Source organism: Ictalurus punctatus, chromosome 25 (assembly GCF_001660625.3).
Source record: "Ictalurus punctatus breed USDA103 chromosome 25, Coco_2.0, whole genome shotgun sequence".
In the NCBI taxonomy this organism is placed as follows: domain Eukaryota; kingdom Metazoa; phylum Chordata; class Actinopteri; order Siluriformes; family Ictaluridae; genus Ictalurus; species Ictalurus punctatus.
This window is the reverse complement of record NC_030440.2, coordinates 2,464,600-2,752,957: the sequence shown is the minus strand read 5'-3', so window position 1 is coordinate 2,752,957 and position 288,358 is coordinate 2,464,600. Positions and strand designations below refer to the sequence as shown.

The window sequence follows — 288,358 nt, the reverse complement described above, 5'->3', positions numbered from 1 at the left end:
CAGCCTTTACACAACTCTTTTGGAACAATAAACTCAGGTCAGAAAAAAAAATTAAACGTTTTCTGAATGGAAGTATTTGGCAGTAATTCAGCTCATCATATTTGGAGAAGATTATCCCAAGAACACCATACTCACAGTGATGTACGGAGGTGGGAGCATCATGATATGGGACGGCTTCTCTCCAAATGGTACTGGTGATTAAACGTAATACCAAAATAACTCAAGAAGGACTTGCATGGCCTAGCCAATCTCCTGACTTGAATCCCATTGAATATTTATTGAGGATTTTAAATTCCTCCAAACCATCAGAAGGACTCTACTAACCTTGGTGGGGGAGAATGACAATTTGCCAAGAGGAATGAGCCAATGAGAATGGGTGTTTATTTATGGTTTATGAAAGCCTGAGGGTCCTCCTTACCCTCTACCTGTCTGTACTGAACCACTCCCTGGTCCAGGCTGTAGGAAAACTTGCCACTGTTTACAAAAAGAGCATTAGAGATGCCTTCAGGTAGCAGAAGGCATGTTCAGCATAATTGGTAAGTAAAACTGCTATGGTAAAATATGGAAATGGTATTTGCAATTTCATACTACAACATATAAAGCATGATACAGAGATTTACTTGTAAGGATATAAATAGACAGAGTTTTTGTGGCTAAATTATCATGTGATGGCTCTGTGGAGGAACATTCTGCTTGTAGGGTTTGGTTCCACTTCCAGAATGAGAATTCTCCCAAACACACATGCCTCACTAAATCGCTTGATATGTAAATTATATGCTATGACATTCACAGTGAATAGATCTCGTTTTTTCATTCATCGCTTGAATGATAGGTAGGTGTAAACGATTGTTTGTTTTTGACAAGTAAGGATGTTGCAGTTCAGTCACCTGTGGACTTAATAAAATGGTTTTAAGTCACGCTCCACTGCTTTCTAACTTTGTATTTTAGCATGTTTTCTTGAGTGCTCATACTCACACTATACCAAAAATATGTGGTATTTAATGGTTCTGGAAATACGAAAAATACCAAATGGAAAACTATGCCATTCTGTGATTGGATTGATTAAGTTTAAAACTGCAGACTTTCCATATGACCCGTGTCTTAAATATATTCTTGTGATGTTGGCTTTAAAGTCTCATTACAAAATCCTGCGCAGGAGGGAAGAATTCAGGTATACAATTGCACATACGCTAAAGAAAAGATGCTCTTGCTCACCTTTGTTATCTGTTTTTTAGTCCTAAAGGCTTTGTAGTTCTTTTGGCCACCATTTGTCTGTAGTCATTTGCAAGAGCAACTGGCATGTATACTGAATGTGAGATATTGCATGTACTCAATGTTAATAAATGATTTTGTATGTACGTAAAGACTAGTTAGCTTGTTAACATCAGTATATTTACATATGATACAAGCATTAGTAATTATTGCACAAAACCAAGGTTTGGTATCGGAACGGTATGGGAAGTGGTAGTGCAGGTTAAGATGTTGGATTACTGATCGGAGGTTAGTGAGTTCAAATCCCAGTACCACCAAATCCCGCCCTTAACCCTCAACTTCTCAGTCGTATCAAAGAGTTAAACGTAAGCCGCGCTACATAAGGGTGTCTGCCAAATGCTGTAAATGTGTCAAGGTTTGTTATTGCCACTGTAGAGTAGTCCACAAGCCGAGCAATTGTGTAATATATTTTCAATCAATAGCACATCTCTGGTCGACACATATACAGGAAGTGTGTGCTTTCTTAAACAAGCAGAGAGAAATGCGCTTCACATTGCAAAACACATAGACGGCATGACTAATATTTCCCCAACTTTTCCTGTAAAAATGTTACAGCTTGTCTCTGAAACGCGAGACATGTACTCAACTTCAATTCCTTTCATGTCTGCTTTCAAAAAGCTCATGAATAAAGATGAGCTACCTTTAATTATTGCTCGAATTTGAGGATTTATGCAGGAGTCAGGCCATAATCTGCAGAGAAGGGGATTATCTTACTGCACCTGGAAGATGACACACTGTATCTCAAGTTCCAGCCAAAGCTCTTCAGCAATTTAATAGGGGGCAAATGTGGTCATACAGTTGTCTCTGCAGTAAAAAAAACTTGAGAAAAGATATGCAGGGATTCCCTTTCTAGATGCTGGAGAGTATGTTTATGCAGGGGCACCATTTCAGCTTGTTCATCTCTATCATAGCTCTGGAGAGCAGTCACACCTTGACACTGAATTGTTTGTGTTTACCTCACAGCTTATCAGAGGTTCCCAGAAGCTTTTTATTATTATTATTATTATTATTATTATTGAGTGTAGGATGAGTGAGGTAGCAAACAAAAAGAAAAGAGGGGATCTGAAATAAAATGCTGTGTGAACACGGAGAGTGAGAAGCAGTGGCGTGCATATTTAGTACAGCGGTGCACTATAAAAATGCTTTTAAGTGAATAACATTATTTACGGGACAGTGAATATGATGTAAACACTGTAAAAATGTGTCATTAAAATATGGAACTCCTTTAAAAGCACTAAGGTAAGAGTGTTTTTTGTTTGTTTTTTTCATATGAGACTCTTCCAGCAAGAGGTCTTAGGTATTTAGACATTTTTAACATTTCATAATTCTGAATGTAAACCCGTTTTTGTTAGGGAATTAGTATCAGTCACTGTAATAGGGGAAATCAGTCATTTAAAAACAAATTCATTCATTCATTTTTAGTACACACTTTATTCTGGGCAGGGTCACGGTGCAACTGGTGGGAGAATTCACCTTGCATGGGATTCCAGTCCATCACAGGGGAACACTCTAACACTCATTCGCACCTACGGCCAATTTAGCATAAACAATTCACCTACATGCATGTTTTTGGACATTGGGAGGAAACTGAGAACCTTCACACAGACAGTTAACCCGGGACCCTGAAAGTGTAAGGCAACAATGCTATCCACTACGCCACCATGTCACCCTTCAAAGACAAATGTAATGGATGTCATTTCAAAAGGCGTAGATTTAAAAGAACGCCAAGGCAGTATTGCCGTAGGAGATGATATAACAAGCGAGTTTCTTTTTTACCGCAGCAATCATGACAGAAAATAATTGCACAGATGACATGACATGACATGACAGATGAATAGAACAGGAGAGCCGCATGCTGGTGATGATCTCAGTTTTAATTGACAGTTATGTTATTTCCATGCATCTGTTATGTGCTTGACAGAAGCACTGCAGCCAGTCATTCAGTGTGTTGACTTGTCATAGTGACAAACATGTAATCTCCCTAAAATATCCAGTAAATTTTACGCTCATCTGAAAATCATTATTAGAGTTCTCGTATGCACTCACGCTCCACTTTAATAGGAACACCTATACACTGACACGTTTATGGGCTACAATAGCAGAAAAGCACATCAGGCTACATTCCTGTCCGCTAAGAGCAAGAATCTGAGACTATCATGGACACGGACTCACCGAAACTGCACTGTTTACACTGGAAAAAGAACAGGTGATTATTTTATTTTCTTCTAATCTGTCCAGTCCAGTTTGGGTGAGCCTTTTGAACATCCCATTCCAGATTTAGTCCTCCTTTGCTGTTATAATAACCTCCATTCTTCGGAGAAGGCTTTCCACTAGATTTTAGAGCATGACCGTGGGGATTTGCACATTCAGCAACAAGAGTATTAGTGAGGTCAGGCACTAAGCGAGGAGCCCTGGAGCATTACCAGTCGGTAATGCTAGCGCATACAAAAACATTCCTACAGTTGTGTGCTTTCAACTTCGTGGCAACAGTTTAGAGAATAACTACATATGTGTGTGGTGGTCAGGTGTCCAGAAACTTTTGGCCATACAGTGTATGTGTATATTATAGTCCGGTGAATGGCGTATTGCGGTTGGAAGTTTTGTTTCGAAACTCTGCAGGGAAGAAGCAACAGTTCACTGATGAGTACAGATATGAATTTTTAACAAAGAATTAGTTCTTCACTTCTTGTCAAATTATCAAACAACAGAGAATGAGTTTATATTTTATCCACTTAACACTGGATATTGCTCAGAGGGAAATCTGTTGCCTATTTTAACAAAACAAAACCTTTTATTATTTCACCCAGTTGGAAGTATACGGTTTCAAGTGTTAAAGTGCTTTCACTGCGGTGTTTTCTTAAAATTCTTCTGGCAGTCTGTCATTGTACAAAAGGTCTTTGTGTGATCATATACAAGGATAAAAGTGTAAGTGTGTGTGTGTGTGTGTGTGTTTACTTACCTACAGAGGACAAAGGCAAGGTTTCTGAAAAATAGCTGATTTTTTATTTTCTAACTATAAAATGTGGCATACAGCAATCCAGAAGCAACACTGAATGAAGTCTTCCTCCAGAGGAGTAAACCTTTCTGAGCCAGTTACATTTTTAGTTACATTAAGGTGTTTGTGTTTGTGCACATTAATTAAATTGGGGAGAAATTTTAAATGCCAAAACTAAAATCTGTGATGACTTACTATAATTTGCACAGCAATAAAGGACTGGAACGACGCTTTATATTTTGCATATAAAATGAGTCTAGCCAGAGAGTCAGACTGCCAGTGCGCCATTGCTGCCTTACACAGCAGTGTGCCAAGCAGCTTAAGTTGCCAGCTCTGCCCTTTGAGGAATACTAAGTACGAGTGGTGCAGCCCTGGGGATCCTACACACAGATGCCTCTGTGTTTGTGCTAAGCCTGCAGATCCCATCATGATCAGTGCAACATTCGCCAAACAATGAGTACACATCTTGGTGATCAGACAAAAACATGCCTTCTGTTCTAATTGGCACTGGTACCTGTTCTTCTCCTTGAAGAATGTGGGCAGGCCATGATATAAAATCAAAGAAACACACACGCTCTCTCTTTCTGGGACTGGATATTATAGTGTCTCGTGTAGTTCCCACATGGTTGTATATGAATAACCACCAGGGGTGGTGTGAAATGCTGGAAATGCCTTTTTGTGCACATGCATGCCAAGCCCTTCCAACATCATAGTGACATGATACTGACATAGTGAAAGCAATAAATACTGCTATCATGCACCTGTTCTATGAATTGTAGAAATCTTCTTGCCAAACAGGGTGAGAAGGGAAGCCCTGCATCTCCTAAAATTTCATTCAAATGCGACAATGAAACATTTATCGATGTGTCTAATTACTATTTACTTACTCTTGGTGAGATTCCATATTTTAGCAAATGAAATAAAAAATATCTCTGCAATACTGTGCTCTTAATGCTCTTAATCATTCATTTAATACAAGCTGTTTTCTGTGGATAGAGCAGCCTGTATGAAATAATACAAACGGATGCACATGTTCACTAGGAGTCAATGAGTGTTTCAACAGTGGTTTTTCCATAGAAGAAAAATCTCAGCTTTTATTGGCCGGTGAGTTTTTCGCTTGTCCCGCCCAGATGCATGGCTTCTCGTTATTATGATTGGGAGATGTCTCAAAGGGCCTGAACCATGTAATCAACACAACTATAGCTTGTTATTTGATCTTTGTTATTGGTAAATATTGAATAAAGTTATGTCTTGATTATTTATGGTCATTTTGGAATTTTATTGTTTATTTATAGGTCTAGCTAGCCATTAGTACCTTCAGTAGATGCTTTTTAGAAGAAAAAAAATGGCAGACAACCAGCTACCCACTCTCACTTCTGTGAGCTGGTTGGTCCAACATTTGTACCAACAGTTTCTTTGGGTTTTCAAATGGGCATCTCAGACTTTTAAAAATGCAATAAGTCTATAAGTGTTGCCATCCATGGTGCTATAGTGCCTGACAAATACATCTTCAGTGTATGTCTAATAGTGCCTGAGGAAAAGTCAGGATCTGGGGTTTTGGGCAATTGTAGAACATCTTCTACTGGAGGACATACAAGGCGCAATCTTGTCCTAGGCAGTCTTGCATTCAGTAATTTTTCCTGGACTAGACACAGCCCACAGGCGACGATTCAGTTGATCCAGTTGGACCAGACCCACAGATATAAGTGACTTGGATGGCAATTCTCACCATTTATTTGGGAAACATTTGCTCAGGAAGGAAGACTTCCTGGGAAGACTTCCAATAACTATTTAAAGCAGTAGTTGAAACACAGATCTCCCCAACCATCTTGGGGCTACATACATGATTCTGTGGCCTAGTTTCAAAATTGTGTACAATGTGGAAATAAGTGATGTTAGAGGGGGAAAGGTGTTATACAGGTTTTCAGCTAGGGCATCCGGTTCCAGTGAGTAGTCTCACCAAACACAGCCACTAGCAGACCTCTAGCCATTATATTGGGAGTGTTAGCATGTACCACAGCCCTCCGAGCATTGGTGGTGAGAAATACATTGGATCCAGGGTGAATCTCAACCTAAGAAATATAACAGAAACACAATGAATGTTTCAAACTGTGCTACTTGTTTATAAACTACAAAGAGTTAGGTCACACATATGATGTCATTCATAATATTTAACTTTAATCTACTGTAACCTTCACTAAGCATTGGTCGTGCTGAAATAGCTCCTTGATATTAAGCATTGATAAATTAGCATTTTATCAAAAGACAATGTGCATATCGCTTAAACGTTGTGGTTTTATTTTCAGGATGATTTGATTTTCTACTTAGTAATGACACAACTGGCTGCTTGATAGCTGTAAATATTTTGATTTGTCTGACACCCAAGCTGCTTACCATCACAGGAGAAAAATAAATTATACCATTCTCGAATCTGATTGGATCATTATTTTTGTGCATTATTTATGTTTAACAGAACGGCTCGATGACTACCTCTGGCTGAGCCATAAACGACAGGTTACTATTAATACGGTCAAATACATCATTGCTTCTATAGTAACAGTAACTCATTCACAAAATCTTGGACACTTCACATAATCTCAGATTAATAATAAATGGATTGAAATGTAAAACAAACAATGTTAACAAATGGACAAACATAATGATTGCGTCAAGGCTTTTGTATGCCATCAGGCTTTGCTTAGTGTATTTCCCCGGCATCGAAATCAGATGCATATAAATGTCGGGAAAACCGATTTCTGGCCACATCCATATGTGCATGGACCACAGGTTCTTGGGCAAGTTGTAAGGGTCACTGTCGAGTCCAACTGCCTTTAATTTAAGCTGATAATCGTTAGTTATACTAGCGTTTGCGCAGCTTCCTCAATTAAACCCAGCGATTTTGCTGGATGTTTTGCTACGCAGTCTGGCCGAGGGGGCGTGGTCCAGCGGCAAAGTGACGTCAATGCAAACCCTCTAAATGGGGTGGAGTCAGAACATACACAGTATAATTCCAAAGGATCATTTGCTACAATTTTATTCATTGTTAGTATGTATATACCAGTGTTCTTAACTGCTTGTTGTATTTTATATTTACCTTGCGATATTGTAGATTGCCATGTGTGGTTTTATATATCACCTTCTTTTCCACATTAATTGATATAGTCCTTATCCCATTAAATATATATATATATATATATATATATATACTGTATGCTCAGGTTGGCCTTTGTAACCTTCGTAATGTTCGCCTCACACCTCCAGGGTCGGGGGTACGATTCCCACCGTGGCCCTGTGTGTGCGGAGTTTGCATGTTCTCCCCGTGCAGCGGGGGTTTCCTCTGGGTACTCCGGTTTCCTCCCCCAGTCCAAACACATGCATGGTAGGCTGATTGGCGTGTCCAAAGTAGTGTATGAATGGGTGTGTGAGTGTGTATGTGATTGTGACCTGCGATGGACTGGCATCCTGTCCAGGGTGTACCCCGCCTTGTGCCCCATGCTCCCTGGGATAGGCTCCAGGTTTCCCCGTGACCCTGAAAAGGATAAGCGGTATGGAAGATGGATGGATGGATGATTGACTGCTGTATGGAATTCATTATTATGACACCATTAAAGTTATCTTTCATGTAGTAATAGATCTGCTAATGCTGTGGTGTAAGTTCACATTTTGCTGTCAAATTTAATGTGTATTGTATACTGTGGCACAGGAAACACTGACATTGAAGTATAGCTCTTCCCTGTGTGTGTGTGTGTGTGTGTGTGTGTGTGTGTGTGTGTGTGTGTGTGTGTGTGTGTGTGTGTGTGTGTGTGTGTGTGTGTGTGATTGTTGACGCCAAAAAAACTTGATTTTGCTGCAGCATTTTCAGAAATTGCGCTGCAATTTGCAGAGCTTTTTGTGCTTTTTTTGTGGAAAACTACTTGAATTGGCGAAATCACAATCGCTTTCAAAGTGAAGTTTGTTGGTAAATGAGACTGTACTCATCTTCAACGCACATGAATGCAAGGGGGCTTTGGCTGAATACATGTTGTGATGACATCACATGACACGTCTTGGCCAAAATCTGTGGAAAGCCTGTGGTAATTTTGAAAAATTGCATGCTCCTCCCAATATTGCAGTGTTTCCTTGATTTTGTGTTCATTTCTATGATTGCAAAATCCTGGAGGGACTGAATTGTCAACATACATCCAATATAAATGACCTCAGAACCAGCTGGTTTAAAAGTAATTGCAAAAATGTCATCTATATGGGGCATACATACATCACCATATATCCAAATTGGTTATATATGTTTTGATCATATATGACTATACATGTAACATATATGAAAACCTTTCTCGGATATATGGGCACATATCAGATTTCTGTATGGGCATCCCTATATCCCCATCCTCTAAAGGACGCTTCCATTGTAAAAATCTCTGATAGGGGCCCACTCCCAACTGTACTACTTCTTTTAGGCATGCCCTGCAAGTACAATAAGCTGGTCTAACTATGTACGCATGTGAACCAGTCCTATGGTTGCAAGGCTTAAACTACATGTCACCCTTAGCTTAGAAAAAGGGGAGTGTCTTTAGAAACCTTTTGAAATCTAGACATAGAATTTCGCACAGTTTGAATGTTGCACAGCATTAACCACCTCTTTGGTATGTTGAGGAAAAACAACTCAACCATGCTAGAAGCATGTTAGCCACAAGCCTCCTATCGTGCGAGACAGTGGGAGATATGAAATATTCAGAGGAGAAAACTACACAGTGCAATCCCATAGAGATAATATAGGGAACAGGCTAGTAATGCTAATGAGAGAAATCCTGCTCAAAGTGAACAGAGCTCAAAGCTCCGTAGCATTCTGCAAAAATGCCGATGACTCCTGTGGACCAAGAACAGAAATCTGAAAGAACATACTACCATAGGCACAGACTCACCAAAAACTTTTTTTTTTTTATAATCTTCAACTGTCCAACTGAGCCTGTGCCCATGATAGCCTCAGATTCCTGTTCTTCACTGACAGGAGTGGACCCCAGTGTGGTCTTCTGCTGTTGTAGCTCATCCAACTCAAGGTTCGATGTTTTGTGCATACTGAGATGCTTTTCTGCTTTTCACCAGCCCAACTGGTACCATCAACCATGCCATGACCAAAGTCACAGAGATCAAACTTGTTCTTCATTCTGATGTTTGATGTGAACATTATCTGAAGCTCTTTACCTGTATCTGCATGATTTTTAAAAAATATTTTCATTGTGCTCCTGCCACATGATTGGCTGATTAGATAACTGCATGAATGTGCAGGTGTAAAGGTGTATGTCTTCAACTTCTTCAGTAATCATCTTCAGTAATCTAGTCTAGTTATTCAATTATTTATAATCCTCTGATATTATCAGAGGAAAGGTACCAGCACAAAGGTGGCGGTGGTGGCTCAACAGTTAAGGTTCTGAGTTACAGATCATAAGGTCGTGGTTCAAGCCCCAGCACTGGCAAACTGCCACTGTTGGGCCCTTGAGCAAGGCCCTTAACCCTCTCTGCTCCAGGGATGCTGTATCATAGCTGACCCTGCACTCTGAACCCAACTTCCTAACAAGCTGGGATATGTGAAGAAAATAATTTCACTGTGCTGTGATGTATATGTGACAAATAAAGTCTTCTTCTTCTTGATTGCATCTAAGGCAGATGCTTACAGTATATTACTCATGGCTCTGTTTGTCAAATGTACAGTATATAATACCTGTCTCGACATTCTTGATTTCCTTTCAGATATGGACTTATTCAGGAAGAGACATTCCACTAAGAAATTTAGACCCCAACCTCCCCCCATTGTCATTTCAATATGCAGGAAATGTAATGAAATTTCACACATGTCTACTTTAGATAAGAGAATTATGCCTTAAACGTATGGTTTCAGTTGAACTAAATTATAAGTTGGCTCAGGGAAAGAAGGTATGATATTCTCTCTTCACTTTATGCACCAAGGTATGCACTGGTTTCCACTGTGGGTGTAGAGCACATTTTACATATTGGGTTCCAGTAACCAAGTTATTGAATAAATTTCACTGTCAACTGGGATTCCTCCATTTAAATAATACTTTTCATGCAGAAGACAGATGTACATAGACTTTGCCTTATAGCTTATCCTGTCATGAATGGGAAATTGGGAAGCAATAGAATAGGACTTCCTGCATGAAAGCTTCTAGGATGTAGGATAACTGCAAAGGCTTAGAAACAATCAGTCTATTTTCCGGGGTGCAGTTATAATTTGGGGAAAGGGGTCATGTTTAGCCCTTAGAACGAAAATGAATTCATTTGTTTCCCTTCAGATATATGTAAACTTATATGTTAACTTCAGCTATTGGTATAATATATACTGCAGAGAAATTTGACATGAAGAAACCATTTTGTGTTTGTGTGTGTGTGTGTGTGTGTGTGTGTGTGTGTGTGTGTATGTGTGCTTGCACGCACAGATTTGTACTCAGGTTGCTATTTCTGCATCTCCAGTTCCGCAGAGGTAGAGAATGAACTTGCTCCCCAAAGCAGATGGCTGAGTTCTGTTATGCACAGGCGAAACGTATCCCATTAGCTTCTGAAAATTAATGGGTTTTACATTTTACTGAAGAGCCTTGAATAAAGTTGACCAGCCTGCCGGGGATTTGGCATTACTCTGTCTTTAATCAGCACGCCATTCTGTCAAACATCTCCCAAATGCCATTGTAGGCTCACACATACACACTCCTTCTCTCCACCTCACTATACTCTCAGAACGCAAAATGGCCCAGAAAAGATGAAATATTTAGACTGAGAAATCATTGCCATGCCATGGAAAATTTTATGTATATTTCAGATATTGACAGTATTCCAAGCAACACCTGTATTTAGTCAAAAATAATTATAATGATTGTCAGTCATGTGAAGCAAATAATACATATTATAAATGCCCAATATTTATCAAGAAGATTGACATTGCCTATTTACATGATCTGTGCCTCATCTACCCAATGTCAAATTATGATTAAGGCTGTCTGTTCATAATTCATTCTGTTTTTCTTTTTTTTTCTTAAAGTAATCTTGGTTGCATTTCAGGGGTTGAATATGAATTTGTGTCAAATAAGCATTACACACTCTCTGATTTAGAGTTCAGGTAAAGACACATTTCCATTCTAGCATCAGTTCCATGTTTAATCATACATACCTCAGTACATTGCATATTGGCCATGAGATTAGCAGATACTCCCTGTTACGGCTCGTGTATGAAAATAAACATTATTCCCCTGTACTACTATTTGAATAGCATTTATTTTCAGAAAAGCCAGGGCCACCTCGCTTGTGCGAATTTTAATACCTTTCTGTTCAATGCGTAAATTAATCATTAATGTCACTGCTTTCAAGACAACAGCATATTATTACATTGCACTATTTGTGCAAACCTATGAGGATTAGTTATCACAGCAGTAGTAGCAGACAAAGTAGGTCTCAGCTGGGATTACATTAGCATGTGTTCATTCTGTACTTTTACTCAAAGGATGAATGAACCATGGAAATACAGTAAAGATATCTGAAACTGCCTCGATTATATTCTTCGTGAGGCTTTGATACTGCTGTAAATGCTACATTTTTCATTTAGTGTAAGAATTGTTATGACGAGGCAAAACATGCGCATGCCTATATGTAGTCTTATCATGTTACCTGTATGTCTGTGCTACGCATTAACCAGTCCGCCCACTAGCTGCATGAAAACTTGATTATCTGTAGAGCATCACTGCTTTTAAATCATGACATTGATAGGAGGGGCTGTAGATAGGAGGGCTATCTATAGTGAGGGGAAACAAGGTTTTGGACACTATACACACGCGCACACACACGCACATACAGTACAGGAAGTTCTACATGTAAATGCTCTAAAAAAAATTCTCATGTAATCTGCACCTAGATGTCATTATAAAAGACCAAGTACCAGTCATGCTGAAGGTGAAGGAGCTTCCTAAATTTATCAGGGAAAACAGCTTGTGATGTTTGGAGAATACAAAATAATACACCGTAAAATATTTGTTAACAACATATGATGTAGAGGGCAAAAATTAAACTTTACATTCATTTCGTTTTATCTTTGAGAAACAAAGGGTAATCGGCTAATCGGCTAATCGGCTAACTAGCAATATCCACGTTATCAATGTGGACAACAATGGTTAGATTGTTATGTTGTTTTGTGAGCGCTCAAGACACAAAATTAGTCACATCCATCTGTTAATCCGTTAGAGTTCAGGATTCTACCAGTTTTCTGAGTTTATATGGTTTATATATCGTTTATATATTTTTGCTCGTTCTTCCACTGAGTGGGTGAAAATTCAGCTAGAGATCATAATGCCTATTTTAGTGTTTCACTTGCTGTTCCTAATAATCTAGTTTTCTATTGTACTACAGGCTAATCAATCAGTACGTTTACACGGACAACAATAATCCGATATTAACCCGATTAAGACGGTACTCTGATTAAGAAACTAGCATGTAAACAGCAATTTTTAATTACCTTAATCCGATTAAAGTCATACTCGAAGTAAACACAAATGGAATTAAGACATGTGGAGAACTCCTGTTTTAGTCGCGTTATCGACGTGCGTTACAGACATGTACACAAATTAATCACACTATTAACGTCGTGTGAGAGTTTTCACCACATTGTGCGACAGGACACGTACACACACGGCAGCGCTCAACCGTTTGACGGCAAACAAGAGAGCACGGCTGCGTCCCAAACCGCGTACTTACCGCACGTACTGCATGACAAATAATTAACCGCACTTGAAGCGTTCGTAAATTTTTTTAATAAAAACACCCAAAACTGTATACGGTCCCATAATGAAGACCAACTGTATGTCGATAAGTGAAATTCTGGAGGGAACGTCGGACGGCGTGGCGCGGGGACGTAATGACGTGTGCTGTTAATCGATCTATGTTCTATAACATGTAAAACCTGAACATGAAAGGAGTATTTTAAAAGCGACTCATGTAAACACCTTAATCAGAATATTGTCTTATTTAGAGTAAGGTCAATAATTAGAGTACTGCTGTCCATGTAAACGTAGTCAGTGTGTCCCAGTGTTCCATCATGCCACACACAGAGCTGGCCCCATGCAGACTTGGTCCTTACAGTTATCTTCCTGGAATGTGGGAGTGTCAATGTTGTGTTCTGCTTGGGCATGAAGCCCAAGAACTGATGATCCAGTTATATTTAGCCACGTTGCATCCTATTGTTGGGTGCAGCACAGTTTTTATCAGAGGAGCTTATATAGATCAGATTTCATCCACCACCATCTTTGTTGGTGAAGTACTTGGTGAGCCAGGTATTCAGGTATGCCTCATTCAGAAGTGTGAAACCCGCAGGTGTATTTTATCTGTTCTGTAAGAGAGCACAGTGAATCAATTTATCTTCTGACTGACAGGAGGAACTGGTAGCTTCTGTAGTGATATACTGTGTGTTCGACAAGTAACAAATGCTGCCTACTCAGATAGTGTTGGGAGGCAGGAAGGCATTCAGTCATGTCCAAATGAATGATTGGATTATAGTGCTGCCTGATAAGGTACAGTGTGCATGTAAGTATACATGTAGGATGTGCAGTAGCCAATCTGGAGAAACATGTGGTTGGAAAGAAAGGGCCTAGTCCCAGAGAGAAAGCAGTTTGTATACAAATACAAGTTATTTGCGGTTGTTTTTACTTAAGATTTTATTTCTGATGGAAAAGTAGCTTGGTCATCGACAGAAATCTCCAACAGTCATGGACCATTCTATTTTGGTCTAGCAAATGGTAGATTATTTCAGTATCTTGGCAAAGTCATGATGTATAAAACATTTGTTTACACATACCTTTGTTCCAGCTTACGCACAAAATGCAGGGCTGAAGGTGTTAACGTGATTTAATTTTCTTATTTGCAAAAGTTCGATTATAAAAAGATTCGTTCATGGATGCATTGGTCGAGTGTCTCTGTGAGGATTTTCATCCGTTGCACAAATTCAAAAACAGAGCACATATAGGAGAATAGCAACCTGATCAGCATTGTGTATTGAGCAGCCATTATTCAGGAGTGGAATATCAATGATACATTAATTTATGGAAAATACTTTTGCAAACATAAATACCGACTGTATCTAAATATATTGCAGGTAAGCAACTTTAGAGACTTTAGCCTCGGGATGAACCAATTATTAGACGTTTTATTGATCAGTCCGTTGCACAGAGTTTAAGAAATGGAAAAAATATCTGAAATGTTTAATCTTCTACCACTGAGCCACTTATTCAGAATGAAACACGTTCCCTATTGGGCTGGTCCAACTAATTTTTGTGTTTCAATTTTAGCTTCAGTTGCTGGTCTTCATTTAATCATATAATATCCGATTATATGATAATATCTCTTCTTATATGATACTATCTTCTATAATATCAGTAGCAAACTAGCAACTGCCTGCCAATCCACGTGTTAGATATCATGAGTTAAATGGATTTCATATGAAAGAAAGTGCCTCTCAAAGTATTCAGCCTAGGTACATGCACAAGATAATAAACTGACTACCAAAATGGTGAGTATCCACTTTCCTCCTTCTAGGGGGCTTAGGAAAACGGGACAAATGAAAAGATGACAGCAAAATAAGTGAGAAAAATGAATTCATTTGAATCTCCTGCAGTGGCACTGGCAACGTCTAGGAATGAGAAAGTATCACTGCAATTGCCAGTAAAGTGTATCATCTCCAAACCTCTCCACGACAAAAAAAATAAAGATAAAAGCCTTTCATGCAGCATGCTTAACTATACTAATTAAAATTATTAGTATCAAAAGGAGCGGAGAAAGCATTCGAGGCATCTCTAAGACTGACAAATAGAGCTTTTGGCTTGGATGCCAGCAACAGCATCCAACAGTTTCACTACACTGCAGAGACACATGGCTCATGCCACTAGAAATCTCTTCTATCCATATATTTATATGTTGCTTGAAACATTAGTTTCTCCTCGTGTTTGCTCATTTCAGTCTCTTCAGCTGACCCATTTTCCACTCCTCTTTTATGTCATCTTCTGACAGATAACCTTTAGACCTTCACACATGAACTATTTAAAGAAGACTTGAAAGCCTCAAATATAGCACTGCTATATGCAGCAGTCATTATTCTTTGTCAGTGAGTAAGTGCTGGGAAATATAAGACAGTCTAGTAGGCGCTACATTAAGTTCATTTAATAAAAACTAACAGTCAGTTAGGCTGCCTAAAGATAACCTGACCTTAGTATATGGTTCTGTCTGGGTTAAGAATGACTGGGAGGAATAACTTTATAATACTAAGGTGATGAGCTTCCAGCTCTACAAACCTACATGGTATTACTTAACAGTTGATTACAATTATGTTGGTGCAAAATAAACTCCTAATCTTGAATAACCTAGACTATAGACCGAGTTAACGTAGGGCTTGGGCAAGCCTCCGTGATCATTAGAGCAGTCCCAAACAGGAAAGGTGTTGTGAAGGAACTTTTTTTGTTGTTGTTGTTTGTGGTGAGCAGCGACTGTGTGGAAGGTTATAAATGTTTATTATCTCAGAGATCATTCTGAAATTGCATTGTGAGTGGGGAAGATTCTCACAGCCCTGCAGGCTGAATATTAGATTTCTCAAAAAGTCAATAGAGAGCCTCATCATTAAAGTGAATAAATATTCTCGCTTCTCAAAGCTATTTCAAGTCTTGCTTGCTTAGCTGTGGCTTTTTTATTATCAACATTATACTGCTGACGCACACTTTTTTGCCTCATGGTTTCTCATATGAAACCAAACAGGAGGGAACAAGTTAAGTTGCCAATAACACAAGAAAGACTTCATTGGACTAGAACACTTTATGTTGCATATCCTTCCTTAAGATGCCGGTGACTCTGAAAAATATCTTGTGTCCAATGCACATTTAGGGTGCTGTGGATGTAATCTTTGCTGGATTGAGGAAGAAAGAATTTAGGGTGGATTATATATATAAATATATATATATATATATATATATATATATATATATATATATATATATATATATATATATATATATATATATATATATATATATATATATACATACACATACACACACACACACACACACACACACACACACACACACACACACACACACACACACACACACACACACACACACACTGTGAAACCGGATAGTTCATTTAACTCAAAAAAAAATTGAGGTAAATAGTTTCCTCAATTTTTTTGACTTAAAATAACTTATCCGGTTTTACAGTGTATATAGGTATCACAGAATGTCGTGCCAGTGAAATCCATTTTTCATTCATCAGACACACTGGTTCAGGCAAATATTTTGGATTTTTTTATTTTAATAATAAGCTTCATTTATAAAGTGTATTTCTAACATTGATGGTTGCTTTACAGTTACATTTTGGGGGGGAAAGTAAGGAGAGAGTGACAATGTTGAGAGAAAGCCAAGATGAGTCTTTGAAAGGGAGCATGGAGAACAGTCACAAATATCCGTGGGAACTGTGTTCCCAAGTCCAAAGCCGTAGATGTGAAATGGTCTGCCCCTCATTGATGTCTGTTAGGGCTTAGGTGCCACCATCCATCCATCCATCCATCTTGTATACCGCTTACCCTTCCTTTCAGGGTCACGGGGAAACCTGGAAACTATCCCAGGGAGCATCGGGCACAAGGCGGGGTACACCCTGGACAGGGTGCCAATCCATCACAGGGGTGCCACCAATAGACCACTAAGGAAATGAGTGATGGGGTGTAGGGCTGCATTAGCTCAGAGAGACAAGTTATTTATGTGTGAGAGGTAAATGTCATCAGGTAAAAGTAACTTGTCTTGCTGTAAAACAGGTAGCTGTTGCAGTACGGGTGTGGTAAACTGTGCTGAGTGCTGGGTAGGTAAGTCACAACCCTAACCAGGACTCAAAGCAATTATTGTCGAGGAATGAATGTATGTCTATTTAAGGTTTTAACAGAAACATCAAAGAAGCAGAAACGACAGTAATACGTGTGTGATTATGAAAATAAGAAGCAGTTTCAGAATTTTTCAAACTAAGTAAGGGTCAAATTTGCGAAAGCATTTTTGGAAAGAGCTCTAATATGGGCTTTGACAGAGAGTTTGTTATTAAAGATTATGCCAAGATTCAAACATTGTAAGGGGCTTAATGTGGTGCTCTCAATCAGACTCGATGTCCTCATTTACATCTTTCGGTAATATGCAATCTGTATTACTGTATCAATATATGGACAACAAACAATCCAATTTCACCCTCTCATTTACACCTGGTATTTATGTGCATTCTTATCGACTTATCCCCTGCAATAAGCAAATAAGCTAGTAATCCTTTTTATATATAGGTTCTTAGTGCCATTATTACAAAAAGGTACAAGTTGCTAACTGAAAGTATAATGCAAATAAGCATACATGGCTAACAAAAGCCATCAATGACTAATTCATTATTTTCCTGTCAATGTTAACAGTTAACACTGTTTTGTCAGTATACTTGTAGCCATGTCTATCGGAGGGGGTTGTCCTAGTCTATGTTTCTTAACTTGATTGTTTATGTTGTTCACACAGCGGACTGTGTGGCCTGATACTGAAAGATGGCCATTGACATGATTGGGATTCATGTAAGGTGTTATATCACGTTGTGCCGGAAGCTTTGAGAAGCCATAGAGACAATTTACTTCATCTCCTGCAGCCACCCTGCCAAGTCAAAGTTAATTAGTTTATTTATGAGGGGGCTAGAGAGAGTGGCAAATGAAGACTTAGCATTGTTAGTTATACAAACAGAATAGCATCTCAGGCCGATTAAAGCTGCCTCTCCACTGCATCATTCACAGTGAATTAATTACCCAGGAGAGAGTGTAGAGCAGATGTCCTGTTGTTACAGCAATCGGACAGATTCGCTCTGACATGAACTCTAGCAAATCCAGCTGGAGTGGTTCTGTAATCATTAACCTGGGCCACACAACCAAACACAAGCCTCCATATAGGGGCACAAAGGAGACACACGTATACTCCAAAATCACTTTTGAATTACAGTATATTGTGAGAAGCGCTTTGTTTTTGGAAAGATTCAATATTCAATATACATCATTATTTCTTTTGAAGGAAAATAATTGTTTTGGACTACAAATGCTAGAAACCTATTTGCATTACATCCCCCCCACCACCCCCCAAAAAAAGACTCCTACAGGATCATTTTATACAAAATGAATCATCTTATACAAAAAAATTAGCACCTAAAGTGGGGCTTGAAAGTTTTTCTTAGCGTGTTCAATACTTTTTTCCCATGCCATTCCACTTTATTTCACATAACTGTATTTATGGACTTTAATGTTGTGAATTCTTTATATTTCCAGATTTCTTGAGTTAATACTGATGTCTGTTGAAAATTTCATGTGAATAACCTCATTGGAAATATATTTACATGTTCAATACTTTATTCCCCCCAACTTGTAGATAGACAGAGCTACCAATTTAATTTATTCATTTACAGTATTTGGCAGACACCCTTATCCTGCTCAAGGGCCCAACAGTGGCAGCTTGGTGGTACTGGGGATTGAACTCATAACCTTCTGCAGGAGGTAGCAGTAGCCCAACACCTTAACCACTGAGCTCCCACTTCCCTAGTCACTGCACTATTCTTTTCACTAAAGAGAAATGAGCAATAATAATTTTGTACTTGTCTGCAGTTCTATAAAATAATCTTGGATCATCGCATCCCTGTAAACAACAATTCACTACTGAAGGTTAGTTGAATGTTATATTTGAGTCTACAATGCTTTTCTAATCAATGATTCCAGACATCCTCTGTGTTGAGCTACTCTTATCAAAGTGTAAACAACGCCTCAATCCTTCTCTCCTATCCACCTTTTAATCCACTTCATTAGTGAACTCTGCAAACCAAGAGCAGTCTCACAGGTACACGCATATGGGTAAAAAAGAAGCAAAGAAGTTAAACATCTATCATTCACTGCAAGTTCAAAGGGCTTTTGAATCAATATCTCACACTTTGAACTCCAAAGAGTGTGCCATTTGCCCCTAACAGTATGCCTTGCTTCCCTACTCTAATGCACAGATTCAGTATTCCTAGCTGAACCATGTGCTGAAGACACATGTACTTACCTAGAGGGAATGATGGAGTCATACCCTTTCCACATATATATATATATATATATATATATATATATATTATAACAGAATGTAAACAAATCCTAACTGTCATTTAGGTTGACTGAATTGATAATATTCGTTATTTATTTATTTTATTTGTTTGTTTCTTTGTTGAATTTATATAGAGCCTTTCTAACACCCAAGGTTGCATCACAAAGTACATACGTAACACAGAGAAACATCAATTAAACAATTGTAATTAACAAGTTTAATAAAAAAAAATAAGTTTTAAGGAGCAGAAAAAGAAAATAATATTGTGTCAAGAGATTTGAAGGAAGCGATAGTAGTGCAGTCACACTATGGGAGCCATGGCACTAAAAGACCTGCCACCTATGCAGGATATTCTGGTATGGGGAACTGTAAGCAGTCTGCCACCAGAGGACCAGAGTGTGCGAGATGGGATATAAGGATGTAGAGGCTCAGAAAGATATAGGCAGGAGCAGGACTGTGCAGGGCTTTGAAAGTAATCAAAAGTAGTCTATATTGAATGTGGGAAGAGAGTGGAAACCATTGTAATGATACAGCAGGGGTGTGATATGAGCAGATTGCAGATAGTGTGTTAGTACTCTAGCAGCTAAGTTTTGAATGTCATGAAGTTTGCTCAGAGTTGTAGCTGGTCGACCAATAACAGAGAGCATTACAGCAATCAATAAAAGAGCTAATGCAAGCACGTGCATTAGTATTTTGGAAAGGGCGGATATCGGCGATGTCACGAAGGTGTATAAAGGTGAATAAAATCTAATACGAGGAAGTGAAAATGTAGAGTCAAGACGAACATCAAGGTTCTGTGCGGATTTCACAGACACACCATCAATGTCAACAGAAAAATCAGATGAGTCTGGATTGGAGGCCTACTTGCAATAATATATTTTGTATTCATATCATATAAATTATACAGTATTCATATAAATATATTTTTTAGATTTTAATTCAAGACAAAAGAAACAATTTGCTATTTCAAATCACACATCAATCTGTCTTAGAGACGTGGTTAGAGGGTGTAGATTTTTCTCTTGAGTGCCATTCCTTCTTAGTTTCACTACATTGTTTCTGCCTTGATCCCTGCTGTTTCCTCATTCTGTCTCTTCACAAAACATTATTAAAATATTAATAATGATATATCTCACAAAGATAAAGGTCATTTTGATTTATAATTCCAGACTTTTGTTGAATAGCATAGAATGTGCATTAGGTCTGAATAATGCATGTAATAAATTTATGATGCATGCACTTTGTAGCAATATGATATATTTATAAGTCAAAGTGTGTGTGTGTGTGTGATTTATTTGTGTGTGTGTGTGTGTGTGTGTGTGTGTGTGTGTGTGTGTGTGTGTGTGTGTGTGTTCATAATTGCTAAATGGAATCTAGCACTCACAAAATCATGTTGGGATTTTATGGACAAAATCACAACATTCATGTTATTAATATACAGTCCCGTCCAAAACTATTGAAACAGCAAGGCCCATTTATTTGTTTGTGCTATTCTCCAAAGACATTTGGGTTTAAGATCAAAAGATGGATATGAGATGAGCGTTTAGGATTTCAACTATTCTTGGTATTTACATCTAGATGTGTTAAACAACATTAAACATACGGTGCATCCAGAAAGTATTCACAGCGCTTCACTTTATCCACATTTTGTTATGTTACAGCCTTATTCCAAAATGGATTAAATTCATTATTTTCCTCAAAATTCTACAAACAATACCCCTTAATGACAACGGGAAAGAAGTTTGTTTGAAATCTTTGCAGCTTAATGCTGTCTAGCATTAGTGTTAGGGTGCCATAAATTTTCAAAAATTTTCAAAGGATGCCGTGACTGATAAAGGTTGGGAAACGCTGGTCTACACTACTCCGGCGTTTTTGACCCTCGAAAACGGAGACTTTTGGAAATGCTGAAGCCCCCGTTTTAGTTTGAAAACTCCGGGCTCACTTTTCATTGTGAACAGACCAAAACGAAAACTTCTGAAAACGAAGGCGTGGCTCTGCCCACATTCGCTCCCTGATTGGGTCTTCTGGATCATTGCGTATCCTTCCCTGACTCGTCAAACCCCTACCATATACACAACCGTATACACAACTACACAGAGACTGAACCACAAGCTTCACTGATGTTGTTGTCATTCTTAGCAGCCATTGTGCAGTTCAATTCTGTATTATATAATACTGCAGCTGCCTAAATGAGCAAGAGGCAAGCTATGATTATAGAAATTCGGCAACAAATCTCATTTCAAGTGGCGTAAGTCCTACATGGAACGCCGGTTTGTCGTGCCTGCCAGTGACTAGCAACCAACTTCCTGTTTACATACATATGCGCATGCCCAGTGTGCATGAAGGGTCATGTGACATGCATTTTCAGTTGTGTAGTGTGGACGGAGATCGTTTCTGAAACAGCGGAAACGCCAGTGTGGATGAGGATCGTTTTAAACGCACTAGTGTAACTAGAGCCTGAAGGGTAAAACCAGAAGTAGATGTTCATCTATGTTCATTAATTGTTTAAAGAATCAATCTAACAGGACACACATGGGTCAGAAGAAACACCTGTCTGTCGCATGTTCCAATATTTTTGCTCACCTACAAATTGAGTGGTCTGATACAAAATGTGCTATGTTCTATGTCATTTAACACATCTACACGTCCAAATACCAGGAAATAAAAACTGACATTTTAAACTCTCTTCTCAGCTTCTGGTCTCAAACCCAAATGTCTTCAGTCTACAGCAAAAACATGCGAATTGGCCTGGCCATGCTGATAGTTTCAGAGGGAATTATAAATCTATTAAGTCACTGGCTAGATACATTGTGAATATTAATGAATACTAAGTGATTTCAGTGCATACATTGTATTTTACAATAATCAAGTCAATTCATTGTATTTACTCAAAACTCTATGCATGTACTGTACTTATTCCTTCTGTGTCCATGAATTTTAAGTCATGAGCGGCATTTTGTAGCACTGTGATCACCTGTGACATTACTGCATTATTAAAAGCCAACAGAAATGTCACGGCATCTATTTGTAGGCTCGCCTGCAGAGCACCCGCGTGATTAAGCTCGCTTGCTGCTTCTTGTATCACACACGTATGCTCAAACACACACTAACATACAAGGCAAATGACTTCAATAACTGGTATGGGGTGCCCACATACAGCTTAATGGAGAACATTATAGTGATGTGATAAACGATCTCTGCGTGTACCCTGAATGGGTAAACGTGGTTTGACGATAAACAATAATAAGAAAAATCAGAGCTGACATTTTGTAAGCCAAATATGTCAGGCTTCAGCTGTCAGGACAGTGTAAATCTACTTATTGGTGCAATGTAAATTTCTTTCAAGGATGAAATGTCTCTGATTTGCACAGAAATGCCGTCTTATTCATAGAGATTCATAGAGTCATGTTTGATTCTATGTGAACGAGGGCAGTGGTAGCTCAGTAGTTAAGGCATTGGGCTTTTTGATCAGAAGGTCATGAGTTCAAACCCCAGCACTGCTATAACTGGGCTCTTGAGCAAAGCCCTCACCCCCTCAAACTGCTCAGCTGTATAAATGAGATAAATGTAAGTCACTCTGGATAAGCGTGTCTGCTAAATGCCAGGGTGTATACAGTGCTGTTGGATAAATGATAAAATAAATAAATCAAAACTGTATTGTGTATTTACTCAGGTTGCCTAAGTTTTATGTTGTATTTCGTTTGAAAAGCTCAAACTATTTAGTATGAGATATACACAAAAACAGAAGAAATGTTTTTCACAGCACTGCAAATATTGAAGAAACCTGAAGGTTCAAGGTGCTGCACTATATTGAAATCAGAAATGCATCAGAACACTGAATGTAAGGAATCCAATGAATGGGCTCTTTGCACAAATACTTGCACATTCTCTTGAGTTCTAGTTCCGGCACTTCTGGTTTATTCACTACACTTGCGATAGCGGTGTTTTACAGTTCTCCCGAAGATAAATGTCAATGATGTTCATCGGATATTTAAGAACACTTGCAAAGCCCCCTCAGGCAAGCTGAAGAAACGCTTCGAACTGTGTGCTGAGTTATAAATCTATGAAGGTAGGAACATACAGTATTAGTTTAAAGTAAATACCTAATTAGTGCAAACTAATGTTATCCCACACAGTTCACTGCAAAGTAACTTGTGCTGCTGCCAACAGTCTTCAGCTGAAACTGGACACTGCCCATGAGATTTGTTATTATGCAGTATTATTATGCAGTACATTCCTCTCCCACACAGAAGGCTGTGGTGTTTGAATACGGTAACCATTCCATTCAAAGAGCACTGCACTTTTTGGCAGTTTTCTCTGACCCTCTGTGGTTTGGGTTTCAACTAGCTGATCTGCCGTGAAATGCTTAAGTAGTTGTTAAATTCTGAAGACACTGTGCACAGGGTGACACAGGGTGCACTGCTCAGAGGATTTATTCATTAAAAATAAATATTTAAAAATCTGTCTTAAATACCTTATGACGTGGTGTGGCATTAGAGAAACCTGTAAAGTAAAAGTTGCTGTCTGACTGTACTGACGAACGTAAACAATGCTGCTATAAATGCGAGAGCCACACTGTTTTCACCTGGAAAGGCGTCATAACACTGAATGTATGGCACAGGTGCTTAACGACCATCAGATGAACTACAGCACTATTGAGAAGGAATCCCTTTTGCTTGCCCGCCAACCCCCTGAGGCCTGTTCTACAAGGCTGGTTTAGGTGGCTACCCAGGTAAGTTTGAGTTTAGTTTGAGCAACTCTGGTTTTTCAGTCTCAGCAAGGTGGATTGGTTTTTAGCGGGTTTAATCGCCATTACGCTACACGGCTAACCTTTCAGGCACATACAGTACACTTAAAGGAGTTGAGGTGTTATTGGTCTACTAAGCTCTTTTTAGCGTTAGATTAAGTAATGTGGCTCGTTACCTAAAATAACTTTTAGAAGTTTCCTTTCTTTTTTCTTCCGATTCCTTTGGGTATTTTGCACTTGGTTGACAGCAGGCCCAGATGGTAAGGTGAGACTATCTTGGTTCCAGACAGGACAGATGCTTATTCACCTTGACAGGAAATGATAAGCTCTTATGGAATCCACATGTGATCTACAGCCATGTGAAAGTGTTATCTTTGCGAGACAGTTCTGTGTGGTGTTTTTTTTTTTGTTTGTTTGTTTGTTTGTTTCCACTGTGTGCCTTCATACACCTCAGTGGTCAGTTTGCTCCTTTGCTTACACCTCGTTTTCCTCTGGGCGTTTCTGTTGTAGATCCTGATGCTCAAAGATGATGGTTTATATCATGTCCATATGACTCTCTTCACCACTCTGCTTAACTTTATCTGGTGTAATATGAGAGCTAGTGTAATTAAATTAAATTAGCAGTGTGTGAACAGAGCAGGAATAAAGCTGGAAATGATGCAATCATTTTGAATTACTATGTTAGGTTTTTATGTACAAATGGCCCTGTTGTGTTGTTACTTCCATTATTTTGATCCTGTGGTAAGAACTGAACAAATGTAGCATAATTAGTCACTTGGGATTATTTTATTACTCTGTGCTGCTTTTATGGTGTGGGGGCGGTGATGTGCTGCACAGACTCTCCCTGATCTACAAATCATTATTTACAGTTTACCAAAGAAAAAGTCATTATAAAACACTGTGAATGTTTTTTATTATTATTATTATTAGTATAAGACTTTTAAATGTGTAACCTCTAAATGTAGCATGTGTGTAATGCAGTACTGTATTACTGACCTAATATATCATCCTCTTCACTGATTACAGAATGACCTCTGCTGCTGTTTGCCATCGTTTTAATGAATTCAAATACCCTTTGTTACTCTAGAATTATTATAAATGAGGAAAGCATTGACAAGCAGGCAAGTTATGCCATTAGCACATATGTATAATATATGTCAATTAATCATGTCAAGTGGATGCACAAGCAGCCTTCAAGCAGGCTAGCATTTAATCCTGAAAATGCAAAGCTCCTGTGCAAAGAGGATCAAGAGATGCATGTATAGTGATGTTATTCTGAGCATGGGATTTGCAGACTTGCTGATGAGCTTAGAAGATGCGTTTGTGTTATTAAGATGTTAAATTAAAACACTTTACTTAGCTAATGCCTATTAATCTGTCAAAAGTATAGCTATAGCTTGTGCTGTAATTGTTACTGAGGATCTGATCTAGCAATCGTGAATGGGTTGATTCATTTGAGAACAGTTTGTTGCTTTGACTTATTCAATAACAACATCCATCCATTTTCTGTACAGCTTACAGGGTCGCGAGGAGCCCGGAGCCTATTCCAGTGGACTCGGGGCACAAGGCTGGGGACACCCTGGACGGGATGCCAATCCATCACACACATATTCACACACCCAATCACATACTATAGACCATTTTGAAATGCCAATCAGCCTACAATGCATGTCTTTGGACTGGGAGAGGAAACCGAAGTACCTGGAGGAAACCCCAGAAGCATGGGGAGAACATGTGAACTCCGCACACAGGGTGGAGGCACGAATCGTACCCCCAACCACGTAGGTGTGAAGCAATAATGTCTAATGTCTTAAACATGTTATTTCAACTACAAGGAATTTTTTCAGAAGATACGCATTTTGGATTTTATTCCTCATGCCATCAATCTACTATGTCTTTCTCTACATAGTGACATGTGACTTACAGATTTACAGATCCATTTTTTGTGTCTGTGAATTTGTTGCCCTTGTCTGTGAAATCTTCACATATTATTCTGTTTTAACTCTATTGGGTATTCTACTTTGGACAGTGAGTCATTTCGTTCTGTGATAATGTGACAACGAATGCTATCCTTTCTTCTCTCCGCATCACATGACCACATCCAAATTAGCTGATGAAAAAGAGTTAAATGTGGGAAAATTTAAATATGTCACAGCCATCGAGTTCATCAAGCTTGTCAAATGGATTTTAAATGACCGTCAAAGCATTTTTATTCGATTTGTCATTATAATTAGCTATTGAGCACAAAGACTTCTATTCTAATTTCTAGACAATTAAGTTAAATGAATTGCTTTAATGGATAAATATTTCAAATAAAGCTAAATCAGCAATTTTGCTATATAGACTGTAGTTTTATGCACATCTAAAGCGGTACGCATGTGGTACTTACCTCTCGCATACTGACACATTTGGACATTAACATATATTAAATGGTATTTCTGAATATTGCAAATATCTCTCAGATACCTGCTTATAAGATTACAGTACTTCCTTCTCCACACTTCCTTCTCCTTTTTCCAATATGATTTCTTCAGCATGTTTTGGGAGGGATAAGTAAATAATATAGTCTTGCATTTTAAATGTGCCTCTCCAGTGAGTTTCCCAAGGGTCCAGATTATTATGTTTCATTTCCATATTCCTATTGATTCAACCTTTTTCTATCACATGATCATTGGTAACCTCCCTTGTGCCTCTGACTGACCTGTATAATTATGAGTTAGGAAATGCAATAAAAAAAATGTCCTGATATCTAAATATGCAGGCTTTGGTTTATGATTAACACTCTGCCTCATGAAATTATTAAATCTGACAGCATATTCAAAGCAGAGGATGTATGTTTGCTTGTGGCTGTGTTTGTCTGTGTGTGTGTGTGAGAGAGAGAGAGAGAGAGAGAGAGAGAGAGAGAGAGAGAGAGAGAGAGAGAGAGAGTTTATGCAGCTTTAAGACTCTCATGACTGACGATCTGCATTTCAAATGAGTGTGGACTGAGCTTTTAAACATCTCATGGTATTGAACCAAGGAATTATGACTCAGACAATTCATGTTAAGAGAAGCTGAGGTGTGTGAGCTTGGGTATAATAGTCAGGATTATATTATATTATGTATAAGGTGTGTTACATTAAGACTAGTGCCTATTTTTTGTGAAAGGTCAATGATTCAGCATTGTTCAGAACAAGTGATACAGTATATGGATGTGCTAATGGAACTCGATTCCATTAGTTCATCTGGACCTCAGGTTCAATGCTATGATTAGCTCTATGTGTTGGAGGCTGAAGTGGCTCTTGATGAACTAATCAGCTCTTTTTTCTTGGGAAAATACTCAGTAGTACAGTGTGAAGGTTGCGGGGATCGAGATAAGATAAGATAAGATGTACCTTTATTGATTTCAGCAAAACAGGCCACCATGTTTCCACCACCATGTTTCACAAATGGGATAAGGTTCTTATGCTGGAATGCAATGTTTTCCTTTCTCCAAACATAACGCTTCTCATTTAAACCACAAATTCCTATAGCCATCTGGCTTGTCCACATGATTGTGGACCACATGTCCAAGTACATATTGAAGAGTAGTAGTTTTCTCCTTGCAACCCTGCCATGCACACCATCGTTGTTCAGTGCTCTCCTGATGATGCACTCATGAACATTAACATTAGCCAATGTGAGAGAGGCCTTTAGTTGCTTAGAAGTTACCCGGGGTTCCTTTGTGACCTCGTGGACTATTACACCTCATGCTCTTGGAGTGATCTTTGTTGGTCTTCACTCCTCGGGAGGGGGACAATGGTGTTGAATTTCCTCCATTTGTACACAATCTGTCTGACTGTAGATTGGTGGAGTCCAAACTCTTTAGAGATGGTTTTGTAAGCTTTTCCAGCCTGAGGAGCATCAACTCTTTTTCTGAGGTCTTCAGAAATCTCCTTCCAAAGTTCCACATTACACACTTCCACAAACGTGTTTCAAAGATCAGACTTTGGTAGATCCCTGTTCTTTAAATAAAACAGGGCGCTCACTCACACCTGATTATCATCCCATTGATTGAAAACACCTGACTCTAATTTCAATTTCAAATTAATTGTTAATCCTAATCTTAGTACTTTTGCCACTCACTGATATGTAATATTGGATCATTTTAGTATAAGTATAATATTCTTGTTTCAGTTATTTAATTGGGTTCTCTTTGTCTACTTTTAGGACTTAGTGTTGGGTAAGTAACTAAAAAAAAAAAAGTAATCCACTACAGATTACTAATTACTACTTTAAAATTCTCATGTAGATATTTACATACCTTGTTTTCCTGCTCAGCTTCAGAGGATGATACTGTTTCTGCTTCAGCACCTTTACTGGTTTAAAAATCGGCGTATATCCATTTCTTCCTCACACTGACTGTGAGCTAGCGTTTGGCAGAATTGAGAGCTGTCAGCCAATAAGACACGAGTGTTTCAAAGTATTTCCCTGTAAACCCCGTCTGATTGTTCTCGTCCCCGTTCACTGAAGATTTAAAATTACCGTCTTCTTTTACTGACATTCGGTTACGTAGTGACAAACCGCTCCGAGTGGAGAATTATTCTGGGCTAAAGAAAAAATCTTCAGGGCAAAACATGATTTATTTCAAAATACATTTTACTTAATATTGTTTTCTTAACAGTAAATTTGTAACGCAAGTAACGTAATTTTATTGACATCAGTAACTGTAATCAAATTACATAAATTTTAAATGTAATGTGTTACATTACTGCGTTATCAGAAAAAGTAATTAGATCACAGTAACATGTTACACCCAACACTGAAAATGTATATATATATATATATATATATATATATATATATATATATATATATATATATATATATATATATATATATATATATACACACACACACACACACACACACACACACACACACACACTCACTCCATTACACATTTTTTGTAAAATGGCAAGTAACACACAAAAGATATTTTATAAGTTGAAAACATATCTAATTACAATCCACGATGAATACGTAGGATTTTATAGCCTGTATTTCTAGCTCTCTACTACAGATTGGCCAAGGCACAATGAAGAGTAAAAAAAAAAAAGAAAGAAGAAGAAACAGGTCCAGTTCACATCAAGTAATACCATCTGATTCAGCCTGACAGAGACAAAAGGCCAGAAGTGGGATTCCGGTCATTTCATTTCACCCACTTGAAACAAATGTGTTTTGCTTTTCTGTCATCTGCTTATGTCTCATGTCTCATTTTTTGGCAGAATGCACCTTTATAAAGCAGCTCCTACTGCACCTGCCCCCCTAAAAGCTGACAGATCCATTTATTTTTTATGTAGTGCCTCTGTGAAAAGGACAATAGTTGGTCTTTTTATACTGAGCAGCCATTATATATATATATCAACACATATAGTTATAGGTTTTATAGTTATTATCTCGATTATTTTGGGAATGGCAGCCTTCATTCTGTTTTGTGCTGGCATCGATTTTGACATATTTAGTCACATATCTTCTTCATTCCATACTTTAGAGTGTGCGATCAATATTCAGTTCAATGTGTTTGCCTCGTTCCATGGTCGGGGGTTCGATTCCCACCGTGGCCCTGTGTGTGCGGAGTTTGCGTGTTCTCCCCGTGCTGCGGGGGTTTCCTCCGGGTACTCCGGTTTCCTCCCCCAGTCCAAAGACATGCACGGTAGGCTGATTGGCATGTCCAAAGTGTCCGTAGTGTATGAATGGGTGTGTGAGTGTGTATGTGATTGTGCCCTGCGATGTATTGGCACCCTGTCCAGGGTGTACCCCGCCTTGTGCCTAATGCTCCCTGGGATAGACTCCAGGTTCCCCGTGACCCTTAAAAGGAGTAAGCGGTAGAAGATGGATGGATGGATGGTGTTTGCCTCGTGTTTACCATCTGTTATAGCACTAAACTGGTGGCTGACTGGCAGCCCATTCACTTGACCAGCATCAGTATATTCATGTGCATTCAATGCTACTGTTAATACCACATCAACACGTAAGCCACAGGGGGCCCATGTATGTCCCCTCATTTATATTTTAGAGGTTAGCACATACTTATATGAAGCATATTTACATAAATATATACATATGCATTATAACATGCACACACTCAGGTCCAGATTTCAGTGGCCTTCACTTAGGATTCACATTTCCTCATGGCAAGCCTTCCTCTCTGATTCCCTGTTCACTAGCAGTGCAGAACACTTCAAATGGCATGGAATATTTAATTAGCTCTGCCTCTGCTGATAGCGTTATCATGGCTGACTCTCAGCTTGGGCCATTTGCATGTCTTTTTAACACTGGGGTTCAGAAGCTTTCTTCAGGGGATAGATATAGTCAAGGACCTTAAGTTCATCCTCACCACATCTTCAGCACCAGTCATCTACCCACGCTCCATTAGCATGCCTTTAAATGCTCAGGCAACTTTTAGTGATGCACAAGGACACCAGTGGTGTTGCTTCAGTATAGACCGCTGGGATGAAAGTCGCAGAAATATTCTGTAAACATACTGTATCTAGTACCTATATATGCGGGCTTACTTTAAAACTTCACTTTGATTTTTAAGAGACCTTCTACAGGATTCTAGTCCCCATTATCTTTGAGGTAAGTCTAAAACTACAAGATAATCTGAAATTAAAACAGCTTTAGCAATAATGCAAATTTGATAAACGCATAAATTGGGATTTGATGAATAGCAGCTCGAATCTCCGTCCTCATATTTCAGTAAATTGAGGAAATGAAAAGATAACAACAATATGAGAGCGAGAAAGTATAGCGAGAGAGACTGCAATTAAATTAAGCACTAAATGGCTGCAGATTTAATGAAACGTTTACAATGTAATGTATTTTTTGCATGTCTGGTCTCTGGGTGATCTGCAGGAAACATGTTCGCATGTTCTGAGACAGTGGAAAACACAAAAATGTAGTCAAAGGTCAAGCCCTGAGGGGGAGCTCGAAGCAAATAAGTGTATCTGTGTGTGTGTGCACTCAGAGGAAACAGTAGTGAGCAGGTACAAACCCTGTGAAGTGTTACCATGCCAACCAGGCAGGGAAGAACATTTGAAATGTGTTTATTTTGTAAGCTGCAAAATAGATGGTGAGTAGAGAAATGTTCAAGAAAGCCGTGTGTCCGGGAGTCTAAATCAGTACTATGAAAGACCCTGCATCAATCAGCTTCCAAGTCTGGTTTCCAGGATTTTTTGTATTCCCCTTTAAAATATAAGTTAGTAACTTAGTAGTTTGCCATTTAATATTTTCGATGAAATGCTTGTGGCTAGATATTTAAGAAAGGAACATTTCAACATATTGTTGATTAGTTGAGGTTTGCAATTATAGCCCCACGTTCAAAAGGTTCTACCACGACCCTGACCGGGATAAAGAGGTTACTGAAGATGAATGAATTCATTTATTCTGAAAAACGTTTAGGGTATAGGGCTTATACGCACATTGCTTCTGTCTCATTAATGATCTAAGGCTTGGCTTCAGCATTTTTCCCCCTTGATAAGTCAGGCTTTTGTTACTCCCTCAGCACTCTGCAATGTTCCAGTCTAGCATCTACCTGATTGAATCAACGGCTTTTTCTGAGCATGTTGTGGTGCACAATAATGCTGTATGGCCAATAATTTGGAAAAGAGCAGTGGCTGGATTTAAAGCGGCTCTGCTGGCTTTTATTTCATTGGTGCTAATATCGGTGGACAGAAAGTTGCAAGAACCCTTGGAGGGGTTGTGAGAGTTCTATAATTGGCTTAAACTTTTAAGGAATTCAGACCAATTTGGCAACAAGTCAATCAGTAATAAATATGAACATTGACAGAGACTCATGAGAACAGACCAGTAGTTGTGAGCAGCTTGTTTATTATTGTGCATGCTATAAATATTGGTCCAAAGTGTATTTACACTATATAAGCATAATACAGATAGGTGTTCCATCTGGTCCAGTAGCATCCAATGTGAATGAACATAAAAATAGACTAAAAAAATTTTTTAAAGCACTGATAACTGGGATGTTTACGGTGTTTAACATTCCAATATCCCAGCAGATTTAATATGAGGAGTATTCTTTTTGCATGGTACCTTCATGGGTGGGTATATATATATATATATATATACACACAGGGGTCAACAGTAAAATATTCAATATTTTATTACTAAATTTGTTTATTTAACCCATCAATGTTGTACAAACCTTGAGCTAATAATGACACAGTGAGCATAGATCGAGGGGCACTCCAGAATGAGCAAGCTAAGCTAAACATATTTTTATTTTTATTTTTTTTTTTAAACAGCACATTTGTGGCTTTTCTGAAAAATAATAGACCTAAACAATATTTTTCTAATCAAAGTATCTTGAAATATTTAACAAACAAATCCACAGATTTTTATAGAAACAATCCCCCTGTAATTATACCATGGACCACAAGGGGTCAACAGATCCCTGAGTGAGAAACACTGCTATAGCCTATAAGTGGAGGAAAGACATGCAATGTGTCTTAGTTCATACCTAGTTCATACCACAATACCAAAATTGTGTATTTTATCATTATCTCCTTTCCATATAGAACAGTCAAGTTCAAGTGGTTTTTATTGTCATTTCAGCCATATAAAGCTGGTAGAGTACACAGTGAAACGAAACAACGTTCCTCTAGGACCATGGTGCTACACAAAACACACTAACCACATGAGACACAGAACTAAATGAGATCCACAAACATTCTACATAAAGTGCACATGCAGACGTGTGCTAACAACACAGGACAGTACAGTAACTATTAAAACAGGACAATAGACACAGTAAGTGACAGTGTAGCGCCAAACAGTACACAGTGTTAGTGTTGAAGTGTCTGATATACAGGTAGTGCAAAAGATAGGTGCCAATATAATTTAAAAATGGTATAAATGTAAACATAACATTCTAAGACTGAGTATTCAGCAGATTAGCTTATACCAAATATGAACATAGCAGTTATTTTGGTAGCAGCCAGGTAACGTGTATATAAAGTGTATATAGTGACAATAAATTAGATACTATATTTTTATAATACAATAGCAGCAAAAAATGCAACAGTGTCAATGCAGGAATGTGCAAATATTTCAATGGGAGTTGGATGGTGTTCAGTTCAGTGTGTGTGTGTGTGTGTGTGTGTGTGTGTGTGTTTGTGTGTGTCAGTCCAGTCTCTGAGTATTGAGGAGTCTGATGGCTTGGGGAAAGAAGCTGTTACACAGTCTGGTCGTGAGGGCCCGAATGCTTCGGTACCTTTTTCCAGACGGCAGGAGGGTGAAGAGTGTGTGTGAGGGGTGTGTGGGGTCATCCACAATGCTGGCGGCTTTGCGGATGCAGCGTGTGGTGTAAATGTCTGTGATGGAGGGGAGAGAGACTCCGATGATCTTCTCAGCTGTCTTCACTATCCGCTGCAGGGTCTTGAGATCCGATGAGGTGCAATTTCCGAACCAGACAGTGATGCAGCTGCTCAAGATGCTCTCAATAGTTCTTCTGTAGAATGTGGTGAGGATGGGAGGTGGGAGATGGGCTTTCTTCGGCCTTCACAGAAAGTAGAGATGCTGCTGGGCTTTCGTGGCTATATAGCTGGTGTTGAGGGACCAGGACCACATGAGGTGAATTTGATGCTCTTGACGATCTCCACGGAGGAGCCATCAATGTTCAGCGGAGAGTGGTCGCTCCGTGCTCTCCTGAAGTCAACAACCATCTCGTTTGTTTTGTCCACATTCAGAGACAGGTTGTTGGCTCTGCACCAGTCCGTTAGCTGCTGCACCTCCTCTCTGTATGCTGACTCATCGTTCTTGCTGATCGACGAATTTGATGATGTGATTGGAGCCGTGCATTGCTGCACAGTCGTGAGTCAGCAGAGTGAACAGCAGTGGACTGAGCACACAGCCCTGGGGGGCGCCCGTGCTCAGCGTGGTGGTGCTGGAGATGTTGTTCCCGATCCGGACTGATTGAGGTCTCCCAGTCCCGAAGTCCAGGTTCCAGTTGCAGAGGGAGGTGTTGAAGCCCAGCAGGTTCAGCTTTCCAATCAGGTGCTGAGGAATGATTGTGTTGAACGCTGAACTGGTCTATGAACAGCATTCGAACGTAGGTGTCCATCTTGTTCAGGTGGGTGAGGGCCAGATGTAGGGTGGTGGCGATGGCATCATCTGTTGAGCGTGGCAGCAGGGTCTTGATGTGCCTCATGACGAGCCTCTCGACACATTTCATGATGATGGATGTGAGTGCAACGGGACGGTAGTCATCGAGGCAGGACACTGGAGACTTCTTCGGCACAGGGACGATGGTGGTAGCCTTGAAGCACGTTGGAACGATGGCACTGCTCAGGGAGATGTTGAAGATGTCTGTGAAAACATCTGCTAGCTGATCTGCAGATCCTCTGAGCACTCTGCCAGGAATGTTGTCTGGTCCAGCAGCTTTCCGTGAGGTTGACTCCGCGTAGAGTTTTTCTCACATCAGCCGTGGTTAGACACAGCACCTGGTCGTAGGGAGGAGGGGTGGTCTTCCTCGCCGCCACGTCATTCTGTGCCTCAATCCGAGCGTAGAAGTTGTTCAGCGCATCTGGAAGAGAGGCATCACTATCACAGGCGAGGAGAACAGTACAAACATGTAGCATTGTTAATAGCTTGGATGACAAATCAAATGTCATTCTCTGTTGGTAAATTTCTCTAGATTTTTTTTTTCTTAAAGGTACTTTGCATGTTCACTTCTCAACAAGCTTTTGCACTCCTTTTGCAAAATGAGTACCGCTCTTTTAGTTGTTTGTTTAATAGAATTGTGCAAATTTGCACCTTTCTAGGAAATTCTATCTGCCCATTTTGAGCACAAATTTGAGCGACTTACGCTTGACATACTATATATTCCATCGTTTTATTCATTCATCTTCAGTAACCGATTTGTCCTGGTCAGGGATGCAGACGAACCAACGTCAATCCCAGGAGCAGTGGCCGTGAAGATGGAATACACTCTGAATGGGATACCACTCCATCAACAGGGCACCATATGCGCACACACACACATTCACACCTAGGGGCAATTTTAGCCAATTCACCATTGCCATGTTTTGGGAGGTAGGCGGAAACCAGGAATAAACCCTGAAGAAAATAAAGGAGAACATACAAAACACTTCACACAGATAGTAAACTGAGTTCAGAATGAAATAGTGAACCCTGGAGCTGTGAAGCAGAAACGCTACCCACTCCATCACCATGCCACCCACATAGAAAAACAACCGAGGTATAAAGCTGGTAAAGAAGCTGACAGTAATACAAGTACCCTGTGATACCTAGGTCAATGTTAATCATAGCTTCATGCTATGAGCTGATCATCTGGTCCTTCATGGTGTGAGTAGCTCATGTGCAACCTTTCTAAAGCCATATCTCTACTAACCTACCTAACACACAAGTTATGTGGCATGGTCTTGAATGATTTGTTTTACATGGACTTTTTTTTCTGGAACTGTGCAGGGGTCGGTCTAGTCAGTTACATACAACATGTGCTCCTTTTTTCCAATGCATTTTAGATATGGAAGACCAAATCTCCAAGCGTTAAACACTAGTGCCATCTAGTGTTGGACTGTAGGGTTTCATTGTTAATAGTTCTAAAATCCTAAAGGTAAACTAATGACGACTTGAAAAATGAAGAATTTTTTTTTATTGCTTGCAACAAGAAATACACTCATTGTTTTAGGTATAAATACCGCACAAATAATATTCATGATACACATTCCCCACTTTGAGAAAGCTCTATAGGACTTGTAAAGACCATGGCTTGTTATACACTACATCACAATAGTCTTAATTCAGATTGTTTGCGCAGATTTTCTTTACCTTGAAAGTTTACGCTCATGTATGTAAATGTCTATTACATGAATGTGAACACACCTATACCCTGAAAATATTGGGTTCATGTGCCATGAACAAAAAATGTTATATTAGCTCAATAATCCATCAGGGCAGTAGTGATACAACGAACAAACAGCACAAGCCCTCATCTCACGGACTATAACGGAGATACGTGCAACTAATATCTCCAATCCTACGAATACCATCACCCAAACATCTGCGTTTCAATGATCTGGAATCATTGTTCGAGTGAAACTTTTAGGCTTTCATCTGTATATCTAAAACAAGGTATAACCTCCACCTTATTTCACCTTGACTCCAACATCAGCTCGTGATCACAAATCTTGGTAGGACAGGAAAAGAAGTCGAGAGGATATCACACTCGACTGATATAATAGGTTACTATCTAGTGAATTTTTAGAGTAACCCCACAGTAGCCAGTTGAGAGTCCACAACATACACACATCCAGTCTAGCAGTTTTCTACATACTTTTGTTAAACAGTTGTTTCATATCAACATGTGCAAGATGCACACACACAAGCCAATATTAGCCAGGGTTGCCAGGTTCCAGCCAACTACTAGCACAAACTCTTAACTGTACCTGCACCCAGAGCATGTCAAAATGGTGTATTTCTCACCAGAGGTAATTTTCTTGCAAAAGACTTAACATTAGACTGGAAAATAAATGTAAATGGACTGCTTTGTAACCTTAAATGATCAAAACCAGAGAGGAGCTTCACTTAAGAAATGTATGGTTAATAAATCATTTTTCACTCCAGATATTGATTTACCCCCCCCCCCCCTCCCCCACTCTGACTGCATCTTATCCATACTCTCACCATGTGTACAAGTCAACATAGGTTTCTTCCCTTTGGCCTTTACTCCGATAATATATTATGAAACACAGTAATTTGTACTTCAACTACTTTGTGACAGCTTTTGTAACGCAATAAACATTGACTCCAAATATAGTGCACAAGTGCAGGGGGTTTTCTTTTCCCTACAAGCATCTCACAATGGCTTCCACAAGCACCTGCATCACCAGCAGCCCCATCATAAAGATGCTTGGATCATATTTCATAAAACAGCATGTGCAAATGTATCTCCAAGAGTCATTTAATCAATTAGGTCAAATATTTAGAAAAAAAAAAGCACTGCAAACAATTACAATAAGATGAGTCAATTAAGTCACTTGATCAATCTGAAATGGTAGTAAACTACAAAATGTTACGGATAAAGGATTAAGGATAAACTTTGAACACGTAACCGTCAAATGAAGGACGACAACAGCTTTAACCAGAAAATGTGTTTATTTGTAAATCAAGTGGGGTCACTGTAGTTGCCTGGAAGGATGTTGTTTCCACATGGCTCAGGTGAAGCGGTCCACATCTTTTAATCCAACTGAAGGAAGAAAAAGAACAAGAAAGCACGTGTTAACATCTCAAACATTAACCACATAAGACCCTGCATCCACTGGAACGTACATCATATGATTCTGGGATTATCTTCACCAAAATGCATGAGTTAGAAGAAAGTTCACAGATTGGTTAACAGCATTTCATGTAAGCTATCACAGCCGAGCTTTTTAGGGTTTGAACAGAAGAACATTCTGAAGAGAAACAGACACAGGGACAAAACTTTTGAACAAATATTTAGAAAAATGAAGCAGCGAAATTAAATAATTAGAAGACATCTCAAACTTTAAGGTGCACCATCATTTGTACACAAACTACTGCCTTCGTAACAAAAAAAAAACTAAAATATAAAGTGTCAGTGAGTGTCTAGCATAATACACACAAACAGCAATAAATAAATAAATGAATACTTGCCTTCACAAAGCCGATGTCTTTTGCGTATTGTCTGAAGCACTGGCGGCACATGTTGAGCCCATATTTGCGGATCAGACCGTGTCTGTTTGAGCACACACGGCTATGGGAAGATGAGACAAGAATTACCTCAGGTCTTCAGGAGTATTAGCAGTATTAAACATACTAAACTACACTTATACTATACAAGATAATTACGTTTGGGTGTGGCCATACTCCTGTATAGGGACTTTAACGTGCACGCGGCCTGACAAACATAAGCATCAATAGCATAGCTTTTAACCCGTTTACATGAGCTAATGCGCTAACCGCATTAGCTCATGTAAATTCTAAATTCGACAGTGAGTTCACCTTTAACATGGCTCGGACGGTGCAGTAAGTCCTCGAAAACGTCTGTGATGAGAAATTTTTCCCGTGTAATATACAGCGTTACATTAGTAAGCGATAGCATGCAGCTTCATGGCGCTCGGCTTAACACTAACACTAACACTAACTAGCGCGAGCCGCCATGTTGGAATGAGCGCTACATCCATGCGGTCTAAATATTCTCCATTTATAAAGAGACAAAGTCACTATCGCCTACAAGAAAACCCTGCATTAATAAAACCAATTTTAAAACATATGAAATACCAGTATTACTGACCAGGATCTAGATCCCTGACCGAATTTTCTTGGGTGACTCCAGTAGAGCTGCTGGTGACCCATCTTGTCTCTTTCGCTCGGGATGTCGAAAAGGAAGAAAATGAACTACGCATGCGCGGATAAGATGGTTCTTCTTCTGCGCAATCAACACTGATTTTACAAACTGAAATGTAAAGGTCGCCCCCTTTTGGTCATTTAGGATAATACCCGATTAGTTTTGTTGTTGTTTGGGTTATTATTATTATTATTATTATTTTCAATTCGATTCAGTTTCCTCCAGGTGAATAACATAACATCACTATTTCTTTGTCTTTATTTCTTTATTTCAATGTCAAAACATTGACAGTAGAATGTTCCGTTTTTTGTTTTGTTTTATCTCATTTGTTCCCTCAAATGTGTGTCTCATCGAGATTATAGGCCAAATCTGTTCAGGATAACCTATAGCTTTGTAGATAGTTAAGCAGCTCACTGGTTTGATAGCTAATATAGATAAAGCTGTTAAAATGATGCATCAAGTAATGAATTCATAGTTCTAGTACACAATCCCTACCAAAATTCTAGCATTAGAAAAGTGCGACACATTCTTCTTTGTTTTTTCAGTCCTTCTGTGCGGAAGCGACTTCTCCATGGTGTGCACAAATTTTTGATTTGCAATATCTGCAAAAAAGCACAAGATTGCTTTTTCTACCTGCATCCTTGTCCCAAAACTAATCCAATTTTGTGACCCTGGTCAAGCCTGATTATAATTCATTTTTTATGGATGGTCAGAGAAGCCTGTAACTGCACAGATGTTAAAAATTTGAACAACCTACCAAAAAAATCAATAAAACCAGTTATAATTCATTTAGTGTTCAGACGCATAGTCTGGACAAATTCATTAAGCTTTAAGCCAGTCAGATGAGAGAAACCATAGTGAGGATAGAGCAAGGGTTAAAGAACCACTGTCCAGGTGAAGCACACTGTTTATTTGTAGATTTTAAACTTACAGACAATTACACCAATGGCCAAAAAAAGCAACACAACTATACTATGATAAAAATGTCATACTCTTTCAAGAACGCCTTTATTTGACATGACTTACATCATTCATTTATTTCTTTTAGTTCTTTAATTATTATTATTATTATTATTATTATTATTATTATTATTATTATTATTATTACACATGCAGTGCTGTCATCTTAAACAGTTTCAGTGCTTTCTTACAACTAGAGGACTTCATGTAAATCATAATTTATTTAAACACGGTTAGAAAGCTTCAACACCTCGCTAATAAATACACTGTATAGATCTCAGTTTGTGCACAGGACCATTGCCATGTTTGGGCCTTTTATTTCCAGTGAAGAGAAACTATAATGCTACAGCATACAAAAGCATTCTATACTATCGTGTGCTTACAACTTTGTGGCAACAGTTTGGGGGGGAAAGCACATATGAGACTCAGGTGTCTACAAACTTTTGGACATATAGCTTGATTTAAATTCCTTTTTAAATTCATAAAGGTTCTGTGGACAGTTAGGTGAAACTCTCTCTGATAGGGCTCAACATATGAAAAATCCTGTTTACATTGTTCTCCGGGCCCAGGACTGAGAAACACTGAATTATAAAATTTGACGATTCCCCCAGAAAGACAACTGAAGAAACCTTAAGAGTTTTAGAACTTGCATTAGAAAATATATAATTACTCAAGTAATATATAATTACTCAAATGACAGAGATACCAAAAGGTGTTTAACCAAGATATGGACCAGTCTTTGAAAAGGAGCTACATTGTAGCCTTCTTTCGTTATTCAAATCACCATCACACTGGCTGCCCATCCCATGTAAATTTGCCTTGAAACTAGATTAGGACTACTACAAATCTTTTAAATGCCTTATTTATTAGTCTAAAATGTAATCTTGTGTCTGTGTATCAAATGATAGCTTACACTTAAGACTAAATAGGAGTTTAGTGACTTCATTGTTCAGACCCACTTAATATGCTTGGATTGTTTGAGCTATAGCCTGTGAAGTTAAAGTCCTTATTTGTAGTAATGTAGTGGAACATCACATTACACATATTTCAGTTTTTATGTCTAATGGATCTATCTAATTGAAAAAAATATACACTTTCTAATTCAAGAATGTATAACAGCTAGATGTTGGTAAAAGTGTAAGGTTAATTTTTGTTAGTAAAACAACATTTATGGAAGGAGTAAACTGCTTAAGGAGTAATGCCATGTTGAATGTGTGCATAACAGTTTGCTTTTGATTCATCTCACTGCACTGGTATAACTCATTCATGTGATGCCTCACTGCCTGTTTTGTATTCTCTTCCTTTTTCTCTGTGTAACAATGTCTGCAGTGCACTGCTCAGAAACACAGACCCAGGGTAAGAGTACACAAGTGCTCTTTATTTATGCATGGTAGCCAGTAACGTTAAAAAATATATATATAATAAAATAACTTGGAAGCTAACTCACGATCAAACCTTGCACCCTGGAGATGTGACGTGACAACCACAATGCTTCTCTTGCCTGTAAATACATTCCTAAATTGTTTGGTCAACTAATTTGAGCAGTTTTCTTCACAAGTCTCAAAAATGCCACCCCACCGTAATAACATCAGTCCTACTTGTGTCCTACATGCTTCATTTATCCTAATTTAATCAGGAGTTATTAGAGTGGAGGCAAAGGGACAAGAAGATTTCAGCTCAGGTGTCCTATTTTATCAACTGTTCTACAGCACAGCACATTTAAATTCACTTCAATTCAATTAAAGCTTTTGTGTTCATAAAACAATACAAAACAATAACTTTGTTATTAACTGTTCTGTTTACTGCTCCTCCTCTACTGAACATGTTCACAGTGCTAGCATGGGAAAGCTTGATTTCATCCCCAGTGGACCTCTATTAGCACTTGTTGCACTTCCCATTTTGACCACTAGGTGCAATGATAATACACAAAAAAATATATGGTGGGAAATGTTTTTTTTTTTTTTTGGCATCTAAATGTGATAAATACGACACCAGTTTATATCAGCACTTCAGGTCTGTAGTAGCAGATCAGCTGGTTAAGCTGGTGCCTATTATAATGGAAAATATTGTTAATATTAACTGCATTTTTCATTGCCTGAATCAACCAACATTTCAAGGATTTGTTAGATAATTTGCAAGGATCTCTCTCTCTTTAGACCTTGGGATTATGCTAGTTTATAAAGTTCTCTTTGACAAAGCATACGCAACTGTTCAGCTTTAGATTTATTTATAGGTTACGTTTAAACAATATTTTGGTGTATACCCTCTCACAAATTTAGTGCCATGTAAATAACATAGGGTGAGTCCGGATATCCATATACATTACACAGTAGAAATCTCTGCATAATTACTAGTTGGCCTAAGTAATGTTCTATGTTTCCCAGTCTACCTTATTCTTAATGTTTTTATGATGTTTCATAAAAACTCCATTTAGTGCACATTGATTCATGCATCCATTACATCTCATCACTTTTTCTCGCTCTGCTTACTGTATTTTAAGACCCAATTAACCTGAACCATGCTGTCCCAAATTACAAAACCAGGCTTGGTAACCTAATGGGACATCTGGAAAAGGATTCAATTGTAAACATGTGTAAATGATTTAAAAACATTTTAGGCTGGTTTTGTTTCAGTGGTACATCCTGTTTGTATCCATCCATCCATCTATCCATCCATTTTCCATACGGCTTATCCGACACAGGGTCACGGGGGAGCCTGCAGCCTATCCCAGGGAACTTGGGGCCACCCTGGAAGGGGTGCCAACCCATTGTAGGACACAATCATACACATTCACTCACTACGGACAATTTGGAAATGACAATCAGCCTACAGTGCATGTCTCTGGACTGGGGAGGAAACTGGAGGACCTGGAGGAAACCCCTGAAACACAGGGAGAACATGCAAACTCCAAACTACACACAGTGCAGAGGCAGGATTTTAACATATAGTATATTAGTCTATATTAGGAATATATCAGTCATTTTATAATCTGATGAAAAACCAGCCAAAGCATATGCCGTTTTTCCTACCTCAAGAATTTTAGGGTCAACTTCCTGTTCAATGCTGACCATACTCCTTTATATAGTGTTCCATGAATTAAATCATATTACTTCTAGCAAACAGCTCACTGCAAAGGCTTCGTAACTGTACCCATTTACCTGAAATCGCCCTATTTATTCCATTCAGTTATTTTTGCCAAGACAAACCCCAGATACAACCCATTTACAAGACATTGATTAGACTGTGTCCTTTCTTACACAAATTCGCTCTACATTTAGCAAAAGAAACTCAGGTGGATGATTTCCATACTCGCTAGTCTACAGTGACTGTGTGTCCGATGACACGCTGCTTTGCGCTGAGCACACATGCAGGGAAACCTTTGGACTGAGTGAAAAGAAGATCAAGTCATATTCTGTAAGTGTTATCTTGACCAAGTTTGGCTTATTATATTTCCATCAACTCCTCCTTTAATAGTGTTGGGTTCTGCTTGCCTTGTAGTATGGATAGGGTTTAAATGTGATGGAGTGAAGGTTTGAGAGTCGAGCTGATATTTTAGGATACTTTTAAATACAGTTTAAATCCTAGGATCAGATATTTAGCTGATTCATAAGCATAATGAAGTTGTTGAAGGCCTAATAAGAGGTGTAGAGTGATGCTTCTGTATGACAATGACTGTTTATAGTAGTCAAAACCATGCCAACCTTATGCTTATTGGAGAGAGAAAAAAACCCTGATTCTTCTAGGTTTATATGTATTATTTTCTTAGTTCACATGTTCTTTTATTCAGACTGATCTCTTATCAAGTTTCATTCAGAATCTAAGGTGACTAATACATACAGATACTAGTCAATTATTTTAGCAGGTAAGTGTGTGTGTGTGTGTGTGTGTGTGTGTGTGTGTGTGTGTGTGTGTGTGTGTGTGTGTGTGTGTGTGTGTGCGTTGTCATATTTGAAGGTCCACCATGATCAAAGGGCAGATTTTACATGGGGCAACCAAGTATTAGCCCAAAATAGGCCTCAACCGAACTAATATTGTCCACCCGTTTTACCAGTTTCTGAAAGGGTGATTTCCTTTGTACTCGTGTGTGCATGTTGATCACCTGTAAAATGCAACGTGTGTTCCCGACAAAGCGCATTTGCATTTAATGAAATCCACAAAACTCCATAAAAGGTCAAGCATGCAGAGGGCTGGGAGCACAAAATGAATACTAATGGTGAAAGAAAAGGCAGAAAGACAGAAGTGGAAGTTATTTCATCTCATGTCTATGCCCATAAAAAATATTTAGCATTGTACCAGCACATGAAAAGGTTGAACTCTAGAGACAAATTACAGCAAAGGTGAATTAGGTGTGAATTAAGTGACATCAAAAGAAAATGGCGTGACATGAAAACAGAGGAGAAAAAAAATCAATCTAAAGCACATTTAAAGACAACAGCAGTTGATTCAAAGTGCTGTACAAAACATTCAAATTCATCACATTAAATAACATTATAACACACAGAATAAAAATAAGTTTTAAGAGAAGATTTTTTTTTAAAATAGCGAAAAATGGAGCGTGACAAGGGAGACTGCTCCGGAGTTTGGGACCAACCACAGAAAAGCCTCAATCACCCTTTGTCTTAGTACGACAACGGGGGATAAAGAAGTTTATTACATGATCTCAATGCTCTAGGGGTTAGAGTAAAGGTGAAGAAGGTCAATGACACACTGTGGAGCAGAACCAGAAAAACTTTTTAATGTCAAGTGACCTTAAAATATCATTAGTTAGCTTTAACAGGGCAGATTCAGTGCTGTGTAAAGCTCTAAAACCTGACTGGAACTTGTCTAAAATATTTGAAAAATTCAAATGAGAATATAATTGCATAAACAAGTTTTTTTTTTCCAGCAACTTTGAGACAACAAGCAATTTGGGAAAATAGGCCTATAGTTGTTGTATAAAGTTGGATCAAGATAAGATTTTTTAATGCAAAGGCTGCACAATTGCATGTCTGAGGTTGGCTGGTAAAGAGCTATTAATAATGGTTGTCAAAACTGGACTGACAGTTTCAAAAACCTCTTTCAAAAGACGTGCAGGAAGAACATCCATCCTAACTGGCTGAAAGTTAGTTAAATACCTGAGCAGAGGTGAATCCTCTAGAGGATCAAATCTTGAAGGCATAATAGAAGAATCACTTCAATTTTGTTGACGAAAAAATTAAGCAATTCGTTAAAGGACTCGGGAGAGGGGTCAGGACCAACAGCCTGAGAAGGATTTAGCACAGAAGCCATATATTAAACAATCCTTTAGGCCTATTTGCATTCAAATCTGTTAATTTGGAGAGATAATTTGATTTCACGTCTTTCACTGACCTCTGATAATTTATTAGACACATCTTAAAAGTATCACAAGACACATTCCATTTATCTATCTTCTACTTACGCTTTATTTTCCTGCACTCTTGTCTAAGAGCACGGGTACAATCATTAAGCCACAGCTGAAGAGTATCTTTCTTTTTAACTCTCCTGGACTTGAGTGGAGCGATAGTGTCTAAGATAAGACAGCAAGTATTATTAAAAACTTCAACCACAGCTCCACAGTCTCCACATCATTATTAAAAGCGTCAATAAAATGATCCCGATAATAATCTGAGAACAGACTTGCAGTAGAGACGTGGATGACATGAGAAAGATTCAGGGATTCCAGAAGACATTAAAAAAAAATCTTTTCCAAGTGTTTATCTGGACAACACAAATGAATGTTAAAGTCTCCAAGAATCAGCAATCTATTATAGCGAGACACTAAATCAACAAGGAAATGAGAAAATTGATAAATAAAGTACTTGTAAAATTTGGGGGGCCTGTACACCAGAGCACAAACAACAGGACCAAAATCTCAATCTTTAATAATTGGACCTCAAAGCTCGAGAACCTGTCTATGGGCAGGATCCAGCATTTGAATTTATTAATGAAAATTGTGGCAACGCTGCCACCAAGTCCAGAGGTCCTCGGAGTACCGAAGAAAGCACAGTCCGAGGGACAGAGTTTGCCAAGAGCAATGAAGTCGCCAGCGCTGAGCCTTCTCTCCGTCACAAATAAAAAGTCTAATGACTATGAAATTTAAAAAAAGTAATTTAATATAAAAGACTTGATCATGCACATCACACAGGAAAACTGCTATTTGTTATATTTGTTTTAAGTGTCTCAGCCAATGAGCTAGAAGTGTTGCACAGTGTTAAAAGATTTTATATTATTTTATTTTATTTGTATAGTGCTTTTAACAATGGACACTGCCATTGGGGGTTGGGGGTTCGATTCCCACCGTGACCCTGCGTGTGCGGAGTTTGCATGTTCTCCCTGTGCTGCGGGGGTTTCCTCCAGGTACTCCGGTTTCCTCCCCCAGTCCAAAGACATGCATGGTAGGTTGATTGGCAAATACTCAATTCTGAAATACTCATCTGTAATAAAAAAAAATAATAAGTGCACATTTGTGTGGGACTATAGGTAGGCTAATATTCCCATCAAATCTTGCTAATTATTCATCGATGGAAATAGGCAGCATTTAAAAAGAAATATGTAGCAAAGTATTCATTATTGTGCGACACGAATAGCACACGCCAAAAGAACTTACACTGTTCAATCCTGAGCTCGAATTACTACCTGTGTGGAGTTCTCCTCATGTCTGTATGGGTTTCCTCCAGCTTCTCATGTTTCCTCCCACTCTCCATATACATGCACGTCGATGGATTGGCTCTGTTAAATTGCCTGTAGATGTGAGAGTGTGACTGTGCGTATATACATGCTGCCATGTAATTCTCTCACCTTGTGCCCAGTGTTCTGGATCCACCATGACTCTGATCAGGATAGGGCCGATATCGAAACGAACGAACTTCAAGAAAGAGTTAGGGAGTGAGAGAGAGAACAGGGGATACTGAAGGAATGACATTTAGAGCTGCTGTAACAGAAGTGCTGTAAAATACAGACTAATCTCAAGGGCATTCAACAACACTGACTGTAACAAGAAACCACTAAACAGCGTGACTTGCCTTTCATTAATAAATCAAACATGGTCATTGTTGGCGCGCACGGTGGCTTAGTGTGGCTTAGCACGTTCGCCTCACACCTCCAGGGACGGGGGTTCGATTCCCACCGTGGCCCTGTGTGTATGGAGTTTGCATGTTCTCCCAATGCTGCAGGGGTTTCCTCCAGGTTTACGGGTGTGGAGTTTGCATGTTCTCCCAGTGCTGCGGGGGTTTCCTCCGGGTACTCCGGTTTCCTCCCCCAGTCCAAAGAGTCTAAGTGTCCGTAGTGTATGAGTGAGTGTGTGAATGTATATGTGAGTGTGTGCCCTGCGATGGATTGGGTGGACAGGGTGTACCCCGCCTTGTGCCATGCTCCCTGGGATAGGCTCCAGGTTCCCCGTGACCCAAAAAGGGTAAAGCGGTAGAGGATGGATGGAGGTCATTGTTGGCAAATTGTTCTGTCAGAAGAGGAATAAAACACTTATTGGTGGAAACACTTGAGTAACACTTGAGCCACGTCATAACCACCTTCATACCATCGTTGATGGTGTTCCTATACCAGCACGCCCTTACATGCACTGATAGTGAGCTGTTCTCATATACCAGAAATGGTAGTGCACCTAATACACCACTTCACCACCACGCTGTCTGACTCTCTGTAGAGAGTATAGTAAAGCTATGTGGCAGTGGTTTACCTGAATGAAATGGCCGGTGGGTGTAGCTCTGTTAGGTGTACTGATGTGGATCAAGTATCCACAGAGTGTAAATTTGAGCTTGGCTGTGACATCATCGCTGTCATAACACGGAAAGCCGCCTCCGGAGGTGTGATGCATTATGGGAAAGAGATAGTCAGTGGGTACGGCTTTACCAAGCTCATGTATGTGACCCAGCCAGGGTTGTTTTTTTTTTTCTTTTCCTCCCCCTCCCCCCCCCAACACCCCCCCCCCTCGAAGCTGTTGGAACAGGAAAACGGAAACCGAAATGGACTGAAAATAAACGACTCGCTAATCTCGCTGCTATGACAGCCGCAGTGCACAACCACGTCGGCTGTGAGTATCATTACACAAAACGTAGCCTGACGGTTTATTGAAATGGTTGCGACACATTTTTACTTGTTCTTCCTGCTTCATTGCTTCCTGTCGCTCGCCAACCATACCTCGGTAAGCCTAGCGCTGGCATTGCACATCTGCCAACTAAACTACCAGTGCTAGTTATGTTATTAACTCGCTAGTGTTTTCCGGCACGTCGTAATATCGCTGTCCATGATAGTGTAACGGGTTTTAAAAAATAATAATAATAATAAAAGGATATACTCGAGCTTATTAATGAATTCATGTTTGCGGTGTAATACACTAGGATTTGGCAGCTGTACTATGTAACGTCGGCTAAATGTTAATCAACCCGTTAGCATGCTAGCTCGCTAACTTCCTGGTAAACTCATAGTTTGTGCAGCTGGACTCGACGCTGTTTCTCCCTGAAACAGTTCCGTGTGCTCATAAATCAATTTACCGAAATATCGCCACGTTATTTACCAGCTACTGGGTTTTCTTTGACAGTCTAGTTTTATAAATTTCTATATATTTATATATGTATGCGGCTAGTGTGGATGTGTAGTTGTCAGTGGTTTTGCTGACATCTGTTGAAGTGCCTCTGAAATCCAAATAGTAGTTTCAGTGCTTTTGGTACCTGTCTCTTAGTGTTCTGGACACCAGTGTGATCCAATCTAAGCTGTGTCGGAAATCGTTCACTGTTCCCTATATGCAGTGAGTGAGATTTGAGTCCACTATTATGAGGAAGAAGTGAAGGAAAACGAGTGCGCGAGTTCGGACGGTGACGTAAATAAAGTGCGTCAGAGAACACCGTGTCGCGGACATTACGGATCGTAGCTTGAAACAGTAGCGTTCATTTTCCTCAGTGCTCATTTGTCAAGGTTTATCGTATTCGTCGATGAAGAGTCCAAAAACCACTGCTTGTCGTGTTTATTTACTATTGTGCGTGTTGATTATAGTTAATAAATGTATTACGGTGCTGTCTGTCACGTTTGTTGTATTTGTTTGTTTTTAAAAAGGTAGAAAAGAACTGTTTTCGCTGGGTTTAGTTTTCGAGGGGTTTCCTGTCAGAGTCCTCCAGCTGACTCCTGAGGTAAACCTGCTGTAAAATGTACTCGTCTGGTTAGTTTTGGTTTTGAGGGAACTTCTTTTCCCTGAGGAGAAGTAAAAAAAAAAAAAAGGCTAACAACTTTTCAGGCGTGGTTTTATTAGCTCGAAGATGCCATCTGTCGGTAAGAAGATATTAGACAAACTAAACTAAATAACTGACGACTGGATAATGCCATCTCCTGTAAAAACAGATACAACTAAATAATCCCCCCCCCCCCCCCGTCTGTCTCTAAATCAATTTAAAAACTATGTGAATACTGTACATACATGTGTTAACTAATATATGTGAACAATCCACCAAATTATCATTTGATGTGTAGAGTTGGTCATTGAAAAGTTACATCGCAAACTAGTAAGTGGCTGAAAATAAATACTGTCCCAGTCAGTCACTAATCTGTATCATTTCGCTTTGAAATATCTTGATACAGATGTATTTTAAATGATAAAAAAGTTACACTTAAGTTGTAAAAGTTGCCACCTCTGATGTTAACGTCCGCCATGTTTGTTTTTCTTTTGCACTCTATAGCCGTCTCGTGTTGGAGTATGGGAAATGGTGCGTTGGCGAGTGTACATGAGGTGTACACTCTAAATCAGACTGCGTTGTGGGTATGAATGAGCAAATGAATGTAGGGAATGAAGTCGTTCACTCAGTTCGGACATCGCTACAAAATGGCCGACACCCGTTATAGTACACTATATAGGAGATAGGGAGCAGTTTCAGACACAGCACTAGAGAATAAATTAAAAGGAATCCTCGTCTTTAGTTTTGACAATAGCTCGTCACTTCTAGCATTCTGTACTAGTGATGTGTTCGACCGATGAAATGCTCTCGAATACATTTATATCCCACCCCCGGGGATGGGTCTTTCTCTACAGTAGCAGCCCGTTGGCAGCGATTATGGGTCATCGTTGCTTTTCTGGCTTTATCTTCCTTACACATTATTGCTTTTTCCAACTATTGCTTAACTAAACAGTTTAACTAAACGGTTAAAGTTTATGCATTTTGAAGAGGGTGGAATTTGTGTAGGTTAATGGTTATCTGACTTGGGGCTGTTCAGTGGCAGAATGTGTTTCTACCTCAGATTGACTAAGAACACAATTCTGATTTATACAATATTATGGCTTCTCAATGGTGACCCTGTGGTTGTCTGTCACCATTGGCACCACTGTATGGCATGATTCCAAAACACATGGCATTTCACTGTCCAGGATATTGTCCTTAAAGTTGATGGTGAACGTTTCAACCTCCACAGTTGAAAAAAGCTTTCATTAAACCCGTCTCTGTTCCATTTGTATCTAGTTCGCTATCATGTTTGTTTAAATTTTCGGGGATGTGGTGTATCTCGAAAGTTTATTGATCTGTTGGTTAAATCAGTGAATCACTTCAGCACGTTATCACTTGGTTGGACTTATTTCTGTTAAGTAATGTTGCAGGAGAACATCTGTAATAAGTATGATCGATTTCGCACAGGATAAATGATCTGTGTATAAACCACAAGGATCATCAGTGGGTAACATGCCTATAACATATTTGTAGTCTGCACTTGTGTTAAGAAATCAGTAACTTACCTAAAACCCTCGGAAGCATTGTTTGTCTGACGAGTCATTTTAAACGTAATCTGTATTTTGTTGTTCTGAGTTTTAAACTCAACCAGTATTTGGTTTCGTTTTGTTTTGGCTTATATTTATATCTATCCTGTTTTATGAAATATCTTAGTGTTTTATATAATGATTTTTTTTGCATATTTCAATCAGTATAATAAGTTAATATAACTCCATAATGTATAATCTGCAGTCAGTTAGCAGTTTGATTAATATGCTGCATTGTTATTGTTAAACTGGCAGAGTAAATCTGGAATAATGGAAATTAAAATAGCCACTTGTGTTATTTCTGCTCCACAGATTTTAAGCTGCAACTGTCCTGCCTCTAAGCACAATGCCTTATGGAACTTTTCCTCTGCAACTTTGATATCCTATCAATGTTAACATTCCAAAATTAGAGACCTTGGGATAAAAGTCCAATTTTATACAAGAGGTCTGCTAGTCATTCTGGAGCACATATCATTTTTGGATAGCAAACCTACCATACAGTTATTTTTTTTTTAACTGTCATTTATTTTTTATCATCCCACTGGGTCAAAACTTATCATGAGATTCCGAATCTACAAGAGGAAAGTGGTGATCCTGACTCTGGTGGTCGTAATCTGTGGATTTGCCGTTTGGAGCAGTGGGAAACAGAAAAGAGGAAGTCCTGTTTTTCCCAAGGAAGTGGAGGCTGTTAAGAAGAGCAGCAGCAGTAGTCTGGCGCAGGTCACAGCGTCAGTAACCCGGAAACCAGTCAATGACACGCTTCCAGAAAAACAAGTTCTACCCAAGCCTGTGACTGATAATACCACTCTGGTGTACCGAGGGATTGTGTTCCAAATCAACTTTGACCAGACCTTGAGGAATGAAGAGAAGTTCAGGTCCACACGACAGAAGGATGACCTCGTGGTAGTAGTTCAGGTTCACAATCGACCAGATTACCTGAGGCTGCTTGTAGAAAGCTTGAGAAAAGCAAAAGGCATTGAGAATGTCCTACTTATCTTCAGCCATGATTTCTGGTCCCCAGAGATCAACGACATAGTTTCGTCCATTGACTTCTGCCTTGTCCTTCAGATATTCTTTCCTTTTAGCATTCAACTGTATCCTCAAGAGTTTCCAGGGAATGACCCTAGAGACTGTCCCAGAGACATTTCCAAGAAAGACGCCTTAAAACTCGGCTGCATAAATGCAGAATACCCTGACTCTTTTGGCCATTACCGCGAGGCCAAATTTTCCCAAACCAAACACCACTGGTGGTGGAAATTGCATTTTGTGTGGGACAGGGTTCGTGTGCTGAAGGATCACAAAGGATTGGTGCTTCTTATCGAGGAGGACCACTACTTAGTCCAAGACTTCTACCATCTTCTCAAGCTGATGACATCTCTAAAGAAGGAGCAGTGTGCTGACTGTGACATTATTTCGCTAGGGAGCTACGGGCACATCGGCTATTCCAGCAAAGCCAACCGTGTGGAGGTGAAGGCCTGGAAATCCACAGAGCACAACATGGGCATGGCCATGGACAGGGAGACATACCAAAAACTCATCAAGTGCACAGAAACATTCTGCACCTATGACGACTACAACTGGGACTGGTCCCTTCAGCACCTAACTGTGAACTGTCTGCCCACTTTCTGGAAGGTCATGGTCAGTGAAGCTCCCCGTATATTTCATGTTGGGGATTGTGGCATGCACCATAAGAAGGCCTCTTGTATACCCAATAATCAGAAGAGAAGGATAGAAAGCATACTTCAGAGCAGCTCAAACCAGCTGTTCCCAAAAAATTTGCTCATCACAAAGAGACTTCCTGCGCCTGGGGCTGGTGGAATAGCCCCTCATGTTAAAAATGGAGGATGGGGTGATATCAGGGACCATGAACTCTGCAAGAGCTATCTTCGGTTACAGTGACCTTATCATATTTTGTTTGTTGGTTTGTTTTTCTTTTTCTTTTGCATCCTCTAATGAAAGCCTTTACAAATTCTTAATGGACTATTTCTTTATATTGCCTGTTTTGTTGAAATATTCCAAATAAAAAGGTATATGGGATTGGAGTTTGGTGATTTGTTTACGCACAATGAAAGAAAAATGGTGCTGATTTGCATCATGTTTCATTAGGCAACAGGTGTAGTTGTGTGAAAACTAGCATACAGTTTAAGACGAAAACAACTTGGCAACCTTTTGGAAAAATTCTTGCTTATGGAGCTTTGCATGTGAATTTGTTCAAGAATGTGATCACTGGTTAACGTACACGCAACAACTGTAAAAAGCAATTTATATTAAAAGACAAACATATTTTAAGTAATGCAGATAAACGTCAAAGTATTTTGTCACCTCCTGGGTTCAACGTTGTCTTTATGATCACAAACCAGCTCATTGTTCCATCAAGGCAGCAGACACTTGTGAAAAACTCTGGCCTATTTAAATCCCATAGCTTTTTCTTGCAACTAAATGAGGTCCTCTGAGACCCCCGTCCCATTTCTGTGAGCTACAGTTTAGCCTTGCCATAGTTCCTCGTGTCCTCATTGTTCAAGTCAAGTATGAAAAGGTAGCCAATTGGGTTCCATTTAATATGCTATTCTACCAATACTTATGCTATAGTATTATGTATGCTATAAAGTGCCACAGTTGTGAGTATCAACACAATTTAAGCATGTCTTCCTACTTAAGTCTCAGCATAGTAGCAGAGGGTGTATTTTTATTTTTTTATTTTTTCATCTTCCCAATATTTCAAGGTTCAAATGGCTTCATTTCAGGTTTATTAGACTGAAATCAAAATGAAGTGCAGGACAAAGCTCAACTTGATGAGCACATGTTAACTGTAACTAATTTGCATTCTTTTTTTAAATTGTACAATGAGATTTTCATGTTGCCATTATTATTATTATTATTATTATTATTATTATTATTAACATTGTTAATTGATAATGTGTGGCCAATGTGGTACAATCACAATGAACAGGAAAATTGCATGTAGTGATATAATTGCAAACTTAATGAGTTGTTTTTGGTTTTGTTTTTACTTCCAATTATTATGCACCTTTCCTAAAGGATGTATTTGACAACATTATAATTTAGTATTACATGTGTGACACTTATTCACCAGCGATACTTCTTATTGTGGTCAGGTATCCCAAGCACATGTTTAATGTGGGCTCAGAACACCACCAGCCCCCCAAAAAAACAAAAGAAAAACAACCCTTTGGCTACATTTGGTTGAGTGAAATGATCTTAACTTAGCAGTGAGGAAAATTACGTAGTTTTGCCAGTTTCGGGGTTTCGATTCCTACTGTGGCCCTGTGTGTGTGGCGTTTGCATGTTCTCTCCGTGCTGCGGGGGTTTCCTCCGGGTACTCCGGTTTCCTCCCCCAGTCCAAACACATGCATGGTAGGCTGATTGGCGTGTCTAAAGTGTCCGTAGTGTATGAATGGGTGTGTGAGTGTGTATGTGATTGTACCCTTCGATGGATTGGCACCCTGTCCAGGGTGTACCCCGCCTTGTGCCCGATGCTCCCTGGGATAGACTCCAGGTTCCCCATGACCCTGAAAATGAGTAAGTGGTATAGAAGATGGATGGATGCCTTTTAATGAGAATCCAAAACCTTAACTGTTGTTTGAAATGTTTATTATTATTATTATTATTATTATTATTATTTGCTATATTATTTGGCAGCTACAGTTTAAGTTGCCATCTCTATAGTTACACGGTGGATGCTGCTGGTTAGCTGTAGAAATACATTAAAATGGACAGTTGTGTCCCCTGTACAGCCACATGGATAGTAAAGCAGAAAAGAGTGTATTATCACAATGTCACTAAACCCTAAACAAATGATTTAAACAAAACAAAACAAAAAAGGGTTTTTTTTTCTGCAGTAAAACATGCACTATTCTCTGAAAGCTATGTGGAGAAATATTTTTCTATAATAATAAAAATCAGCAAAATACCATTTTGAAAACAGAAATATTTTCAGTTCAGTACATATGAAGTAACATAGCGCTAAATAAAGCTCTATATTACTTCTATCACCTCCAAAATGTATTACACCTGCGTCCTGGAAACTTTTTATGTGGATCCGGCACCTCTCCAGCTGGATCTTTAAAGTCTCATACATCAATATTATCAAAAGAAATAGTTTTAGTTTTTAATTCACCAACTGTGAAATAGAATAACAATTTTAAAAAATGTAAAAACTGCAATAAAAATGCTAATCTTATACTACCGGTGCTGAAATATTGCTAATCGCCAATCGATAGCCTCTTTCACATAATGTAATCGTTTCAAGTTCAAAGTTCACCTGAATTCATTGTCACAAAACGAAGCCTACAGTTACACAGCCTGCGCAGTTACCATTGACTGTGAGAAAGCGGAGCAAAATACTAAAAAGGCAAGGGTCCAAGAGAGCGAGCAGCAGCAGGTCACTGTTGAAGCAGTTTGGTGACCGTTCCCACAACTAGCAGTGATCACGCTAGCCTGTTTGTGGGAGGTTTTTAGAAGCGTTTACGAGGCTAATCGTTGTCAACCTGCGCATGGCGTTGAAAGTGAGATCGACTGCCTGAATTAAATAGAGTTAACAGTCCACGTACAGTCATTCGGATTTTTACGGAATACAGGTACACAAATAGACATAAAGTTCCAGAAGGACTGAGGCAGTTGTTGGTTATTATGAATACCATACCAATCTCCAGAGGAGCGTGAGTGAGGCTTGTCCAAAATCAATCTCATTTGTAGCTCGCAGCGTACATACCTTCTCATCTCACCATCTCGTCTCTGATGTTTTGGAACATTGTGGGTCCACCGCTTACAGAGTTCAATCCTGAGTTTATTGTAATAGTTTATTGTAAGTAGGCCTACTGTATGAAACGTAGCTTTGTTTACGAAGTGCTTTGGGCAAGTGTGTTTTGTTGCTAACTAAGGTGACTGCACATAAATTAATAGAAAGTGCCATCCTTAAATGTTTCCATTTGTACCAGTGTGATCAATTACATAGGCCTACCTCTCAGCGCTGAATATCGTTGGCTACGTGAGATTCTAGAAGCACTTTTAAATGTTTGTAAGTTCAGGGACCGGGACCTTTCGCATAACGCCTGATCTGCCGGATCACTACCCTCTTACTGTTCTGGGACCTATAAGTATAACGATATATACACTTATACTTTTCCATAGCAAAACTTTTCAATATGCTACATTTTCCTTAACAATATATTATTAAGTCAGTAGTTATACTAGTAATAGTTCGGACTATTCAATTTCTCGCCATCATTTCATTTCATTTCAAGTACTTTGGAAGTTGCTTTCAGTAACGTGAGTATAAAATTAAAGAGTATATTAAAGTTTATCACATTATATCACAGATCACACAGAATAATGAAAAAAGGACCGATGCAAACGCTCACATCATACGTTCAATTCCTCTATGAGTCTGTGATGATAAAACATTTTATTTTTGGAGATGAAATTTGTGTGATAGATTAGTGTGAACATGGTTATGAGTTAACAGAACTTTTAATTCATTCATTCATCTTCAGTCAGTCCCTCTAGGATTTTGCGATTGCAGACATTAATGTAAAATCAAGCAAACACCACAATATTCAGAGGAGCTTGCCATTTTTCAAAAGTACCACAGACTTTCCACAGATTTGAGCCAAGTAATGTGATGTCATCACAACTCGCATTCATTCAAAGCATTTTTGGCTGCAATAATCAAACAAAAATAATAATTAAAAAAAACTGCAAAATCCTGTATGGACTGTTCAGTAACTGCCTCAAGCTGACCTGGGTTTCGGTGGATCCGGAGCCTTTACTTGAAATACTGGTAAAGCAGGTACAAAGCAGGAATACACCCATGACAGGACAGTCATTATAGGAGTAGCATAAGATATAATATACTGTATGTAACATAACATATTAGGAAACAGTTCAGCCCTGTGAAATCTAGAATCAGATGGTAACTACCGTCCTTCTTCGGAACTTAGATGGACATTGAACCCTTTGAGACCCAAAGAGCACTTTGTTATGAACCAGGAGGTCTACTCTTTAAAGCAAGTGAACATCTTAGAATGTAGCAGCAAATGTGTCTCCATTGATATACTGCAGTCTTAACACCGTGGCAAAGTGAAATCCCTTTTGGGCTTGCCCTGTCCCTTTTCCCCTTGGCATATTCACTCACTGACCACTTTAATAGGAACACCTGTACACTTTCTCATCATGTGCTGTGCGGCAAGAAAATACATAACATCCTGCTGAGAGAAGTCAAGAGCTGTTACTGTTCATACATCAGAATGGGGAAAAGTGTGATCTCAGTGTCTTTGACCGTGGCGTGGTTGCTGACATCCTGGGATTGTCATGCAAAACAGTCATTAGTGTTTGCAAATAATGGTGCCTGAAAAACAAGTTTCACTTGTAGCGTCTGTTCTGCAGGTGGAGTTGGCAATCAAGCTATCATAACTCAAATAACCATTCTTTTAAACAACAGTGCATATGTATATATTTTCTACTCCTATCAGCCAAGAACAGCCCTCTGAGGATACAGTGGGCACAGGCTCACCTAAACTGGACAGTTACATGGTCTTCAACTGTCTAGTCGTAAATCTCTGTTTCTCAGGTAACATCAAAGATCCCTGCAGATGTGTTCATTTTTTGCAATATATGAATCAATAAATGCAAAAATGAAACTTAATTGAAACTCTTAAATGTTGAATCTAAAAGGTTTGGTGAAACATATTATAAATGTAAAATGCTCATTGCTGTGTATCTAGTCTATCTGAAAAAAAGACACGACAGACTCGGGCTCCCTTGACGATCCAGACAGGTATGTTAGTATAATTCATTTTAAACTCTTCTGGCAGAAAAGAGGAAGTACTCAGGGCTCCTGGGTAGAGATGGGCTAAATTACAGAGACAGCATTTGCACAGAGCTCAGAAAGGACTTGGGGAAACTAGATCCTGGCTAGTTGGCCTAGGAAAGTCAATAGCAATGTCAGTTAGACAATTTGTGGTGTGAACACTTGTATTAAGAAAAGTGTAGATGGTAGTAGTTATATCATACACTTTCTGTCAAACTGTCAATCGAAGTAGTGTGTTTGATAATTTATGGCCCCTCTCTTTCCCTGACTGACAGGTCTGTAGGTACACTTTAATTTATGACAGGTCTGGGGGGTAATCCTATCCACTGTATCAGTGGGTCAATCTGGCTAATTTGTGTCTGGTAGTGGTGGAGAGGGGTGTGTGGGGGGAATAGTCCCCCTCCCAACAAAAGGTGTTTATGTTAATGAGTTTGGTTTTTTGGTTTGGGTGAAATACGTCTGAAAAGAAATAATGTTTTAATATGGGCATGTGTTTGTGTTACTGTGTGTGGGGTTATTTCGTTTGTGTAAACACATTGTTAGAAAAGCATTATGATTGAAATGTGTACATATATGAGTAGAATATTTGTTTTGTGAAATAAATGAAAACAAATGTTGATTATGTTTAGGGAGGCTGGTCTGCCTTTGAATAAAAAGGTTTATGAGGTAAAGCGTTTAAAAAAAAAAAAAGATTCTGTTTAAAAGAATCGCGTGAATTACATACCTTCTAAAACATAAACCTTTAGGAACTAAAAAGATTAAAAGAGTTGTTTAAAAAGAAATCCGTATTACATGCCTTCCAAAAAAAAACACACATAAAACCTTTAGGAGGTAAAAATGTTTAAAAAGTATAACGCGTATTACATGACTTCTAAACAAAGATCCTTACGAGGTAAACATGTTAAAGTGCTGGCTAAAAGAATCTCCGTAATGTTTTAAACTAGGAGATAAGTTGTTGTTGTTTTTCCAGAGGTGCATTCCATTCGCTGTGTGAAGCGTTAATGAAAGTTAAACCGAACCCACCTCACTCTCTCGCTAAACCCCGCCCACACATAAGTGTTTTCAGACACGCCTCTCTCTCTCTCTCTCTCTCTCTCTCTAAACACGCCCATACAAGTGTTTTCATCATAGACAGTACGTTTTGTCAAGCTGTCAATCGTAGAGGTAGAAGTAGTAGGGCTAATTTATGGTTTGTGTTTTTCCTGACCGACAGTTCTGTAGGTACACCTAATTTATGACCAGTAGTGGTGGGGGTAACCCTATCCACTGTATCAGTGGGTCATTTTGGCACCTGTATGTCTGGGTTGTGTCCTTCCTTTCCTGGGAGTGTGTGTTTTGTGTATTGTGGGGGATCTCCCCCAACAAATGTGTTTATGATAATGACACTGTTGTGAAACGTGTTTCTCCCTGAATTAATCACACACAATGTATATATGTATACCTTTTTCTGGTATAAGAGAATGTTTCTTTCTGAAATTACTTTTGTGGTATTGTTTTATTTTGAAGCTTAAGGATGGTTTAGGTGAAATATGTCTGAAAAGAATATCAATGTTTAATATGGGCGTGTGTTTTTGTTACTGTGTGGGGTTATTTAATTTGTGTAAACACATTGTTAGAAAAGCATGATCAGAGGTACAGCAAATTTCCCCAATGATTTATGCACAACACTTGTGCAAAGTAATCAGTCTTTCCACCCACATCATAAACCAGAGAAGTCAGTACCTTACAAATCATACAGAGCGGCAGGAGGAAAATATGGAACCTGGAGCATCACCCCTGATAATTCACAGCACGCATACTGGAAATGGTTTGTGTGCAGATTCCAGAAAGACCTGGAGAAGCACTATAAATAAACATTTCAGGGTTATGGTGAGATCCCCTGGGAATGGAGAAAGTTCACTAAAGAACGGGCTATTGACAGTTTAGATGATTATATCTGATGGATTACTCTTCTAAACATAAATAAAGATCAGCCTGTATTAGTGACAACAGAAATGATAAATATTAGGAAACTTTCATTAGATTATATTTAGAATAATCACTATACACACACACTGTTAACCTTTTCTCTCTTTTTTTCCAATTTCATGACATTTTTCAATTAAGGTGTTCTTGTTTACAGTTCAAGGCTGTAATAATAAACATTACAACATATTTTATGTCTTTGTGCTTCAATATTTAAGAAGTGTCTCATTTGTCTATGGAGGAACATGTTAAGTTTCTACGTAGAACTCTTACAGGAAGCTAAGAACTCAAAAACTTTATTAAAAACTAAACACCCAAAACTGTATACGGTACCATAACGAAGACGGCGTTGCGCGGGGACGTAGTGACGTGTGCTGTTAATCGATCTATGTTCTATGACATGTAAAACGGGAACATGAGAGCAATATTCTAAAAGTGACTCATGTAAACACCTTAATCACAATAGTATACGTCTTATTCAGAATAAGGTCGATAATTTGATTACTGCTGTCCGTGTAAACGTAGTCTGTGTCCAGGAAATGTTTGGGGACCATTTGGGAGTACCGATTGATTATACACCCACATAGCCACCCCTAGTTGTTTATAGGTAGCAACCATTGCTGAGAAATTGAAAATAAAAATAAATGGTAAATCATTATTTAGCAGCATATTTCAAATGACAAAAAATGAACAGATGTCTAAAAGCAGCTGTTGAACTACAACAATAAATGTTTGTGTAAAACAACTGGGGTTTTTTTGTTTGTTTGTTTGTTTGTTTGTTTGTTTGTTTGTTTTCTGTTTTGCTTTTTTACAAATTGAGACAAATTGTTTATCTTTTGTTCAAAGTTGGTTCTAGTAAACCTTGAGATAAATGTGTTCCAGTCTGAGTCAAGTAACCTGATGAAATTTTTGGCCTTCTGTCTTGCCTCAATGTCTTTGTTCATGAGACTCTTACCTATCATAGTCTTGCTGACTTTCTTGAGGGTGTATCCAGCAGTCCAACAAGGTTTTTTTTCTGTTCAATAGCTGCCTTTAGACTTGCCATTATCTATAAATTTGGACTAAAGTTTTGAATTCCCTTATCACACATTCTTGTCTATGGTAATCATACATACTACAGATGTGGTTGTTGGAGAGCAGCAGTTTAATTTTTTCAAGACATGTACTTGGGTAAAACCAAATTGAACGTACTGAACAGAATTAGGCAGTTCCATTTTAGTCTGAAAAGTACAGGAGTAAAATTTGTGCATTTTCTTGCAAAGAAATTCAGGGCAAATAGACAATATGACCATGATCCAACTCTTTGGCACTAATTTAACTCATAGTGCAAAAATATTAGCATATCTGTAACAAAGGAACTTAAAAGGCCATGATGCCATCTCTGTAGTGCAAATGAACACATTTGGTGCAAAGTTTTAAAATTACAGCAACTTTCCATTGCATAAAAACTGAAAAGGCCACTATGAGAATATGCATCAAAAATGAAAAGAAAAATTTTAATATTTAGCAGTACATTTTAGCTCTTAACATTAGCACTTTTGCTGTCAGAACATTAACATTTAGTATGTCAGAACAAGAGCTAATTTTACCTCTATTGTTCTAATATTTGCTCTGCCTGAGTACTTTGTTTTTCTTAGTCTGTATAGAATTGGATATGAATTTTTTTACATCCGTCCATGATCTTTTTTTTAGGTTTGGTTCAGATGCAAGACATCAATCACACTCTTTTTTGACTGGTATCCTACTGAGAGTCAAGTATTTGCTCAAGTACCGCCTCTTTTTCTTCTTCACTCCATGTTTTTTTTTTTTCTTGTTTTGTGGTGGATCATTATTTGGATCTGCAGAAATAAAGCATACAACTGTTTAAGTAAGTCCAGGTGTCAGACAGATTTAAACAGAACACACAGCACATAGTCATAATACAAAATAAGTCCTGTGTCATATTGACACGAAAATACATAATAATATAATCAAGGATAGCAATTGATCAGCTTATTCAAAGAGGTAATTAAATGAATACAAGGTAATTAAATGATTACCTTCATCATAGGTATTTGATAGCAGTTCATAATATAAGAGGGTACATGATATAAGAGAATTTCCTTTCACCAAGTCTCTTGAAACTATAATTAACTGACAAAAGTACAAAGAAAATATATTCAGTGTTTTCGCTGACCAACTTAATTGTGTTTTGTAAATATAAACAAATTTAGAATTTAATGATTTCAACACACTCAAAAAAGTTGGGAAAGCTAAATAAGACTGAAAAGTTGATAGAATATTTCTTTTCTTTGTACTCTTGTCAGTTAATTTAAGTTTGAAGAGATTTGACAAATCAGATTTTTGTTTTTATTGCATTCTAGAGAAAAATCCAAATTTTTACGGAAATTCGGTTAGTATGTAGTTAATATGTGTGGTTACTGGAATTTTATGGTTTAAAAAAGTTCAGTATGCAAACTATAATTTGTATTGACTTGGTTTCCCTGATAGCTCTTGGCTAATGTGACACCAAGGCATAGAATACACAGCTCTAGCTACAGAACAAGTGCAAAAACACAAATTTTTACCACAGATCAGCTTACTCTGGCTAAAAAAAGATGACTCGCCCATTCTGAACACATATAAGATGTAATGTCCTGTATAAAATATAATTCCAGATTGATCTATATTCAAATTTAGACCTATTGAGGCATTAAATGAGCAAAATGTAATTTCAGGGGAAAAAGTTTTTAGGACCCATAGAGCATAAGGGCACATCAGAGCATTAAAACATACCTCTAAATGTGGATTCTGGGGAAGCTGTATTCTTTTTTGTTCTTCTGTCCTTTTCTCTGTCATCTATAAAATATTGAATTAGAAACAATCTAGTTTAAAATAGCAGTTTGCTGAATTAGAATCACTAAAAATATCTTTAATAGGAACACCTGTACACCTCACATTTATACAGTTATCCAATTGTTAATCACATGGCAGCAGCACAGTGCATAAAATCATGCAGATACAGTTCAAGAGCTTCAGTTAATGTTCACATCAAACACCAGAATGAGTTAAAAAGCGTCATCTCTGTGACTTTAACCATAGCATGGTTGTTGGTACCAAATTGTCTGATTTGAGTATTTCAGAATCTAGAGTTCACACAGAATCGTGTGGAAAACAAAAAACATTGCGTAAGCAACAGTTCTGTTGGTGGAAACGCCGTGTTGATGAGAGAGGTCAGAGGAAAATGACCAGAAAAGCATCTCAGCTTGTCCAGAACCTGAAACATTGAGGTGGATGAACTACAACAACAGTAGACTACATCAGGTTCCACACCTGTCAGACAAGAACAGGAATCTGAGGCTATCAGGGGCACAGACTCACCCAAACTGGACAATTGAAGATTAGAGAAAAAATCACTGGTCTTTTTCCTTTCTTCAACTGCGCAGTTTGGGGGGGGTCTGTGCCCCCAACAGCCTCAGACTCCTGTTCTTGTCTGACAGGTGTGGAACCTGATGTAGTCTACTGCTGATGTAGCTCATCCACCTCAATGTTTGATGTGTTGTGCATTATGAGATGCTTTTCTGCTCCCAACAGTTGTAAACAGTCATTGAGTTACTACAGATTTCCTGTCAGCTCAAACCAGTCTGCTCATTCTCCTCTGATCTCTCTCATCAACATGGTGTTTCAGCATGTAGGCCCTCTGCTGACAGGATGTTTTTTGGTTTTCGCACCATTCTGTGTAAACTCTAGAGACTGCCATGTGTGAAAATCCCATGAGATCAGCAGTTTCTGAAAAACTCAAACCAGACCAGCACCAACAAACATGCCATGGTTAAAGTCACAGAAATCAGACTTTTCTCCATTCTGGTGTTTGATATGAACATTAACTGTAACTCTTGACCTGTATCTGCATAATTTTATGCACTGTGCTGCTGGCACTGATTAGATAACTGCATACATGAACAGGTGTTGCTATTTAAGTGGACAATGATTGTATATTATAAGCTGACTGTGTATAAGAAACTATTCCAGGCCCTTTTAATGAATGATAAACAGACAAAATTATTTTACAACATACCATTATCTGACTCACTATCTGGAACAGGGGAAGTACAGTGGTGGTGGCGTCCTCGCTTTTTTTGCACACTTGACCCTAACTGCGCCTCTGGAATACAAAGAGACATTTCATCATTTGCAAATGTACAAATGTTAAATAGGAGGTTTAAAACTGCATGCTGCGACTACAATTCCTAACATACCACTGTCAACATCTGCATCATTTCCACTTTTCCACTACCAGTAGGTACAGCATCATTGGGCCCAGCCATACAGCTGAGGTCTAATTATTGTAAGACAGCATAAGAAACAATAACTGCACTGATGTCAGTCATCATACATTTGATGATTTTACATAAAAAATTTTGGAGATCATGTTTGATCATTGTTAAAACATACCATTCTCTTCAACATCGCTTTATTCCTGGGATTCTGGTGCTAATCTGCTATCCATGGTGAAGAGATGCAAATCTTTATAATTTAACTGCTGTCGGATTTTAGTATTTAACAAGGTGTCCATTTCCAATGAGTGCTTAAGACCAGGATTTTTATTTTTTTTTTTTTAAACTCCAGTCTTTGAAGCCAACCATCCTGTAGACTTTCAGGTTTTTGCTACTCCTAACATATCAGTTCCAGCTTATGGGCTCATTATCAAACATTAGAGAGAGGAATAGTTGGTATATATTGTAACCTTATTTTTGACAGGTCTAGGTCAAAGGTCCAAAAGATACATATTATTACTCTCTATGTAGAGGTCAAAGGTCAATATCATTATCAATCGTATTTATTGTGTCAGGTCCAGGTCAAAAAAGGTCATCACCAACAAATAATCGACATCTCAATATTGATAAAAATAATCGGGATTATCATTTTAGCCATAATCGTGCAGCCTTAGAACACTCTGCAGCCTACAACAAAAAAGTGCATCGACAAGAGTGTAAAAAAGTGGATGGACCCACAACTAATGAATAATTGTCCTAGGCATATGCGTACTTCTTTAACGGCCCTTCTTACATCTTTCTCTGACACTTTAAAATGCTTCCACACTGCCAACATGTTTACTGCAATTAAAGCTTTGTGCGGCTCATTCTGGTTGCTAGGCTATTTGGTCGCGTCATCAAACACGTCATTGTTCGTTCAAATTTATTCAGCCTTTTCACTTATTCGGCCGAACACCGAAAATGCTTTTTTTTTGCTATTTTAATTTTTAAAGTACAGTTTCTCCTTTGAATGGAGTTTGCTTAATGCCCTGTTCATAGGAATTAATTGATGCATGGCTTCACTGGAAGTCGGTGAGTGTGTGGAAGGGTGGGTTTGACTGAAACTGAAAATTAATTTCATACACATTAGTGCAAATCCACTGATTATTATTTTATATAAAAAGAAGGACAATCTCCTCCCATCCCATGTAAAATCCAGCTGTTTTGTATCATTTTCATGTTAAAGTCCATCACTGACTAATTTTGGATTGTTTAACTGGATAATTGTTTGGATTCAATTTTAATCTTATTAATGTGCAAATACCATGAAATACTAAATTAAATCAGAGAACTTCATTCTTTTGTCATAGTTGATTTAGCTGCAAAGCAAACCCATTAGTATACAAAGAGGTGAATGCTAGCAGTGTTGTTTCTCACCATTTCCTAGAGAGGGAGAGTGGCACAGGTTTCTGAAAACTGACTGGAGACCATGAGAGACATTTATTTGTCAGTTGCTAAATTCATCGGCCTACCTCAAAAAAAAGATGACTGAGACGAATCCCACTTTTCTCTCAAGAGAACGAGAGAAGAGGTAAGCTAAGCTAACTTGTTTTTAAACTTAGAATGTTTAAATTTTGATGTAATTTGGTTGGAGTTTAATTGGAAAAAGCCATGCTTCTTATTACATGCTTTCTCTGTAGCCTAGTCATTTCTGTCACTGGAGTCATTTCTGCTCATCTTAACATCCCACAAGCAGTAGATCTAAGCAGCTGTATTACTTTAGCGTGTAAACTATCTTCAAAAATCACAGGGTTTTTTCTCAGTCAATCCTATACGACAGGATACTGTTATGACACAGAACATCTTAGTTCTCTCATTCACAAACGCTATGTAGTAAATGTAAGCGCTCAACTCTGCTTTTCTTTAATACAACATCATATTGAATTTTTATCTAAATTTAGCATTTTAATTGAAGACATATCTTTTCAGACTGTAGTTTTGCATAAATTTGTTACGCCACGGCGAATTCGCAGCCACCGTGCCGGCGCGGACTACATATCCCAGCTACACCCACACTCAAGTTCGCCAGAATACAGAGTGCAAACACCTGTGCACCGCCCAAGGTTATATAAGACCTTGGTAACAACAACGTGGCACGAAGTAACACTAAGGTTTTCTCAAACGCTTGCAAGTTACCACGCTCACTACTTCTAGTTGGATTTATAAGGGTTAAGAACTTCAGCCTCGTTGACGACTACGATTCACGGATAACGATTTGTATTATGTTGTTTGCATCAGATTGTGCGCTTTGCGCTTCGCTCTCCTGTCTGTCAGTGCTCGGCCCGCACTTGCCTCCCACCTGGTAACATAACAGTTTACTTCGCCTATCATGGAGGCAGCGGGCGGCCTGGATTGGGCACATGTTAGTCAGGAACAAGGTCAATTTCCGATAAGCGCGCAACGCGAACAGATTGAACGCCTCACGAAACAACTGGAGCGTCTCCAAGGGGCAACCCGTGGCCCCCGCTGCTGCCGGCTTTCTTCCCGCTTCTCCCCGCACGCATGCTCTAACTGCGCACGCAGCACTCACACCAGCCCCACCGGTGGTGCACTACCCGCCCATGCCGACACCAGAGCGCTAAGCAGGCGAGCCCGAATGATGTAAGGGTTTCATGCTGCAGTGCAATTTATTCTTTGAAAACAATCCGGAGATGCCAGAGGCGCGCCAGTTGGCACACTTCATCGAGCTACTCTCCGGATGCGCCCTGGAGTGGACCACGGTAGAGTGGGCGCGAGGTGTGGTCAGACCCTCGCTCATGGAGTTCCTCGCGCGCTTCCAACGCGATCATTCGATCATTCCCCAGACGGCTGGGAGACTGGGCACGAGCTCCTCACGATTGCCCAGGGCCCCCGCGGCGTGGTGGATTATGCCCTGGAGCCACCATCACGTTCCTGGGGTATGTCATCAGTCCGGAGGGGGTCGCCATGGACCAAAGCAAGGTGAGGGCGGTGGTGGAGTGGCCCACACCCCGAACTGTCAAGGAGCTGCAGTGCTTCCTGGGCTTACTTTTATCGGTGGTTCATCCGTGATTTAAAGATCGCACAGCCCCTGATATCCTGCCTTAAGGGGAAACCTCGGTGCCTCGTCTGGTCCGCTCAGGCCCAGGGAGCCCTGGACGGACTGAAATGGACGTTTACCAACACAATTGTCATAATGAATTGTTGGGGAAAGTTGGGACGGGGCAACAAAATCCTGGAAAAGTATGTGTTGCTGGAGGAACATTTTGCAACTAATTAGGTTAATTGGCAACAGATCAGTAACATGATTGGGTATAAAAAGAGTATTATTTTCCTCAAATCATTCACAATGTTTAATGTGATTATCTCCTTTTGTTTGTTTTTTAAATTAGATAATGACTACAATTACAGTTAAACTCACAGTGAACCTTGAAACCCTGTCGTAATGTTGCAATGTTTTCAATAGAATTAAAACTAACAAATTACAAAACTTTACAATTACAAAAAAAAAATTATCAGAGGGCTCCAATAAACAGATAAATTACAAGCGTTTTTCCCCCCAGCAACAGTACTAATGCTTTTGTTTCTCAGAAATATATAAAAAAAAGTTTGAAAACATTCCTGAAAGTTCCACAGGATTTCAAGATAATAAAATTACGTTCTACAAATTGATATATGTTGTAAAAATGCCATCCTTTTCCTTAAACACGAGACTGGATACTAAGCAAGGAACTGAAACAGGACATGAAACCAAGACTACGTTATGGACAGTCATAAATATTAAACAATTGGTACCCTGTCCAGGGGGTACCCTGTTTTTTGATATGGCTCTCAATATAGTCTTCCATCTTTTTTTTAATTTCCTTCTGATCATAGACTCCTCCAGAGATGGTGGTCTGATCAGACAAACTCTCTTCTTCTTTCAGTAGGTTGCTGATAGCCTCGGTCTCCGCACAGTTACCAGGTTTATTTGAATGTTCTGTGTGATCACACAGAGAATAAAGCTGATTACAAGTCTTGCAAGGTGGTTTCAGCTTCTCCAGGTCCTCCATTGCATACGCTCTACACGTTACAGTATCTGGAAGTTTAATACTATGTATTTCTCCAGCGCTGTCTGGAAACATAGACATCACGGCCGAGGCAACTTTCGGATGCCAAACTCTCATACAGGATACAGCAGTCATGAATTTTTTTGCAATGGAATTTCCACAAGAGAGAGACCCTCCATAATATCGGGACCCACTGACCTCACAGATTCCTATTACGGTGGAAATCAAAGTGTAACGTCCACCAGATTTTTTGCAACCTTTTAATATTTCTGACAGCTTTTCCTTTACACTGTCTTCTTCTTTATGGCCGTAGCATTTTGTGAGCTGGGAGAAAAGAGTAAACATTACAAACTGCACTGAAATACTGAGGGAAATAAAAGTATAATTTTATCATGTTTCACTAACCAGTTCCAGGAAGAAGGAGAACGGTGTCCGGATAGCCACGTGGGTTTTGTAATTCATGAATACATTTGGGAAATTTTCCTTCACTGTGCCTAATAATTCTATTTGATTAAAGAGGGCTTTTTCACGGTACTTTGAATGTGTTCTTCCTAAGAATAGGATGCTGTGCAGAATCTTGAGGAAAAAGTAAAGACTATTATATGAGACAAGTAAAGATCAAAAACTTCTTCAGAACAGAGGAGTTTCCGCTTCTTCTTTTTTTGCCGTAACAATTTTTTTTATTGATTCTCAGACACTTTTCAGAATACAATACAAAATCAACATTTTTACCCCGATAACAAGGTTGCCATTTATCAAAAAAAATTTGTCAGTACAACCCCTCATCGTACAGCTTATTTTCTCGAGTTTTAAAAAAAAACATCACGTCCTTTAGCCACTGGGAGATAGATGAATATTTAGCAGACTTCCATTGCTACAGTAGGGAACATGTTGCTATAAGGAATGTGAAAGCGATAACATCCTTTTTTATTGAGCTCAATGGAACTGAGACATCAGGAATCCCAAATACAGCAATCAATGGACAACGTTTTAAATCTACCCAGAGAATAGTGGACATGATGGTAAAGAAACCGGACCAAAAACCATGGAGATCAGGGCAGAAGAAAAACATATGGCCAAGATGACAGGGAGAGCCATGACACTTATCACACCTGTCCACTACATCCGGATATATTACAGAAAGTCTCGACTTGGACAGATGGACTCAGTTTAAAACTGGATAAGTCCAAGACGAGCACAAGAAGTGGTAGACTGTATCCTCCCTATAGCATGTTCCCGTATATTCCCGTGTAGCAATATTTCGTACTGGGAACAGAGCAAACCGATCAACGAGGAACTTGCTCGGCTCGATCGCCTTATAACGCAACAAGAGCTGCTGCAGCAAGCCGGCCAATGCGCCACGTCGCCACCCGTGCAATTTACCCTGTCCCCGTGGCCGGAGAACTACGCCATGCAACGCAGCCGGCAGAGCCACTCAAACTCCTGGGGCTTGCCACTGCAGGGGAGTTATACAACGTCATGTAGCCAGCAAAGCTACCCAAACTCCTGGGGCTTCCCAGGGCAGGGGAGTTATACTGTACGACGCCATACAGCCAGCAAATTTACCCGAACTCCTGGAGCTTCCCACTGCAGGGGAATTGCACCACGGGGCCCAGTCTAGAGGTGAAGGCTGGTCCAGAACTTTTTTTTTTGGGGGGGCAACGACAACAGCAGAGGTCTCAGCTGTGGAGCTCCGGCCTGAGGTTAACATGGCGACCTCAGAGCTACAGCTTGAGGCCTACGGGGAGGTCTCAGCTGTGGAGCTCCCGCCTGAGGTCAACATAGGGACCTCAGAGCTACAGCTTGAGGCCTACGGGGAGGTCTCGGCGGTGGAGCTCCTGCCGGCCGAAGAAGCCGTCCCGCTGCCCTGCACAGCCGGAGAGGTCGTCCCGCCACCCTGCACAGCTGAGTAAGCTATCCTGCTCTCCAGCCCAGCTGAGGAGGTCGTCCCACTGCCCTGCACAGCCGAGGAAGCCGTCCTGCTGTCCAGCCTAGCTGAGGAGGTCAACCCGCTGCCCTGAACAGCCGAGGAAGCTGTCTTGCTGTCCAGCCCAGCGGAGGAGGCTGTCCCACTGTCCAGCCCAGCTGAGATGCCCCCCCACTGTGCTGCCCGGCTGTCCTCAGCTCCAGCCCTGCCAAGGACAGCGCCCTGCGTCCCAGTGCCGCCCTGTTCGGTGCCCAGCGTTCCAGTGCCGCCGGGGGCGGTGCCCTGACGTTCAACCCCAGTGGAGGTGTTGCTCCGCCCATCTGCTGCCCAACGGAGGCTGCTTCATTTTCCGTGGCAGCATGAGACAGCTCGCACAGGGGCCCGCCGTTGGAGGGGGGTTTTTGGCGCTCCGGGAGAGGCGCCTTTGGAGGGGGGTTCTGTTACACCACAGCCAGCAGATGGCACTGTGGTACGGCTCCTGACTGGTCACGTGACTTTGTTTTGGTTTGCTCGCTTCCTGCTTGAGCATTTGGTTTAGTTTAAGTGTCTTTAATTTGCCCCAGGTGTCCATGGTTTTGGTTTGATTATGTTCACTATTTAAACCCCTCGGTTACTGAGCACACTGGCACCCTGTCCAGGGTGTACCCCGCCTTGTGCCCGATGCTCCCTGGGATTGACTCCAGGTTTCCCCGTGACCCTGAAGAAGGAGTAAGCAGTACATGATGGATGGATGGATGGATGGATGGTTACTGAGCACTTCGCTCAGTATTATAGGTTAGATAGGTGATATAGTTTGTATCGTTTGTTTCCATGCCTTGATTCCTGCTCTCGATTCATGCCACGATTCCAGTTTCTCGTTTTCCTGTGAGGATTGCATTTTCTTTGGTTATTGAGTTACGTGTATAATAAAGACTTTGATCTGCACCTGCATCCGCTTTCAGTCCCGATCCATAACACACACGTTAAATGGCTATTTAACAATTACATTCAGTCCCACATTACTAAGAGTATTGTTTTCCGTTTGTTTGCACCCTCCCCAAAATTTTTAGCACCAGCCGCCACTGATCAAAAGTGTGATGTGTTATTCTTAATAAATAAAAATGTAATTATTTGTAAATTGCTGTGATGGTAATAAACTCCGTGGTAGTTACACTAACTCTTCTTCAGCTGGAAATGGAAATGAAATGGGTATATATTGGCTGAATGGCTGAATATTATTACAAAGGGCTGGTGTGAGTGCAGGTTTTCATTCCAACTGAGCAGGAGCCACACCTGATTCCACCTGTTTAATCAGTAGATCTTGGTTTTCCATAGAATCAGGTGTGGCTTCTGCTTGGTTAGAATGAAAACCTGCACCACACCGGCCCTTTCCAGATAAGATTGGACACTCCTGCTCTAGTTTATTTCCAGTTCTCAAAGCTTAATCACACTAAACACTGAGATTAAAAGCCCCATTACACCAGTATGTTAAAGCAGTTCCACTCACCTGATCCAGTATCTGCTTCACATCCATCGGTGGGTCAGCGCCAAAACATTCAGAGACTATTTCAGTGGCTTTGTTGAAGAGGATGAATGCATTGTGTGCAAAATAGGTTTTGCTCTCAAACCCAAGCCCCCTGTTGTAAGTACACAGAGAAATGAAAGTTTTCTGCTCAAACATGAGAGCTATGCAAAAACAGTAAAAGCAGGTTTACAGGAAGTCACTGAGAAACACAAAATCAACACGAGCTCACAGTCTTTACATTTTTAATATCAATTAATTTCTTAAACTAAAGAAAGTGAAAGTAGCTCACTTTTCATCTTTGGTTTTCTTTTCTTTTCCAGCACTCTATTAAAAGAAATACAAAACACACGTTACAAAATTGCAAGGCTAAAAAAGAGAAAATGAGAGCAGTGTTACTGCAGCCATCTCGGAGGAAGATAAGCGACAGCTCTGCAGTGCAACTCAGTTTATTGTGAAAATGAAACCGTAAAGGAGTGGCCTGTTCCTGTGTGGGTCTGAGCTACGTGTGTGTGTAGGAAAAGAATAAAGAATCAGTGGGAAGTGCTGATCACTGACAGCTACCACATGATCCTGTATTCTCTGATATCTGAATGCCCAACAGGTTGCTTTATCTGCAATGGCTGATCGACTTTGGGAGTGCCATGGAGATGTCCAGAAACAGATAAGAAAAGTCAGAAGAATACAAAAAACTTTAAGAACTAAAATGTATGTAGAGGATATTGATGATAACCCACTTCTTGAAAAACCACTTACTGACCCACATAAACAGGATCTAAGCCAAGCTCTAGCGTACATGTCAACTGAATGAATAGAAAGTGTTCAAATAACCAAGATGCTGTATTGCTTTGCTTACATGAGAGATATGAAAGGTACAAAGTGCTGAAAAGCCTTGTTTTCTTACATGCTATAGCTGACATACGACTGATTAAAGGTCACTGAGGCATTATGAAGCCACAGCTGGACTCAGTATTATATTTTGGGTTACGCCAACATCCTGTGCTTTTGGACAGCCCATAACCTGTCAATGTTTAACTTGTTGCCAAGGATACCAAAGATTCTGACATTAAGGATCCGACGTGTCTGGGCGATACTAAGTATATTGCATGTGAAATTTTTTGTTCTTTGCCAAGATTTTCGTGGTGAAGATCTACATCATAGTTATTGTTAATGACCGTATTGATAATTGTTATCCTGTTTGAAACTATTCTTTAATAAAACTTTAGAAGTGACTAGAGTAGGGGTCTCAGACTCGTGGCCCAGGGGCGAATTGCGGCCTGCGGAATGATATTTTGTGACCCCCTACTTGAAATCAAACCTTAGTGTTAGTGCGGCCCGTGCGTTTTTTCTCACATGCACCTGCGTGAGCCCTGGGCGTTTTATATTTTTTAACACTTGTGGGCTACCATAGCTCAGGCTCGTAACAACAACATGAATTATCAATGTTGGTCACTTGAAACGTGTTTCGGGACTGTCACCCAGTGCAAATACGTTTTTTTGTCATCCAGTCATGTCTTTTTCAAAACCTGCCGTGAAGAGAAAGGTTGGCGATGGGCACAGACAATTTCAGGAGAAGTAGGAAACGGAATATCTTTTTGTAGAGCACAGGGGCATTCCAACGTGTCTAATATGCACAGATAAAGTTGCGGTGCACAAGGAGTATAACACTAGACGTCGTTACTCAACTAGACATGCTGAGGAGTATGCAAAATACCAGGGAGATGAGCGAGAGGACCGGGTCGCCAAACTTAAAACATGTCTACTGAGGCAACAAGATTTTTTCAAGAAAGCAAGCAAAGAGAGTGATGCAGCAGTCGAAGCTTGCTACGTGGTGAGTGAGATGATTTCTAAGGCAGGAAAGCCATTCAAAGACGGTGAGTTCATCAAACACTGCATGTTACAGGCTGCAAGTATAGTCTGTCCGGAAAAGACAGGTCAGTTTAGCAACATCAGCCTTTCAGCCAACACAGTAGCAGAGCACATTTCTGACCTGTCGGGTAACATTTACAATCAACAGCGTGAGAAAGCTAAACATTTCCATTCATACTCAGTCGCTCTTGATGAGAGCACAGACATCACTGACACATTCACTGACTGAATGTACTGAACAAGAAGTTACAAGGCCAGGGCCAGCTTGTCATTGCTGCGTATAACAATGTCAGAGCATTCTCCACAAAACTTGTGTTATGGAAAGCCCAGCTTTGATCACAGGTTTGCAGACTTCAAGACACACAGAGCCACGTTTCAAATTTTTGCTGACCCCTTCTCCTTCGATGTGGAAGATGCCCCCCACCCAGAGAAGCCTATGTTCTGAAGAACCGTTCATGTTCTGCATGTTCAGAATTGTTATTACTAAAGATTAAGAATATTGGATCGGTTGTACTGTTTTTGGAATACTTGAAACCCTTTTTTTGTGGAATCCTTGATGCGGCCCAGCCTCACCCAGATTCTACCTCCACCGGCCCCCAGGTAAGTTGAGTTTGAGATCCCTGGACTAGAGAGTCCTCTTTTTCGATGATAGACTAAGACTACAGTTTATTATTTTCATTATTTTATTTGGACCAAAGAGTATGTCTGAGGCGTAAGGCTGCTCCTGTCCCGGAGGCTCAGACCTCGACCCGAGTAAGTCACAAAGCTTCTCATTATGATGTAGATTTGAACAGGGTTTATATTGTATAGCAGGGACCTAGTATGTTCTTTTCCAGATAGAAAGCTCACATTGAGAAAGTATTTTGGGGGAATTTGTCCGTGTGCTTCATTCCTGACAGAATCTTAGGGCATCCAATGCTCATTTCACTCCACCTTACACACATTAACCCCTTGCCTTATCTTACACTGTGTGGCCTCACCCTAGACTGGGTCATAACACCTTGTACACCAATAAATGTACAAATTAAGCTAGTATCTTGGTGTAAATCTTTCATGACTGATAAATTATTACTTTACTGGATTTTATTTGTGCATAATTTATACATTTCTTTAAAAACCATGGGTCATGACTTATTACATACTTACAGTAATTCTAAATATATATATATATATATATATATATATATATATATATATATATATATATATATATATATATATATATATAATATATATATTATATATATATATATATATATATATATATATATATATATAAACATACACACACACACACACACACACACACCTGCTTTTAAACTGCAACTGAAACACATCAAATAACAAACAAGATTCTTTGATTAATAAAGATTTTATTGAGCTCCATGCAAGATCTCACCTCGTGGAGTTGCAACGATCATGAGAACAGTGAGGAATCAGCCCAGAACTACACGGGAGGATCTTGTCAATGATCTCAAGGCAGCTGGGACCATAGTCACCAAGAAAACAATTGGTAACACACTACGCCGTGAAGTACTGAAATCCTGCAGCGCGCGCAAGGTCCGCTGCTCAAGAAAGCACATATACATGCCCGTCTGAAGTTTGCCAGTGAACATCTGAATGATTCAGAGGACAACTGGGTGAAAGTGTTGAGGTCAGATGAGACCAAAATGGAGCTCTTTGGCATCAACTCAACTCGCCGTGTTTGGAGGAGGAGGAATGCTGCCTATGACCCCTGGAACACCATCCTCACCGTCAAACATGGAGGTGGAAACATTATGCTTTGGGGGTTTTTTTCTGCTAAGGGGACAGGACAACTTCACCGCATCAAAGGGACGATGGACGGGGCCATGTACCGTCAAATCTTGGGTGAAAACCTCCTTCCCTCAGCCAGGGCATTGAAAATGGGTCGTGGATGGGTATTCCAGCATGACAATGACCCAAAACACACGGCCAAGGCAACAAAGGAGTGGCTCAAGAAGAAGCACATTAAGGTCCTGGAGTGACCTAGGCAGTCTCCAGACCTTAATCCCATAGAAAATCTGTGGAGGGAGCTGAAGGTTCGAGTTGCCAAACGTCAGCCTCAAAACCTTAATGATTTGGAGAAGATCTGCAAAGAGGAGTGGGACAAAATCCCTCCTGAGATGTGTGCAAACCTGGTGGCCAACTACAAGAAACGTCTGACCTCTGTGATTGCCAACAAGGGTTTTTAAACCAAGTACTAAGTCATGTTTTGCAGAGGGGTCAAATACTTATTTCCCTCATTAAAATGCAAATCAATTTATAAAATTTTTGACATGCGTTTTTCTGGATTTTTTTGTTGTTATTCTGTCTCTCACTGTTCAAATAAACCTACCATTAAAATTATAGAATGATCATTTCTTTGTCAGTGGGCAAACGTACAAAATCAGCAGGGGATCAAATACTTTTTTCCCTCACTGTATATATTTATATATATATATACACTTATATATATTATTTATTTATATATATATTATATATATATATATATATATATATATATATATATATATATATATACTTATATATATTATTTATTTATATATATATATATATATATATATATATATATATATATATATATATACATACACACACACACACGGATTGCAATGTGCGTGTGTGTATTTTATGGTCTTTGCATCAATAAATCTGTTCTGATGCCTAATGAACTCTTCATAATGCACTCAATGAAATATTAATATGAGCAATTATGTCCGATTAGGACTTCAAATAGATGTCATGGACCCCATCAACGTATTTAACTTAACACACACACACACACACCTGCTTTTAAACTGCAACTGAAACACATCAAATAATAAACAAGATTCTCTGATTAATAAAGATTTTATTATTTACTTGAACCGTGTGGGACATCAGTGAGATTTTACAGTGAGGTTCAGGGCTTCAGCTAAACTCTACAGAGACACAGGAAATAAATGACACACATGTGATCCAAACCCAGATGATTTTAATCTTACTGCATGTTTCAAACAGACACTAATGGCTTTTCCTCAGATCAGGGATTGGCTGTAGAGAAACACAGACAAATATAAAGTAGTTACAGTGCTCATCATCATCATCATCATCATCATTACAGGCAGTTAAACTGCATCAATAAAGGTAATTGTCCATTTTTTCTTCCAATTTGTTTCTTGTATTTATGGTAAATGTATATAATTTATAGGTCATGTGAAGCATTACTTTGTTATCTTAAATATAAAAAGGCTCACACACCTTATATGTGCATCAGTGACAATTGATTAGTTTTTACATTTTTATTTATTTACTTATTTTCTGCCTATTAGTCACTTTTAAAAGTTTAAAGTGGTCCTGACACTTTAAAAGACAAAAACATTTATATTGTATAACTTAAGAGTGCTCAGCGGTGTACAGCAATAAAATAAGAAAATATTTATAAAAATGTATAAATTTGCAAGAAATTATTGAAATGGTTATTTCCATGGTCGGTCGTTAAGCACTTTGTGTTGTGAAATATACATGAAACACGCTGAATAAACATTTATTAGGCGTACTCTGGCCTATAATTATTTATATCTCAGATAGCGATAGCGACAGCTCAGTAAACACCACTCTGTATTTCTCACCACGACTCGCTTTCTCCCCATGATGATGTCCATGTTGTTGAGAAAGGAGTCCTTCATACTCTCCAGCAGTTCCTGATGTTCCTTCCTCTTTTCCTTTGTCTGTTCCAGCTCACCATTGGGGGAGTAATAGGGGAACTCCTCAAAAACACCAATCACCTCCATGAACATGTGTTCTGGGAGGTAGAACTGCTCCCACTCATCGACCATGTCGGGCTCATCTTTGTACGATGTTTCTTCCAAAGTTCCGACCTTGAAACTGTACTCTTCTACCTTTTTCAGTTTAATCTCTGACCCCCTGTTATCTGAAGCAACTTTTCTGATCTTCTGGAGATAAAGCTTCACCCCATCTAAACAAGCATAGAATTAATCACAACCACACCGACGCTTATTTATATTATTTAACATCACAGTTTTTTTTTTAGATCCGGGAGAAGGAAGTCCTTCTGAATTTTATCTTGTTTACTAAATAGTCAGAGAGAAGATTCCACACAGTCATTGAATTTTATTATTATTACTATTATTATTATTGTTAAAGAGTCACAGATAGGAGTAAGAAAACCTACTCGCCTCATTGTTGATGATGATGATCTGCTTTCCACATGAAGATACTGAGAGAAGAGCCGCACTCCCTAAGTGCATGACATCAGATTGAGAAATACGCAGTCAACAGAGAACAACAACGCGCATGCGCACATCAGCCAGAGGGCGGACTTTCAGCTTCAGTCATTTAAAAAGAGCAAATCACCAGAAAAGCCTTCAGTCTGTCCGTAAACATTATTTATGTTATTTGATTAGTCATTATATCTAACAATGTGTGTGTGTGCGGGTAACAGTGTAAACTTGTGTAACAGTGTAAATTTGCTGTCCCCTCAAAATAACTCAACACACATCCATTAATGTCTAAACATCTGGAAACTAAAGTGAGTACACCCCTAAGTGAAAATGTCCAAATTGACAAAGTGTCAATATTTTGTGTGGCCACCATTATTTTCCAGCACTGCCTTAACCCTCTTGGGCATGGGGTTCACCAGAGCTTCACAGGTTGCTACTGGAGTCCTCTTCCACTCCTCCATGATGACATCACGGAGCTGGTGGATGTTAGAGACCTTGTGCTCCTCCATTTTCCATTTCAGGATGCCCCACAGATGCTCAATAGGGTTTAGTCCATCACCTTCACCCTCAGATTCTTTAGCAAGGCAGTGGTCGTCTTGGAGGTGTGTTTGGGGTCATTATCATGCTGGAATACTGCATACTGATCATACTCTGCTTCAGAATGTTACTGTGTGTGTGTATATGTGTGTTGTACATAAGTATACCAACTGCTTGTTAATAGAATCTGAAATTTCCATGAGGGCAAAAGCCTAAGTCCTAGTTTTTTTCTGGAACATACCATGTCAGTCAGTACACGGGTATGGAAATTTTAGTACAGCTCAACCCTAGAAAGCTGATATCTGACCAGGACTGAATAAGAATCTGCTTACCTGTCCTTTTACTGCTCGCTCATCTTGTTTCTGGTGAGCGGTCAAGTCTGTGAATAAAATGTAAAAACAACAGTTAGGAGACAATACATGTTATGATTTTTTTTAAACAGAGGTTCACAGAAATTCCACTGAAGTACTGAATGTAACCTTTTGGGGGGTCTGTTACTGACTAGTAGCTTATTTATAATATCTAAAATTCTGCTAAGTGTACGTGCAGGTCTTTTGCAGTCACTCGAGGGTTTCTCACACCCTGCCTTCTCAGAAATCAAGTTGCAGCCATTGACAGCTTCCTTTTTCTGTCCTGTTCCAGGTATTTCATACATTTTCTACCCCTAGCCAGTTCAGGTATTTCACGTGTTCCAGCTCAAGCACACCTGGTGCAGTTAATGAAGCCCCTGATCAAGTGTGCTTGGGACAACACCTGCTCTGCATACTTGTGCTGTTGTGAGGGTTTCTATTCAGCTGGTGAATAATTTTGAGACTGGAGAAGTCATTATAAGTTCCACTTCAGTTGAATTTGGCAAATAAACACTTGAAGCATTCATTGTGTTGAACTGTTACAATTGCATTTGTTTATCGCAAACAGCTGAAAGTCTGTACATTCTGTCAATAAACTTGATTTGCAATGGGGGTGAATAATTTTGATTTAAGTGTATATAAAGTGCTCACAGTAGAGGATTTTAATATATATTTTTAAAGATTATTAATTAAGATCTGTGTGTTAAGATTTGCGTAAAATTAAGATTTGTCGTTTGTTGTGTCAGAAGCATGGTTAAACGCTAGTTTGTGAATGGAGGGCGGAGTCAGGGAGAATGAGAGCATGTTTTCTTGTTTTTGACTGATGTCCGAATTGTTCTGAAAGTACAGAGATACAAGCCAAACAAATACAGCACCGCTCCTCCTCACTCCTACCTCCTGTCTAATCAATTCCACATAAAACCAGGGTGTCACACCATAATTCTATGATTATAAAATAATAAAGTCATTATGTACTGTGGATCAATGGAAATTCATCCTAATTAAAGTATGGAAATTAGTGGCTGTATATTTTCTGTTTCAATGCTGCCACCATTCACTGCTCGGAGAGCCTTTGAAGCAGGATTCCGTATAATTTCAGGTGTGCCGCAGGTCACACACATGCTTTTTCATTATCTAGATAAAAGAAGTTTAACAGAATTTGTGTAGGTGATATGAAAATACATTGGAGTAAATGGTTAATATTCAGGTGCAGTGCATTAAGGGTAATGTAGGTTGGTGTGAGATTTGAGTGTGTGTGCATCGCAGAGAGTGTCTTGCTATTCCTTTGAACACTTCCTGTTACATTTAACTGGTTTATCTTGATTGTGTCTTGAGGAAAACCTGTAGTTCTGCAGCAGGCTCACCATCAGGTTTAATCTCTTCATCTTCAAAACTCTCACATGCGAGATGTTCTCCCCCATTATCCTTCACCATTTGGTCAATCTTCTCAAACAGCTGACAAACTGAGCTCCTGCTCGATTCGTGTAACTGTGAAAAACTGTGATGCCTCCCATGACATTCCTCTGTTAACTCCTGAATGGCAGTGAATCTTAATTCATCTTCTGATGTATTAAATCCACTGTCTGTGTTTATCACAATGGAGTAGTTTATAGCTTGATCGCCGAAGGAGTTCAGGATGTATCTCAGTAGGTTTCTGTCTTCCTGTGTAAAGTCATGAGGCTGTACCACAAGTAAAAATGCATGAGGTCCAGGTCTAGAACGTGAAACACACTCTCTTATTTTCCGATTCAGCTCCTCATTAGAGAGTTTAGGGTCGTACAAATGAGGTGTGTTGATGATGGTGATGTATCTTCCCTCCACATGTCCTCTGACAGTCTCACAGTAAAGCTCTACTGAATGTGGACGATCTTCAGTCTCAAACACTGATCTGCCCAGGATGAAGTTTCCCACAGTGGAGGTCTGTGAAAAACTTTTCCCCAAAATAACAATCCTCAGCTTTGACACTGTGAAAATAGAATAGGAAATAGAATAATTAATCTACCAGCAAATAGCTGATCACAGTCATATCATCATAGGGAATTTTCCTTAATGAGCAGGATGTATAACACTGATCACAGGTATTACTGTAAACAACGGTAACTAACAGTACACATGAACCACCAGTGGGCATTAACTAACAGTAAACATTAACCACCAGTGGGCATTAACTAACAGTAAACATTAACCACCAGTGGGTATTAACCACCAGTGGGTATTAACTAACAGTAAACATGAACCACCAGTGGGCATTAACTAACAGTGGGCATTAACTAACAGTAAACATTAACTACCACTGGGCATTAACTAACAGTGGGCATTAACAGTAAACATGAACCACCAGTGGGTATTAACTAACAGTAAACATTAACCACCAGTAGGTATTAACTACCAGTGGGCATTAACTAACAGAAAACATGAACCACCACTGTTCATTAACCCAGTTTTTGCTCAAAAATGCAAAAGATTTCAAATATACCTCATTTATACTTTCTTCTTGTCTTATTCTTTGAGTTGGAGATATTAGCTATGTATGACATACTTGCATAATGTTTGCAAAAGTTGCCTTAGGGACCGTCTGGTAATTCCACCCACTGAGTTAAAACGTCGATGTTGTCCATAAACTAATTAAAATGACATAACTATTAACATACAAAAGTCATTTAAAAACACATTCCGGTTTGGCGGAGTCATGACATGAGAGCAATGACGGTGGTAAATCTCGTGCACATCAGAGCAACTTCAGCCCGACCATTGCCTGCATTCGGGGGTGCTATGGACGTCCTCGACCACGCCCTACGTAACTTAAATTTTCCCCGGTCCTGATGCGTCTGCCAAGTTTCCTGACGTTTTAGGTATGTTTATGCTCTTAAAATCACACAAATGCATGAAAAATAAATAAATAAACAAACATGCTGAAAACAATAGGGCCCTGCACCTCAGGTTTGCACCGGAGGCAGAGCACCTTCGGTGCTCTGGCCCTAATATCTCCAGCTCAAAAAATAAGAATGCAAGAAACTATAAAAGAGGCACATTTTAAATCATTTGCATTTTTCAGAAAAATGGGGTTTTAAACATAGTTGATTAGTAATATAATCTTCAATATTAAAACAATAAATTAATGAACGCGTCTTTATTTGTATTTTGTTTTATAATTTTAAACCAAAAGCGAATGAGCGCAACGTACACGGACTCAGTTGAGTAAATAAGTCAAGCCATTGACTGAAGTCATCATATTAGACTGAACACGTGTAAAGATATGAAACTATAATATAACCTAGGGATGCACTGAAATTAAAATTCTTGGCCGAAGGCCAAACACGTTTTTCCCATTTATTTTACCATTTTTTCACCATTGCATGGATTAAATAGTCTAAATGTGCTTTTTACTATTTTGTCAAAAACTAAAATTTCAAAATATTTATTTAACAATGAACATTTTTTTTTTCATTCCAGCAGGCATAGGCTACCAACAAGGCACAATATAACTTTAAATAAATAAATAAACAAGTAAAATTAAAATATTTTGATGTGGTCATCTTTGAGCCACTTGAATAGCCTATGTTAGGTCTATAAGTGACTGCTGAAAGAATGGAACACTCTGTAGACTACAACTAAAACTGCATTAAAATGTGCATTGACAAGAGTGCAGAAAATGGTTCTATACGGCTGATTCTATTGGGGATATACACCGCTCGCGTCCCTGTACACCTCAACGAGCATTATAGTAGATACAGGATTTGTCTGCCTGCCCTTAAATAAATGTCTTTACCTGCTTCCATACTCTACTCCCTTACGTCTCGCGACGTGACGGAATACTACGTGACGGATTACGTGTCCACAGTAAACAATGTAAACAAACTTATAGCAGAACAACTGTCAACATCCGAAGAGCATGCGGTCGTTCACGTAGAACGTGCATGCGCGCGCCCCCTCATCGCACCGAGCGCGCTGCCGGAAATGGAGATCGTGAAATTCGCGCGTCTCACTCTGGTTGCTAGGCTATTTGGCGCGTCATCACACACGTCAGTGTTCGGTCAAATTTATTCGGCCGAACACCCAAAGTATTTTTATTTATTTATCTATCTATCTATTTATTTATTTATTTGTTGCTATTTTCGGCGAATAATTTCGGTTGCCGAACATTTGGTGTATCCCTAATATAAATAGATGAACAGGAAAACACTTCCTGGATTAAGACGTTACGCTGTGACTTGTGCCTTCTAGTCGCATTTTTAATATTACACACACATTAACACACTGAAGTGCAAATATCATTGAATTGAACCCGGAATTTTGTTTATGAATATTGTTTAACCCGGGCTTAGTCATTTACATCAGTTTAAACTGAATTATTTTTATTTAATCCCTACCTTCAACCGACGCCATTTCGTGTCTCTGCTAAGGGTCTTCTGGTTTTAACGTCGGTTGACAAACTAACTGGCGCATTAGCGCCACCTACTGGACTGGAGTGTGGGCAGCAGATTGGCTGGGGTAAAAAATAGTAATAAATAAATGATAAACAAATAACTATATACTAGATATTCCTACTAGAGTACTAAAGTCTCTCACTTATCCCAGTATTTTTCAGATAGTTTATTAGGGGACCATGCATTTTCCCAGATGTTTTCCCCAGCAAGTTCTCTAGTGTCATGTTTTGTTTTCCAATCTGCATCTCTAGCTCAGTCCTTTCCTCCTCATACCTTTTTTTTTGCAGTCTAACAGAATGTCTTTTACAGTCTCTTGTATACTGCAGTGTGTGCAGAGTCCAGTGGGGTGTTTTCCTATTCTGTTGAATGCTAGATTTAAGCCATGCACCTATTCTAAGACGCGTAATTATCATCTCTTCCTTTGGGTTTCTGCCCTGCCTCACACTCATGCCTACTTATTTTTGTATGGTATATATGTGTCGTCCGGTGTCAGCGGTGTCCCAGTGTTCCTGCCATAATTTATGTGTGTGTGTCCCTTTATAATGGTTTTGATCTCTGCTCTATTTAATGGTATTTGTATATCAACTGTTTCATGCTTTATCGATCTTTTTGCCAGTACATCCACAGTTTCATTTCCTTCTACCCCTACATGTGCAGGAACCCAGAAGAAGGAAACATTCAGCCCCTTAGCATGAAGTATGAGAAGCAGATAAAGTATTTGGTAAACAATGTCTTGTCTGCATGATGTTTTCTCAGACTGTATGCTTGATAGTGCTGATAGACTGTCAGAAGCTATAGCAACATCTTGCCTCTGATGGGTTTTTTCCCAGCCACTGCAGTACCAATAGGACTCCTAATAATTCTACAGTGTACACTCATAGATGATCGGTCGCCCTTTTTTTGACTACTACTTCATACCGGGGAATGAAAAAAGCCGCACCAGTGTGGCCTGTCTCAGGCTGTTTTGACCCATCTATATATGAGTAATTTATCCTGATATTGGTCCATATAGTTTTGAGTTATTATCCCTTGTGGTGCTATTTTAGAATTCTCTTTTAATATTTGTTGTAATCTTGTATCTACAGATAGTTTTATGAATCTCCAGGGTGGTACATTTGGTATTGCCACAATGGGGTTTACTTGTAGCTGACTGAGACCTGCATTTTGTGCCTTTGCATTTCCTAACCATCCAAAGCTATTAAAGTTGGTCCTATAAAACTCTAAGCATTCTTGTAAGATGGCTTTCGTGGGGTGCACCCTGCTATGCCCTTGTAGATTTACCCAATATGCCAGCATGATCTTAACCCTCCTGTAACACGGCAGCTCTCCTGTCTCAATCTGTAACGCAGTCACTGGTGATGATTTAAATGCTCTAGTACAGATCCGGAGTGCTTGTGTCTGTTCCATATCGAGCTTTTTAAGATTTGATTGTGATGAAGACATGTATGCCATGCAGCCATAATCAATGGCGGCCCTCATAAGAGCCTGATAGATATTTATGAGCGATGCCCTACTTGCTCCCCAGTCTCGCCCTGACAGACATCTCAGAACATTATTCATCTTTTTACATTTGTTCTTAATTTTATCAATGTGAGGACCCCAGGTCAGCTTCTCATCAAAGATCACTCCTAAAAATCTCACAGCCTTGACCTGTTCAAGATCTATCCCATATAATTTAAGTGGTACTGTTTTATGACGTTTAGAGAAACATATACCTTATGATTTTGAAATTAATAGTTTAAATCCCCATTCATTTGCCCACTGTTCTACTTTACCTATTGCATGTTGCATTTTCTTTCTTAAATATTCTATATTCCGACCTCTAACCCAGAGTTCCCCATCATCCGCATGAAGCGACTTTCCTATATTTTCTCCAACCTGATTAAATATGTCTTAATATTAAACAGTATCGGGCTACATACACTGCCTTGTACACGGCCTCTCCATGGTTTTCCCTAACTGCGATGTTAATGCTGTGGGTCTATTGTTGGTTTGTGTCTAATGGTCTAATGTGGGTCTAATGATTTGCTTGTTGAAAGAAAGTTTGACATTGATGATTTGGCAACCGAGAAAGCAGGAAGTGTCACAGGAAGCAGTGTCCCTCAAGTGGAAGCTATACTTCTAATCTCTCTCTCTCTCTCTCTCTCTCTCTCTCTCTATATATATATATATATATATATATATATATATATATATATATATATATATATATATATATCATTTAATTTAATTTATTTTATTTTTTACATTACGTCTGTTGTTTCTCAACTTTTGAGTGCAGATGAGGATTTGCTCGAGCTGCACATGGTGCTGCTGGAACTGGAGGATGTGGAGAAACAGATCCATGACCTACTCGACAAGCAGGCCCAGCTGCTGGAGTGAAGAACCGCACTGGAAACATCTTGTGCCTCTGTCTACAGATCCAAGGTAAGCACGCAGCTTGGAATTATCACTCCCAGGCCCTCTACGCCGTGTGTTTCTCTGTGCAGGGACCGTGCACCCAAGACTTTCCCAGCCAAGGTCTCCGTCATCACGGACCTTGGGTGCACCAGCAGCAAAAGGCCAGAGCCTCTGGTGTTCGAGATCCCAACCAGGAACCACTTCGCCCCTCTCCATCAGACCAGAACAAACGCTGTGATTGTCAGGGACTCCATTGTGCAAAATGTCCGCATCGCTTCAACAAAGGGTAAGGTGCACACACATTGTTTTTCTGGTGCTCGGGTCCTTGTTGTCGCTGCGCAGGTGTCCGGGATCCTGAAGAAGGACGAGCGTATTGGAGTGGTCGTGCTGCACGCGGGGGCGAACGACATCAGGCTGCGGCAGACGGAGGTTCTGAAAAAGGACTTCGCCAGCCTGATCGAGACGGTACGAGGCAGATCACCCACCACGAACATCATCGTCTCTGGACCTCTTCCCACATACAGACGTGGAGCTGAAAAGTTCAGTAGACTTCTTGCTTTAAATGACTGGTTAGTTTCTTGGTGTAATGAACAGAATCTGGTGTTTGTTAATAACTGGAATCTGTTCTGGGAGCGTCCTGGGTTGTTTCGTCCTGATGGCCTGCACCCCAGCAGCCTCGGAGCGGAACTGCTGTCAGACAACATCTCCAAGATGCTACATACCAAGTGACTACCTACCATAAGTACATCTTCCTACAATAACATTAACGTACAATAACGTTCATTATAATCGATGTTCAATTAATAGTCCAACACCTGTAGTACATACTATAGAGACTGTGTCTGTTCCCCGAGCTATACAAATACATAGAAAAGTTCGGAAAGGTTGTTTTAGTAACCTACATAATTAACATAAAATTAGATCATACTGAATACACATCCAGCACCTTTAATCTGAAGTTAGGACTATTAAACATTAGATCTCTTGCATCTAAGCCTCTTATTGGTAACAAAATCATTACTGATCAGGAATGTAATTCAATGTCTTTAACGGAAACTTAGACTAAACCAAATGAGTACATAGCGTTAAATGAAGCCAGTCCTCCTGGATACAGTTATCTACATCAGCCTCGTTCAACTGGTAGAGGAGGAGGTGTTGGTCTCATCCGTAGTCAAAATCTAGGTGTCACACATAAACCTAGTTATAAATTTAATTCTTCTGAAATTCTTTATACCAGTATAACTTATGTAGCCGCAAAAAAAGTCAATTCCTCTAATTATTATTTACAGACCCCCAGGGCCATATACTGAATTTCTTAGTGAATTTGCAGACTTTATCTCAAACCTGGTTGTTTCTGTAGATAAAGCATTAATCTTCAGTGATTTTAATATTCATTTTGATAACCCAGAAGCCCCTCTGAGAACAGCAGTTGTGTCCATCTTAGATTCAGTAGGGGTTAATCAGAGCGTAATCGGGCCGACTCATAATGGTGGTCACACTCTTGACCTCATCTAACATACGGATTAAATATAGAACATATTGTAATTTTTCCACAGAAGTTGTCTCAGACCATTACCTTATCTCGTTCATAATATGGATTGATCATAATATTTCCACCTCGCCTCTCTACTGCGTAAAACGTACTTTCAGATCAGCTACTGCACCGAGCTTCATCAATAACCTTCCAGAGAGATCAATTAGATTTGGATCACCGTCTGATCCAATAGAAATCGATCAGGCGACTGAATGCTTAGAGTCAAGTCTCCGCTACATGCTAGATAGAGTGGCTCTACGCAAAAGAAAATGAATTAGAGAGAAAAAATTAGCACCCTGGTATAACGATAAAACGCGTACCTTAAAACAGACCACTCGACAATTAGAATATAAATGGCGTCAAACCAAATTGGTAATATTTCAAACAGCATGGAAGGAGAGCCTACTGAACTATAGAAAATCTCTTAGCGATGCTAGAAAAGTCTATCTCTCCACCTTAATAGGAGATAACAAAAACAACTAGACTGGTACATTTCCTGAAGAAAATGTGAGTGGTGCTTGACGCGGTGAAACCGGGACGGGGCGCCAATACTTTCGAGAGCCGATGGCAAAGGGCGCCAATACTTTCGACAGCCGGACAGATAGGGCGTCAGCACTGTTAGAGCTGGCCGTGTAGTGCTCCAATACTTTTGAGAGCTGGACGCTAAGGGCGCCAATACTTTTGAGCACCGGACGCATAGGGCGCCAATACTTTTGAGCGGCGGACGCATAGGGCGCCAATACTTTCAAGAGCCATACGCATATGCCACCAATACTTTCGAGAGCCAGAGGCGTTGGGTGCCAATACTTTCGAGAGCTGGACACTAAGGGCACCAATACTTTTGAATACCGGACGCAAAGGGCACCAATACTTTCGAGAGTCGAAGGCGTAGGGCGACAATACTTTTGAGAGCCGGAGGAGAAGGGCGCCAATACTTTTGAGAGCTGATGGCGAAGCGCGCCAATACTTCTGAGAGCAAGACGCATAGGGCGCCAATACTTTTGAGAGCCAGACAGAAAGGGTGCCAATACTTTTGAAAGTCGATGGCGAAGGACGCCAATGCTTTTGAGTGCTGGACACGAAGGGCGCCAATACTTCCGAGAGCCGGCTGCGTAGGGCGGCAATACTTTCGAGAGCCAGACGCGTAGGGCGCCGATGCTTTCGAGTGCCGGACGCGTAGGACGCCAATACTTTCGAGAGCAGGACGCGTAGGGCGCCAATACTTTTGGGTGCCAGATGCATAGGGTGTCAATAATTCTAAGAGCCGGCCGTGTGGGGCGCCAATACTTTTGAGAGCCGGACTCGTAGGGCGCCAATACTTTTGAGAGCCAGCTGTGTAGGGCGCCAATACTTTCGAGTGCCGGACACGTAGGGCGCCAATACTGTTTAGAGCCGTCTGTAATGGGCGGAAATAGTTTTAGAGCACGTAGTGTCCGACGCCAATACGCTCTCCTTTCAGTGCTCTTTTTTTCTTCATTACTTGTGTGTGTATTATCGGTTCTGCGAACATTCGCTATACAAGCCAGAACCTTATGGATATTTGGGACCAACACCGAATACCTATTTCGAGAGTCTTTCATCACACACACAACATCCCAGACGACATAGCGAGATTGCCGGGCTCTCCGTAGATTGTTGTCGGGTTCAGAAGGCGGCGCAGACGGAGGAGGGAGAGGAAGCAAAGCAAAAGCGGGGATGCAGATCTGGTGTTATGTTAAGGCTAAGAAAACAACCACACAAGCCACCTTTACCGAGCCTGGTTCTCTCCAATGCCAGATCCCTAGTGCATAAAACGGACAATTTGGAATTACAACTAGCTGGAAATCGCTACGTTCGTGTTTGTTGTGTTTTGATTATTACTGAAACCTGGCTTCATCCGAGGATACCCAATGCTAGCATTGCTGCTAGCAGGTCGTACTATGCTCCGCTGGGACAGGACTGAGGACGGGGGGGCTCTGTATGTATGTGCATGAGAATTGGTGTAATAACGGAACAATGATAGATAAACATTGTTCCCCTGACCTCGAGTACATGTCTATAAGATGTCGGCCCTTTTTTCTACCGAGAGAGCTAACAGTAGTGATTATCACGGCTGTGTATATTCCACCCGACGCCAATGTGAACACTGTGCTCTCTCTCCTGTTGAACACCAAAAACGAACAGCAGTGGGCTTACCCCGACGGTGTTCACATAATTGCAGGAGATTTTAATAAGGCGAACTTGAAGTCTGTGCTCCCGAAATTTTATCAACATTTTAAGTGTTTTACTAGAGGGGCGAACACTCTGGATCATGTTTACTCCAACATTAAGCATGCGTATAGAGCCATACCTTTCCCACACCTCGGCCAATCAGGCCATCCTCCTCTCCTCCTCCTATCCTCCTCTCCCTCCTGCTCTCCCCTGCCCACACCCCCCTCAGACGCAGTGTCACTATAAAGACCGTTACCACCTGGCCTGACGATGCATTCTCCAATCCACAGGACTGCTTCGAACAGACAGACTGGGATTTATTTGAACATCAAGAGCTAGAAACATTAACTGGAACGGTACTGGACTATACCACGTTCTGTATCGGAAATGTGACTGTGGACAAAAACATTCGGGTTTTCCCAAACCAGAAACCTTGGATGACCAAACAGGTCCGCACACTCCTCATAGCCCACGACGCTGCCTTCAGATCTGGTAATAGAGCTCTGTATAGAGCCGCTCATGCCAACCTGAAAGGAGGTATTAAGGAAGCTAAGGCGGACCATAAGAGGAGCATAGAGTCCCACCTGTCCAGTAAAAATAAACGAGAGGTGTGGCAGGGCATACAAGACATCACAAACTACAGAGGCCGTGATGCGACAACAGGAGACCTGAGTGCGATGCTGGCAGAAGAGCTAAATTGCTTGTGTGCTCACGTTGAAACATCACAACAACAGCGCTCATCTGCTCCAGCCTTACCTCCACCCTCATCTGGCTCCCGCACCAGTCCAGCCCTGCCTCCATCCACTCCTGGTTCCTGCACCACTCTACTTACTGTGAGGGAACACGATGTTAGACGGATGTTTCTGGCAGTGAACCCCAGGAAGGCTGCTGGCCCAGACGGAGTACCTGGTAAGGTGCTCAGATCGTGTGCCCACCAGCTTGCCCACATCTTTACCAGAATCTTCAATCTCTCCCTGGCACAAGCAGTCATCCCGTCCTGCCTAAAATCAGCCACAATCATTCCAGTGCCAAAGAAGTCTCCCACCACTAGCCTGAATGATTATCGTCCTGTGGCCCTCGCTCCAGTTATCATGAAGTGCTTTGAGAGATTGGTTCTTCAGCACATCAAGGACTACCTCCCCCCAGACTTCGATCCTTATCAGTTTGCTTCTCGCGCAAACAGATCCACAGAGGATGCTATCGCCGTAGCTGTCCACTCTGTGTTGACATCTAGAGCAGAGACAGAGCTACGTCCGGATGCTTTTTGTGGATTACAGTTCGGCTTTTAATACAATCATTCCGGATATGCTCATCACCAAATTGGTCACTCTTGCCCCCCCCTTGCATGTGCCTGGATAAAGGACTTTCTCACCAACCAGTCGCAGACAGTGAGACTCGGACCCCACCTCTCCTCCACTCGCACGTTGAGCACAGGTTCTCCACAGGGCTGTGTGCTGAGCCCCCTCCTGTACTGTCTCTACACATACGACAGTAGTCCGTTCCACAATAATAATCTTATCGTCAAGTTTGCTGACGACACCACGGTGGTCAAACTCATCTCAAAGGGAGATGAGGTAGCCTACAGAGAGGAGGTCCTAAACTTGGCAGCCTGGTGTTCAAAGAACAATCTGACTCTAAACACCAAGAAAACCAAGGAACTCATTGTAGACTTCAGGAAACACAACACTGAGCTGGCCCCACTTTACATTAATGGTGAGTGTGTGGAGAGGGTCCACACCGTCCGGTTTCTTGGCGTCCTTATCTCTGCAGACATCTCCTGGACGGACATCATCACAGCGGTTATCAAGAAGGCTCAAACGCGGCTACACTTCCTGAGGGTTCTCAGGAAGTACAATCTGGACCCCGATCTGCTGCTGACCTTCTACCGCTCATCCGTCGAGAGCCTGCTGACATACTGTATCAAGGTGTGGTACGGAAGCTGCACCGCGGCAGACAGGGAGAGGCTTCAGAGAGTAATAAGAGCAGCACAGATCATTGGCTGCCCTCTGCCCTCCCTGATGGATTTTTACACCTCCCGTTGCCTCAGCAGAGGAAAAACCATCATTAAGGACAGCTCTCACCCTGGCTCTGATGTTTAAACTGTTGCCCTCAGGGAGACGTTACAGGTGCATCAGAACAAGGACTAATAGATTTAAGAATATTTTTTCCCAAAAGCTATAACCATTCTAAACACAAACATGTACTAATTTCACAGTATATGTATATAGTGTCTCAGAACTGTGCATTTCATAGTACCCCACCCCAATATCTTGTTTATTTATCTTGTTTATTTTATTTACATGTTGGCACGGAACAAAAAGGAGTGGCTCTTAATTTCATTGTACATGTGTATAGTGACAATAAAAGGCATTCATTCATCCATCATCATTCTTAGAGCCGACCGTGTAGGGCGCCAATACTTTCGAGAGCCGGACAGACTGGCTGCCAGTACTGATAGAGCCGGCCATGTAGTGCAGCAATGCGTTTTAGAGCCAGCCGTGTAGGGCGCACATACTTTGGAGAGCCAGCCAGGTGGGGTGCCAATACTTCCGAGAGCAGAACTGATCGGGCACCAATACATTTTAGAGCCGAATGTGTATGGAGGCAATTCTGTTACAGCTTTCTCTTGAAAGGGCCAATACTTTCGAAACTCAATGCAAATCTATAGGAAATTTTCCGAATTTGAGCTTCCGTACCAGGAATCGGCATTCCGACCGCTTCCCTAATACATAGCACACCTCTCCTCAATAAACTGATCGATTTGACACCTCAACCGTCGATCTCCGACAAACGGTGCAGGACTAGTTACGTGCCGAAAAAAGTGGAAGAATAATAATTATTATAATTATAATAATAATAATAATAATAATAATACGTATGCTGAATAACAATAGTAGTGCTTTTCAAGCATCACTAACTAGAATGGTACATTTCCTGAAGAAAATGTGAGTGGTGCTTGCGTGGCAAAATTCAGATAGGGCAGCAAAACTTTCGAGAGCCGGACGTGTAGGACATCAATACTTTCGAGTGCCGGACACTAAGGGTGCCAATACTTTTGAGTGTCGGACGCTAAGGGCACCAATACTTTCGAGAGCCGGACGCGTAGGGCTCCAATACTTTCGAGAGCCGGACGCGTAGGGCTCCAATACTTTCGAGAGCCGGATGCGTAGGGCTCCAATACTTTTGAGAGCCGGACAGATAGGGCACCAGCACTGTTAGAGCTGGCCGTGTAGTGCTCCAATACTTTTGAGAGCTGGACGCTAAGGGCACCAATACTTTCGAGCGGCGGCCGCGTAGGGCGCCAATACTTGAGTGGCGGACACGTAGGGCGCCAATACTTTTGAGAGCCCGACTCGTACGGCACCAAAATTTCGAGAGCCGTTGGCGTCAGGGCGCCAATAATTACTACTATTGTTATTCGGCATACTACTTATTATTATTAATTATTTTTCAACTTTTTTTGGCACATAACTAGACGGGAGAGGTGTCAAATGATCGGCTTATTGAGGAGACATGTGCTACGACTTTTGGAAGCGATCAGAATGTCGGCATTCCCGGTACGGAAGCTCAATGTTGGAAAATTTCCCATAGACTTGCATTGAGTTTCAAAAGTATTGGCCCTCTAAAGATAAAGCTCATTATATATATATATATATATATATATATATATATATATATATATATATATATATATATATATATATATATATATACACATACACATATATATACACACACACACACACACACACACACACACACACCACACCTGCTTTTAAACTGCAACTGAAACACATCAAATAACAAACAAGATTCTCTGATTAATAAAGATTTTATTATTTACTTGAACCGTGTGGGACATCAGTGAGATTTTACAGTGAGGTTCAGGGCTTCAGCTAAACTCTACAGAGACACAGGAAATAAATGACACACATGTGATCCAAACCCAGATGATTTTAATCTTACTGCATGTTTCAAACAGACACTGATGGCTTTTCCTCAGGATCAGGGATTGGCTGTAGAGAAACACAGACAAATATAAAGTAGTTACAGTGCTCATCATCATCATCATCATCATCATCATTACAGGCAGTTAAACTGCATCAATAAAGGTAATTGTCCATTTTTTCTTCCAATTTGTTTCTTGTATTTATGGTAAATGTATATAATTTATAGGTCATGTGAAGCATTACTTTGTTATCTTAAATATAAAAAGGCTCACACGCCTTATATGTGCATCAGTGACAATTGATTTAGTTTTTACATTTTTATTTATTTACTTATTTTCTGCCTATTAGTCACTTTTAAAAGTTTAAAGTGGTCCTGACACTTTAAAAGACAAAAACATTTATATTGTACAACTTAGAGTGCTCACCGATGTACAGCAATAAAATAAGTAATAAAATATTTATAAAAATGTATAAATTTGCAAGAAATTATTGAAATGGTTATTTCCATGGTCGGTCGTTAAGCACTTTGTGTTGTAAAATATACATGAAACACGCTGAATAAAGATTTATTAGGCGTACTCTGGCCTATAATTATTTATATCTCAGATAGCGATAGCGACAGCTCAGTAAACACCACTCTGTATTTCTCACCACGACTCGCTTTCTCCCCATGATGAGGTTCAGGTTGTTGAGAAAGGAGTCCTTCATACTCTCCAGCAGTTCCTGGTATTCCTTCCTCTTCTCCTTCAATCCGTCTGATTCCCTCACCCTGTCCCAATCTTCTTCGGTCTACAGACAGACACGAAAAAGCAGCATTTATCAGCAAAGTTTCACACGCTTAAACCTTGTACATTTACATTAAACATAACGGTAATCTTTCACTAATCCCAATATTTAACCCCATTTCAGAATGTACAGGATAACCTGCTCCTGAGAAGTTACATTAACCTTTTCATGCACTTTATTTGACTTGTTTTAATTGCAGAAATGATATTTTCCTGTAAAGTTAGTCTAAGAAAAAACATGAAGTGATACTGTTGATGTTAAAAATATATATATGTCCTGAGACTGTTGCATGACGCAGCTGATTAAGGAGGTAAAAACAAACTAAACTCTTATCTTTAATAAAACAAACATAAAATGCATTAATTAAAGAGTCTGCACCGAGATGTTTTTTAAATAAATAATATTTAATTACATCATTTTTATATTAGGTTATTATTTACAATTCACTGTAATTGCTAAACATAAAACTGTTAAATTAAATAAAATAGTAAACAAAGATGCTCACTGGAGAATTTGATCTGTGATATTGTGTAAAAGGTTTGTAAAGATCTATCAGAGGTGTTCAGAAAGACAAACAGTATCTGGTTTGTGTTAAATTACACTTGGCATCTTTTCTTAAAAACAGCCTCGTATTGATTCTCCATAAGTGTAGACACGTTACATGAAAGAGTTCATTTAGTGTGAATTTAAATGAGAAACACTGATGAACTCACCATGTCCTCAAAGGTTTGCCCACGGTAATACTCTTCGGTTCCTGGAAACTGGAGGCCGTTCTTAAACAGCTCTTCGAGGTTGTTTGAGACGAGATGCAGCGTCTCATCTTCAAAAGCAAACACCTTCTCGTCCTCACACACCATCAGCACCAGATCACCATTGGGGGAGCAACAGGGGAACTCCTCAAAAACACCAATCACCTCCATGAACATGTGTTCTGGGAGGTAGAACTGCTCCCACTCATCGACCATGTCGGGCTCATCTTTGTACGATGTTTCTTCCAAAGTTCCGACCTTGAAACTGTACTCTTCTACCTTTTTCAGTTTAATCTCTGACCCCCTGTTATCTGAAGCAACTTTTCTGATCTTCTGGAGATAAAGCTTCACCCCATCTAAACAAGCATAGAATTAATCACAACCACACCGACGCTTATGTATTATTTAACATCAGAGTTTAGTCGTAGACATGTTTATAAACATTTACCTTTTTTGAGATCCGGAAGAAGGAAGTCCTTCTCAATTTTATCTTGTTTACTAAATAGTCAGAGAGAAGATTCCACACAGTCAATGAATTTTATTATTATTACTATTATTATTATTGTTAAAGAGTCACAGATAGGAGTAAGAAAACCTACTCGCCTCATTGTTGATGATGATGATCTGCTTTCCACATGAAGGTACTGAGAGAAGAGCCGCACTCCCTAAGTGTGTGACATCAGATTGAGAAATACGCAGTCAACAGAGAACAACAACAACGCGCATGCGCACATCAGCCAGAGGGCGGACTTTCAGCTTCGGTCATTTAAAAAGAGCAAATCACCAGGAAAGCCTTCAGTCTGTCCGTAAATATTATTTGTTATTTGATTAGTCGTTATATCTAACAATGTGTGTGTGTGTAACAGTGTAAACTTGTGTAACAGTGTAAATTTGCTGTCCCCTCAAAATAACTCCACACACAGCCATTAATGCAGCGGTCGGGAACCTATGGCTCGCGAGCCAGATGTGGCTCTTTTAATGGCTGCATCTGGCTCGCAGACAAATCTTTAATAATAAAAAAATAATAACGTTAAAAATATAAAACATTCTCATGTATTTCAATCCATTCATTTCCTACCGCTCATGTTCATGGTTGCAGGTGGCTGGAGCCAATCACAGCTGTCCTCCGGGACAACACCAAATTTTTATTGGATAATGCGTAACGTACACGGGTCGTTGTGATGTCAGGAAGTAAACTTCCCTCCTTTTAATCAAGTAGTCAGCTAGCTAATTGCAGAAACCCTTTTATCGAAGAAGATGGCTAAAAGAAAAAAAGATGAGTATCGTACTTTTCAGCAGGAATGGACAGAGGAATTCGCCTTTGTGGAGAGAGCAGGTTCTGCAGTGTGTCTAATATGCAGTGATAACATTGCATCGATGAAACGGTCAAATATAAAGTGGCACTTCGACACACGCCGTACTACATCGCGGGCTTCACATCTAATCTCCTGCAGTCATTCAAAGCGCGCTTTGGAGAATTTCGTGAGCGCTCTCGTCTTTTTAAGTTCATCACCCATCCACACGAGTGTGCAGTGGACAGCGCCGACCTGAGTTACATCTCCGGTGTCTCCGTCAGAGATTTTGAGCTGCAAGCTGCTGACCTGAAGCCCTCAGACACGTGGGTGAATAAGTTCAAGTCACTGAATGAAGATTTGGAAAGACCTGCACGACAGCAAGTAGAGTTGGCGAGCAAACACAAGTGGGGAGAAATGAAAAAACTTCAACCCGAGGACCAGCTGATTGTCAAAACTTGGAACGCGCTTCCCGTCACATAGCACACACTGCAGCGTGTGAGTATTGCTGTACTGACAATGTTTGGCTCTACGTATGCATGTGGGCAGCCTTTTTCACATCTAAAGAACATTAAGACCAACCCACGATCACGTTTAACGGATGGAAGTCTCAACGCCTGCATGAAACTTAACCTCACCACGTATCAACAGACTACAAAGCCATCAGCAAAACCATGCAGCACCAGAAGTCGCATTAATGGTACGAAGTACTTTATTCATCATTGGTTAGCAACAGCATAACAACGTTATTAAAAATAATTCAGAGACTTATTGTACTTTAAAAGTGCTGGTCTTATATAAATGCACACATTTACTTGTATTTAGTTTTAAACATATTGTATGGCTCTCACGGAATTGAATTTTAAAATATGTGGCGTTCATGGCTCTCTCAGCCAAAAAGGTTCCCGACCCCTGCATTAATGTCTAAACATCTGGAAACTAAAGTGAGTACACCCCTAAGTGAAAATGTCCAAATTGGGCCCAAAGTGTCAATATTTTGTGTGGCCACCATTATTTTCCAGCACTGCCTTAACCCTCTTGGGCATGGGGTTCACCAGAGCTTCACAGGTTGCTACTGGAGTCCTCTTCCACTCCTCCATGATGACATCACGGAGCTGGTGGATGTTAGAGACCTTGTGCTCCTCCATTTTCCATTTCAGGATGCCCCACAGATGCTCAATAGGGTTTAGTCCATCACCTTCACCCTCAGCTTCTTTAGCAAGGCAGTGGTCGTCTTGGAGATGTGTTTGGGGTCATTATCATGCTGGAATACTGCATACTGTTCATTCTCTGCTTCAGAATGTTACAGTGTGTGTGTGTGTGTGTGTGTGTAAGCCTAAGTCCTAGTTTTTTTCTGGAACATACCATGTCAGTCAGTACACGGGTATGGAAATTTTAGTACAGCTCAACCCTAGAAAGCTGATATCTGACCAGGACTGAATAAGAATCTGCTTACCTGTCCTTGTACTGCTCGCTCATCTTGTTTCTGGTGAGCGGTCAAGTCTGTGAATAAAATGTAAAAACAGCAGTTAGGAGACAATACATGTTATGATTTTTTTTTAGACAGAGGTTCACAGAAATTCCACTCAAGTACTGAATGTAACCTTTTGGAGGGTCTGTTACTGACTAGTAGCTTATTTATAATATCTAAAATTCTGCTAAGTGTACGTGCAGGTCTTTTGCAATCACTCGAGGGTTTCTCACACCCTGCCTTCTCAGAAATCTAGTTGCAGCCATTGACAGCTTCCTTTTTCTGTCCTGTTCCAGGTATTTCATACGTTTTCTACCCCTAGCCAGTTCAGGTATTTCACGTGTTCCAGCTCAAGCACACCTGGTGCAGTTAATGAAGCCCCTGATCAAGTGTGCTTGGGACAACACCTGCTCTGCATACTTGTGCTGTTGTGAGGGATTCTATTCAGCTGGTGAATAATTTTGAGACTGGAGAAGTCATTATAAGTTCCACTTCAGTTGAATTTGGCAAAAAAACACTTGAAGCATTCATTGTGTTGAACTGTTACAATTGCATTTGTTTATCGCAAACAGCTGAAAGTCTGTACATTCTGTCAATAAACTTGATTTGCAATGGGGGTGAATAATTTTGATTTAAGTGTATATAAAGTGCTCACAGTAGAGGATTTTAATATATATTTTTAAAGATTATTAATTAAGATCTGTGTGTTAAGATTTGCGTCAAATTAAGATTTGTCGTTTGTTGTGTCAGAAGTATGGTTAAACGCTAGTTTGTGAATGGAGGGCGGAGTCAGGGAGAATGAGAGCATGTTTTCTTGTTTTTGACTGATGTCCGAATTGTTCTGAAAGTACAGAGATACAAGCCAAACAAATACAGCACCGTTCCTCCTCACTCCTACCTCCTGTCTAATCAATTCCTCATAAAACCAGGGTGTCACACCATAATTCTATGATTATAAAATAATAAAGTCATTATGTACTGTGGATCAATGGAAATTCATCCTAATTAAAGTATGGAAATTAGTGGCTGTATATTTTCTGTTTCAATGCTGCCACCATTCACTGCTCGGAGAGCCTTTGAAGCAGGATTCCGTATAATTTCAGGTGTGCCGCAGGTCACACGCATGCTTTTTCATTATCTAGATAAAAGAAGTTTAACAGAATTTGTGTAGGTGATATGAAAATACATTGGAGTAAATGGTTAATATTCAGGTGCAGTGCATTAAGGGTAATGTAGGTTGGTGTGAGAATCGGAGATTTGAGTGTGTGTGCATCGCAGAGAGTGTCTGGCTTTTCCTTTTAACACTTCCTGTTACATTTAACTGGTTTGTCTTGATTGTGTCTTGAGGAAAACCTGTAGTTCTGCAGCAGGCTCACCATCAGGTTTAAACGACTTCTCTATCTTCTCAAACAGCTGACAAACTGAGCTCCTGCTCGATTCGTGTAACTGTGAAAAACTGTGATGCCTCCCATGACATTCCTCTGTTAACTCCTGAATGGCAGTGAATCTTAATTCATCTTCTGATGTATTAAATCCACTGTCTGTGTTTATCACAATGGAGTAGTTTATAGCTTGATCGCCGAAGGAGTTCAGGATGTATCTCAGTAGGTTTCTGTCTTCCTGTGTAAAGTCATGAGGCTGTACCACAAGTAAAAATGCATGAGGTCCAGGTCTAGAACGTGAAACGCACTCTTTTATTTTCCGATTCAGCTCCTCATTAGAGAGTTTAGGGTCGTACAGATGAGGTGCGTTGATGATGGTGATGTATCTTCCCTCCACATGTCCTCCGACACTCTCACAGTAAAGCTCTACTGAATGTGGAGGATCTTCAGTCTCAAATGCTGATCTGCCCAGGATGAAGTTTCCCACAGTGGAGGTCTGTGGAAAACTTTTCCCCAAAATAATAATCCTCAGCTCTGGCACTGTGAAAATAGAATAGGAAATAGAATAATTAATCTACCAGCAAATAGCTGATCACAGTCATATCATCATAGGGAATTTTCCTTAATGAGCAGGATGTATAACACTGATCACAGGTATTACTGTAAACAACAGTAACTAACAGTAAACATGGACCACCAGTGGGCATTAACTAACAGTAAACATGAACCACCAGCGGGCATTAACTAACAGTAAACATTAACCACCAGTAGGTATTAACTACCAGTGGGTATTAACTAACAGTAAACATTAACCACCAGTAGGTATTAACTACCAGTGGGCATTCACTAACAGAAAACATGAACCACCAGTGGGCATTAACCCAATTTTTGCTCAAAAATGCAAAAGACTTCAAATATACCTCATTTATACTTTCTTCTTGTCTTATTCTTTGAGTTGGAGATATTAGCTATGTATGACATACTTGCATAATGTTTGCAAATGTTGCCTTAGGGACCGTCTGGTAATTCCACCCACTGAGTTAAAACGTCGATGTTGTCCATAGACTAATTAAAATGACATAACTATTAACATACAAAAGACATTTAAAAACACATTCCGGTTTGGCGGAGTCATGACATGAGAGCAATGACAGTGGTAAATCTTGTGCACATCGGAGCAACTTCATCCCGACCATTGCCTGCATTCGGGGGTGCTATGGACCTCCTCGACCACGCCCTACGTAACTTAAATTTTCCCCGGTCCTGATGCGTCTGCCAAGTTTCCTGACGTTTCAGGTATGTTTATGCTCTTAAAATCACACGAATGCATGAAAAATAAATAAATAAACAAACATGCCGAAAACAATAGGGCCCTGCACCTCGGGTTTGCACCGGAGGCGCGGCACTTTCGGTGCGGCACTTTCGGTGCTCGGTCCCTAATATCTCCAGCTCAAAAAATAAGAATGCAAGAAACTATAAAAGAGGCACATTTTAAATAATTTGCATTTTTCAGCAAAAATGGAGTTTTAAACATAGTTGATTAGTAATATAATCTTCAATATTAAAACAATAAATTAATGAACGCGTCTTTATTTGTATTTTGTTTTATAATTTTAAACCAAAAGCGAATGAGCGCAACGTACACGGACTCAGTCGAGTAAATAAGTCAAGAAATTGACTGAAGTCATCATATTAGACTGAACACGTGTAAAGATATGAAACTATAATATAACCTAGGGATGCACCGAAATGAAAATTCTTGGCCGAAGGCCGAACACGTTTTTCCCATTTATTTTACCATTTTTTCACCATTGCATGAATTAAATAGTCTAAATGTGCTTTTTACTATTTTGTCAAAAACTAACATTTCAAAATATTTATTTAACAATGAACATTTTTTTTCATTCCAGGAGGCATAGGCTACCAACAAGGCACAATATAACTTTAAATAAATAAATAAACAAGTAAAATGAAAATATTTTGATGTGGTCATCTTTGAGCCCTTTGAATAGCCTATGTTAGGTCTATAACTGACTGCTGAAAGAATGGAACACTCTGTAGACTACAACTAAAACTGCATTAAAATATGCATTGACAAGAGTGCAGAAAATGGTTCTATACAGCTGATTCTATTGGGGATATACACCGCTCGCGTCCCTGTACACCTCACCGAATATTATAGTAGATACAGGATTTGTCTGCCTGCCCTTAAATAAATGTCTTTACCTGCTTCCATACTCTACTCCCTTACGTCTCGCGACGTGACGGAATACTACGTGACGGATAACGTGTCCACAGTAAACAATGTAAACAAAGTTACAGCAGAACAGTTGTCAACATCCGAAGAGCATGCGGTCGTTCACGTAGAACGTGCATGCGCGCGCCCCCTCATCGCACCGAGCGCGCTGCCGGAAATGGAGGTCGTGAAATTCGCGCGTCTCACTCTGGTTGCTAGGCTATTTGGCGCGTCATCACACACGTCAGTGTTCGGTCAAATTTATTCGGCCGAACACCCAAAGTATATTTATTTATTTATTTATTTATTGCTATTCTCGGCGAATAATTTCGGTTGCCGAACATTTGGTGTATCCCTAATATAAATAGATGAACAGGAAAACACTTCCTGGATTAAGACGTTTACGCTGTGACTTGTGCCTTCGAGTCGCATTTTTAATATTACACACACATTAACACGTTGAAGTGCAAATATCAGTGAATTGAACCCGGAATGTTGTTTATGAATATTGTTTAACCCGGACTTGGTCATTTACATCAGTTTAAACTGAATTATTTTTATTTAATCCCTACCTTCAACCGACGCCATTTCGTGTCTCTGCTAAGGGTCTTCTGATTTTAACGTCGGTTGACAAACTAATTGGCGCATTAGCGCCACCTATTGGACTGGAGTGTGGGCAGCAGATTGGCAGGGGTAAAAAATAGTAATAAATAAATGATAAACAAATAACTATATACTAGATATTCCTACTAGAGTACTAAAGTCTCTCACTTATCCCAGTATTTTTCAGATAGTTTATTAGGGGACCATGCATTTTCCCAGATGTTTTCCCCAGCAAGTTCTCTAGTGTCATGTTTTGTTTTCCAATCAGCATTTCTAGCTCAGTCCTTTCCTCCTCATACCTTTTTTTTTTGCAGTCTAACAGAATGTCTTTTACAGTCTCTTGTGTACTGCAGTGTGTGCAGAGTCCAGTTGGGTGTTTTCCTATTCTGTTGAATGCTAGATTTAAGCCATACACCTATTCTAAGACGTGTAATTATCATCTCTTCCTTTGGGTTTCTGCCCTGCCTCACACTCATACCTACTTGTTTTTGTATGGTATATATGTGTCGTCCGGTGTCAGCGGTGTCCCAGTGTTCCTGCCATATTTTATGTGTGTGTGTCCCTTTATAATGGTTTTGATCTCTGCTCTACTTAATGGTATTTGTATATCAACTGTTTCATGCTTTATCGATCTTTTTGCCAGTACATCCACAGTTTCATTCCCTTCTACCCCTACATGTGCAGGAACCCAGAAGAAGGAAGCATTCAGTCCCTTAGCATGAAGTATGAGAAGCAGATAAAGTATTTGGTAAACAATGTCTTGTCTGCATGATGTTTTCTCAGACTGTATGCTTGATAGTGCTGATAGACTGTCAGAAGCTATAGCAACATCTTGCCTCTGATGGGTTTTTTCCCAGCCACTGCAGTTCCAATAGGACTCCTAATAATTCTACAGTGTACACTGATAGATGATCGGTCGCCCTATTTTTGACTACTACTTCATACCGGGGAATGAAAAAAGCCACACCAGTGTGGCCTGTCTCAGGCTGTTTTGACCCATCTGTATATATGAGTAATTTATCCTGATATTGGTCCATATAGTTTTGAGTTATTATCCCTTGTGGTGCTATTTTAGAATTCTCTTTTAATATTTGTTGTAATCTTGTATCTACAGATGGTTTTATGAATCTCCATGATGGTACAGTTGGTATTGCCACAATGGGGTTTACTTGTAGCTGACTGAGACCTGCATTTTGTGCCTTTGCATTTCCTAACCATCCAAAGCTATTAAAGTTGGTCCTATAAAACTCTGAGCATTCTTGTAAGATGGCTTTCGTGGGGTGCACCCTGCTATGCCCTTGTAGATTTACCCAATATGCCAGCATGATCTTAACCCTTCTGATACACGGCAGCTCTCCTGACTCAATCTGTAACGCAGTCACTGGTGATGATTTAAATGCTCTAGTACAGATCCGGAGTGCTTGTGTCTGTTCCATATCGAGCTTTTTAAGATTTGATTGTGATGAAGACATGTATGCCATGCAGCCATAATCAAAGGCGGCCCTTATAAGAGCCTGATAGATATTTATGAGCCATGCCCTACTTGCTCCCCAGTCTCGCCCTGACAGACATCTCAGAACATTATTCATCTTTTTACATTTGTTCTTAATTTTATCAATGTGAGGACCCCAGGTCAGCTTCTCATCAAACATCACTCCTAAAAATCTCACAGCCTTGACCTGTTCAAGATCTATCCCATATAATTTAAGTGGTACTGTTTTATGACGTTTAGAGAAACATATACCTTATGATTTTGAAATTGATAGTTTAAATCCCCATTCATTTGCCCACTGTTCTACTTTCCCTATTGCATGTTGCATTTTCTTTCTTAAATATTCTATATTCCGACCCCTAACCCAGAGTTCCCCATCATCCGCATAAAGTGACTTTCCTATATTTTCTCCAACCTGATCAAATATGTCTTTAATCATAATATTAAACAGTATCGGGCTACATACACTGCCTTGTACACTGCCTCTCCATGGTTTTCCCTAACTGGCGATGTTAATGCTGTGGGTCTATTGTTGGTTTGTGTCTAATGGTCTAATGTGGGTCTAATGATTTGCTTGTTGAAAGATAGTTTGACATTGATGATTTGGCAACCGAGGAAGCAGGAAGTGTCACAGGAAGCAGTGTCCCTCAAGCTGAAGCTATACTTCTAATCTCTATACTTTAAAATTATATATATATATATATATATATATATATATATATATATATATATATATATATATATATATATAATTTTATTTTATTTTATTTTTTTCTGTTGTTTCTCAACTTTTGAGTGCAGATGAGGATTTGCTCGAGCTGCACATGGTGCTGCTGGAACTGGAGGATGTGGAGAAACAGATTGATGACCTACTCGACAAGCAGGCCCAGCTGCTGGAGCGAAGAACCGCACTGGAAACATCTTGTGCCTCTGTCTACAGATCCAAGGTAAGCACGCAGCTTGGAATTATCACTCCCAGGCCCTCTATGCCGTGTGTTTCTCTGTGCAGGGACCGTGCACCCAAGACTTTTCCAGCCGAGGTCTCCGTCATCACGGACCTTGGGTGCACCAGCAGCAAAAGGCGAGAGCCTCTGGTGTTCGAGATCCCAATCAGGAACCACTTCACCCCTCTCCATCAGACCAGAACAAACGCTGTGATCGTCGGGGACTCCGTTGTGCGAAATGTCTGCATCGCTTCAACAAAGGGTAAGGTGCACACACATTGTTTTTCTGGTGCTCGTGTCCTTGTTGTTGCTGCGCAGGTGTCCGGGATCCTGAAGAAGGACGAGCGCATTGGAGCGGTCGTGCTGCACGCGGGGGCGAACGACATCAGGCTGCGGCAGACGGAGGTTCTGAAGAGGGACTTCGCCGGCCTGATCGAGACAGTATGACGGTATCAGATCACCCACCACGAAGATCATCATCTCTGGACCTCTTCCCACATACAGACATGGAGCTGAAAAGTTCAGTCAGTATACTTCTTGCTTTAAATGACTGGTTAGTTTCTTGGTGTAATGAACAGAATCTGGTGTTTGTTAATAACTGGAATCTGTTCTGGGAGCGTCCTAGGTTGTTTCGTCCTGATGGCCTGCACCCCAGCAGCCTCGGAGCGGAACTGCTGTCAGACAACATCTCCAAGATGCTACACACCGAGTGACTACCTACCGTAAGTACATCTTCCTACAATAACAACGTTCATCATAATCGATGATCAATTAATAGTCCAACACCTGTAGTACATACTATAGAGACTGTGACTGTTCCCCGAGCTATACAAATACATAGAAAATTTTGGAAAGTTTGTTTTAGTAACCTACATAATTAACATAAAATTAGATCATACTGAATACACATCCAGCACCTTTAATCTGAAGTTAGGATTATTAAACATTAGATCTCTTGCATCTAAGGCTCTTATTGGTAACGAAATCATTACTGATCAGGAATGTAATTTAATGTGTTTAACGGAAACTTAGATTAAACCAAATGAGTACATAGCATTAAATGAAGCCAGTCCTCCTGGATACAGTTATCTACATCAGCCTCGTTCAACTGGTAGAGGAGGAGGTGTTGGTGTCATCCGTAGTCAAAATCTAGACGTCACACATAAACCTAGTTATAAATTTAATTCTTTTGAAATTCTTTATACCAGTATAACTTATGTAGCCGCAAAAAAAGTCAATTCCTCTAATTATTATTTACAGACCCCCAGGGCCATATACTGAATTTCTTAGTGAATTTGCAGACTTTATCTCAAACCTGGTTGTTTCTGTAGATAAAGCATTAATCTTCAGTGATTTTAATATTCATTTTGATAACCCAGAAGACCCTCTGAGAACAGCGGTTGTGTCCATCTTAGATTCAGTAGGGGTTGATCAGAGCGTAATCGGGCCGACTCATAATGGTGGTCACACTCTTGACCTCATCTAACATACGGATTAAATATAGAACATATTGTAATTTTTCCACAGTCTGAAGTTGTCTCAGACCATTACCTTATCTCGTTCATAATATGGATTGATCATAATATTTCCACCTCGCCTCTCTACTGCGTAAAACGTACTTTCAGATCAGCTACTGCACCGAGCTTCATCAATAACCTTCCAGAGAGATCAATTAGATTTGGATCACCGTCTGATCCAATAGAAATCGATCAGGCGACTGAATGCTTAGAGTCAAGTCTCCGCTACATGCTAGATAGAGTGGCTCTACTCAAAAGAAAATGAATTAGAGAGAAAAAATTAGCACCCTGGTATAACGATAAAACGCGTACCTTAAAACAGACCACTCGACAATTAGAACATAAATGGCGTCAAACCAAATTGGTAATATTTCAAACAGCATGGAAGGAGAGTCTACTGAACTATAGAAAATCTCTTAGCGATGCTAGAAAAGTCTATCTCTCCACCTTAATAGGAGATAACAAAAACAACTAGACCGGTACATTTCCTGAAGAAAATGTGAGTGGTGCTTGACGCGGCGAAACCGGGACGGGGCGCCAATACTTTCGAGAGCCGATGGCGAAGGGCGCCAATACTTTCGACAGCCGGACAGATAGGGCGTCAGCACTGTTAGAGCTGGCCGTGTAGTGCTCCAACACTTTTGAGAGCTGGACGCTAAGGGCGCCAATACTTTTGAGCGCCGGACGTGTAGGGCGCCAATACTTTCGAGAGCCGGACGTGTAGGGCGCCAATACTTTCGAGAGTCGAAGGCGTAGGGCGCCAATACTTTTGAGAGCTGATGGCGAAGGGCGCCAATACTTTCGACAGCCGGACAGATAGGGCGTCAGCACTGTTAGAGCTGGCTGTGTAGTGCTCCAACACTTTTGAGAGCTGGACGCTAAGGGCGCCAATACTTTTGAGCGCCGGACGTGTAGGGCGCCAATACTTTCGAGAGCCATACGCATATGCCGCCAATACTTTTGAGAGCCATACGCATATGCCGCCAATACTTTCGAGAGCTGGACACTAAGGGCACCAATACTTTTGAATACCGGACGCATAGGGCACCAATACTTTCGAGAGTCGAAGGCGTAGGGCGCCAATACTTTTGAGAGCTGATGGCGAAGGGCGCCAATACTTTTGAGAGCCAGACAGAAAGGGTGCCAATACTTTTGAAAGTCGATGGCGAAGGACGCCAATGCTTTTGAGTGCTGGACACGAAGGGCGCCAATACTTCCGAGAGCCGGCTGCGTAGGGCGCCAATACTTTAGAGAGCCAGACGCGTAGGGCGCCGATGCTTTCGAGTGCCGGACGCATAGGACGCCAATACTTTCGAGAGCAGGACGCGTAGGGCGCCAATACTTTTGGGTGCCAGACGCATAGGGTGTCAATAATTCTAAGAGCCGGCCGCGTGGGGCGCCAATACTTTTGAGAGCCAGCTGCGTAGGGCGCCAATACTTTCGAGTGCCGGACGCGTAGGGCGCCAATACTGTTTAGAGCCGTCTGTAATGGGCGGAAATAGTTTTAGAGCACGTAGTGTCCGGCGCCAATACGCTCTCCTTTCAGTGCTCTTTTTTTCTTCATTACTTGTGTGTGTATTATCGGTTCTGCGAACATTCGCTATACAAGCCAGAACCTTATGGATATTTGGGACCAACACCGAATACCTATTTCGAGAGTCTTTCATCACACACACAACATCCCAGACGACATAGCGAGATTGCCGGGCTCTCCGTGGATTGTTGTCAGGTTCAGAAGGCGGCGCAGAAGGAGGAGGGAGACGAAGCAAAGCAAAAGCGGGGATGCAGGTCTGGTGTTATGTTAAGGCTAAGAAAACAACCACACAAGCCACCTTTACCGTGCCTGGTTCTCTCCAATGCCAGATCCCTAGTGCATAAAATGGACAATTTGGAATTACAACTAGCTGGAAATCGCTACGTTCGTGTTTGTTGTGTTTTGATTATTACTGAAACCTGGCTTCATCCGAGGATACCCAATGCTAGCATTGCTGCTAGCAGGTCGTACTATGCTCCGCTGGGACAGGACTGAGGACGGGGGGGCTCTGTATGTATGTGCATGAGAATTGGTGTAATAACGGAACAATGATAGATAAACATTGTTCCCCTGACCTCGAGTACATGTCTATAAGATGTCGGCCCTTTTTTCTACCGAGAGAGCTAACAGTAGTGATTATCACGGCTGTGTATATTCCACCCGACGCCAATGTGAATACTGTGCTCTCTCTCCTGTTGAACACCAAAAACGAACAGCAGTGGGCTTACCCCGACGGTGTTCACATAATTGCAGGAGATTTTAATAAGGCGAACTTGAAGTCTGTGCTCCCGAAATTTTATCAACATTTTAAGTGTTTTACTAGAGGGGCGAACACTCTGGATCATGTTTACTCCAACATTAAGCATGCGTATAGAGCCATACCTTTCCCCCACCTCGGCCAATCAGGCCATCCTCCTCTCCTCCTCCTATCCTCCTGCCCACACCCCCCTCAGACGCAGTGTCACTATAAAGACCGTTACCACCTGGCCTGACGATGCATTCTCCAATCCACAGGACTGCTTCGAACAGACAGACTGGGATTTATTTGAACATCAAGAGCTAGAAACATTAACTGGAACGGTACTGGACTATACCACGTTCTGTATCGGAAATGTGACTGTGGACAAAAACATTCGGGTTTTCCCAAACCAGAAACCTTGGATGACCAAACAGGTCCGCACACTCCTCATAGCCCACGACGCTGCCTTCAGATCTGGTAATAGAGCTCTGTATAGAGCCGCTCATGCCAACCTGAAAGGAGGTATTAAGGAAGCTAAGGCGGACCATAAGAGGAGCATAGAGTCCCACCTGTCCAGTAAAAATAAACGAGAGGTATGGCAGGGCATACAAGACATCACAAACTACAGAGGCCGTGATGCGACAACAGGAGCAATTTAGCTCTTCTGCCAGCATCGCACTCAGGTGAGTGCGATGCTGGCAGAAGAGCTAAATTGCTTCTGTGCTCACGTTGAAACATCACAACAACAGCACTCATCTGCTCCAGCCTTACCTCCACCCTCATCTGGCTCCCGCACCAGTCCAGCCCTGCCTCCATCCACTCCTGGTTCCTGCACCACTCTACTTACTGTGAGGGAACACGATGTTAGACGGATGTTTCTGGCAGTGAACCCCAGGAAGGCTGCTGGCCCAGACGGAGTACCTGGTAAGGTGCTCAGATCGTGTGCCCACCAGCTTGCCCACATCTTTACCAGAATCTTCAATCTCTCCCTGGCACAAGCAGTCATCCCGTCCTGCCTAAAATCAGCCACAATCATTCCAGTGCCAAAGAAGTCTCCCACCACTAGCCTGAATGATTATCGTCCTGTGGCCCTCGCTCCAGTTATCATGAAGTGCTTTGAGAGATTGGTTCTTCAGCACATCAAGGACTACCTCCCCCAGACTTCGATCCTTATCAGTTTGCTTCTCGCGCAAACAGATCCACAGAGGATGCTATCGCCGTAGCTGTCCACTCCGTGTTGACATCTAGAGCAGCGACAGAGCTATGTCCGGATGCTTTTTGTGGATTACAGTTCGGCTTTTAATACAATCATTCGGGATATGCTCATCACCAAATTGGTCACTCTTGCCCCCCCCTTGCATGTGCCTGGATAAAGGACTTTCTCACCAACCGGTCGCAGACAGTGAGACTCGGACCCCACCTCTCCTCCACTCGCACGTTGAGCACAGGTTCTCCACAGGGCTGTGTGCTGAGCCCCCTCCTGTACTGTCTCTACACATACGACAGTAGTCCGTTCCACAATAATAATCTTATCGTCAAGTTTGCTGAGGGTTCTCAGGAAGTACAATCTGGACCCCGATCTGCTGCTGACCTTCTACCACTCATCCGTCGAGAGCCTGCTGACATACTGTATCAAGGTGTGGTACGGAAGCTGCACCGTGGCAGACAGGGAGAGGCTTCAGAGAGTAATAAGAGCAGCACAGATCATTGGCTGCCCTCTGCCCTCCCTGATGGATTTTTACACCTCCCGTTGCCTCAGCAGAGGAAAAACCATCATTAAAGACAGCTCTCACCCTGGCTCTGATCTGTTTAATCTGTTGCCCTCAGGGAGACGTTACAGGTGCATCAGAACAAGGACTAATAGATTTAAGAATATTTTTTTCCCAAAAGCTATAACCATTCTAAACACAAACATGTACTAATTTCACAGTATATGTATATAGTGTCTCAGAACTGTGCATTTCATAGTACCCCACCCCCGCCCCAATATCTTGTTTATTTATCTTGTTTATTTTATTTACATGTTGGCACGGAACAAAAAGGAGTGGCTCTTAATTTCATTGTACATGTGTATAGTGACAATAAAAGGCATTCATTCATCCATCATCATTCCTAGAGCCGACCGTGTAGGGCGCCAATACTTTCGAGAGCCGGACAGACTGGCTGCCAGTACTGATACAGCCGGCCATGTAGTGCAGCAATGCGTTTTAGAGCCAGCCGTGTAGGGCGCACATACTTTGGAGAGCCAGCCAGGTGGGGTGCCAATACTTCCGAGAGCAGAACTGATCGGGCACCAATACATTTTAGAGCCGAATGTGTATGGAGGCAATTCTGTTACAGCTTTCTCTTGAAAGGGCCAATACTTTCGAAACTCAATGCAAATCTATAGGAAATTTTCCGAATTTGAGCTTCCGTACCAGGAATCGGCATTCCGACCGCTTCCCTAATACATAGCACACCTCTCCTCAATAAACTGATCGATTTGACACCTCAACCGTCGATCTCCGACAAACGGTGCAGGACTAGTTACGTGCCGAAAAAAGTGGAAGAATAATAATTATTATAATTATAATAATAATAATAATAATAATAATAATAATAATAATAATAAGTATGCTGAATAACAATAGTAGTGCTTTTCAAGCATCACTAACTAGAATGGTACATTTCCTGAAGAAAATGTGAGTGGTGCTTGCGTGGCAAAATTCAGATAGGGCAGCAAAACTTTCGAGAGCCGGACATGTAGGACATCAATACTTTCGAGTGCCGGACACTAAGGGTGCCAATACTTTTGAGTGTCGGACGCTAAGGGCGCCAATACTTTTGAGAGCCGGACGTTAAGGGCGCCAATACTTTCGAGTGCCGGACGCATAGGGCACCAATACTTTCGAGAGCTGGACGCGTAGGGCTCCAATACTTTCGAGAGCCGGATGCGTAGGGCTCCAATACTTTTGAGAGCTGGACGCTAAGGGCACCAATACTTTCGAGCGGCGGCCGCGTAGGGCGCCAATACTTTTGAGAGCCCGACTCGTACGGCACCAAAATTTCGAGAGCCGTTGCCGTCAGGGCACCAATAATTACTACTATTGTTATTCGGCATACTAATTATTATTAATTATTTTTCAACTTTTTTTGGCACATAACTAGACGGGAGAGGTGTCAAATGATCGGCTTATTGAGGAGAGGTGTGCTACGACTTTTGGAAGCGATCAGAATGTCGGCATTCCCGGTACGGAAGCTCAATGTCGGAAAATTTCCCATAGACTTGCATTGAGTTTCAAAAGTATTGGCCCTCTAAAGATAAAGCTCATATATATATATATATATATATATATATATATATATATATATATATATATATATATATATATATATATATATACACACACACACACGCACACACACACCTGCTTTTAAACTGCAACTGAAACACATCAAATAACAAACAAGATTCTCTGATTAATAAAGATTTTATTATTTACTTGAACCGTGTGGGACATCAGTGAGATTTTACAGTGAGGTTCAGGGCTTCAGCTAAACTCTACAGAGACACAGGAAATAAATGACACACATGTGATCCAAACCCAGATGATTTTAATCTTACTGCATGTTTCAAACAGACACTGATGGCTTTTCCTCAGGATCAGGGATTGGCTGTAGAGAAACACAGACAAATATAAAGTAGTTACAGTGCTCATCATCATCATCATCATCATCATCATCATTACAGGCAGTTAAACTGCATCAATAAAGGTAATTGTCCATTTTTTCTTCCAATTTGTTTCTTGTATTTATGGTAAATGTATATAATTTATAGGTCATGTGAAGCATTACTTTGTTATCTTAAATATAAAAAGGCTCACACACCTTATATGTGCATCAGTGACAATTGATTTAGTTTTTACATTTTTATTTATTTACTTATTTTCTGCCTATTAGTCACTTTTAAAAGTTTAAAGTGGTCCTGACACTTTAAAAGACAAAAACATTTATATTGTACAACTTAGAGAGTGCTCACCGATGTACAGCAATAAAATAAGTAATAAAATATTTATAAAAATGTATAAATTTGCAAGAAATTATTGAAATGGTTATTTCCATGGTCGGTCGTTAAGCACTTTGTGTTGTGAAATATACATGAAACACGCTGAATAAACATTTATTAGGCGTACTCTGGCCTATAATTATTTATATCTCAGATAGCGATAGCGACAGCTCAGTAAACACCACTCTGTATTTCTCACCACGACTCGCTTTCTCCCCATGATGAGGTTCAGGTTGTTGAGAAAGGAGTCCTTCATACTCTCCAGCAGTTCCTGGTATTCCTTCCTCTTCTCCTTCAATCCGTCTGATTCCCTCACCCTGTCCCAATCTTCTTCGGTCTACAGACAGACACGAAAAAGCAGCATTTATCAGCAAAGTTTCACACGCTTAAACCTTGTACATTTACATTAAACATAACGGTAATCTTTCACTAATCCCAATATTTAACCCCATTTCAGAATGTACAGGATAACCTGCTCCTGAGAAGTTACATTAACCTTTTCATGCACTTTATTTGACTTGTTTTAATTGCAGAAATGATATTTTCCTGTAAAGTTAGTCTAAGAAAAAACATGAAGTGATACTGTTGATGTTAAAAATATATATATGTCCTGAGACTGTTGCATGACGCAGCTGATTAAGGAGGTAAAAACAAACTAAACTCTTATCTTTAATAAAACAAACATAAAATGCATTAATTAAAGAGTCTGCACCGAGATGTTTTTTAAATAAATAATATTTAATTACATCATTTTTATATTAGGTTATTATTTACAATTCACTGTAATTGCTAAACATAAAACTGTTAAATTAAATTAAATAGTAAACAAAGATGCTCACTGGAGAATTTGACCTGTGATATTGTGTAAAAGGTTTGTAAAGATCTATCAGAGGTGTTCAGAAAGACAAACAGTATCTGGTTTGTGTTAAATTACACTTGGCATCTTTTCTTAAAAACAGCCTCGTATTGATTCTCCATAAGTGTAGACACTTTACATGAAAGAGTTCATTTAGTGTGAATTTAAATGAGAAACACTGATGAACTCACCATGTCCTCAAAGGTTTGCCCACGGTAATACTCTTCGGTTCCTGGAAACTGGAGGCCGTTCTTAAACAGCTCTTCGAGGTTGTTTGAGACGAGATGCAGCGTCTCATCTTCAAAAGCAAACACCTTCTCGTCCTCACACACCATCAGCACCAGATCACCATTGGGGGAGCAACAGGGGAACTCCTCAAAAACACCAATCACCTCCATGAACATGTGTTCTGGGAGGTAGAACTGCTCCCACTCATCGACCATGTCGGGCTCATCTTTGTACGATGTTTCTTCCAAAGTTCCGACCTTGAAACTGTACTCTTCTACCTTTTTCAGTTTAATCTCTGACCCCCTGTTATCTGAAGCAACTTTTCTGATCTTCTGGAGATAAAGCTTCACCCCATCTAAACAAGCATAGAATTAATCACAACCACACCGACGCTTATGTATTATTTAACATCAGAGTTTAGTCGTAGACATGTTTATAAACATTTACCTTTTTTGAGATCCGGAAGAAGGAAGTCCTTCTCAATTTTATCTTGTTTACTAAATAGTCAGAGAGAAGATTCCACACAGTCAATGAATTTTATTATTATTACTATTATTATTATTGTTAAAGAGTCACAGATAGGAGTAAGAAAACCTACTCGCCTCATTGTTGATGATGATGATCTGCTTTCCACATGAAGGTACTGAGAGAAGAGCCGCACTCCCTAAGTGTGTGACATCAGATTGAGAAATACGCAGTCAACAGAGAACAACAACAACGCGCATGCGCACATCAGCCAGAGGGCGGACTTTCAGCTTCGGTCATTTAAAAAGAGCAAATCACCAGGAAAGCCTTCAGTCTGTCCGTAAATATTATTTGTTATTTGATTAGTCGTTATATCTAACAATGTGTGTGTGTGTAACAGTGTAAACTTGTGTAACAGTGTAAATTTGCTGTCCCCTCAAAATAACTCCACACACAGCCATTAATGCAGCGGTCGGGAACCTATGGCTCGCGAGCCAGATGTGGCTCTTTTAATGGCTGCATCTGGCTCGCAGACAAATCTTTAATAATAAAAAAATAATAACGTTAAAAATATAAAACATTCTCATGTATTTCAATCCATTCATTTCCTACCGCTCATGTTCATGGTTGCAGGTGGCTGGAGCCAATCACAGCTGTCCTCCGGGACAACACCAAATTTTTATTGGATAATGCGTAACGTACACGGGTCGTTGTGATGTCAGGAAGTAAACTTCCCTCCTTTTAATCAAGTAGTCAGCTAGCTAATTGCAGAAACCCTTTTATCGAAGAAGATGGCTAAAAGAAAAAAAGATGAGTATCGTACTTTTCAGCAGGAATGGACAGAGGAATTCGCCTTTGTGGAGAGAGCAGGTTCTGCAGTGTGTCTAATATGCAGTGATAACATTGCATCGATGAAACGGTCAAATATAAAGTGGCACTTCGACACACGCCGTACTACATCGCGGGCTTCACATCTAATCTCCTGCAGTCATTCAAAGCGCGCTTTGGAGAATTTCGTGAGCGCTCTCGTCTTTTTAAGTTCATCACCCATCCACACGAGTGTGCAGTGGACAGCGCCGACCTGAGTTACATCTCCGGTGTCTCCGTCAGAGATTTTGAGCTGCAAGCTGCTGACCTGAAGCCCTCAGACACGTGGGTGAATAAGTTCAAGTCACTGAATGAAGATTTGGAAAGACCTGCACGACAGCAAGTAGAGTTGGCGAGCAAACACAAGTGGGGAGAAATGAAAAAACTTCAACCCGAGGACCAGCTGATTGTCAAAACTTGGAACGCGCTTCCCGTCACATAGCACACACTGCAGCGTGTGAGTATTGCTGTACTGACAATGTTTGGCTCTACGTATGCATGTGGGCAGCCTTTTTCACATCTAAAGAACATTAAGACCAACCCACGATCACGTTTAACGGATGGAAGTCTCAACGCCTGCATGAAACTTAACCTCACCACGTATCAACAGACTACAAAGCCATCAGCAAAACCATGCAGCACCAGAAGTCGCATTAATGGTACGAAGTACTTTATTCATCATTGGTTAGCAACAGCATAACAACGTTATTAAAAATAATTCAGAGACTTATTGTACTTTAAAAGTGCTGGTCTTATATAAATGCACACATTTACTTGTATTTAGTTTTAAACATATTGTATGGCTCTCACGGAATTGAATTTTAAAATATGTGGCGTTCATGGCTCTCTCAGCCAAAAAGGTTCCCGACCCCTGCATTAATGTCTAAACATCTGGAAACTAAAGTGAGTACACCCCTAAGTGAAAATGTCCAAATTGGGCCCAAAGTGTCAATATTTTGTGTGGCCACCATTATTTTCCAGCACTGCCTTAACCCTCTTGGGCATGGGGTTCACCAGAGCTTCACAGGTTGCTACTGGAGTCCTCTTCCACTCCTCCATGATGACATCACGGAGCTGGTGGATGTTAGAGACCTTGTGCTCCTCCATTTTCCATTTCAGGATGCCCCACAGATGCTCAATAGGGTTTAGTCCATCACCTTCACCCTCAGCTTCTTTAGCAAGGCAGTGGTCGTCTTGGAGATGTGTTTGGGGTCATTATCATGCTGGAATACTGCATACTGTTCATTCTCTGCTTCAGAATGTTACAGTGTGTGTGTGTGTGTGTGTGTGTAAGCCTAAGTCCTAGTTTTTTTCTGGAACATACCATGTCAGTCAGTACACGGGTATGGAAATTTTAGTACAGCTCAACCCTAGAAAGCTGATATCTGACCAGGACTGAATAAGAATCTGCTTACCAGTCCTTGTACTGCTCGCTCATCTTGTTTCTGGTGAGCGGTCAAGTCTGTGAATAAAATGTAAAAACAGCAGTTAGGAGACAATACATGTTATGATTTTTTTTTAGACAGAGGTTCACAGAAATTCCACTGAAGTACTGAATGTAACCTTTTGGAGGGTCTGTTACTGACTAGTAGCTTATTTATAATATCTAAAATTCTGCAAAGTGTACGTGCAGGTCTTTTGCAATCACTCGAGGGTTTCTCACACCCTGCCTTCTCAGAAATCTAGTTGCAGCCATTGACAGCTTCCTTTTTCTGTCCTGTTCCAGGTATTTCATACATTTTCTACCCCTAGCCAGTTCAGGTATTTCACGTGTTCCAGCTCAAGCACACCTGGTGCAGTTAATGAAGCCCCTGATCAAGTGTGCTTGGGACAACACCTGCTCTGCATACTTGTGCTGTTGTGAGGGATTCTATTCAGCTGGTGAATAATTTTGAGACTGGAGAAGTCATTATAAGTTCCACTTCAGTTGAATTTGGCAAAAAAACACTTGAAGCATTCATTGTGTTGAACTGTTACAATTGCATTTGTTTATCGCAAACAGCTGAAAGTCTGTACATTCTGTCAATAAACTTGATTTGCAATGGGGGTGAATAATTTTGATTTAAGTGTATATAAAGTGCTCACAGTAGAGGATTTTAATATATATTTTTAAAGATTATTAATTAAGATCTGTGTGTTAAGATTTGCGTCAAATTAAGATTTGTCGTTTGTTGTGTCAGAAGCATGGTTAAACGCTAGTTTGTGAATGGAGGGCGGAGTCAGGGAGAATGAGAGCATGTTTTCTTGTTTTTGACTGATGTCCGAATTGTTCTGAAAGTACAGAGATACAAGCCAAACAAATACAGCACCGCTCCTCCTCACTCCTACCTCCTGTCTAATCAATTCCTCATAAAACCAGGGTGTCACACGATAATTCTATGATTATAAAATAATAAAGTCATTATGTACTGTGGATCAATGGAAATTCATCCTAATTAAAGTATGGAAATTAGTGGCTGTATATTTTCTGTTTCAATGCTGCCACCATTCACTGCTCGGAGAGCCTTTGAAGCAGGATTCCGTATAATTTCAGGTGTGCCACAGGTCACACACATGCTTTTTCATTATCTAGATAAAGGAAGTTTAACAGAATTTGTGTAGGTGATATGAAAATACATTGGAGTAAATGGTTAATATTCAGGTGCAGTGCATTAAGGGTAATGTAGGTTGGTGTGAGAATTGGAGATTTGAGTGTGTGTGCATCGCAGAGAGTGTCTGGCTTTTCCTTTTAACACTTCCTGTTACATTTAACTGGTTTGTCTTGATTGTGTCTTGAGGAAAACCTGTAGTTCTGCAGCAGGCTCACCATCAGGTTTAAACGACTTCTCAATCTTCTCAAACAGCTGACAAACTGAGCTCCTGCTCGATTCGTGTAACTGTGAAAAACTGTGATGCCTCCCATGACATTCCTCTGTTAACTCCTGAATGGCAGTGAATCTTAATTCATCTTCTGATGTATTAAATCCACTGTCTGTGTTTATCACAATGGAGTAGTTTATAGCTTGATCGCCGAAGGAGTTCAGGATGTATCTCAGTAGGTTTCTGTCTTTCTGTGTAAAGTCATGAGGCTGTACCACAAGTAAAAATGCATGAGGTCCAGGTCTAGAACGTGAAACGCACTCTTTTATTTTCCGATTCAGCTCCTCATTAGAGAGTTTAGGGTTGTACAGATGAGGTGTGTTGATGATGGTGATGTATCTTCCCTCCACATGTCCTCCGACCATCTCACAGTGACGCTCTACTGAATGTGGACGATCTTCAGTCTCAAATGCTGATCTGCCCAGGATGAAGTTTCCCACAGTGGTGGTCTGTGGAAAACTTTTCCCCAAAATAACAATCCTCAGCTCTGGCACTGTGAAAATAGAATAGGAAATAGAATAATTAATCTACCAGCAAATAGCTGATCACAGTCATATCATCATAGGGAATTTTCCTTAATGAGCAGGATGTATAACACTGATCACAGGTATTACTGTAAACAACGGTAACTAACAGTAAACATGAACCACCAGTGGGCATTAACTAACAGTAAACATTAACCACCAGTGGGCATTAACTAACCGTAAACATTAACTACCAGTGGGTATTAACTAACAGTGGGCATTAACTAACAGTAAACATTAACCACCAGTGGGTATTAACTAACAGTAAACATGAACCACCAGTGGGTATTAACTAACAGTGGGCATTAACTAACAGTAAACATGAACCACCAGTGGGCATTAACCCAATTTTTGCACATAAATGCAAAAGATTTCAAATATACCTCATTTATACTTTCTTCTTGTCTTATTCTTTGAGTTGGAGATATTAGCTATGTATGGCATACTTGCATAATGTTTGCAAATGTTGTCTTAGGGACCGTCTGGTAATTCCACCCACTGAGTTAAAACGTCGATGTTGTCCATAGACTAATTAAAATGACATAACTATTAACATACAAAAGACATTTAAAAACACATTCCGGTTGGGCGGAGTCATGACATGAGAGCAATGACAGTGGTAAATCTCGTGCACATCGGAGCAACTTCATCCCGACCATTGCCTGCATTCGGGGGTGCTATGGACCTCCTCGACCACGCCCTACGTAACTTAAATTTTCCCCGGTTCTGATGCATCTGCCAAGTTTCCTGATGTTTCAGGTATGTTTATGCTCTTAAAATCACACGAATGCATGAAAAATAAATAAATAAACAAACATGCCGAAAACAATAAACTAATATCTCCAGCTCAAAAAATAAGAATGCAAGAAACTATAAAAGAGGCACATTTTAAATCATTTGCATTTTTCAGCAAAAATGGGGTTTTAAACATAGTTGATTAGTAATATAATCTTCAATATTAAAACAATAAATTAATGAATGCGTCTTTATTTATATTTTGTTTTATAATTGTAAACCAAAAGCGAATGAGTGCAACGTACACGGACTCAGTCGAGTAAATAAGTCAAGCCATTGACTGAAGTCATCATATTAGACTGAACACGTGTAAAGATATGAAACTATAATATAACCTAGGGATGCACCGAAATGAAAATTCTTGGCCGAAGGCCAAACACGTTTTTCCCATTTATTTTACCATTTTTTCACCATTGCATGAATTAAATAGTCTAAATGTACTTTTTACTATTTTGCCAAAAACTAAAATTTCTAAATATTTATTTAACAATGAACATTTTTTTTTTTCATTCCAGCAGGCATAGCCTACCAACAAGGCACAATATAACTTTAAATAAGTAAATGAGTAAAATAAAAATATTTTGATGTGGTCATCTTTGAGCCCCTTGAATAGCCTATGTTAGGTCTATAAGTGACTGCTGAAAGAATGGAACACTCTGTAGACTACAACTAAAACTGCATTAAAATATGCATTGACAAGAGTGCAGAAAATGGTTCTAGACGGCTGATTCTATTGGGGATATACACCGCTCGCGTCCATACTTCCATACTCTACTCCCTTACGTCTCGCGACGTGACGGAATACTACGTGACGGATAACGTGTCCACAGTAAACAATATAAACAAAGTTATAGCAGAACAGTTATCAACATTCGAAGAGCATGCGGTCGTTCACGTAGAAAGTGCATGCGCGCGCGCCCCCTCATCGCACCGAGCGCGCTGCCGGAAATGGAGGTCGTGAAATTCGCGCGTCTTACTCTGGTTGCTAGGCTATTTGGCGCGTCATCACACACGTCAGTGTTCGGTCAAATTTATTCGGCCGATCACCCAAAGTATTTTTATTTATTTATTTATTTATTTATTTATTTATTTATTTATATTTTCGGCGAATAATTCCGAACATTTGGTGTATCCCTAATATAAATAGATGAACAGGAAAACACTTCCTGGATTAAGACGTCGTTTACGCTGTGACTTGTGCCTTCGAGTCGCATTTTTAATATTACACACACATTAACACATTGAAGTGCAAATATCAGTGAATTGAACCCGGAATGTTGTTTATGAATATTGTTTAACCCGGACTTGGTCATTTACATCAGTTTAAACTGAATTATTTTTATTTAATCCCTACCTTCAACCGTCGCCATTTCGTGTCTCTGCTAAGGGTCTTCTGGTTTTAACGTCGGTTGACAAACTAATTGGCGCATTAGCGCCACCTACTGGACTGGAGTGTGGGCAGCAGATTGGCAGGGGTAAAAAATAGTAATAAATAAATGATAAACAAATAACTATATACTAGATATTCCTACTAGAGTACTACAGTCTCTCACTTATCCCAGTATTTTTCAGATAGTTTATTAGGGGGCCATGCATTTTCCCAGATGTTTTCCCCAGCAAGTTCTCTAGTGTCATGTTTTGTTTTCCAATCAGCATCTCTAGCTCAGTCCTTTCCTACTCATACCTTTTTTTTTGCAGTCTAACAGAATGTCTTTTACAGTCTCTTGTGTACTGCAGTGTGTGCAGAGTCCAGTGGGGTGTTTTCCTATTCTGTTGAATGCTAGATTTAAGCCATGCACCTATTCTAAGACGTGTAATTATCATCTCTTCCTTTGGGTTTCTGCCCTGCCTCACACTCATGTCTACTTATTTTTGTATGGTATATATGTGTCGTCCGGTGTCAGCGGTGTCCCAGTGTTCCTGCCATATTTTATGTGTGTGTGTCGCTTTATAATGGTTTTGATCTCTGCTCTACTTAATGGTATTTGTATATCAACTGTTTCATGCTTTATCGATCTTTTTGCCAGTACATCCACAGTTTCATTTCCTTCTACCCCTACATGTGCAGGAACCCAGAAGAAGGAAGCATTCAGCCCCTTGGCATGAAGTATGAGAAGCAGATAAAGTATTTGGTAAACAATGTCTTGTCTGCATGATGTTTTCTCAGACTGTATGCTTGATAGTGCTGATAGACTGTCAGAAGCTATAGCAACATCTTGCCTCTGATGGGTTTTTTCCCAGCCACTGCAGTACCAATAGGACTCCTAATAATTCTACAGTGTACACTCATAGATGATCGGTCGCCCTTTTTTTGACTACTACTTCATACCGGGGAATGAAAAAAGCCGCACCACTGTGGCCTGTCTCAGACTGTTTTGACCCATCTGTATATATGAGTAATTTATCCTGATATTGGTCCATATAGTTTTGAGTTATTATCCCTTGTGGTGCTATTTTAGAATTCTCTTTTAATATTTGTTGTAATCTTGTATCTACAGATGGTTTTATGAATCTCCAGGGTGGTACATTTGGTATTGCCACAATGGGGTTTACTTGTAGCTGACTGAGACCTGCATTTTGTGCCTTTGCATTTCCTAACCATCCAAAGCTATTAAAGTTGGTCCTATAAAACTCTGAGCATTCTTGTAAGATGGCTTTCGTGGGGTGCACCCTGCTATGCCCTTGTAGATTTACCCAATATGCCAGCATGATCTTAACCCTTCTGATACACGGCAGCTCTCCTGTCTCAATCTGTAACGCAGTCACTGGTGATGATTTAAATGCTCTAGTACAGATCCGGAGTGCTTGTGTCTGTTCCATATCGAGCTTTTTAAGATTTGATTGTGATGAAGACATGTATGCCATGCAGCCATAATCAAAGGCGGCCCTTATAAGAGCCTGATAGATATTTATGAGCGATGCCCTACTTGCTCCCCAGTCTCGCCCTGACAGACATCTCAGAACATTATTCATCTTTTTACATTTGTTCTTAATTTTATCAATGTGAGGACCCCAGGTCAGCTTCTCATCAAAGATCACTCCTAAAAATGTCACAGCCTTGACCTGTTCAAGATCTATCCCATATAATTTAAGTGGTACTGTTTTATGACGTTTAGAGAAACATATACCTTATGATTTTGAAATTGATAGTTTAAATCCCCATTCATTTGCCCACTGTTCTACTTTCCCTATTGCATGTTGCCTTTTCTTTCTTAAATATTTTATATTCCGACCCCTAACCCAGAGTTCCCCATCATCCGCATGAAGCGACTTTCCTATATTTTCTCCAACCTGATCAAATATGTCTTTAATCATAATATTAAACAGTATTGGGCTACATACACTGCCTTGTACACTGCCTCTCCATGGTTTTCCCTAACTGCGATGTTAATGCTGTGGGTCTATTGTTGGTTTGTGTCTAATGGTCTAATGTGGGTCTAATGATTTGCTTGTTGAAAGAAAGTTTGACATTGATGATTTGGCAACCGAGGAAGCAGGAAGTGTCACTTATATATATATATATATATATATATATATATATATATATATATATATATATATATATATATATAATTTAATTAAATTTAATTTTTTCTGTTGTTTCTCAACTTTTGAGTGCAGATGAGGATTTGCTCGAGCTGCACATGGTGCTGCTGGAACTGCAGGATGTGGAGAAACAGATCCATGACCTACTCGACAAGCAGGCCCAGCTGCTGGAGCGAAGAACCGCACTGGAAACATCTTGTGCCTCTGTCTACAGATCCAAGGTAAGCACGCAGCGTGGAATTACCACTCCCAGGCCCTCTACGCCGTGTGTTTCTCTGTGCAGGGACCGTGCACCCAAGACTTTTCCAGCCGAGGTCTCCGTCATCACGGACCTCGGGTGCACCAGCAGCAAAAGGCGAGAGCCTCTGTTGTTCGAGATACCAACCAGGAACCACTTCGCCCCTCTCCATCAGACCAGAACAAACGCTGTGATCGTCGGGGACTCCATTGTGCGAAATGTCTGCATCACTTCAACAAAGGGTAAGGTGCACACACATTGTTTTTCTGGTGCTCGGGTCCTTGTTGTCGCTGCGCAGGTGTCCGGGATCCTGAAGAAGGACGAGCGCATTGGAGCGGTCGTGCTGCACGCGGGGGCGAACGACATCAGGCTGCGGCAGACGGAGGTTCTGAAGAGGGACTTCGCCAGCCTGATCGAGACAGTATGACGGTATCAGATCACCCACCACGAAGATCATCATCTCTGGACCTCTTCCCACATACAGACGTGGAGCTGAAAAGTTCAGTCAGTATATTTCTTGCTTTAAATGACTGTTTAGTTTCTTGGTGTAATGAACAGAATCTGGTGTTTGTTAATAACTGGAATCTGTTCTGGGAGCGTCCTGGGTTGTCCTGATGGCCTGCACCCCAGCAGCCTCGGAGCGGAACTGCTGTCAGACAACATCTCCAAGATGCTACACACCGAGTGACTACCTACCGTAAGTACATCTTCCTACAATAACAACATTCATCATAATCGATGATCAATTAATAGTCCAACACCTGTAGTACATACTATAGAGACTGTGACTGTTCCCCGAGCTATACAAATACATAGAAAATTTCGGAAAGTTTGTTTTAGTAACCTACATAATTAACATAAAATTAGATCATACTGAATACACATCCAGCACCTTTAATCTGAAGTTAGGATTATTAAACATTAGATCTCTTGCATCTAAGGCTCTTATTGGTAACGAAATCATTACTGATCAGGAATGTAATTTAATGTGTTTAACGGAAACTTAGATTAAACCAAATGAGTACATAGCGTTAAATGAAGCCAGTCCTCCTGGATACAGTTATCTACATCAGCCTCGTTCAACTGGTAGAGGAGGAGGTGTTGGTCTCATCCGTAGTCAAAATCTAGACGTCACACATAAACCTAGTTATAAATTTCATTCTTTTGAAATTCTTTATACCGATATAAGTATAACTTATGTAGCCACAAAAAATAAGTCAATTCCTCTAATTATTATTTACAGACCCCCAGGGCCATATACTGAATTTCTTAGTGAATTTACAAACTTTATCTCAAACCTGGTTGTTTCTGTAGATAAAGCATTAATCGTCGGTGATTTTAATATTAATTTTGATAACCCAGAAGACCCTCTGAGAACAGCGGTTGTGTCCATCATAGATTCAGTAGGGGTTAATCAGAACGTAATCGGGCCAACTCATAATGGTGGTCACACTCTTGACCTCATCTAACATACGGATTAAATATAGAACATATTGTAATTTTTCCACAGTCTGAAGTTGTCTCAGACCATTATCTTATCTCGTTCATAATATGGGTTGATCATAATATTTCCACCTCGCCTCTCTACTGCGTAAAACGTACTTTCAAATCAGCTACTGCACCGAGCTTCATCAATAACCTTCCAGAGAGATCAATTAGATTTGGATCACCGTCTGATCCAATAGAAATCGATCAGGCGACTGAATGCTTAGAGTCAACACTCCGCTACATGCTAGATAGAGTGGCTCTACTCAAAAGAAAATGAATTAGAGAGAAAAAACTAGCTCCTTGGTATAATGAAAAAACACGTACCTTAAAACAGAGCCTACTGAACTATAGAAAATCTAGCGATGCTAGAAAAGTCTATCTTTCCACCTTAATAGGAGAAAAGGTGCGGGACTAGTTAGGTGCCAAAAAAAAGTGGAAGAAGAATAATAACTAGACCGGTACATTTCCTGAAGAAAATCTGAGTGGTGCTTGACGCGGCGAAACCCGGATGGGACGCCAATACTTCGAGAGCCGATGGGGAAGGGCGTCAATACTTTTGAGTGCCGGACGCGTAGCGTGCCAATACTTTAGAGAGCCGGACGTTAAGGGCGCCAATACTTTCGACAGCCGGACAGATAGGGCGCCAGCACAGTTAGAGCTGGCCGTGTAGTGCTCCAGTACTTTTGAGAGCTGGACGCTAAGGGCGCCAATACTTTCGAGTGCCGGACGCATAGGGCGCCAATACTTTTCGAGTGTCGGACGCATAGGGCGCCAATACTTTCGAGAGCCGGGCGCTAAGGGCGTCAATACTTTTGAGAGCCAGACGCGTAGGGTGCCAATACTTTTGAGAGCCGGACGCTAAGGGCCCCAATACTTTCAAGTGCCGGACACGTAGGGCACCAATACTTTCGACAGCTGGACGCGTAGGGCGCCAATACTTTTGAGAGCCGTACAGATTGGCCGCCAGTACTGATAGAGCCGGCCGTGTAGTGCAGCAATGCGTTTTAGAACCAGCCGTGTAGGGAGCACATACTTTGGAGAGCCAGCCAGGCGGGGTGCCAATACTTTTGAGAGCCGAACTGATCGGGCGCCAGTACAATTTAGAGCCGAATGTGTAGTGCGCCAATACTTTTTAGAGTGACTGTCAAGGGTGCCAGTACTGTTGAGAGCTGGCCGTGTGGGGTGCCAATACTTTTGAGCGCCGGCCGGATAGGGTACCAATACTTCTGAGAGCCGAACAGATCGCATGCCAATACATTTTACAGCCGAATGTGTACGGAGGCAAAACTTTTAGAGCTTTCTCTTTAGAGGGCCAATACTTTCGAAACTCAATGCAAGTCTATGGGAAATTTTCCGAATTTGAGCTTCCGTACCGGGAATGCTGACATTCTGATCACTTCCGTAATACATAGCACACCTCTCCTCAAGAAGCCGATCGACTTGACACCTCAACCGTCGTTCTCCGACAAACGGTGCGGGACTAGTTACGCGACGGAAAAAAAGTGGAAGAATAATAATAATTATTATAATTATAATAATAATAAGTATGCCGAATAACAATAGTAGTGCTTTTCAAGAAAATGTGAGTGGTGCTTGTGTGGCAAAATTCGGATAGAGTGCCAATACTTTCGAGAGCCGGACACGTAGGGCGCCAATACTTTCGAGAGCCCGACACGTAGGGCGCCAATACTTTCGGGAGCACGACACATAGGGCGCCATTACTTTCTACAGCCGGCCGCAAAATACTTTCTACAGCCGGCCGCCTAGGGTGCCATTACTTCCGAGTGCCGGATGCGTAAGGTGCCAATACTTCCGAGAGCCGCCCGTGTAGGGCGCCAATACTTTTGAGTGCCAAAAGCGAAGGGCGCCAATACTTTTGAGAGCCGGCCGCGTAGGGCGCCAATATTTCCGAGAGCCGCTCGTGTAGGACGCCAATACTTTTGAGAGCCAGCCGCGTAGGGCGCCAATACTTCTGGGCATAGGGTGCAAATACTTCTGACCCTGACCCCTCTCAACTGTCCAGCTATAGACCAATATCAAATCTCCCCCTTTATCTCTAAGGTCTTAGAAAAGGTTGTAGCAAAGCAGTTATGCTCGTACCTACATAGGAACAACATTCATGAAATGTATCAGTCAGGATTTAGACCTCATCATAGCACAGAGACAGTTAAAGTAGTAAATGACCTTCTACTGACCTCTGATCAGGGTTGTGTCTCGCTGCTTGTGTTACTCGACCTTAGTGCAGCTTTTGATACTGTAGATCATACTATTCTCCTTGATAGATTAGAAAATGTTGTTGGCATTAAGGGAACAGTCCTCTCCTGGCTCAGGTCTTATCTGACCGATCGTTATCAGTTTGTAGATGTAAACGGCGACTTCTCCACGCATACCGAGGTTAAATTTGGTGTTCCACAAGGTTCTGTTTTAGGCCTACTACTTTTTACTTTATATATGCTACCTGTAGGTCAAATTATTCGTAAACATGGAATTACCTTCCACTGTTATGCGGATGATACACAGCTGTATGTTTCAGCGAAGCCAGACAGCAGCTTAGTAAAGTTGAGGAATGTGTAAAGGACATTAGACGTAGGATGTTAACTAACTTCCTTTTACTCAATTCTGATAAGACAGAAGTACTTGTATTAGGACCACATGTAGCTAGAAGTAATCTTTCTGATCACATGGTTACTCTGGATGGACTTTCTGTTTCATCATGTGTAGCAGTAAAAGACCTTGGTGTGATTATTGACTCCAGTCTATCATTTGGTGCTCATGTAGATAATATTACTAGGATAGTCTTCTTTCATCTTAGAAAAATTTCTAAGATAAGAAATATATCGTCACTACATGATGCAGAAATATTAGTTCATGCATTCATCACCTCTAGACTAGATTACTGTAATGCCTTACTGTCTGGATGTTCCAGTAGGAGCATAAACAAACTCCAGTTAGTCCAGAATACAGCTACTAGAGTCCTCACTAGAACCAGAAGATATGACCACATCACCCCGATCTTGTCCACACTGCATTGGCTCCCAGTGAAATCTCACACTGATTATAAAATACTATTATTAACTTATAAAGCACTGAATGGTCTCGTGCCACAGTATCTGAGTGAATTTGTGGTCTTTTATGATCTGCCATGCCTACTTCCATCAAAAGGTGCAGACTCAAAAATGACTCTGATCTTCATAGTGAGGATAAATTCAACACACTCATAACTTTATAGTATAATCACTCCGCAGGCTTTGTTCGGATAGTTGGTGTGTTGGACTTCAGTTAGTCTGATGGAGTCGGCTGTCATTCAGTTAGTTAGTTTGATGGAGGCGGGTATCGTTTAGGTAGTTAGTCTGATTATTCAGTTAGTTGGTTAGTCTGATGGAATCAGTTATTGTTTGTGTAGTTAGTCTGTGTCTGTGTGTGAGCCTCAGTGCTAACCACTGACCGCCATACATTAGACTGACAGTAACTATGCATTAGGTCAGGAAACTGACAGTAGTGTTTCTGACAGCAGTGGAGGATGGTGGGTTTTAAAATAGGAAAAGTACAGGTGTCTATGCTTGAAGTGTGTGTGTGTGTATGTGTCCTGTTTGATATGTTTCATCATTTGGTGTTGCCTCTTGCTTAATTCTCAATCTGACTAAGAGCCTGAAATGAAAATCAGGCTAAATTAGTAGTGTCTGCTCAGTCTAGCTCAGTTTCACTGACAGCTGCTTAGTTACAGAACTTTATGCTTCCAATTTATTCACATTATTTTGCTTTTTACAATGATAAAATAAGTTCTAGTAGTTGTGTAAAACAACATTTTACCCCAAATATATAGGATTCAGTTACTCACTGACTGCTGCAGTCTCTAGCACATTGTGAGTCTGACTGAGTGTTGGGTGATAAGAGCTTTAAGGTAGGTTTGTATGTGTTGTCGCGACGGGCAGAGATCCGGCGCACACAAGAGGGAAAACGCTCCTTCTCCAACTGCCGCACCGGCACGACGTGGGCAGCTTCCTGCCGAACATTCCGCCAGACGGAAGGACCGCCGCGGCATGGTGGGACTGACGCGACTCCGGCCAGCGATTGGCGGATCCAACGGGGAAGTCCCACCACTCAGGCGACAGCGGAGGAGGATAAAAGGGCGCGCTTCCGGCCGGGAAGCGGAAGAGAATATCGTAGCGTCAAGACGGACTCCGAGGCACAAGCGCGGACGAGACCGCCGGATAGTGAGAGTCGCACACACGGAGGACGCCGGCCCGGGAAAACCCCCGCCCCGCCTCGGGAATCCCGCCTCCGCCACGAGTAGACTCCGCCAGCCGTCACGCCTCCACAAAACCCCGCACTCATCCACTTATAACCCATTCACCTCACCCTAGCCACAATAAACCACCGCTTGCAAACATCCTTCTGTCTCCTGTGGGTCTGTACGCCGCCCTTCCCCGGGCTAATTCCTCACAACTGGTGGAGGATGCAGGCGTAGTACAGACCCGCCTACCACACAAAAAAAAAAAAAAAAAAAGGAACCCCACAAAATGGACCACACCCTGCAACACCGTGCAGGCCGTGACACAGCAGCTCGCCACACAGACACTGATCGCCATGAGGACTGAGACCCCCGCCGCCTCCATGCCTCTCCCCGACGCAACCAGCGAGATCTGCCGCCTACTACCCCCCCTTGGCCCCGAAGAGGACCTCGAGGCGTACTTCGAGACCTTCGAGAGTATCGCCCGCCGGGAGGGGTGGGACTGTGACGACTGGCCCCGTGCCCTTGGTCCCCTGCTCACGGGAGAGGCCCGAACAGCCTACTATGCCCTCGAGCCGGAGGAGGCCACGGACCACCTGGCGATGAAGGAGGGAGTCCTGGCGTGGTGTGGCCGAACCCCTGGCCAGGCAGCTACGGAATTCCATCGTTGGGTTTATTGATCAGGTGCCCGACCACGTTGCCAGATGAACGCCCTCATCCGGATCACCAAACGATGGCTCCGACCGGATCGGCATACCGCCTCGGAGGTGGCGGAGAAGGTGGCCACCTCAGAAGGTAAGACCCCCCAAACTACTAACCCTCTGTCTTCTGTGGAGCAGAAGGAGGACGACCGGCTGAAGCACTGCTGGGCCCAGGTACGGGTGATAGAGGGGGTTGTCCAGAGCCCAGACCTGAGGCTCCCCACATCGTACTTCCTCGTCCGAGGGGGGCTCCTGTACCAACGGGCCTGCTGCCGCGGGGAGCAGGTGGACCTACTGGTGGTGCCCCGAGACAAGACAGCCATCTTATTACACCTAGCCCACACCCATCCCCTCGGCGGCCACTTGGGGGCCCGAAATACCCTGGAGAAACTGCGGGACCGCTTTGTGTGGCCCGGGATGGACGCGGCGGTCCGGGCCTTTTGCCAACAGTGCCCGCAGTGCCAACGCACGGCCTCGCGGAGGCCCCCACCGGCGCCCCTGATACCCCTGCCCATTATCGGCGTCCCGTTTGAGCGAGTGGGCATGGATCTCGTGGGGCCCCTACCCGAGTCTGCCCGGGGCCATGAATACATCCTGGTCCTGGTCGACTACGCCACTCGGTACCCTGAGGCGGTGCCGCTCCGCAAGGCCACCTCGCAAAACATCGCCAGGGAGCTGGTACTCCTCTTCAGTCGAGTGGGGATTCCCAAGGACGTGTTGACCGACCAAGGTACGCCTTTTGTCTCGAAGCTAATGGCAGATTTGTGTCGTATGTTACAGGTGAAGCACCTCCGGACGTCTGTCTACCACCCCCAAACCGACGGGCTTGTTGAAAGGTTCAATCAGACCCTCAAGCGGATGCTGCGCCGGGTGGTGGACGAGGAGGGGAGGAACTGGGACCTCCTCCTCCCCTACGTACTCTTCGCCGTTCAGGAGTGCCCCCAGGCGTCCACGGGCTTCACGCCCTTCGAGCTCCTGTTCGGGCGGCGGCCGCGGGGTTTGTTGGATGTAGCCCGCGAAGCCTGGGAGGAGCAACCATCCCCCTTCCGCTCCGTCATCGAGTACGTGCAGGACATGCAAGCAAGGATTGACAGGGTGGGCCCCATCGTCCGGGAGCACATGCTGGCGGCGCAGGAGGAGCAGAAGAAGGTATACAACCGCCCCGCACAGCCCCGGGAATTCCAGCCGGGGGACCGGGTCCTCCTGTTAGTGCCCAGCTGCGCCTGCAAGTTCCTCGCCCGGTGGCAAGGTCCATACACTGTCCTCGAGCGCCGGGGCCCAGTCAACTACCACCTACAGCAGCCCGGTAAGCCGAAGGACGAGAAGCTATACCATGTAAACCTGCTGAAAAAGTGGGTGGAACCAACCCCGGTGGTGTCGGCGTTCGCAGCTCAGGACTCGGACCGGGGCAAGGGTACCTTGGTCGGCTTCGGGGAGGACCTCACCCCCGCCCAAAGACCGGAGCTTACCGAGCTGATTGACCAGTTTGCAGATGTGTTTTCGGCTTCCCCGGGAATGACTCAGCTGGTCCAGCATGAAATCAAGACATCCGAAGCCGGATGGAAGCATGAGGCTATGCAATGACTTCCGGAGGCTGAACCAGGTGTCGGAGTTTGACAGCTACCCCCTCCCCAGAGTGGACAACCTGATCGAGAGGCTGGGGAGAGCCCGATTCATATCGACCCTGGACCTCACCAAAGGCTATTGGCAAGTGGCGCTCGCACCGGAGGCAAGGCCCAAGACAGCCTTTAGCACGGCCACCGGCCACTGGCAGTACCGGGTTCTCCCCTTTGGGCTGCATGGGGCGCCCGCCACGTTCCAGCGGCTAATGGACATCCTCCTGCGACCCCACCGACAGTTTGCCGCGGCCTACCTGGACGACGTGGTCATACACTCCTCCACCTGGGCTGACCACCTGTTCCACCTCAGGGAGGTCCTGAAAGCCCTCCGGGAGGCCGGCCTGACGGCGAACCCAAAGAAATGCCACCTAGGGCTGACGGAAGCCCAGTACCTGGGATACTGCATCGGACGGGGAATGCTGAAGCCCCAACAAAAAAAGATCGAGGCTGTGAAGGACTACCCACGTCCGACATCGAAAAAACAGGTACATGCCTTCTTGGGATTGGCGGGCTACTACCGCAGGTTCGTGCCTAACTTTTCTGCTGTAGCCTCTCCCCTCTCAGACCTTACAAAGAAGGGCCAACCAGACCAGGTGAGGTTGACAGCCGATGCAGAAAGGGCCTTCCAGGCCCTAAAAGAGGCCCTCACCAGCGCGCCGATACTCCGCAACCCGGACTTTGACCTCCCGTTCACTGTACATACTGATGCTTCCGAGACCGGGCTGGGCGCCGTCCTCTCCCAGACCTTCGACGGGGAAGAACACCCAGTCCTCTACATCAGCCGGAAGCTGTCCCCGGCCGAGAGGAAGTATGCGGCGGTCGAGCGGGAGGCACTAGCAATAAAATGGGCCATCGAGGAGCTGAGATACTATCTGGCGGGCAGGCACTTCGTCCTCATAACAGACCACGCCCCCCTGCAGTGGATGGCCAAGGCGAAGGACACCAACACCCGGGTAACCCGCTGGTTCCTCGCCTTACAAGACTTCTCCTTTCAGGTTAAGCACCGGGCGGGGGCCCAGCATGGTAACGCGGATGGGCTCTCACGACGAGACGCCCTCTGGGCCCACCACCGAGCGGCAGTAGGCTCGGAGCTGAGGGGGGGGTACTGTCGCGACGGGCAGAGATCCGGCGCACACAAGAGGGAAAACGCTCCTTCATCAACTGCCGCACCGGCACGACGTGGGCAGCTTCCTGCCGAACATTCCGCCAGCCGGAAGGACTGCCGCGGCAGGGTGGGACTGACGCGTCTCCGGCCAGCGATTGGCGGATCCAACGGGGAAGTCCCACCACTCAGGCGACAGCGGAGGAGGATAAAAGGGCGCGCTTCCGGCCGGGAAGCGGAAGAGAATATCGTAGCGTCAAGACGGACTCCGAGGCACAAGCGCGGACGAGACCGCCGGATAGTGAGAGTCGCACACACGGAGGACGCCGGCCCGGGAAAACCCCCGCCCCGCCTCGGGAATCCCACCTCCGCCACGAGTAGACTCCGCCGGCCGTCACGCCTCCACAAAACCCCGCACTCATCCACTTATAACCCATTCACCTCACCCTAGCCACAATAAACCACCGCTTGCAAACATCCTTCTGTCTCCTGTGGGTCTGTACGCCGCCCTTCCCCGGGCTAATTCCTCACAGTGTGTATGTATGTGTTAATCAAGGAGAACAATAGGGAGAGAAACATGAACAGAGATCACTGACTGAAGGTGCTTTCCAATCAGAAGGAAGCTGCTACATAGCCACCTTCTCTGAAGGCACCTGCCTCACTAGGCAGCTTTATAACATCAGCAGGAACCTCAGCAGGCAGCATGTTCAGGAGAGCCTTCAGATTCACCTCACATCATCACCTTTAGCACACTGAGCATGTGACACTTTGTAACGGATATCTGCACAGTGATGCAGAGGCAGAGTCTGTTCCATTCCGTGTTTTAATTAACGGAAGAAAAAAAGAGAGAGATAAAGAGAATGAGACGAGCAGGAGGCGGAAATGAGCGGGACGTGGAACTGAGAGCCAGGTGGGAATGGCGGAACCGATGGTGTGCGTTTGCCAGGGACCATGCAATGCTTTACTGTGGATTATAATCTGGTGGATATTGATTCCGGAGGCTGGCGAACACTTCGGGAATATCCTGCCAAGGTGAATCAACGAGTGAGCAGAGCTTTGAGGGTTCGGAGGCACATCACGGGTTTGAGATCCTTTCTTTAATACTTTTGTGGAGAACCAGTATGCTTAAATCGTTGGATGTTACTGTCTGTAAATAACTCCGAGTGTTAAGCGGAATCTGACGGCAGGTTTCCCGTGCTTTCAAGTTCACGAACTCCCGTAAGCCTAAATCACCGCCACTGAAGTGCCGCTTTTAAAGTGAACAACTTTTTTGTTTTGGTTAAGAATTATTTTGGGGTTAAATGTGTTTTTTTCTGCTTTTTGTGTGAGCAAATTTTCTTGTATGAATAGAGGCTTGTTTCCTTATGGGTTCGTCTATTAATGAAACGATCTGTATTTTCTTACGTTTATTGCATAAATAATAATGACCTTATTTTGTAAGAATTGAGTAGCCTACTGATGTTTTCTTGTTCTGAGTGATGTCCAAATTATAAATTATAAGTGACGGTTAATTTGAACCGTCTGGCGCCCAATCCCCATAAGTAAGGTACCACGCTACAACTTGTTTCTTTATTATTGTTCACTAATGCAAATGATCCAAGAGTTTATCTGTCCAAGCAGAAACCACAACATTACAGTGTCTTTACAAACTACTGCAGAGGAGCAACAACAACAAGAGTGTTTGGTGAAGTGATTTGCAGAAACCTGAGAGAACCCATCCTGCAAGTAGTGTACATTAAAACTGCTAGAGATTTGGCAGATCAGATGAGATCAGACATGCCAGAGTTTAACGGTAACAGATCAAACCTTGAGAAACATATCCTGAAATGTCTGGCAGAGGAGGAGAACTTTGAGAAGTACATGGAGTACATTCATCATCCCCAAAAGCACTTCGAGCACTTCATTACAGAGAAGGTTAATAAGTACATTACTGAAAATAACACCACAGTTCTGAACCTTTTTAAAGGAAATCTAAAACACAAAGAGCAGGGAGTGTTAAATGCTGTTCACATTGCAGCTGAAAAGGTGAAGAACAGCTGTGGTGATGCAGACATGTGGCTGATAAGTTTTACCAGTTCCCTAAAAGATGAACTGAGCTTAAAAGAAATAACCTTCACTGATCACAAAGAAATTACAGACTGTGATTTTCTACAGCAGGTTGTTTTGTTAGTGAAGGTCTCACTGAAATGATGTCAGAGCTCCACAAAAGCTTTAACAGTGTAAAAGACATTGAAATGGAGAAGTTCAGGAAGAAACCAGATGAGATTTTGATTGAACACCTCTCTCGATACTGCTGGGTTCAGTGTCCATTCTGTAAAGCCATCTGTACCAACACAGATGATCATGATGGAGATCACAGCATCCCCTTCCACAGAGTAGATGGTATCACTGGAATGCCTTACAGAGGTACAGCAAATTTCCCCAATGATTTATGCACAACACTTGTGCAAAGTAATCAGTCTTTCCACCCACATCATAAACCAGAGAAGTCAGTACCTTACAAATCATACAGAGCGGCAGGAGGAAAATATGCAACCTGGAGCATCACCCCTGATAATTCACAGCACGCATACTGGAAATGGTTTGTGTGCAGATTCCAGAAAGACCTGGAGAAGCACTATAAATAAACATTTCAGGGTTATGGTGAGATCCCCTGGGAATGGAGAAAGTTCACTAAAGAACGGGCTATTGACAGTTTAGATGAATATATCTGATGGATTACTCTTCTAAACATAAATAAAGATCAGCCTGTATTAGTGACAACAGAAATGATAAATATTAGGAAACTTTCATTAGATTATATTTAGAATAATCACTATACACACACACACACACACACACACACACACACACACACACACACACACACACACTGTTAACCTTTTCTCTCTTTTTTTCCAATTTCATGACATTTTTCAATTAAGGTGTTCTTGTTTACAGTTCAAGGCTGTAATAATAAACATTACAACATATTTTATGTCTTTGTGCTTCAATATTTAAGAAGTGTCTCATTTGTCTATGGAGGAATATGTTAAGTTTCTACGTAGAACTCTTACAGGAAGCTAAGCACTAAAAAACTTTATTAAAAACTAAACACCCAAAACTGTATACGGTACCGTAATGAAGACGGCGTGGCGCGGGGACGTAATGATGTGTGCTGTTAATCGATCTATGTTCTATGACATGTAAAACGGGAACATGAGAGCAATATTCTAAAAGTGACTCATGTAAACACCTTAATCACAATAGTATACGTCTTATTCAGAATAAGGTCGATAATTTGATTACTGCTGTCCGTGTAAACGTAGTCTGTGTCCAGGAAATGTTTGGGGACCATTTGGGAGTACCGATTGATTATACACCCACATAGCCACCCCTAGTTGTTTATAGGTAGCAACCATTGCTGAGAAATTGAAAATAAAAATAAATGGTAAATCATTATTTAGCAGCATATTTCAAATGACAAAAAATGAACAGATGTCTAAAAGCAGCTGTTGAACTACAACAATAAATGTTTGTGTAAAACAACTGGGGTTTTTTTGTTTGTTTGTTTGTTTGTTTGTTTGTTTGTTTTCTGTTTTGCTTTTTTACAAATTGAGACAAATTGTTTATCTTTTGTTCAAAGTTGGTTCTAGTAAACCTTGAGATAAATGTGTTCCAGTCTGAGTCAAGTAACCTGATGAAATTTTTGGCCTTCTGTCTTGCCTCAATGTCTTTGTTCATGAGACTCTTACCTATCTTAGTCTTGCTGACTTTCTTGAGGGTGTATCCAGCAGTCCAACAAGGTTTTTTTTCTGTTCAATAGCTGCCTTTAGACTTGCCATTATCTATAAATTTGGACTAAAGTTTTGAATTCCCTTATCACACATTCTTGTCTATGGTAATCATACATACTACAGATGTGGTTGTTGGAGAGCAGCAGTTTAATTTTTTCAAGACATGTACTTGGGTAAAACCAAATTGAACGTACTGAACAGAATTAGGCAGTTCCATTTTAGTCTGAAAAGTACAGGAGTAAAATTTGTGCATTTTCTTGCAAAGAAATTCAGGGCAAATAGACAATATGACCATGATCCAACTCTTTGGCACTAATTTAACTCATAGTGCAAAAATATTAGCATATCTGTAACAAAGGAACTTAAAAGGCCATGATGCCATCTCTGTAGTGCAAATGAACACATTTGGTGCAAAGTTTTAAAATTACTGCAACTTTCCATTGCATAAAAACTGAAAAGGCCACTATGAGAATATGCATCAAAAATGAAAAGAAAAATTTTAATATTTAGCAGTACATTTTAGCTCTTAACATTAGCACTTTTGCTGTCAGAACATTAACATTTAGTATGTCAGAACAAGAGCTAATTTTACCTCTATTGTTCTAATATTTGCTCTGCCTGAGTACTTTGTTTTTCTTAGTCTGTATAGAATTGGATATGAATTTTTTTACATCCGTCCATGATCTTTTTTTTAGGTTTGGTTCAGATGCAAGACATCAATCACACTCTTTTTTGACTGGTATCCTACTGAGAGTCAAGTATTTGCTCAAGTACCGCCTCTTTTTCTTCTTCACTCCATGTTTTTTTTTTTCTTGTTTTGTGGTGGATCATTATTTGGATCTGCAGAAATAAAGCATACAACTGTTTAAGTAAGTCCAGGTGTCAGACAGATTTAAACAGAACACACAGCACATAGTCATAATACAAAATAAGTCCTGTGTCATATTGACACGAAAATACATAATAATATAATCAAGGATAGCAATTGATCAGCTTATTCAAAGAGGTAATTAAATGAATACAAGGTAATTAAATGATTACCTTCATCATAGGTATTTGATAGCAGTTCATAATATAAGAGGGTACATGATATAAGAGAATTTCCTTTCACCAAGTCTCTTGAAACTATAATTAACTGACAAAAGTACAAAGAAAATATATTCAGTGTTTTCGCTGACCAACTTAATTGTGTTTTGTAAATATAAACAAATTTAGAATTTAATGATTTCAACACACTCAAAAAAGTTGGGAAAGCTAAATAAGACTGAAAAGTTGATAGAATATTTCTTTTCTTTGTACTCTTGTCAGTTAATTTAAGTTTGAAGAGATTTGACAAATCAGATTTTTGTTTTTATTGCATTCTAGAGAAAAATCCAAATTTTTACGGAAATTCGGTTAGTATGTAGTTAATATGTGTGGTTACTGGAATTTTATGGTTTAAAAAAGTTCAGTATGCAAACTATAATTTGTATTGACTTGGTTTCCCTGATAGCTCTTGGCTAATGTGACACCAAGGCATAGAATACACAGCTCTAGCTATAGAACAAGTGCAAAAACACAAATTTTTACCACAGATCAGCTTACTCTGGCTAAAAAAGATGACTCGCCCATTCTGAACACATATAAGATGTAATGTCCTGTATAAAATATAATTCCAGATTGATCTATATTCAAATTTAGACCTATTGAGGCATTAAATGAGCAAAATGTAATTTCAGGGGAAAAAGTTTTTAGGACCCATAGAGCATAAGGGCACATCAGAGCATTAAAACATACCTCTAAATGTGGATTCTGGGGAAGCTGTATTCTTTTTTGTTCTTCTGTCCTTTTCTCTGTCATCTATAAAATATTGAATTAGAAACAATCTAGTTTAAAATAGCAGTTTGCTGAATTAGAATCACTAAAAATATCTTTAATAGGAACACATGTACACCTCACATTTATACAGTTATCCAATTGTTAATCACATGGCAGCAGCACAGTGCATAAAATCATGCAGATACAGTTCAAGAGCTTCAGTTAATGTTCACATCAAACACCAGAATGAGTTAAAAAGCGTCATCTCTGTGACTTTAACCATAGCATGGTTGTTGGTACCAAATTTTCTGATTTGAGTATTTCAGAATCTAGAGTTCACACAGAATCGTGTGGAAAACAAAAAACATTGCATAAGCAACAGTTCTGTTGGTGGAAACGCCGTGTTGATGAGAGAGGTCAGAGGAAAATGACCAGAAAAGCATCTCAGCTTGTCCAGAACCTGAAACATTGAGGTGGATGAACTACAACAACAGTAGACTACATCAGGTTCCACACCTGTCAGACAAGGAATCTGGGGCTATCAGGGGCACAGACTCACCCAAACTGGACAATTGAAGATTAGAGAAAAAATCACTGGTCTTTTTCCTTTCTTCAACTGCGCAGTTTGGGGGGGGGGGTCTGTGCCCCCAACAGCCTCAGACTCCTGTTCTTGTCTGACAGGTGTGGAACCTGATGTAGTCTACTGCTGATGTAGCTCATCCACCTCAATGTTTGATGTGTTGTGCATTATGAGATGCTTTTCTGCTCCCAACAGTTGTAAACAGTCATTGAGTTACTACAGATTTCCTGTCAGCTCAAACCAGTCTGCTCATTCTCCTCTGATCTCTCTCATCAACATGGTGTTTCAGCGTGTAGGCCCTCTGCTGACAGGATGTTTTTTGGTTTTCGCACCATTCTGTGTAAACTCTAGAGACTGCCATGTGTGAAAATCCCATGAGATCAGCAGTTTCTGAAAAACTCAAACCAGACCAGCACCAACAAACATGCCATGGTTAAAGTCACAGAAATCAGACTTTTCTCCATTCTGGTGTTTGATATGAACATTAACTGTAACTCTTGACCTGTATCTGCATAATTTTATGCACTGTGCTGCTGGCACTGATTAGATAACTGCATACATGAACAGGTGTTGCTATTTAAGTGGACAATGATTGTATATTATAAGCTGACTGTGTATAAGAAACTATTCCAGGCCCTTTTAATGAATGATAAACAGACAAAATTATTTTACAACATACCATTATCTGACTCACTATCTGGAACAGGGGAAGTACAGTGGTGGTGGCGTCCTCGCTTTTTTTGCACACTTGACCCTAACTGCGCCTCTGGAATACAAAGAGACATTTCATCATTTGCAAATGTACAAATGTTAAATAGGAGGTTTAAAACTGCATGCTGCGACTACAATTCCTAACATACCACTGTCAACATCTGCATCATTTCCACTTTTCCACTACCAGGAGGTACAGCATCATTGGGCCCAGCCATACAGCTGAGGTCTAATTATTGTAAGACAGCATAAGAAACAATAACTGCACTGATGTCAGTCATCATACATTTGATGATTTTACATAAAAAATTTTGGAGATCATGTTTGATCATTGTTAAAACATACCATTCTCTTCAACATCGCTATATTCCTGGGATTCTGGTGCTAATCTGCTATCCATGGTGAAGAGATGCAAATCTTTATAATTTAACTGCTGTCGGATTTTACTATTTAACAAGGTGTCCATTTCCAATGAGTGCTTAAGACCAGGATTTTTATTTATTTATTTTTTTAACTCCAGTCTTTGAAGCCAACCATCCTGTAGACTTTCAGGTTTTTGCTACTCCTAACATATCAGTTCCAGCTTATGGGCTCATTATCAAACATTAGAGAGAGGAATAGTTGGTATATATTGTAACCTTATTTTTGACAGGTCTAGGTCAAAGGTCAAAAAGATACATATTATTACTCTCTATGTAGAGGTCAAAGGTCAATATCATTATCAATCGTATTTATTGTGTCAGGTCCAGGTCAAAAAAGGTCATCACCAACAAATAATCGACATCTCAATATTGATAAAAATAATCGGGATTATCATTTTAGCCATAATCGTGCAGCCTTAGAACACTCTGCAGCCTACAACAAAAAAGTGCATCGACAAGAGTGTAAAAAAGTGGATGGACCCACAACTAATGAATAATTGTCCTAGGCATATGCGTACTTCTTTAACGGCCCTTCTTACATCTTTCTCTGACACTTTAAAATGCTTCCACACTGCCAACATGTTTACTGCAATTAAAGCTTCGTGCGGCTCACTCTGGTTGCTAGGCTATTTGGTCGCGTCATCAAACACGTCATTGTTCGTTCAAATTTATTCAGCCTTTTCACTTATTCGGCCGAACACCGAAAATGCTTTTTTTTTGCTATTTTAATTTTTAAAGTACAGTTTCTCCTTTGAATGGAGTTTGCTTAATGCCCTGTTCATAGGAATTAATTGATGCATGGCTTCACTGGAAGTCGGTGAGTGTGTGGAAGGGTGGGTTTGACTGAAAACTGAAAATTAATTTCATACACATTAGTGCAAATCCACTAATTATTATTTTATATAAAAAGGACAATCTCCTCCCATCCCATGTAAAATCCAGCTTTTTTGTATCATTTTCATGTTAAAGTCCATCACTGACTAATTTTGGATTGTTTAACTGGATAATTGTTTGGATTCAATTTTAATCTTATTAATGTGCAAATACCATGAAATACTAAATTAAATCAGAGAACTTCATTCTTTTGTCATAGTTGATTTAGCTGCAAAGCAAACCCATTAGTATACAAAGAGGTGAATGCTAGCAGTGTTGTTTCTCACCATTTCCTAGAGAGGGAGAGTGGCACAGGTTTCTGAAAACTGACTGGAGACCATGAGAGACATTTATTTGTCAGTTGCTAAATTCATCGGCCTACCTCAAAAAAAGATGACTGAGACGAGTCCCACTGTTCTCTTAAGAGAACGAGAGAAGAGGTAAGCTAAGCTAACTTGTTTTTAAACTTAGAATGTTTAAATTTTGATGTAATTTGGTTGGTTTTATTGGGAAAAGCCATGCTTCTTATTACATGCTTTCTCTGTAGCCTAGTCATTTCTGTCACTGGAGTCATTTCTGCTCATCTTAACATCCCACAAGCAGTAGATCTAAGCAGCTGTATTACTTTAGCGTGTAATCTATCTTCAAAAATCACAGGGTTTTTTCTCAGTCAATCCTATACGACAGGATACTGTTATGACACAGAACATCTTAGTTCTCTCATTCACAAACGCTATGTAGTAAATGTAAGCGCTCATCTCTGCTTTTCTTTAATACAACATCATATTGAATTTTTATCTAAATTTAGCATTTTAATTGAAGACATCTTTATTTCAGACTGTAGTTTTGCATAAATTTGTTACGCCACGGCGAATTCGCAGCCACCGTGCCGGCGCGGACTACATATCCCAGCTACACCCGCGCTCAAGTTCGCCGGAATACTGAGTGCAAACACCTGTGCACCGCCCAAGGTTATATAAGACCTTGGTAACAGCAACGTGGCGCGAAGTAACACTAAGGTTTTCTCAAACGCTTGCAAGTTATCACGCTCACCACTACTAGTTGGATTTACAAGGGTTAAGAACTAAAGCCTCGTTGACGACTACAATTCACGGATGATTTGGATTACGTTGTTTGCCTCGGACTGTGCGCTTTGCCCTTCACGCTTCGCTCGAGTGTCTGTCAGCGCTCGGCCCGCACTTGCCTCCCACCTGGTAACGTAACAGTTTACTTCGTCTATCATGGAGGCAGCGGGCGGCCTGGATTGGGCACACGTTAGTCAGGAACAAGGTCAATTGATAAGCGCGCAACGCGAGCAGATTGAACGCCTCACGAAACAATTGGAGCGTCTCCGAGGGGCAACCCGTGGCCCCCGCTGCTGCCGGCTTTCTTCCCGCTTCTCCCCGCACGCATGCTCTAACTGCGCACGCCGCACTCGCACCCGCCCATGCCGACACCAGAGCGCTATGCCGGGGACCCCGAACGATGTAAGGGTTTCATGCTGCAGTGCAATTTATTCTTTGAAAACAATATAGAGATGCCAGAGGATGAAAGTTCCACAGGATTTCAAGATAATAAAATTACGTTCTACAAATTGATATGTTGTAAAAATGCCATCCTTTTCCTTAAACACGAGACTGGATGCGAAGCAAGGAACTGAAACAGGACATGAAACCAAGACTAGATTATGGACAATCATAAATTTTAAACAATCGGTACCCTGTCCAGGGGGTACCCTGTTTTTTTGATATGGCTCTCAATATAGTCTTCCATCTTTTTTTTTTATTATTTTTTTTTTATTTCCTTCTGATCATAGACTCCTCCAGAGATGGTGGTCTGATCAGACACACTCTCTTCTTCTTTCAGTAGGTTGCTGATAGCCTCGGTCTCCACACAGTTACCAGGTTTATTTGAATGGTCTGTGTGATCAGAGAATAAAGCTTATTACAAGTCTTGCAAGGTGGTTTCAGCTTCTCCAGGTCCTCCATTGCATACGCTCTACACGTTACAGTATCTGGAAGTTTAATGCTATGTATTTCTCCAGCGCCGTCTGGAAACACAGACATCACGGCCGAGGCAACTTTCGGATGCCAAACTCTCATACAGGACACAGCAGTCATGAATTTTTTTGCAATGGGATTTCCACAAGAGAGAGACCCTCCATAGTATCGGGACCCACCGATCTCACAGATTCCTATCACGGTGGAAATCAGAGTGTAACGTCCACCAGATTTTTTGCAACCTTTTTTAATATTTCTGACAGCTTTTCCTTTACACTGTCTTCTTCTTTATGGCCGTAGCATTTTGTGAGCTGGGAGAAAAGAGTAAACATTACAAACGGGACTGAAATACTGAGGGAAATAAAAGTATAATTTTATCATGTTTCACTAACCAGTTCCAGGAAGAAGGAGAACTGTGTCCGGATAGCCACGTGGGTTTTGTAATGCACGAATACGTTTGGGAAATTTTCCTTCACTGTGCCTAATAATTCTATTTGACTAAAGATGGCTTTTTCACGCTACTTTGAATGTGTTCTTCCTAAGAATAGGATGCTGTGCAGAATCTTGAGGAAAAAGTAAAGACTATTATATGAGACAAGTAAAGTTTCCAACATCTTCAGGACAGAGGAGTTTCCACTTCTTTTTTTTTTTTTTTTTGCCGTAACAATTTTTTTATTGCTTCTCAGACACTTTTCAGAATACAACACGATATATCAATACAGAATCAACATTTTTACCCTGATAACAAGGTTGCCATTTATAAAAAAAAATTTGTCAGTACAACCCCTCATCATACAGCTTATTTTCTCGAGTTTTAAAAAAAACATCACGTCCTTTAGCCACTGGGAGATAGATGCATATTTAGCAGACTTCCAATGCTACAGTAGGGAACATCTTGCTATAAGGAATGTGAAAGCGATAACATCCTTTTTTATTGAGCTCAATGGAACTGAGACATCAGGAATCCCAAATACAGCAATCAATGGACAAGGTTTTAAATCTACCCAGAGAATAGTGGACATGATGGTAAAGAAACCGGACCAAAAACCATGGAGATCAGGGCTGAAGAAAAACATATGGCCAAGATGACAGGGAGAGCCAGACACTTATCACACCTGTCCGGTACGTCCGGATACATTACAGAAAGTCTCGACTTGGACAGATGGACTCTGTTTAAAAGTTTGAACTGGATAAGTCCAAGACGCGCACAAGAAGTGGTAGACTGTATCCTCCCCATAGCACGTTCCCGTATATTCCCGTGTAGCAATATTTCGTTCTGGGAACAGAGCAAACAGATCAACGAGGAACTTGATCGGCTCGATCGCCTTATAACGCAACGAGAGCTGCTGCAGCAAGCCGGCCTATGCAACTGAAACACATCAAATAACAAACACAAGATTCTCTGATTAATAAAGATTTTATTATTTACTTGAACCGTGTGGGACATCAGTGAGATTTTACAGTGAGGTTCAGGGCTTCAGCTAAACTCTACAGAGACACAGGAAATAAATGACACGCATGTCATCCAAACCCAGATGATTTTAATCTTACTGCATGTTTCAAACAGAAAACAATGGCTTTCCCTCAGGATCAGGGATTGGCTGTAGAGAAACACAGACAAATATAAGTAGTTACAGTGCTCATCATCATCATCATCATCATCATCATTACAGACAGTTAAACTGCATCAATAAAAGTAATTGTACATTTTTTCTCCCGATTTGTTTCTTGTATTTATGTTAAATGTATATAATTTATAGGTCATGTGAAGCATTACTTTATCTTAAATATAAAAAGGCTCACACACCTTATATGTGCATCAGTGACGATTGATTTAGTTTTTACATTTTTATTTATTTACTTTTCTGCCTATTAGTCACTTTTAAAAGTTTAAAGTGGTCCTGACACTTTAAAAGACAAAAACATTTATATTGTACAACTTAGAGTGCTCACTGATGTACAGCAATAAAATAAGAAATAAAATATTTATAAAAATGTATAAATTTACAAGAAATTATTGAAATGGTTATTTCCATGGTCGGTCGTTAAGCACTTTGTGTTGTGAAATATACATGAAACACGCTGAATAAACATTTATTAGGCGTACTCTGGCCTATAATTATTTATATCTCAGATAGCGATAGCGACAGCTCAGTAAACACCACTCTGTATTTCTCACCACGACTCGCTTTCTCCCCATGATGATGTTCAGGTTGTTGAGAAAGGAGTCCTACATACTCTCCAGCATTTCCTGGTGTTCCTTCCTCTTCTCCTTCAATCCGTCTGATTCCCTCACCCTGTCCCAATCTTCTTCGGTCTACAGACAGACACCAAAAAGCAGCATTTATCAGCAAAGTTTCACACGCTTAAACCTTGTACATTTACATTAAACATAACGGTAATCTTTCACTAATCCCAATATTTAACCCCCATTTCAGAATGTACAGGATAACCTGCTCCTGAGAAGTTACATTAACCTTTTCATGCACTTTATTTGACTTGTTTTAATTGCAGAAATGATATTTTCCTGTAAAGTTAGTCTAAGAAAAAACATGGTCATACTGTTGATGTTAAAAATATATATATATGTCCTGAGACTGTTGCATGACGCAGCTGATTAAGGAGGTAAAAACAAACTAAACTCTTATCTTTAATAAAACAAACATAAAATGCATTAATTAAAGAGTGTGCACCAAAATGTTTTTTAAATAAATAATATTTAATTATATCATTTTTATATTAGGTTATTATTTACAATTCACTGTAATTGCTAAACATAAAACTGTTAAATAAAATAGTAAACAAAGATGCTCACTGGAGAATTTGATCTGTGATATTGTGTAAAAGGTTTGTAAAGATCTATCAGAGGTGTTCAGAAAGACAAACAGCCTCTGGTTTATGTTAAATTACACTTGGCATCTTTTCTTAAAAACAGCCTCGAATTGATTCTCCATAAGTGTAGACACTTTACATGAAAGAGTGTTTAGTGTGAATTTAAATGAGAAACAGTGATGAACTCACCATGTCCTCAAAGGTTTGCCCACGGTAATACTCTTCGGTTCCTGGAAACTGGAGGCCGTTCTTAAACAGCTCTTCGAGGTTGTTTGAGACGAGATGCAGCGTCTCATCTTCAAAAGCAAACACCTTCTCGTCCTCACACACCATCAGCACCAGATCACCATTGGGGGAGCAACAGGGGAACTCCTCAAAAACACCAATCACCTCCATGAACATGTGTTCTGGGAGGTAGAACTGCTCCCACTCATCGACCATGTCGGGCTCATCTTTGTACGATGTTTCTTCCAAAGTTCCGACCTTGAAACTGTACTCTTCTACCTTTTTCAGTTTAATCTCTGACCCCCTGTTATCTGAAGCAACTTTCCTGATCTTCTGGAGATAAAGCTTCACCCCATCTAAACAAGCATAGAATTAATCACAACCACACCGACGCTTATTTATATTATTTAACATCAGAGTTTAGTCGTAGACATGTTTATAAACATTTACCTTTTTTGAGATCCGGAACAAGGAAGTCCTTCTGAATTTTATCGTTTACTAAATAGTCAGAGAGAAGATTCCACACAGTCATTGAATTTTATTATTATTACTATTATTATTATTGTTAAAGAGTCACAGGTAGGAGTAAGAAAACCTACTCACCTCATTGTTGATGATGATCTGGTTTCCACATGAAGATACTGAGAGAAGAGCCGCACTCCCTAAGTGTGTGACATCAGATTGAGAAATACGCAGTCAACAGAGAATAACAACAACGCGCATGCGCACATCAGCCAGAGGGCGGACTTTCAGCTTCGGTCATTTAAAAAGATCAAATCACCAGAAAAGCTTTCAGTCTGTCCGTAAATATTATTTATGTTATTTGATTAGTCGTTATATCTAACAATGTGTGTGTGTGTGTGTGTGTGTGTGTGTGTGTGTGTGTAACAGTGTAAACTTGTGTAACAGTGTAAATTTGCTGTCCCCTCAAAATAACTCCACACACAGCCATTAATGTCTAAACATCTGGAAACAAAAGTGAGTACACCCCTAAGTGAAAATGTCCAAATTGGGCCAAGTGTGTCAATATTTTGTGTGGCCACCATTATTTTCCAGCACTGCCTTATTCCTCTTGGGTATGGAGTTCACCAGAGCTTCACAGGTTGCCACTGGAGTCCTCTTGCACTCCTCCATGATGACATCACGGAGCTGGTGAATGTTAGAGACCTTGTGCTCCTCCATTTTCCATTTCAGGATGCCCCACAGATGCCCAATAGGGTTTAGTCCATCACCTTCACCCTCAGATTCTTTAGCAAGGCAGTGGTCGTCTTGGAGGTGTGTTTGGGGTCATTATCATGCTGGAATACTGCATACTGATCATGCTCTGCTTCAGAATGTCACAGTGTGTGTGTGTGTGTGTGTGTGTGTGTGTTGTACACAAGTATACCAACTGCTTGTTAATAGAATCTGAAATTTCCATGAGGGCAAAAGCCTAAGTCCTAGTTTTTTTCTGGTGTCACACCATAATTCTATGATTATAAAATAATAAAGTCATTATGTACTGTGGATCAATGGAAATTCATCCTAATTAAAGTATGGAAATTAGTGGCTGTATATTTTCTGTTTCAATGCTGCCACCATTCACTGCTCGGAGAGCCTTTGAAGCAGGATTCCGTATAATTTCAGGTGTGCCGCAGGTCACACGCATGCTTTTTCATTATCTAGATAAAAGAAGTTTAACAGAATTTGTGTAGGTGATATGAAAATACATTGGAGTAAATGGTTAATATTCAGGTGCAGTGCATTAAGGGTAATGTAGGTTGGTGTGAGAATTGGAGATTTGAGTGTGTGTGCATCGCAGAGAGTGTCTTGCTATTCCTTTTAACACTTCCTGTTACATTTAACTGGTTTGTCTTGATTGTGTCTTGAGGAAAACCTGTAGTTCTGCAGCAGGCTCACCATCAGGTTTAAACGACTTCTCAATCTTCTCAAACAGCTGACAAACTGAGCTCCTGCTCGATTCGTGTAACTGTGAAAAACTGTGATGCCTCCCATGACATTCCTCTGTTAACTCCTGAATGGCAGTGAATCTTAATTCATCTTCTGATGTATTAAACCCACTGTCTGTGTTTATCACAATGGAGTACATCTTAGGGAGTTTTTCCTTGCCACCGTCGCCACTCAGTGGCTTGCTCAGTTGGGATAAATTCACACCTTTAATATCTGTATACCGTGTTGATATTTCTGTAAAGCTGCTTTGAGACAATGTCTATTGTAAAAAGCGCTATACAAATAAAATTGAATTGAATTGAATTGAGTAGTTTATGGCTTGATCGCCGAAGGAGTTCAGGATGTATCTCAGTAGGTTTCTGTCTTTCTGTGTAAAGTCATGAGGCTGTACCACAAGTAAAAATGCATGAGGTCCAGGTCTAGAAAGTGAAACACCCTCTTTTATTTTCCGATTCAGCTCCTCATTAGAGAGTTTAGGGTCGTACAGATGAGGTGTGTTGATGATGGTGATGCATCTTCCCTCCACATCATCCCTGCATCTTCCCTGTCCTCTCACACTCTGACAGTGAAGCTCTACTGAATGTGGAGGATCTTCAGTCTCAAACACTGATCTGCCCAGGATGAAGTTTCCCACAGTGGAGGTCCGTGGAAAACTTTTCCCCAAAATAACAATCCTCAGCTTTGACACTGTGAAAATACAATAGGAAATAGAATAATTAATCTACCAGCAAATAGCTGATCACAGTCATATCATCACAGGGAATTTTCCTTAATGAGCAGGATGTATAACACTGATCACAGGTATTACTGTAAACAACGGTAACTAACAGTAAACATTAACCACCAGTGGGCATTAACTAACAGTAAACATTAATCACAAGTGGGTATTAACTAACAGTAAACATTAACCACCAGTGGGCATTAACTAACAGTAAACATTAACCACCACTGGGCATTAACTAACAGTAAACATTAACCACCAGTGGGCATTAACCCAATTTTTGCTAAAAAATGCAAAAGACTTCAAATATACCTCATTTATACTTTCTTCTTGTCTTATTCTTTGAGTTGGAGATATTAGCTATGTATGGCATACTTGCATAATGTTTGCAAAAGTTGCCTTAGGGACCGTCTGGTAATTCCACCCACTGAGTTAAAACGTCGATGTTGTCCATAGACTAATTAAAATGACATAACTGTTAACATACAAAAGTCATTTAAAAACACATTCCGGTTGGGCGGAGTCATGACATGAGAGCAATGACAGTGGTAAATCTCGTGCACATCGGAACAACTTCATCCCGACCATTGCCTGCATTCGGGGGTGATATGGACCTCCTCGACCACGCCCTACGTAACTTAAATTTTCACCGGTTCTGATGCGTCTGCCAAGTTTCCTGACGTTCCAGGTATGTTTAGGCCCTTAAAATCACACGAATGCATGAAAAATAAATAAATAAATAAACATGCCGAAAACAATAGGGCCCTGCACCTCGGGTTTGCACCGGAGGCGCGGCACCTTCGCTGATCGGGCCCTAATATCTCCAGCTCAAAAAATTAAGAATGCAAGAAACTATAAAAGAGGCACATTTTAAATCATTTGCATTTTTGAGTAAAAATGGGGTTTTAAACATAGTTGATTAGTAATATAATCTTCAATATTAAAACGATAAATTAATAACGCGTCTTTATTTGTATTTTGTTTTATAATTTCAAACCAAAAACTAATGAGCGCAACGTACACGGACTCAGTTGAGTAAATAAGTCAAGCCATTGACTGAAGTCATCATATTAGACTGAACACGTGTAAAGATATGAAACTATAATATAACCTAGGGATGCACCGAAATGAAAATTCTTGGCCGAAGGCCGAACACGTTTTTCCCATTTATTTTACCAGTTTTTCACCATTGCATGAATTAAATAGTCAAAATGTGCTTTTTACTATTTTGTCAAAAACTAAAATTTCAAAATATTTATTTAACAATGAACATTTTTTTTTCATTCCAGCAGGCATAGGCTACCAACAAGGCACAATATAACTTTAAATAAATAAATAAACAAGTAAAATAAAAATATTTTGATGTGGTCATCTTTGAGCCCCTTGAATAGCCTATGTTAGGTCTATAACTGACTGCTGAAAGAATGGAACACTCTAAACTACGACTAAAAGTGCATTAAAATGTGCATTGACAAGAGTGCAGAAAATGGTTCTATACGGCTGATTCTATTGGGGATATATACCGCTCGCGTCCCTGTACACCTCACCGAGTATTATAGTAGATATAGGATTTGTCTGCCTGCCCTTAAATAAATGTCTTTACCTGCTTCCATACTCTACTCCCTTACGTCTCGCGACGTGACGGAATACTACGTGACGGATTACGTGTCCACAGTAAACAATGTAAACAAAGTTATAGCAGGATGGCTGTCAACATCCAAAGAGCATGCGCTCGTGCACTTAGCACGTGCATGCGCGCACCCCCTCATCGCTCCGAGCGCGCTGCCGGAAATGGAGGTCGTGAAATTCGCGCGTCTCACTCTGGTTGCTAGGCTATTTGGCGCGTCATCACACACGTCAGTGTTCGGTCAAATTTATTCGGCCGAACACCCAAAGTGCTTTATTTATTTATTTATTTATTTATTTATTTATTTATTTATTGCTATTTTCGGAATAATTTCGGTTGCCGAACATTTGGTGTATCCCTGATATAAACAGATGAACAGGAAAACACTTCCTGGATTAAGACGTTTACACTGTGACTTGTGTCTTCGAGTCGCATTTTTAATATTACACACACATTAACACATTGAAGTGCAAATATCATTGAATTGAACCCGGAATGTTGTTTTTGAATATTGTTTAGCCCGGACTTAGTCATTTACATCAGTTTAAACTGAATTATTTTTATTTAATCCCTACCTTCGAACCAACGCCATTTCGTGTCTCTGCTAAGGGTCTTCTAGTTTTAATGTCGTTGGCAAACCAATTTATGGCGCATTAGCGCCACCTACTGGACTGGAGTGTGGGCAGCAGATTGGCAGGGGTAAAAATAGTAATAAATAAATGATAAACAATAACTATATACTTCCACCCAGCGCAGAACCGTTCCAGTGATGCCCAGGCTGGAGAGAGTTGACAGGAGGATCTGATGGTTCACAGTGTCGAAAGCAGCAGAGAGGTCAAGTAGGATGAGGACAGATGATCTAGAGGTTGCTCTTGCTAGTCGTAAGGCTTCAGTGACGGAAAGCAGAGCAGTCTCCGTGGAGTGGTTGCTCTATGCATGTCTGGGGCTGAGAACAGGTTTCTGACTGATGTAACCTTGTTGGTAAAGAAAGTTGCAAAGTCATCTGCAGTGAGAGAAGTAGGGGAAGGGGGAGGAGGGGGACAGAGAAGAGAGGAAAAGGTTTTGAAAAGAATGCAGGTGTTGGGAGAACTAAGAATCTTCTCTTGGTAGAATGTGGCTTTAGCAATGGAGATGCTATTGGAAAAAGAAGAAAGAAGTGTCTGTTAATTGGTTAGGTCAATTGGGTTGTTTGATTTGCACCATTTCCTTTCAGATGCTCTTAGTTTGGCCCGGTTGCTACGCAGAGCTTCTGAGAGCCAAGGACTAGAGGGTGATGTGTGAGCAGGTCTGGAGGTTAGGGGGCATATGCTGTCAAGAGAAGATGTTAGAGTGGAACATAGCATGTCGGTTGCGGTGTTTAGGTCAAGTGAGGAAAGGTGGCTTTCGGAGGGAAGTAAGGTTGTGACAACGGAGGAGAAATGTGAGGGGGAAAGGGAGCGAGGATTGCGACGAAAAGAGATAGAGGGAGGAGACATTGATGGTGGTGAGGGGAGAGAAATAGAGAACTGGATAAAGAAATGGTCAGAGGTGTGGAGAGGAGTAATGAGAAGATTATGTGTGGTGCAATTACGTGTGAGGATGAGGTCAAGCTGTTTACCGGCTTTGTGGGTTGCTGGTGTGATGAACTGCTTGAGGTCGAATGTGGGAAGGAGAGCAAGAAAGTCAGCTGCATGTGACTTGTCTAGATGAATGTTGAAATCACCAAGGACCAGAAGAGGAGTTCCATCATCTGGGATGGTGGACAGTAGCGTGTCAAATTCATCGATGAACTTCCCCAGTTGACCTGGAGGACGGTAAACAACAAGAAAGTGCATTTTGGCAGGGTCAGTGACTGTAACAGCATGAAATTCAAAGGATGTGTATGAGCAAGAGGGAGAAAGGCAGGTAAATTTCCATGTTTTGGAGAGAAGCAAACCTGTACCACCCCCTCGCCTGTTGGGGCGTGAGGTATGGGAGAAGTTGAAGTCGGAGGCCAGGGCAGCGGGTGTGGCAGTAATATATGAGTAATTTATCCTGATATTGGTCCATATAGTTTTGAGTTATTATCCCTTGTGGTGCTATTCTAGGATTCTCTTTTAATATTTGTTGTAATCTTGTATGTACAGATGGTTTTATGAATCTCCAGGGTGGTACAGTTGGTATTGCCACAATGGGGTTTAGTTGTAGCTGACTGAGACCTGCATTTTGTGCCTTTGCATTTCCTAACCATCCAAAGCTATTAAAGTTAGTCCTATAAAACTCTGAGCATTCTTGTAAGATGGCTTTCGTGGGGTGCACCCTGCTATGCCCTTGTAGATTTGTCCAATATGCCAGCATGATCTTAACCCTCCTGATACACGGCATCTCTCCTGTCTCAACCTGTAATGCAGTCACTGGTGATGATTTAAATGCTCTAGTACAGATCCGGAGTGCTTGTGCCTGTTCCACATCAAGCTTTTTAAGATTTGATTGTGATGAAGACATATATTCTAGGCAGCCATAATCAAAGGCGGCCCTCATAAGAGCCTGATAGATATTTATGAGCGATGCCCTACTTGCTCCCCAGTCTCGCCCTGACAGACATCTCAGAACATTATTCATCTTTTTACATTTGCTCTTAATTTTATCAATGTGAGGACCCCAGGTCAGCTTCTCATCAAAAATCACTCCTAAAAATCTCACAGCCTTGACCTGTTCAAGATCTATCCCATTATGATTTAAGTGGTACTGTTTTATGACGTTTAGAGAAACATATACCTTATGATTTTGAAATTGATAGTTTAAATCCACATTCATTTGCCCACTGTTCTACTTTCCCTATTGCATGTTGCATTTTCTTTCTTAAATATTCTATATTCCGACCCCTAACCCAGAGTTCCCCATCATCTGCATAAAGCGACTTTCCTATATTTTCTCCAACCTGATCAAATATGTCTTTAATCATAATATTAAACAGTATTGGGCTACATACACTGCCTTGTACACTGCCTCTCCATGGTTTTCCCTAACTGTGATGTTAATGCTGTGAGTCTAATGTTGGTTTGTGTCTAATGGTCTAATGTGGGTCTAATGATGTTTTTGCTTGTTGAAAGAAAGTTTGTCATTGAGGATTTGGCAACCGAGGAAGCAGGAAGTGTCGCAGGAAGCAGTGTCCCTCGAGCTAACGCTATTCTTTTAATCTCTATACTTTAAAATTATATATATATATATATATATATATATATATATATATATATATATATATATATATATATATTTATTTTACCTTACGTCTGTTGTTTCTCCACTTTTGAGTGCAGATGAGGATTTGCTCGAGCTGCACATGGTGCTGCTGGAACTGCAGGATGTGGAGAAACAGATCCATGACCTACTCGACAAGCAGGCCCAGCTGCTGGAGCGAAGAACCGCACTGGAAACATCTTGTGCCTCTGTCTACAGATCCAAGGTAAGCACGCAGCGTGGAATTACCACTCCCAGGCCCTCTACGCCGTGTGTTTCTCTGTGCAGGGACCGTGCACCCAAGACTTTTCCAGCCGAGGTCTCTGTCATCACGGACCTCGGGTGCACCAGCAGCAAAAGGAGAGAGCCTCTGGTGTTCGAGATCCCAACCAGGAACCACTTCGCCCCTCTCCATCAGACCAGAACAAACGCTGTGATCGTCGGGGACTCCGTTGTGCGAAATGTCTGCATCGCTTCAACAAAGGGTAAGATGCACACACATTGTTTTTCTGGTGCTCGTGTCCTTGTTGTCGCTGCGCAGGTGTCCGGGATCCTGAAGAAGGACGAGCGCATTGGAGCGGTCGTGCTGCACGCGGGGGCGAACGACATCAGGCTGCGGCAGACGGAGGTTCTGAAGAGGGACTTTGCCAGCCTGATCGAGACAGTATGACGGTATCAGATCACCCACCACGAAGATCATCATCTCTGGACCTCTTCCCACATACAGACGTGGAGCTGAAAAGTTCAGTATACTTCTTGCTTTAAATGACTGTTTAGTTTCTTGGTGTAATGAACAGAATCTGGTGTTTGTTAATAACTGGAATCTGTTCTGGGAGCGTCCTAGGTTGTTTCGTCCTGATGGCCTGCACCCCAGCAGCCTCGGAGCGGAACTGCTGTCAGACAACATCTCCAAGATGCTACACACCGAGTGACTACCTACCGTAAGTACATCTTCCTACAATAACAACGTTCATCATAATCGATGATCAATTAATAGTCCAACACCTGTAGTACATACTATAGAGACTGTGACTGTTCCCCGAGCTATACAAATACATAGAAAATTTTGGAAAGTTTGTTTTAGTAACCTACATAATTAACATAAAATTAGATCATACTGAATACACATCCAGCACCTTTAATCTGAAGTTAGGATTATTAAACATTAGATCTCTTGCATCTAAGGCTCTTATTGGTAACGAAATCATTACTGATCAGGAATGTAATTTAATGTGTTTAACGGAAACTTAGATTAAACCAAATGAGTACATAGCATTAAATGAAGCCAGTCCTCCTGGATACAGTTATCTACATCAGCCTCGTTCAACTGGTAGAGGAGGAGGTGTTGGTCTCATCCGTAGTCAAAATCTAGACGTCACACATAAATCTAGTTATAAATTTAATTCTTTTGAAATTCTTTATACCGATATAAGTATAACTTATGTAGCCACAAAAAATAAGTCAATTCCTCTAATTATTATTTACAGACCCTCAGGGCCATATACTGAATTTCTTAGTGAATTTACAAACTTTATCTCAAACCTGGTTGTTTCTGTAGATAAAGCATTAATCGTCTGTGATTTTAATATTCATTTTGATAACCCAGAAGACCCTCTGAGAACAGCGGTTGTGTCCATCTTAGATTCAGTAGGGGTTAATCAGAACATAATCGGGCCGACTCATAATGGTGGTCACACTCTTGACCTCATCTAACATACGGATTAAATATAGAACATATTGTAATTTTTCCACAGTCTGAAGTTGTCTCAGACCATTATCTTATCTCGTTCATAATATGGGTTGATCATAATATTTCCACCTCGCATCTCTACTGCGTAAAACGTACTTTCAAATCAGCTACTGCACCGAGCTTCATCAATAACCTTCCAGAGAGATCAATTAGATTTGGATCACCGTCTGATCCAATAGAAATCGATCAGGCGACTGAATGCTTAGAGTCAACACTCCGCTACATGATAGATAGAGTGGCTCTACTCAAAAGAAAATGAATTAGAGAGAAAAAACTAGCTCCCTGGTATAATGATAAAACACGTACCTTAAAACAGAGCCTACTGAACTATAGAAAATCTAGCGATGCTAGAAAAGTCTATCTCTCCACCTTAATAGGAGAAAAGGTGCGGGACTAGTTAGGTGCCAAAAAAAAGTGGAAGAAGAATAATAACTAGACCGGTACATTTCCTGAAGAAAATGTGAGTGGTGCTTGACACGGCGAAACCCAGATGGGACGCCAATACTTCCGAGAGCCGATGGGGAAGGGCGTCAATACTTTTGAGTGCCGGACGCGTAGCGCGCCAATACTTTAGAGAGCCGGACGTTAAGGGTGCCAATACTTTCAAGAGCCGGACAGATAGGGCGCCAGCACAGTTAGAGCTGGCCGTGTAGTGCTCCAGTACTTTTGAGAGCTGGACGCTAAGGGCGCCAATACTTTCGAGTGCCGGACGCATAGGGCGCCAATACTTTTCGAGTGTCGGACGCATAGGGCGCCAATACTTTCGAGAGCCGGGTGCTAAGGGCGTCAATACTTTTGAGAGCCAGACGCGTAGGGCGCCAATACTTTTGAGAGCCGGACGCTAAGGGCCCCAATACTTTCAAGTGCCGGACACGTAGGGCACCAATACTTTCGAGAGCTGGACGCGTAGGGCGCCAATACTTTTGAGAGCCGTACAGATTGGCCGCCAGTACTGATAGAGCCGGCCGTGTAGTGCAGCAATGCGTTTTAGAACCAGCCGTGTAGGGCGCACATACTTTGGAGAGCCAGCCAGGCGGGGTGCCAATACTTTTGAGAGCCGAACTGATCGGGCGCCAGTACAATTTAGAGCCGAATGTGTAGTGCGCCAATACTTTTTAGAGCGACCCTCAAGGGTGCCAGTACTGTTGAGAGCTGGCCGTGTGGGGTGCCAATACTTTTGAGCGCCGGCCGGATAGGGTACCAATACTTCTGAGAGCCGAACAGATCGCATGCCAATACATTTTACAGCCGAATGTGTACGGAGGCAAAACTTTTAGAGCTTTCTCTTTAGAGGGCCAATACTTTCGAAACTCAATGCAAGTCTATGGGAAATTTTCCGAATTTGAACTTCCGTACCGGGAATGCTGACATTCTGATCACTTACGTAATACATAGCACACCTCTCCTCAAGAAGCCGATCGACTTGACACCTCAACCGTCGTTCTCCGACAAACGGTGCGGGACTAGTTACGCGACAGAAAAAAAGAGGAAGAATAATAATAATTATTATAATTATAATAATAATAAGTACGCTGAATAACAATAGTAGTGCTTTTCAAGAAAATGTGAGTGGTGCTTGAGTGGCAAAATTCGGATAGAGTGCCAATACTTTCGAGAGCCGGACATGTAGGGCGCCAATACTTTCGGGAGCCCGACACGTAGGGCGCCAATACTTTCGGGAGCCCGACACGTAGGGCGCCAATACTTTCGGGAGCACGACACATAGGGCGCCAATACTTTCTACAGCCGGCCACGTAGGGTGCCATTACTTTCGAGTGCCGGACACGTAAGGTGCCAATACTTCCGAGAGCCGCCCGTGTAGGGCGCCAATACTTTTGAGAGCCGGCCGCGTAGGGCGCCAATACTTTCAAGAGCCGGACGCTAAGGGCGCCAATATTTCCGAGAGCCGCCCGTGTAGGACGCCAATACTTTTGAGTGCCAAAGGCGCCAATACTTTTGAGAGCCAGCCGCGTAGGGCGCCAATACTTCTGGGCATAGGGTGCAAATACTTCTGACCCTGACCCCTCTCAACTGTCCAGCTATAGACCAATATCAAATCTCCCCCTTTATCTCTAAGATCTTAGAAAAGGTTGTAGCAAAGCAGTTATGCTCGTACCTACATAGGAACAACATTCATGAAACGTATCAGTCAGGATTTAGACTTCATCATAGCACAGAGACAGTGTTAGTTAAAGTAGTAAATGACCTTCTACTGACCTCTGATCAGGGTTGTGTCTTGCTGCTTGTGTTACTCGACCTTAGTGCAGCTTTTGATACTACAGATCATACTATTCTCCTTGATAGATTAGAAAATGTTGTTGGCATTAAGGGAACAGTCCTCTCCTGGCTCAGGTCTTATCTGACCGATCGTTATCAGTTTGTAGATGTAAACGGCAACTTCTCCACGCATACCGAGGTTAAATTTGGTGTTCCACGAGGTTCTGTTTTAGGCCTACTACTTTTTACTTTATATATGCTACCTCTAGGTCAAATTATTCGTAAACATGGAATTACCTTCCACTGTTATGCGGATGATACACAGCTGTATGTTTCAGCGAAGCCAGACAGCAGCTTAGTAAAGTTGAGGAATGTGTAAAGGACATTAGACGTAGGATGTTAACAAACTTCCTTTTACTCAATTTTGATAAGACAGAAGTACTTGTATTAGGACCACATGTAGCTAGAAGTAATCTTTCTGATCACATGGTTACTCTGGATGGACTTTCTGTTTCATCATGTGTAGCAGTAAAAGACCTTGGTGTGATTATTGACTCCAGTCTATCATTTGATGCTCATGTAGATAATATTACTAGGATAGTCTTCTTTCATCTTAGAAAAATTTCTAAGATAAGAAATATATCGTCACTACATGATGCAGAAATATTAGTTCATGCATTCATCACCTCTAGACTAGATTATTGTAATGCCTTACTGTCTGGATGTTCCAGTAGGAGCATAAACAAACTCCAGTTAGTCCAGAATACAGCTGCTAGAGTCCTCACTAGAACCAGAAGATATGACCACATCACCCCGATCTTATGCAGTAGATCTAAGCAGCTGTATTACTTTAGCGCGTAAACTATCTTAAAAAATCACAGGGTTTTTTCTCAGTCTGCAAACCGCAAATCCCATACGACGGGATACTGTTATGACATAGAACATCTTCGTTCTCTCATTCACAAACGCTACGTAGTAAATGTAAGCGCTCAACTCTGCTTTTCTTTAATACATCATCATATTGAATTTTTATCTAAATTCAGCATTTTAATTGAAGACATATCTTTATTTCAGACTGTAGTTTTGCATAAATTTCACAATTGTCAATGAATTGTTGGGAAAAGTTGGGACGGGGCAACAAAATCCTGGAAAAGTAAGTGTTGCTGGAGGAAAATTTTGCAACTAATTAGGTTAATTGGCAACAGATCAGTAACATGATTGGGTATAAAAAGAGTATTATTTTCCTCAAATCATTCACAACTTTTAATGTGATTATCTCCTTTTGTTTGTTTTTAAATTGCATAATGACTACAATTACAGATAAACTCACAGTGAACCTTGAAACCCTGTCGTAATATTGCAATGTTTTTAATAGAATTAAAACAAACAAATTACAAAACTTTACAATTACAAAAAAAAATTGATCAGAGGACTCCAATAAACAGATAAATTACAAGGGGTTTTTTTTTCATCAACAGTACTAATGCTTGTGTTTCTCAGAAATATTAGAAAACATTCCTGAAAGTTCCACAGGATTTCAAGATAATAAAATTACGTTCTACAAATTGATATATGTTGTAAAAATGCCATCCTTTTCCTTAAACACGAGACTGGATGCGAAGCAAGCAACTGAAACAGGACATGAAACCAAGACTAGATTATGGACAATCACACATTTTAAACAATTGGTACCCTGTCCAGGGGGTACCCTGTTTTTTGATATAGCTCTCAATATAGTCTTCCATCTTTTTTTTTTTTATCTCCTTCTGATCATAGACACCTCCAGAGATGGTGGTCTGATCAGACACACTCTCTTCTTCTTTGAGAAGATTACTGATCGCCTCGGTCTCAGGGCGATATGAATGGTCTGTGTGATCACGCAGAGAATAAAGCTTATTACAAGTCTTGCAAGGTGGTTTCAGCTTCTCCAGGTCCTCCATTGCATACGCTCTGCACTTTACAGTATCTGGAAGTTTAATGCTATGTATCTCTCCAGCGCCGTCTGAAACACAGACATCACGGCCGAGGCAACCTTCAGATGCCAAACTCGCATACAGGACACAGCAGTCATGAATTTTTTTGCAGTGGGATTTCCACAAGAGAGAGACCCTCCATAGTATCTGGACCCACCGATCTCACAGATACCTAGTACGGTGGAAATCAGAGTGTAACGTCCACCAGATTTTTTGCAACCTTTTAATATTTCTAACAGCTTTTCCTTTACACGGTCTTCTTCTTTATGGCCGTAGCATTTTGTGAGCTGGGAGAAAAGAGTAAACATTACAAACGGGACTGAAATACTGAGGGAAATAAAAGTATAATTTTATCATGTTTCACTAACCAGTTCCAGGAAGGAGAACGGTGTCCGGATAGCCACATGGGTTTTGCAATGCACGAATACGTTTGGGAAATTTCCCTTCACTGTGCCTAATAATTCTATATGATGAAAGATGGCTTTTTCACGGTACTTTGAATGTGTTCTTCCTAAAAACAGGATGCTGTGCAGAATCCTGAGGAAAAAGTAAAGACTATTTGAGACAAGTAAAGTTTCCAACATCTTCAGAACAGAGGAGTTTCCACTTCATTTTTTTTTTTTGCTGTAACTATTTTTTTTTATTGATTCTCAGACACTTTTCAGAATACAACACAATATATCAATACAGAATCAACATTTTTACCCCGATAACAAGGTTGCCATTTACAAAAAAAATTGTCAGTGCAACCCCTCATCATACATCTTATTTTCTCGAGTTTAAAAAAAAAATCACATCCTTTAGCCACTGGGAGATTGTCACATATCATGACGAAGCGGAGATAGGACAGATGCAAGTGCAGTATGAACAGTGTTTATTTTAAAGGAGAGACAGGCAGACAAATCAAAAACGTAATCCAAAAACGTGATCCAAAACAGGCGAAGGTCAGGCGATCGGCAAACAGACATACACAGGGTTAAACATGAATCAAGGCCGTGGTCATGGAAAACAGGGTCCATAAACAAAACGAGAAACATGAACTATGACGAGGAACTGGGAGCGGATAATCCAGCGTGAACTAACTCTAAACATGGAACGTGACAATGACTACTAAACGAACTAATCTAACTATGATAATCTTCCGCGTTGTGTGCTGGGAGGCGCGCGGTATATGTGGACATGATCAGCATCTAAACTGCTAGCAGCTGAGGGCAATACAGACACATGTAAAATCCCAGCCAATGACAGAACAGGGAGGAGACATGACAGAAACAAACAAAACACACGTGTCCAGATGTCACTACTGTCAACAATGGAAAAGCAGGTGCTCGCGCATTCGTGCTTAGAGCACGCTGCTTCAATAGGAAATCATGACAGAACCCCTGTCCAAAGGCACCTCTCTCGGAGTGCCATGAGTCATCCCATTTCATTGGTGGCCCCGGCCCCCTGGGCTGAATGTCCCAAGCAGAGCCAGGAAACCGCACGGTGTTCTTGGCGGCGCAGGGAAGCGGAGCGACGTCCCTGGCTGAACAGGGAGGCAGAGTAACGACCACAACCGGGCAGACAGGCTGAGCGACGTCCTCGGCGGAGCATGAAAGTGGAACGACGTCCCCGGCTGAACAGGTAGGCAGAGCAACGACCACAGCCGAGCAGGCAGGCTGAGTGAAGTCCTCGGCAGAGCATGAAAGCGGAGCGACAACCACAGCCGGGCAGGCAGGCTGAGCAACGACCACAGCCATGACCACAGACATGGACGTGAGCAGAGCTTGGTTGTCCCCATCAGCTGACTTGGGCGTGAACATAACTTGGTTGGTTGGGTCATCAGACGGGAACATGAGCAGAGCTTGGTTGTTTGTTTCAACAGACACTTGGTTGTGCATGTCAGCAGACATGGACGTGAGCAGAGCTTGGTTGTCCGTGTCAGCAGACATGGACGTGAGCAGAGCTTGGTTGTCCATGTCAGCAGACTCGGACGTGAGCAGAACTTGGCTGTGCGTGTCAGCAGACTCGGGCGTGAGCAGGACTTGGCTGTGCGTGTCAGCAGACTTGGGCTTTGGCAGAACTTGGGTGGTCATGTCGGTAGTCTTGGGCGTGGGATGAACTTGGGCGACCGGGTCGGTAGACTTGGGCGTGGACTGAACCTGGGTGACCGGGTCGGTAGACTTGGGCGTGGACTGAACCTGGGTGACCGGGTCGGTAGACTCGGGCTTGAGCAGAACGTGGTCGGCCGTGTTGTTAGACTTGGGCGTGAGCAGAACTTGGTCGGCCATATCAGTAGACCTGGGCTTGAGCAGAACTTGGTTGGCCGTATCAGTAGACTTGGGCGTGAGCAGAACTTGGTTGGCCGTATCAGTAGACTTGGGCGTGAGCAGAACTTGGTTGTTAGGCTTAGATATTAGCGGAACTTGGTCAATTGGATCAGCAGGCTTGGACATGACATCAGGGACTTGAGACTTGACTTGGATTTCAGAGACTTGAGACTTGACTTGGACTTCAGAGACTGGAGACTGGACTTCAGAGACTGGAGACTTGACTTGGATTTCAGACTTGACTTGGACTTCGACCTCAGGGTTGACCTCTAGCTGGAGCTTGGCAGGTGAGCCCACCTCGTGGGTATCAGGTTCGAGCTCAGAGGTCGCCAGGTTAACCTCCGGCTGGGGCTCTGATGCTGGAGCCTCCCTGTTGACCTCTAGCTGGAGCTCGGCAGGTGAGCCCACCTCGTGGGTCTCAGGTTCGAGCTCAGAGGGCGCCAGGTTAAACTCCGGCTGGGGCTCTGCATGAGTTTGCCTGTGGTAGTGGGTAAACGGCAGGGCAGGTTTGCCTGCCAGACTTACCCCCCCGAAAAGTTGCTCTAGCTCGACCCTCGCCTCCGGACTCCCGAACCACATCATGAACTCCCCCACAAACTGTTCTACACTGTCCAGGTTCCTACAGTGCTTATCCAGTTGGATAGAACTTATCCAGTCCAAAGAACCAGGACCACATGAATCGGAGCCATTGTTTCTCCTCTGGCTTAGGGTCAAACAGGCTGGAGAACTAGAATTTACAGTCTACCAGAAAATATTCTGGGGCACCGAAAAATCCGTCAAATGGATCAGGAAGCTCCATAAATGTCCATTGTGGGAATTGGACTGAGTCCATAGTGGGGACAGTTGGCGTTGACCTCCAGGTTCTGTGTTTTCTCCGTTCTCCAGCTGCATCCATGTTTTGGCGGAAGATTCTGTCACGTATTGTGACGAAGCGGAGATAGGACGGATGCAAGTGCAGTATGAACAGTGTTTATTTTAAAGGAGAGACAGGCAGACAAATCCAAAACGTGGTCCAAAAACGTAATCCAAAACAGGCGAAGGTCAGGCGATCGGCAAACAGGCATACACAGGGTTAAACATGAATCCAAGGCCGTGGTCATGGAAAACAGGGTCCACAAACAAAATGAGAAACATGAACTATGACGAGGAACTGGGAGCGGATAATCCAGCGTGAACTAACTCTAAACATGGAACGTGACTATGACTACTAAAAGAACTAATCTAACTCTATGATAATCTTCCGCGTTGTGTGCTGGGAGGCGCGCGGTATATATGTGGACATGATCAGCATCTAAACTGCTAGCAGCTGAGGGCAATACAGACACACGTCACGTGAAATCCCAGCCAATGACAGAACAGGGAGGAGACTTGACAGAAACAAACAAAACACGTGTCCAGATGTCACTACTGTCAACAATGGAAAAGCAGGTGCTCGCACATTCGCGCTTAGAGCACGCTGCTTCAAGGGGAAATCATGACAGAGATAGATGAATATTTACCAGACTTCCAATGCTACAGTAGGGAACATCTTGCTATAAGGGATGTGAAAGCAATAACATCCTTTTGTATTGAGCTCAATGGAACTGAGACATCAGGAATCCCAAATACAGCAATCAATGGACAAGGTTTTATATCTACCCAGAGAATAGTGGACATGATGGTAAAGAAACCAGACCAAAAACCATAGAGATCACGGCAGAAGAAAAACATATGGCCAAGATGACAGGGAGAGCCATGACACTTATCACACCTGTCCGGTACGTCCGGATACATTACAGAAAGTCTCGACTTGGACAGATGGACTCTGTGTAAAACTTTGAACTGGATAAGTCCAAGACGAGCACAAGAGATGGTAGACTGTATCCTCCCTATAGCATGTTCCCAACACTCTTCACTTATCTGTACTCCTAACTCCGTTTCCCACGCATTCTTAATTTTGGTGCTCGCCTCACTACCTAGCGCCAGAATAAAATCATAAATATATATATATATATATATATATGGATTGCAATGTGTGTGTGTGTGTGTGTATTTTATGGTCCTTGCATCAATAAATTTGTTCTGATGCCTAATAAATTCTTTATAATGCACTCAGTGAAGTATTATTATGAGCAATTATGTCCAATTAGGACTTCAAATAGATGTCATAATGGATCCCATCACCGTATTTAAATTAACACACACACACACACACACACACTTGCTTTTAAACTGCAACTGAAACACATCAAATAACAAACACAAGATTCTCTGATTAATTTCCTTGAACCGTGTGGGACATCAGTGAGATTTTACAGTGAGGTTCAGGGCTTCAGCTAAACTCTACAGAGACACAGGAAATAAATGACACACATGTGATCCAAACCCAGATGATTTTAATCTTACTGCATGTTTCAAACAGAAACCAATGGCTTTCCCTCAGGATCAGGGATTGGCTGTAGAGAAACACAGACAAATATAAGTAGTTACAGTGCTCATCATCATCATCATCATCATTACAGGCAGTTAAACTGCATCAATAAAGGTAATTGTCCATTTTTTCTTCTGATTTGTTTCTTGTATTTATGGTAAATGTATATAATTTATAGGTCATGTGAAGCATTACTTTGTTATCTTAAATATAAAAAGGCTCACACACCTTATATGTGCATCAGTGACGATTGATTTAGTTTTTACATTTTTATTTATTTACTTTTCTGCCTATTAGTCACTTTTAAAAGTTTAAAGTGGTCCTGACACTTTAAAAGACAAAAACATTTATATTGTACAACTTAGAGTGCTCACTGATGTACAGCAATAAAATAAGAAATAAAATATTTATAAAAATGTATAAATTTACAAGAAATTATTGAAATGGTCGGTCGTTAAGCACTTTGTGTTGTGAAATATACATGAAACACGCTGAATAAACATTTATTAGGCGTACTCTGGCCTATAATTATTTATATCTCAGATAGCGATAGCGACAGCTCAGTAAACATCACTCTGTATTTCTCACCACGACTCGCTTTCTCCCCATGATGATGTTCAGGTTGTTGAGAAAGGAGTCCTTCATTCTCTCCAGCATTTCCTGGTGTTCCTTCCTCTTCTCCTTCAATCCGTCTGATTCCCTCACCCTGTCCCAATCTTCTTCGGTCTGCAGACAGACACGAAAAAGCAGCATTTATCAGCAAAGTTTCACACGCTTAAACCTTGTACATTTACATTAAACATAACGGTAATCTTTCACTAATCCCAATATTTAACCCCCATTTCAGAATGTACAGGATAACCTGCTCCTGAGAAGTTACATTAACCTTTTCATGCACTTTATTTGACTTGTTTTAATTGCAGAAATGATATTTTCCTGTAAAGTTAGTCCAAGAAAAAACATGAAGTGATATTGTTGATGTTAAAAATATATATATGTCCTGAGACTGTTGCATGACGCAGCTGATTAAGGAGGTAAAAACAAACTAAACTCTTATCTTTAATAAAACAAACATAAAATGCATTAATTAAAGAGTCTGCACCGAGATGTTTTTTAAATAAATAATATTTAATTATATCATTTTTATATTAGGTTATTATTTACAATTCACTGTAATTGCTAAACATAAAACTGTTAAATTAAATAAAATAGTAAACAAAGATGCTCACTGGAGAATTTGATCTGTGATATTGTGTAAAAGGTTTGTAAAGATCTATCAGAGGTGTTCAGAAAGACAAACAGCCTCTGGTTTATGTTAAATTACACTTGGCATCTTTTCTTAAAAACAGCCTCGAATTGATTCTCCATAAGTGTAGACACTTTACATGAAAGAGTTCATTTAGTGTGAATTTAAATGAGAAACACTGATGAACTCACCATGTCCTCAAAGGTTTGCCCACGGTAATACTCTTCGGTTCCTGGAAACTGGAGGCCGTTCTTAAACAGCTCTTCGAGGTTGTTTGAGACGAGATGCAGCGTCTCATCTTCAAAAGCAAACACCTTCTCGTCCTCACACACCATCAGCACCAGATCACCATTGGGGGAGCAACAGGGGAACTCCTCAAAAACACCAATCACCTCCATGAACATGTGTTCTGGGAGGTAGAACTGCTCCCACTCATCGACCATGTCGGGCTCATCTTTGTACGATGTTTCTTCCAAAGTTCCGACCTTGAAACTGTACTCTTCTACCTTTTTCAGTTTAATCTCTGACCCCCTGTTATCTGAAGCAACTTTTCTGATCTTCTGGAGATAAAGCTTCACCCCATCTAAACAAGCATAGAATTAATCACAACCACACTTATTTATATTATTTAACATCAGAGTTTAGTCGTAGACATGTTTATAAACATTTACCTTTTTTGAGATCCGGAAGAAGGAAGTCCTTCTGAATTTTATCTTGTTTACTAAATAGTCAGAGAGAAGATTCCACACAGTCATTGAATTTTATTATTATTATTACTATTATTATTATTGTTAAAGAGTCACAGGTAGGAGTAAGAAAACCTACTCGCCTCATTGTTGATGATGATCTGGTTTCCACATGAAGATACTGAGAGAAGAGCCGCACTCCCTAAGTGTGTGACATCAGATTGAGAAATACGCAGTCAACAGAGAATAACAACAACGCGCATGCGCACATCAGCCAGAGGGCGGACTTTCAGCTTCGGTCATTTAAAAAGATCAAATCACCAGAAAAGCCTTCAGTCTGTCCGTAAATATTATTTATGTTATTTGATTAGTCGTTATATCTAACAATGTGTGTGGGTGTAACAGTGTAAACTTGTGTAACAGTGTAAATTTGCTGTCCCCTCAAAATAACTCCACACACAGCCATTAATGCAGCTGTCGGGAACCTATGGCTCGCGAGCCAGATGTGGCTCTTTTAATGGCTGCATCTGGCTCGCAGACAAATCTTTAATAATAAAAAAATAATAACGTTAAAAATATAAAACATTCTCATGTATTTCAATCCATTCATTTCCTACCGCTCATGTTCATGGTTGCAGGTGGCTGGAGCCAATCACAGCTGTCCTCCGGGACAACACCAAATTTTTATTGGATAATGCGTAACGTACACGGGTCGTTGTGAGGTCAGGAAGTAAACTTCCCTCCTTTTAATCAAGTAGTCAGCTAGCTAATTGCAGAAACCCTTTTATCGAAGAAGATGGCTAAAAGAAAAAAAGATGAGTATCGTACTTTTCAGCAGGAATGGACAGAGGAATTCGCCTTTGTGGAGAGAGCAGCTTCTGCAGTGTGTCTAATATGCAATGATAAAATTGCATCGATGAAACGGTCAAATATAAAGTGGCACTTCGACACACGCCGTACTACATCGCGGGCTTCACATCTAATCTCCTGCAGTCATTCAAAGCGCGCTTTGGAGAATTTCGGGAGCGCACTCGTCTTTTTAAGTTCATCACCCATCCACACGAGTGTGCAGTGGACAGCGCCGACCTGAGTTACATCTCCGGTGTCTCCGTCAGAGATTTTGAGCTGCAAGCCTGAAGCCCTCAGACACGTGGGTGAATAAGTTCAAGTCACTGAATGAAGATTTGGAAAGACCTGCACGACAGCAAGTAGAGTTGGCGAGCAAACACAAGTGGGGAGAAATGAAAAAACTTCAACCCGAGGACCAGCTGATTGTCAAAACTTGGAACACGCTTCCCGTCACGTAGCACACACTGCAGCGTGTGAGTATTGCTGTACTGACAATGTTTGGCTCTACGTATGCATGTGGGCAGCCTTTCTCACATCTAAAGAACATTAAGACCAACCCACGATCACGTTTAACGGATGGAAGTCTCAACGCCTGCATGAAGCTTAACCTCACCACGTATCAACCAGACTACAAAGCCATCAGCAAAACCCTGCAGCACCAGAAGTCGCATTAATGGTAAGAAGTACTTTATTCATCATTGGTTAGCAACAGCATAACAACGTTATTAAAATAATTCAGAGACTTATTGTACTTTAAAAGTGTTGGTCTTATATAAAATGCACACATTTACTTGTATTTAGTTTTAAACATATTGTATGGCTCTCACGGAATTGAATTTTAAAATATGTGGCGTTCATGGCTCTCTCAGCCAAAAAGGTTCCCGACCCCTGCATTAATGTCTAAACATCTGGAAACTAAAGTGAGTACACCCCTAAGTGAAAATGTCCAAATTGACAAAGTGTCAATATTTTGTGTGGCCACCATTATTTTCCAGCACTGCCTTAACCCTCTTGGGCATGGGGTTCACCAGAGCTTCACAGGTTGCTACTGGAGTCATCTTCCACTCCTCCATGATGACATCATGGAGCTGGTGGATGTTAGAGACCTTGTGCTCCTCCATTTTCCATTTCAGGATGCCCCACAGATGCTCAATAGGGTTTAGTCCATCACCTTCACCCTCAGCTTCTTTAGCAAGGCAGTGGTCGTCTTGGAGGTGTGTTTGGGGTCATTATCATGCTGGAATGCTGCATACTGATCATTCTCTGCTTCAGAATGTTACAGTGTGTGTGTGTGTGTGTGTGTGTGTGTGTGTTGTACATAAGTATACCAACTGCTTGTTAATAGAATCTGAAATTTCCATGAGGGCAAAAGCCTAAGTCATAGTTTTTTTCTGGAACATACCATGTCAGTCAGTACACGGGTATGGAAATTTTAGTACAGCTCAACCCTAGAAAGCTGATATCTGACCAGGACTGAATAAGAATCTGCTTACCTGTCCTTGTACTGCTCGCTCAGCTTGTTTCTGGTGAGCGGTCAAGTCTGTGAATAAAATGTAAAAACAGCAGTTAGGAGACAATACATGTTATGATTTTTTTTAGACAGAGGTTCACAGAAATTCCACTGAAGTACTGAATGTAACCTTTTGGAGGGTCTGTTACTGACTAGTAGCTTATTTATAATATCTAAAATTCTGCTAAGTGTACGTGCAGGTCTTTTGCAATCACTCGAGGGTTTCTCACAACCTGCCTTCTCAGAAATCTAGTTGCAGCCATTGACAGTTTCCTTTTTCTGTCCTGTTCCAGGTATTTCATACATTTTCTACCCCTAGCCAGTTCAGGTATTTCACGTGTTCCAGCTCAAGCACACCTGGTGCAGTTAATGAAGCCCCTGATCAAGTGTGCTTGGGACAACACCTGCTCTGCATACTTGTGCTGTTGTGAGGGATTCTATTCAGCTGGTGAATAATTTTGAGACTGGAGAAGTCATTATAAGTTCCACTTCAGTTGAATTTGGCAAAAAAACACTTGAAGCATTCATTGTGTTGAACTGTTACAATTGCATTTGTTTATCGCAAACAGCTGAAAGTCTGTACATTCTGTCAATAAACTTGATTTGCAATGGGGGTGAATAATTTTGATTTAAGTGTATATAAAGTGCTCACAGTAGAGGATTTTAATATATATTTTTAAAGATTATTAATTAAGATCTGTGTGTTAAGATTTGCGTCAAATTAAGATTTGTCGTTTGTTGTGTCAGAAGCATGGTTAAACGCTAGTTTGTGAATGGAGGGCGGAGTCAGGGAGAATGAGAGCATGTTTTCTTGTTTTTGACTGATGTCCGAATTGTTCTGAAAGTACAGAGATACAAGCCAAACAAATACAGCACCGCTCCTCCTCACTCCTACCTCCTGTCTAATCAATTCCTCATAAAACCAGGGTGTCACACGATAATTCTATGATTATAAAATAATAAAGTCATTATGTACTGTGGATCAATGGAAATTCATCCTAATTAAAGTATGGAAATTAGTGGCTGTATATTTTCTGTTTCAATGCTGCCACCATTCACTGCTCGGAGAGCCTTTGAAGCAGGATTCCGTATAATTTCAGGTGTGCCACAGGTCACACACATGCTTTTTCATTATCTAGATAAAGGAAGTTTAACAGAATTTGTGTAGGTGATATGAAAATACATTGGAGTAAATGGTTAATATTCAGGTGCAGTGCATTAAGGGTAATGTAGGTTGGTGTGAGAATTGGAGATTTGAGTGTGTGTGCATCGCAGAGAGTGTCTGGCTTTTCCTTTTAACACTTCCTGTTACATTTAACTGGTTTGTCTTGATTGTGTCTTGAGGAAAACCTGTAGTTCTGCAGCAGGCTCACCATCAGGTTTAAACGACTTCTCAATCTTCTCAAACAGCTGACAAACTGAGCTCCTGCTCGATTCGTGTAACTGTGAAAAACTGTGATGCCTCCCATGACATTCCTCTGTTAACTCCTGAATGGCAGTGAATCTTAATTCATCTTCTGATGTATTAAATCCACTGTCTGTGTTTATCACAATGGAGTAGTTTATGGCTTGATCGCCGAAGGAGTTCAGGATGTATCTCAGTAGGTTTCTGTCTTCCTGTGTAAAGTCATGAGGCTGTACCACAAGTAAAAATGCATGAGGTCCAGGTCTAGAACGTGAAACGCACTCTTTTATTTTCCGATTCAGCTCCTCATTAGAGAGTTTAGGGTCGTACAGATGAGGTGTGTTGATGATGGTGATGTATCTTCCCTCCACATGTCCTCCGACCATCTCACAGTGACGCTCTACTGAATGTGGACGATCTTCAGTCTCAAATGCTGATCTGCCCAGGATGAAGTTTCCCACAGTGGTGGTCTGTGGAAAACTTTTCCCCAAAATAACAATCCTCAGCTCTGGCACTGTGAAAATAGAATAGGAAATAGAATAATTAATCTACCAGCAAATAGCTGATCACAGTCATATCATCATAGGGAATTTTCCTTAATGAGCAGGATGTACAACACTGATCACACATTAACTACCAGTGGGCATTAACTAACAGTAAACATTAACCACCAGTGGGTATTAACCACCAGTGGGTATTAACTAACAGTAAACATTAACTACCAGTGGGCATTAACTAAGAGTAAACATTAACCACCAGTGGGTATTAACCACCAGTGGGTATTAACTAACAGTAAACATTAACTACCAGTGGGCATTAACTAACAGTAAACATTAACCACCAGTAGGTATTAACTACCAGTGGGCATTCACTAACAGTAAACATGAACCACCAGTGGGTATTAACTAACAGTAAACATTAACTACCAGTGGGCATTCACTAACAGAAAACATGAACCACCACTGGGTGGTAAATCTCGTGCACATCGGAACAACTTCATCCCGACCATTGCCTGCATTCGGGGGTGCTATGGACCTCCTCGACCACACCCTACGTAACTTAAATTTTCCCCGGTTCTGATGCGTCTGCCAAGTTTCCTGACGTTTCAGGTATGTTTATGCTCTTAAAATCACACGAATGCATGAAAAATAAATAAATAAACAAACATGCCGAAAACAATAGGGCCCTGCACCTCGGGTTTGCACCGGAGGCGCGGCACTTTCGGTGATCGGGCCCTAATATCTCCAGCTCAAAAAATAAGAATGCAAGAAACTATAAAAGAGGCACATTTTAAATCATTTGCATTTTTCAGCAAAAATGGGGTTTTAAACATAGTTGATTAGTAATATAATCTTCAATATTAAAAACAATAAATTAATGAACGCGTCTTTATTTGTATTTTGTTTTATAATTTTAAACCAAAAGCGAATGAGCGCAACGTACACGGACTCAGTCGAGTAAATAAGTCAAGAAATTGACTGAAGTCATCATATTAGACTGAACACGTGTAAAGATATGAAACTATAATATAACCTAGGGATGCACCGAAATGAAAAATTCTTGGCCGAAGGCCGAACACGTTTTTCCCATTTATTTTACCAGTTTTTCACCATTGCATGAATTAAATAGTCTAAATGTGCTTTTTACTATTTTGTCAAAAACTAACATTTCAAAATATTTATTTAACAATGAACATTTTTTTTCATTCCAGCAGGCATAGGCTACCAACAAGGCACAATATAACTTTAAATAAATAAATAAACGAGTAAAATAAAAATATTTTGATGTGGTCATCTTTGAGCCCCTTGAATAGCCTATGTTAGGTCTATAACTGACTGCTGAAAGAATGGAACACTCTGTAGACTACAACTAAAAGTGCATTAAAATGTGCATTGACAAGAGTGCAGAAAATGGTTCTATACAGCTGATTCTATTGGGGGTATATACCGCTCGCGTCCCTGTACACCTCACCGAGCATTATAGTAGATACAGGATTTGTCTGCCTGCCCTTAAATAAATGTCTTTACCTGCTTCCATACTCTACTCCCTTACGTCTCGCGACGTGACGGAATACTACGTGACGGATAACGTGTCCACAGTAAACAAAGTTATAGCAGAACAGTTGTCAACATCCGAAGAGCATGCGGTCGTTCACGTAGCACGTGCATGCGCGCGCCCCCTCATCTCACCGAGCGCGCTGCCGGAAATGGAGGTCATGAAATTCGCGCGTCTCACTCTAGTTGCTAGGCTATTTGGCGCGTCATCACACACGTCAGTGTTCGGTCAACTTTATTCGGCCGAACACCCAAAGTATTTTTATTTATTTATTTATTTATTTATTTATTGCTATTTTCGGCGAATAATTTCGGTTGCCGAACATTTGGTGTATCCCTAATATAAATAGATGAACAGGAAAACACTTCCTGGATTAAGACGTTTACGCTTTGACTTGTGCCTTCGAGTCGCATTTTTAATATTACACACACATTAACACATTGAAGTGCAAATATCATTGAATTGAACCCGGAATGTTGTTTATGAATATTGTTTAACTCGGGCTTAGTCATTTACATCAGTTTAAACTGAATTATTTTTATTTAATCCCTACCTTCAACCGACGCCATTTCGTGTCTCTGCTAAGGGTCTTCTGGTTTTAACGTCGGTTGGCAAACCAATTTATGGCGCATTAGCGCCACCTACTGGACTGGAGTGTGGGCAGCAGATTGGCAGGGGTAAAAAATAGTAATAAATAAATGATAAACAAATAACTATATACTAGATATTCCTACTAGAGTACTAAAGTCTCTCACTTATCCCAGTATTTTTCAGATAGTTTATTAGGGGGCCATTCATTTTCCCAGATGTTTTCCCCAGCAAGTTCTCTAGTGTCATGTTTTGTTTTCCAATCTGCATCTCTAGTTCAGTCCTTTCCTCCTCATACCTTTTTTTTTGCAGTCTAACAGAATGTCTTTTACAGTCTCTTGTGTAATGCAGTGTGTGCAGAGTCCAGTGGGGTATTTTCCTATTCTGTTGAATGCTAGATTTAAGCCATACACCTATTCTAAGACGTGTAATTATCATCTCTTCCTTTGGGTTTCTGCCCTGCCTCACACTCATGCCTACTTATTTTTGTATGGTATATATGTGTCGTCCGGTGTCAGCGGTGTCCCAGTGTTCCTGCCATATTTTATGTGTGTGTGTCCCTTTATAATGGTTTTGATCTCTGCTCTACTTAATGGTATTTGTATATCAACTGTTTCATGCTTTATCGATCTTTTTGCCAGTACATCCACAGTTTCATTTCCTTCTACCCCTACATGTGCAGGAACCCAGAAGAAGGAAACATTCAGCCCCTTAGCATGAAGTATGAGAAGCAGATAAAGTATTTGGTAAACAATGTCTTGTCTGCATGATGTTTTCTCAGACTGTATGCTTGATAGTGCTGATAGACTGTCAGAAGCTATAGCAATATCTTGCCTCTGATGGGTTTTTTCCCAGCCACTGCAGTACCAATAGGACTCCTAATAATTCTACAGTGTACACTCATAGATGATCGGTCGCCCTTTTTTTGACTACTACTTCATACCGGGGAATGAAAAAAGCCGCACCACTGTGGCCTGTCTCAGACTGTTTTGACCCATCTGTATATATGAGTAATTTATCCTGATATTGGTCCATATAGTTTTGAGTTATTATCCCTTGTGGTGCTATTTTAGAATTCTCTTTTAATATTTGTTGTAATCTTGTATCTACAGATGGTTTTATGAATCTCCAGGGTGGTACATTTGGTATTGCCACAATGGGGTTTACTTGTAGCTGACTGAGACCTGCATTTTGTGCCTTTGCATTTCCTAACCATCCAAAGCTATTAAAGTTGGTCCTATAAAACTCTGAGCATTCTTGTAAGATGGCTTTGGTGGGGTGCACCTTGCTATGCCCTTGTAGATTTACCCAATATGCCAGCATGATCTTAACCCTTCTGATACACGGCAGCTCTCCTGTCTCAATCTGTAACGCAGTCACTGGTGATGATTTAAATGCTCTAGTACAGATCCGGAGTGCTTGTGTCTGTTCCATATCGAGCTTTTTAAGATTTGATTGTGATGAAGACATGTATGCCATGCAGCCATAATCAAAGGCGGCCCTCATAAGAGCCTGATAGATGTTTATGAGCGATGCCCTACTTGCTCCCCAGTCTCGCCCTGACAGACATCTCAGAACATTATTCATCTTTTTACATTTGTTCTTAATTTTATCAATGTGAGGACCCCAGGTCAGCTTCTCATCAAAGATCACTCCTAAAAATCTCACAGCCTTGACCTGTTCAAGATCTATCCCATATAATTTAAGTGGTACTGTTTTATGACGTTTAGAGAAACATATACCTTATGATTTTGAAATTGATAGTTTAAATCCCCATTCATTTGCCCACTGTTCTACTTTCCCTATTGCATGTTGCATTTTCTTTCTTAAATATTCTATATTCCGACCCCTAACCCAGAGCTCCCCATCATCCGCATAAAGTGACTTTCCTATATTTTCTCCAACCTGATCAAATATGTCTTTAATCATAATATTAAACAGTATCGGGCTACATACACTGCCTTGTACACTGCCTCTCCATGGTTTTCCCTAACTGCGATGTTAATGCTGTGGGTCTATTGTTGGTTTGTGTCTAATGGTCTAATGTGGGTCTAATGATTTGCTTGTTGAAAGAAAGTTTGACATTGATGATTTGGCAACCGAGGAAGCAGGAAGTGTCACAGGAAGCAGTGTCCCTCAAGCTGAAGCTATACTTCTAATCTCTATACTTTAAAATTATATATATATATATATATATATATATATATATATATATATATATATATATATATATATAATTTTATTTTATTTTATTTTTTTCTGTTGTTTCTCAACTTTTGAATGCAGATGAGGATTTGCTCGAGCTGCACATGGTGCTGCTGGAACTGGAGGATGTGGAGAAACAGATCCATGACCTACTCGACAAGCAGGCCCAGCTGCTGGAGCGAAGAACCGCACTGGAAACATCTTGTGCCTCTGTCTACAGATCCAAGGTAAGCACGCAGCTTGGAATTACCACTCCCAGGCCCTCTACGCCGTGTGTTTCTCTGTGCAGGGACCGTGCACCCAAGACTTTTCCAGCCGAGGTCTCCGTCATCACGGACCTTGGGTGCACCAGCAGCAAAAGGCGAGAGCCTCTGGTGTTCGAGATCCCAACCAGGAACCACTTCGCCCCTCTCCATCAGACCAGAACAAACGTTATGATTGTCAGGGACTCCGTTGTGCAAAATGTCCGCATCGCTTCAACAAAGGGTAAGGTGCACACACATTGTTTTTCTGGTGCTCGGGTCCTTGTTGTCGCTGCGCAGGTGTCCGGGATCCTGAAGAAGGACGAGCGTATTGGAACGGTCGTGCTGCACGCGGGGGCGAACAACATCAGGCTGCGGCAGACGGAGGTTCTGAAAAAGGACTTCGCCAGCCTGATCGAGACGGTACGAGGCAGATCACCCACCATGAACATCATCGTCTCTGGACCTCTTCCCACACACAGACGTGGAGCTGAAAAGTTCAGTAGACTTCTTGCTTTAAATGACTGGTTAGTTTCTTGGTGTAATGAACAGAATCTGGTGTTTGTTAATAACTGGAATCTGTTCTGGGAGCGTCCTGGGTTGTTTCGTCCTGATGGCCTGCACCCCAGCAGCCTCGGAGCGGAACTGCTGTCAGACAACATCTCCAAGATGCTACACACCAAGTGACTACCTACCGTAAGTACATCTTCCTACAATAACATTAACGTACAATAACGTTCATTATAATCGATGTTCAATTAATAGTCCAACACCTGTAGTACATACTATAGAGACTGTGTCTGTTCCCCGAGCTATACAAATACATAGAAAAGTTCGGAAAGGTTGTTTTAGTAACCTACATAATTAACATAAAATTAGATCATACTGAATACACATCCAGCACCTTTAATCTGAAGTTAGGACTATTAAACATTAGATCTCTTGCATCTAAGCCTCTTATTGGTAACGAAATCATTACTGATCAGGAATGTAATTCAATGTGTTTAACGGAAACTTAGACTAAACCAAATGAGTACATAGCGTTAAATGAAGCCAGTCCTCCTGGATACAGTTATCTACATCAGCCTCGTTCAACTGGTAGAGGAGGAGGTGTTGGTCTCATCCGTAGTCAAAATCTAGGTGTCACACATAAACCTAGTTATAAATTTAATTCTTTTGAAATTCTTTATACCAGTATAACTTATGTAGCCGCAAAAAAAGTAAATTCCTCTAATTATTATTTACAGACCCCCAGGGCCATATACTGAATTTCTTAGTGAATTTGCAGACTTTATCTCAAACCTGGTTGTTTCTGTAGATAAAGCATTAATCTTCAGTGATTTTAATATTCATTTTGATAACCCAGAAGACCCTCTGAGAACAGCGGTTGTGTCCATCTTAGATTCAGTAGGGGTTAATCAGAGCGTAATCGGGCCGACTCATAATGGTGGTCACACTCTTGACCTCATCTAACATACGGATTAAATGTAGAACATGTAATTTTTCCACAGTCTGAAGTTGTCTCAGACCATTATCTTATCTCGTTCATAATATGGATTGATCATAATATTTCCACCTCGCCTCTCTACTGCGTAAAACGTACTTTCAGATCAGCTACTGCACCGAGCTTCATCAATAACCTTCCTGAGAGATCAATGAGATTTGAATCACCATCTGATCCAATAGAAATCGATCAGGCGACTGAATGCTTAGAGTCAACTCTCCGCTACATGCTAGATAGAGTGGCTCTACACAAAAGAAAATGAATTAGAGAGAAAAAATTAGCACCCCGGTATAACGATAAAACGCGTACCTTAAAACAGACCACTCGACAATTAGACCATAAATGGCATCAAACCAAATTGGTAATATTTCAAACAGCATGAAAGGAGAGCCTACTGAACTATAGAAAATCTCTTAGCGACGCTAGAAAAGTCTATGTCTCCACCTTAATAGGAGAAACAGTGCGGGACTAGTTAGGTGCCAAAAAAAAGTAGAAGAATAAGAATAATAACTAGACCGGTACATTTCCTGAAGAAAATATGAGTGGTGCCTGACGCAGCGAGACCCGGACGGGGCGCCAATACTTTCGAGAGCCGACGGGGAAGGGCGCCAATACTTTCGAGAGCCGGACGTTAAGGGCGCCAATACTTTCGAGAGCCGGACGTTAAGGGCGCCAATACTTTCGAGAGCTGGACAGATAGGGCGCCCGCACAGTTAGAGCTGGCCGTGTAGTGCTCCAGTACTTTTGAGAGCTGGACGCGAAGGGTGCCAATTCTTTCGAGTGCCGGCCGCATAGGGCTCCAATACTTTTGAGTGCCGTACGCGTAGGGTGCCAATATTCTTAGAGCCGACCGAGTAGGGCGTCAATACTTTCAAGAGCTGGACGCATAGGGCGACAATAATTTCGAGAGCCGGACACTAAGGGCGCCAATACTTTTGAGAGCTGTGTAAGAGGAAGCGCTGCCAAGTCTCTGGCAGCAAGGAGTTGGAGGAAGTAAGAGAAGCCTATGTTCTGAAGAACCGTTCATGTTCTGCATGTTCTGAATTGTCATTACTAAAGATTAAGAAGATTGGATCAGTTGTACTGTTTTTGGAATACTTGAAACACTTTTTTTGTGGAATACTTGATGCGGCCCAGCCTCACCCAGACTCCCCCAGGTAAGTTGAGTTTGAGTTCCCTGCTTTAAAGGGAGTGAACATCTTAGAATGTAGCAGCAAATATGTCTCCATTGATATACTGCAAAGTGAAATCCCTTTTGGGCTTGCCCTGTCCCTTTTCCCCTTGGCATATTCACTCACTGACCACTTTAATAGGAACACCTGTACACTTTCTCATCATGTGCTGTGCAGCAAGAAAATACCTAACATCCTGCTGAGAGACGTCAAGAGCTGTTACTGTTCATACATCAGAATGGGGAAAAGTGTGATCTCAGTGTCTTTGACCGTGGCGTGGTTGCTGACATCCTGGGATTGTCATGCAAAACAGTCATTAGAGTTTGCACATAATGGTGCCTGAAAAACAAGTTTCACTTGTAGGGTCTGTTCTGCAGGTGGAGTTGGCAAGAAAGCTATGGTAGCTCAAATAACCATTCTTTTAAACAACAGTGCATATGTATATATTTTCTACTCCTATCAGCCAAGAACAGCCCTCTGAGGATACAGTGGGCACAGGCTCACCTAAACTGGACAGTTACATGGTCTTCAACTGTCTAGTTGTAAATCTCTGTTTCTCAGGTAACATCAAAGATCCCTGCAAATGTGTTTATTTTTTGCAATATATGAATCAATAAATTCAAAAATGAAACTTAATTGAAACTCTTAAATGTTGAATCTAAAAGGTTTGGTGAAACATATTATAAATGTAAAATGCTCATTGCTGTGTATCTAGTCTATCTGAAAAAAGACACAACAGACTCGGGCTCCCTTGATGATCCAGACAGGTATGTGTCACGAGTTCCCCTTTAAGCAGTGCGCTGTGGAGCATGTCAGCACGTGTGCACGAGCAGGTGCGCGAGTACCTGCTTTTCCCTTGTTGACAATCGTGACATTTCGACATGTGCATTTGTTTAAGTTTCTGTTAAGTCTCCTCCCCGTTCTGTCATTGGTTGTTGTTTCATGTGTGTCTGAATTGCCCTCAGCCGTCAGCCATTACAAAGCTGATTATGTCCGCATATATACCGCGTGCCTCCCAGCACACAAGGTGGAATATTGAGTTATATAGTATATTAGTTTAGAGTCCTTACAATAGATAACCACAGTCACAGTCCATAGTTTCTTGTTTCATGTTTAAAGTCATAGTCATAGTCCATAGTTCATGTCATGTTTAGGCTCGTTTGTTAAGTTCACGCTGGTTTCTCCACTACCAGTCCCTCGCTGTTGTTTATGTTTCATGTTTGGTATATCGACCCTGTATCCCGTGACCACGACCTCGACTCCTGCCTAGTCCTGTGTATGCCTGTTTGCCGATCACCTGACCTTTTGCCTGTTTTTGGATTACGTTTTGGATCACGTTTTGGATTTGTCTGCCTGTCTCTCTCCTAAATAAAACCTGTTCATACTGCGCTTGCATCCATCCTAATCTCCGTTACCTCACGATACGTGACAGTATGTTAGTATAATTCATTTTAAACTCTTCTGGCAGAAAAGAGGAAGTACTCAGGGCTCCTGGGTAGAGAAGGGCTAAATTACAGAGACAGCATTTGCACAGAGCTCAGAAAGGACTTGGGGAAACTAGATCCTGGTTAGTTGGCCTAGGAAAGTCAATAGCAATGTCAGTTAGACAATTTGTGGTGTAGACGCTTGTATTAAGAAAAGTGTAGATGGTACCGGGAAAGTGCATATTACATATTAACATTAAAGAAAATAATTATGGAGGTTATAGTCTGACATCACTTTACTCATGAATTAAGTTAATACAGATGCTAACCTGTTTACATGCTGACTAGGCTAGATATTCCTCTCCATGGCTTGTAGGAGAGTAGCCCAAATACCAGCACATGGAAAAGGAATATTGTTTCATTTAAGTTTTCTTGGTAAAACACATTTTGAAGTACAAAGTCCAACACGGTTCTGACAAGTCTATATACATTCACTGAGCGTTTTATTAGGAACACTATACTAATACTGGGAAGAGCATCATTTGCTCTCAAAGCAGACTCAATTCTTCATGGCATCGATTCCACAAGATGTTGGAAACATTCTTTTGAGACTCTGGTCCATGTTGACATGATTGCATCACGCAATTCCTACAAGTTTTTCAGTTGCACTTTCATGCTTAAAATCTCCTATTCTACCACATCCCAAAGGTGTTCTACTGGATTCAGACCCGATGACTAGGGAAACCTCAGCCTTCGACCCACTTATAGTCTTACAATTTTTTGGTAGAGCGGGTTGTCCATTAATCGTAGGGCTGGTGGTTCGGTTCCTTGCCCACATGCCACCACATGCCGAAGTGTTCTTCGGGAAGGCACTGAACCCCAAGTTGCTCCCGATGGCAGGCTAGCACCTTGCATGGCATTGGTGTGTGTGTGTGTGTGTGTGTGTGTGTGTATATAAATATATATATATATATGAGAGAGAGAGAGAGAGAGAGAGAGAGAGAGAGAATGTGTGAATGAGAAACAATGTAAAGTGCTTGGAAGAACATGAATGCACTATATATGTGCAGACCGTTTACCATAAAGATTCTATACAATCAATAACCTCCTATACCCTCAGACATACAGTACATACTGTACTTCCTGTAGAGAATTTCATACTTCTAAGCCTACATTAAATGATCAGTGCATATCCAAAAGAGTCATCATTGTCGAAATAGCTTATGTTGTGTGTGTGTGTAGGCATTGTGCATTGGCATGATTTATTTATACAAATATGCTGTGTAAAATGCCAATTAAAAACAGAATGCAATGATTCGCAAATCTCATAAACCCATATGCTATAACACAGAAAACATATCAACTGTTTAAACTGAGGAAATGTAAGATTCTAAAGAAAAAAATTATCATTTTTAACTTGATGGCCGCAACACTCTGAGGGAAATTATTCATTTTTACTTTGTAATAGTTTTGTTCTTGTTCATGTTCATCAGAGATAATGCCTACGAAGGTCATGTCATGTCAGTTAGATTAGTACAGAATGTTTATCTGCTTACAGAGACACAAACATATTCTACATGTTTAGCACAAGCACTTCAGAGTGCTCTCATTCATCTATCCTGTATTCATCCTTCTGTAATAAACTTCTTCACCTGAGAGAACAAGTCTGCAAGTGCTGTCTAATTTCCATGTCAACATGTCTCAAAAAATTTGGGACAGGGGCAACAAAAGGCTGAAAAATTCTTACTTTGAAAAAGTGTAAAAGTGAGTGTGTTAGGATAGGGAACATGCTAAACTATACAAGACAGGGTGCTCCAGGACCAGGACTAAGAAACACTGTCTAACGCCAGAATTAGGTATGCTTCACATGTTTGCAGAAGTAACAATACCTGAGAACAAGTGTAGACTGAATCAAATGGGAAGGGAATGTGCCTTGCATTCAGATAATGAATATGTCTTCTCATCACAGAAACACAAGGCTGAAAAACAGTTGTTGTCTCACCAATTGTTGTTTTTTGTTTGTTTGTTTGTTTGGAGTTATTAGTGTAAGACACAAAAGCCAATTAAATTACCACAATTTATATTTTACTAGTATATGTAAATATTGAAGTGTAATATATTTTGGCAATTGCCAAAAACATGTCTTTATGTGTAAAAGCTCCAAAAGGCCATGCATACTTGATTTCCATGAAGTATAACATTTGAGACCTCCCTTACAGAAAGTATTTGATATTAAGAAACATTTCTAACACAGAAATCAATGCATTTCATACACATAAAGATGGCTTGCAATAAAATACATGGCTTAATATCACTGAACATAATATACACACAATTTTGTAGTGATGTGTGTGCAGTAGTGTATTATTTCTTCACTTTATCTTCTTCTTACTTATTCTTGGAAGTGTTACTGCCATCTACTGTGCACATTTGTATTTTGCATGGATGATGAATCCTAATGCTAAGCACACAGTATTTGATGGGCAGCTACAGGTTCACTACCCATAAATATAAGGGTTCCCCCAGTCGGACAAGTAAACAAACCCTTAATGGTTCTAGTTTGTACTTATTTTAATTCTTCTCTTTTTCTGTCTTCTATTTTATTTGTGTAATGTAGCATCAACATAATAGAGGCTATACAATAAAAAGGATGCAGGCTTAACACTAATGTATAATGCAGTTGAACAGAAGCAAGTAAATAAATGAAGAAAAATATGGCAGACAAAAACCAGGAGCAGAAGCATTTTCACCTTTTCTAAACTCACTTAACATTAATTAAACTAATGCAGCAGCACGCCTCGTCTTCAACCAGCCCAAGAGAACCCATGTCACACCCCTCTTCATCTCCCTCCACTGGCTTCCTGTATCCGCCCGTATCAAATTCAAGGCCTTGATGCTCACGTACAAGACCTTGTCTGGAACAGCACCCTCCTACCTCAACTCTCTCCTGAAGGCTTACGTTCCCTCACGCAATCTGCGATCGATCAACGACTGACAATTAGTAGTACCTACTCAGCGTGGCTCAAGGTTTTTTTTCCAGAACCTTCGCACTATCTGTCCCTCAGTGGTGGAATGAACTCCCAACCTCAATCCAGACTGCAGAATCTCTCACCATCTTCACAAAACAGCTAAAGACCCACCTCTTCCATGGACACCTAACTAAGCCCTATAAAAAAACCTTACTCTGGCTCTTACACATCTACTCTGTGCACTTTGCTTCTTCTAGAACTCGATTAAAGATCTTGTACAGTAGCACTGCTTGTATTGTTCTCCGCTTGATATAACTCTTTGCTTGTATTTCCTCATTTGTAAGTCACTTTGGATAAAAGCCTCTGCTAAATGAATAAATGTAAATGTAAACTAAATAACCAATACAATTTCTAAAATCCTCAAGGTGTTGACTAGATTACATATATGTAAAGGTAAAATGCTTATATCATACTCTAAAGAAACCCATTTTTAATGTTTGGCAGACATGTATGACATGGGTTCTTGAGACATTTTTGTTCCCCATGAGCAACAAGGCATGCATACCAACTTTCAGACATTTTGGCCTGACAGGGTTGAAATGCCATCATTTTGAATGTGGCAACTTTGAGGCCACGTGCAATTGGTGGCCCCAATTGCACGTGGGTGTGTAAAAGGCCTGGGGAGTCAGTGAGAATTTTAGAGTCTTGTGGACTTTGGAGGCAGGCAGACATCCACTGCTGGAGTGCACTAACATTTAGCCAAGCATGCATATTTCAGATATTCACAATAAATCTATTTTTCATCTTACATTCACACATTTCTCAGATTTGTTACTCAACATTGTCAAGCGTCTTCATCTGGTGATTGACTTGGACTATCCATTCTTTGACTAGCAGATGTGTAAAGTATTATTTTAGCGTAAGCGATAAATTATTATTCCTTTTAATGTTATTATTTTTGGAGAGGTTGCCATCGCACATGGCAGCATACTGTAGTGTCCTCTTTGTGTCTGACAGAGATCAAGTCCATAGGTTAATGTTCCATTGATTTGTGGACACAAGAAATATGTGCAATAGTTGTCAATTCACCAATATGTAAATAGTTCGGCCAATTTTATTTGATTCCTCATTACTCATCACCCTATATAAAGACATCTGTCCAACACAGTTCAAGTCAATCGGACCTATGGTTCATGAGGAGATTTTTGTAGTTTTGGACAAATTTTCAATCTACTGGAAAATCTATCATGGCGGATGTTATGGGTCCCAACGGCTTTTCTGTTCCATATGAGAAATAATTTTCTACTTATTGAGCAGAGGGAAAATCACGCAGACTTTGGACGTGGCCTATAGCGCTTTCTATGGGCTCATCTGGGCAATTTGTGGTGTGGGAGTTTCCTCCTGACAAACGAATCTTAATAAAAAGCTGTCTTTTGGCTTGCTAATTTCCTGATGTTGTTAATATGTTGTTAAGACTATTAAAAGTTTATATTTTGGACTTGGCTCTTTTTTTTTTGTTCCATATCACTTGTACGTGTGAATTAGTGATGTGTCGTTCATTTTGAACGAATCTTTAATATGACTCAGGAACAACGAGATGTCTCAGAGAGTGATTCGTTCATTTTTGACCGTGCATGCATTGAAACATCCTCATAGGTTCTGTACAGGAAACAGAAATGATTAGCACATCTCTTGAGTCTTTGGGTTTGAGTCGTTCATTCATCCGATGACCGCCTCATAGACGATGCATCATGCAGTACCGGCAACAGGATGAATGAACGACTCGAACCCGAAGACTCGAGAGGTGAACTAGTCCTTTCTGTTTCCTGGGAACAGACGTGACAAAAGAACGAATCGGATCGGTAGGTGCAGTGAACTAACACAGGGGTTCCCAAAGTTTTTCAGGGCAAGACCCCCCAAATGGCATTAACATTTGACCAAGGCCCCCCTTTTGCAAGATGTCTTTAAAACACATGAAAAATAGACTACTGAATATATCCCCCCCCTTTTTTTTAAATTAATAATTAAGAATTGATTGTGTGTGTGTGTGTGTGTGTGTGTGTGTGTGTGTGTGTGTGTGTGTGTGTGTGGTTGTCTGAGCGTGAGAATTATGTATTTATTTATTTTTCCACACCAAATTGTTGAGGCCCCCCGCGCACCCGACTTTGAAACCCACTGAATTAAGACTGCACAGCCTGAAGACTTAATGCTAAACTATTAATTAATCATTTATTTTTCTAATAATTCAGCCTTGGCTGCATTAACCTATAGTTTATTTTATAGTTTATTAAGTACTAGATGTGTTGGGGGAATTGAATGTGTAACATTTTAATTATATTCTGCTGAAATGAACGAAATGACTCGGATTCGTTGAAATTTCTGATTCTTTCATTTTGCTGAACGAGATTCAAAGATCCGAGTCACTAAAATGATCCGAGTCACCAAAATGATGCGAACTTCCCATCGCTAGTATGAATATACTTCTCGGTGCAATATACATTTTTATACACTCGGTTGTGCACATCTGTCCAAAATTAATTAATTATTTACTAATTTCACCCTGCAAATATGTGTAACTGATTGATTTATCGGATAATGGAAAACGCGAGAATCTATCTAGCAGTCCCTGTTTTCTTTTTAATTTTCGTCCACTTCCTCTTCCTCCTCCAGCCGCCACGTGACTGCTGGTCGGCGCATGCGCTGTTTCTCGCAGTGGCCACATGGAGAACTTTCCTGGCCGTGTGTAATATTATTCCTAGTTCTATCCGCAATAAGCAAACATAACAAAATCTTTCTATAACAAACATAGCGACTGTATTGTCAGCGTAAATATAATAACTTTACTTTTTGTCACGTGTTGTTTTTGTTCTCACGTGAGCCTACGCTTGTGTTGTTTCTGCAAATCGTGCTCCTTTTATGTTTTGTTGTTTGTTTGTTTTTGAATGAGTGGAATTGTCGAGCTTCTTGGAATAGTTTAGATGTCATTAAAACCCACCGAGTCACCATTCACAGTCCAGTATAATAAAGAGAAGACTGCATGCTGTCGGTCACTGAGCTTGAAGTCGGTGTCTAGGCTGTGCCAGCTGATTAGATAACAGAAGGAACACCTCAGGATACCCAGCGTTCTGCACCGAGATTTCCAGAAACAGTGCTCGAACATTAGAGAGTGTAGAAGTTCTGGAAATGCCGGTATCAATTTTGCATAAGAGAACATGACCGAACAATCTAGCAAGGAAGAAGTCCTGCTGCGCATGCGTGAACTGGATGCTTCTCCACTAATCCAACCGTTATCCATCATGCAGGACTGTTCTGGAACCTTAAGGAATAAACAGTAAAAGGAAAATAAACGTTAATTATTTTAAAGTTAATTATTTAATAACAGCAGTTATTCCTTTGGAAGCAATTTGCCAATTGTGATTAAAAAAATATATACTAACAAAACATCTTACTTTATTTTCACCTGTAATGTTGTGGAACAAGTTAGTTCCTGTCACACTTACATTATTATTACAGCTATAAACAGTCATTCCTTTTAAACAGTCAGCACTCTTTTCTCTCTGTATCTCTCTATCTTGAAGTTAATAAGACAAAAAAAGTATAAGAACAAGCACATTGATATAAACCTCGTAGCCAGAACTTCTGTCTGAGCTGTGCTGTAATAAAACAGTCTTCCAAAGCATTCAACTGTGCCAGTGGTATATATATATATATATATATATATATATATATATATATATATATATATATATACATATATATATATATATATGAGTCTTTATTGGTCACATATACAGTAGAGCACAGTGAAATTGTTTTCTTCACATACCAGAGTGCAGGGTCAGCCATGATGCGGTGCCCCTGGAGCAGAGAGGGTTAAGGGCCTTGCTCAAGGGCCCAACAGTGGAAGCTTGGCAGTGCTGGGGCATGAACCCGGGACCTGTAACCCAGAGCCTTAACCGCTAAGCCACCACTTCCCCCCTGGTGTGGTTGTGTGTATATGTGTGTGTGTGTGTATCATTCCTGTATTTTATATATATATATATATATATATATATATATATATATATATATATATATATATATATATATATATATATAAAATACAGGAATGATGTTGGTGACAGCTGTCTGAAAGGTAAAACAAACAAATATTTGCTTGTTTATTATATTATGTTTTGTAGATAGATATGACATTTTCAAAATAACTGATATAAGGTAAAACTTACCAGATTTTTTTTTGATAACCAGAATCAGATAATTTCTTTGTTTATGATAAACATATGCATATATTCAAATGGATTACCAACAAATGTGAAAGTAATTTTCAGATTTATCTATCTTGTCTAGAGATGTATTCTTAAAAACATAATACAAAGCTAGTGTTGAGGAAAAAGCATATAAATTCATCCTTCTAAAATGTTTACTCATTGTTGTCCCAATGAAAATGTTTAAAACTTTGTTCTTATCACTGATAATAACTCATCTTGATCAAGCCATCCTGAGCAGATTCAAGTCATCCTCAAGTCTACCTTCACCTCAGCAATAATCATGATTGGCAAGTGTTCCATTACTAAAATGTTTTATACATTTCAAGACAACCAGTCATTTCCATTGGCCTGTGGCTGGTTTGTTTGTTCTGTGAATATCAACACCTTGAATTTAAGTACCAGTGACAACTGACTCAAGATTACAGCAATTTACCCAATAATGTTGTTACTCTACAGTTGTGAAGAAATTCCTGCCCACAGCTGTGACACTGACAGGCCCATGTGCCACCGACTGTCAGGAAAGTGCTTGCTGTGACTGACAGACGCCTCCTGTAACTGGTTGACCCTAAATGGACACATGGTGTATGGGCAGAGACCTCCCCCAAACCTAAAAGCCTCTGTGCCTTCCCTATCTACCACAGGGGTATTCCTTCTGGAACATTCTGGATGGGAGTTTCGAGAAACGTGTCCTCCAAGTATAAAAAGACTGAAGCAGGCCTACAGATCTGTAGATAGCACTCAAAAGAGAGCGCACAACAGACAAGACACTAGAAGATTCAACACGAGCCGAGTGTACCCTCATACTCAAGAAGATTCATATATCAATTCATAAAGAATCCATTTGAAAAGGTAAGCAAGCTAAACTAAACTTTGAAGTTAGACTACAGTTAAGCCTCTAATTATTTAGGAAAATTAATAATTTAACCATCTATAGATTTATCATAAATATGGAGTTGTTCAGTTAATCATGTGAATTATGTTTTTTCAATACTTTGAATTGAACTACCCTTTGTAGTTTTTACGATTATACATGATATTTCATAGATTTCAGGGATTTTCACATTATTCGTACTTAAAACAAACAAACAAAAAAAACTATAGACTATTTGGTATTTATACAATGCTTTCTATGTTTTGAATGCAACGGTGTTGCAATGTTTCTAACTTTAGTAATTAAATGAGAAAGGTCAGTCAGAGAGCACATGGCACAGACCATATGGCAATATGGCTGCCTGGCAACTGCAGCCAGTATATGAGTCAACAAGTGTACAACCTATGAAATGTGAATAAGCCAGAATAGATGGGTTGAATTGCAACACAAGTGCTAATTCACATAATCTATAACATTATCCTTATACGAGTAACTCTGGATACTTTACCCCTATTCACAGGTGTAAGGTGCCAGTTGGTGTCAGATTTCTAGAGGAATTATAACAGCTGCCGCTTTATGTCTCATTAGCCTGTTCTTTCAGCTCCTTTATATAGAAATTTAAATTAGAAAAAGATTTTACTGAAACAACAGTCTTTCTTTAAATAGTGTTTTTGAATTATTCCATCTTAAAAAGAACAATCAAAGGATAGTTATTTATTGATTTATATTATTTATAATAGTAACAGATTTTGCAAAGAAGACAGTGTCTTTAACTTTTATATTATTAAAATATTATGAATGTGTTAACAAATATTATAAATATTAAAAAGTTTTCTAGTGGTAAATAAGAGTAATTAAAATAAGTCAAATCTATATTTCAAACATAACTTTATAATAAAAGATACCAAACATACAAATACTGTAAAACAATAACTGAATTAATTGAATGATTTGTAGATTTTTAACACTGGTTAATATTCTTCTTATTACACCCCCCCCCCCCTTCCTGTATGAACATAGATGCCTGAGAAAGCTGCCCAGCCCATGATGGAGGAAGATGTGGAGACTTTTGCCTTTCAGGCAGAAATTGCTCAGCTGATGTCTCTGATCATCAACACCTTCTATTCTAACAAGGAAATCTTCCTCAGGGAACTTATCTCTAACTCCTCTGACGTAAGTTTAACACGCATATTATACCAAATTTACGGCGGTCTTAAGAGATGGTAGATGAAACACACCAGATTTATTGGGGACACTTGGTTGTCTGAATTGATCACAATACATTTGGTGTGTGTGTGTCATATTTACAGGCTTTGGACAAGATCAGATATGAGAGCTTGACAGATCCAAGCAAACTTGATTCCTGCAAGGATCTGAAGATTGACATCATTCCTGACTTGAAGGAGCGTACCCTGACCATAATTGACACTGGCATTGGCATGACCAAAGCCGATCTCATCAACAACTTGGGAACCATCGCCAAGTCTGGAACCAAGGCATTCATGGAGGCTCTGCAGGCTGGAGCCGACATCTCTATGATTGGCCAGTTTGGTGTGGGTTTCTACTCAGCCTTCCTGGTAGCTGAGAAAGTCACAGTCATCACCAAACACAATGATGATGAGCAGTATATCTGGGAGTCAGCAGCAGGGGGTTCCTTTACAGTGAAGCCTGATTGCAGTAGGACTTTTAAAAATTATAAACATATATAAAGATTTATATACTCTGCAATGTATTATAAAAACATTAATTCCATTCATTTATATGTGGCTTTTTTTTTTCAAACTTATAGGTGAGCCACTCGGTCGAGGCACAAAAGTGATTCTTCATCTGAAGGAGGACCAGTCAGAATATACTGAGGAGAAACGTATCAAGGAGGTTGTTAAGAAGCACTCTCAGTTCATCGGCTACCCAATCACTCTCTTTGTAAGTGATTCTACGTACTATAATGCTGTTTTAGAAAACTCTTGTTACTTCTGTTATGTCCCTCTCTTCACATTTGCATGGATTTAATGTTGATCATTCTAACCATCTGCTGGTAGATTGAGAAGCAGAGAGAAAAGGAAGTTGATCTAGAAGAAGGAGAGAAGGAGGAGGAGGTTCCAGCTGGTGATGACAAGGATAAGCCCAAGATTGAGGATGTAGGATCTGATGAGGATGAAGACAGCAAAGATGGCAAAAACAAAAGGAAGAAGAAGGTCAAGGAAAAGTATATTGATGCCCAGGAGTTGAACAAGACCAAGCCTATCTGGACCCGTAACCCTGACGACATCACCAATGAGGAATATGGAGAATTCTACAAAAGCCTTACTAATGACTGGGAAGATCACCTTGCAGTCAAGGTGAGTTAATATAAATAAATAAAAATAAATTTAATTGGATGTATTATTTATATTGTCAGTGACTGTTTTACCAGTTGTTGTTTTTTTCATATAGCACTTCTCAGTAGAGGGCCAACTGGAGTTCCGCGCTTTGCTATTTGTTCCACGAAGAGCAGCTTTTGACCTCTTTGAGAGCAAGAAGAGGAGAAACAACATCAAGCTCTATGTGCGCAGAGTCTTCATTATGGATAACTGCGAAGATCTAATGCCCGAATATCTTAGTAAGTGTGCAAAAATATTACTTATCATTATCACTGACTAGAAAAGTACAATAAGATGGTAGCATGGCCCATTTAATTATGTATCTTTTTTAAAATTAGATTTTATGAAGGGTGTGGTGGACTCTGAGGATCTGCCACTAAACATTTCCAGAGAGATGCTACAGCAGAGCAAGATTCTCAAAGTCATCCGAAAGAACCTCGTCAAGAAGTGCCTTGAGCTCTTCACTGAACTCTCTGAGGAAAAGGACAACTACAAGAAGTTCTACGAGCAATTCTCCAAAAATATCAAGGTAGATTTACATTGCTTCTAAGTTAAAGTATTTTATTAACATACATTAACATACATTAGGGTACATTTACAAAATGAAGACTTAAATTACATACCAGAAGTAGCTTACATTTTCTGTTCTATTTCAGCTTGGTATCCATGAAGATTCTCAGAACCGGAAGAAGCTTTCAGAGCTTTTGCGCTACTATACTTCCAACACTGCAGATGAGATGGTGTCTCTGAAGGACTATGTCTCTCGCATGAAGGACAACCAGAAGCACATCTATTACATCACTGGTTCGTACCAGACTATGATTCACACATATAATACAAACACTGTATCTTAAATATAACTTATTTTATGCATCTTTTCTACTTCCCTAAGGTGAGACAAAGGAACAGGTGGCCAACTCTGCCTTTGTGGAACGGCTGCGCAAAGCTGGCCTGGAGGTGATCTACATGATTGAGCCCATTGATGAGTATTGTGTTCAGCAGCTAAAAGAATATGATGGCAAAACCCTGGTGTCAGTGACCAAGGAGGGTCTGGAGCTGCCTGAGGATGAAGAGGAAAAGAAGAAGCAGGAAGATCTTAAAAACAAATTTGAGAACCTTTGCAAGATCATGAAAGACATATTAGATAAAAAGATTGAAAAGGTAAAAACAAAACATTCTGATTACATAACATTTTCAAATATTCTGCTCATTATGAAACATTTTTCATGATGCATCTTTGTCCTCCTAACAAGGTTGTTGTATCCAACCGCCTGGTTGCCTCCCCCTGCTGTATTGTGACCAGTACATATGGCTGGACAGCCAACATGGAGAGGATCATGAAGTCTCAAGCGCTGAGGGACAACTCCACCATGGGCTACATGACAGCCAAGAAACACCTGGAGATCAACCCTCTGCACCCGATTATTGAGACCCTTAGAGAGAAGGCAGAGGCTGACAAGAACGACAAAGCTGTGAAAGACCTTGTGATTCTGCTGTTCGAGACTGCCTTGCTGTCTTCAGGATTCACCCTGGAGGACCCACAGACACACGCTAACCGTATCTACAGGATGATCAAACTTGGTCTCGGTGAGTTATAATACTTGCTCGTCAATATCCTTTTTTTAAAATGAACTGTAGCTCAGAAATGTTTGGATAAAAAGTACATTTTCTAACATGCTCTTCCTGCGCTTTCAAAGGCATTGATGATGATGATTCGGCTGTGGAGGATATTGTCCAGCCTAGCGAGGAGGACATGCCAGTTCTGGAGGGTGATGATGATACGTCCCGAATGGAGGAAGTTGACTAAGGTTTTGTCTACATGTAGCACACAAAAAAAAATAAAAAAAAATAAATCAATGTATTTAACAGGAAAAACATTCTTATGTCAATTAGACTTTGTAACAGGGATAATCAGTTTGTAACTAGTCTATTTATTCTTATTCTTCTTCTTATTATTATTTAATTTCGTTATGTTAATATTTTATGCTTCTTGTTTGACTTGTTCATTGGAAATTTGAAGTTTCTGCTGTTTTTTAACCACTTTTTTTTTTAAATCGTTTATGGAACTCAATATTTCTAATAAAATATCATTTATAAACCAATAAACTGGCTGTCCAAAGTGAAATTATTCCTCATGGAAAACGAAAACATTTAGTTTTCCAAACCACCCCCCCAAACCCCTGTTGATTGACAGACCGTTAAGACCCGCCTCGCGCACACAACAGAGTGCGCCGCGAAGATTCGAGATGTTTCCCGAAACAGAGCCGTTTCTCGAACACTCTGTGGAAGCGCTATATATATATAAAGCCGCCGCGCGCGCTGTTCCGCCATCACAGTACACACACTCGTCCGTAGAGACAGGCTGAAAGTCAGGTAGCGTCGCGATAAACTTCTCGGCTTTTTCATATTAAGAGACTCCTAACAGTCAAGGTAAGCTGATGAGCTTCGGGGAAAGTCTTCAAAGACATTTTTATTCATCTCTTTAACGTTTGTACCTTGCTGTTTTAACCGTACAGTCGTATGTTGTGACTTATAATTATGCTAATGAGCTCAGTAAGACATGTGACCTGTTTTATTAAAATTATTAACCGTAGAACGTTAAAACTGTTTGCTGAGGCGAAGTGTGGGAGTTTTCCAGGTAAATTTACAGCTAGCTTGCTAGTTAGCTAGCCGGTCTGACAGATGGTTTGCTAGCATGATTGAATACGCTTTAGCACAGGACTAGGAATGAACATAGCTGACTTAATCTAGGATGGAGAACACGATGAATGTGAACCAGATCCTTAACAGTGTTTCTGTGCTAAAGTTAAGCTAGTGCATTCTAATGGAGGGAAATAAATGGAGAAAAACTACAGTGTGCTTTTTAAAAAAAAAAAAATGTTAATCATATATTACACTTCAGACGTGGTTTTGATGGCTTTTTTTTTATAATATGCGATTTATGGAAAGACAACAAACTCGAGTGCGTAAGTTTAATTCTTAACAGAATATACACATGGAGAATGTCTTATCCTGATTGTGTTGAGAGAGGTGTTTCACTGTGAATATAGTCGGAGTTGTGAGAGAGTCGTGCTGTTAAACTGTAGAATTACTTGAGTTGACCGTCCTTGAGCTGAAGGAGTGTGGTTCTTGTTGAGAGATGTGCTGAGATCCTGCTTGTTGTCCATGTGTTCGGTGCGGCTCATGGCGATGTTCGCAGATGACGCGAAACAGTGGAGCTTTCTAGAAGGCTGTAGTTAATCACGGCAGCCGGTAGGTGGCGTACTGGTGCGTCAGGCAGACATGAGGTCGTGGATTGTTCCGGAAAATACATAGGGAAACGTAACACATGGAAAAACTTAAAATGGGTTTCACCTCGTCTTAAAACTGTTTCACATTGTCTTCAACTCCGAATAAAAAGCAACCGATACGACCCCACCCCACACGCAACCCGAACCATATGATTAAGCTGTTTAGTTATGTAATAAGATGTATGGCTTCTACTGAAGTGCAGACACAAGCTCATTTTAATCTGTACCATACATTCATGCACAAGCAGTTAAGATAGCTTTACAGCTAGATCATTTAGAAAATAGCGTTACACAAGCTAACAGGTTTTAATGGTGTAATCAGGAAGAATGGACAGTTGCTGAAATGCGTATTTTGCAACTGAGATTTGGGTTCAATGGTGTATTACATCTCAACTGCCCTCCTGTCTCATACAGATGCCAGAAGCACATGACCAGCCAATGGAGGAGGAAGCAGAGACCTTTGCCTTCCAGGCAGAAATTGCCCAGCTGATGTCTCTGATCATCAACACCTTCTACTCAAACAAAGAAATCTTTCTCAGGGAGCTAATCTCCAACTCCTCAGATGTAAGCAGTCACCCAAATGTCACCATATAATAAGATGTACATAAAAGCTAAGAAGTCTTCAGAAGTAGGAGAATCATTATACGTTTACACTTAATTAATGGTAATGTTGGGACCAGATGTAATGTATTGTAGAAGTTATGTATGAAGCAATTTTGTCATTGCCTCTTTCTTTCTTTTATTCATTTAGGCATTGGACAAAATCCGATATGAAAGTCTGACCGACCCAAGTAAGCTAGATTCTGGAAAAGACCTGAAAATTGAAATCATTCCCAACAAAGAAGATCGCACACTGACCATCATAGACACTGGCATTGGCATGACCAAGGCCGATCTCATCAACAACTTGGGAACCATCGCCAAGTCTGGAACCAAGGCGTTCATGGAGGCTCTGCAGGCTGGAGCCGACATCTCTATGATTGGCCAGTTTGGTGTGGGTTTCTACTCAGCCTACCTGGTAGCTGAGAACGTCACGGTCATCACCAAACACAACGATGATGAGCAGTATGCCTGGGAGTCATCCGCTGGGGGTTCATTCACAGTGAAGGTGGATAACTGTAAGTATTTAACATTGTACTGCTGTTAATTCAATTATTAAATGTTTGTCCTATAGTTGACTTGAAAAACAATAACAATGCATTAGAAACCTGAGGAGTCAAGGGGAAATTAATTCATTTAGCATTTTGTTGTAATAAAAATGGTGTTAAGATTATAAATGGTTGTATGATTGTTAGCTTAGTTTATTAATGTTACATTATTAAATGAATATTCATGTTCTTATAGCTGAACCAATTAAGCGTGGCACAAAGGTGATTCTGCATTTGAAGGAGGATCAGACGGAATACATTGAGGAGAAGCGTATTAAGGAGATTGTCAAGAAGCACTCGCAGTTCATTGGCTATCCCATCACATTATATGTAAGAAACTATTATGATTTAATTAAAATTTGAAATTAAATTTAATTTACTGGCTGTCCTCGTGTCCTCACGCTTGTATCTAGTAGTTTCATGCTTATCCTTGCCTATTTTCTTAACGTGAAGGTGGAGAAAGAACGTGACAAGGAGGTGAGTGATGATGAAGCAGAGGAAGAGAAGGAGAAGGACAAAAGTGAGGAGGAAGGAGAGAAAGATGACGATAAGCCAGAGATTGAGGATGTTGGATCAGATGATGAGGACCATGACAAGAACACTGATAAGAAGAAGAAGAAAAAAATCAAGGAGAAGTATATTGACCAGGAAGAGCTCAATAAGACCAAGCCTTTGTGGACCCGCAACCCTGATGACATCACTAATGAGGAGTATGGAGAGTTCTACAAGAGCCTGACAAATGATTGGGAGGACCACCTCGCTGTTAAAGTGAGTCTGTGAAACAGTTGTTGGGGTTTTTTTTTGTTTTTTTTAAATCATGAGAGGATTATGGTGATCATAAGTGTGTTTCCTTAAATTAGTAATCACAATGTTTATCACATAACAGCACTAATTTCCGCTTGCTTTTCTTGCAGCATTTCTCAGTTGAAGGGCAGCTTGAGTTCCGTGCCTTGCTCTTTGTTCCTCGCAGAGCTCCTTTCGATCTTTTTGAGAACAAGAAAAAGAAGAACAACATTAAGCTCTATGTGCGCAGAGTCTTTATCATGGACAACTGTGATGAACTCATTCCAGAGTATCTCAGTAAGTGAATCAGTAATGTATAACGAAATGTATGAATGTACTATTAAGGCACCCGACAAAATTGGGAACAGATGGCCGTAATGCACTTGTTGCTTAATGTTTTTTATTTGTATTATTAAAAAAATCTTGCTCTTTATTAGACTTCATCAAGGGTGTCGTGGATTCTGAGGACTTGCCCCTGAACATCTCCAGAGAGATGCTGCAACAGAGTAAGATCCTCAAAGTCATCCGAAAGAACCTGGTCAAGAAGTGCCTTGAGCTCTTCACTGAACTTGCCGAGGACAAGGACAACTACAAGAAATATTATGAACAGTTCTCAAAGAATATCAAGGTATGTTGCCGGGTTAAACATTAAACCTTTTATACTGTGTATGAGTGCTAAAATGTGAAACGCTGAATAATGAAACACTGCAACACAACAGTTGCTCCTTTTGAAGTCACTGGGACCCGTAGTAAAAATCGAGCATGAAACCTCATGGCTGTTTTTTTTCACTCTTGTTTTGAAGCACTACGTTATGTTTTGCTTACTTGATTACAGCATACCAGTTTCGAAGCATTAACACAAGAAATTTTTCATGAGTTGTGATAGAAATAGACTGGGAACTGAATGGTTCTGATATTCTTTACTAACTGGAGAAGGCTACCATATGCCCCACTCATTGCATGTCATCTGATTGCCATCTGTTGCTTGGTTTGATCCTGTAAACCTACCCAAAGCTGATTAGTGTTCATGCAGTCTTCTAATACACTGTGCAAACTGGGCATTTTTTTTAAATTCTATTTTATTTTTACATTTTTAGGCATTTGAAAGCTTTATTTTGTATACCTTCTATCCAACAGCTCGGTATCCATGAGGACTCTCAGAATAGGAAAAAACTCTCTGAGCTGCTGCGCTACTACACCTCTGCCTCTGGAGATGAGATGGTGTCCCTTAAAGATTACGTCACCCGCATGAAGGACACCCAGAAGCAGATCTACTACATTACTGGTAAGGACTATATCAGTAACACTATACGTTAAGTTTAGTGTTTAGATCAGGACCTTTTGGTGGACTGTTTGTTTTAGAGTGTCATTTAAGAGATTTGTATAAAATCTGTTGCAGGTGAGACCAAGGAACAGGTGGCCAACTCTGCCTTTGTGGAACGGCTGCGCAAAGCTGGCCTGGAGGTGATCTACATGATTGAGCCCATTGATGAGTACTGTGTTCAGCAACTGAAGGAATTTGAGGGCAAGAACCTCGTATCAGTGACCAAGGAGGGTCTGGAGCTGCCTGAGGATGAGGAGGAAAAGAAGAAGCAGGAGGAGAAGAAGGCACAGTTTGAGAACCTGTGCAAGATCATGAAGGACATCCTTGAAAAGAAGGTTGAGAAGGTAAGGGGGGGAAAGTTTTTAAAAAGTAAACTTTTTTTAAATTTATTTTATTTATTTATTATTATTTTAGTACTAAAGTCAGATCTCTCTGGACTCATTCTCTCATTTCTTCTGTTCCAGGTTACTGTCTCTAACCGCCTGGTTGCTTCCCCCTGCTGCATTGTGACCAGTACATATGGTTGGACAGCCAACATGGAGAGGATCATGAAGGCCCAGGCTCTGAGGGACAACTCTACCATGGGCTACATGGCTGCCAAGAAGCACCTAGAGATCAACCCTGATCACCCTATTATTGAAACCCTGCGGCAAAAAGCAGAGGCCGACAAGAACGACAAGTCTGTAAAAGATCTGGTCATCTTGCTATTCGAGACTGCGCTGCTCTCGTCAGGCTTCACCCTTGACGATCCTCAGACACATTCAAACCGCATCTATAGGATGATCAAGCTGGGCTTGGGTAAGAATACAGCTCATGTCAACTACACCAATTTTTGTTCTCGTGAGCATGAACCAACCAAACAGGTTTTCAGAAAAGACCGTGTGGGTACACAATGTAGATGTAGTTTTTAGCATCCTCAAGTTTCTGTTTTCCATCTGTTTTAGGCATTGAGGAGGATGACCTGTCAACTGAAGAGCCCAGCTCTGCTCCCATTGAGGACATGCCCCCCTTGGAAGGGGATGACGACACATCTCGCATGGAGGAGGTTGATTAAAACTGCTTTCAGTTCACAGTTCTGTAAAAATTGTACGGGTTTAAATGTGTGGGCTTGATATGCACCTGGGTGGCTGCAGTTTTGTAGTAGTGACGGCCACCAGGAATACAACTAACTGCATATGTTCCCATGTGTAAAAAGATGCATGTATTTATCAGTAAGACTGTATCTAAACATAAAGGCAAAGTTTTCCAGATATCGTTGTTCTGTCTCTGTTCTAAACGTCAATATTTAGAACTGCGCTAGACCTAAACTGTTCCTGGAAACCTAGTTCAGAATATAAAGAATGAGCTCGTGATTGTTACATGCAGCACTCTAATACTTGGAACACCAAGTGTGTTTGGGAGACTGCTACTTAGTTGTGCAGCTGTACCTGGCTAGGTGCCTGGGTGCTAATTGAGCCCACTTGGTATGACTTTTCAAATCCGGATTAAGTGCACCTGTTCCTATTTTTCTTGTTCTTACAGCTTTACAGCTTTTTTTGTATTTTGAGTTGTCTGCATTTTTGTATTTATTTACATTCCACAAATTTTTTTTTTTAATTTTTATTTTTTTATTTTTTCTGGCAAAGTGTAATGCTGATTCTGAGATTGCAAAATAAATTTCAATCATTAGTGTTTTTTTTTTTTTACTCTTATGTCGTGTAAAATCCTGTACATTCTATCAACTGTTGCTTAACTGATTGAATAAATGACATTACAATGACATGCTGTGCATCCAGAAAGATTGACATGGTTCACTTTTTCCACATTTTATGTTGCAGCCTTATTCCAAAATGGGTAAAATTAATTATTTTCCTAAAAATTCTACAAACAATACCCCATAACAACATGAAAGGTTTGTTTGAAATCTTCGCAAATTTATTTAAAAAAAAAAAAAAAAAAAAAAAAAGCACATGTACATAAGTAGTCACAGCCTTTACTCAGTACTTTGTTGAAGCACCTTTGGCACCAATTATAGCCTCAAGTCTTTGAGTATGATGCTACAAGCTGGGCCCACCTATTTTTGGGAGGTTTCTCCCATTCTTCTTTGCGGGGCCTCTCAAGCTCCATCAGTTTGGATGGGGAGCATCAGTGCACAGCCATTTTCAGATCTCTCCAGAGATGTTCAAGTCTGGGCTCTGGCTGGGCCACTCAAGCACAGAGTTGTCCTGTAGCCACTCCTTTTGTTATCTTGGCTGTGTGCTTATTGTCATTGTCCTGTTGGAAGATGAACCTTTGTCCCAGTCTGAGGTCCAGAACGCTCTGGAGCAGGTTTTCATCAAGGATGTCTCTGCACATTGCTGCATTCATCTTTCCCTCGATCCTGACTAGTCTCCCAGTTCCTGCCACTGAAAAACATCCCCACAGCATGATGCTGCCACCACCATGCTTCACTGTAGGGATGGTATTGGCCAGGTGATGAGTGGTGCCTGGTTTCCTCCAGACATGATGCTTGCCATTCGGCCAAAGAGTTCAATCTTTGTCTTGGTCTGAGAGTTCTTCAGGTGCCTTTTGGCAAACTCCAGGCCGGCTGTCATGTGCCTTTTACCGAGGAGTGGCTTCCGTCTGGCCACTCTACCATTCAGGCCTGATTGGTGGAGTGCTGCAGAGATGGTTGTTCTTCTGGAAGGTTCTCCTCTCTCCACAGAAACACGATAGAGCTCTATCAGAGTGACCATCAGGTTTTTGGTCACCTCCCTGACTAAGGCCCTTCTCCCCCTATCGCTCAGTTTGGCCGTGCAGCCAGCTCTAGGAAGAGTCCTGGTGGTTCCAAACTTCTACCATTTACGGATGATGGAGGCCACTGTGCTCATTGGGACCATCAATGCTGCAGAAATGTCTCTGTACCCTTCCCCAGATCTGTGCCTCTATACAATCCTGTCTCTGAGGTCTACAGACAATTCCTTGGACTTCATGGCTTGGTTTGTGCTCTGACATGCATTTGTTAACTGTGGGACCTTATATAGACAGGTGTGTGCCTTTCCAAATCGTGTCCAATCAACTGAATTTACCACAGGTGGACTCAAATCAAGTTGTGGAAACATCTCAAGGATGATCAGTGGAAACAGGATGCACCTGAGCTCAATTTTAAGTGTCATGGCAAAGGCTGTGAATACTTATGTACATGTGCTTTTTTGTTTTTTATTTTTAATAAATTTGCAAAGATTTCAAACAAACTTCTTTCAGGTTGTCATTATGGGGTATTGTTTGTAGAATTTTGAGGAAAATAATGAATTTAATCCACTTTGGAATAAGGCTGTAACATAAAATGTGGAAAAAGTGAAGTGCTGTGAATACTTTCCAGATGCACTGTAAGTGCAGCTAATTATCATGGCAATACATTGTTTTATTGCTGTGACTATAACTGACAATGTGGTGATTGGTCGTTTCCATTAATTGACCGGGCCGAGTTTGACTTAGTCTCGTGAACCATGCTAGAGAGCATCTGAGGCTAAATCGGGAGGGGGCTGACACATGCTGCCTAACAGATGGGCTACATTCAGTTCATTGTATATGACAAAGTCAGCTGATATGGTACCCTTGATGGTGGACCTGATTAAACAGACTGAATGACGTAGATATAAACTACATAGATGAACCTAATAAACTTGCAACTGAGTGTATATGCCATGTCGAACTAAAAATCAGATGAGTACAACAATGCCAGGTCTATGTACACGTCTTCAGTTCTTATTTTAAGCAGCAGATGGCACCAGAACACAATCTGTCTTTCTTTTCTTTCATTTTTTTCCCTTCTTTTTTTGCCTCCATAAAATAATCTAATGCATTCTCAGATCATGGCTTTTCTAGAGTAGAGGTTCATAAGATGTTTGCAGACAGGGACCCCTTTGACTGTAGAATTAATTTCATGGACCCTCTCAGCACCGCTCCCCCCCCCCCCCCTTTTTTTTTTTACTTAATGAACAAAATTAGTTATTAATTTGTTTTTTTTTTTTTAATGTACAATAATATTGTGTAACCTGTGGAGCTGTACCTTTATTTTTTTTTAATTCCAGAATTTTCCAATGAGAGAATACATCAGGCCCAAGCAGATTTCCTTCTTGTTTTTGAATTTTGGTTTAAATCCATTCGTTACAAATGAAGAGATGAAAGACTAAGAACTAAATAACATACATACATAAATAAATAAATAAAAAACAATAACAATGGTTGTGATTTCCACCACTGTAACTAAAGTGTGTTCAAGAACATACCATATATCCTATAGCTTCATCATTTTCAATCATTGAGAAATGAGTGTTGTGAGGAACAGTTTAATATTTGAATGAAAACGATTAAAATGATGAAATCGCTAGCATAACAAACATGCTATGTTCTCACCTCACACTCAGTATTCCTGGGATCAAGACCTAAAGACTGGGAAGAATATAATATATGAATAAACTGAATCTTTGAATAGTTGGAGGGGATCCATGACAATTATTTTATAGTTAAGATGTTATAGTTAGGGGGGCACAGTGGCTTAGTGTTGGCACATTTGCTTCACATCTCCAGGATTGGGCGTTCGATTCCTTCCTCCACTCGGTGTGTGTGGAGTTTGCATGTTCTCACTGTGCTTTGGGGGTTTCCTCCAGCAAATATATGCGTTGCAGGCTGATTGGCATCTCTTAATTGTCTATAGAGTGTGAATGGGAGTGTGAGTGTGTGTGGGATCGTACCCTGCAATGGGTTGGCACCCCATCCAGGGATATACTCCAGGATCCCTGCGTAGGGTCCCTGTGTAAGATAAACGATACAGAAAATGAATGGATGGAGGTTATAATTCGATGTTCCTGGGTATAAAAAGTATGAGAACCCCTGCTGCATTAGGTCTGTCGTAAATAGTCTAAAATGAAATAAAAATGACTTGTGGAAGTTACATTTTTCTAAGGCTATAAACAATTGTCTACTTAGCAATGGATGTTTGGTTGACAGGCCATTTGGGCTTTGGGCAGCTGAGACTCAAAACAATATTTGAATATGTTTATGTTTCTCGGTTATAGTAAAGGCACACAAAATCACTTCTCATGCCTGGGGATGCTCCTACCAGCAGGTGTGTATAATCAGGTGTGAGTGTAAATAAGACTTGGGGGGGTAATGTGACAAAGTGAATTGAGCTCTTTAATTTTGTAAACAGCACTTGAATTTTTTTTTTTTCAACACTTTTTGCAATTGGTTTTCAGTCCTATCCCAAACGTACCCTTTTCTCTCCAGTAAACCTTTTATTCTGGTGAGTGTCATGGTGAATCCGGAGCTTATTTGAGAGGAACGCACCCTGAATGGGGCTCCAGACCATCACAGGACACCACACACACAACTAGGGACAGGTCACCAATTCACCTACTGGCATGTTTTTTTTTTTTTTGTTTTTTTTTTTTGGGGGGGGAGATGGGAGGAAACTGGAGAACCTGGCACAAACCCATGCAGAGAAACTGTAACCTGAGCTCTGAACCTGTGACCCTGGTGCTGTGAGTCTGCTCCTACTGCTGTGTAATATAAATATGAAAGGGTGAAGTTGCAGATTCACTAAAAGTACAATCTCAGTAGAGAAAATGAAAAAAAGGAAGAAAAAAAAGACATGTACAGTTCCTCTTTAAGCAAAAGTTTCAAACGTGGACACAACATCATCGAGGTGTTTAAAACGTGTTTCAGCCACAGGGAACCAAATCCCTGTCTCATGAATATGAAGTAATTTGGGTGTTGTTTGCAAATGACTGTGTGGAGATGTTTGACAGAGCGGCGCGCTGACACTCTGAGGTGAACACCGAGCCGCCTCTCGGAGGAGATATGAGGGGGAAAGTGTGTGTGTAGCTCCAGTCGGGGAGTGGGCTCTGAGACTGAGGCTTGGGTCGGTCATATGAGTGCGATGCCGAACAAAACAAAAAAAGACAAGGTAACGTGCATTTCCGACACAGCTGCATGTTCTTTCGCAAGCATATCTTAAATGTGTCGGGGGGGTAATAATAATAATAGTAGTAATAGTAATAATAAACCCAAAGGCTCGCGCACGAGTAACTAACAGCTAAGCTTCCTCTTCTTTAATTCGATGGAGTATGCTAATGCTGGCTAGCTAGGCAACGTTAGCGAGGTGATTTCAAATTAGCCTCCTGTTTACGTACTTAGGAAAAATACACCAATTTCTTTTTTTCTTTACGTGCCAGTGAACTTGTTTGAGTTTGTTCGGAATGTTAAAATTCACAACAATTAGAATTTGGCCATGATATTTGTGAAGCCAGTTCGGGTGGGAAGCTAGTCCTGTTGCTAGTTAGCATGCGCTAAGACGGGTTGCATTTGTCTCAACCGGCTGGTGCTAAATAGTTATCTAGCGCTGGTTGGTTAGATATCCTGTCGTGTTTCTGCAAGATAACTCTTATATTTACTTCAAATACTCCTCTAAGTACTCACACGATCGTGAAAGACCGAGCCTTGTAGCACGCATAAGCGTTAGTTGTAAGTTCCTGACTAGCAAGCTAAGTAGTTAGCTACCCGCCTGGCAGTCATTAACGACAGCTAGTCAAACAAACAAACAAATAAATAAATAAATTTTAAAAAATCTTCCTTTTGGTGTTCACTTTGCACCAAATGTATAGACGTGTATTTTGTCCACGTTGTGAAATGAAATGACAACGACACGACAATTAATTTCTCATTTCTGTTGTTTTATTAGGAATCGCCGAAGTCTGGAAAAGTCAGTAAAACTGCAGGACAAGAAAATTCAGATCATGAGGTAACACAATGTCTAGTTAATATCCAACGTTGCTTAGAAACGTCATTTGTTAAATTTTAGAAACATGTGACTATGACCGAGGAAGAGAAGAAAAGAAAAAAACAAACAAACCGCACACTCATAACAGGGGAACCCCCAAAGTGTACCCACTGATAAACAGCTCACTAACTGCAGGCGATATTTTCATACCCTGAATATTGTTCCATGAAATGCCTTGTGTTTTGGTTTATTTTCCTGATTTCTAGTCCTGATTCACGGCTATGTTTCAGTGTGCACCAGTGCTCCGGAACGGTTCCTATTCCTGCTTGAATCTGCTTCCCTAAGTCACATCAGAACCGATCCTGACACCTCAGCGCGTATAACACGGTTTTAAATTGGATGCAATTTCCAGAATAGGTTTGGTCGGTTCGATGACGTCATGTAGGGTTTGTCATTGCTCTCATCGCAGACAGACGTAACGTTAGGAACGATTTATAGCTCCTCGTGTATCAGAGAACTGCTCGTAAAGCGGCACCGAACTCAAACCTGGCGCTTGGTGTTCTAGACATCGGTATGGTAGTATGGCTAGGAAAAAAAAGTTTTGTGGAAAGTCATGTTTTTATAAGTCGTCGTTACTTCCAGGAAAAGGATTCAGACTTGTGATTGATGACTCATCCTGTGCTAGTCAGTCCCTCCAGGATTTTGTGATCGCAGAAATCAAGCAAACTCCGCTGTAGTCGGGGGAAAAATACTGCAGATTTGGGTCGAGACACGTCATGTGGCATCATCAGAACGCACATTCAGCCAGAGCCCTCTTCAATTCACGTGCATCGAACATGAATACAGCGGAAAGGACTCATTTACTAATGAATATCACCGGTGCGTATTTGGCTGTGCGTCTTCCTGCACGCTGTTCCCTTTTCCAGCTTTTTCTTGGTCAAGAGAAAAAAAAGTTTATTCATTTCGAAGCGGTTGTAATTTGAGCAAGTGGTTGTGTAGCAAGCACTTTTCAACTTGACTCTTGACTTATGTTTTCAAACGTAACCTCGTCAACATACGGAATCGGATCCTGCCAGACAGACGAGGAGGAGTAAAACTCGGTGCCCGAGAGAACAAACACAATAAACGTAGACTATATAATAAACTATGCTAGAAACTGTTGAGCAAACACTAAGCTATACAACAAACTCTATTGCTCAGTAGTGATATATGATCCTGTGTACTCTGTTAATAGTCGTGAGAAGCAGTTTGAACATGTGGAACAGAAGTTGTGTGTGTGTGAGACAATCCTGATGGCCTACTTTTGGTTGGAGTTCTCATCACGTGCTGTTGCTGAAGATGGCCCCACATGGACAGCGTAAATATAAATGAGACCACTGTGGATGGTGCGACTTAGAAACCATGAAGACGGCTTTGGACTGCAATTGCTGCGAAAGTTTTTGCACTCAAGTCTCCATCAGTGAACATTTGATAACCAAATAGACTTCATGTGAAAACTATAATGCATCTCCTGGTTACACACGTGCACGTTTTGACCGTGTAGTTCACAGTTCTAGAAGGGCCTTGTTTCGAATCCGACGTCTGGCGTCACCCAGATGACGATGGGTTCCGTTTCGAGTCTGGTTCTTCTCAAGGTTTCTTCCCCCATATCGTCACTGGGAGTTTTCCTCGCCGCCATCACCTCTGGCTTGCTCATTAGGGATACATTTATAAATGTAACCTTTTCTATATTTCTGTAAAGCTGCTTTACGACAATGTCCAATTCAAATGAAATGAATCGAATTCATAAGTATAATGTATCTTGTGTGAAGTGTGTAGAGTAGGTAAGGTGGCCGATTTGAAATGAAACAAGGTGGCCATCAAGCAGATCTGGTTAGGAGTCCTGTGTGGAGTAGCTGTTCGTGAAACTGTGAGGAATGTGAACAGTCTATGGGAGGGGTGAGTGGGATCCTTCCTGATGATCCTTTTTTTTTTAAAATTATTTTTAACACCACTCAGTCTAGATGTCCTCAACAGCAGGAGTGTGTGACCCAGTGATGGACTGGTCAGTCTTCACTACCTGCTGTAATGCTTTCCTGTCTGAGAAGGATACGTTTCTGTAGCAGACAGTGATTCAACAGGTCAGAATGCTGTCTATGCAGCACCTGTAGAAACAGTTGAGGATTGGTGTGCACCTGCTGGCTCTCTTCTGGCTTCTTAGGAAGTAAAGGCGCTGTTGCGCTTATTCACTTATCGCCGATGAGGTTTTGATTGACCATGTGACGTTTTCAGTGACGTGAACTCACAGAAAAATCCCAGTGAGGAAGTTGCTTACTGTATCTGATGTCACACCGCTGATGTGTAGAGGGGTGTGAGCTTACTCATTTCTTTTAGTCTTTTTAAGCAAAGATATGCTTGATTAGTTTTTATTTTTTATTATTACTACCGACATTCGTTGAGTTCTTGTAGATCTGGAATGCAATCATAAGGCTGTTTACTGAAATTAATCATTTTGGAAGGTTGTATAATGGAATTGATGAATCGAGTGAGCATTGTTTTATTATAACATTCGTTTATTTTATTTTTTTTCACACATGACCATGGTTTCCCGGAGATTTATCCCCCCCCACACACACAAACACATGGATGTAGGTGTATTATGAAGCAACGCTGAACTCGGGTATTTCTCTTATGATCTGTGAGATGTCGAAAGTAGGTTAACTGGTTGTGAGTGTGGAATGCCCTTTTCTTCTCTCAGGTCGAGTGTTTTTAGTCGTCAAATCAGTTTGATATACAACTCCTTTTGAATATTAAAAGAAGTTTACCCTCTGAACTCAGTAACTGTTTCTTGAAATTCCAGACGGTGAGTTAGACACGTAAATGCCAAATAAGAACAAATACATGTGAGCTTCTCTCCTCCCTTTAGGGATCCAACAGGAAGGGCAGCAATAGTGTGCCGCCCACCACACAGCTGCTGAAGGGGAAGCAGTCTGGATCTCAGGCCCCTGTCAAAAAGGAGAAGAGGCAAAGCTCCTCTCGCTTTAGCCTCAGCAATAACCGGGAGCTCCAGAAACTTCCTGCCTTCAAAGGTATGTTTATGTGTCTACATCAGTCCATACAAGTTCACTTTGACTGTATCCATCAAATGCTTTTAGAAAATATTTTCTCAAATGCCCTCTTGAGTATTTATTATAATTATTATTAAAGAATTAACTTGTCCATGTTAAGGTGTTCCATTTCGACGATTTAAATAATTGCAAGTTATTCAGCCGTAGAAGGATGTGATTTCAATCCCTCCCCACAGATTTAAGCTCTTTCAAACAGGTTCAGTTAAACACATTTAAAATCGACCACGTCAACGTTCATCGAAATGCTTTCTACCAGCACTCTAACCGCCGTGTAAATAAACTTCTTTATTGTGAAAGACTGATGGCACACTTTCATTTGCTTGCATTCATTTCTGTGTTGTGTTTATTTCATATGTAAGATGAAAATAAACGATAGGATCGTAATAAGTTTCCAGTCCAGATCAGGGACATAACTTTATTTTTTATGACTGTTATCTTATTTGCACTAATTGTTTAACCACATTTAGTTGCATTGATGCTCCTAACAGGGGAAACTAATGTTCAGTGTTCTTCAGGGTTGGAAAAGTCATAAATTCAATAGCTAGCCCACCAGGCAGTTAAAAGCTCCAGTGTGCTACTCGGTCACATGGTTTGGTTGTCTGGGAAACTAATTGATTAGGCCAAAATGTGACAGCTAATCTACTGTAATAATGCATGAAGAGCTAGTAGATTATGCAGTACACGATGTTTGCGACCTGAAGAAAAAAATGTTAGGGTTAGGAGATATGATGATGTGCCTTTGCAGGCAAATCTTACAGTCTCTTGATATATTTAACTGAAAGGTGACAGGATGTACTTGCTGAGCGATATACGACAGCTTTGCGCGGCGTTGTACTTTGCTCAGTTTCGTCACCGTTTCCACATACCTGCATGTTGCCGATTCTGAATTTAATTCTACCATCAGCCAGATCACGCCTCAGCCTGTGTAGAGCCGCAGACGATGGGATTAGTAGCACGTGCTACACTTAGGGCACCGGGTCACATAACGCCATCGTGAAGCGCAATAGAGTTTTTCTTTTTCTTGTTTTTGAACCTGCTCATCCACCAGGCAGCTTAAAAAAAAAAAAAAAAAAAAAGAGTAAAAAACTTTTATCAGGACATAACATTTGCTGGTCTTGGGTGCACGATTTACTGATTTGTCCACTCCTGCTCCTGTTGTCACACACCTTTTGTAAAATTCACTGGTTATAGGACACCAAGTCAAAGAGTAACAGTAATAGCCGTTAATAGATAACCAAGCTGTAGTGACAATAAGTTTTTGTTTAATGCACTGTATATGTGACACTCAGTAAGGAAAGCATATTGAATTATTGAGCACAGTGCCTTCAGGAAATCAAGGGCTAACACTTTTTTTTTGTTTGTTTTTAAAAAAAAAAAAAAAAAAAAAAAAAAAAAAAAAGGAAATGCTGTAGATTAGATCAAGAGACATTTCCTCCAGTTTGACTGTTTGTCCATTGTTACCTGGCAACCTAAAACATTATATCTCTGACTTAATTATACAGTTTTACACGTATACATAAAGCAAGCCTCTAGTTTGTGATCATGCAAGTGATAATTTGGAAGATATGCTGATAATTGGGGATGTACTGGTGTCACGGTTATGGAGTTAGTAAAATGCTGTGGCCCACACTGCTTTATCTCGATAAATGATTAGCCTGTTTATCAGTGGTGAAGTTCCGAAAACTTTAACTGATCTTGTGGGTTTTTTTTTTTTTTTTTTTTTAAGACCGTTATAAAAATGCATCTTGTCTGTGCAGTATTTAATCGATTTATAAACACCAAGCTACTCTACCAACTTGTAATTAGGACTGCAACTGATGATTATTTTTATAATCAATTAATCGGACGATTATTATTATTTTTTGATGAATCGGAATGGTGGGGAGAGGTCGTCTACATCACGAATGAGGAGCGACGCAGCCTCTTTACTAATAGATCACTTCCGTTATAATGAACAACATAATTTACAAGTGTGCGAATACAGCATATAATGACAATAAACTTGAATTAAACTAAACCTTTTAAGTATTCGCACCAGTTTCCCCAACCCTGTGCACATAGTGGAGCATTTTCGATATAAACATCAGTTTGTGCTCGTGCATCACTGTCATGCTCCCGTACTACACAAACTCCGCTTTATAAAGTTTACAGGTTGCAATCCTCTTCATGGTGTTTAATATAAAACGCCCCCATACCTCGGAGGAGTTGGAGGTCGCATGCTTATTTCCGCTGATTACGCCTCCGTCTGATGGTGACTGAGGTCATTTTGGGTATAAAAGGTAACGGTGACATAAACAGTAAAGAAGAAATTTATTGTCGTTGACTCCGGGTATCTGCTAAAGCTAGCAGCGTCGCATTACGTGCGTTTTGACGTCATGCGCCATCGACTGGAAACGGCTTATACTTCCGGTTAGTAAAAAAAAAAGTTAGTGTTCCATTTTGAGACAGTACTATCCTTCTAAACTTCATACACTAGACGGTAGAGTACACAGTGCATAGTGTAAGTGTACAGTACGTCATTTGGAACACAACTTTAGTATTTACTCTCCGATGTGTGTTTTCGGAACAGAAGTAACGCAGTGAGTAAGTGTACCCCGTGCCGCACGCAGACCGACTAATCGATTATGAGATTCGTTCAATAGATTATTATCGATTTTATCGATTCCCTGTTGCAGCTGTTCTTGTAATGGCATGTTTGGCAGTTTGTTTTGACAGAGCCACTTGACCATGGCTTTTTTCTCTGGCGGGGAAAAGAGTGAACTCTGCCCTGATTTCATATTTAATTTAAAATTTGCATGCTTTATAATTGCTCTTTATTTTAGAGGTCCTCTGGAAGATAAAGCTCAGTGGCGGTGGTAGCTCAGTGGTTAAGACGTTGGACTACTAATTGAAAGGTTCAAATCCCAGCACCACCAAGCTGTCACTGCTGGGTCCTTGAGCAAGGCCCTTAACCCTCAATTGTTCAGATGTGTGTATATATATTTAAAAAAAAAAAAAACAAATTGCGAGAGAGAGATGAATGTACGTCGCTCTGGAACACCACCTTAAAGTAGCCTGTTCATATGAAGTGAGTTGTGGTTAACCACAAGTACCATCGAGGTTTTGGTCTAAAAATGACCTTAATTTAATTTTTATCCACTGGTAGAGCTGTAAGCATGCATACTTGCCTGTATACACAGTGATGAAGTGGTCTCAATACAGAGATTTCCAGGTTTGAATGATGTCAAAGATGTTTTTAATGCTTTTGTTTTTTTTGTCTCTTTGCAATAACTTAATCAAATAATAATAAAAAATATATATTTGGAGGGAAACAGTACCGTGGAGGTGTTTGCACACCTCCCTTAAATCTTTTGATCCAGCTCCTCTCAGAGCAACTCATTTGGTTAAAGCGTGGTTGGACATTACCGGTAACACTTCTTCTTTATTTCTCCACAGTTGTCACTTTCACAGGCTTAAAAGTCCTCAAACGTATAATGGGAAGTGTATTTAGAAAGTGCTACAAGTGCGGTTTTGTGTAATAAATGTTTTGTTGATTTAAGTATGCAAAACATGTTTGTAACGGGACACATTCATTAATACATGTGTGCAAAGACTTGTGTAGGTGTCAACAAACACGATGAAATACATTAACATAAGCAGGTTGCCTTGTTGATTTTGGTGTTTGTGTTGTTTGGAATAAAGATAAAATGAGTTTCTTTTACATTGTCTTTGGGTTGGTTTCTCAAATGGTTCTGGTTTCAGAGTCTTCTCACGGTCTTGGTCTGCTTCCTGCACACTACATACGTTTCTCCTTCCCTAAAGCTGTTAGCCGCGACACAACCAGCCATTTACATGTTTTCCTTGGAATTTGTGGAAAACAGCACCTTTTACCTTCATGTAATTACCTCTGTCGGGTATGGCGCACACCCGCAACTAGTGATTGCAGAAAGGATAAAGCTAGAGGTACAGAATTGGGTGCTCATGGTCAGTATTTCTTACGATTGCATGATGTATTTGCGTGAAGAAAGCTGGGTATTGTTTTGAGCAAACACACTGATGTTCAACCAGCATGTGAATAAATTTTTAACAAGCTGGACTTCTTCCCTTTTCTGTAATTGTCTGTCTCTGATTTAGTCGTCTGGGTACTTTTCCTAACATCCTGTACAGTTTTCCCTATATGTATTCAAAACTAAAATATTAAGGTGATTTATATTTATATTTATATATATATATATATATATATATATATATATATATATATATATATATATATATATATATATATATATATATATATATATAAATTGCTTTGTTAGTTTGTCATTGTTTTACCCTGATGGTACAACTCCAATTCCTAAAAAGTTGTGACGCTGTGTGAAATGTAAATAAAAACAGAATGCAACGATTTGCAAATCTCATAAACCCGTATGTTATTCACAATAGAACGTAGAAAACACGTACCGTTTTAAGAAAAAAAAAATGTCATTTTGTATTTGATGGCCGCAACACGTCTCAAGAAAGTTGGGACGGGGGCAACAAAACGCTGGAAAAGTAAGTGTTACTAAAAAGAAACAGCTGGAGGTTAATTGGGAACAGGTCAGTAACATGATTGCTTCTTTTTATACCCAGAATCTTTCAGAAGTAAAGAGGGGATGGAATCTGGATGGAAGCAGATGTTGCTCTAAAACCTGTAATTATCTTTCAGCATTGATGGTGCCTTTCTAGATTCCCATTCCATAGGTGTTAATGCACCCCCATACCATCAGAGATGCAGGCTTTTGAGCTGAGCGCTGATAAGAAGACATATAGTTCCTCTCCTCTTTAGTTTAGAGGTTTCCAAAAAGAATTTCAAATTTAGATTCGTCTGACCACAGAACAGTTTTTCCACTTGGACTGTGGACTTGCAGTGGACTGCCTCGGTCCATTTTAAATGAGCTTTGGCCCGGAGAAGACGGTGGCGTTTCTGGATCATGTTCACATATGGCTTCTTCTTTGCAGGATAGAGATTTAAACCGCGTTTGTGGATGGCTCGGTGAACTGTGTTCACAGACAGTGAGTTCTGGAGGTGTTTCTGAGCCCGTGCAGTGATTTCCATTACCGAATCATGCCTGTTTTTAATGCAGTGCCGCCCGAGGGCCCGGAGATCACGGGCATGCAGTATTGATTTTCACCCTCGTCCCTTGCGCACAGAGATTTCTCCAGATTCTCAGAATATTTTGATGATGATATGTCCTGTAGATTGAGAGATTCATAATAAATTTGCAATTTGACATTGAACATTATTCTGAAATTGTTCCACATTGTAGTTTTTTGCAGATTGGTGAACCTCTGCCTGTCTTTACTTCTGAAAGACTCTGCCTCTCTAAGATACTCTTTTTATACCCAATCATGTTACAGACCTGCTGCCAGTCAACCTCCAGCTGTTTCTTTTTAGTAACACTTACTTTTCTAGCCTTCTGTTGTCCTGTCCCAATTTTTTATGTTTTATTTATTTATTTTTTTAAAGATGCCATCAAATTCAAAATTACCTTATTTTTTTCCTTAAAATGGTACATTTCCTCAGTTTAAACAGTTGATATGTTTTCTATGTTCTGTTGTGAATAACATACGGGTTTATGGGATTTTGCAAATCATTGCATTCTGTTTTTATTTACAGTTCACACAGCGTCCCAACTTTTTTGGAATTGGGGTTGTATGTGTATAATCTAATGTGTGGTTTGTTCTACCTAATATGGTTTGAAAACATTGTCTGTCACGCGACTTCACCTGTCCGTACTGATCATGTGATTACTTGGTAACCTCTAGAAGAAACAGCCCAAAAGCACCCATTTTGACTTGTCCTGATGAAGGCCTTAATGGCTGAAATGTGTTTTTTCCGCCTATTTATTTATTTATTTATTTATTTATTTATTTATTTATTTAAACTGTAACACTGACCGAATAGCCAAGAGATATTAAAGGCTTTCTAAAATCACTACTTTCTCGAGTGCCTCCGATTTCAACGATGCTCAACTAGTAGGATCCCCAAACTGAAGATCACCAGAGGGACATTTTTCTACACCCAAGCAGCACTCTATCCAAACTCTTTTTGACGAAGTTTATTTTTAATTTTGCTAATCTTTCTGATATTTCACTTGTTCTCACAGATAGAGCCGCTATAAACCTGTGTTACTGAGCAACAAGCTAAATTCTCCTGTGCCTCAGCGCTGATGATTACATGCACAATACAAAATCGTTATTTAAAAATATAAATAAATAAACAAAACCCCGAGGCCAAAATGCTAATCTTTACTAAGGAAAGTGGCAAAAAGAGGAGAATTCCAGCATCAAATTAGTGAACATCGATTACTGCCTGATTTGAATAAAGAAATACAGATTCTCACTTTATTTCTGAGAATTTGACCTGAAGGGCAAAACATCTAAGGCTTCAAGTCACAGGCCACTAAGAGCAGTTCATAACTGTATTGAGGTGCCTCAAATAACAAAAGCCCCTTTTTGACTGAACCAGAGCATGGACCAGCCTTTTATCCGAGGGCTTTTTACTGGTACACAATCTCTGATTATATTTACCCAGCTTGCATCTTCCTCTTTGTACCACGTTATCATCAGGTCATGTGCTTTGATGCAGATCTGTGTCCTTAAAATAAATAAAAAAAACAAATTAACTTCATTCCTCTTCGTAGTGTTCATGTAAAAACAGATTGAACTAGCACATATTTAAGAAGAAGAAAAAATCTAACGATGAAATCTGTTACTCAAACGAAGCATACCCTTACGTCTTTGTAATGATGATGTATGTGTAATGATGACAGTCTGCCTTCACATCATTGCACATTTTGGCGCTTACTGGTACTGTCTATTATATATTTTGTCAGAAGGCCGATCCTCTGTTACTCTGAAATGCACTAAAGATATATATACTGTAGACTTTGTTTTAAAAAAATAAACAACAACCCAGAATTTAAATGACTTAACTTATTATTTTCAGTTTTGCTCATATTTCTAATATTTCACTTCTGGTAATATAGTCCGTCACCTCACAGTTAAACCTTTTGTTCTTGAGCTCTAAACTACGCTCTCCTTTTCCTCATTGATGAGAATTGGGCGTACTCTTTTCGTACCGGATCATCTGTATCTGTTCAGCTGAAGACTCGCTGCAGCAACTGAGCTGCTGATGATGCGGTTTCCTGTCAGCGCTTTACTGCTTCTGTGTGGTTGCTTGTTTATCTTACATGCTTCTGCACCTTGGCAGAAATCTTAAGTCATTCTTTGCCTTTCACAGTCAACAGTAAAAGTGTTGGGGCTAATTTTGGCTGAATAGCTCACACAAATGTAAGTGTCCTCGCTCTAGTCACGGCTGACTCTAGCTTATAAGACTACATATTACAGAGCTAAACCTGGACTGTGACCGGCTTAAGTGTACTGTAATGAGCAGTGTTTCTGGAGTCGTCATGTTTTTGAGCACTGTCATGAATGAGCTGAGTAATGGACATGGGATGTAGCTTTAATAGCAGCAGTGGTCAATAGAAATATCTGCTGGTTTTTGTCCTGCATGGTTTGCGTGTGTATTTTACATTTCCCTCAGATGCGTGGCTTTATTGTAGCTGTTAAATATTTTAGTACATTAGGCACAGATATTTCGATGGCCGCTGATCGTCATCTGTACTTTCCTTTGAAATCTGAATGTCTTCACGGTATAGGCGGTATCCCGCCCTCCTTTAAACTTGGCAGCCAATCGCAAGCCTCCTCAGCTTGCAGTCATGAAGTCCGGTCATGTGATTCTGGCCAGCCAATGGCGAGTGACTCTTTGTAGATGACGTCACTAGCGAGCTGTTTCCCTCCAGCTTGCAGCGAAGCTTCATTTTCTGCTGAGAGTGCTGGTGCTGAAATGGAGGCTAGCTCAAATCGCTGTAGGTGATCCGCCTTCTCCCTCCTACCCTCCACAACTCCCTCCCTCTTGGACGGACATATAGGTGTTGACATGCTCTAAGGAGGGGAGCAAGATGGTTTTGGACACACCAAGCTCAAACGGGCCTTTTCAGCCTTTGGCCCTCACGTATTTCAGAGGTGAGCCGTTCCGCTTCATTGTCTGTGGATGGGGGTAGGGATGAGACTCTGCCTCTTAAGAATGCAGCGTTTTTGTGTTTGCTGTAGAAAAAGGAGATTAAAAAAAAATAAATAAAAAATTTTAAATTAAAAAGAGAGAGACATCTGAAAAAAAGATTTGATTAAGGTGTAAGGGACTAAGGGCCTTGTCTGATTTTCATGCTGTTTTTGTTTCTGTAAGAAGGGACTAAGAGTCTAAATAAATAGATGAGGAAAGCTCGGTTGTAACGTAGTTAAAAGTGTGAGCAAGGAGAGGTAGTAAGAAGAGGAGGGGGTTGGAGCGGTTTTACTGTCTTTTGCCTCTCCCATCCCCCACAGAGACTGTTGATGTCAAAGGAAGTGAGGTCACAGCTTGGGGAAGTGTGTGGGGCTGGAGCTGTAAAGCTATAGGATTTTGTGTCGACTCTGCCGATGTGTTATGATGGAGGAAAGAGGAAAGTGCTTCTTTCCTGTGTCAACACCTCCTCCGAATCACCAAGCGTTCATCTTGAAATTTCCTGTTCTTATATCATTTAGGGCTTATTTTGCAGTCTCATTTATTTATTTATTTATTTATTTATTTATTTATTTATTTATTTATCTTTTCCGTTCTTGTTTGACATGCTCAAGCCTCGAATACTGCGGTTCAGGATTGCTTTATGGATTGATATGATACAAGTTGTGTTGATGCTCTGAGTCTTCTCTCTCATTTTGAAGGGTGTTCCTACCTGATCATGAACGCCAGTCACTTGTTCAGTATGCTGCTGTTCTTTCTTTTTAATCATAAAATATAGAACATTAGAACTCTGTCACGTTCATTTGAGGTCCTCGGTTCTTCTGGTAGTTTGGTATGCAGCCCACACCCTGCAGTAGTTTGTAACTAGACCCCTTCATAAATCCTGCACATACATTAGCAGAAAAAACGTGCAAAAACAAGCCCGGCTGCTGTACAGAGGTGAGGTGAGCAGTCAGGCATGTTAACCAGGTAGAAGTGTTATTTCTATTAAGCCTGTAATCCTTAAGAGAGGACTACACTCATACTCAAAATATTAGGTCAGATATATATATATATATATATATATATATATATATATATATATATATATATATATATAACTACAGTGTTTTTTTTTTTTTGTTTGTTTTTTTTCGTTTTCAAAATTGATTGATTGATTTTTGCATAGTGTTACGTTTTGGCTTGTCGGTTCACAAAGTTGAATGGAGCATTGTGAACAATGAGCATTAACTGCTATGCAAAAGGACATCTACCACGGAGGCTATTTGCTTCATTCTGTCGGTTGGGCAAACAACATGAAAATAATTCCAGGATCTTAACAGCTCAATCTCTTAACTCCTAACCACTGTTCCTATTCAGAGGATTACAGTGTCAAATTTGCACCAACTGATGAAGTTGTGAAACAGCTGCAGACATTTTCACGATAAATTTCTTAATTGAGCTAAGGTTGCACCATTTTTAAACACTCGAAAACATTTTCCAGGTTTTCCCAGTACTTGGATGAAAAACAATAAATAAATTCAAGCACTTAAGGCACTTTGGATGACCCTAGCAGGAATCAGGGCCTATTTCCAGTTGAACTGTATCGGGAAATCTAAATCTAGTACTTTGCTTTCAGGTTCCAGTTCAGGAGATCCTGGACTGCAGTAATTCAGCAGAAAGGAAGGCCACTGCTTATTAATTTTGATTTAAAGCCAGACACTACTTCAAGTGACTATGGTGTATTTATGGTGGTGTAAAGCCTTTAAAAGTCTGCTTCACCTTGCTAGCTCATCCACATGATTGAGTGGCTCAGTTTGTGAATTCATCAGTCTGGAAGACCATTAAATTTTCCATTGCGTCCATTGGGAATTGGGAGGATAGAAACAGAAAAGGTAGAGCCAGTAATTTCATTTGACACTAGTTGAAGTTAGCACAAATCTTAAGCCTGGTTTCTTTCAGTCAATTAATGCAGCTAGCAGGTTTAAAAAAAAAATTTTTTTTTATGGTGTCATTGTGTATGATTGGGCTGTTACCTCACCAATGACTTCAAAATACCCATTTAAATACATTTTCACTTATCACTGTCTACTGGTTTATTATATTTTTTGTTTAATTGATTGGTTTTCTTTTTACATGGTTTTACTTGATAACCATAAAAGTGGTTCTCATCACCTTTGACTCCACAAAAAACTTCACTACCCCCTCCCACATGACTCCCCCTAAATTATATTGCAGCACACTCTACTACGCAGGAAATTCAGACTGTATGCAAATCCTTTGGCTGTGTAATACATGTTACATTTCCCGAGTTCTGCCTCACAGGCGCTTGTGTCACGGTGAACTCCGGGGCTGGAGGGTGGTTAAGCTTACTGCTGCTCCGGGGTACTTTACAAAGATAAGTCAGGAGGGGATGGGGAAGTATGTGAATTTGTATTAACAGCCATTTGCTTCCAACAAATAATAATTTTAAAAAAGTGGGTTAATGGAGCAAAAGTAAAGATAACTGGAAGAGGAGGGTCAGCACTCTACTGTACATTAGAACTACATACAAAATGAACATTTTTACTGCAATACCCATAATGCAGTGTACCTAACCCTTAACTCCTTTTCCCCCTAACTATCCAGTACTGTTGTAAACATTTTACATCCCTACCTCTGTTACCACTAGGATGTTTGTAATGCTAGAACGTTTGTAACTTTGTCATGACTGTTATCAAAGGCACAGAAGACCATGGCAGGCTAAATTAAATAATTGTCTAATTTCAGACAAGCAGTGCAGCATGTTACTTACTTATTTATTTATTTATTTATTTATTTATTTATTTATTTATTTATTTATTTATAAACCTCCCCTGTACCTCTCTGCATTGTTGGTGTAGATGTGCCCCCAGCGGAGCAGGAGAACCTGTTTGTTCAGAAGCTTCGCCAGTGCTGTGTGCTCTTCGACTTTGTATCCGACCCACTGAGTGACCTGAAATGGAAGGAGGTGAAGCGGGCGGCGCTCAGTGAGATGGTGGAATACATCACGCACAACAGAAATGTCATCACTGAACCCATCTACCCGGAGGTGGTGCACATGGTGAGCTTATAACCATCGTCATTGTTCAATACCAGGATTGAACCAGATTTAAAAGGACAGTTAGAAAGAAAATTATTTTAATATTGAAATAAAACATTCATTTTGATAATAACATACTTTTTAATATTAATTTTGTTAACTAAACAAGCACTGTTGGAATGCAGAAATGGCTTCTTTCCCTCCCCCCGCATCACCTGCCACAGGTATGAATCCTATCACACAGAAAGCAGTAGGACAAGCTTTTGGTAAATCAGTAACGTATAATAGGTTCCAGCAGCTTGCTGGGCTTCAAAGATGCCTAGTCTCCAGCTGTCTTAGCTAAAAACAGAGGTATAATATTGTTTAAAAAATTGTACTAAAGGTTTGGCATTTCTAAATAAATAGATAGATAGATAGACAGATAGACAGACAGACAGACAGACAGACAAACAAACATAGGGGTGTCTGAGGCTTGAATGCCCGAGCTCCGCAGCCTCGTTCTCAGGCACTGTGGATTGTAGCGGCGCAGGGCAGGTGTCATTTGAAAGCTAATGAATATCTCTTTTTAACTGTTACAACATGGTTGTGTAACTTTATAACCTATAATGCGTGTCCGTCTCTGTGGTACGTCGGCGCGCTCTCTCTATTTTTTACGGGTTGTGCAGATTTGGGACCTCTGGTGTTCAAACAGTGCAGTTGCGTTAGCTGCATAATTATTACAATGCTGATGTACACCATGTGAATCTCACGGTGCACGGCGTCAGACTTTTGCATCACGATGCATCGTGTCACAGTGTATCATTACACTCCTAGTATTCTGTTAATACAAGTGATTTTAGTTCAACAAAAAATATATTATATTATATTATTATATAAAACATAATTTTAAAGGTCAAATTATGGACCATGTTTCTTTCTCATGGGATGACATTGGTGGAAATACTCAACCTTGGCAGAAAGCAGAAAATCAACTAACAAAGAAGTACAGAACTGTTTGTTTTATCGTATTTAAGCCATCAAAAAGCTGACAATAAAACTGCTTCGGCTTTAGAGCAGGATTATAATTAGTTATACTGTGTAAAAATGGTAGTGTAACCGTAGTAAACTACAGTTACACTTGCATACAGTAGTTAAGCTCACAGCCTCTTTACTGAGATGCGGCACAGCTGCGGGTAACACACACGATCTTTCGCTCTCACGCTCTCTAATAACTATTTAATATAATTCATTCAAATAAATGTAATCTTATTGCACTACTTTATCTCTGTGTATGATTTAGAGTGGGTAGAATCCTAGATCTAACGACCCGTATATAAAACAACTAATGAAAACGAACCGTGTTTTATATTTTTATATATATATATATATATATATATATATATATATATATATATATATATATATATATATATATATATAAAATTTATCCTTTAAGTCACATTTTGCACTGCGAACATCAAAGACAGCTTGAACTTGTCAACGCTGGCAAGTAACCATGGTAACCAAGTCTCCACGTCATGCGTTAAAATCGTGTAACGTGCACCTAGCCCTGGATTATCCCTTACTTATGCGTTAGACATCGTTTTATAGTTGCGCTAGTAGAGTAAGGTTGTATGGCTGTCTCGTTTTGATCTCACTGATCATTAGATCGAAGAACACGGACACGTTATGCTTACAAGTACCTGTGTGTTTGTTCAAATTACATCTCACTCGGACAATAAAGCCATTTTTCAGATAATTACTTCCTCTCGGCACGGATCCACTTAGTGGGAGATTACGCCCAGTTACAATCACCACTTAAAGCACAATTTATTATTCATTCATCCTCAGTAACTCCTTACTCCTGGTCTGAGTAGCGGTGGATCCAGAGACTATCCCTGGAACACAATGCACACACATTTACACAAGAATCCACAGCTAGGGACCGTTTGGCATAGCCAACCTGTCTGTAGTGATGCATTATATTTAAATCTTCATCTACATTCTTTCTTTTGTCCTTTTAAGAAGAGCAAAAGGTTAGAACTTGTGTAAAAGTATGCTTGCTTGCTTGTTTTAATACCCTTCTTCCTTGTTTACTCGATTGTTCCAGGGCTTGCTTAAAAACTTTGACGATGATAATAGTACATCAGTGAGTCTTAAAGTGATAAGATCGTATTTGAGGTATATTTTGGTCAGGGACTGTTAGTTCAGCTGGAGTGCTTCGGTTGACCTAGCCACAGCTCTCAGGTGCCAGCATTAGCAATTTCTGTGCTGAATAACATCCCTTTGATATTTATCAAACACTGGCCTACATGTTAAGCAGGAAACCACTTTTAATCGAAGTGCAAATTGAATCCTTCTCCTTATTCTGCTCCTGTTTAATCCCTGTAGCATAAAAACATTGTAAAGCTCCCAATATCAGCATGATAATATACTCGTACTCTAGAGTTCCCTTATGCCATCCCCTTTAGAACATGAACACTTTGAAGTTCTTTTGCTTTTATCATCAAAGTGTAAAGATGAGTCTGAACCCTGAAGAGTGCAAATCTTATGTTTATCGTCTTTGTGGGTAGACTGTGTTGCCTTTGTCCGACCAGATAGCAATTAGGGCTCGGTTTATTGGAGAAGAAGCTATTTATTAAGCACAAGGTCATGTGGCTTGTTCGTCCACAACATAGTGCATAGTGCTTAGTAAAATGATGCTGTAGGCTAAGGTTTGTAAGGGAAAGACACGTCAGGTGCTTTGGCTTCACAGAACACCACTTTTCTGCTGACAGAAAGCTAGGTAATATAAATGCTAATGTCTTTTGTATGAAATACCTTTCAGTATAACATACACTGCTGCTTGAAAGTTTGTGAACCCTTTAGACTTTTCTATATTTCTGCATAAATGTGATCTAAAACAACATCAGGTTTTCACACAAGTCCTAAAAGTAGATAAAGAGGACCCACGTAAACAAATGAGAGAGAAATATTATATATAGTATCAGGTGTGACCCCCGCCTTGTGCAGCAATAACTGCAGCTAAACATTTCCGGTAACTGTTGATCAGTCCTGCACATCGGCTTGGAGGAACTTTAATCCATTTCCTAGCACAGAACCGCTTCAACTCTGAGATGTTGGTGGGTTTCCTCACTGACCTGCTTTGACTGACTTTGACTTTCCATTCCAAAACATTAGTTTTATTCTTCTTTAACTATTCTTTGGTAGAACGACTTGTGTGTGCTTAGGTTGTCTTGCTGCATGGCCCACTTTCTCTTCAGATTCAGTTCATGGACAGATGTCCTGATATTTTCCTTTCGAATTTATTGGTATAATTCAGAATTCATTTGTTCCATCGATGATGGCGAGTCGTCCTGGTCCAGATGCAGCAAAACAGGCCCAAACCTCGATACTACCATCACCATGTGTTACAGATGAGTTAAGGTTCTTATGCTGGAATGCAGTGTTTTCATTTCTCTAAACATAACACTTCTCATTTAAACCACAAATTCTATTTTGGTCTCATCTATAAGCAAAACATTTTTCCGTTTGCCTTCAGGCTTGTACATGTGATCTTTAGCAATGTGCAGAGGGGTAGCAGTGTTATTGGGTTTTTTTTTGTGTGTTTTGTTTTTTTTCCCCTTGCAACCGTGCTGTGCACACCATTGTTGTTCAGTGTTCTCCTGCTGGTGGACTCATGAACATTAACATTAGCCAATGTGAGAGAGGACTTTAATTGCTTAGAAGTTACCCTGGGTTATTTTGTGACCTTGCAGCCTATAACATGTCTTGCTCTTGGAGTGATCTTTGTTGGTCAACCATTCCTGGGGAGCTTAACAATGGTCTTAAATTTCCTCCATATGTACACGATCTGTCTGACTGTGGATTGGTGGAGTCCAAACTCTTTAGAGATGGTTTTCTGAACATCACCTCTTCTTCTTCTTTTTTTTTTTTTCTTTTACTATATGCCATACTATACATGACAGTGGTAGCTCAGTGGTTAAGACATTGGGCTACTGATCAGAAGGTGAAACCCCAGCACTGCCAAGCCACCACTGCTGGGCCCTTGAACAAGGCCCTTTACCCTCAACTGCTCAGATGTACAAATGATATAAGTGCAAGTCACTCTGCATAAGGGCGTCTGCCAAATGCCATAAATGTAAATCTATATGCTTGCTCACAATACAGTAGTGTTGCATATATAATAAAATTGTAAATTTGTTTACTATTAAGAAAATTTAGACTATATATTCCATTGTTTATATTTAAAGAATAACACAAAAATAAATATTTAATAGAATTTAAATGTTTCCATTTTAAATATTAAGCACAAAGTTTTAACACATTAACTGCTTCCAGCATCTATTATTTTTAACAAACCGTAAAAAAAAAAATATATAAAGAGATCAGTTTCCATGATGCTTCATTATAAAGTTATATTGCCCAGCCCTGATTGAAACTGTACTCTTACAGTTATTCCATAGTTAATTCTGTACAGCTTTTTGTATTATAAAATCGGGAACACGGTTTGACTTGTAAGTATTTGCTTATTTCATAAGATAATACTTTATTAATCCGCACATAGAGAAATTCATGGCCTTTTGATTGAACTGTTCTCACATTTTAGAGTAGTAATGTGCTAAAACGTTAGGGTGCATTCACATTCGCAACATTTGCCTCCAGTCCACTCGAGCTGTCGAGGACATGACGGTGACACGCTGTCCAAGACCACCTGGTCCGAGACCGGGTCAATCTCCCGGTCGATCTCGGTGCTTTTCCAAATGACCACTAGCACAGTTCGATAGCAGTGAGAAAGCATTTCAACTCTGAATTGACTCAGCTGCATGAAATGACCCAAATGCGCTGTTTATAAAAAAAAATAAATAATAAAAAAAAATGTGCTGTTTATTTTTTTTTAAATAAAGATTTTTGAATATAGTTAAAAAATATGGTTCTTAGTCTGTTCACTTGCTCTTGTGTATACACAGCACAACAGATTTTTACCGTATGTTGGTTAATAATGATGACCATCAAAAATGTCAAATATGTTCATTCTAGACAATTCTGAACACACGATTCTGGACTCTAGCGTACTGTTTCTCCAAGCATTTGACAGTTAAAAGAGAGAGAAAAAGCCGGCATACAGAAGGAGATCAAACAGGCTACAAAACTTAAAAACTAGCACTACAAAATGCACACTTCAGCAATTCTCATGAAGTAATGAGTGGCAGTGCAAACACTGCTGCAGGAACCTGTGCAATATTTTGGTTTTCAGAGCTCAGAATGCTCAGTTTTAAAGGTCATGTATTGTTTCTGTGGTTGTGGGTTTGACGTTGATGACACAAGCGCTACAAAGTGCACAAGGAACTGTAGGCCCTCTGTTCCAGTTCCAGGCCGTAGTTTCCGGGCTACATTTTCAGTGGGGAAGATGGCAAACGTGCATACTTGTTTTCTGATGCATTGTGTATGACAAGTTTAGTCCTTTTATAATTGTATATCCTTCATATGTTGACACACAGGCCTGCTTCTGATTAAGCACAGATGGGACAATGAGAATAATGTATGCACCTATAAGATCATTTGATGCTACCGTACAGATGTTGGGTCTGTTTTAGGGTGCATACAGGTAGCTTTCCCCAAGATAAAGAAGAATGAGAGAGGGATCATTCCATCTCAAGTGGTCCAATACTTGCAAAGTTGGTTGCGGGACCATTTTTAATTTTCCTAATTTTGTTTTCAGTGATCACATCTATGTATTGTCATTGCAAAATCATGAGGATTGATTGATTTTTTTTTTTTTTTTAAATTTATTTATATTAGCCCTCCACTAATATTGGCACCCTTGGTAAATATGAGCAAAGAAAGCTGTGACAAATTGTCTTTATTGTTTAATCTTTTGATCTTTTTGTTCAAATAATTCACAAACATACTCTGCTCTCATGGATATCAAACAATTGCAAACACAAGAAGGATTTATAAAAAAAAAAAAAAAAAAAAATTAAATATAGGTGTGCAGGAATTATTGGCACCCCTATGAATTCATATGAGGAAAAATATATATTTGAAGTATATTCCCATTTATATTTTAGATTTTTTTTTTCTGTACACCTGGGTGATTAGGAACAGGAAGTTGTTCAACCATGACTTCCTGTTTCACAGGGGTATAGGACAAATTCCCTTAGTCATTCATAACAATGGGTAAGAACAAGGAATAATATAGCTGTGATGTGTGGGAAAAGGTTGTTGAGTTTCACAAAATGGGAAGTGTCTGTAAGAAAACAGCACAAGCATTGAAAACGCCCATTTCCACCATCAGGGCAATAATTAAGAAGTGTGAAAATAAGGCCTAAATTGGCATTAAAATGCCATAAATTCACATTTCAAAGGTCTTAAAAATGCAACCAAACCAACACTGTAAAGCAGATTTAGGTTTTATTTCGTTGCCGTTAGAGACGGTAAACCCGTGTGACTGTTGCACTCAGAGTGTGTGTGTGGCTCATCAGTGTTTTAGAGCGGTTCGCTCCACACCGACTTCATCTCTGTCTGTGCTGTGAGTCTGAGTCGCTTTTAACCTGCATTTAGACACGACACGCACCAGATTCATTTTGGTTTGACGTTAGCGTAATCTCAAACATTTTTGTGGGCAGAGGTTTACAGCATTTCACCTTATTGGTGATGAGAAGTCAATTTAAAAAAAACTGTTGCCAACTAAAACGAGGTCTTCCTGTGGTTTTTCGCCAAAATAAAAGCCACGAGATCTAACACATGAAAGTGAGTTAAGTCAGAAATATATTATTACTGTTTGTACCCCAATTTATATATTTATGAATTATTATTATTATTATTATTATTATTATTATTAAGAGCAATAGTAGTGTTACAAAATGGCAAAGGTTTTTTAAAATATGAAATTAAAAATATTAAACATAGTAGTCTCCCATATCCCTCTATAAAGGTTTACCTTGCTATAGTTTACTTAAACCCAGAAATGGCTGTATATGCATGAACACAATCCCTTATAGCTGATGTATCGTGTACCATGATTGAAGTGACGTGCAGGTCTTAAAATATTTTGGAAACGTCTTGAATATGGTATTAAAAAGTATTAAATCTGAAGTGCTGATACCTGCAGATACACTGCATTACAAGGGAATACTCAAGTAAAAATTAAATATCAAATTTGGGACTTGTATTGATGATATTTTATATGATCATTAGACGTGTTGAGAAACCGTTATAATTTAACGATGTTCTAAATAAACTGTTAATGTTTTCTCTTCAGTTTGCAATCAACATGTTCAGGACATTACCGCCCTCATCCAACCCGACAGGGGCAGAATTTGACCCAGAGGAGGATGAGCCCACGTTAGAGGCTGCCTGGCCACACCTGCAGGTACACACACCTACACAAATACACACCTGGCCATGCATGTGGCATTACATACATTCCACACCTGTCCACACTATATGACTCCTTTTATTCTTTTTTTTTTTCTTTTTCTTTTTATCTTTTTTCCTCAGCTCGTCTATGAATTCTTCCTTCGGTTTTTAGAGTCTCCAGACTTCCAACCAAACATAGCCAAAAAGTACATCGACCAGAGATTTGTCATGCAGGTATGTCCCTACAGCAAATGTTTTCGGTGAGCGTTGTTGTCGGCTAAAATGCAAGTCCTATAATTATGGGTGTATTTTCAGCTCTTAGAACTCTTTGACAGTGAAGACCCCAGAGAAAGAGACTTCCTGAAAACCACTCTGCATCGCATTTATGGCAAATTCCTAGGCCTCCGGGCCTACATCAGGAAGCAGATTAATAACATATTCTATAGGTGGGTTTTGTACATGTGAATACGCGTATATTTAAGCACTCTTTGTGTTTTGTATTTAGTATGTCTTAGTAATGCTACTGGATGTCATTTCAGGTTCATTTATGAAACGGAGCACCATAATGGAATAGCAGAGTTACTTGAAATATTAGGAAGGTATGTGTATACGTTTAAGTCTTTTCAGGAAGTATTCAATGAGAGATTTTGCCTGTCAGTCCAGCCTTCTTTCATGCTTCCTTTTCTTTTTTGTTTTTGCTTTTTTATTTCTGTGAATTGCGAAACGGCTACAACGAAGGTCTATTATACCGGCTCAGTTAATGTCTGTCTTTTTTCAGCATAATCAATGGGTTTGCCTTACCACTGAAAGAAGAGCACAAGATATTCTTGTTGAAAGTTTTGTTGCCTTTGCATAAAGTCAAGTCTCTCAGTGTTTACCACCCGCAGGTATGAACGCTCATCTTTTTGCCTCTGCTTTTATTGATCTTTTTGTTTTTTTGTGTGTTTTTTTTTTTCTTTCTTCTTATTTGACCTTTTTTAGTGTGGTGGAATGTTAAATAAATGTGTTTATGAAGTATGCACTGATGAGAGGTAGTGCTTGATAGGAATAGCCTTTTTTATGTTTTCTAAGAGTTGTTTATTATATTATCCCGCATGAATCTGGCTCATTAGGATGAAAGCATTAAACAAGATGATGCCTATGAGGCAGGCAATAAAATTACATGTTTTACGTGTTCATACTTTGATCGCCTCAAGAAACTTCAGTGTCTTAATGAGTGAATTTTTGCTGCCTCCAAGCCAGTAATACTGTTCATTTTGTGCTGACGCATGTCTATTTGCACATGGAAGTGACTGTAAACTCGCAGGGTTTTTCATTAGGATAGGATAATATCCTACCACTCTAACGATGCATATAATATCGCAAAATATGTGCTTTTTTTTTGTTTGTTTGTTTGTAGCTGGCGTACTGTGTGGTACAGTTCTTAGAGAAGGACAGCACTCTCACTGAGCCGGTACGTTCAGCCTCCTTTCTGACGCTGATTTTAAATAAGCAGTAAAACATGACTTGCCTGTAGACAGACACTCCTACAGACACGGGCATATTTATGGAATGCTCAGACTTCATGACGTGACACTTAAGAATTCATGCTAGCTTTTGTGCTGCTTCGTTTGTTAGCACGCTGGTCGAGTTGCTTTATCAGAAAGATTATCTTACCTTTCTTTAGGTAATACGACTTTCATATATGCCTCAAGATTCTTTCCGTTATATGCGGCAGACATTATTACTTTGTACAAATGGTCAGCACCTCATTTCTGCCAGTTTGATCCCTTTTTCTGTTTCTGTACATCAGCTTCCTTCTAGGTGTTGTTTTTATTGCACCACGTATTTTTAAACTGGCATCTTTGGACTGAAATTTCAACAGGTGGTCATGGCTCTTCTGAAGTACTGGCCGAAGACCCACAGCCCAAAGGAGGTGATGTTCCTCAATGAGCTTGAGGAGATCCTGGATGTAATCGAGCCCTCCGAGTTTGTCAAAGTTATGGAGCCTCTCTTCAGGCAGCTGGCGAAATGTGTCTCCAGTCCACACTTTCAGGTCAGTCTGCACTGTTTTCAGAACCGTTGAGTAAAGGTAAATTAGTGTAGAAAAATTTAATTGATTTAATATGTTTAATTAATTTCATTATTGATCCATCCAGGAGAGATTTTAATTTTTTTTTTAAGTAGTCCAAGTTACAAAAAAGTTTCGCTCAGTGAAGACTTGAAACAGATTGTTCAATGCTCAAGTTGTAATGGCGTCTAATGTATCTGCCATGACCAACATTTTATTGATGTTTGTACTGACAGGAGGCCTCGCAGGTAGATTTGTTTTTCTAATGTGGTTTAATGGTAAAAAATGGTCTGCACTTATATAGCGCTTTTTTAACCTTGGCAGTTCTACAAAGCACTTTACACTGTGTCTCATTCATCCATTCACACACTCACACACCAGTGGTAGCAGAGCTGCCATGCAAGGCGCTAACTTTCCATCGGGAGCAACTTGGGGTTCAGTGTCTCGCCCAAGGACACTTCGGTATGTGGAGTCACGTGGGCCGGGAATCGAACCGCCAGACCTACGATTAGTGGACAACCCGCTCTACCACCTGAACCACAGCCGCTCGTTATTGAATACATTACACTGACACGGTTTTTAATATGATAATTGGTGGTCATGTGTAATAGTAATTGCCCATAGTAGGGCTGCATGATTATGGCCAAAATGATAATCGCGATTATTTAACACGATTATTAATTGATTTTTAGTGACATATTTTTAACTTTCACTTTCACATTTAAGTTTTCTCATGCCACAGTATAATACACAAGTAGGCATGAGAAAACTTGAGCTGGTCAATTATGACAGAATTTCGGAACATAGTGTGAGCCATGACACATTAATTTACCTTCTGATAAACTAAATTTAATATTTTCAGTTCATTTTACAGACTGTATGTAAAAAACAAACAAACAAAAAAACAACCTTTAACCTGTTCCACCTTGTAAATAAATACAATAAACATCAATGTTCAGTGTTTGAAGTCTGTTCCTCTTAAATATATTTAAAGCTACACTATTAGACATTTTCTGCTGTCATGGTTCTGGGCTGGAGTCAGTTCTCGAACCGCTCTGTGTGTATTGTGGATATATCTGAATAATCTCATATAGGATGTGATTGGGTGAGTTAATTTACCCGTCACATGCAAAGCGCTTTAGTTTAATGGTGTTCATTAGGGACCCACCGATCAGGATTTTTACGACCGAAACCGATCCAGATACCAATCTTTTTTATTTAAGCTTTAATCAGGTCTGTCATAAACAGTTCAATGTAAGCTCTCTGCTCATGGTCACTGTTAATTGAGTTAAAATAATAGCAATGAGAAATACTGTTGGGTAATTGATAAATAAACAAGCATAAAATATTTAAGAGTCTTAATTAAAAGTAGACTAACACAAAAATGATCCATATTAGTTAAAAGGCTAATAGCCTTCTAAGGAAATAGCTTACTGAGCTTAATGTCAGATTGATATTAAATACAACCCATAGTAATTAAACATTATTTAATTTCTCATTTTTAAAAAATATTTTATGGTTATTATAATTTTTTTTTATATTAAATGATTTATTTATAAATAAGCACATTTTCTGTCTTTACATTTTAGTAGTTTTATTTTTGTTTGTTTATTTTAGATTCCCCCAGTACAGTGTTGCCATGTCTGCTGATAATATTGTGTTTTGGAGGATTAAATCAAAACATAGACACTGGAGTTGACTTTTCTAGTGATATCTGGCAACCATGAGTTTAAAAGAAGTGACTTAGAGTTAGTGAAGGAGAGCGGCAGTGTACTGTATGTTTACAGACTGAACGGTTGCTACTCTCGATTATGATCGGTGAGGAATTATGTAATAAAGAAGTTTGAATTAAACAACCATTGTAGCGTTAGCATTATTATTAATTTACTCTGCCCGAAGCCGCTGTCTGTACACGAGCAGGTCGCAGGTTCAGGTCATTTCAAAAAAAGATGGCGGTTGTGAGATCGGGAAGTTGAAGCAGATGATGTACAGAGTTACTCTCGTCATCATAATGACTTCTCTGCAGTATTTCCACACTTGTTCGGTTGACTGAGGAGATGAAAAGCCTTGTGAAAGTAACTGTTGCTCGGCGTAGATGCATTTTGGACTTTCTGTAGTTTTTATCCCGATTGGATTATACAACGCCGAACAGGTCACTCGCACCGGTGCGAATAAATATTTATTCACAGTCGCACAAAATACTTCTCAGTCACAAATGCGAGTGAAATGGTTGCACCGTAGAGCCCTGAGTTTTTCTGCAAAGTTTTTGCCCTGTTCGGCGTGATGACGTTTAATGTCCCTGGCAACCTCTGTAGTGCCATTTAGGATCATGATTTCCCCTCACGCAAAGCGCTGGAACTCGAAGCGAAGCTGGCAGTTAATGCGCTAAAATGCTAAATCCGTTTTCGGGTTTTGTCACTACAAAATGACGTCATCCCTGCGTCGCTCTGTGTGACTGGCTGTAAGTGTAGGAAGCGCTTGATTTTGATCTGCAGCTGAGTTTTCTATGAGCGGAGGACGAACTTTAAACGTTAATATCGCAGTCGATCATGTTCATTTAATCGTGGGCTGTCAAAATCGCAATCGCGATCGATGTTCGATTAATTGTGCAGCCCTAGCCCATAGAATATAAATTGGCATTAGAAATATACATTTTTGTAGTTGTGTATTTGTGTTTGCCATGCTCCAACTTGCTCTCTTACAACAGGTTGCAGAGCGGGCCCTGTATTACTGGAACAACGAGTACATCATGAGTCTGATCAGTGACAATGCAGCCAGAATCCTGCCCATCATGTTTCCATCTCTTTACCGCAACTCCAAAACCCACTGGAACAAGTGAGTCACATTTCTGTTACTGTAGACCTCTTCTGGCATCTTTAAATGGAATTCCCTTTTGAGTTGTGTAAGTAGATTCGAAGTCATGAGGTCGAAAAAACATGTCTGCTTTAAACCCTTTATAGATATAAATGCTAAATACACAATGCTTTTTCTAATCATTAAGGTCTGCTAATCCCCCCACTGCCACCCCCCGTGTTTATACTGATATGTTTAAAAGGACGTTTGTTCTGTTCTGTTCTGTGCAGTTTTCTTACGCTTGGACAGACATTAAATCATGTTGTCTTCCATTCCTCCAGGACAATCCATGGTTTGATCTACAACGCTTTAAAGCTGTTTATGGAGATGAATCAGAAACTCTTCGATGACTGCACACAGCAGTTCAGAGCAGAGAAAAACAAGTATGAACGTGCCCAACTTTTTCTCATTCTGTCTTTTTTGCTCATATGCACTCAAAACCTCGTTGTTTTGCCTTTTAGAGAGAAGCTAAAGTGGAAAGAGCGTGAGGAAGCCTGGATAAAGATAGAAAACCTTGCTAAGTCAAACCCCCAGGTGAGTGGCTTCTCCTTATGTTCCTCACTTGCAAAGACAAAATGCACAGCAATGATTGATCGCAACCTGATGCGGTTTCTCACAGAGGTACTTAAGAGGTCATTGTTCCTCCTAACAGTAGAAAGGCTTTTTTAAAACCTGTGAGATACAGTGCAGTCTTTTTGTACAAAATTTGTACAGTGACACTATTTCTGATGCTTTGGAAGACTTAAAAGGCATTGCTTAATTAATATAAATAAATAAATAACCCTAGAAATTACATTATAGCCTTGTAGCTTTAATTTACATCAGAATGGGCTTAAACATATTGGAATTTTAACCTCTTATGTATTGCCCTAACCTTAATCAAAGCTCTTATCTTGCATCTCCAGCAGTTTACTTTAAAGTGTAACAAAAACATGATCTTAAACTGTGGTGTTTTGCTCATTTAAGTAACGTTATGTCAAGCCTTCAGTAAAAGTTATGTACCATTACTAGCATAGTTTTTAAATACAATGGGGTGGTTACCCACAAGGGCCACACCATGACCTCAGCTAGTACTTGTGGTATGGGGCTTATTTTATCGTGTTTGTCTGACACAAACACGTTTGCCAATCCCGCACTAGTGAGAGATCACTGAAAGGATTCAGCTGCTGTTTTACTCCCACATCGACATCATGTTCAGGTGTATTGTTGGTTTATTCCTGTTTTGCAGTTCCTCTTGTATATTGACTCAACCAGCTTGAGTAGCCCAATGGAGATCGAAACAGACGGCATAGGAATGGATGATGTCGCACTGCTCAAAAAGACAGTAGAAGAAGAAGCTACGCAGGTAAATACCACCACTCATTGCGAATAGATATATGTTGCACCCGGAAAGTATTCACAGCGCTTCACTTTTCCCACATTTTGTTATGTTACAGTCTTATTCCAAAATGGATTAAATTCGTTATTTTTCTCAACATTCTACAAACAATACCCCATAATGACAACGTGAAAGAAGTTTGTTTGAAATCTTTGCAAATTTATTAAAAATAAAAAACACACATGTACATAAGTATTCACAGCCTTTGCCATGACACTCAAAATTGAGCTCGGGTGCATCCTGTTTCCACTGATCATGCTTGAGATGTTTCTGCAACTTGATTGGAGTCCACCTGTGGTAAATTCAGTTGATTGGACACGATTTGGAAAGGCACACACCTGTCTATATAAGGTCCCACAGTTAACAATGCATATCAGAGCACAAACCAAGCCATGAAGTCCAAGGAACTGTCTGTAGACCTCCGAGACAGGATTGTATCGATGCACAGATCTGGGGAAGGGTACGGAAACATGTCTGCAGCTTTGAAGGTCCCAATGAGCACAGTGGCCTCCATCATCTGTAAATGGAAGAAATCTGGAACCACCAGGACTCTTCCTAGAGCTGGCCGCCAGGCCAAACTGAGCGATCGGGGGAGAAGGGCCTTAATCAGGGAGGTGACCAAAAACCTGATGGCCACTTTGACAGAGCTCCAGCATGTCTCTGTGGACAGAGGAGAACCTTCCAGAAGAACAACCATCTCTGCAGAACTCCCATCAATCAGGCCTGAATGGTACAGTGGCCAGATGGAAGCCACTCCTCGGTAAAAGGCACATGACGGCCGGCCTGGAGTTTACCAAAAGGCACCTGAAGGCCTCTCAGACGTCATGTCTGTAGGAAACCAGGCTGTGGGGATGTTTTTCAATGGCAGGAACTGGGAGACTAGTCAGGATCGAGGGAAAGATGAATGCAGCAATGTACAGAGACATTCTTGATGAAAACCTGCTCCAGAGCGCTCTGGACCTCAGACTGGGGCGAAGGTTCATCTTCCAACAGGACAACGACCATAAGCACACAGCCAAGATAACAAAGGAGTGGCTACAGGACAACTCTGAATGTCCTTGAGTGGCCCAGCCAGAGCCCAGACTTGAACATCTCTGGAGAGATCTGAAAATGGCTGTGCACTGACGCTCCCCATCCAAACTGATGGAGCTTGAGAGGTCCTGCAAAGAAGAATGGGAGAAACTGCCCTAAAATAGGTGGGCCAAGCTTGTAGCATCATACTCAAAAAGACTTGAGGCTGTAATTGGTACCAAAGGTGCTTCAACAAAGTATTGAGCAAAGGCTGTGGCTACTTATGTACATGTACTTTTTTTTTTTTTTTTTTTTTTTTTAATAAATTTGCAAAGATTTCAAACTTCTTTCACGTTGTCATTATGGGGTATTGTTTGTAGAATTTTGAGGAAAATAATGAATTTAATCCATTTTGGAACATAACAAAATGTGGGAAAAGTGAAGTGCTGTGAATACTTTCCGGATGCACTGTACATATATAACGTTTTTATTATTGTTTTTTCCAGTTTCATTTTTATTGAACATTTTCTGCTGAACATTTCTGCTGCGCTGAACATTTCTGCTGAACATTTCTGCTGAACTAAACATTTCTGCTGAACATTTCTGCTGAACACAACATTTCTGCTGAACATTTCTGCTGAACATTTCTGATGAACATTTCTGATGAACACAACATTTCTGCTGAACATTTCTGCTGAACATTTCTGCTGAACATTTCTGCTGAACACAACATTTCTGCTGAACACATCTTCCAAACATGTCTGCTGAACATCACCTTTTTTCTTCTCTCCTCCCCTCCCTTTCCCAGATATTCCATTGAGAAGAAAAAAACAAAAACAAATTGATCAACACACAGCAGTAAACAGTCACAGGTTTTTTTTTCATTTTATACTAACAAAGGAAAACAAAAGTAAAAGTAAACCCGCCCCCCCGGCTCATCATGGCTACCCAATAACTATCGCTGGTTATATAGATAATATAAGACCCAACAACAGGCACAAAAATTTAAGTGGGAAGTGTCTGTAACTCCATAATGTATACGATAAAGGGATGCCATTTATTAAAAAAAAAAAACATCACGTCCTTTAGCCACTGGGAGATAGATGGGTATTTAGCAGACTTCCAATGCTACAGTAGGGAACATCTTGCTACAAGGGATGTGAAAGCAATAACATCCTTTTGTATTGAGCTCAATGGAACTGAGTCAATAGGAATCCCAAATACAGCAATCAATGGGCAAGGCTTTAAATCTACCCAGAGAATAGTGGACATGATGGTAAAGAAACCAGACCAAAAACCATGGAGATCAGGGCAGAAGAAAAACATATGGCCAAGATGACAGGGAGAGCCATGACACTTATCACACCTGTCCGGTACGTCCGGATACATTACAGAAAGTCTCGACTTGGACAGATGGACTCTGTTTAAAACTTTAAACTGTATAAGTCCAAGACGAGCACAAGAAGTGGTAGACTGTATCCTCCCCATAGCACGTTCCCAACACTCCTCACTTATCTGTACTCCTAACTCCGTTTCCCACGCATTCCTAATTTTGTTACTCGACTCACTACCTAGCGCCAGAATAACATCATAAATCCTAGAAATCATTCCTCTCTGATGTGGACTTATTATTATTGTTAGCAGTTTTTAACTGCTTTGTCAGTCAGTAGTCTGGAAGTATTTTAATATTTTTAATATTTGTTTTTACTTATTTCCTAGTAACATTAAATTGCCCAGCCTAATATTTACTGTTGTTTAACAAGATGGCAATCGCAAACAAAGAAATCTTGGGCATAGTTTTAAAAAAAGCTTGACTTTTTAATTTGAAATGTAAACCGCATGTTAAAACATTAGTCAAGTTTTTCAGCACAGCTTTAGCGACATCATTCAGTGTTCTCTGGTGTTAGTAGTTAATACACTTGACGTATTATACCATTAAGTAGTGATGTCACACTTAACCATTACAGACCGATAACCCACTACTTTTGTTACTATAACCAGCCTGCTTATGTTTGTGTTGTAGATTCAGAGGGAGCAGCGGAAAGAGCGGCCGTTAATGCGTCGCAAATCGGAGCTTCCTCATGACATGTCCACAGTAAAGGCTCTGGAAACTCACCGACGTGCAGAGGACATGATAACCACCCGTGATGGCCACTAAAGGAGCAGAGCAGCTCAGAGGCCGAGAACAGCACGCCCAGTGCACAGCAGCAGAGGCAGCAGCACAGGATGGCCTGGTGTGACCTGGAAACCTGGACACACTTTTAGCTCTGCTCCTATATAGAGCCACAGTGACCCTCTCTCGGCCAGTGCCCCTACGCTGGAGTTTTTATTTTAGACCTTCTCAGGTGTACTGTTTCGTTTTTGTGTGGTCCCCCCCACCCCTCCCCCCACAAATCTCTCCCTTTCTTGTCACATGCATCTGCACTGACTTTCCCCTCCTCATCACTTACCATTGTCATTAAAATAGTAGGTGCTAGGGTCATTTTCAGCACAGGAGCACTTGCAGTGCGACTGCTGACCATTGTGTTTTAATTGAGCAAAAGCCTCTCGCCCCACATGAAGACGGGAGAGTGCGGATTTTGGGTGAAAATGTGTATACATCTCTAACCTTTTGTTTTTCCTCAATGCTAGGACATAGCTGCTATTGCCTCCAGCTTTGTGCCTCAGACTGGTAGTTCATGTCCGTTTATGTGTGATTTGTTTGTTTTATGTGTTCTCTGGTCCAGCAATGGGGACTGTCAGCCAAGTGTCACTGTTTGTTTGGCAAAAGGAGCAGATTTATGGTATATATTTTAATTTTAAAATAAGCTTGCCAGACTTTTGGAAGCTCCTAACCTTTATGAATATCTAAAGGAAAATATTCCTCTGTAGAAATTAGGTCTTGTGCCAATTTATTTTGTTGTAATATATTTTTTAGATGCTATTCAGTACACCTGGCTATAAGTTCACCCAGACTGTGTGGATGTTCAAACAATGGTAAATGATTTGATGCTTTTGCGTCCATGTTTCATCGACCGTGATGGCTGTTTCAAGGAGTTACTTTTGGTGGAAGAACTGCCTGGAGCTGCCCTCATGGTGAGAATGCACCTAGGACTTCATTCCAAACAGCAGTCTATTTTGGATGGTTTTTAGCATTATCCGTTTCCTTAGGCCGAGATTAAAGGGGTCTCGTGACGTCCTTTTAGAGTTTACTCTAACGGACTTTGAACAAGCTGTGCGCGTTTCTTGTTTAGTTCGTATCCGCTGACTGGTCGTTAATGGATATGTAGACGCACCAGTTTGTCACAACAAAAAGTAAAACAAAGCCTTTAAATCGAGTGCCTTTTAGTTGGTAGACAACGTTGGTGAAATGCTGAAAGTTTGATAATGCTGTAAGCTTATGTAAGATCTAAAGGCCACAAAGTGTTCTAATTTACAACCAATACGCTGTTACAGAAATACCTCCAGATTAGATGATGGAGAAGATGATGGTCATATCCAGTGACCTTTGATTAAAAACATGCACTGTGGGTATAATTAGACGGCTTATCAAACGGCTGAAGGAGTCACTGTGTGACTCGGAAGGGTGGAGTAACCTAATGAACAAGAGAGATTAGGCCACATTTACCTAGTATGGTCCATATTGTGTCCAGAGAGGACAAAAGGCTTTGGTGTGGTTTATTGTTTTTTTTTGTTTTTTTGTAATTTCATCTCTTTTGTTAGGTTAAAGACCTGGGCCATTGTTTGAACTTCCATTATGTGCTGAGATGAGGCTCATAACATTCTGGGGGTCTTGTATATCTTTGGGAATTGTTCAAAATGATTGAAAGTATTTTTTTTGTTTGTTCTTTTTGCTTGCATTAGCTTGTTCGATTTGAATGTGCAAGTTTGTATATAGGACTACCGTGATCAGTCTTTTTAATTGTCAAAGAATAGCAGTCACCAATAATTTGTTCCAAACTTCAGCTGTTTCTACAGGCCAATGCATTTCTTTTCTTTTCTTTTTTTCTTTTTCTTTTCCACTATCCATATACTAGTGCTCTACAAGGAGTAAGTAGTGCATTAGAGCACTGCTACAGTGTGTGTCATCCTTTCCTCTGCAAACCGGAGCTTTTTTTCAGCATTAAATGGCTTTAAATGAACATCTCTGGAGGCTTTGTCTCTTGATGAAACAGAACCATTGCAAAGTGTCCTTTCGTACGCACCCCTGCTCGATGGCTTCAATTAATATTGTACATATTATGTACTATTATTTTATCTTCTATCTATTATTAAATGATCGAGCTCTTACTTTGTACAAATTCTCATGTACAGATGAAAACGTTATTAGCAACCACATACAGTTGATAAAGTGGCACAAGCATCTGTACATGTTGCTATTTGCATTAGAAATGTTTAGAGTTTAAATGCTATTTTTATCAATTTGTAATTCAGGACTTTTTATTTCAGAACTCTGTCATCTGTGATGCGATCTGTCATACGTTAGCCTTCGTGTGTGCTCTTAACCATTCTCAACTGGTGTACATCCTATAGAAAATAAAGAAAATTGGTGAGTTTTATATTTTCACGCAGAGAGCGAATGCAATCGTTTATACTTGTTCTGTGTGTGAGAAAGTGAGTGATCTCTTGTAGTGCAGAAATCTATTAGGACACACTTTTTTTTTCACAGGCACAATACAGCAGGTGCTTTTGCCCCCTTAACACATGGATGTCCAATCTTATCTGCAAAGGGCCACTGTGGCTGTAGGTTTTCCACGAGCCACACCTGATTCCACCTGTTTAATCATTTGATCTTGACTTTCAATCGACTGCCAGGTATGGCTTCTGCTTGGTTGGATTAAAATCCTGCACTCATACCGGCCCTATCCGGATAAGATTGGACACCCCTGCCTAAATATGCAGGTCGGAGATCTCCAGGGACAAGGATGGTGACCAATGTTCCTGAAGTCCAACCATAATCGTGCCCAACTGACCATCTAATCATTGCCTTAAGTTCTTGATCAACTAAAATAGGTGTGTTAGATCTTGGATGGAGATGAAACCCGCAGGAAGGTAGACGTCCGGGAAGAGTGGTTGGTGACCACTCATGTAGGTGGTGGTGTGACTTGAGAACAACTGTTAATATCAGGAGAAAAGAGTGTCTTCATGGTATTGCCTGAGATCCTTTACGAAAAAATGTTTTATTATACCTCAAGGTCTTGGAGCCATTATATTTTTGGATTGTCTGTCCATCCATTAGCATGATCTCTCAAGGACGTGTGGTTGAATGTTTTGTTTGTAAGATTGATATGGAATTTTCATTGTAACCAGCAGATGAACTGGTTATATTTGGGAATTGATGTAAACAGGGTCAACGAACAGCAAGGTCAAATGTCTGGAAGGACCAGACTTGTTGGCATGGCATGGCGTTCTGCTTGTGGATACGATCTAAAGATGATGTATAAAAAAAAAAAAGAAATCATGTGAGTCATAAGGAATGTGAGGCAGTATTCTAGAGCCATGTGGTGAAAGATTTACGCTTGTATATCATCATAAGATACTACCAAATCAGCTGTACTTGTATTTAATTCCAAGATTTGATCCATTCCATCATTCAACCATAGCTAGCAGACTAATCCAATTTTCAACCCAAACAGCTTATAGATGATCTATTCGTTGTTGTCCCCCTCCCCAAAAAATATTTAGCAGTTAATAAACCCCCCCCCCTGCATTTTATGGGTCATGACCCATTGGTTGAAAGCCAGTCAAGTTGTCACAGCTGTGTCTCTCTCTATGCAGGTGTTTGTTTGAGACACTTGCAGAAGGACTGGAGATTAGAAGGCACTGAATAATATAGTACATGGACACCTTGGTCCACACACGAGTAACTGCCATTATAAAAATTCCAAAATTCTTTACTTGAGTAAAAAAAAAAAAAAAAAAAAAAAAAACCCCAGTCATTTATTCTAAATAAATACTCTTGTGAAAATTGATGTACACCTTCAACTTCTTCACTCCGGGTGAAATAGAAAAATATAAACTCTTCAATTTACTTCCAAGAAACGTCCACAAAAGAAAACGTGCCGTAAATGAAATGCTGATTTTAGTTAATGACTGTAAATTGCTGCGTCTTTCACCAAGGAACATGAGAAATCATTAGCGAAGGCTAACTAAATGAGCAGGATAAAGATGGAGTAGTTCGATGCCGAAGCTAACGGTCAAGATACAAGCTACAAAGAGTATGCAGTATGATGTAGATTACAGGGAGACGTATTGGATCCCGTTCTTGCTGTCACTTCAGTTAAAGTGAAGATTAATTTGGAGTTTAACTCCAAGAATGTACAAGATAGACACACGATATAGAGAAATGCTCTGAAAATGTAGCAAGTCAAATGTATTCGGTGAAGTAAAGCTCAAGATCCTTAAAAAGCAGACTTGAGTGCAGTACTAAAGTTCTTCCCACCTCTCCGAAACTTGATTATCACAGCAGTGACCTTAAGAACCTCGCTAAAGCCCAAGCAGCATGTCAACACGACTAAATGTCCTTGAGTAGCCAGCCCTCAAAGCTGTGACCTTAATCCTTCTGAAAATCCGTGGAGTGTTTTAGAGTGTAATCCACCAACGGTCCGGTTACAGTGCACCTAAGACTAATTACTTTACTTAAGATTCAATTTTGTTAAGAGGACTGAAGAAATGTCAAATATAGTTGTATGAGAGTTGTGGAATTGTGCTGGTACACATAACTGATGTATAGAGTTGTTAAAGGAACGGCTTTAATGATCAGAACAACACTGAGAGCTGTAATGCTAATACACACTTGCATTGAAACACTCGGACACATTCAGCCACACATTTAAAAAAAAAAAAAATTTTATATATAGGGATCCTGTCCAGGGTGTACCCCGCCTTGTGCCCGATGCTCCCTAGGATAGGCTCCAGGTTTCCCCGTGACCCTGTAAGGATAAAGCGGTATAGAAGACGGATGGATGGAGATATATATGGGGAATAAGGAACCTTGGCAAAAGAGAACTCACCCTTATATACATGTACATGCACAGTCACTCAGAGAGTAAGACAGAGAGCGCTGTGGGTATTTCTGCACTATGACCGACCATAAAAAATTTAAGATCATCTGTAACGTCAAGTAGCATCAGCTTGCCCTGCTGATCTGAAAGGCTTTAGCTACTTTTCAGAGTTCTATCATTCTGCATGGAATATTCTGCTTCCCATTTGCTTCTCTAGACCGGTCTAGTTAGAGACATGGACGCACTTTAGAAAACGATTATCGTTTACTGAGTTATTTATCGTCTCTACCCCAGTCTGTACTAACTAGCAAGGTAGAATCACTCCTCACTAAACACCTAGAAGACAACATGGCCATGATTACAAGATGTTCGGCCCTATGCTGCCATCCAGTGGTCTTCATCATTCTATAGGACCTGCTTAAGAAGTCTATTTTTCATCACATCCCATATAAACTGCCATGCACTGCCATGTTTATTTAACCGCTCTGTTATATAAGGTGCAATGCAGAATACAATCCCAGCAGATGTTCTAAATTATTCATTTGAAGATAGGCAGAAAAAAATAAATGTAGTGAATTTTGTGGAAGAATTTGTATTTAGTTGTCGAGGCTTGTTAGTTGTGTCAGGAAAAGACACCAGAGTGGACGCGAGCTGTTGGTGAGGGAGGGAGCGTAAGAGCCGACAGTTTGAGCTTCGGTTCTCACCCGGGTTAAAATTTTTGGAACTCGGATGTGGCGGAAAAGGGCGTGGATAGGTTGTAAAATCTCCAATCTTTCCATACCGTTTATCCTACACAGGGATGCAGGGAGCCTGGAGCTTATCACAGGGAATTTAGGGCACAAGGTGGGGGACACCCTGGATGGGGTGCCAATCCATCACAGGGTACAATGACACGAATGCCCATCAGCCTACAGCGCATACCTTTGGACTGGGGAAGGAAACTTAGAGTACCCGGAGGAAACCGCCGATGCACGGGGAGAGACAGGATTCCAACCCCCAGCCCTGAAGGTGCGATGCAAACATGCTAATCACTAAGCCTCCATGCCCCCTGTAAAACCTTCCATTTTTAATTTGTATTTGAAGTTAACTTGTTCAGTTTAGGGGTTTTTTTTGTTGTTGTTTTTTTTTAAAGAGGTGTCGAGCTGCAAAATCCTCTGATTAGAAGTTTCATATAATTTGCATCCTTTGTGCATTTATATGTATGATTAACATGTCAAACAGATCTAAATATAGACTGGGATTGCACTGTAGTGCTAAACAGTAGCACGGTCTCATTGTCAGTGTTGGGTAAGTTACTCAAAAAAAAAAAAAAAAAAAAGGAAATCCACTACAGATTACTAATGACTACGTTAAAATTGTAATCAGATAACATGTAAAAAAATAATCAGATCACTAATTACTTTCGAAACCTATCAAACCTACAAAAATACACTACAAAGTGAAACTCGTAGTTCTTTCAGTAATGTTAGCGCGCGATGTGTGACATGATCAGAAGTTTCCTCGGGGGTTGTTACTGTTTGTAGGACTACCAGACTGATGAAATATAAACTGTTCTAACTAGGCTAGTTTGGTGTCGCTAGCTAAGTGGAGGCACAGCTAAGCTATGGGTTTAGCTGCTACAGTGCCATGCAGAGTACATTATCTTTCCTTATGCTCTGCTCATATCATGTTCACGTAAACTGGAACTCATGTAGATATTTACACACCTTGTCTTCTTGCTCGGCTTCAGAGGATGATACTGTTTCTGCTTCAACACCTTTACTGGTTTAAAAAAAAAATCGGCGTATATCCATTTTTCCTCACATGTGAGGACTGTGAGCTAGCGTTTGACAGAATTGAGAGCTGTCAGCCAATAAGACACGAGTGCTTCCACGTATTTTCCTGTAAACCCCGTCTGATTGTTCTCGCCTCCGTTCACTGAAGATATAAAATTACAGCACCGCCGTCTTCTTCTACTGATGTTCGGTTACGTAGTGACAAACCGCTCCGAGTGGAGAATTATTCTGGGCTAAAGAAAAAATCTTCAGGGCAAAACGTGATTTATTTAAAAATACATTTTACTTAATATTGTTTTCTTAACAGTAAATCTGTAACGTAATTTTATTGACATCAGTAACTGTAATCAAATTACATAAATTTTAAATGTAATGCGTTACATTACTGCGTTATCAGAAAAACTCATTCGAATACAGTAATGCGTTACATTGTACCTCGGTACATCCGACTGTGCTCATTGTACACGCTTGTTTATACTCAATCAAATACACTGGTCTGTTTTACATTACAGTGACTTATCCTGGGAACCCCAGGGGTAAGGCAGGAATATTCCCTGAATAGGAGGATCACAGGGCACCATACACACATTCACACACTCATTCTCTCATACAGGCAATTTAGAGAAGCTACCAGCAACCGGCATGGAAACTGGAGAACCCGGAGCAACCCAAGCCAGTTTACGTGTATTGTGAAGTCTCAAATCTTATCCTCAGCTAAATACATTCTAAAGATTTGCCTTATGGAGCTAAGGAAAGCACTGCAGCCATTTTGAAGTGATTGACGAGGATGTACACTGCCAGTCAAATGTTTTTGAGTAGTCTGTGTTAATATTTTTGGTTAATCTTCAAAAAATGGGTATAAATTAAATACTCTAGAATTAGACGATCTAAGTAACAAGGGTGTACTGGGGGAACTGAGAAATGTTTGTTTTTCATTTATTGGAAAAATTCAATCTAGATCTAACTGGAAAAAGGTGGTCTGGATAACGCGAATTATGCACTCGTAACACAGGGCAACTTTTGGATTTACAGTTGATACAAATACTCTATAATATCAAGAAATACAGACTTACTAGCTTTCAGTCTTTTAGTAACTGGTTCACCAAAATGTGATACTTGCATTGAATTAAGCCGTCATTTAGAGTCCCGTTGGAATCTGAGCACTACAGGAAAAAAAGACATCTTAGCAAGTGAAAATATCTTAAATAGAGTCTACAGTGGCTTTAAAAAGTCTTTTCTGATGTAACAAACAAAACAAAATTCAAGATAAATCATGTCAGAACTTTTTCCAGTCTCAATGTGACATTACAGCTTATTTAAATTAAGTGAAAAACAATCAGAAACATTTTAGGGAAAATAGGAGAAATAAAAAAAAACTCGCAATAACCAGGCTGTATAAGTGTGCACATCCTTTTATAATTGGGGATGTGACTGTGTTCAGAATGAACCAATCACGTTCAATCTCATGTTCATAAGTCATTATCATACAGCTGTCATGAATGAAATTATTCCGAGAAACCCCAAATAAAGACCAGCTGTTTCTGTAAGATTTTCTTCAGATCTGCTTGATTTCATCTCATTGCTGAAACCCTGGTCTGCAAAGAGCTTACAAAGAATGTACGGTATCTCACTTGTTGAAAGATATCGGTCAGAGGGGTATTAAAGAATTTACAGTTCATTAGATGTACCATAGAACAACATGAAAGCCATCATCAACAAAGAGAGAAAATGGAGCACCACGGTGACATCACCAAAAACTTTAAAAATTTACAAAAGGACAAGATAAAAACTTACCAGGGAGGCCGCCAAGAGACCTACGACAACATTAAAGGAGCTGCAGGAATATCTGAGAAGAACTGATTACTCCCTGCGTGTCACAACAATCTCTCGTATTCTTCACATGTCTGAGCTAGGCGGTGGGGTGGCTAGATAGAAGCCCTTTCTCATAAAAAAACATCCAAGCTCAACTAAATCACCGCAAACCATGTGGCAAAATGTGTTATGGTCTGATGAGATCAATTCCAAAAGGTGTAATAATTCCATAATCACCAAAAGAACAACGTACCCATGCTGAAGCATGGTGGTGGCGGCATCATGCTTTACTGCTGCTTTGCTTCATCCAGAACTACGAATACCAGTCGATTATTGTGCAAAACCTTTAGGTATCTGCTAGTAAGCTGATGATGAAAAGGAATTTCAACTTTCAGCATGACATTGACCCGAAGCACACATCCAAATCAACAAAGGAACGGCTTAATCAAAAGAACATCACTGTTTTTGAATGGCCCGGCCAGAACCCGGACCTGAATCCAACTAAAGATCTGTGCGTTGACCTGAAGTGGGCTCACAATCTGACAGATCTATAATGTTTTTGCAAGAACATTTTTGCAACTAGGTTATTGGAAGCCCCCCCACTACTTTTGCCTAAAATGTTTCGGATTGTTTTTCGCTTAATTTATATCAGCTGTAATTTCACATTGAGGCTGGAAAAGGTTCTCGTATGATTTCACCTTTTATTTATTTATTTATTTATTTTACATCACAAGAACCTGCCATTTTAAACAGGGGTGTGTAGACTTTGTAGATCCAGTGTCTCCTATTATACGACGAAAATACCCCAAATACAAGATTATTGAACGACGTTCTAGAATTTCAAGCTTGAAATGACTACGAGTATCTAGCAACAAGTTAAATAACATTTTATATTTGTTTCATGATAATCTCATAATACGAAATATTCGATACGTTTGCCCACATTTAAGATATTTTTACTTGTTGAGATATTTTTTGTAGTGGAGTGGATTAGGAAGAAGTCCTTAAATGCAAAGGTTTAGATATTTGATCGATTGTGTTTTAATTGTTTTCCTCATCAAATGGTGGTTAAAAGGTTGAAAAAAAGAAGTTTTTAAAAACATTTTGTGTATGTATAAAACTAAGACCTTCCTATCTAGGACAAAGTGTTATCTTTCGAGTTCTAATCAATACAACGTGCGGTCTTTATCGATGCGCAAATCACTAATCAATATTCTTAGTTACTTTGTACATATGAACCTTGAACTACATGCAACACTACACTGAAAACAGAGTCTTTCCCTATAAGGAAGGGACACGGTTCTTCAAAGGGAATTTCTACCAAATGATTTAATCATAGTGGTGTGACTCAAAACCCAATAACCTGCGCTGTGTTCTGTGTTTAGTTGTTTTATACTTGTTGCACTTTACGTAGTCCGGTGTTCATTGGCCTTATATTATACATTGTACCATAGTCCTGGAGGCACAAAAATCCACCCTATTGTATATGCGTGTACAGCGCACTCTGCTAATATTGGCACCCTTGGTAAATATGAGCAAAGAAGGCTGTGAGAAATTGTCTTTATTATTTAACCTTTTGATCTTTTGTTCACAAGATTCACAAAAATACTCTGCTCTCATGGATACCAAACAATTGCAAACACAACACAGGTTTAGCAAAAAATATATCTCTTTGTTAAATTTAGGTGTGCAACAATTCTTGGCACCCCTGTGAATCCATATGAGAAAAATATATTTGAAGTATTTTTTAAAGTACACCTGGGTGACCAGGAACAGGAGATTGTTCAACCATGACTTCCATGTATAAGTATGAGGTAACACATAGGCCAAATTCATGTTAGTCATGCATAACAATGAGTAAGACCAGTGGTGTCAAACTCATTTTGTTATGAGGGCCGGATAGGAAAAAATGTCCCCTTGTGAGGGCCGAATTCCCTTTTGTTAAACCTTAGTGTATATTTACAATTACATTAATATGAACTGTACAATACAATTTACAAGAGATCTAGAAAACTACCCTGCTCTTAAGTTTAAAACTGCATTTAACTACTTTAATAAGTCCTCGGAACATTAACACAGTTATACCTTATGAAGAAATGTCCAAATAATGGCCTTTCCTTTGCATATGAACATCAAATATTTTCAACACTAGTAATGGAAACAGTCAGTTAGCTAAGAAAAAAAAAAAAGGCGTTTGTAATGTATTAACTAATACGCATAATGGAGTTTGATGTCATGAAACATAGGCATTTTGCGTTTCTGCTCCCTGACATCTCTTTTCTTCAACCAGTCTATCAACATGAGTGACCAGTTTTTTGGACAGTTGCTATTTTCGTAATGTCGATTAGATGTCTGTGTGTGATTCGAGAGAGCAGGTTGGACTTGTTAATATACATTATAGAGAAAGCCTGCTCACACAGATATGTAGTCCCGAACATGCTAAGGAGTTTGGAGGCAAAAGCTGTCATTTTAGGGAACGTCAGTCCTAGGTGTCGGTAGAATAAATCTACACCGACTGTTGAAAATTTCTCCTTCAACGGTGTGTTGCACTGCAGCTCGATTAGTTCCATTTGGAGTTCCTCAGGTACATCTGATAAACGGCGTTTACACAGTAAACGGCGGGCGAAAGAGTTCATTGAAGACCTGGAAGCCATTCTGAAATTCACTATGCAGTCCCTGTATGTTTTCTTTGTATCTGTCCATGCTGTCTTTGTCGTGAGCCGTGTGCACAAGAGGGGAAATGAGCTGGGTTAACTTGGGACAGCTGTATCACCCCCAGATCTAGTTTCATACGAAATGCGTGAATGCATTCCTAATATTCAGTAATGACTTTGTTGAGGCCTTGAATCTTAGCATTGAGCATGTTTAAGTGCTCGGTTACATCCACAATAAAAGCAAGGACACGAACACACTCGGGGGCATCCAGCTCAGCCACTGGTTTCCCTTCTTCTTTCATGAACTGACCGATTTCAAAGAAACGTTTGAGGACGGCTCCTCTGCTCAACCAGCGAACTTCAGTGTGGTAGGGCAGACTATGATCAATACTTTTGTCAGATAAAAAAAGCATCAAATTGCAGTTGGTTGAGCTCATTTTCTTTAATGAAATTCACCGTTTTATCACTACACTCATGATATTCCCCTTTTTCAGGCTTTTGCTACACAACGCTTCTTGATGTAATCCATCCATCCATCCATCTTCTATACCACTTTATCCTTTTCTTCAGGGTCACGGGAAACCTGGAGCCTATCCGAGGGAGCATCGGGCACAAGGCGGGGTACACCCTGGACAGGGTGCCAGTCCATCGCAGGGCACAATCACACACACACTCACACACCCATTCATACACTACGGACACTTTGGACACGCCAATCAGCCTACCATGCGTGTCTTTGGACCGGGGGAGGAAACCGGAGTACCCGGAGGAAACCCCCGCAGCACGGGGAGAACATGCAAACTCCACACACACAGGGCCACGGAGGGACTCGAACCACTAAGCCACCGTTCGCCCTTCTTGATGTAATATACAATGAAAATTCAATAATTTTTGCATCGAATTCTCTTTCTGAATTTTCTCTTTTAATTTCATAAAGGGCCTGCCTTTTTCCCGATTATGGATGGAGCACCATCCATTGCTACGCTAACAGCTCGACTCCAGCCAACCACCAGTCTATTCAGGGCACCAATGAGGCTGAAGTAAATGTCGTTGGAAGTAGTTGTGGCTGTCATTGGCACCAGCTCAACAAATTCTTCGGTGACGGTCAAAGATCCATCAACACCACGGATAAATACTCCTAATTGAGCTGTATTGCTGACGTCCATGCTCTCATCGAGTACTATAGAGAAAGCAATGTCTGATTTCACTTTGTCTTTCAGTTGTCGGTTCAAATCTCTTGCAAAGTCCCCAGTTCTCTCAGCCACAGTATTTCTTGACAAGCTAATATTGGCAAAAGCCTGTCTCTTCTCAGGACACACAAGCTCAGCTGTCTTTACCATACACTTTTTAATAAATTCTCCCTCTGAAAACAGCTTTGATGCCGCAGCAATTTCATTGCCAGTCAATTAGCTGGCCTTTACGGCTTCATCAGTGATTGCTGTTTTTTTTTGTTTTTTTTTAAAGCTGATGCTAGCTCATTTACTTTTTCCATCCTAAGTTGTATTTATCATATTTATCATATTTATCCGTGTGCGTCTCATAGTGTCGTTTAATATTTTACTCTTTCGCCACAGCCATGGGTTGTGAGTAGATTTAACATACTGGTCGGCCATTGATCTCACAAGAGAAAAACCTTTTTTTCCATTTCTCCTGAAATATGAGCCCTTCGAGGTCAAATTTTTCTTTTTTTTGGAGATGTTCAAGATCACAAGTAGCTTGCCGAACAGGCATCATTTTCAAGCAACTATCATCAATAATGCGCTGGAGATTTTGGCACTGCTTTATAGTGCACATGTGTGTTAGGTGTTCCGTGGTGTAATCACAACACAAATAAAGTGAAGAGTTCCGCTTTAAATTACAAATAAAATATTGTAACGGATATAATTGACTGAAATTTTTATTATTTTATATTATTCTTGAAATCGTCCCACAGGTGGGATTGGACACGGATTGTTTGAAACCCCTGGTTAGACCAAGGAATATAGCTGTGATGTGCGGGAAAAGGTTGTTGAGCTTCACAAAATGGGGCGTGGCTATAAGAAAATAGCACAAGCATTGAAAATGCCCATTTCCACCATCAGGGCAATAGTTATGAAGTTCCAGTCAACTGGAAATGTTATGAATCGACCTGGAATTGGACGTGTGTCTATATCGCCTCAACGCACTGTGAAGAGGACGTTTCGAGTGGATAAAAAATCTCCAAGGATCACAGCTGGAGAATTGCAGAAGTTAGTTGTGTCTTGGGGTCAGAAAGTCTCCAAAACTACAATCCGAAGTCACCGACATCACCACAAGCTGTTTGGAACTCGAGCGTCTTCAGCGTGCCGACACTACTGGAACTTCAAATGGGATCGGGTTCTATGGTCAGATGAAACCAGAATAGAGCTTTTTGGTAATAAACACAGAGGTGGTTTTGGAGCACACAGAGGGGTAGCCATATGGAAAAGTACCTCATGCCCACGGTTAAATATGGAGGTGGATCTTTAATGTTTTGGGACTGTTTTTCTGCCAGAGGACCTGGACATTTTGTTAGGATACATGGCATCATGGACTCAATCAAATATCAACAGATATTAAGTGAAAACCTGACCGCCTCTGACAGAAAGATTCAAATGGGCCGTGGTTGGATCTTCCAGCAGGACGATGATCCAAAACATCAAAATCAACACAGAAATGGTTTACTGACCACAAAATCAAGGTCCTGCCATGACCATCCCAGTCCCCTGACCTGAACCCCATAGAAACCCTGTGGAGTGAACTGAAGAGGAGAGTCCACCAGCGTGGACCTCGAAATGTGAAGGATCTGGAGAGATTCTGTCTGGAGGAACGCTCTCAGATATCTCGCCATGTATTCTCCAACCTCATCAGGCGTTATAGGAGAAGACTCCGAGCTGCTATCTTGGCAAAGGGAGGTATCACAAAATTGTTGCATACCTATATTTAACAAATATATTTTTTTGATAAACCTGTGTTGTGTTTGCAATTCTTTGATATCCATGAGAGCAGAGTATTTTTCTGAATTTTATATCAAAAGATCAAAAGGTTAAACAATAAAGACAATTTTTCACAGCCTTATTTACCAAATGTGCCAATATTAGTAGAATGCATTGTATATGCATGAGATGACAGTACAAATTGACAGTAGATTTACTGTTCGATTGATGTCTACATCACTCATTAGCCTGGGATTTAGCTATGAAAAACAGATACAAAGCCTACCGCAAAAATGACATAAAATGATATTTTGAATATATACAGATTTACACTCATTCTCACTAACTTCCAGTACCTCCTTTATGCTTGTCAGGGTCATGGTGGATCCAGAGCTTTTCCCGGGAACACTAAGCACGAGCCAGGAATAAACTCTGGATGGGATGCCAGACCATCACATGGTATGATTTGCACACACACATTCACACCCATGGGCAATTAAACCAATCCACCTACTAGCATGTTCTTTGGAGGAAACTGGACAACCAAGAGGAAACCTCTGTGGACATGGAGAGAATGTGCACAGAAACTTCACACAGACCGTGACCTAAGCTCAGAATCGAACTGGGTACCCTGGAGCTGTAAGGCGAAAACTCTACCAGCTGTGCCACCATGCTCTCCAAGACATATTTATCTAATATATTTCAGTTATCTGCCCAAAGAACAAGATTTCAAGCTTGTATTCTCATCTGATGCTCACGTAATTATTTTTTCACTTTCTAGTTAGAAAATCTATTAGCAGATTTCTCTTTTCAAGAGATAAATGCATTAGAAGGCATGTTCACGGTTCTGACGAGCTGAGATGTCTTCATATGCAAGGAACAAATGAAGATGAAAGAGACTAACATTCCACACAAACAAGTTGGCTTTTACAAAAACAGTTCATTTGCATGAACAGATTAATCACATCTTCTGACGCCTTTGAAGCAATCGTCCTCAATAAATTATGATACATATAATCATGTGCAAGAAAAGGCATATGCTCTTTGTGACAAAAAATGGATGTCGCGCATAGAGAGAGTGAGATAGAGAGAGAGAGAGAGAGAGAACGAGGTCATATGAGTTTAAGTGCATATCTTTTCATATAGTCTTCCACTCTCTTTGATCTTTTTTATACGATGATTGTCTTTTCTCTTCTTCTTTTTTTAAACAGTCCCCTCTTATTCCATGTCTCACTTAGCTGGACCCACGCGCTTGTTAAATACACATGCTGACACCTAAAACGTCTTTTCACCATGTTATTCCCACACACATTTATTTATATATATATATATATATATATATATATATATATATATATATATATATATATATATATATATATATATATATATAAAATTTGTTTGCGTGTGGTTCGGTGTTATTGCAATCGAAAGCCTCATGCCCTCTGGATCCAAAAAAAAAAAAAATCCAAAAAGAAGAGGATGGTGTCAGCTCTTATTTCCATGGTAACAAGCTTCAGAACTTTTAAGCTTCAACCTCACTATGAACACGTCCAATCATTTTGAAGCAAAAACAAAATCCACCAACACATATCAGCTGTTTCTCTCTCTCTCTCTCTCTCTCTCTCTCTCTCTCTCTCTCTCTCTCTCTCGCTTTCTGTATTACTGAGTTCCACCCCCACCATTCTGTGACTCAGCTTCTTGCTCTTCACATCCGGATGAAACAGAAAGGGTAGGGAGAAGTGGAGGGAGGGTTTCCACTCCCCCGAGAGGGAAAGGCAGAGTAGGAGAATGGAGAGGAGATGAGCAGAAGAGAGAGCAAAGGGATTCTGATTTACACTGGCCCTGGGGTAAACTAGACTTCACCAGCGTGGTCATATCCCTACCCCATCCTCCTTTTTCATCTCTTCACACACACCAGTCCCATGAGGTCTGGACCTACAGAGCTACCAGCAGCTGCTCTTCTACCAGACCATGTGCCTCACATCCAGTTCAGTTCATGCTGGCCTACTTTCTGCTTGTTGCTTATGTAATAAGGCTCTAGATTTGGTTATTTGGGCCCGACACTGACGCAGTTCTTCTGAGGTGAATGCAGCGAGGGAAGGAGGAGGGAGAGGGAGAAGAAGAAAGCAAGTGACTTTTCTGAAAGAGCAAGCCAAAAAGCTGCTGCCACAATATTCTCTCATCGACTCCCAGAATGTTGCACATATATTTTATGCTTGATGTCAGACGTTTTATATGTAATGTTTGATCATTTCTATATTACCATCTGAATAGCTCCTTCATTACAAAAATATCTCTTCACTTTGTCTATTCTCATTATTCACCATAATGTGACTATAAAAATCTGGATGTATTAAGTAGATGAATGCGAAATGGTACCCATGCTTACAATAACCATAGCAAAAGGCTGCAAAGTTATTCTTAACCAGAAAACCCACAGGACATAACAACTAGCAGACTGGACTCCCACACACCACCCTGTTTTTTCCTCATGATAAACCTACAATTCAGGCCACAATCGTCAGTTCCAGTTACGTAAAAAAAAAAAAAAAAAAAAAAGTTAGTACAAAATTTAGCCAAGGTTTTCAAAGAGTTAGATAAGTTTACAAAAATAAATCTCTTCCATCAATGTACAGTAGAGTTTTACGACTAATAAGCCATTAAAGCAATTTTATACATTATATAATGCTCTCATAAAAAGGTTTTCAGCCATTAAGCTGGACCATGTGTTCCTGGTACAGATGGAGGAACGGTCTCGGATCCCTCGCCACGTATTCTCCAACCTCATCAGGCGTTATAGACGAGACTCAGAGCTGTTATCTTGGCAAAGGTAAGGGAGGTAGCACAAAATTGTTGCATACCTATATTAAACAAATCTATATTTGTTAAATCAGATCAAGATCTGTTTTACTGGTCAACTGGGTTGTGAACTTCAATTCCAGTAGGACCCTTTTCATTCTAAAAGCAGTTTCAGAGCCAGATGATCCAGCTTATTGATGATCCAGTTGAGGTCAGGAATAGCTAACTGCACGCAAGTTAGAAAATATATGAATACTGAGGTTCCTTCAGTTTCTCCTTCACCAATCCAATCACCAGGAGAGGACGGAGCAATCAAGTTAGGACAAGTGAAAGGAAACTGAGAACACAGTCCTTGCCCAACAACAGTGCAAGTCAACACCATTTTTTTTCTGGAAGTACTTGCTAATATTTTAGGGGGCCTAAAGAGGACCTAATTGGTTTGGTTTGGGAGATATTAACTGCATAATCATCCTTATTTTGATTAATGTTCTTCTGTCAGCGTAGGAAGAGAAATGATCAACAACCTGCACAATTATATGAATGTCACGTCAGGGACATCATTAGAGCACAATATCCTGACAATCAATTTCTATCTTTAACAGGTTAAGAGATGTTTTTTGTACAACAGTTCAATTTAGAGTCAGGCAAGTATTAAAGGCTGATCCGCAGGTTAGTGCAAGAGTATGTATGAATAACAGATCTAAATGATGTTCTGTGTTCTTGTATCCATACATTTGGATTAAAGTCATCTCTGTCATTCCTTATCAGAAGAGGATGTCTACAGGGCCCAGCTCACCCACAGTGTGTGCTAGGTATGTTTTCTGATATGATGAATCTCGTGTGAGACATCTATGGCAATATGCTTGTCGTTGATGCCTGTGTCATGTCACTGGTGGTCTCATTACAAACATTATTAACTGACTGCAGTTTTTCAGCTAGTACCCAGGCTTTTATGGACTAAATGCTTTATTGAAATCTCACCCCAACAACATTATTACTCTGTTCCAAGAGCTTTATTATTTTTATTTTTTTGCAAGTTTCCTCTTTGACAGAAACTCAACAGAAAAGGTAGAAGGTTGAAAAGAGTCCCCTATCACCAAAGCAAGCCAGACAATTCATTAGCATGAGGCTGGATTAACTATATTTTTATGCTTGCCTATCAGATTTAGCCAGGTGGAGGACTGATGACAGTAGCCATGTTGGTGATCCCTCCAGGCTTGTAGTTGGACCACCAAATGCCACAGACAGAAATGTGTCCTTGTCTCAGTAAAGGGAGCCCTAGAACTGGTTTGCTGGAGAACATTTCTAACAAAAGGAGTCCTGTTAGGATGAGACAATCACAATGGTGACCTTCCTTACAGGCTGAAAAGCAGGGTGATACCACAGAGGTACAGGGGGTTTGTGGCCCCTTGGTATAAGGTCAGAACACATCAAGCTGGAATTCAGTCAGTCAACTGTCACGAATGGATAATTGAGGACTTTGACCTAGCAGTCTGGGAAACACATCTGAACAAAAGAACCCTTATTCACAGGGACATGATGTACATCTCTCTGGGGTTTTAATAGGATTTTGAAATGGGGCGAGACAACTCTATCCACCACAATGCCCTAGATGCCTGTTGAGGGTCTCTCCTTGCACTGGGGTCCCTTGAGCCTATATGCAAGATGCTGCCATGGAGAAAGGTCATGTCTTGTCTGAACAGAGCGTGGCGTTCTGAATGGTGAACATTATCACCATGGCCTATAGACGTACAGGACACACAGCCCAAATCATGATACACTGATACGTGATGGATTATCCTTAGCTGAGAGAAAGAAGAGCAGCCACAGATTGAGTCACCAGAGGCACAGGGTAACGTCCAGGGCAGGTAAACTCATTTTGTTCATGAATGGCATTACTAAAAACTCTCTTCCACTTGGTACAGAGAGAACAAATGTAGGAAGGATAATGTGATGTCAAATTTGAAAGACAGGCTCAAGTAACTAAGTATATACAAATGATCTATTTCCTAAATACAGTATGCAACACATTGAAACGAACCTTTTTTCTGATGCAAAAAAATTTTTTTAATCAATTTAGGTCTGCTCATTCCTCCTACAGGAGGAGGTTAGGACTTGCAGTAAATTGTAACTGAGTGTTAATTGCTTGGAATTTGCACTAAATTATCAACAATGTATCTTATAGACTAATATGGGTTTCATGGACCTTTCTAAAAAATAAATAATTAAAAACAAATTCACATATGAATTTACCATCTGTACACCTGTACCTTCATACAATTATCTCATCAACCAATCATGTGACAGCATTCCAGTGTTTAAAATCATGCAGGTCACGTCAAACATCAAAATAATAGAAAGATGTGATCTCAGTGACTTTGACTATAGCATGGCAGGGCTGGTTTGAGTATTTCAGAAACTGCGAATGTCCTGGGATTTTCACACGGTCTGTAGAGTTTACACAGAATGGTGCAAAAACAACAAAACAAAAAACACCCAGTGAGCAGCAGTTCTGTTGATTGACATGCCTTGTTGATGAGAGAGGCCAGAGGAGAGTGGGCAGACAGGAAGTCTAACTCAAATAACCACTCTTCACTACCACGGTGAGCAGAAAAGCATTTCAGAATGCACAACACATTGAACCTGTGCACACTGCATATATATATATATATATATATATATAAACCAGTGGCAGCTGGTGGTTTTTAACATCGGGGAAACACAGGTGTCTATTATTGAAATATCTATTTGTGTGTATTTTTTTCATCTGTTGATCTGGCTTGATATATAATTCCCAGTCTTTCCTCATAAGTAAGAGCCTCAAAAGACTCCAATATCAGGTTCACAAAATTAGTAATGTCTCCCATGTTCTGCTATAAAGTAGCTAAGTTGCTAACTAGCTACTGTAGCTCAATTTCACTGAAGAAAGTAGTGACAACGACCTAGCTAGACCTATAAATAAACAAACAAGCATAACTTAAATAAAATTGAAATAATAATACCCGAACTTAACATAAACAAAACATTCTAACTTTATATTTACAATTTAAGTATAATACTTACAGTTGGAGTGATAAAAGAACAAGTGATACTGGTTGGGAAAATCTGTTATGGATTCAGTTACTGACTGGTGACTACATATCTGACCACACTGACTGCCGCAGATATGTTTAAACAGATATGTTTTAAGACCCAAACTTATCAGGTGTTATTCGTGTAATTGACATACAGTGCCCTCCACTAGTATTGGCACCCTTGATAAATATGAGAAAAGAAGGCTGTGAAAATGTGTCTTTATTGTTTAACCTTTTGATCTTTTGTTCAAAAGATTCACAAAAATACTCTGCTCTCATGGATACCAAACAATTGCAAACAAAACACAGGTTTATCCAAAAAAAATATATATATATATATATCGTTGTTAAATATAGGTGTGCAACAATTATTGGCACTCTTTTAGTCAATACTTTGTGCTACTTCCCATTCCTCTCCAGATCTCTCCAGATCCTTCACATTTCGAGGTCCATGCTGGTGGACTCTCCTCTTCAGTTCACCCCACAGGTTTTCTATGGGGTTCAGGTCAGGGGACTGGGATGGCCATGACCACTGGGATGGTCAGTAAACAATTTTTGTGTTGATTCTGATGTTTTGGATCATTGTCCTGCTGGAAGATCCAACCACGGCCCATTTGTATCTTTCTGTCAGAGGCAGTCAGGTTTTCATTTAATATCTGTTGATATTTGATTGAGTCCATGATGCCATGTATCCTAACAAAATGTCCAGATCCTCTGGCAGAAAAACATTCCCAAAACATTAAAGATCCTCCTCCATATTTAACCGTGGACATGAGGGACTTTTCCATATAGCTACCTCTCTGTGTGCTCCAAAACCACCTCTGTGTTTATTACCAAAAAGCTCTATTTTGGTTTCATCTGACCATAGAACCCGATCCCAATTGAAGTTCCAGTAGTGTCTGCACGCTGAAGATGCTCGAGTTTGTTTTTGGATGAGAGGAGAGGCCTTTTCTCTTGAAACCCTTCCAAACACCTTGTGGTGATGTCGGTGACTTCAGATTGTAGTTTTGGAGACTTTCTGACCCCAAGACCCAACTAACTTCTGCAGTTCTCCAGCTGTGATCCTTGGAGATTTTTTATCCACTCGAAACGTCCTCTTCACAGTGCGCTGAGACGATATAGACACACGTCAAATTCCAGGTCGATTCATAACATTTCCAGTTGACTGGAACTTCTTAATTATTGCCCTGATGGTGGAAATGGGCATTTTAAATGCTTGTGTTATTTTCTTATAGACACTTCCCATTTTGTGAAGCTCAACAACCTTTTCCTGCACATCACAGCTATAACAGGAAGTCAAGGTTGAACAATTTCCTGTTACTAGTCACCTAGGTGTATTAAAATTTTTTATATCATTGGGAATATACTTCAAATATATTTTTCTCAAATGAATTCATAGGGGTGAAATAATTGTTGCACACATGTATTTAACAAAGATATTTTTTTGATAAACCTGTGTTGTGTTTGCAATTGTTTGGTATCCATTAGAGCAGAGTATTTTTGTGAATCTTTTGAACAAAAGATCAAAAGGTTAAACAATAAAGACAACTTTTCACAGCCTTCTTGCTCATATTTACCAAGGGTGCCAATATTAGTGGTGTGCACTGTATATGAGCATCATGATGTGCACAATATTTATGCACTCACTTACCTTTTAATAAATAAAGCACTTCATCTGGTGCAAGTACATGTACTGCACTGTAAGATAATATAATTTTCAAAAATATTGAATTGAATTGAAATGTTACATTTGACCCCACCCACATTTCGGTCCTTAAATTTAATTTGATACAACCTTAGACATTGACATCAAAATGATGTGTTTAAATGTGACAAATGTCAGATGTTACAACTCAGACCTCCCCACCTCCCCCCAGCATAAGATATTTACATGTTTCCCCCAAAGATGAAATAATAACAATTTACATTCATCATCCTGCTCAAAAGTTTACACGCCCTGGCACTTAATGTATCATGTCGCTTTCTTGAGCATAAGTGAATGTTTGCACCTTTTGTAATAATTGTGTACGAGTCCCTCAGCTATCCTCAGTGTCAAAAGATGGATCTTAAAATCATATAGCCGCTGTTGGAAATGGGTCAAATATGCAGAAGATACCGGGAAACCAAAGAATGCGCAGGACTTTTCTGAAGAACAGTCGGCATTTTAACTGCTCGGGACTAACACGGGACATCCAGATAACAACACACAGTATTAAGAATCAAGGGTATGTAAATGTCTGAACTGGTTCATTTGTGCAAATTATTGTCTTGTAGACTATACTGTATGTAAACTTCTGATATGTGATCTAGCTTATTCAGCACGGTACTAAATAAAAAAAACAAAAGGCAATTTGAATGATCTCTCATTTAAAAAAGTATTAACATTTTGCAGATTGTGCAAGGGGTATGTAAATTTATGAGCACAACTGTAATCTGATTGACCTTTGTGAACAAAGATGGCTGACAGATAACTTCAGTGGCAGAAATAGTGGACCAAAATCTCACAATGTAAATGCTGCTATGACGCACATCTAAAAAGTAAAAACATTTTGGGAACTATTGTTATTTACAGAGTAACGTAGTAGCATAATAGCGTGCTTCTATAAACGTATCACAAACTGTAAAAATTGACCGAAAATAAGACCATGAGCATAATGAATAACAATGCAGATAGACCACAATAAGCAATAGATATGGCTACATATGGGAAATTAAAAAATGAAAGATAATAAAAGCAAGTACCACTAACCAGACTCACTGCCACCCACTGCTTTCACAAAGGCACTCAGTGCCATTCACGGTGGCACAAATAGATTGATCTCATAGCAACATGGTCCCCATGGCAACATGAGATGCAGATGTCAGACCAGAGTGGTCCAGAAGGGATTAGATGCCTGTTGGGCAGTCTCTCTCTCTCTCTCTCTCTCTCTCTCTCTGTCTCTCTCTCTCTCCCAAGCCCTTGTTACCAAATAAACCACCTTTACCTTCTGCATGCAGGAGGCCACAGCCTTTCACAGAATAAGGTAAAGAATATTTAAAAGTTTATTTGTTGAACAATATGGAGAGGCAATGCTATTGATTTTAAACATGAATATGAATTCTCATTGTTTTAATACAATTTACCGATTGCCAGTTTCTCAGTATAGTGCAAACTAGTACCAGAAGTATAAGAGGTAGTGTTGCATATAGTTTTTTTTAGTTGTTATTTGAAACTTGCTTCAGTACAGGCATGCAGTGTTGTGAAATACTTCAGTGTGCTTGAAAGCGAACACTGTTTGATCCGACTGCTTGCTCGGTGCCAGAGTGGAGAGTTTCCAAAATACAATCTTAAGAACCTCATGGCACTGCTGGGACTCAAATCTCAATCCTGTTAATGAGTCTCATTTGTTCCAAACATAATGTACAAGTACATTAACAAAACTTATAATAATAAAGGAATTTGGGGAACAAATTGTGCTGCTACATTACGTTTACTTTTACATTTTGACAGATGTCCTTATATTTTGTTTCATTTATACATCAAACAGTTGAGGGTTAAGGGCCTTGTTCAGGGGCCCAGTGGTGGCTGCTTGGGGTTGAACTTATGACCTTTTACCACTTGTTTCTTCCACTCAAGTATGGAAGACATAAGTACTGCCAACTGTGCCACGCAGTCTAAGTCGATAACCATAACCATGGTAACGTTATTTAACCTAGCAAAATGTGGCTATCATTAGTCATTCAGTCATTTGAATTTGTTCGGCAAAAATGACTTTCTGCTAATGTCTCTTGTAAACATACATCTTTCAGACAACAAATCCTGAACATGTATACTTTGTGTACTCCGGTGTACTCCTATTAGTATGTTTCTTCTTGCTACAGTTAGTCAGACCTCCACATCAAAAACTGGTTGTCAGCAAGGAACAGGAATTAGTCATTGCATAGCACTTACTTTAGTAATTCCTTCTTCAAGACCTAATTATTCAGGGACCTGACATCTCAATAGGTGTCGTTGCATGAACTTTTTGATTTCGGCTAATGTTACAGCATTACATTTAGTACACTTTAGGACTCCACTGCAATCTTCAGCGGTAGCTAACACCAACCAGCTAGACGGCTGCCTTTACTTGGAGGGTTTTAAACTGCCAACAAAATTCCCTACTAAAAGCCACGCCCCCTTTACAAATGTGGTTTATCTTTCCCAAGTTTACATGCTGGCCGTTAGCAATTAGCACCATTTAAATGGTGTGAATTAGCTACCTATATTAGTTAGCTTGGATCAAGTAGGGTTTGTTTCACTTTGAAAAGAAAAAAAAAAACACTTTTGTACAGTTGTATGTAAAGTAAGTTTTTATTTTCCTTTCGATGAAATCCCACGTTTTTAATCAAGTGATCATTAAGAACAACGTACTGGGTAAGAGCTGTTATTTTGACTGTCGACAGTGTAAACAATTTTTTGCAAAAAAATAAGATGTTTTATCAGGTTAATTTTTTACTGGATGATGCTGTAGTTCCTCTTCTTGATATTTTGCGGCTTGCGGTCTGCTTTCATTGCCATAATTAATTGTGAAATATGTCCAGATCTCTGTCATTTCATGTTGTCTGTTCATCAGTGGGACAATATACAGGGTGTCCCGAAAGTGTCCACACATAGGGGAATTTTTTTTTTTTTTAGCAAAGTGTCTTCTAAAAATGTTCATACTTAGTTCATATTATATATATTTTTGTAGACCAAAAAAACAAAACAAAAAAACACCCCAACCCGAGAAGTGGACGTCCACGACCATCCACTGACGAGGGCACAACCGACAAAGTGCTGGCATACATACTCACCTATGTATGGAGATTTCCGGGACACCCTGTAGACTATATCACATTGGTTGTCAGTATGGGCCATCTTTTACGAGTAAATGTGCACAGCATCAGGCAGATACCAGTACCAATATTGGTCTCGATGCATCGCTAATTTTAACACTGTGGTTAATCTTGTAGTAGAATATGATAACTGAAAGTTGGGGAAAGAAAGTAAGGCATTCCAGAGAACTGGAGAGATATACAGTAAACCATTCTTTGTTCACTGTCTGTCAGGTAGAAGATTGTTCACAGTGGAAGAAGATGATACGAATTATTATGATAAAAGGTCATCAGACTAAAATGAAATGTCATCGCTTCACCAACGCAGTACTCTTTAAACCCAGTTCCAGTTGTGCACAGGGTTTTATCACTTGACTGTGTATGTGTCACTGATTTTCAGTTTATTTTTGTATACAGAATGTACGTGAGTGATCAGTATCTCAGATAAACTCTTTGAACTCTATAGTCATTTACCACTGATTTGAGGAGTCACTTCCCGCTTTGTTCTTCACAGACGAACAGAAAGCATTTTGCAATCTCATAACAGATGGACGCCAGTGACAATTTATTCACCCATGGTAGTAGTAAAATGCCTGCAGAGCGCATGCAATGTAATTATAAAATACTTGTTATTTGCCCTCTGCAATCAGTATAATTATTTAAATAATTAAAAAAAAAAACATGTTGTAAGCTGTAAACAATTAGCCAGTGACCCAGATTCTAGCATTTGTATAAATTACCTCATCCAACTGCACAAATAAAACACTTTGACATTGTGAAGTTCTGCATTTTCTCAAGAAAAAAGGACTTTTGAAAGATGAAAAATGCATCGTTTGGATCGCAACTTTAAAACTGAAGCAGTGGAGAATAAGCCCTCTATAGCAAACTGCAAATTGGTTCCACATTTGCTTCACATGATCTTATTATGGCTCCACGGAAGACATGATAAAACACACAGTTGAAGAAATACCTAGTGCTGGACGAATTCTTTAAGAAATTGTTTCCAGCTGAAATTATATCAACACCGAGGGTGTTCGTTCAACACATTGGGCTGAACCAACCGGTGATTTTGCTGTGGCACTTTCCTTTTTTTTTTTGTACATGATTCAGTATCAGTGTATGAAAATGTATGCTCCTAGAAAAGAGGATTTTCTTATTTACCAAGGCTATGCAGTGTCTTTCAGGAAGCATAACACTTTTCCACAGGAAATATCAACATAAGAAAAGTTAAAAAATCATTTTATTTTATGAAGCTTTGCTTTTTGGTGTACTATTAAAATGTGATCAAATTCGTCTAAATTTCAACCTTTCGAAATGTATTTTTGAAGTGATTTATTTATTTATTTATTTATTTATCGTCGCAGAATACATGTTTTCATTTAAAATGCATGCTTTTGTTTTATGGCTTTCTTACCTCCTCAGGATAGATTATACATACCCCTGTAAGCAAATACTTGTGTATTGAGTATAACTTGTTTAAAGGTAAGATGTGCGACGTTGTTTACTTCTGATGCTGTGCACAGCCATGTTTCTTTGACGTCACTCAGTAAGTGGGGAAAGAGCTCATAGTTGAGAAGACTACCCCAAGCTGACAAGTAGGAATTTCAAGTTGAGGGGGGCGTTTTCTTTAGTTTTTAGTTAGTTAGTTTACTTTAGTTAGTTGGAGGTTGGGATTTAACTAGGTACAACCTCAAGTCGAATGCCATATTAAAATCTTCTGCTTGTGTGACTTTTTGTTGCGGTCGAACCGATCCCAGTCCCGATGTACCACTCTGGTTGAAACAAGATGCCTAGTGAATACTGGCAAGCGTTTTTTTTATTATTTTTTATTCATGACCAAAATACTACACTGCCACTTTAAAATTTCATCTAAAGTTCACAACACGTTTTGCCCTGCCATATTAAATTTAATTTCAAGACCTTCTTTAGAGACCTTGTAATGTCAGTGTCTTTACTGTACTGTTAAAAGTTGTTGGAGTGTTAATGGTCTTCCTGAACCCTCACAAGTGTTATTTCATCTCACTGCGTACTGTACATAGTATATGGCCAAGATAACAATAAAGACGATAGGTGGTATTAGGCAACTATTGTTGTGTCCAAATTTTTAATGTTAATAGTCTTTTTTTTGGTGGTCAATATGATAATATGACTCAATAATGGGGCACTTGGCTATTTGAATAAGAGGTCAAGAATACTTATATGCATTCTGTATATATGCCAGGCGCAAAATAAATACAACGGAGTATCAATCAGCAGATTATCATTTGCATATTTGCAGGGAAGAGGCAAAGAAACAACCAATGCTATTTAGTGTAGAAAAAATATTAGAACATTAGAATATATGCTTGCATTTCAATGTCGTCAAAAAAATTGCCACAACATCATAAATGAGTCATGAAGTTCTCATCTGCTACTCATTCATTAAAGTTACATGCATATATATATATATATATATATATATAATATCCCTTGCCACTACAACATTCTTGTAGTCGCTGTGGTGTTTATCATACAGCTCTCAGTGTTCAGACACCAAAGACACCAGCAGCTCAACATTCATCTTGCTACTGGCTTGCACCTTCTTCTTTGGCTTCTTTTTCAGCTTCTTCTTTGTCGGCAAGACAGTTTTGTACTCGAGCGCCATCAAGTCATACTTTTATGTAACTTCATTGGCTCCGGGCACATGAACAAAAGAGCAAATCTTATCGGTCGGCCAGTGTTTGACGCAGCTTGTCCAAAAAAAATAAACGAACCCCTCGACATTAAAACAATTTGACGCTTTGACGCCACGCATTTTATGCATGGGTGTGAACACTCCCTTTGACAGCCATTGGGGCTTTAAACGGACCATTTGTCCCAGTGTGAACGGACCTTAAGTCGCACAAGAATGACTTGGACATGTGAACAACTGACTCGAGACTTGACTTGGACTTGAAGACAGAGACTCGTTCAAAACACGAGTCATTTTGGTTTGGCGTTCCCGATTACGTTCTCTCTCTACTACCCCACATGACATCATCAAACACCGCATTTTTCTATTCATTCCTCATTCGTTCATTCATTCCATATCAGTATGTGCTGCAACAGCAAATATCACATATCATCTCTAAACACACCAAGCCGGCATTATTATATACACGCCTGACGCACCTGAAGGCGCTTGTTCATCACCCATTGGAAAAGTGCTGTTATATAAATGAACAACAAACAATAACAATATAGCCAAGTCTTACCCTTTGATAATCTTCATGTCATTTAATTTGAAAAGCAATCAGTTAATCCAAAGGGAAGCTGCGGTGTTATACAGCTGTCAGGAGCGTACTTGCTGTCCATTTTCAAGAATTACAAATGTTTCCATGTCCTTTTCATGTCTCATGACAATTTGGAAGAAATGAACAAGACATTCTGTAGAAGTAATCAGGTTTTATGAAATTGATTTAGCCTCATACACTGTTGATTACAATAACTAGCTGAAAGAACTATTGCTAAAGAATAGAACAAAAAAACTTGAGTCCTGACTCCATCTCAGAGACATGAGGCTTGACTTGTACTCTACCTCAAGGACTTGAGACTTGACTTGGACTTCAGGGACTTGTAAACATGTCTGATTTCTAGATAGATGTAACATTGTCTAACACACTGTTCAAATAACACTCCAGCCGATTCAAGAGTAAATTTGGCAATGGCATTTGTGCTGTGAATCTGACTTGTTTACATTGTTTACATTTACATTTATGGCATTTGGTAGACGCTCTTATCCAGAGAGATTTTAACTCATTTTTTATACAACTGAGCGGTTGAGGGTTAAACGCCTTGCTCAGTAATCCATTGTCTTAATCACTGAGCTACCACTGCCCTTTTGACCCTCATCTCAGGGGATTTTTTCAATATTGTACAATTTAAGAAAAACAATGGGTTACTGCATCACTGACTCATATGTTAATACAGATATAAGAACAAGCCAGAGAATCTTGATACCAGTTACCAGTTACCCAGGGATCATCCCATTCTTGGTTGGATATGCTCATATTATGATAAATATGAAATGCTTGCTCATTTAGAGCTATGTCAGGTCAAGTTCCAGAAAACTGTGTGACTTCGTTATCTATAAATTAAATAAAAAACTGTATATCCTCATTTTTTTTTCATACATATATTAGTCTCTTAAACTTTATTACCATTGTATTGGTTTTTAACAGGTTTGTTTTTCAAATAGACATCAAAAGGAAATGAAGAACTTTCACAAATTCCGACATACAGTCATAATAAATGATTTATCCTGATCAGGGTCTTCGTGGATCAGTAGCGAGGTTCGCAAGATTCACACTGGCTGGGATGCCAATCCATTACAAGGCAACATGCACACACAGACTCACACCTGGGGCAATTTAGTGGAGGCAATCCACCTATCTACATGTTTTTGGACCGTGGGAGGAAACCGGAGAACCCAGAGGAAACCCGTGGAACACTGGGAGAACATGTAAAACTCAGGCTCAGGCTCAAGCCAAGGAACCATGCTGCTCATAAAAGGAAGTTATACGGCTTTAATCAGGACACAGCTGATGCCTATCCATTGAAAATTTTTAGATTCTATTGAGCGTTATATAAATAGATAAACCAGTTTTGCTGTACATAATATATGTGCCGTAACATAAATGCCACAAATACTGTATTTGATTGCATTTGATATTATGTGAATCCCTAAAGCTTCCTAAAGGCAATTTTTATCATATTTGAAGAATTTTGTAATCAGTAAGGATGCCAAAAGAAAAGTTTGAAGGCTAATTATGTCCGCAAGCTAACTTTAACCTTTGTAGCCTTTTACAAATGTACAGTTTATAAATTGTTATAGGTCATTTTGCACTTGCATAGATGTAGAATTGCAGAATGCTTGGGTGAAAAAAGGAAAACTATCGATATGTTGTCGGAAGGAAGGAAAGAATTCGCATATCAGGTTTGTATTTGGTTTATTATCTTGTTCTCCTTCACAAAAGTTTAGAGTTTGTTGTTGCTGTATAGAATCCCCTGTAGCAGCATGGAGTAATATAGAAAGGACTTCGGAGAAGCTCAAAGAGCCACGGGCGTTTCACCTTCTTGTTTGGCGCACTGTAAAATGCACTGAATCTTACAAGGCGTACAGAAGAGGGCCAGCAAATACGTTTTGTAATTCCCCAGCCCTGTCATTTGGTGATCTGGGGAGAAGGTCCTTGAAGTGTACGAACAGTGATGGACCGAACAGAACTGTCCCACTCCCTGTGTAGCAGTGTGGCTTCAGCCTGTACACTGCAGCATCTTCACAGCAAGCAGTCAGGCTGATCACGCTGCTCCCTGAGAAAGGCTGAAGGGAATACACACTGATAATACTGCACACAGATTAAAGGGCTGCTCACCCAGCACTGAATACATTAAACCAAGCAGCACGGAAGGCTGCCACGTGGGACCCAATCACATTGCTTGCTGCTTGATTCACAGAGAGAGCGAGAGAGAGAGAGTGAGTATACATGACTTTTCAATTAAAAAGCATTTCTTAGCTTTCATTGTTTACAATTAAGCAGAACATCTCATTTTAAAACTGTAAAAATTGACCTGCAATAGAATAAAACACAAGGAACAATATGCAGTACTATTATATTTATAGATGTAGATTACTGGACTACGACACTGTCTCAGTAGTGCAATGCGTACACCATAAAAATAAAACCTAGTATAGTACCACATCGTATTTATGAGGGAAAACATCAGTAAATGACACTTTTAACCATTTGACTAATAAGCAGTATTTGTAAATATCCCAGTGTTTGTAATCTGAAATGATTCACAGTTCTGTTGCTGGTTATACACATCCCTCAAATGTAATTACATATTCTTCTGGATGATACAGGTTTGGCATCCGACCTCCTCAAGCTATTTTTAAAAAACAAAAAAAGCACTGAAAGCAACAGTCATGTGGGTAATGCAGTCAGAGATTGCGATCTCTCTCAAAGTTCAAAATAAAACACTGGACAAGACATAACTTTACTAATAGAGCAATTCAGCTGGTACAGTTTGGGAAGTAAAATAAGTTCTTTTTCTGTCTGTAAAACTTTAATTTTAGGTAAAAAAAAAAAAAAAAAAAAAAAGAAAAGAAAAGAAAAGAAAAGAAAAAAAAAGCATAGGCTACAGTTTTTCTTTCTTGTTTATATTACCCCAGTCTCATCAGTCAAAAGATGAACGGTGTGAAGAGATTAAAGGGTTATACGTTTCATATTTGTTAATATATATATATATATATATATATATATATATATATATATATGTTTTGTATATTCTATTTTAATAGGTTAGTTATGTACAATGTGTACAATGTGTACAATGTGCATCTGTTCATTTGTAAACTGTTTCATGAATTAAATTGAATAGAATGAAGCGTCCGACCCAAACAACAACAACAACAACAACAACAGAAGATAAATACGCACAGCACACTTACATGGCATAACACATAATAGGCTAATATAAACATATCATAGGCCTAAAAATACATTTTTTAAAAATAATATTAACAACAACAACAACAACAACAACAACAACAACAACAACAACATTGATCTGTGTTCTAGCATTTATTTAAAAAATATTTGTTCAATAAAATAGACCAATTTTACAAAACAATGTTTGGCAATTACAATAAAGGCCATTCTTCTGTTACCAGGTACTCTAGTGTCAGAATACATCAGAACCGGTTTTCTGGATCAAATCCTTTTAAAAACCGAACTTCATGACAACACCAGAATACAATCAAACAGTCCAACGACCACACACACACACACACACACACACACACACACACACACACACACACACACACACACACACAAAGACGACATGCAATATGTAATAAAATAATAATTAATATCATCAAATGAAGTGTGAAAACCGTTTTGCGTGAAACACCGGCTCAACAAAACGACTGAACTATTCAAACAAAACGGCAAAACAATTACAATTATCATGCGGTTTGCATCACTGAACATTACACACACACACACACACACACTCACACAACTCTTCCGAGATGCGCGTTTGAGAACAGAAGTTAACGTGTGTAATGTTGCTTCCAGTTCATAGCAGCTTCCAGGACACCCGCTTTCTTGGTTCTTCATGGCACACACAGTGACTGGCATCTACTTTAAAAACAAACAAACAAATATCTAGACATGGACCACTATCGGTCTGGAGCCTTCGAGCTTTTGGCGATATTGCTCGAGCCAGTTCCTCAGTTCGGAAATGCGGTAGCCCTCGGGTCCCCGGCCTCCCTGATACACCACCTTCTCGTCCTTGACCACGTAGAGCCGCTCGAAGTAGGCTCCGTACGCCGCGTTGGACGAGTTGTCCATGGTGTCCACGACCACGATGCTGCCTGGTACCGTGGCGGTCATGAGGCGCGCGGCTCGGAGACGGTCCTTTATACAGCGGTGGCGTGGGATCTGGTACGGGGCGTCCGTGCTCACCCAGCCGTCGGACGGATGCGCCTCCTCGATGTATATAAGCAGTGAGTCGGCGATGTCGGCGTACTGGTCAGCAACGCGCCGGAACGCGGCCAGGCGCGTCATGAACGGTGGTCATGAGCAGCTGCCGAAGTTAAGGATGAGCGGTCTCGAGCCGCGGGCGTAGTCCAGTATGCGCGCGCGTTTCCGATCGCCGAGCGGTACCACCTCGCTGTTGGGCGCCGTCAGCCCCAGGTGCGCCGCCTTGCAGAAGTCCAACTTCTGGCTGTACCACACGGCGCGCAGTGACTCCACCGTGAACATCCGGTTGGAGTCTGACACCGTCACCGACGGGTCGTCGGGACTCGAGCCCTCGCGTTCGCGCATCTTCACCAGCACCTTCCGTCGGATGCAGACGAAGTCGAGAAACCACAGCAGCACGGCGGTCAGCAGGAAGCGCGGCAGCAGCATCAGGGACACCAGCGCGTTTTTGAGCGCTTTCACAAAGTCCTGCACGTCCGGCATCCTCCGAGCGGGTGCACACACGGAACTATCACCTCCCTCCATCTGTCTTCCTTCCTTGAGCCTCCTGCACTGACTTCGCCGCTTTTATAGGACTTGTAGGGATTTGAATATGGAAAGAAAAAAAAAAAAAAAACCCTCTCCACGCCTCCACGCCCGTGCCGCCTCCTCACATGGTGGGGGATTACCTCCCGGCACCTCGGCCGCCTGGATGAGAGAAAGAGAGCGGTAGAGACAGAGAGAGAGACAGAGAGAGAGAGAGAGGGGGGCGTTAATTAATTTACCACATTATACTGTCATGAGGATTTCATTACACTGTACCTATCCCAAATTACTGAAACGTGGATTCCATTCCTTACCCTTCCTCTGCGACGTCATACCCACATTTGCCTTCTAAATAAATGAGTCGATCCGGCAGTGGTGAAGGTTCACAGCGCACTGAAGATGATTCCAGTGACAGCTGAACACATCAGAGAGGAGCTTGTTAAAGCAGAGCGTGTGACGAAATGAGGGAACGAAGGAAGCTCCCAGGGGGTCAAATTCAAGTTTGATCAGACTGATGAAGTTCTTGAAAGACAAGCTTATGGCAACTTTATTATTTATTCAGCAGCCAAGAGGCAGTGCACTGACCAAAAGAAGTTCTTACATCATGCTTTTCGCAAGAACCCAGCACACCTTTTTTTTTTTTTTTTTTTTTTTTTTTTTTTTTTGCGGGGGTTTAGGCTGCTTTATACTAACCCAAAGCCCGGAAAGGTCCCACCAGACGGCGCTCGCGCTCCCCAAATGAGCAGTGCGGGAGTGAGAGGGACAAGAACCCGGAGTTTTATAAAAGATCACTCACGTGATCATCCTTTATTAATGCTTTGATTTATTTGACATTACATGTCACGTAATATCACACCCTTTATTAGCATTCTGTCTTGAACACACACACACACACACACACACACACACACACACACACACACACACACGAGCTATTCTCTGTATATTTAACTACATTTCAACATTAAATAAAATACAGAAGAACACATAATACAACAATACGCTTTGTACTGACCTCTTTTGAGTTTCTAAAATTTATATGATGTCACTGCAAGTGTTCTGCTTGCTTAATCAGGTGACTGTTTCTACTCTTTTTAAAGTTCTGGACGGTGGTGTCGTGCTTGTTCATTTTCTGTCTATGACGTGTATCTCATAGCCCTTCATAACTATAAGAAATAAACAAACAAACAAACAAAAAAATTGAATGGATTTATTGGATTTATTTATTTATTTATTTATTTATTTTTGCCATAACATCAAGTTTATCAAAGGAAATTTCCTACTTAAAGTGTAGAGGTAAATGCATTCCTAACCCGGTTACCTACACTAAAATCTACTATGAGTTTGGCACGTATGTACAGGTCACACAAGGACAACTGAGAATGGGAAAAACAGCCCAGATCCAGCCTCAGCAACAGTTCTTAGCACGTAGAAATGATGTCAATAGTGAGTAGAGCACATGTTCTTAACGGATCCCTTTGCTCAAACCTACTTATGCTTGAGCTACGCTTCTGGCTGTCATCTGCACATACAGGTGTCTTATGTTCCAGAAATGCCTAGACAGCGCTCACCTTCAGTTTACTAAGCTTGTAGTTACTAAGCAACCTTCATCTATGCCCACTTTGGATTATACTGTTATCAAGGCCAGTGTTGAGCACTGCAGGATTTTTCCTTGCAATTATGCACACTGTGTGTGTGCAGATGGGGTGTAGATAGATAGATTATTAGATATTAGATAACATATATCGTATTTATTGTATATTCCCATTTAGAGCATTTAGAGGTTCGTCTCTGCTGGAGTAAGTTACTGTGTGATGCTCAGGCGACTGACTTTGAATGAGACCATTTCTGCTGTGACATTATTCCATACGGGTGGAATGAAGCAGTACCCCTGCAACACCTTGGCACTGGTTCACTGCTCACGGGCACGGTGGCAGCTGCCAATAGAAGAGGCGTTCAACGTGCAATCACAACTAAACACTACTAGTGAATACTAAAGGATCAAAATCTGAAATGCTCAAATTCCATGATGCTTGGCCCCCTTCCTAGTGCTGCGAATATTTATAGAAAAGTCTATATAGTGTCCTCACATTCACGCCCTCACCTTGAATCGCAATGGCACGTACATAAGCCCTTCACTAATTGATTCTTCTTTACTAAATGTTAATGACACTAGATTTTTGCTTATATTCCACCTGTTGTCTATTTTTATTTGATTATTTTTAATTGCATGAAGCACTTTTAAGCTATGAACTTATTTTGTGCTTTTTATTGCTTTAGCGTCGGCACCCCCAGATAAGGGCGAATTCAACGTTCTTATGTATAAATGTTATTAAACTGACAGGATATGTAATATATTGGTCAGTGTTAATTTTGTGTAATGAAGAAGTCCTCACAGTTGTGCAGAAGGGCCCTACATTAATTATGTATTTCATTTGCATAATCCCTTTTGATCCAGGCATCCCAAAGCACCAGGAAGCACTAACACAAAGCCATACACGCTCACCTCAGCATGGTTTCACACTCACTGTAGCTGAATGGAATTTCAAAGTCATGTCATGACAATGGACGGAACTACAGTGCTGATTAATGCAATATGAGGTAGCTGGACAGAAAAAAAAGTGCTATTATGGATTACAGTCATCAGATTGTTTCACAATATGAGAGTTTTTGTGTTCACTTTCAATTTGACACGAAAATCAAAAGGCAACAGAAACAAATTTTCATGATCCGGATGCAAACACAAAAATAAGGAGAAAGATTGTATGACAAACATTTTATTTTTTTTTTTTTTGTATTCTTGTGGCCACTGCTGCAGGAATAGGAATAGTTAGCATGAATATATGTACATTATGAAAAGCTATAGCTATCCAGTCAAAACACCTTCTTTTGCTCCCTTTAAAAATGAGTGCGTGTGTGTCGTCATCTCGGCACAGTGAAATCACTGTAACGTATGATTTGATTCCACACCGATATTTTAGTGGTATAAATATACGGTTGAATAACGTAACTTACTGCAAATGTGTTTTCTGTCTTCTTTTACAAGAAAGACATTTGGTGAGTTTGTTATATAATCTGAAAGTGTGTGTGTGTGTGTGTGTGTTTTGTAGAAAAAAGGGTCTACAAATGAACATGTCACACTGTTTATGATTATAGCTGTTGTGTTTATTTCCCATTTGAGGTCTTTGGGGATGGAGATGATGATTGCATGCTTGTTGATTTCTGTGGGGTGATGGAGACATGGATTTTCAGCAAAATCAATCACCACCTATACTGTTGTTGTTGTTGTTTTTTGGTATATTGAGCTCCAGGTTGTTCTCAGTATGCCACGAAGCCAGACAGGCCACTTCACTCCTGTAGGCATACTCATTGGTGTAGCTAATGAGGCCTATATGGGTTGTGTTGTCTGCAAATTTTATTAACTTGATGGTAAGGGATGGTATTCCGGGAACACTGTCAAAGCGGGGATACACCATCCAGAGCAGTGCATCACATGCACAAGCTCCTTCATACTTAAAGGCAATTTAGAGTAGCCAATCTACCTATCAATGTTTCTGGGAGGTGGGGGCAAGAAAGCCATGCAGACATTTCGGGAGAACTTGCGAAAATTCACACAGACCACGACACCAGTTTAGGAATAAACCTAAACTTAGGAAAAAGGAAATGGACTTCATTATTACATATAAAATAATTCAGTCAGCTGTATTTAGTTCATATCTGGATGTGGTAACTTATTTATATAAACATGAAATATTAACAGTGTACATCCACAAAACTCTACATGTTCATATTTTCACCTTGACATATATATTTAGTTGCACATATAACTATAACCACTATAAAACTGAAAAACTATTTGCTTCTGTATATTGGATTATTTCTTTATTTTTGCTAATACAAGAAGTATGCGGCGAAAAAATGCTATCTAAAATACACAGTAACATGCACTCTTAACCCTGTTACCTCCAATAAACTCTGCTGTGAGTTTGGCACGGAATCACGGGTCACACGAGGACAGCGGGGTTGTATGAAATGGGACAGCACTGCGCTTGAGCTCAGAAAAAAATACCATTTATTACCACCTTCTTTTGTGCTAAGAAAGAGCTCTTTGTGGTGGTAGCGTAATTTTGGCCCAAAGTGGGCTTGAAAATTTCACTGTGCCAGCTGAATTTGAATATCATACCCCCTATTGCGCCAAACACCCACATCAGTGCAGGCAATTTCAGTTCTGACCTAAAATATAGCACCTAAATCAATACAGGAAAAAATTATGTTGAGCCCAAAGTAGCAATATGCTTTATAGCACTAAGTTGAGCTTTAAAAATAAAGTCCTTTATTTGCTGTAGCAAATAACATAACTTCGGGTTTATGTTTGGCGAAACTAGAGCTGAGAAAGAGTCGTAACATACACAGTGAGAAGTCAGGAGTTGTCAAAAAGCCCACATATTCATATGGTCAGAATTACACAGAGTTGGCAGGGCTACGTACTCATTCAAGTACAATATATATGATGCACCTTGAACAAAAGAACACTGTTAGTCAAGTATGAACTGGAAACTGACCTAAAATACCCTAGAAGAATGTCACCAGTCGGAGTGGTGTGTGCAATACATGTGCACTGTGAGTCAGAGAGATTCCCGGACATGGGCTGCAGTCTAGTTCCCCATGAGGCACTAAAGTGATTTTGCAACTCCTAAAACGTACTTCATGTCACGTATTTTGAACAGCTAGCAATTGAGACCTTTCATTTACAGCAGTGTCACTGTGTGCACTTGTGCAGGTGTTATTAGGGCTCTCCTATGAATCATTGTCAACATAAGCAGAATGTTCAGAAACACAGACAGACAGGGTTTAACCTGGAAGAGTAATTTCAGCATCATTTTCAGTATCAAGTATCAATCATTCATTTTCATTTATATATATATATATATGAAAAATTACCCTAAAACAACATGTAGGCTGCAAAGAATGTGAGAGAGATTTAAAAAAAAAAAGGGGGGGGGGGTTATGGCATGTGTAATGTATTGTACAACAAAAATGTGTACAAAATATTTATACTCATTAATACTTATTTCTCATGTAGAAAAAGAAAAAATGTCTCCCATTCCCAGTGCCAAGAATGAGTTGTGCTGGATGCTGGTTAACTGTATTTTGTTGACCTTATGTGGTTACTCGCTAGAGCCAAAAGTCAAGTGTTTATTTCTCATGCCTTAATTTAGTTTGAGGCTGTGTCATTATTAATGACGTCCTGCCCCAACAAAGTCTATGGGTACGAGCCGCGGTGGAAGAATACTATCATACTCATATCACCAATACTTCCTTTTATTTATTATTGGAAAACAAGTTCATTGGGTGTCCTGCTCAGACTGTTTGGTGTTTTTCTAAATTTTGTTTTTTAACCAAACCAGGTTTTCTCTTTAACACGCTGTCTTAATTTATATGTAAGAATACATGGTGCCGCTGTTGTAGATTTCCTTTGTATTATTATTCTTGGAAATCCTCCTCTTTTGCTTCTTGAAGTCAAAACCAGATGTTATCTGACACTATGTTTGCTTTGATTCTTTCGAGGGGGTTTTTAACCCCTGTCTTCATTCTTGATGTTGTTCCAAATGAAAACAATCAAATGAAATTGAAAATGATGTTAAGTGCAAAAAGATGGTTTATGTATTGAAGGAATAACGATATCGCCCCCCCAAAAAAATTCCTTTGAAGTTTCTCCATAATGCAAATATTAGCATGTTCATGGTTTGAATTTAAAGGAATAAATTCATCTGACAAAATACATTTGTCTCAGAATGCAATAGCAAATATCAAACAATCTTTTTACATGTTGACTTAAAGGTAAATCTGTCCTGCAAATCCAAAAGGGCATTCGAGGCCACAGTTTGATGTACATTCCTGGGTATGTTCCAGGCCTCTGCTAAACCGTTACAGCACGGTGCACTGCATCCTCTGAAAAATAGGGGCATTTGAGGCCACAGAGCTTGTTTTTTTTTTTTTTTTTATTAGAAAGTAGGCGCTCCTAAATCTCTGTGGCTACACACAAACACACACATTTTGATAAACATGTTGATGTTTCTGAGAACGAGCAAGCAGGCAAACCAAAGGGTGTATAATGGGAAATGAGGACAGTTGATGAACCTGGACAGAATATCGTCATACACACAAAGAACAGTCATAAAAATAAAATAAAAAAACATCTGCACTGAGATGATCAGAATTTATGTACAGTGTGAGAATGAACCTGGGTACTCAATGATTTAATTTGGTTTTATTAAGCCCATAAAAATACACATCCCATCTTAGCTGGAATTCACTGGTGTAGTTGTTTATGTGTCCTGACAGACAGAATCTTCTGTCGCGCCACACACGATTTTATGGAGATACTAGAGATCCTGATCCTTTCTGCTCGACGGACCTGCCTGATCCGTTTCGGATGTCCTACCTCTGGATGGAGCGCTCATCTACTCCAATTCCAGATTGCTGGGACTATGGCTGCTTCTAAGGCCAAACTGACTTCATATAAATGCATAATGAACATTTTCACACTATCCGTTGTTCCCCAGATGAGGATGGGTTCCCGTCTGAGTCGGGTTCCTCTCAAGGTTTCTTCCTCTTAACATCTTAGGGAGTTTTTCCTCACCACCGTCACCACCGGCTCGCTCAATTGGGATAAATTCGCAATTTTAATATCTGTATACCGTGTTTATATATTTCTGTAAAGCTGCTTTGAGACAATGTCTACTGTAAAAAGTGCTATACAAATAATAATAATAAAAAGAATCTGATTTGTCAAAATGAAAGAAAAAAATTAAATCAAACAAACAAAGAAATAAATTAACAAACATTTAAACTGGCATGTTGAGTCTATTATATGACTGTGTATGTGAAAACTTTGAGGGTTTTTTTTTCAGGAGAGTGACAAAGATAATGACTGCAACACATGTTCAATTTAGTTGAAGATTTTCACTACTCCACAACTTCCGTATGCTCAGAAATTTGACTCGTTTGCCCGTATTATAGCTTCAGGTTTAAAATTCTATGAGCAAGGTCAAATAGATCTATAAATAATGACAATAAAATATTGCAAAATAGAAAGAACATAAAATGATTTGAGCTTCTCACAGAATTCAGCTGAGCTTTCCAAAGGTCATTAGTGGTGTAAAGAGCATTATATTGCAAATTAAACACAAAAGCTGTGAACATGTATTCTGATAGGATTATATCAACATGAATGTAAATACCAGGTATTTTATATTATTATTTTTTTATTTTTCTATTATTATAGAATAGAATATAATTATAAAATATAGAATGTAGGTCATTATTGCAAATACAGAATATTATATATATATATATAAACGCTCATCCTACCTGGAACATCTGCAGGAAGTCTACCAGTTTCATAAACAGTTAACACCTACAGGCCTTTAGACTTTTACTCAGACTTAATTTCATTTCCTACTCTGCACTATTAGAAAACTTAGAACTCTTAACATAGAAACCAACAACAGAATGGTTTCTTATCAGAAAGGCTTCTTATTAGTTTGCTTTTTTTTTTTTTATAGGACCCTTAAAGAACCTTGTGTACACACTACACTAACTCAGTTGACACTCACTACAATTTATGCCAATTCCTCACACATAAGTCAGTGTTGCTTAGGACTATGCCAATAATTTACATGATCAAATAACATTACTGTGTATTAAGTTTGTTGTGCAGATTTTAGTCTTTACTGTATAGTTCAATGTATAGTTGTATACTCTGTATTAATTGTATTTACTTAATTTGGAGTGATCTGTCACTGTTTCATAATAACTAAAGCACTGTTAGTCTGGAAGAACTGTGTTTCATTCCTAACATGACATCTGTCTGAGATGTAAGGAATGACAATAACTGGATTAGACCTGGGTACTTTATACAACACTGTTCCTTACTAATCAGGTCTTCTTTGTTGTTGGGGTGTATATTTTCTCAGCTCAACCTTGTCTGGATTTATTAGATAGACTCTCAGGTATAGGGGCGGACGGTGGCTTAGTGGCTAGCACGTTCGCCTCACACCTCCATGGTTCGCATGTTCTCCCCGTGCTGCGGGGGTTTCCTCTGGGTACTCCGGTTTCCTCCCCCAGTCCAAAGACATGCCTGGTGCCCTGCGATGGATTGGAACCCTGTCCAGGGTGTACCCCGCCTTGTGCCCCATGCTCCCTGGGATAGGCTCCAGGTTTCCCCGTGAAAAGGATAAAGTGGTATAGAAAATGGATGGATGGATGGACTCTCAGGTACAGGTTTGTTTATACTGTTTAAATCACTGGCCAGGTTTTTAGGGCCAGAGCAACCTGTACTTTAAAAAAAAAAAGTAATCTTTGTGAGTTGAACTCTTTGCTTGCACCTTTAAAAGGTCTAACATAATGAAGTGAAACCAAATAACAACTCAATTTCTTTAGCACTAGCTTGTTTTTACCTCTGTTTTACCTCGTGTCATCAGCCAGTGAATAATGTCTGGTTCACTGACACTGATGTTCACTGTCTATTTTGCCTTTTTAATTTTTCCTCTATTTTTCCCCCTCTTTTTCATGTGAACGATTACCCTAAGCATACTCACTGCATGTCACCATCCTGAACTTCACAGTAAATTATTATAGAACAGCACACACTCTGATTCCCTCTGTTGCTCTTTAGAGATAAAAGTTTCCTAATTAACCATGGCAACTTAAGTTCTCACTGTATAATTACTTTTGTCACAGTAGAAATATATTCAATATTTTAATATTGTGAATATTGTGGCTGCAGGATGGGTTTATAGGGGACTTGAATATGTATTAATCTCAAAGTATTAAAGGGGAGGATAAAACGATGAGGAAGATAAAATGAAGAATAGCAGACATTTTAAGTGATGACCATATGGAGTACCAAATAATAAAATTTTAAAATAATTATGCATTATATTATTCTGTATTAAGTAGTGCTCTGCATATTGCTTTCTCAATCCCACCTCTCAATCCAAGTTGAAGCTTTCATGACTGAGGGGTGTTTTATGCAAGAATTGTAGCCCTGTGATGACCGGGTGAGCATCTCTTTACCAGACCATAAAATCTGTGGCTTCCTAAAATACTGCAGTATTTGGGAAAGATTGTGACCAGGAATTAGAGGTTTCCTTGATGAAGTGCACTTGTGTCAAGTTTCAACCAGGGGTTGTTGTGTTATGCTAGTCTCACCTGTGGATCAACCGTCCAGGTCCTGACCTCGCACTATGGAGGCCAGTGGTTCCATCTCTAGGTAAAGATCTAGAGTCAGGTAAACTGCAGCTTCTCTGGCAATGAACACTGGAAAATCAAGGTGTCTGAATAATGCAAATTCACTTTCAGTATGAATGGCTTACAAGACAAAAACTGCGACGGACTCAAAGCATTGGCACATAGTGGATTCCCCATGCACTATGGAGTGTTTAGCTTCTCCACAGTAATAGCACAGGACGTTCTCTGTGATGCAGACATTCTGTGAAATTGAGACAATCATGTCCGACGTGCATACGTTAGAGATGGCCTACTCTCTTCTCTCATATAAAAGTTTAGGTGAATTGATAGGTTAATAAGAGTATCAAGTGTGGAAACTTTTCCTTAAACAGATAATGCCTGATGTAGTTAGCCACATCCTCAGACACACATACAGGGTTGGATGCTGAGTATAAACCGATATATTTGAGTGTATAAATCATTCAAAGCAGAAAACATCCTAGGATAGACAGTGACAAAATTGGCAAGCAAGGCATAGTTAAATCAGGATAGCTCACACAGAAGAATCTGGCTCAGTAAAATTACTAGTAAATAACTACAGTTTTACTTTGGAACGTTGGAGTGAACGTCTGGGTTATTTATGGGATGTGTGTTATTGCGAACAGGTGAGGTTAATTAGAAATCTTGTGCTAGTCATGTGATGAAGGCTCGTGATACAGTTTGTAGTTTATTGTTGCATTGAGAATCATGGGAAATTTGTGTTTTAGATGGACATACATAAATAAATATAGGTGAATAAAAGAATAAGCATACTCATTTATATTTCATTTATTGATTCCTTGATTATGCAATTTAGTTCATTTTTTAAAATAATGATTACTTTTTCATTTGCTAACTCTGGTTCTTTACACCCTCTGAGTCTCTTCTGGTAAAGTACAATGGATAAACTGTATTACAAAGGAAGCAAGGGATGATGGGTTTCATCTAAAAGCAGCCATTCTGGCTACAACCCAATGAGTAGCAGCTCAAGAGGGAGGATTGAGACTGGGGAAAAGAAGGGGTCAGACAAGGCCAGCTTGGTATTTAGAAGTCTGGGTAAGAAAGCTGTGGGGAGAGTGTATGCACATGTTCAGATTTAGAGAGGCAGCATAGTGAGTTGAGAACTATACAGTGAGTTGGTATGGTTCATACTTACAATTCACCCTTTCAACAAATTTAAAAGCAGATGGTGACCTGATTTTTTACTTTACTTCAAAAATGTATCACACATGTTGGAAAGCATATGATAAACATTAGACTATGAATCCAGGTCTTTTACTCCAGTTCTTTTTCTTGCAGTTGAACCGATGTTTCCAACAGAGTTAAATCATTTTGTCTTCATTATTATTTCTGATTAAATATGATCATATAACGTATGACATGACCAGGTCTTCTGAACGTTTTGAAAGCACACCAACTATAGATGTGGCATATTTCTTTGTATAGTGTACATTCTATTATATAACATTGTAAAAATTGCATATATAAAATCTGACATTTTAAATAAACCTTTCAAAATATTAATATATTGAAAGGAACTCTCAGAGCTTCAGAATCCAAGAAGAATAACGAGAGTGTAAAAGCAGCTGTTAAAGGGTGTGATGATGACTGATAGAGACAGAAGAAAGCAAGTCTACAATCCTACACACACTTAATTGGATTGTTAAAAATAACCCAGACATTCCAAATACCTTTCACCATGTCTAAAAACACCAATATGTGGTAATGTGGCAGATTAGCAAGTTCTTAGTAAGGAAGTAAGTAAGTCTAATGGTCTAATGGTGATTATTTAAAAAGGATCACATTCCTGGAATTCTATATCCTCTTTCTGTGCAGCTTCTCAACCGTTATCTTAAGGCCCTAAACAAGACTAGCCCTGTCACGAGATGGAGGCGCAAACAGAAGCAAGTGCAAGTATGGCAGTTTAATAAAACAACAACAAGTCCACAGGATAAGGCAGAAGTCAATAATCATAAACAGGCAGAGGTCAGGTGATCAGTCAGAGAGTACAAACAAGGCAGTGCAAAGAAACAAGGTTGTAAACATGAGCCAAAAACCAGAATAAACAGATACGGTATAAAGGCTTATATAGACAGAGCCACTTGGCAACTGAGTGTATACCACGCAACATGATGAATGAATGAGAGTCTCTTAAAAAAAAGTAGTGTGAGTGTGTGCGTGATTGGAAACAGGTGTCTCTAATTAGAACTCCCAGGATGGTGAATGTGTCCGTGTGTGTGTGTTTGGGAAGTGTAGTTGTCGTCGGCCATGTTTGTAGTTCGTGGTGCATTCTGGGAAATGGAGTTGCTGGTTTGCGGTGGTATTACAGAACCCTCCTCCCAAAGGGCTCAATCCAGGAGCAAAGTTATTTCTTGGTCTACCCCGGGGTCGTGGTCCTGGTCGTTCTGGGTATTTGGCATGAAATTCACTGCAAAGGCTGGAGTCCAAGATTTCCTGAGCAGGAACCCAGCACTGGTCCTCCGGCCTGTACTCCTCGCATTCTACTAAGTATTCAAACTTACCCCTTATACGGTGAGAGTTGTCCAGCGGGGCAGGAGGGGTGTCGGGTGGCAAGTCCATGGCTAATGGACCTGGGGTGACTGGTTTAAGTCAGGAAACGTAGAAAGAGGGTGTGATGTGGAAGTGACATGGTAGTTCCTGTTTGTAAGTGACCTCGTTGATCTGTTTAATGATCTTTAATGGTCCGATGTATTGTGGACTGAGTTTCTTACAGGATTGTTTTTGTCTGAGGACCTTAGTAGAGAGCCAGACTCGGTCACCTGGCTGGTAGCGTGTATGCTCGCTGCGATGACAGTCAGCTTTCTACTTGTAGATATGGTTGGCTTGTGTTAGGCGTTGATGAGTGCTTTCTCAGACCTGCTTGCTTCGCTGGAACCAGTGGTTGACTGCTGGGGAATCTGTGGTGTTGGCATTCCACAGAAACAGAGTTGGCCGGTAGCCCAAGACACACTGGAATGGGGTGAGTTGTGTCGCTGAGTGACGTAAGGTGTTCTGGGTGTATTTTGCCCAGGGGATGAATCTGGACCAGTCCTCTGGGTTGGCTGTTTGGATGTTTGGAATTTTTGGAGGAACCACCCAATCTCTTGGTTGGCACATTCCACTTGGCTGTTGGCTTGTGGGTGATATCCTGAGGTTAGCTTGACAGTGGTGTTCATTTTGCTCATGAAGCTGGACCACACTCATGATGTGAATTGTAGTCCTCAATCACTGATGATCTCTCTGATTCCAAAGTATCAGGACATGTATTGGAACAGTAATTCTACTGTAGTAAAGGCTGATGGGAGGGATGGTAGTGGAATTAAGCAGAGTGACTTAGAGAACCTGTCCACAATCACCAAGATGGTTGTGTTTCCCTGAGACTCTGGCAGGTCGGTGAGGAAATCCATGTAAATGTGTGACCAGGGACGTTCTCGAATGGGCAGAGGAATCAGTGGAACTCAATGGAGCTGAGGATACAGGTAGGTGGGAGAATGAACTCAGCAGAGCTTACTTGAATCTCTGGGCCATGTACCCAGGAGAGTGCATCAGCTTTGATATTCTTCGATCCTGGTCAATAGGACAGTGTGAACTGGAAATGTGAGAAGAACAAGGACCAGTGGGCTTGGCAAGGTTTCAAACGTTTATCAGTTTATTCGCGGTTTTTATGGTCCGTGAAGATGATGAATGGGTGCATGGCTCCCTCTAGCCAGTGTTGCCATTTTTCCAGGGCTGATTTTACCACCAACAATTTTTTGATCCCCACATCATACTTCTTTTCTGCTGAGGACAACTTTTTGGAGAAGAAAGCGACTGAGTGAAGCATGAGTTTATCCCCAATACTCTGTGACAACACAGCACAGACTCCAGTCTCTCAAGCATCTACCTCCACACTGAAGGGTTTAGTGGGATCTGGGTGCTTGAGAAGAGGAGCAGTGGTGAACGCATGTTTGAATCATTCGAATGCCACTTTGGCGGCTTGGTTCCATGGCAGCCGCTTAGGTTTCCCTTTCAGCAGGGATGTCAAGGGGTGTGCTATGGTGCTGAATTCTCTTATGAAATGCCAGTAGAAGTTAGCAAACCCCAGGAATTGTTGTAACTCCTTGACTGTGTGAGGAATGGGTCAATCCACCACTGCTTTCACCTAATCTTGGTCCATGGCAACTCCCCCAGAGCTAATGATGTAGCCCAGAAATGATATGATGTGTTGGTGGCATTCGTGTTTCTCTGCTTTGACATAGAGTTGATGCTGGAGAAGCTTTTTTAACACCTGGCATATGTGGACGAGGTGTTCCTCAAGAGAACTGGAATAGACAATTATGTCATGATATATGTGATGACACACCTCCCCAGCATGTCCCTCACGACGTTGTTGATTAGGCACTGGAACACTGAGGGGGCACTTGCAAGTCCATACTGCATGACCAAGTATTAATTGTGGCCAGAAATGGTACTGAAGGCCGTTTTCTACTCATCCCCCTCTCGGTTATATGCACTGGGAAGATCTAGCTTTGTGAATACTTTAGCTGTTCTGAGCTGTTCCAGGGCTGCAAGGGAGAATGGTACTTGACTGAGACCTGATTGAGACCTCAGTAATCTATACATAGCCTGAGTCCACACCATTTCTTCTCCACGAAGAAGAAACCAGCTGAAGCAGGAGACGTGGAGTGTCTGACGTATTCCTGTTGGAGCGCCTCCTGAATGTATTCCTCCATGGCTGTCTGCTCAGCCAAGGACAGCAGATACACCCTTCCCCATAGTGGACTGGTTCCAGAAAGTAGCATGATGGTGCAGTCATAGGGGAGGTGTGGTAGTTGTCTGCTGGCTCTCTCCATGCTGAACACCTGCAGATCCTGGTACACTGATGGAATGTGAACCAGGGTCATTTGGTCTGGATTTTCAATGGTGGTAGGAGCTAGAGGGATGACAGCACTGTGGAAACACTGCTCTTAACAGTACGGAGACCAGTGCATGATTTGCCTGTCAATCCAGGAGATCCTGGGGTTGTGTTAGTCCAGCCAGGGAAGTCCTAGGATGACTGGATGTTGAGCTGAGACGGTGACATAGAGGGTGATGGATTCCTTATGTGGGGCGCCAATCTGGAGAGAGAGAGAGGCTCGGTGCAGTATAAGATAAATCCTTCCCTGATTGGCCCTCCATCAATGCTTGACCGTAGGTATGATGTTCTTTTTTGTTGCTCTGTGTTTGGTTTACACCAGATGTAATGGGACCCCTGTCTTCCAAACAGTTCCACTTTCGACTCATCAGTCCACAGAGCATTCTCCCAAATGGTTTGAGCATCATCAAGGTGTGTTTTGGCAAAATGTAGAGTAGCTTTAATGTTCTTCTGGGTTAGCAGTGGTTTTCACCTCACCACTCTTCCATGGATGCCTTTTTTGCCCAGTGTCTTTCTGATAGTGGAGTCATGAACAGTGGCCTTTATTGATGCAAGAGAGGCCTGTAGGTCCTTTGATGTTGTCCTTGTCTCTTTTGTGACTTCCTGGATGAGCAGTTGCTGTGCTCTTGGAGGAGTTTTGGAAGGTCGGTCACATTTGGGAAGGTTCACTACTGTGCTGAGTTTTTCGATTTGGAGGTAATGGCTCTCACTGTGGTTCTTTGGAGTCCCAGAGCCTTTGAAATAGCTTTGTAACCCTTCCCAGACTGATGTATTTCAATCACCTTCTTCCTCACCATTTCTGGAATTTCTTTCAACTTTGGCATAGTGTGTTGATGGGGTAAGACCTTTTACGCTACTTCATGCTGTTGAAAAAGTTCTATTTAAGTGTTGATTTGATTGAACAAGGTTTGCAGTAATCAGGCCGGGTTGTGTCCTTTCCAGCTAATTTTGTTTTAGGATATGCACAAAAACAGAAGAAATCAAGATGGGGCAAATACTTTTTCATAGCACTGTATGTTTTGACAAACCTCTATGACTATCACATCAAAAGACATACATTAAAATAATAAACATACTGTAGGAATGGTATGTTTAGCAATGCTGAGAACATGAAAAGTTTTATTTGTAAATTCTGCTCAATGATAGGAAAAAATGTAATCATTGTAGAAGTTATGGAAAGGGCCTCTAATGTGCCTTGGGATTAGAGGGGACACTTGGTGTGCCCCTTTCATTTACTGATATCTTGTCATGGTGAAGGGGCTTGTGTAGGTCCATGAACCTTAAAGCTATGCCATCAGGAGATTAATTCTCCCAGTAGGGACACCCTTAATTAAGTGATCTGAGGGGAGAGGTCAGACAAAGAGTGATTCTAAAGACTTCCACAAAAAGTCAAAAAAAAAAAGAAAAAAAAAGATTAAGACTACCCTCCTTGGATTGGGGTACCTGGGACCCATCCATGCAGCCAGGCCTGGGAGTGGTTTCCACAGATAAACACCCCACATAATCTGATCATACTCCATGACTATGTGGATATGCCCTCTTATACAACAGAGTTCCCATGAGAGATAAGCCTTGAGTGGGTGTAGGGATACTCACTAGACCCAGGGTGAGGACTCTCAGTTGGAGTTTTACCTGTGGACAAGAGGGCTGCCTCCATATGTTTTCAAGTCTAAGGACAGAAAACCCTGGCTGTTGTTTGTGTGTATGCACCAAATAGCGGTTTGGAGTATTCAGCCTCCAGTCTTCATGGAGCAGGTATAACATGTGCTTGAGAAGTTACCTCCTACTGACTGTATATTGTTCCTGGGGGACTGCTTATGCTTGCTGCTTATCAATGCAGTATGTTGCATTTTATTGGAAATAATGAGGATACTTGGAGGGGCATGATTGGGATAACATTTCACTGCAGAGGATGTCAATAACAAACTTTGTTAAACCCATGAAGCCATCAAGTTGAAGAAGGAGTAATGCTCAAATAGGGCTTTCCTCATTCAAATCAGGAGGTATAGGAGAGCCACAATGGCTGAGGCAAAAGCAGTTGCAGAAGCAAAAGCTTGGGTGGACTTTTGAGAGGCCATATAAAGAAACTTACAGGTGGCCTAAAACATGTTCTGGCAAAGTGTTTGGTGCCTCAGTAAGGGGAGATGGGACCATGTACAAACCCTACTAAACAAGTGCGTGGAAGTCTCTATTGGGTATATTGTATATTGTTGAGGAACACTTCCCTCCCTCAGAAAATAGTGCCATCTCTGGTGTTTTACAGTCTGTCTCTGTGCCTGATGCCTCTATGCTGGTTAGAAACCTTCATAGTGGCAAGGCTACAGGGATGTATGAGATTTGGCTGAAGACATCAAAGGCACTGGACAAGGTTGGGGGTTGTGAAGTTAACACACCTCTTCAAAGTTGCATGGAGATCTGGGGCAGTGCCTTGGGACTGCCAAACTGGGATGGTGGTGCCTATTTTTATTCATTTATTTATTTTAAAAAGGGGGGCCAGAGTGTTGTTGTCAGCCTCCTGGGAAAAGTATATGATAGGGTTCTAGAGAAGAATCTCTATCTCATAGTTGAACCTAGGATTGAGGAGTAAAATTTCTGCTTCTGCCTTAGCTGTGGATTGGTGGACCAGCCCTTTACTCTTCCAAAACATTCTGAGGGGTCATGGGATCATGTTTCGTGGATTTGGAGAAGGCTTATTATTGTGTGCCTCAACATTTTTTGGGGGAAGTTACTGCAGGAGTACAGGGTATATGGGTTGCTATTTTGTGTGATTTAGTCTTTATCTGATTACAGTGAGAGTTGTCTCTGCATTCTTGGAAATCAGGGTTGAAAGGTGGGTGTCAGACTGTCTGGGGTGTGTCTTATCTCCACTCCTGTTTGTGGTTTTCAGGGATAGGATATCAAGATGCAGCCAGAGCTAGAGGTAACATCCCACTCATTTGCAGATGATGTTGCTCTCTTTGCATCATCTGATCTTGACCTCTGACATGTACTTGAACATTTATCTGCTGAGTGTGAAGAGGCTGGGATCAGCACGTACAATTCTGAGGGCCTGACACCATAGTTCTCTCCCAGAAACGAGAGGGATGCTCCCTTAATGTAAAGGTCCCTTCAGAGACTTTGCCACTGGTGGAGGAGTTTAAGTATCTTGGGATCATATTCATGAGTGCTATAAAAAGAGATTTCGAGATTGATTAACACATCAGGTCAGTGGTAGCAGTCTTACAGTTACCGGACCAGTCTGTGGTTGTGAAATAAGAGCTCAGTTTGTGGGAGAAAAAATCTTCTGTTTACCCATATCATCAAGTATGGTCACAAACTCTGGGTAGAGACTGAAAGAATAAGGTCACGAGTACAAACAAGGTTCCAAATGATGGTGAGGAGTAATCTGGGAGAGTCTCTGAGTAGTGCTGCTGCTCCTACAAGTTGAGAGGAGCCATTTGAGGTGGTTTGGGCACCTTACAATGATTCCCCATGGTCAGGTCCCACTAGAGCTGTATCAGACATGTCCCACTGGACACAGACCCTGTGACAGACCCAGGACCCACTAGAGAGATTATATGTCACAGTTGTCTTGGGAGCAGAAATCTGTGGTAGGGATAGAGATAGAGTCTGGACTGACCTTCTCAGCTTGTTGCCCCTGCCAACCCCACCAGGAAAAGCAGAATGAAATCAATGAATAAATGAATGAATATATGGCTATTCATGGCTAATTCTTTGTAATGTCAAGATATACTCTTGCATATTATATTTTTAAAAAATTTTAGGATCCTCCTCAGTTAAATAATATTTTTAAAAGACCCACACTGAGAATGTGATAAAAGGGTTTAGATAACAATTACACAGGCTGCATTTAATTTCTAACAGAATAATCACACTGTAAAATGTCATCTGCTTGGTTTATCTGAATGACATATTGATTAATATGAATTGAAAAAGTGATATACCACTTTGTTATCAGGTGCTGTGCGTCCGCTGCAGTGAGAGGGTTAAAATTCCCCTTAAGGGCACAGTGTCCAAAGATGCCACTGGAATTCCCTCTTGAAACAAAGCCAAAATGTCAAGTCTAAAAGAGGGGTGACAACCTCCCCAGCCTCCCCCTTGTTTTTAATCTTGAGAGCATGTGAGGCCAAATGTGGACTCAGGACAAGCAAACTGTTTGTGTTTTGATAACTAGGACATACCAGGTCACCATTTTTGACCTTAAGTGGTACATCTGCTTATGTGGTGGTGCTGTGTATTTATATTTGTGTGTTTCAGTGTTTAAAAGTTAAATTCCATTTTCTGTTGCTTTCATGTTGTTATTATAGGACTATAAATATGGCTGAATGTATAATTGAGTGTAATACAATTTAGTAGTACATGTTTTTGTTGTTATTTCACAGTATATTTGGCAGGAACACAGCTTGAATCCCTGCCATGTTTTTACCTTCTGAAAGCAAACCTAGAAGTGTTTAAACATTAAGCAATACATGTACAAAGTGAATGACATCTACTTGCATTACACACTTACATTACGTCATGTCAAGTGTAAAAGAAAATATAATTAAGACTATAAGGTGTACTGTGGTGTAGAATCAGCCTCAAATTAAGAAAATTTCATCTTTTTTCACATACTTAACATTCTTGAATAAATATAACATTAAAAAATGATCTCTGTAAAAACCACAGAAAAAAAAAACCTGTTTGCTTAGGTAAGACAAAGTCCATTAACACTTTAGTACCTATGGTGAAATGTGGGTTCAGGGGGCAAACAGGGGCAGTGAACAAGACTGGGATTCACACAGAACATTCACGCTCACGTACAGGCTGAACAGATAACCTCATTTACTCTCTCAATGATTAAACGCTTGTTCGCCCAACTCTGGTTTGTGCAATCTGCATAGCTTCCTGCGCCAACAAGACAGTTTATCTAAAGCACATTATCAAGGTGCAAACTGATGGTGTCTTAAACTCATGACACTGAAGTTCTGTGAAGAAAATTGCTTATCTTAAGTGCAATATTTCATCACAAAGGAGTTCAGAGATAAGAGAACGCTAATGAGGACAACTATGTGACTGCAAAACAAGACACATAACAAGATTATATGAATGATTTCATTATAAAGGACAAAAATGGATTTGAATGGATTTTGTCAGATATTTCAAATGCATAGGTTGTCATCAGCTTACATTAATTTCACTGATTATTCCAGTACAACCTTTTGGTTGACTGGGGAAAACAATGGGAAAAGGCTATTTGCATTTGAAAGTTACAACTTCGATTTCTACCTCAGTATTGTGAGTATTTTTCCCATTTTAATGTTTTAATGTGTCACACTGTGAACAGGTGACAGTTCTGATATACAAATGCAGTAGTATATCTAACACGTTACCTCTGTATATGAAAATCAGATAAACGTGCTTGGCATGTCTAAAGTGTCCGTAGTGTATGAATGGGTGTGTGAGTGTGTATGTGATTGTGCCCTGCGATGGATTGGCACCCTGTCCAGGGTGTACCCCGCCTTGTGCCCGATGCTCCCTGGGATAGGCTCCAGGTTCCCCGTGACCCTGAAAAGGATAAGCGGTAGAAGATGGATGGATGGATGGATAAACGTGCTAACATTTTCACGTGAACATTTTCTGACCTTGTCATTGCACTTTTTACAGGGCTCTTGGGTTGTTGTTTTTTTAATGACTTTATTAGATGGTTTACACAGTGTGAGCTGGCAGAGGAGCGTTGACAGCCCAAGTGGTTGGGGATGCTCTATAAACCTGTGTTTCATTTCAGGGCTCCTGGGCAGAGCAGCAGTCCAGCATCCTCCCCATTTAACGATAGTTACATAATATCAAATATTTACAAATATCAAGTATATTTACACTGGCATTCATGCTGTGTTTGTAATACAGGCCCTTTTTTCACCACAGTCATCCGCTACAGGTAGCTTACAGCATCAGCACCTGAATGAGATTAGCATTACTGTATGGTTACAGAGCCATATTACATCACAACATCAAGTTGTGATCTGGTATGATGATTAAAACATGTAATGCTTTAAAACTCCAGAATACAGAGGTAAACGTAACCACGCCATCTTGCATTATTAACCACAAAATTTTTTACTCCATCACAATATTACAACAGTTATTCAACAGCTGTAATAGCATGTGCTGGAACACAATCCATACACACTAGTAACACATACAAAGTATTTGTTTTGTCTGAATGTTAAAGACCCAAGAGGAAATAACTATGAAACTGATATATCCCAAGTTGTGAAACTGATTTATCACCAGCCACCAGGTTTAGAGCCACAGAATGACCTGAGAGCAGAGGGAAAGATAAATTTAAATGTACGGTCTTAGAAGTTGCATGGTGTATGTCTGGAATGTGGCCTTGTGCTCTTGAAAACTCATAAACAGTAGAAAACTGACTAGGAACAGTGAACACCAGTACAATAAATGAGTGGTAAACTGCTAGAAGATTGAATGTGGCATTTGTTTCACATAAACTATAGAAATTCAACACGGCTGATTTGACCTTATGTATATGGATGTCAGTGCATGAAAGCTATGTCTGGGATTCCAATACCAAAGGATCAAGCCAAATGGACCGAAAAAAGCAAGCGTGGGTTTTTATGTGTAGAAACTAAAAGCAAACCTCGTTTTAATAGTTTACTTGCTCAGTGTTAAAAGGTGTGTGCAATAAATTAAAGTTGAAAGCTCAGTGGAAAAATGTTGTGGAGACTATGGGAAAGGCGCAAATTAATGTGAGTGTTTACAAGCAAAACAAATTTAACATGTCAACTTGTGCATAACAACACCTGCAGAAACACACTGCTCTGCTCAGACTCCGATTATGAAATACATGCATTGTTATGTACTGCACTTTGTTTTATCCATTTAAATCTGCCTCTCTTAATACTTTCGCAAAGTCTGCTGTGTGTGGCTGGATGCCAGGCAGCACCATCCCAAATTGCAGATTTCATTTTTGACTGACTTCCCAGAGCTCCCTGTGGTTTTATTGCTTTTTGTTCTCTTTCTAGGAACGGAATCCATGTACTGGAAATTCTGTGTAACAGCATACATTTACCAGTGATGAGGACTAAATATTACAAAATGCTCAATTTCTCAATAGTTTCCAGCTTATTATGTGTGATGACATGGAGTAGTATATAACACTAGGAGTAGTATATAAAATATATAAGATAAGATAAGATAAGCTTTATTGATCCCACACTGGGGAAATTCCCTCATTATAGCTGCTCAATTACACACACCAGATGAGAAAGAATATATATATATATATATATATATATATATATATATATATATATATATATATATATATATATATATATATAATTGGAATAGAAAAAATAAGAATGAGTAGTAGTAGTAGTAATAATAATAATAATAATAATAATAATATGTACACTATGAACACCTCACTGTATGTACAGGTGAATACGATTATGAATATAGATGAGTAACACCTCGTTCATATACAGATAAGTGACAAATGGAATATTGCACAGTTGTGCAATATATATATATGGCCCTGGGATTTAGCACAAAATATCTCAGATTTGCATGACAGTGTACAGTGCTCTCCACTAATATTGGCACCCTTGGTAAATATGAGCAAAGAAGGCTGTGAAAAATTGTCTCTATTGTTTAACCTTTTGATCTTTTGTTTAAAAAAATTCACAAAAATACTCATGGATATCAAAGAATTGCAAACACAACACAGGTTTATCAAAAATATCTTTGTTAAATATAGGTGTGCAACAATTATTGGCACCCTTTTAGTCAATACTTTGGTGCTAGCGCCCTTCGCCAAGATAGCAGCTCAGAGTCTTCTCCTATAACGCCTGATGAGGTTGGAGAATACATGGCGAGCGATCTGAGAGCGTTCCTCCAGACAGAATCTCTCCAGATCCTTCACATTTCCAGGTCCACGCTGGTGGACTCTCCTCTTCAGTTCACCCCACAGGTTTTCTATGGGGTTCAGGTCAGGGGACTGGGATGGTCATGGCAGGACCTTGATTTTGTGGTCAGTAAACCATTTCTGTGTTGATTTTGATGATGTTTTGGATCATCGTCCTGCTGGAAGATCCAACCACGGCCCATTTTGATCTTTCTGTCAGAGGCAGTCAGGTTTTCATTTAATATCTGTTGATATTTGATAGAGTCCATGATGCCATGTATCCTAACAAAATGTCCAGGTCCTCTGGCAGAAAAACAGCCCCAAAACATTAAAGATCCACCTCCATGTTTAACCGTGGGCATGAGGGACTTTTATTTTTGATGAGAGATTTGTTTTTGATAAACCTGTGCTGTGTTTGCAATTGTTTGATATCCATTAGAGTGGAGTATTTTTGTGAACTTTTTCAAGGTTAAACATTAAAGACAATTTTTCACAGCATTCTTTGCTCTGTGATTTCTTTCCATTATTAGTGTTGTGATCTTTATTTGCTCACTGACACCCATTTAATGAAAATCATATGCAGATTGCTTGCTTTAATCTAACGGCATCATGAAAAAAAAATTGTCCATAAACTAGCCCCTTGGGTGCTACTTTGAGGTCATAAAGAATTACAACTGTCTGCAAAGCATATTAAATCGTAACCCATTTCATATCAACACATTACATGTGGTGTACACTTGAATGTCACGTGCATGCAGCGGTTAATCTGTTGTTAGTTTAACCCTATTATATACATTAAATAATCTTAGGAATCAATACAACTATACAATGTTATGTCACTGGTGCAGACTTTTATTTTATTATTTCATTATTATATTTAAATCATTTTAAGATTTATAAATTTTATCATCAAATCCGAGTGTGGTATAAATATACAGCAGGGATGTAACTGAATACAAATAAATTATTCTGACTGAACCGTTCATCTGTTCTGAATGAATACAGATACAAATAGGAAATGCACTTTTTTCCCCCAAGAACTCTTGCCAAAAAGCTTCCTGTTGAGACGAGGTGTGTGCATTTGTCCCACAGGACAAAGCAAAAAAAGGTGTGTGAGGTTTTTACTTTCATGTGCACCTTCAAAGCCATAAAGTACAAAGCTTTCGTGTATGATGGTTTTGCAAAAGACCTACTTCAACTCAAACACTGCACAAAAAGACTTGAAACTAACCCAAAAGTTCAGGCATTGGACAAGAGAGATCCAGGGTTGTTGGTTGTTTTTCTTCAGTTGTTTTTTTTTCTTTGCATGGGAAACAAGCTAACAGTGGTGTGTACATTTCTGATTTGTTTGTAGAGCCGCCACTCCATATAATCTTCATTAAATTAACATCCTCTATTGTTATTAAAATAAAAATATTCCCAGAAACTCATACAGGCATTATAATTAACTGCAGATTAACAGGCCCCATTTTGACTAGCAACAGCACTTTGTCTCAGTTTTAGAGCAAATTCTGGAAGCATGTCTAGCCAAACTATTCAGATCCTTCTGCACTGTAACAAATCGAAAAACCTTAGAAAACTTGATGTTATAAAATGGCTATTGTTGTCAACCCTGATTTATGAAAGATACTGTTGCTTGGAGAGATAGTTAGCTCGCTTACTTACTCACAGTAGACAGAAGATACACTATATGGCCAAAAGTATGTGGACACATGACCAATCACAAACATATGTGCTCGTTAAACATCCCATCATCGATGAAGTCCCCATCTACTGTTATTATAACCTCCACTCTTCTGGGAAGGATTTCATCAGATTTTTGAGCGCAGCTGTGTTTATTTGATTATTCAGCCACAAGAACATTAGTGAAGATAGGCAGAAGAGGAGGCCATAATCAGTGCACTTCATTCCAAAGGGTTGATGTCAG

At 40.2% G+C, this 288,358-nt stretch overlaps 11 protein-coding genes and 2 long non-coding RNA genes across 23 annotated transcripts; 4 read left to right on the top strand and 9 right to left on the bottom strand.

The window, feature by feature from the left end:
* Positions 1-37,314: 37,314 nt before the first annotated feature.
* rps29 (ribosomal protein S29) lies at positions 37,315-38,568 on the bottom strand (the record flags this gene model as incomplete). The annotated part of the gene is given in 3 exon segments (NM_001200161.1): positions 37,315-37,424; positions 37,853-37,952; positions 38,493-38,568. Coding segments are annotated over 3 exon segments (171 nt in total). The 3' UTR covers positions 37,315-37,415.
* A 4,211-nt stretch (positions 38,569-42,779) lies between these two features.
* Positions 42,780-52,290, top strand: mgat2 (alpha-1,6-mannosyl-glycoprotein 2-beta-N-acetylglucosaminyltransferase). 4 transcript variants are annotated; one of them, XM_017456545.3, is made up of 2 exons: positions 42,780-42,920; positions 50,566-52,290. In XM_017456545.3, the coding sequence occupies exon 2, from the start codon at positions 50,812-50,814 to the stop codon at positions 52,150-52,152; it is 1,341 nt and encodes a 446-aa protein (XP_017312034.1). In that variant the 5' UTR covers positions 42,780-42,920; positions 50,566-50,811; the 3' UTR covers positions 52,153-52,290. The 4 variants fall into 4 exon arrangements, with proteins under 4 accessions (XP_017312034.1, XP_017312032.1, XP_017312033.1 ...); XM_017456543.3 differs by lacking the exon at positions 42,780-42,920 and adding an exon at positions 47,336-47,553; XM_017456544.3 differs by lacking the exon at positions 42,780-42,920 and adding an exon at positions 47,396-47,664.
* A 7,961-nt stretch (positions 52,291-60,251) lies between these two features.
* LOC108257565 (uncharacterized) lies at positions 60,252-71,209 on the bottom strand. The gene is made up of 5 exons (XR_008393470.1): positions 71,070-71,209; positions 70,763-70,892; positions 63,105-63,191; positions 61,823-61,885; positions 60,252-60,885 (listed from the first exon to the last, which is right to left on the bottom strand). It is a non-coding gene; the product is annotated as an uncharacterized LOC108257565 (long non-coding RNA).
* A 5,537-nt stretch (positions 71,210-76,746) lies between these two features.
* LOC108257809 (GTPase IMAP family member 7-like) lies at positions 76,747-82,239 on the bottom strand. Of its 2 annotated transcripts, none has more exons than XM_053675702.1 (4): positions 82,148-82,239; positions 79,142-79,741; positions 77,760-77,806; positions 76,747-76,907 (listed from the first exon to the last, which is right to left on the bottom strand). In XM_053675702.1, exons 1-4 carry the CDS (start codon positions 82,161-82,163, stop codon positions 76,749-76,751), a joined length of 822 nt encoding a protein of 273 aa, XP_053531677.1. In that variant the 5' UTR covers positions 82,164-82,239; the 3' UTR covers positions 76,747-76,748. The 2 variants fall into 2 exon arrangements, with proteins under 2 accessions (XP_053531677.1, XP_053531678.1); XM_053675703.1 differs by lacking the exon at positions 82,148-82,239 and adding an exon at positions 81,547-81,704.
* Positions 82,240-92,141: 9,902 nt separating this feature from the next.
* On the bottom strand, positions 92,142-100,872 carry LOC128629145 (GTPase IMAP family member 4-like). 2 transcript variants are annotated; one of them, XM_053675697.1, is made up of 8 exons: positions 100,767-100,872; positions 97,953-98,498; positions 96,562-96,608; positions 94,417-94,478; positions 94,262-94,311; positions 93,778-94,169; positions 92,930-93,067; positions 92,142-92,344 (listed from the first exon to the last, which is right to left on the bottom strand). In XM_053675697.1, the coding sequence occupies exons 1-8, from the start codon at positions 100,780-100,782 to the stop codon at positions 92,303-92,305; spliced, it is 1,293 nt and encodes a 430-aa protein (XP_053531672.1). In that variant the 5' UTR covers positions 100,783-100,872; the 3' UTR covers positions 92,142-92,302. The 2 variants fall into 2 exon arrangements, with proteins under 2 accessions (XP_053531672.1, XP_053531673.1); XM_053675698.1 differs by lacking the exon at positions 100,767-100,872 and adding an exon at positions 100,185-100,353.
* Positions 100,873-110,474: 9,602 nt separating this feature from the next.
* On the bottom strand, positions 110,475-148,102 carry LOC128629146 (GTPase IMAP family member 4-like). Of its 2 annotated transcripts, none has more exons than XM_053675700.1 (8): positions 148,078-148,102; positions 116,291-116,836; positions 114,900-114,946; positions 112,755-112,816; positions 112,600-112,649; positions 112,116-112,507; positions 111,268-111,405; positions 110,475-110,677 (listed from the first exon to the last, which is right to left on the bottom strand). In XM_053675700.1, the coding sequence occupies exons 1-8, from the start codon at positions 148,085-148,087 to the stop codon at positions 110,636-110,638; spliced, it is 1,287 nt and encodes a 428-aa protein (XP_053531675.1). In that variant the 5' UTR covers positions 148,088-148,102; the 3' UTR covers positions 110,475-110,635. The 2 variants fall into 2 exon arrangements, with proteins under 2 accessions (XP_053531675.1, XP_053531674.1); XM_053675699.1 differs by lacking the exon at positions 148,078-148,102 and adding an exon at positions 119,017-119,123.
* Positions 134,571-139,790, bottom strand: LOC124626297 (uncharacterized). Its single transcript, XR_008393443.1, has 5 exons — positions 137,797-139,790; positions 137,601-137,680; positions 137,420-137,506; positions 136,140-136,202; positions 134,571-135,203 (listed from the first exon to the last, which is right to left on the bottom strand). It is a non-coding gene; the product is annotated as an uncharacterized LOC124626297 (long non-coding RNA).
* An 8,450-nt stretch (positions 148,103-156,552) lies between the features above and the next one.
* On the bottom strand, positions 156,553-161,895 carry LOC128629144 (polycystic kidney disease protein 1-like 3). The gene is made up of 2 exons (XM_053675696.1): positions 157,608-161,895; positions 156,553-157,526 (listed from the first exon to the last, which is right to left on the bottom strand). The coding sequence occupies exon 1, from the start codon at positions 160,128-160,130 to the stop codon at positions 158,430-158,432; it is 1,701 nt and encodes a 566-aa protein (XP_053531671.1). The 5' UTR covers positions 160,131-161,895; the 3' UTR covers positions 156,553-157,526; positions 157,608-158,429.
* Positions 161,896-161,903: 8 nt separating this feature from the next.
* Positions 161,904-170,286, bottom strand: LOC108257807 (GTPase IMAP family member 7). 2 transcript variants are annotated; one of them, XM_017455865.2, is made up of 8 exons: positions 170,263-170,286; positions 167,623-168,168; positions 166,233-166,279; positions 164,034-164,092; positions 163,876-163,925; positions 163,396-163,787; positions 162,547-162,684; positions 161,904-161,983 (listed from the first exon to the last, which is right to left on the bottom strand). In XM_017455865.2, exons 1-8 carry the CDS (start codon positions 170,276-170,278, stop codon positions 161,942-161,944), a joined length of 1,290 nt encoding a protein of 429 aa, XP_017311354.1. In that variant the 5' UTR covers positions 170,279-170,286; the 3' UTR covers positions 161,904-161,941. The 2 variants fall into 2 exon arrangements, with proteins under 2 accessions (XP_017311354.1, XP_017311355.1); XM_017455866.2 differs by lacking the exon at positions 170,263-170,286 and adding an exon at positions 169,682-169,839.
* Positions 170,287-184,735: 14,449 nt separating this feature from the next.
* hsp90aa1.1 (heat shock protein 90, alpha (cytosolic), class A member 1, tandem duplicate 1) lies at positions 184,736-189,418 on the top strand. The gene is made up of 11 exons (XM_017455878.3): positions 184,736-184,930; positions 185,973-186,125; positions 186,263-186,629; positions 186,742-186,875; positions 186,992-187,291; positions 187,386-187,551; positions 187,651-187,841; positions 187,969-188,116; positions 188,205-188,473; positions 188,566-188,899; positions 189,010-189,418. Exons 2-11 carry the CDS (start codon positions 185,973-185,975, stop codon positions 189,117-189,119), a joined length of 2,172 nt encoding a protein of 723 aa, XP_017311367.1. The 5' UTR covers positions 184,736-184,930; the 3' UTR covers positions 189,120-189,418.
* Positions 189,419-189,533: 115 nt separating this feature from the next.
* Positions 189,534-195,635, top strand: hsp90aa1.2 (heat shock protein 90, alpha (cytosolic), class A member 1, tandem duplicate 2). The gene is made up of 11 exons (XM_017455877.2): positions 189,534-189,742; positions 191,017-191,166; positions 191,354-191,720; positions 191,947-192,080; positions 192,204-192,518; positions 192,665-192,830; positions 192,971-193,161; positions 193,671-193,818; positions 193,933-194,201; positions 194,322-194,655; positions 194,802-195,635. Exons 2-11 carry the CDS (start codon positions 191,017-191,019, stop codon positions 194,909-194,911), a joined length of 2,184 nt encoding a protein of 727 aa, XP_017311366.1. The 5' UTR covers positions 189,534-189,742; the 3' UTR covers positions 194,912-195,635.
* Positions 195,636-199,502: 3,867 nt separating this feature from the next.
* ppp2r5cb (protein phosphatase 2, regulatory subunit B', gamma b) lies at positions 199,503-233,580 on the top strand. Of its 4 annotated transcripts, none has more exons than XR_008393442.1 (17): positions 199,503-199,786; positions 200,561-200,620; positions 203,505-203,667; positions 214,648-214,847; positions 222,070-222,180; positions 222,309-222,401; positions 222,483-222,613; positions 222,707-222,766; positions 222,946-223,054; positions 223,567-223,620; positions 224,032-224,202; positions 226,925-227,052; positions 227,352-227,453; positions 227,532-227,604; positions 228,299-228,415; positions 230,268-230,331; positions 231,483-231,618. XR_008393442.1 is itself a non-coding variant. In XM_053675695.1 (17 exons), the coding sequence occupies exons 1-16, from the start codon at positions 199,751-199,753 to the stop codon at positions 230,277-230,279; spliced, it is 1,620 nt and encodes a 539-aa protein (XP_053531670.1). In that variant the 5' UTR covers positions 199,503-199,750; the 3' UTR covers positions 230,280-230,317; positions 231,483-231,616. The 4 variants fall into 4 exon arrangements, 3 of the variants coding, with proteins under 3 accessions (XP_053531670.1, XP_017311368.1, XP_017311370.1); XM_053675695.1 differs by having other exon boundaries at positions 230,268-230,317; positions 231,483-231,616; XM_017455879.3 differs by lacking the exon at positions 230,268-230,331 and having other exon boundaries at positions 199,511-199,786; positions 231,483-233,580.
* Positions 233,581-262,912: 29,332 nt separating this feature from the next.
* Positions 262,913-264,882, bottom strand: dio3b (iodothyronine deiodinase 3b). Its single transcript, XM_017455395.3, has 2 exons — positions 264,673-264,882; positions 262,913-264,520 (listed from the first exon to the last, which is right to left on the bottom strand). Exon 2 carries the CDS (start codon positions 264,356-264,358, stop codon positions 263,516-263,518), a length of 843 nt encoding a protein of 280 aa, XP_017310884.1. The 5' UTR covers positions 264,359-264,520; positions 264,673-264,882; the 3' UTR covers positions 262,913-263,515.
* Positions 264,883-288,358: the final 23,476 nt, after the last annotated feature.

Bases quoted from the DNA above. Each gene is read 5' to 3' on its own strand.
- mgat2 (XM_017456545.3), top strand. From the start codon at position 50,812: ATGAGATTCCGAATCTACAAGAGGAAAGTGGTGATCCTGACTCTGGTG.
- LOC108257809 (XM_053675702.1), bottom strand. The intron at 77,807-79,141 runs GTGAGCCTGCTG...TTTTATTCACAG, and splicing joins TGAAGAGATTAAACCTGATG to ACTTGACCGCTCACCAGAAA. The intron at 76,908-77,759 runs GTAAGCAGATTC...TCATGCACTTAG, and splicing joins AGCGAGCAGTAAAAGGACAG to GGAGTGCGGCTCTTCTCTCA.
- LOC128629145 (XM_053675697.1), bottom strand. The intron at 94,312-94,416 runs GCGAGTAGGTTT...CTGACTATTTAG, and splicing joins TCATCATCATCAACAATGAG to TAAACAAGATAAAATTGAGA. The intron at 94,170-94,261 runs GTAAATGTTTAT...ATGCTTGTTTAG, and splicing joins TCTTCCGGATCTCAAAAAAG to ATGGGGTGAAGCTTTATCTC.
- LOC128629146 (XM_053675699.1), bottom strand. The intron at 112,817-114,899 runs GTAAGCAGATTC...TCACACACTTAG, and splicing joins AGCGAGCAGTACAAGGACTG to GGAGTGCGGCTCTTCTCTCA. The intron at 112,508-112,599 runs GTAAATGTTTAT...ATGCTTGTTTAG, and splicing joins TCTTCCGGATCTCAAAAAAG to ATGGGGTGAAGCTTTATCTC.
- LOC128629144 (XM_053675696.1), bottom strand. From the start codon at position 160,130: ATGATGTGGTTCGGGAGTCCGGAGGCGAGGGTCGAGCTAGAGCAACTT.
- LOC108257807 (XM_017455865.2), bottom strand. The intron at 163,926-164,033 runs GCGAGTAGGTTT...CTGACTATTTAG, and splicing joins AGATCATCATCAACAATGAG to TAAACAAGATAAAATTCAGA. The intron at 162,685-163,395 runs GTGAGTTCATCA...GTCTGTCTGCAG, and splicing joins GGCAAACCTTTGAGGACATG to ACCGAAGAAGATTGGGACAG.
- hsp90aa1.1 (XM_017455878.3), top strand. From the start codon at position 185,973: ATGCCTGAGAAAGCTGCCCAGCCCATGATGGAGGAAGATGTGGAGACT. The intron at 187,552-187,650 runs GTAAGTGTGCAA...TTTTAAAATTAG, and splicing joins TCTAATGCCCGAATATCTTA to ATTTTATGAAGGGTGTGGTG. The intron at 187,842-187,968 runs GTAGATTTACAT...GTTCTATTTCAG, and splicing joins AATTCTCCAAAAATATCAAG to CTTGGTATCCATGAAGATTC.
- hsp90aa1.2 (XM_017455877.2), top strand. From the start codon at position 191,017: ATGCCAGAAGCACATGACCAGCCAATGGAGGAGGAAGCAGAGACCTTT. The intron at 192,081-192,203 runs GTAAGAAACTAT...CTTAACGTGAAG, and splicing joins GCTATCCCATCACATTATAT to GTGGAGAAAGAACGTGACAA. The intron at 192,519-192,664 runs GTGAGTCTGTGA...CTTTTCTTGCAG, and splicing joins AGGACCACCTCGCTGTTAAA to CATTTCTCAGTTGAAGGGCA.
- ppp2r5cb (XM_017455879.3), top strand. From the start codon at position 199,751: ATGAGTGCGATGCCGAACAAAACAAAAAAAGACAAG. The intron at 214,848-222,069 runs GTGAGCTTATAA...TTTTCTCTTCAG, and splicing joins ACCCGGAGGTGGTGCACATG to TTTGCAATCAACATGTTCAG. The intron at 222,181-222,308 runs GTACACACACCT...TTTTTTCCTCAG, and splicing joins CTGCCTGGCCACACCTGCAG to CTCGTCTATGAATTCTTCCT.